General features: G+C 39.2%; 1 protein-coding gene across 4 annotated transcripts; it reads right to left on the minus strand.

The window, feature by feature from the left end:
- Nucleotides 1-295: 295 nt before the first annotated feature.
- Nucleotides 296-120465, minus strand: ANKRD28 (ankyrin repeat domain 28). Of its 4 annotated transcripts, XR_004981758.2 has the most exons (29): nucleotides 74213-75670; nucleotides 73029-73112; nucleotides 52262-52340; nucleotides 41970-42040; nucleotides 38933-39133; nucleotides 38182-38269; nucleotides 34965-35107; nucleotides 33694-33906; nucleotides 27779-27857; nucleotides 27245-27359; nucleotides 26744-26826; nucleotides 24297-24360; nucleotides 22917-22985; nucleotides 21260-21400; nucleotides 17905-18016; nucleotides 17186-17212; nucleotides 16271-16345; nucleotides 15060-15261; nucleotides 13583-13670; nucleotides 13066-13183; nucleotides 12249-12468; nucleotides 11136-11223; nucleotides 10956-11039; nucleotides 10293-10438; nucleotides 10039-10121; nucleotides 9818-9900; nucleotides 7467-7558; nucleotides 4001-4105; nucleotides 2186-2295 (listed from the first exon to the last, which is right to left on the minus strand). XR_004981758.2 is itself a non-coding variant. In XM_036400088.1 (28 exons), the coding sequence occupies exons 1-28, from the start codon at nucleotides 120423-120425 to the stop codon at nucleotides 2009-2011; spliced, it is 3162 nt and encodes a 1053-aa protein (XP_036255981.1). In that variant the 5' UTR covers nucleotides 120426-120465; the 3' UTR covers nucleotides 296-2008. The 4 variants fall into 4 exon arrangements, 3 of the variants coding, with proteins under 3 accessions (XP_036255981.1, XP_036255972.1, XP_036255962.1); XM_036400088.1 differs by lacking the exons at nucleotides 4001-4105; nucleotides 74213-75670 and adding an exon at nucleotides 120399-120465 and having other exon boundaries at nucleotides 296-2295; XM_036400079.2 differs by lacking the exons at nucleotides 4001-4105; nucleotides 74213-75670 and adding an exon at nucleotides 96341-96432 and having other exon boundaries at nucleotides 296-2295.
- Between the last annotated feature and the right edge of the window lie 119475 nt (nucleotides 120466-239940).

Genomic DNA, 239940 nt, shown 5'->3' on the forward strand with positions numbered 1-239940 from the left:
GAGCCACACACCTGGGAGATTCAGAGGGAAGAGAGCACAGAAATCACCACTTCCCTGAAGTCCTCTAACTCTGCTCACAGATAAACAATGAACACAGGCACAAATGTTAAGAAAGCAGTAATTATAAGGAAGCCTAAAGGAATAATGAAGTAATATTCAAAATTATTTTAAGTAGCTCACCTTTGCTTTAGAATTAAAATGCTGGCAAATCTTCGTGAAGATTTTATAAACTTCAACAGCTTGACAAGAGAATTTGTTTTTAATTCTTAGTACATACAAATAAATTATTCATTAGTAGAACTCACATTTGGGTTTTATTATACTCTGTAAAATATACAGGAATCTTGAAGTACTGAAAGAGTGCAGGTAAATACAGTATTCAAGCAGTCACTATTTCTATGTACATGGTCATTAATTCTTCAAAAACCCCACAAAATTATCAAATAGATCAAAATATTGTCCCATGTTTCCACACTATGTTCAGAAAAGCAGCTGTTAATTTACAATATCAAAGATTTCCAGTTTCACAATACAAAAAAAGGATAAAAATGAAATTGGAATCAGTTTGTAGTAATTTATTTGTACTTTGCCAGGACACGCAAGGATTCCTTGCATGTACATAAACAAATTCACTTGAAAAGTAACAGTTATAGTTAAAGCAGAGCCAAATAAAGTAAATTCATATTTAACAGACAAAACTTCAGCTTACTTATGTCAGTTTTTCATTCTTCAGGCAATTAAAAAAACCACAGTAGTCTGTTATAAATAAAAAAAAAAAAATGGGCAGGTCTGAACTACATTACAGGGACCTGTTTCTGCTGTTTATTTTCTAAATGTAGCACAACAAAGATACACAGCTCTTCCCACAGACCAGACACTGTACTTTTTTCTCTAATAGGGAAATATACTTTTAAATTCACCTCCCCTCCTCCCTCCCCCCCCCCCGCCCCGTTAATCTGGGATTAAAAAAAAAGTGACAGGGATATACAATTTTAATCTTACATACAATTTTATGATGTAAGGAAGTAGATAAATTACTGAAAAGAACTCTTAGTCACAACAGGGTTATCAAGACATTTCAATTCAATTTTTTATGCAGTTTCATAGTTTGCAAGTTATTAATGTATTTTTAAATTAAGAAAAATTCCATCCAAAACCCAAAAGTTAAAAAAAAATCTGTAACTGTGCAACAATTACTTCTTCCCTCCCACATCTCCCACCCCTTCCTTCCCTTATTACACTGTACATTTTTCACCCTGACTTCACCTTGTTAGCTGGTTTAATTTTAGTATTATAAAAGTATGTCAGATCATTTTCATTTCACCTAAAAGAAAAAAAAAATAAAACTTAAAAGCACATCTGCTTTCTTTTATGGTACATTTAATAGTGTCGGAAGGCTTTCAGATGATTAAAAAAAAATAAAATTCAACATTTAAACCCAAATCTACGCTTCTTTTCCAGAAGTAATTAAGGTTTGGTTGAAATAACTTCTCAAATAACCTATTCCAGTTTTCACAAAAACGCATTTAATTAAAAAAATCTTTAAGTTATTTGGTCCTTTGGCAATTTGCAGCACAAACAATGCCTACTGTACCAAACTCATTTATTGCCTTCAAAATGGTTTTAGGTTTATTGAGAGCATCTGAATCTAGCATCTAAATCCTTTGTCTTGTTCATTTACACCAAGTTGGGTGCCCAGTCTGCAGGAATTACTCCCGGCACCAGAAACAGAATGGTAGAATACAGTTAAATAAAACAGTTTTGACATTCTTTATTTTTTTTTTTTGCCATGAATTCAAAGTACTTATTCAAGAATTTATGCTTCTTCTGCAAAATATGCTCTTAAAAATCTTCCTAGAATCTCACAGATTTTTTTATATGTAACCACAATAAAAAACATCTTCTCAAAGGTGTGTCCTCCTTCTATATTCAAACAGCAACAGCTTTCTCATAGCACGAGTCTGACCTTCCAGCATGAGGGTTCACTCAGACCTACAAAAAGCATCTTCTAATAGGTCTCAGAATCTGAGTCATTGAGCTCGTCTTCTTCTGTGTAGGGGTAGCCACCTTCCCTGCCAATGTTGTTGAAAGTACAGTAGGAGCTGTGGTCACTCCTCATGATTGGCAAGGAGTCGAAGGTGACAGTTTTTGAGGTGTTGGTGTAATGATTAATGGCATTGAAGGTGAGGGCGGGCAATGTGCTGCTCGATGAAACAGGCATCATGGTGGCCAGGATGAGAGCCAGGCAATCGGCCACGTCCTTGTTGGGCGCGCAGGCCAAAGCCGGCGTGTAACCTACGAAGCGAGAGAAAACAAAACCTTCATTTAAAATAAACACAAAGTACAAATTTCTCCAAGTTCATACAATCTTTCAGCTGTAAAGGTATTTTACATTGCTTAGCTCCGCACTGTTTAAAAAACCAAAAAAATGAAATAAATGCATTATCAATTAGTATTTTTAAACTTCGCATTACAAAAACAATCTTGAAATTATTGGGCTTTGCAAAAAAGATGTAATTGCTTTGTTAAGCAGAGCCAAACACTCTAGGCCAGTGAGAAAAGCCCAGATCTGAAAATGGTGAGGAAGTCACCTGGCTGAGGACAGACAACTAAAAGCAGCTAGTAAGGATAGAGAGCATTCACTAAAGAGCTACTGCACAAACTACAGCTCAAACATTTCTTCATCCAGAATCTCCACCATAGCTGTTCATCACAGACAGGCACTTCAATAACACTACTGTTATCTCAGTAACAAGCTGGCTAAAGGATCAAGGCCAGTCAATTGAAAAGGCAGAGTGTAATTACTTCATCACAATAGTGTAATATACTTCATTACAATATACAATAATATAAATTATAAAGCCAATGCCTGATTTCTATTTGCATGGTATCAATTAAGAAATCCAGAGAAGTTTGAGTAAATGCCAGCTGGGTTAGCAGGCTAGAACTTGCAGGGAGACCACTTGGTTGCCCAACTGGTCCAACCAAACTTCTGCCAGGCATTGCTGCTGTGACAACCCCCAAATGCAGGAGGTCTCGGGCTGTGGAATGATTTGCAGTCAAGTCACGTAGCTGTGACATCTCTTCTGGGTTTCTGTGGCTCTAATAATCCTCCACCATTGTTCCTTCTGCAGCTTCCCCTTCTCTGTGTACTTGCCTCTATTCATTCAATGTCAAGAAAAATGCTTCAAATTCTCCTCAGCAGAGATCCGTGCACTGCTCCTGTCTCAGGCTTAGCCATCGGATGGCACCTGAGGATGAGTTCTGGCACAGGTCTCGGTGCATCTACAGCACCAAGGACTGTCCTTGCTGGTGCCACTGGCAGCTCTAAAAGCAGGGCAGTCTCCTAAGTACCACCACAGATCACAGCTAATTCTGATGCCAAGAGCAGGACAAGTTCCCCTCCCTGGCTCCACCCTGCAGCATCTCTCACTCTGTGGGACAGAAATGTCCACAATGAGCTCAACAGGAAGATTCATATTCAGGTACATTTGGGAGTCTGAAGTCCTGCACTACCTCATAGTCCACAAGTTCAAGGTGTACAACATCCAAGTAAAAAGCACCCAAGTAATTGTAAATAATGGATGGCTTTAACACAAAGTGCATGATAGACGTCTATCCAGACTTTAGGAAGGCAGGGAAAACAAGGCAATCTTCATTCTACCAGCAAGTGTTTCAACTACTTCAAAGGAATCATATTTATTTTAGAAGTAGGTCCAGATCAAGTTTTAGGATAGAGCTCAGGAGCAGTTATTGTATTGTACAACTGCACATACGTATTAAACCAGCAATCACATTGTGGAAAATAACTATAGCTAGAAATTAAGAAAACAGCAAGCAGGGGACAGTCTATTGAGCTATTTTTCACTCAAGACAGTTGAACTATTTTTCACTCAGGACAGACCTTGTGCTTGATGCTTTGAACAGAGCAAGACAAGAGTCCCTGCCCAAAGGAGCACACAATCCAAGGAAACACAGAGAAGTCAAGCACAGAACGCACCAGCTGACCATGCGATAGGGCCGTACAGAAGTGCAGCGCAGCGGATGGTTTCATTGTTAGTAAGGTACCACAGCACTTAAACAGCTCAGAGTTAACAGTGACAGTCTGCAGAAGAGATACATTTTGAGAGGATTCAGAAGCAAGGGCCAGGGCTCGCCACACCTGGATCATGACTGCATTTCAGGCATGTAAGGCAGAACAGAAGGCTCAGAACTGATACTCAGATGCACACCATTTATATCTATGGTTGCTGGAGGTTGTATGAAGGTAAGATGACACACAAAGTTTATTAAAGCTGGTCATATTCAATACCATTCCTTTCACTAATGTGACTTGATAAAAGTTCAAAGAAGAAAAACAAGCAGTCATCTGCTATTTTAAGGGTTTTATTTGTTTGTTTGTTTGACCCCTTCCCCCCTCCCCCCTTTTAAAGACTTCTAGGGTCTTGAATACTCATGTTCCTTCTGGAGCAGTGCATCCCAGTTCATCATAAAAAGGTCAATGTAAGGATTAAACAAAATACTTGCTTCTGTTAAAAGTTCTCTGTTCTCTAAAAACTGTGTTTATAATTAATACACAATTGTAGGTCTCGAGCTCCTGGCTTTCATAAGCAGGAATGAATTACCCCAGTTTTATTCCTGCCTAAGACATAGCAAGATGAAGTAACTGCTTACACCACAGAAGACTGACATCTGTGTCCTCCACCACATTAACTTATATTAACTCCACTATATGAAATTCAAATTTATAAGAACAAATTGTAATTTTATGTCACTTAACTGCAGAGTGATAATTCATAAGCCAGGGAAACAGCAGATATAAATACTTTATATTTCACTTGAAGATGATGTTGGTAAATGAACTGACTCCACTGAAATACTCTTAACTCAGCTCTCCTGTAATGGTCCTCATAATCTGAACTTGTACCTGTGTAAGGCTTCACAGAACAACGACAACAAAATATTTACTATCTTCATTTGTAGATGGGGCAATAGAAGTAGAGTGAATTGGGGCAGCATCCTTGCACAACAAAAAACAAGGGTCTGCATGATGGACACTGACTTAAGGCTGAGGCTCCCCTTGCCCAAATGCAGAGCTGCTCCCTCCCCTGGAGCTTGAAAGTTGCCAGGAAGGCGTCTAGAGGAAAATCAGAGGCTTGGTGATGTGGTCAGTGCAATGAGAGTTCTCAAGATCAACTGAATGAGGTATTAGCACTGGGAAAGAGATGAGAGTCTGAGGCAGAAGTCATCTTATAACAACTTGCAGAAAAATTCCTTCCAGAAAACTGGACATCTTCAATATAAACGAAAATACAAGTTAAATACTCAGGGAAAAAAAAAAACCCACTACAAAACAAAACACACAAAAAACCCCTCCTGAAACGTTGATTGAGTGACAAAACTTCATATAGTATCAAATGAAAGAAAAAGCCAATAATTTCATTTAAGATGGGCAAATTTGCATTAATAATGTCCAATTCAACAGAATTTTGTAGATGAAGGTGATGGCAGTTTCATCATGACTGGTGCAGAAAAATGGGGGAAAAAAAGAAATTTGAATAAGAACTGATACAGAGCTGAGAATGAACCCTCAACACAACCACTTTGGGGAAGTGTACTGGAAAGTTAATTTTCTGTTTCAGCTGCATTTAATCTATTAAGAACCAAGAGGATTAAATTTTTTCTACTGACATTAGTTCTTAAACAAAAATGATCTCACCATTTTAAGAGATGCTCTATGACAAAAGCAGTGTGACTTCAAATTCAGAGTTTTAAAAATCTTATTAACTATTTATAAACTGAAATGCAGGTAACTGGAGTGATGCTGTTTTTTTTCAAAGCTCATGTTTTTCAATAATGCTCAGATATAGCAGCAGAGGACTCAATTTATACAGCTATAGATACAAATAGAGACTGCTTGCAAAAAGTCAATGTAGCTTTTACAGAAAGGACAAATTCAAAAACAAAAAGTGGATCAACGCTCCATAACAGCTGAGGCTCTGCTGGTTACATGTTCCATATAAGGAACCAAGACAGATTCCATGTAAAACACTACAACTTTCTAAAACTAAAATTAAACTCTCTTATCATCTAACTCTGTATGAAATGCCAATCTTGTTTGGCAGATCACTGAACTTATCTGGACTACGCTGAAGTAAGGGAATGTCAGTGTTGTGATCCAAAATATTCCACTGCCTATTTCTTCAGTCAGAAAAAGAATCCATCAAGGCTGCTTGATATAGTCTCAAGGCTGCTTAAAATTTTATAAACAAAGCAACTGCTATTAGAAAGAACCACAGTGAGGAAAAATATTAGATAGTGCTCAGACTTACTTTAAAATTTAAAATGTGAGCAGAATAAAAAAGAAGAATTTTAGATCCCCAGGCTGCCAGGGTACTTTGATACAAATGTTTTCCTCTGTTATGTCGAAGATCCATCCTAACAAGGGACTGGCTGCCTGTATATGAGAAGCCCACAAAAATGCAAATGTCTCCAGTCAGCATACATGTGATGAGAAGCAAAAATAAAAAAAAAAGATATATCTTTCAATCTTTTCATTTGAGGGAGTTTCTTTTAGCACTTATTCTTGTGCCCTATTTTAGGCAAGGAATGATCTTTAAGTCACCCATGTTACTTTAAGGGTGTAATTTGAGAAACACACAGAGAAAATTCACAGTGAACATTAAAAGAGGAAAAAATTTCCAATCTGGAAATATAATTAGAACTATTAATTAGGCACATCACTTTTGGAATAAAAAATAACAAACAAACCCAAACAAAGTAAAAAAAGCAAACAATCCATTGCTTCACCCCTCCCCAAATCCCGGCTACTGCTTTTATGGCATAAGTGACAGAGCCTTACACTTTCAAAAGCCCAGCTTTAGAGGACCACAAATATCTTACATGAAAATATGTAAGTCAGTAAGTCTAATTTTCTTTTGTTTTACAAGATGCAGGATTTATTATCGTGATAAAGCAGTTACTTCTTACTTCTAAGTGCCAAAAACTCTGAAGAGCCAGAAGCTTGAGAGCAGTAACTGTGAGCTGTAAATCATACTAGCTTTTAAAAGCTAACACCAATATACCTACTGTGACAAAACAAATAGCAATTCAATCCAGCTTAACAGCTGAAAGTTATATTTTACTTTGAGCATTATGTTTTTCTGACCATTTTTGGTATGCCAAAGCTAGTGCATTTATAGGTGCATCATAAAACTACTTTTATAGAGCATCATAGAACTACAAATGCAAGCCAAACTTTTCTGTGCTGTGACCTGCATCATTCTGAAAGTTTTCACTCTCCCTACTTCTGCTGCTTTGCTAAAATGATCCACCAGCAACACATTTTTTTGTGTGAGGGCAACCTACTGCAAGGCTTATCTGTAGTTTCCAGAGTTACTGTTTTTCAAGGAGTTGAGTTTAGAACCACAGTTCCTTACAGGAAAACAAAGTTAGATTTTTCTTACCATTTTCATCTACAGCAAGTACACTTGCTCCCTTCCCTAAAAGCTCTTGAACTACAACCGTTAGTCCATTTCGAGCAGCAACATGCAGAGGTCTGTGAAGACAAGCAAACTCTTATATAAACCTTAGAACAAGTAATGAAGTAGATAGGTAGCTTGCATCTAGTTAAATGTAATATTATACTTCTATGTTATTTACACATTATACAAATATTGTAGATGTAATAACTAAGAAGGGAAACTCAGCAAATCTCTTTTCTTATTGCAAAGAAACTCTAAAATACCAGTTGTGAACTTTCTTCTTTCCATGGCAGCACACAGGGAGGAAGCAGCTGCTAGTAAAGATGTGCCTGCTTATGGACTTTATCATGCTAAAAAGTCAGAAACACTTGGCACCCTACTGCTGATAAATCCCCCACTCAACTGCTGTAACAGATACTGTCACATGTGAGAGTAACTGCATATCACTGCCATCACTCACTGGAGCTCTACAGCAGAATGGCAGCCCTTTGCTGCTACATGTAAATATCCCTAAGAGATGCAGAAGCACTTCATCAATCTGCCTTCTAGAAACCACTATATTCCATTATGATTAGAGATGAAAAAATATTTCACAGTATAATGCATGCAGCAAGAAAAGCAGATTACTTTTCAAAACCTCAAACTACTAACCATAAATCAATTTTGTGTTGATTTGCTCTATAAAGGAAAGTGTAGCTTTATCTCAAATATTCTAATTAGATCTTTTTCAAATGCAACAGTTTTTCAAAATTGGTTCCCATTGGCTTCAATAAAACCTTACTATCACGCAGCAGGAAACAGAATTATCGGCTTACTTCCCTTCTGCTTTATATTGCTCTTCATTCATTCTAAGATTGCTGAAGTTGTTTGAATTAACTATAAGCTGGAAACAAATGCCTTACTTATATATCAGAAATGCAAAAGATACAAACAGGAGCAGCTGTATCTATGGTACTTACATTAAAGTATTAAAAAATGCAAGAATTACCACAGATATACTGAAAAATGTACTGTAATTAAAATAATTTTAATGTAGATACCAACAATTTTAATGCTTATCTTGCCACAAAGAAGGACTTTGTTTAAGCTGTTCAGAAATTCAATTTAGTTATTAAATGTTTGCTAAAGCAGTATTATTTAAACAATGGTTAAAACCTTGCAATTTATATAAACACTTTATAGAGGTACAAATGTGTACCTATTTTATCCCATGATATCTCTTGATCAAACTATTTGAGCCAAGGCATGTGGGTGGAATTACATGAGCCTGTGGTAGCATACTTTCCCACATCTGTTCCCATCTCCTTTTTGCTTTTCCTTCTCCCAAGACATCCTTGTTTAAAGCCAGAAATGAGGCAATCAATCCTTTCCTGCTTTCTGGTTATTTCATGCTGCCTGAGGTGCACCATGGTGAGCAGCAAAAGCAAAAGAAGAATTCTTACTATTCTAACTCCTTAATTCAAGCAGGTCTCAGGGAATACTTGGAAGCACTGTATGAGCTTGAATATGGCAAGATTTCAGAAGGGATGTAAGGCCAGAATAATATGTGAGTTGCTTACAAGTTCCAGTGTAAGGTGTTTTTTGGTGTTTTTTTGGCTTTTTTTTTCCTAAATGGTCTGTGATATCGTTACTGAAGCAGTCTAATAATTCATATGCATAACTCAGCTACACATTGTGTGCCAAGTATCCCCTGAACACAAACCCATTCTCCAAAAGGAAAAAAATGCAGAAGAGTTTAGTAGCCCATCTTGATTGGTATGACATACCACACATTTCTACGGTTTCCTTGTGATTTAGGCTAACCAAATAGGTTTAATTCTATTTGAGAGACCTTCTTCAGGAAGGTTGAAGAAGAGTGTATTCTCCATGACATTTAATAGACAATAACGCTTCACCCTTGAAACATGAAACAGAAAGCATGCTGAAGAATAAAAGCACACTTCAGGCAGTTATTTTTTTTTTAAGTAGCTATCTTTGAAGACCAAGTCTTAGTTTGCCTCAAGTTGTTAAATGAAGTGATTTTTAATTGAAAAACTGGAAAATTTTTAAAATAGAAAAACCTCAGTTTACAGGTAATCTCAGTGGATTGCAGTAACTCCACACATGAATCACAAGTTTTATTTATCATCCTATTCACCCACAAGAAAAAAAAACCATCCAGAGCTGTAAGTATGAGCAAAACACCCTTTCAATTCCAAATTGGTTCAACTCTTGGTACCTATTAACAGTTTAAATTCAATGAGTTTGAAAAAAAATCTGAAAAATATTCCTCTTTATGAGCAAGATGCACACCAAGAATTCATCTCTCAGACACGCTCCCTGCTGATACGTACGTTTGCAAGGCTGCGTTGGTGGCGTTGATGAGGTTTCTATCTGTAATCTTCTCCAGGATTAACAAGGCACTAGTTTCATGACCCTTAACACAGAACAGACATCTGTCACATAACAAATATTCTTCACAAATTGCTTTGAGTGTTTTCTCAAAGTAACAATACTTTCAAAGAGTGTTTGATAACACAAAGCTCAGCACTGATAAGTCAGACTGTGCACACACCTTGCTGCAAGCCAAATGGAGTGCTGTGTTCTTAGAATTGTCTTGCAAAGTCAGATCAGCCTTAGCACTGCTAACCAGCACCTCTGGGAAATAAAGACTTTTATTAACTAAAAGCATATTCCTTAAAATCAAACAGCAAAATGAAAACAGAATTTTGGCAAAATACATTCACAAGAACATGAACTGTAAGGCTACTTCACCCAAAGTAAGATTAACAGAGCTAAGAGCAGAAATACATAAAGCTTTCTCTTTACCAACTGTATTCGTCTGTCCATTTTCTGCAGCCATCATTAAAGGTGTTTTCCCAGAAGAATCTACAGCATTTACTTGAGCACTGTGACCAAGCAGAAGCTGTAGACACTCAACGTGATCTGTAAAAGCTGCTGCATGCAGAGGTGTTCTACAACAGATCAAAAGACAATATGGCCATGTTCAGCCATGCTTTCTACTGTATTCAAAGGGGCATCCCTGCCTGTGATCCTACAAATAAAAAAGACTCTGCAGTCTCTCCCACTGATCCTTTGCAATCAGTATTGCTGGAGTTGTGACTGCTGCCTTTATAAAGTTCCTTTATAGGTTCAACTAATGCCACCCACACAGTTTATAATAGAGATACAATTTGATTCAGAAAAAATAAAAGATGCATAAAGCTCTATCCACAAAATTAAAAAATTGAAAACGTGCTATAAGTCGCCTGTAAAATAAAAAGTAGATTCATGTTTACTGAATCAGAACAGAATTTTAAAAATCTAATATTTATTTCTAGCACAGAATAAAACAAAAACCTTTAAAGAATAAAACAGGGGGGAATGAGGAATTAATGTTAAGTAGCAAATACAAACCCCCCAAATGACTGAAGAATTTAGCACAGCCACTGTATGACATTACAGACATTCCCTTTGCATTTGCACTCTTACCTTCCTTTTGAATCTGTTGAATTTACAATACCACCACCTAGTGTATCAATTAACATTTCTGCAGCACCTTCATTGTCATTTATCCTAAAATGAATTAAACAGACTGTTATTTACAGAATGATAAATCTTTTGTTAAATACAGCAATGAAATTTATGAAGAATAATCTTGTTCTTCCTTACACAGCACAATGCAAGGGACTGAAAGAATTTCCTTCCATTTTCTGAAAAACTTCCTGTTCCAGGAGCAGCTCTACACAACTGTCGTGACCTAAAACAAATGTAAGAGTTAGGTATTGAAAAGAAGGGAAAAGGTCGAACTATGGCTTACAATGAAAAATATGTACCTAAATTAGATTAAGCAGTATTGTATTTGAAAATTTCAAAGAAAGACTGGTTATATTCAACAGGGCTGAATATTCAACATTTAGGAACCAATACATTCTTAGAATCCTGAAAATCAAACTGACATGTAATACTGTAAACTTTATGTAATTTACAAGGTACCTCACGCTGTCTGAAGAACAGCCAGAACACCTAATTGAATTCTTTACACCTCTGCATTGCAAACTCTTCTGTACATTCATCACTTTGTCTCCATGAAAACAGCTCCACCATTTGAGGTTTATTTTTGTTCTACATTTAGCTGAAATTATCACCTAGCTGCATCAGCTCAGTAGTTATTCACTTAACAATAATTGGTGAAATGAAGGTTTAATCTCTTCTTGATTTTTCTCTATCATGTCATTCAGAGATGAAATAAAAAACACCTTCTACAATGTTCTAAATGAACACACAGAACAAAATCTTTAGCAAAGGAGCTGAATGATTTTCCTACATTTTAAGGTCTCCCGCACTCCCAAATCCATGAAAAGTCTCAGTGAAGAAAAAAAAATTCTTATTGAATCACTTTTATATGATTCTTATACCTACCATATTTGATATGAAGCAAGTTTAATATAGATTTAATCTGAAACCATTCCTCGTTATAAAAGTTATTTTTTGGGATGTGTGCGACACATTGCTATTCAAAGGTATTATGCTGAATTTCTTTAAAGACTTCTTGAGACATAAAACTAAACTAAGATAGTATATGACAAAAATGTAGGACAAAAGTAAACATCTCTTATGTATTAGTTGTTAATACAGTCCTCTAAAAGATATCATGTCTGTCATTTTCTCTCATTCAGTGAAAGGAACTGAAAGAGGATGTTGCTTTTGTACGAATATTAAGTTACTAATACTTCTACCCCAATACCAAAACCTAAATGTAGAGCTGCATTTCGAAGCATTTACCATTGTAGCAGGCCCAGTGCAGCGATGTGTAGCCGTGGTTGTCTGCCATGGCAGGGGCTGCATCCCCACTGGCAGCGGCCTGCAGCAGAGCCCCCAGCACGCCGATGTGGCCGCACGCCGCTGACAGGTGGATGGGCGTGCGGCCCCGACAGTCCCGCAGCAAGGACTTAGCACCGTGTTGGAGCAATGCTTCCACACATTCCTCATGCCCAGTAACTGCCTGGGAGAGAGACACAGCAAAGGGCAGTTTGAAAATACTCCTGTGTGTAAGCCGAGGTGCAGAACCCAAGCAGGCAAACCTCAGGCAAATTCTGGCATTTTTAAGGCGTAACAAAATAAGCAAAATAAGTCGCTATTTTTATTCCTTAAACCAGACATTCTGTTAGGAAAATAGCAATATTTTATAATACTCATGTCAGAATATTTTCTTGGAAGAACACTGAATGAACTACTAATCTCTTGGGCTCATTCAATTGTCTTATCTGGCAGACACTATAAACAAAATATTTGGCATGAGGCGCATATCATGCTTTTCTTCCTCCTATTAACACTACCTTCCCCCCAGCAAAAAACTCTACTCTAGGACCTCTCCAGTCAACACTTTACAGCAAGATTAGGAGGTTGTAGAAGTCAAAAGGAATTCTGAAGGTAGGTAGCAAACAGGCAGAATGCATCTTTTGAATGCAACTAAAAATACAATTAAAAATTAAAATCGCAAGATGAGAATAATGAGACATTAATTAACACTACATATTCAGTCTTTATCTGAAATTAGCATGTAGAAAACTGGAAATGAAAAAAGGGAATATTCTCTTACCCCTCTGTGTAATGCTGTCCTTCCCCACTTATCTTTGGCATCTACATTTGCTCCTTTGTTAAGGAGTGAATAAACACAGTCGGTGTGCCCATTGAGAACTGACAACATCAGAGGAGTCCTAAGCAGAGACAGAAATAAAGTGGAAATTTACACTTGGAAATTTAACAGACTAGCACTCAGCTCAAGCACAACAACTGCTATCCTTCCACTCAGCACTGTTAAGATTTACATCATCAATGACCTTCCACTCATTTGCTTTTTAGATTTGAGAAAATAAAGTAACATGCCCCAGTTCAGAAGTCCTGATTAAGTAACTAGAATCCATTTTCTCAGAATCTGGGCAGTAAGACACATTTTAGTTTCCTCCCAGCTGAACATTTTTCACTCTCAACTTCATGTTTATTGCAATAATTTCCTTTTAAAATAAGTTAAAAATAATTACTGTAAAGTATTTGTTTTTTTCTTTTACAAAATGCAATAACTTGTGTAGAACAGAATGTCCATAATTTAAACTCACTGTCCATTTCCATCTTGAATGTCCACTGCATTCTGTGGCTCTGCATTTCCTATCAATAGCCGCAAACATTCTGAATGACCATTTGTAGCTGTAAAACATTATAAAAATATGGGGTTTACATTGATTGCCTTTGAGTATAGAGCTCAAACAGAATGGCAACCTATCTGCTCAGACTAAAGCTCATTAGCTTGAAAACCCACTGTACAATTTTACCATTGTTATAACTTAATTTAAGTATGAATACTAGAAAATTGTTAGAAACAACTGATTCCAACTATCAACTGCCAACAGATTTTATGTATATATTAATGAGGTTGCATATATTAAAAGTAATTGGAATATATGCTTATACAACACACATAAGAAGGAACATTAAAGTATCGAATTAGCATAATTTTTGCTTGTTTTAAGGCACTGGGAAACACATACCTAGCAAATCATAGTCAGATTTTGTTAGCAAGTGTAGTGTGCACATAGTTAAAAAATAATGGAAATCACATTTAGAAAGGGGAAGGAAATGTAATGCATAGATGTAATAAACCAAGCAGTTGAAAAAAAAGGAAAATGAACAAACAGAAAATTGAGAAATCTCATTTAAATGCAACTCATGAAAGATAAAATGATTGCTTCTTGGAAGGGAAATTATTTCTGACCTACAGCTGCAGTATTCAGCTCACAAAAGAACAGCAACAATTCATGTTTCTGTAGCTGACAGACATGCTAACACAAGTTAGGAAAGCTCAATCAAATAGAAGAATGCAGCTTGTGCTCATGGACAACAAATCAAGTGGTTAGAATGATGATGTTTTGTACATAATGCTCTTTTTAACTGCAACACTTCTGTAATGCCATTACTATAACTGTCAAATTTAATAAGCCTATTTTTAATGCAAGGGGAAAAAAAAGACTCTTGTGGATTCTAGACTCAGAGAAAAGCAGGCCTAGAGATGTTTTCTAGGAAAGTCAGCAAGAAAACACTGCATAGGATTGCTGTTATTTTGAAAATGCTCAGGAGTCATTTAAATCCTTGGAAAAAAATCAAAGTAAGTTTTCATGTCTCTTCTCAAACTGCCAAAATTCTCCAAGACTCCCGTCATTTTTAGAAGCATTTTACTGCCAAGACAGGCAACGCAATTTGCCTTTCTAAATTTGGGCCTGCAGTTTGGGCTGTGTGAAAGATGAGGAGAGAAGCAGGGACATGGCACTGCACCTGTCAACACAGCCACTTGAATGGACAAGGACAATGCACCCTTCCAGAGGGAAGTGTGGAACGGCACTCTTGGACTCCACTGGTTTATTGGATTAATCCCGGTTCCTGCCTGCAATTCTCTTGCTACATGTTTCTCAGCACAGCATTTACCTTGAAAGTCATCCTCTGTTCCTAAATTCTATTTCTTAGAACATTAATGACAGAGACTTCTAAACAGATTATACACTTCAAATTCCAAAATTTTAGAGGTTAGTAGCTAGCACATACCTGCAGCATGAATTGGGGTCCTCTTTACAACATAATCTTTCACCAAGATTGATGCTCCCTGATTAATGAGCACATCTACACATTCCACGTGTCCCTTAAAGGCAGCAAGATCCAGTGGTGTCCTCCCATTGTTATTCCTCACATCAAGGTCCAGCAGTGACTGTACCAGCACTTCCAGAGCTTGATGGTGGCCATGATAGGCCTACAAGAATAAGAAAATTCTTCAATTTTCCCATCCTTAACATTTTTCCCTTTCTTGCCAGAACTACATAAATGAAACTGTAAAGAGACTATCCTTACTTTAGCATGCAGAAGAGCAACTGATGCAGCACATAAGTAGTTACAACAGTTACAACTAATTTTAAAGCCCCACAATTTCAGCAAGAAGATTGGTGTTTTGTTCCTGTTTTATCCCTTCAGTCAGCAACTGCAACTACTCCCAGAAAATCATCTGTCTTCAATCTGCATAAAACCCAGAATTTTGACTACTGCACAATGTTTCATCGCTTTATGTTGTAGTTACATCATCCTCAGATTATGTCAAGTGAGGAACATAAGCAAACTTAAGTATTTCTTTTAGCTTTTTACACAAAATATTTTTTAAAAAGCACCTCTAATAAGAATGCAGTAGAAATAGCTTTCATTTACCACTATCGAAGATTATTTTTTACTTTGTAGATATATATATATATTTACGTACTGCATGAGACTCTATTTTCAGAAAGTATTGAGTGTTTTTTCAATTGCTTTAAATTCAGTGAAAAGATCAAAGCTACACATTGAGCTGGTTACTCTGTATTTGGAATATTTTTCTATATTTTTTTATATATATTTTTTAACTTCATCACTGTCCTACACTACTCCTTGTGTAAATCTTTCCTAAAGTATTGAGGACAAACATTTCTCATACTAAACAATTAAGAGAGTAAAACAATGTAATTATTAAAAAAGTCATAATTACTTATAGAACAAGTCTTATAAAAGTTTCATTAGCACAGCTTTTAATTAGAAGATTCCACATGAAAGCTGTTCCATGAAGCAAATTTCAAGTGAAATGCAAAAATCATCCTGTATACCTCATTCAGGAATATTAGTAAATATGTTTGCATTTTGTTTATTAACTTATTTTGAAAAAATCCAGAATGAATAAACCTGTGCAGCAACTGTCTGCTACCAGATGAGCTGTCATCACTAAAGAACTGAGAACTTACAGCTAAATGCAGTGGACTTATAGGTGCTCTGTTGTCTGAGTCATTCAGCATGTCAGTACCTGATGTTTCCATCAGCTTAGAGAGAAAAAGTCAGAGTGAATGCAAAACCCCCTCACTTTTGAAAACACTCAGCAATAATTGCTACAGTTTCCCATATACACAGATTGAAAAATAAAGGAGAAAAAGTAGGAAGAATAGTATAGAATTACAGATGTCCTGATCTTCAACATTTTAGAGTCTGAATCAACTACAACATCTCCCCCATATTCATGTTCCAACCCCAGTAGTTTAATTTTGCATAATAATGCAATAATTCAATAAGAAACGAAATTGAAATTAGTATTTTTTCTGAAGTAGCAATATGAACAATGAATACAAAGGGAAGACAAGGAGAGGTGACAACAGCAGCAGGAAAAAAACCCCAAACATCAGCCAAGTAAGCATTCTCATTAGGTGAAAGTCAGCAGAATACAATATGAAAGGCCAGACAGCAGGATGGATTTCTCAGAACAGGAAAACAATTCTCAGAGAGAAAAAATGGACTCAAAAAAAGCAAAAGCATTATAGCATTAAAATATCTATGTATATACATTTCTATTTGTGACTTTGAGATGTGTTCTGAAGTTTTACTTCTGGGTCTTCTTCAAGAGTATATTTAATTAGGTACATTAGTAGAATTAAAGCATTCAAAGTATTTTGGCTTAAAAACAATTTCCCATTTTAAAATTGTAAAATCCAATTTAATCTAAACTATAGTTGAAATGAAATCTAAACTATAGTTGAATGTATTTCTTCAATACATTCATGCATTGAAGAAACGGCTGAATAAGTCTAAAAAATAAGCAGTATTATTAAAACTACATGTTCCCTTTTGCTCTATAGTAGTACTTAAAAAGTGAGAAATAATAGACTTACAACATCTAGAGGCGTTTCACTTGCAATCTGTAATTAAAAACATCCAAAATTCATGTTTGAATACATTTCAATATAAAAGAGCAATTTTAATAAAAATACTAAAGTTGTAAAAGACAGCATATCAAATAACACACATATTTTTGCAAAGGGAGCAATAAAAAACTAACTATGGCTTTATTATCTGAAATTCTATTCTGTGGCCACTAGTTACTGTAACTGCATGAACTATTTTATAAGGCATCCTTTCTTTACAGGTTTTCCCCACCTTTTAATTTGCTCCTTTCAAATGACATTCATGAAATTTCTTAAAAGTTCTCAGTGGGATAACTTGTGGTTGTTTTATTTCAGCCACCAGCAAAAAAAAAAAAAAAAAAAGTAGTGTATTTTAAATTAAGACACAAAAAACACCTAATATCCCACATCTTCAACTAGCTGTCTTGTCATCTGAGAATTTTTCATCTTTTTAAGCCAGTATCTAGCATCCTAGCTCCTCACCTTGCTTCTATTTTAGGAATACCAAATGCTTAAATTTATCTGCACTGAGGCTGAAAATTATAATTTTATTTCATAATTATTTTTTATAATTATAAAATTATAAAAAAATACTGAAAATCCAGTATTGACCCAGCTGACAGCCAAGGTGGAGGAATCCCCTGGCCTCTGCAGCACACCCTGTGAGAGCAGCAGTGACACCTTTCACCCAGGATATGTTCTCTTACCAATTCAAGACACAAGCGATGACCATAGGCAGCTGAGTAATGAACTGCATTGTATCCTTGCTTGTCTCGGATCCCAGGGTTGGCATCATTTCTTAGCAAGTATTCCAGGCACCTATTCAAATTGACATATGCAACCATGTATCTAAATGCTGAATTTCAACTTAATGCTAAGTGATAAATTGTTCCAATTCAACTGGAAAATAGAATACAGCACACAGGGACACTGATTTAATGTACAATATTGGCTAGGACTAGAGAAAGCTACCTCATTACATCAAGCATAAAGGTCAATAACAAAACTTCAAAATTTGAAATAATCCTTCTCTGCAGACATCCTGCATCTTCTGAGTTATCTGACTTGGTTAAAACTAGTATTTCATGGCTATTTTCCTCCAGCTAACACAACTGCAGTTACCTTTGCTAATATCAATGATTGCTATTTTGTATGCTTTTCTGCATTAATCCCTTCTTCTCTGTATGTTATATCCAAAGAAGAGAAGCAGATCCCCATGGTAGCATACAAGAATAACACACACACACACATATGCACTACCAGACACAACTTTTAAAATTTGTTTATACAGTAAATACTCAGTTGTTGTCATATATATATTTCTCACCATTCCTTACTTTCACTAGACAAATTTATAGGGCAGAATATGATCAGCCCAGTTTCATCCACACTCAGTTGGGAGGATGGGAAATGGGGGATTCAAGTCAGCTCACCCTCTCCCTAGTTTTCTGTTTTTAAGAGACTCCATGTGTGCACACTAATGATTGCAAGCAATAACCCTGATGTTTCATACTTTTATGATGACTGTAATTTTAGCAACATTTTCCAAAGTCATTATTATGACCTTGAACTTGCTGGTGAAGCTATTCGTTATTCTGAAGTGTACATCAGGTCATCATCCCTTCTTTTCTCTGGGATCACTAAATATTTCCTTATCAGAGGTGCATTCTCACTTGCATAATTTTTTGCCCAGCATAAACAAGGACTTGGTATGTAGTGAGAAAAGTAAAATTTCTTGAGTTTTAAAGAATAACACATGTAACATAAGATGCAACTTTAAAACTAGTTCAGTATAGCTAATAAAAAGCTACTTGTAAAGCATATCTATGTTTTGAACCAATCAAATCAGGTTTTATTTGTCCAGTAAATAATAAATGCCTAGACTTCATTAATGACAACTGTGCTTGCATGTTTTTGTTTGAATTAAAATGAGATGAGATTTATGAAAACCCAAAGAGAAATCAGTTTTTCTCATTAAGTAAGAATTACAGTTCTTACATTTCATTTGTCCAATCATCTAACTTTGTTTTTAATTTGCATCAGTAATTTTGCGTTACCATTCATGGGTGATTAATAAATGTTACATGTTACTGGCTTTGGCTACCTAAATTTCTACAATACACTAAATACACTGCATGGAGCCAAGTCTGCTACAAATCCTCAAGTACCCAATCTTTCCAGTGCAAACCAGATAATTATTTTCGATGCTTTTTTTGCATCCAAGAGAGAGATTACTCCTGCATCTTTCATACAACTAACTGTCCTCAACAGGTCTCTTAAAGAGGATATTAATCAAACTTTCTGAAAGCCCAGGTAAATGAAATTTCTTTCTCATATATTTATTCTTTATTTATTTTATTTATTTTCCATTAGAAAAGCATAAATAGAAGCAACATTCTTTTTCTCCTCTAAAGAGAAAATTATGAAATCATGCTTTTCTCTCTAGTCTTGGTAAAATGGGGCTTAATGGTGTTTATTCCAGATGAAAGCATTTGTTAAAGATACAAAGAAGTACTTTCAAACAGGAATAAACCGGAAAATAATTTTCAACAAAAACATCCGTGTCTCTACAATCTGTCTTTAAAGATGTCTGAACAAAGACCATAAAACTGCATAAATATTTTTGGAATTTTATGTAGATGGTTTCCTGACATGTTTTTCCCAGGCTTTATATTCTGACTCCAGTAATCATTTTTAACTTCATTCCTGTTCTGAATGAGCTGAGCAGTATTGGTTTTCCAGCTGTTATTACTCATCTTGGGGCATCAATATAAAAAGCTTCCCCTCAGGCCATTCTGCTTTGCAGCCTGTCTTCCAGAGACCCAAATGTTAATGAGAAGGGCAGCAGCCCATGGGCTCCAGAGATGATGCTTTGAGTTACCTCCCAAAACTCTGCAGCATTGTCATCATCACTCCTGCTCGTGCCTTTTGTAAGACAGATGGCAAAACGATGTCATCTGAAGAACCATTATAGTCTGGAGGTTTTCAGAGCAACTGTGAAGCTAAAATTAATCCTAGCTCAACTTGTAAGAGGGCAATTAAAGTAAAATTATCTCAGCAAGCTCCAGCAAGAATTGATATTATTTCTAAAGAGCAGCAGACAATTTAATTTTGAAATCTGGCTTTACATAAAAAAGGCACGTTGTTCAAATATAAGTTAAATGGCCATAAAAGTACTCTTTATTTAGCCTTCAAAACCCAATCTAAGTTATACACCACCTCATTCTTATTGCTATCTCACCCTTTAAAAGGTGCTGTATTAAAAAAAAGGTGATTTGGCACGAAGCAGCACTTCTCCAGGGAAGGTGTCACTGTGTGCATGTGGAATGTGCTGCTGCACACCATGACCTGCATATGTGAGTGTGTGCACAAGAAGTGATGCTCTTCTTGTCTCCTCAATATATCCAATGTCTGCAGCTTAAGTCATCATCACTTTGGTGCTACCTATATACACTTTGTATATAAGCATTTAAGTCATTAATATATATATCAAATATAACCATTGGAAAATAAACACATGCAAGAGATCGTGGATTTATGAAAGATTCTGGATGCATTTCATTAATACAAGTGTAACTATATAATAAAAAATTACACTATCGACAGATAGTCATGTTTGGCATTACAGCTGTGATTTACTCAAACATCAAATAGACAAAGCATCTTATATTGAAATATCAAGTTAATATCCATCCTTCATCAGAATTTGATTTTAAGGGAAAATTACTGCTCACAACCAACTTAATAACCCCCACAAAGGATATTTATTCAACCACTACACAGCAGATAGGATTAAGAACTCTATTCCCAATTAATTCCTGATTTAGGACATCTGCATTATAGGACATAAAATTCTTACAATTCATTTTCCTGCTGTTCATTTTTTTCCTCTGAAATATCTGTTACATCAAGTCTTTTATATACAATGCACAGACCTCTGTCAAGTTTGATCTTTAAAAATACAAGAAATGCATTTGGCAAATCTGAAGGCAGAACACACATGAAATTCACAGCTCAGATGTTCCTAATGAGAAAGGCTTTAGTACAAAGCATGCCACTTACTTCCCATCTGTGTCTGATGCAGCTGCATAGTGCAGAGGTGTACAACCCCTCTCATCAAGGTCATTCACACTAGCTCCAGATCCCACAAGGGCAAACAGGCACTGATAATTACAATTGGCAGCAGCATAATGGAGTGGAGTTCTTTAGTACACATTTAAATAAAAAGTACAATGGTAAATAACAGCAAAATAATATTATAGAGACAGAAAAAGCAAAATAAAGTGAAACTTAAATCCTCCTTACATATGTAAGTAAGTATTTGTGGTGAAGAATACATCATCATAGTACTAAAGAATAGGGCCACTTTCTAGGGACCACTTAACAATGCTGAACTATATATAGTGGATTTATTTGCCAGCCAAAATATGCACAAACTTCATATTAAATGAAGCTTTATTTGAATTTTCTTGTGTAAACTTAGAGAGGGAAATCCAGTTTACATTAGAAATACCATTTTCTGTTAAGTAATTTTAAGCCACATGGAAAAATATGGACAAATCAAAAACTGCACAACAACTAAATATAGCACAAATAAAATACAACAATTGCACAAACAGACATTTTTAATAAAAAAGCACAATTTTGCCTAAGAGAGGAAAATGTTACTATTTATTTTTATCTATACTGACGTAGCAGAGGCACTGTTAAATATATCTTGTCTTCTTGTATCAAAACCATGAAATATTAGTACTGATGTATAATCTCAGAGAAACCTTATCCCAACTTCAAATACATAAACAATTCTCTAAATATGCCAGTTTAACTAAAATTTTAAAAAGACCAATATGACTCAGAATTTTATTTTCTATTTTTAAAGAGACTGCAGCTATAAATATCTTGATTTGGAGGAGACAGCCTCTTTCCTCTCCCTTAAAATGTCTTTTTCCCATTTCTTCCCATTTTAAACTAATATTTTCCATCTCCTGAAAAAATTCCTCTATATAAGATGAATGTTAAACCAAAATCCAACCCAAAAGGAAACCCAACTTTCGATGACAAAAGTTGTGACAGATCCTTTCTCAGGAAATAATGGAAGTGGAATTTAAAGCAAAATACAAGTTTGGCTCCATAACATTTTCTTTAAGTCCTACTCCTGCTCTTCACATCCCAGAAAATCATAATTTCCATGATGTGACATGAGATTTTACATGAGTACAGATCCTGTCATCTTAACTTAAATAATCATATACTAAAAATAGAAATTAATGTCATTCCAAAGAGTTCAGAGCTCAAACGGGGAAGCAGAAAGGGATCGATATTGTGAAATGAAAAAGGTGAAGCAGTTATAATAAAATACTGGGTATATTAATAAAAGAGCTTAGAAATAGCCACAGATGTATAGATATGACTAATACAGTATTTGGAAAACATTAGTAATGTCCTTGGATGAGAGCAATTTAAACATATTAGATCCATGTAATAAGGAAAGAAGGTTCACAAAAATTACAGTTGAATGTGAAATTCAGTCTTTAAAAACAAGACTAAACACCTACCTAACAAAGAGGACTACAAAATATGTTTGTGACTTTTGAGAACATATGCTGAAACATAGTTTTATTAGAGACATCATATCACAAAAAAACACATTTAAACTGGAACCCAGACTTTGCAATACTTTTAACAGCCCTTTCCATTGTACAAATCTGGAATGTCTTACCTTCCAAATCTGTCCTTTTTGTTGAAGTCTGCACCAGTATTTAGGAGAAGATTTAGGCACTCCAAATTCCTATTAAATTAATACACTATTACTTGTGATTGCAAATTTTATTTCATTAATATTGGCCTCTACAAATATCAGAACTACTACACATGAACATCTCATATGTTAGGTTAATGGAACTGAACTATAATGTGGAATTTTTGATATATACATTTCTGTATGTAAAATAGATTCCATAATTTATGGATCAAACCAATAAGGAATATAAATTATTTCAAACCCACATATATAAATTTAATTGATACCAATTGGCATGCATAAAGCACATAAACATGAACCTAATTCAATAAATAATTCAATTCTTATAAACAAATAAATAATAACACCTGTATGTCACATGCTTTTCCCACAAGGATTCCAGCACAGAGGCAAGATTTACTGCCTATTTTTTAAGGCCAAATGTAAGTTGAAACATACATATTTTGCTTTTTAGTGTAATCAATTTTCAATAAAAATATGATCATTATAAGAGATATACTATATTGTTTATTGTTTAAACACTATTTTTGGTAACTTTCCTAAACTGAAGATGAGTGAGGGAATGTGTCACAAATTATTTGGTTTTTATATGAAGAGAGCATTTTAACTTCTATCACTTGCAACAAGGATGTATCTAGGAAATACTTTTGACTTAGAATGATTACTTAACAGTATTACTTAAACAACATTCAAACCGAAAAATGAAAATCGCAATATCATGGAGTTCTTGTGTCCCACAAAGTGTATCACGAAATTTATTACCCAATTCTTCCAGGCAATTTTGAGTAGCTGCTATAGAAAACCTACAATACAATAACAATAATCAATATGGATCACAACTCAAGTGATGAGCAAGTAGCTCTGACTACTTCATCCACCTAAACTCTGGAATTTAATTATTGCTTTTATTTTATTTAGACTGACCTTTTATTTATGGTTTTGGTAAAAACAAATTTCCCAAAGTTGCTGTTCTCTATCTCATGTCCCACAGTGATCTGAGGTGGGCATGCCATCTTAGAGTGCTGTAAATTCTAAAAATTTTATTATCATCCATGGGAATTAAAAAAAAAAAGAATCAGTTCATCCCCAAATATAAATCTAATGTAAGGCTGATGACACTTGGACACTGTACTCCAGCAATGACTTATTGAGCTGAACAGTTAATTAATTTTTTGTTTGCAGATAGAATCCATCTTGAAATTAATTTCATGTTTACATAAGTTCCAAGGGGAGAGGGCAGGAAAAACAGAGAGGAGATAATAGAAAAAAAGAACAAGAATGATCAGCAATTGAAAAAAGAAATACTGAATATGAAAGCATGAATGCTTTTTTACACACCCTCCAGCTGCAGCTGCATGAAGACAAGTCCTGCCAAAGTCATCTGGTGTGTCAATGTCAAAACCTACAAAGCAAATATTTTGTAAAATCATTATGTAACATCACCTTCCACAAAACTGCTGTCATCTGCTGTTAAGAGAAATGCTTGCTAAGCAAACTTAACAGCTATTTGCAAAAGAGCATTCAAGCATTAAAATTTTCTTCATTTGAAACATGTCCTTGCTATTTCCAATGTTTTGAAAAACAGGCATTTAAATAAAACTGAAAGGGGTAAGCTAAAAGACAAGTAGCTGCACTGAGGCTGTGCTCTTTCTCATTCTATTTACCTGCAAATATTTCAGTGCCAGTCACTATTGAACATAAGATATATGCAGGTCATATGAAAATTCACGAATACACTAGAATTTATCACTGTTGTGCAGAGATTATTAATTTTTGGGGATGTCAGTATTACTAAATATAGGAGCTACTTAAATTTTATCCTTGAGTTTAATGCTTTAGTCCCAAAGAAAGAATTTTATTGAGTTGGAGTGATGGCTGCAAATAGCAGTTAATTACAGAGGAGCTCTTTGCAGAACACTGGAGTTTTCTCTTTCCTTGAAGGCTCAGCTATGGAACTTCAAATCCAAGATCACAAACACTAGCTGTGTAATTCCATACCCACCCATATATTTTGACAGAAAGATTACTATTTAAATCAGGTTTCAAAGCTACATTTTTGGTTTGAGAAAACTAGTACACTCTGACAAGAGTTTTGCTCTTGTGTAGTGTAACTTATTTACTAAATCTCTATTTGTGGTACCTGGGAATGCTGTTTTTTTGGTTTTTGGGTTTTTTTTAAGAACTGTTCAACAACAGTAGATAACGAACAACATAAGACATGTTATTCAAAAATACTATTATTTCAAGACTGTTTTCCTGCTCCATATCCCCTAAAACAGGTTTTGTATGCACCACTATGCTTTTATCCCATTTCAACAGGGAATGGTCTATAGCATATATTTAGGAGAGTTTACTAGCTTGGTTTGAAGAATAGCCTTTGATGCCTTTCCACATCCCTAAGTTGCTTGTCTACCATCACTAACTACTTGAATGTCATTCAGTACTGGGACAAGGCAGATTGGTGACATTTTGTTAAGGTTTGCATATGAATAGAAATGAATTTAAAAATCAGAGATCTTTATTTTACATAAAAGAGACATCTCCCAACCCCAAAAAGGACACATACTCTGCATATACCAATCCCCACACCACGAGCACATCCTAAAAGTCTTTGGCAGTATGTAGTCTTTCTAGCCTGAAGGCTGAACATTCTCTTCAATTCCTTATCTGCTCCAGGCTAGATTTGCATCCAAGTTTTCTCAATTCATGTAAAAGCCACAGAAATCACTTGCAAGTCCTCCACATGATTTCCTTTGTCATACTGAACCTCCAGTAAGGGCACAGCCAGCACCACAGCACGTGCAGGAAGGAGAAAGAGCCAGTATCCCTCATTTTGACCACATCCAATTGAAATATTGTCAACTCTTGGACAGTTCTTTCCTGAAGTGAATCCTTGCAAGTATGCCCATGATAGGACAGTAAATAAAAAACCTTTCCAGTAGGTAGCTTCAGTTATACTCCTCTAGTTCTTCTCCCAGGTTTCCCTATCTAACAGTACAAAGCTGGGGAAGCAGCTTCTTATGCTTCCTTTTCCCCAGTTCTCTCCTTTCCACTTATCTTTTTTCAAAAAAACATTAAGTGTCTTCAGATTAATACAGAACCATTTAGTTTATTCTTATTCTTCTTCTGTTCCAGAAGCTTCATTTGGATAAATCTACCTTCTCAGAACTGCACTGGTTCAAAGAGCTCAGAATTCACCTAAGATTCTGGCCAACAAGAGAGGTAATGACCTTCCAACATGCACATCTTCAGGGAGGAGTCAAACATCAAAAGAAAAGTGCAGTCTGCATTGCATTTGGTTAACAACATAATACCAATGAACAGTTTCTTAAGAGAGCAGTCTACAGAGTCTTCAGAACTATTAGGTGCCCACTACCGGAATAGATGGGAATAGACTGATCTGTATTAAGCTAAAGACATCATGGAATGGAAATTGGATGGTCCATAAACTAATAAAAAACACTATCAATCTTTCTCCTTGAAGTTTCATTATGGTCTAAACCAGTCATCCCACCCCTATGGCCAACTCAAAATGCACAAACACAATATTAAAGAAATTATAAATATATTATTTAATTTTGGATTTTTTTTTAAACTTATGTCTGCAAAAGTTTGCATTCACTTTAACTACGGACTGTCCATTAAAAAACAAGCATTGGCCCCAGGGTACTAGTAAACTATAAGGATTTCTATGCATCACTAAATTAAGACTTAATTAAAAGCTATTCTATGAAATACACAATGAAGTGCAAAGTACCTTGTAAGACTTTAAAAGAGTGTCCTACCTGATGAGAGGAGCTTTCTGCAGCAGTCTGAAAATCCACTTAATGCTGCCAAATGGAGAGGAAACATCCCATGTATACCCCGCCTAAGATACACCATAATCAGGTATCACAGTTTCATTACAATTAAAATAAAACAAACATGATTGTGTGCCAAAGTGCACATGCATGGTGGGTTCAGCAAACCACCTAATTAGAATACTGAGCTAACTTCACATCTTAAACACTTCCTTCCAAGCTATCAGCATGCATTATCAGTGCAACAGCCTATTAAAACTTTCAGGGCTTTTACTTCAAATACATTACAGAAAACCCTATTTCTCTTTGTTTTGGTACAAATTGTGATATACTGACTAGCTACTTACAAGTACAACACAGCATAATAAACAAAGCATTTCCTGTTGCAAGTTGAAGATGATATTAAAAATTGCACTAGTTCTGTTAACCTAATAAATACACTTGTAAATTATGTCAGCTTGCATTCATGTCAGTAAAGTTACCTACTTTGCAGTGTCAGCACCACTCGTGATCAGAGTGTTGATTAATAGCTCATGGCCATATCTAGCTGCTATGTGCAAAGGGGTATTTCCATTCTTATCTTCACAGTCTATTTCAGCTCCTATAATAAAGAGTAATTACTAAGTAAGGGCATATGCAGGCATTCAGATACTTTGTTAGAAAGATAGGACTGTTGATCATTTAAGTAACATTATTAATTGCCAGTGACTGAGTAGTTTGGATTTAAAACTTATACAGATTTCAATGGTAGAGAAAAGCATTTTATTATGTAACCTTATGGGACAAACTGGATTATGGAAAATAACCTGGGTTATGGAAAACAAATCTATATACATATTCCTGCGTTCTTAAAAAGAAATAGTTCATCAGTGTAACTTATCAAACTTTATAAACAGATATGCCAGACTCCACCACTATAACTGGACATGAAAAAAATTCAGCATGTTGTTACCAATACAAGAGGATGAAAACATCCAAAATGGAAAGCTTATGACAAAAATACTCCCTCCCCCTTTTTACCATTTTGAATGATGGTTTGGGATCTTGAAAATCTACCATGGATCGCTGTCATGTGCAAAGGTGTTTTCCCATCTTTACTCTGGAAGAAAAAAAAAAAATACTGTTACTTATCACCAGTAACAGCAATTAATCAGATCTGATAAAAGAAAAACCAACAAAAAGGACATTTCTTACTTCTTTTCTCTCTACACTCCATCATTTAAATTGTTTCTATGCACAGACAGATGCTGGCAATGAGAAGTTCAGCATGACATGGCAAGCTTTTCACAAGAGCTGCTCTTAGTCACTCTTCCAGATGCCAGTGACAACTCATGGATGCCCACTCACTCACACTCACAGTTATCCCTAAGATAACTCTTGAGAGGATGATGACAGCACACAATTTCAGCAACAAGTCTATGTCCAACCCCTCCCCTCCCCAAGGCTAAAATAAAACAATGTTTTAAGATTGTTTATTGAAAGAAAGTAGCTGTATTTACTAGAGGGGTTTAAACATTATATTAGAAGACAACACATTACAAAGCTCATGTGTTTCCTAGAAATTTCTGTAAAGTGATGTTTGTAAGCAATTTATCATAAACTAAAAGTAATCCTAGGGTAGAACTATTCAACCCTACTAGGTACTACACATTTGAAATGCACATCTTGGATGTGCACTTAATCATTCAGCCAGTAAAGACACTCTTGAAGCAGGCTAACAGTAACACATAAGGAAACTTCACTTTTTAACAACTCAGTATCAAAGCACTATTTTTACTGTTGCTAATATTTTGGAATGATCTTCCTCTCATACTTGTCACAGGTAATGGGAAAGCTTTACAGCAGAAAAAAGTTCCTACACATGCATTCAAAAAATTGTAAACACAACACAGAAAATCAAAGTACCCTTGAATGCACATACATACTGCATCTAAGTTTTCAAAGATGCCTTTGAAGAGTATGAAATGTTCACAAAACACAAAGTTAAATCAGACAAATATGGCAGGGGAGCATATGATATGAACACGTGTATTGAAACATCACAAATTGTTGTCATATGCAAAAGTGTCTTCCCATCTTTACTCTCCCTTTGGCACCAAATGGACATGGTTCTATGGATGTGACACTGAAAGTCTGCTAAGACCCTCTTAAGGATGGATATGGAATTTTTCATTGTGTCACTGCCCGGAGCAGCATAACAGCACAATTATGTGAAACACTGTCTTCTCAGACCTAGGTTGAAAGAAATAAAACACTTGATAAGGAATTAAGTTATCTCTAGCTCTTCCAGCTAGCAGATTTCTTTGACCATAAATAATCCAAAAGACAACATCCACATATCCATAGCAGATGCAAATAAACACAGAACATGGGGTTGAAATCCTCTTGAGGATTTAGACAATCAATTTTAATTCTGTCATTGGATGCCTTAAGAAAAAGCCAAATAAACACACCATAAGTGACAACTTCTTCAAGCAACCTCTGTGCTCCACTTTTCTCTCATGTTTCTCCCTACAGTTCAGTTCTCATCCCTTTTTCCAAACACTAAAATTCTCTGTGCCCAATTACTTTAAAACAACTCTTAGACATTGGTGACTTTTCTCCTCACTTTTATCCTTCTTTAAGCTAAAGAATCTATAAAATCTATTAATTTCTATCAATTAAAGAAAAAATATCATATAAAATAAGCTTAGTGAAGTAACAGACAGAATTTCAGGACTCAGATAAAGTAGCCTGCAGTCTCACTGGCTTAGATGGAACAAATCTGTATCTCATAGGAAGGCTAATGAAGAAAAAGAAGATGGAGCTGAAAAAAACACAGATCTCATAATGTACCTTACAAAGACATAGGAATAACTTAAGGTGACAGTATTAGAAACTGAAGAGCACTGTGGTTAAGTTTTCTCACAAGAAAACTTCAGTAAGATCTTGAAAAGAACAACAAAATATGCTACAGAATAATTTTCCACTTATAAATGAAAAAACACAGTACAAACAAGAAGAGATTTTTATATTTACTCTGTTCAAATTTACTTAAAAATGCACTTAACATAGATTTCTAAGACTGGATTTTATGAAAGTGCCTCTCTCATGTCTAATAGTCTCAAGTTCCTTTCCAGCCCAGGAATAACAAAACATGCAATTGTCTATAAGCACATAAACATAGAACAAGTATAAAATTTAATGAAGACAATTCCCATGTAGAAGCAGGTATAGGATAGTATTCAGAATTGCCTTCTAAGACACTAGAAAAGGATATATAGGACCAGAACCAGTAGCCAAACACTTCTTTAAGCAATGAAATATCAATGCTCTATTAAGCAAATCACTATTTCCTGAGATGCCAGGAGATTGGACTGTAGAAGCAGGGAGGTATTTTCTAAACTTTGCTTCCATTTCCTTTTCTTTATGTATTCAGGTTCTTCTCTCTAAATATCAAGCTAACTACAGCTGTGTGATTTAATGAGATCAGACAGGATCACAGCACATGACAGGACAGCTATGGGCTAACGATAACTTTTGTTGTCTTCACTGAAACTCAGCTAAATGTGGTAAAATCACCCAAATCTCTCCTATCACTAGAGAAAATGTATCCACAAAATACTTAGATCATTGCAAATTTGCTAAGAACAGTAATCGCTATTAGACAGAAATAATACACAGCACAAGGTGTCTCATTCAGTGATTACTCATATATTAACTGTACTCAGACTACTGAGCTTCACTGAGGGAGAGGAAATATGGGTCTATCATGTCACAGCATTCCTCCAAATGAAATCTCCCCCTAGCAACAATTCTTATGTTCTAGTACCACCAATGAAAGTAAAAAACTTTTTCTATTTAGGTCACTGAATTTTCAAGCAGCAATGAGGTCCATAAAACAATTAATACTGTCCCATTACATCCTCATTTCAATGTGTTCTTCCATGCATGGAAATCCTGAATAGTGAGGAGGGAGTGCTCCAGTAATGAGCAATACTTAATAAGATTCACTGTTCTACAGTGGACACTGACAAGGCTATGAAAACAAGTAGGAAATTATGTCCAGAGGTGATAAAAAGCATATAACATATTTCTACTGTTCTATTCTCTTCTGCTATATAATCCCTTCTTGAGATGAGGCCAGCACTCACAGATATGCACAAGAACTTCCTCTCTATCTGCCATCCAGAGTAAAGAGTGTTTCCCTTTTGCTCTCCCTACTCAGTCATCCACAGCAGGAAGCACTGTAATAGTACTGTCCAGTCTGCACCTACATTGCCATCCATATCCACTCTCTTACCTCTAAAATCACAGCAAAAGCTGCACATGGGAGGAAATGATTGAATCAGCCTACAAAAGCAATATTATTATGATGAAAAATAGATCTTAGAGCCATTTTAAGAACTACTTTGAACTCCAGCCTCAATATTTGGAAACTGAACTAGCTTGGTTTCAATAAATATTTAGTAAGAACACCCTAATTCCATCTCATTTTAAATCCACAATTCTTTCTTAGTTACACAACATATTCTATTTTTTTAGGGATTGCTCTTCTGATTAAGTCCAAGATTTATCTTTATAGGCCTTTCCAGGGAAGTAGAAGTTGACTTAAAAATTATTTTCTTTTGCCTCAGTTCTTGCACTTTTTCACAGTGCAAGTGACAAGTTTTCATATGCAAAGTAAGGCTGTTCACGCCTTCAGGTGCAAATTTACAGGCCAAATTCAGTCATACTGGTATAAATCCACAGAAATGCTACTAACAGAATTACAACAGAAACACCTTGGTGAGGAAAGTGGGGATAAATGCTATTTTCGAGCTATAATTGCTTAAAATCCCTACATAGCCCTACTCGCTTAATTTTGCACTTAAGAATTTTGATATGTACAAAATCAGCACATTTTAATTACAACCAACCCCATAGCTAAAGCTAATGCTGGTTCTCAAATGGAGCCCTGTCCATTTCTTTCTTCTACATCAGAAATATGCCCAAAATCATGAACCCTCGCAGCCCTGCATTTAGAAAAACAGTAATTCTTGGCTTGGTAATATTTGTCAGAGCATCACAGAAGAGTTTGGGTTCAAAGGGACCTCATCTGGTTCCAACCCCGCTAGCATGGGCAGGGTTCCACTTGACTAAGTAGCTCAAAACCCCATCCAGCCTGGCATTGAACCCTTCCCAGGGATGGGGCATCCACAACTTCCCTTCCCCTTGGAACAACCTGTTCCAAGGCCTCACCACCCTCACAGCAAAGATTTTATTCCTAATATCTAATCTAACCCTACTCTCAAAGTCTGAAGCCATTTCCCCTTGTCCTATAACTCCATGCCCCTGCACAAAGTCCCTCTCCAGCTCTCTTGTAGGCCCCCTTCAGCTACTAGAAGGTGCTCTAAGCTCTTCTTTGCTCTTATTTGTGTGAGTAACACACAAATATAATCAGAAGTATATTTAACATTGTGGGATTATTTTCATGGCAGACCACACTTTACTGAAAAATGATGTTTCAAGAATGTAGGACAAAAGTCAGCCAGCCTGCAACACTGAACACTCAGTCATATGCAGCCTGGGACATTAGGCAGAGCAGAAAGCTGGCAACAAAAATAAATGGACTGTGACCTGGATATTTTAGGACAAGTTGGCAATAAACCCTATAACACAGCTCCTTACTTCTGCAGGGCACTTTGGTAATGAATTTTTCCACAACTGAGTTATGCACATTTTTATTGAATGAGCTGCATGTCTAAATATATGTAACAGTGAGCAGGAACATTCATTTAGGATTTTTCCACATCAAAGAGCTTATTTTTAAAATACTCTCAAATTTTCAGTTGGCTATGAGTTTTGTATTAACAATAGATATAAAACTGTATTTTGGAATTAGTTAGCTGAAAAACAGCTTGAATCACTGTAAAAATCAGTGCTTATGTGAAGTGACACAAACCCCAAGATTTTTAACAGAAATGTCAGCTACTCTAATATTCTTCTGCACAGACTGTGCTGAAATTCAAGCATAAACCTATTAAGCAGGTTTCTTTTCCTTTTTCTTTTAAAAAAATTAAATAACATAGAATTCCTGTCATACTGCATGTGGGTGACAGTTCAGGCAACCAGACATTATGACATAAGGAACACTTGGACTCTTCATTCCATACACCCATTTCCTACCTCCCTCAGCCTAAAACCTGCCAAGACACCAGATACTGTCACTAAATATTTTTGAACACACTTAAGTTTTCATTACTAGAGTAAAGATCAACATAATACAACCAGAAGGTCTTACATCTCTCTACCTACAACAAGGCTGGATTCTAAGGATTATTCTGCAGTCAAAGACTTGTGACCAAACAGAGATGTAAAATGTATACTGACTCTGCTCACACAATTTTGCTGGAGTAATTAAAACACCAGCTGTTTGAGACTTTCCATTGGCCTGATCTACTTACATTTGTATTTTTAATACACTCTTCCCCAATCTCCCTGATAGATTAGATTCTAAGATCTTACATTATCATCTCTTCAACTGCTCCAGCAATTACACAGGTGATACACATTTCCCTGAAATACCCTGATTTTGTTCATATTACTTATTTATAAGAAAAACACATACTTTTGCATTTTTTTCAAATTATTTGCTCTTACTTACATGGCTAGACTAGGGAAAACAAAGCATACAGAATTCTGACATTTAAATACAATTGAGATTGGCCAGACATTATTGGCACTTTTCTTCATCCTTTTGGACACTATAATATATCCCATTGAGGTTTCCAGATTCAGATCAATTCTTGAAGCAACATACTGGCTCATTTTTACTGCAGTACTTTTCAAACAAATACTCAATCTATCAGTGGGAACTTCTCCGTGTTATCAAAACAAGTATGTTTGAAAAAACTACCTCTGATAAAGATGTATAGCATTTTTAAGTGTGAAAGGATGGCTTTGGATACACCTACCTTTATATTTACATCTGCTCCATTGCAGACCAAGAGCTCTAAACACAATGCTCCATGTGTCGATGCAGCAGCAAAGTGCAAAGGTGTGAACCCCTTCTCATTCACTTGATTTACATTAGCACCACAGTCTATGAGTTCATTCACTACAACATCTTGCCCATTGTAACAAGCTACATGGAGAGGAGTATTTCCATAGGCATTTGGCTCATTCATCTATAAGAGAAAAAAACCCCAAGATTAGTTAGTATGCAAAAAGCTGTACTTAATGCAGCATTTAATTCTAGCAAAGGAAAAATCTCAAGTCACAAGATTATGTTTTGGAACTCTTCAAAAGCAGATATTAAAAGCAAGTTCTGGATCTAGCATGTTGATTGAGATCTGTGTCCTGGGGAAGATATGATTGCTTTACAAGTGAGCCAACCTCCTCCAATTGTCTCCACACCAGTTTCCTGTACGCAACTCTAAGAGAAGCCACACAGCCAAAAATATCAACTGTGGCAATTTGCATAGATGCTACACAGAAAGCATAGCACAGACCTCTATAAAACAGCATTGCAAGTTTTCATTAACAACAGAGGTCAAAGAGCCTTTTTGTGTGTGTATGTGCACATATAAAAACAGAATTTCTTGTTGTACACAACATGACACTGAATTCTGATCTACTTCTCAATATTGAGCTTGAGTTGCAATCTCCAGCCTTGCAAGACTAAGATTATGATTCACAAAGTAGATTTCTTACATTGTTTCACAGTTTACTGTTAACACTCCTTCTACAGCCAGGTACTAAAGAACCTTTTAATTTGTTTTGCATTTCAATATTAATATGGTCTCATTTACTGCAGTACTGAAGTTTCTCACAATTTTTAGTATCATCTAAAATTTATGTCACGTAGGAAAGTCAGTTCCATGTATGTTTTACCAAATGAGGCAAAAGCATTTAATTTCCTGCATTTCAACAATTATTGTGTGGCAAAGCTAGGCTCAGAATTCCTATTTCCTGACTTCGAGTCCAGTGAATTAAGAGCAAGAAATATCAAATAAACAAAAAGCCCCACTGAATACAAATTTGTTTTCCAAGTATTGTGTAAAATCTGCAAGGCTCTGAAGGAGGTTTTCTTTTAATAGAGAAATGAGGGTTTATAAAAGAAAATGTAGTACTTGGAGAGATCTTCCTTCACGTACTTTCACTATATCCTAACCTGTGTGCTACAAGTACTAACAAGAGTATTTTGAACAAAAAAAAAATCCCATTTAATTTTACTTTTTCTTACATCAACTCCAAGATCCAGAAGATATTTGACTACACTGATCATCCCACTAGATGCTGCAGCATGTAAGGGTGTATATGATTTCTTGTCTTTGCATGTCACTTCAGCTGTATGGGTCACGAGTAATTTCACAACTTCAATATGACCTAAAATAATAAGGACAAATAAAATGAAGCATCATATTTTATTAACCAGCACAGGTTTGCAAACTTCATAATTCCACAATTGTTATAACATGATCAAGAAACTATTCCTTTGGACCTAATGTAAAAAAAGAAAGAATTGTTCTTGTTTTCTAATCCTATCATGAACTATAAAAGCAACATAAAATAATCATCTCCATACACCCCACCCAACAACCACTGCAAAAATAAATTTGTATACTCAAAACACAATCCTGGAGAACTAGAGAGGCAAAGTAACTTTGTAATTATTAAGTATTTGCCACAAATTTACATTAACAACTTGCGAGACAATGTGACTGTCAATCTTCCACTACTACCCCAACTCCAAACACGCCCATTAGGATTTTTAAATCTTACAGGAAGTTTGAAAAATTGATGCAAACACGAAAAGAAGAAAATATTCTACTTTTACATCAAAATATACCCCCCAATCCAACTTCTTTTACCCACAAAGCATTTAAAATGTTAAGCCACATCATACATGGTTTAGTAAAGCTCTGTTTTCAAGACTGACTCAGAGATGATCTTTGAGGAACTGCAGCCTTTTAAAAGCATCAACTGCTCTCCTAAGACAATGGAAGTAGAGTACAAGGAAGAGTAAGAGTTGGGATAATGAAGAAGGCATGGGAGAGGTTCCAGGTGGAAAAGAGAAGAGAGGGCAGGGAGCCCACCCTGAAGTGGTGGGCAGTAACTCTCACTGCCAGCTTTGGGCCAGGGACGCCAGCACCATGACCCACCCCAGCTGCAAAGGGCAATGAGCTTTTCCCTTCCATGCCCACATGCTCCTCCTCCGCTTGCAGGCACTTGTGACACTGCCTGCTAAGAAGCCATGAAAATGGGGTAGCCAAGTATCTGTCATTCTTGCTCTATTGTTAATTTAACTGCCAAACAACTAATTACTGAAAGCACATGGATAGTCATGACAAAGACTGCTGAATAAAGAAATACATGACTTTAACAGAGCACAATACACTTGGCGCTTTACTTTTGTAACTGACCCATGTGGGACTCTTTATTTTACTTTTCAGGTGACATCCTTTCCTTAGTTAAAGAAGTGGTGAGGGACACACTGAATACTTATGTTTATACTTATCCAGTCAGATATCTAAGTAGAAAGTATCAAATCCACCTTTCAGTTTAGGTGCTTCACAAAGAGTGTGGGTCTTTGCTTCATAAACAGTTAAGAGAATTTGCAAAAGTTTGAATAGGAAGTGCCTACCCAAAGGAATACAGACAAAGCTATTTTTATAAACACTCAGACACTGTGATACTTATTTTATGCTGCATACCTAACAGCACACAAAATACCATTTCACCTTAGCTACCAACCAAAGCTATAAGACTTTACCAGCGCAATGTGAAGTGCTGCAATAATATTTCGCTTCTTAATTATCTCAGTATAGTAGGAAAGAGGGGAAAGAGAAATGCAAACACAATACTCATCTTTTTACCCAAATACAATGGGGAAAAGAATGAAAACAAGCCCTAAAGGAGAAACAGAAGTACAGAAGATATCTAAAGCAGTGAAAGGAATAGAGACAGTGAACAGAACAGTGACAGAAAAAATTTCAAAGAGAGGGTAAAAAGCCAAAAAAACCCCTGACCTGCATTGAAAAGGCAAGCAGCAATCAGTGGAAGACTCTCAAAGGGAAGAGCAAGGTACTTGACTTGAGAAGTGCTGCAGAGACATCCCGGTGCAGCAGTGAGGGCAACACCAGCACACAGCACTGCGAGTCCATTGCAGTCCCAGCCTTGCAGCTGGACAGCAATGGAGCCGGGTGGAAAGCAGGAAGGAAGCAAAACAATGGACATCACCCTAGAAAGTTATTTATAGTAGAGTGACGAAAAGCATAACTTGTTTAATTTATGGTTAGTTTTACATGGTGGAAAACTTTTTAAGGTTTTCTCCAAACAATGTACATTGGAGCAATGTACAATGGCTCCAAATTGTGAGGGAGAATGTCATAATTATTTTTACTTTGACTGAAGGCTTTCAAAATCTTTTTCTTCTCTATTGTCTACAGGGAAATTTAGGCAGATCAACATCAATTAAACTACATTTTTCCTGCCCAAACACTCTTCATTAAGAGACTTCCCTGTAAATAGCCTACAATACAGCACTGATTAAAATTGGAATAAATGTAGCTTATCTGCAAAACAGAAGACTTTTCATCTAGGCAAGCACAAGGCAGAAGGTGCCTCTGGCCTCTCATTGACACTTGTCAGTTCTCTGAAACTTCACATACAAGTTTCATTCAACAAAATTTTGCAAATAACCACATTCAATAAGGTGGCTGGACAGACTGCCACAGACATTGTTTTGCAGATATAAGTACATTAAAAACACTAATATTGAAATAACATTAGATCAATAATGAAGATTGTTCTTTAACTTCTGGGGTTTTAAGTACTGGTATAAATACCTGAAGTGCAATCTCATCCAGCTTCAAATAATAACTTAAGAGCATTAGTGCTGTGATGATCACTTCCTAATTGAATGGCACATTCAATTTTTTTCAAGTCTGATAAAAGGGAAGGAAGAACATTACTCTGACAGTATTGAAAGGGTATTGATCAAGACCACGAGAACAATAATTATCCACTCTGGAATAAGAATGGCGAGGCAAGAATTTGTAGTTTCAGAGATGAAATATTCTTTGAAAATACAATCCCCAAGGATGCTGCAATGATCCTCTGTTTCAGGTGTCCCTTGTATTAACTGCTTACTTTTTATTTAGCATTTCTCCGAAGTTTTTCACCTGTAACTAGACTTGTTAACTGATGAACATAGCTCCTCCTTTTTAAAGAACAAAACTACTTACCTTACTTTTCTTTTTCCAACAAATTAATTTTCCTCACCACAAAATACACATTTACAAGGCAATTTGAACTATACTATTAACAGTTTTTTGGCAGACACAGATCAATTCAATGCTCACAATGCAAATATTTTTCCTAGAAATATGTCAAACCACTAAACATGAGATGATTTTTTTTTATTACTACAGTATTAATCAACTGAAATATGTACATACCCATATATGCTGCCCAATGTATAGCTCGTCTGTCTTTCTTGTCAAATGCATTAATATTGGCCCCTCTAGACAACAGTAAGCTGACCATCTGAGATAGAGAAAAAGAACACAAATCTTCTATTCATAATGGAAAAAACTTTGCCTCAACAGAGAAAACCATGGAAGAAAACAAAAATGTATGCATTTTCAGAGGATTTAAATGAGTTGGGTCTTGAATATTCCATAAGTTTGAAAAATTGGCTGTCACAATGAAGTGACTGTAAGGAGCACAAAACTTGATGTCAACAAAACCACTTCTTAACCACTTTCTTAGTTAAATATTGCAAAGCCATGAAATCTTTTATATCTTCAGGTTACTAAGGGACTAATGAGTCAGAACTTATTACATATATTTCCTCTGAATTTCAGTGACAACAAACTCCCTATGTTCACTATTAACTGAACAGAAAAATATCCTGGCTTTTCCATTTTAAATTTACCTGTTACTAATTTAACTGCACTTAACAAATTTCATTCTGTCACAAGAAAAGTGAACACTGTAATAAACTTTCAATAAAATGATGTAACACTTATTTTCCACAACTTTTCTGCACAGAGATGCATACGGAAAACAAACTCAAACCAAAAAGCACAAAATAGAGGTTGAGGATTTTTGAGGGAATGGGGGAGAAATGATTTTAAACTCAAAAATGAAATATCAGAAATATGAGGGACAGAATGACAAGTGGAAGACAAGAAAATTAACTTTTACCTCAACGTGTCCACTGAAGGCTGCATGATGCAGTGCAGTTCTGCCTGCTCGATCAGACACATTTACATTGCTTAGGAGAGGCACCAAAGCTTCAGCACACTTCACAGCTTTGTTTGCAGCTGCTATGTGTAGGGGTGTCTGCCAGTTTTTATCACGAGCATTGACATCTGCTGAATGCTTTAACAACACCTGAACAGCATCCTGAAAGCATTTACAAAAAAACCAAGCCACTTAGTAAAGATCAGAAATGACAGCCCTGGATCTAAGGACAGTACAGTTGAAAACAACTCTTTACCATTTGTTCATTTGCAAACATAATCATTGGGACACTTTGGGATTTGTACTTCATCATAAATCCAAACTTGAGGATGTCTCAAGGATGTGAATAATTTAAACAAATCAACCATTTCCAGGTCTTTTATTCCTTAAGCCACATGGAAAATTATTTTGTAATCACACTGATTTCCAAAGTTTAATAAACCATCCTAGGATTTCTTCCATCAGTGGAATTCTTAGCCAAGGATTAGTGAAGTACTATGAACTTATAATGAATTTCCATCAATATGCCAAGTACAATTTTTCAACTGTCCAAGTCTACAAATGGCAAACCTGAGATTGTTAAATGTACATTTAGAGAACCACAAATAAAACTGTGCATAGTCACAAAAAGTTTCAACATACACTGTTGCAAAATTCCTGAAAACCGTTTTAAAATATTGCACTGAATTCCATCTCTCAAAATGATTATTCATTTCCTTTTGTTAGAAGTACAAGCTGTGAAAATTTGACAAATAAGACTGTAATTCTTACAGCAAGATAAACAAATCCCACTAAAATATGTGCACACAATTGGAATGCATAAAAAAATAACTGTGCTGGCAGTATCAACATGATGATGAATATTGCATTTTGCATCAGCTGTGTGACCTTCCCACGATTCACTAATTGCTTTTGGTGACTGCCAACTCAGTCACTGAGAACACAAATAATTGATTACCACTTTGAACTTAAAACATGTTACCAGAAGTTGTTACTAGAGATTCTGAATTACACTGTGGCACAACAGCAAGGTCCATGGGCAGAATGCTAAGCCACTATTGGTCCTATTTATGTTAGAATAAATAATATTTAAAATGTTGAAATTTCTTTTGCTGTTAATAAAAAAGAAGAGAGGAACAAACACAAAAGTGAAAATACTGCATCACAGGCTAGTAATTTAATGAGAATATTGAATAGGTCTTCTCTGAGAAACTGAAGCAGGTTTAATTCTTTAAAAACTAATAAAATTTTAGTCTTGTCTTTTTTAACCCAAATATTAAGAAATATCATATCAGAACAAGGAAATTTCAGAACAGCTATTACCCCTTTTGCAGAAGGAAGCATCACAATATTAGTATAAAAATAATGAATCTAATTTTTATGTGCATTTATGAATATCATGACTGAATCTACTTGGGTTTGTTTTTTTTTTTAATTTGCAACATACAGCAAGCACACACAAATAAAAATGTGACTGTCTTGTCATGAAGCTGCCTGAACTTGTGCAGCTGACAGCTAAATCCATAACTGCAGCTATTTTTTAAGTTTCAATGTCCTTGTTTAATTGCAGCTGTCCTCACTTCAAGAGTCCAGATGTTCTACTGAAATCATGATGCAGTTTTTTTATTACAGCTTTTCATCCAGTACCCCAAACCCATATAGGTCTGTCAGCTAGGAAACAGTGCCTACATGTATCAACCCTGTACATGGGCTCCCATGACTCAGTGTGTTTATAAATAGAGAATTCTGACAAGCATCTATCAAGCTCTGACTGGTTTACTTGTCTTGTTTGCCTCTGAATAATGTTTTGTTTGAAATCTTCCATATTTAAAAAAAAACTATGACCATGATTGCATTTCTTGAAGTTATCATTTAATCCCAATTTGTTTGCAGCACTCCTCTGCCTCTGCAAGCATTACTGATGTGGAGAGCTTTTATTGTTCCTCAGCTCTGAAGAATGCAGCATTTGGTGCTTTGGTCAGCTCCCAAAGGAACAGCCTAAAAATATCTCAAGAACAAATAGCATTTGGGAATAAGAAGCCCTTGAAGATTCATTTTCAAACACTGTTTTTTTGAGTAACATGATCTCTACATAACTTTGCTATTAATGCTAGTGACAAAATACTGCAGTTTATCCAGGGAATTCAAAAGCAAAAACTGAAACAAGGCTTGTTTAGATAGCTCATGGATCAAACACTTGAAGTTCAATGCTTGTCAAAACTAAAATATTCAATCCTATCTTCCCAAACAAAAATTACTAATAAAAAACCTTTATTTGAAACGTACTAAAATGAACATCAATTTGATTCAGGATCTCAAAGGAGATAGTTTTGCATAAACTCTTCCACATAACAAGATCAGCATTTCTCTGTTTGTTTTGATCTTCTACAGGCATTTAAATTTTTTATTAGGACAACCACCACAGGGAAACAATAACCAAATAATTTCTTGCATTATGATATTCTCACAACTGAATAACTGGTAGACTTCAAGAAACAGTCTACATTCCATTTAAGAATTTTAAAGTGATATTCAATACTATTAATTAATCACTTTTAAAAAAAAGACACTGTCAGGCCTTTAGTAGAATAATTTATTTCTTCAATGACTGAACACACAAGCATGTAAAAAAATATGAAGTAATGCAAAGACCATGCTGTAAAAGTTATTCTAAATCGTAATTCTTCTTGCCTCATGCTGAACCATTCTGGTTACCTTAGCAGAAGTAAACAGGACTTAAGAACACTGCATGCAGAATCCTCTGCTAGGGAAGTCAAAGAGAGCAAAGCTGAGAACTCAAAGTTTATAGCTTTCCTCCTTTCTTACTGCTTAAGCAATAGATACACATATATATATTGCCTTAAAAGGCTAAAAAACCATTGTGAAAATGTTCTGCAATTCCAAACATTTGGAGTAGTTTCACTTTTTAAAAATGAACGACAGAAGTTAATTTGAGATGCTTTATTTTGACACAAAGTAGTCAAAAAGAGCAACATACCTCACTACAAGATGCTACAGCTCTGTGTAAAGGAGTCAACCATTTGCTGTCTTTGGCATTAACTCTAGCTCCTGTAACAAAAAATAAAAACAACAGAAATTTAAAAGGTATTTACAGAATGACTAAAATATTTTCAAGAAGATATTTTCAAGAAGATATTTTCAGAAAGAGAACGATTTACTTATTCTAATAAAATGAATTTATTTATTCTAGGCATTTCTTTGCATTTTTCATGCAAAAAAAAAGAAAAGGAATCTTTCCTCCAGTTGAAATCAACCCTTTGAGAAAATTCTTTAACACTCCCAATAATACTCTTCCACATCAAAATATATTCATATTTTTGTACTAGGTCATCCTCTATAATCTTTTGCCCTTCCAAAGCCACATAAAAGGCTGCTGTGTAAGAAAGATTAACTCCTTGCCTTCACACAGCAACAAAAATCTCATAGTTTCCCATTATAGCTGAAATTCTCTATGAAAATATAGAAAGAGGCTGCATTTACTCCCCACACCTACAGTTTCCTTGTGGTTGCCATGTCTGATGGACAGGTACATAGAATGAGGATGATTCTTCTGTTGGGACTGACTTTGGGAACAAATCTTCACTATTCCAGCAGGTCACCTAGCCCACCCTGGTACCTCCTGGTCCTCTCTTCATGAGACTATCAGCCACACCTCTCCACTTCTGAAAGCACACTCAAGGAACAGCCCTCCCTGTCCCCAGGAAACAAAGCTGCACAAACAGCTCTAAGGGACACAAGCTTGGGTTTGGATTTTAATTTTTTTCTTAATAATAAAAGGAAAGAAGGGTTTGGGAACTTCTTTCCCCTGAAGGAAGCAGCTGAACTACATCTTAACTTCCAGTGAACTCCAACAAACAAGAAAACCTAATGATTAAGATTAATAATTTAATTTATACAGAACCTTGTAGGATATTTATACCCTTACTGGAAACTTACCATCTTTATTTTGAAACTTCTGATATTTTACAGGGATAGCTTAGATAAAATCTTACATTTTTGAGAAAAAGAGTTACAAAATATTGTTGGAAAGAATCACACAGTAACATTAATGCTATGTGACCAGTGCTGATTAACATCTCAAGCTAAACATAATACTGGTATGTCAGAACCAATTGCTGTTTTTTCTATGCAAGGAACAGAAAAAGGTGGAAGGCCAGTAAGACACAAGATGCCAAAAAGGTTGCTGGTCAAATCAGGATATTCAACTGAGACACAGGGTATTTTGATCAAAGATCTGCACCAGCAAAGAAGTCTCTCCCAGGCTACTTGATCAAGAAACTCAGGAGTGTGTACAAAATCATGGCTGTATATACTAAGCAACACAAATACCTAAGGTCAATTCTCTTGAGTTTCTAATCAATCCATCCCTTTCAGTCATAAGACTAGAACATGGAAGCTGATGCAGGATCCAAATTTCCAGTTTGATCCTAGGTCTTCCACCCACTGAGACTGAGTTTTAACTGCTGGCTACAACTTCAGGGATTTCCATATTTTCTTATCTAAATTTCAGAATAGGATGTTTTCCTATTTTCCAAAGTGCAAAAGTTTTTGAAAAATAAGACTAGTAAATAGGGAAGAAAGTCCATTTGAAGAAAACCACCACAGTCTATCAAAAGTTTAGGAGACACCACGAGTATCTATTTTTGTCACACATCCTCAGGAACCAGTGGTGCACTGCAACACATCATGTGCCACAGCAAACTGTACTATATCAAGTCTTGCATAGAACTCAAGTAAAGAAAGAATCTGAGTATTCTAAAAGTCACTAGAAATGCCTGAAGATTTTTGGCAATCCTTCCCAGAAGACAGCAAGTGATGAATGACATCCCAAATATAATGAGGTAATGATTGGTAAGTGAAATTGTAATCAATATATGTCAAAATTATCTGTAATTCTTGATTATATTTCAGGTAATTGATGACCACATTTGGTTTGTAGCAGATGAGATAAAAAGTAAGAGCCAAAATTGTACTCCAAGTTCTACCTGCCTTCACATGCAGCCAACAACCAAAAAATAAAGACTTTGATTTTTCTGAGGAAAATGCATTTGCAAGACTTGGGGTCAGCTCAGATTCATCCAGGTAATGAAGCCCAAGATAGGAAAAGGAAAGTGCCCATCAGAAGAGAAGAAATGCACATTTCCACTCTAAAAAGCAGCAGTTAGCTAAGCTCTAGCTCTCAGTGAAAATGTGCTTAGAGTCCAAGCAGTGTGGAAGTGTTCAGTTTTTACTGATATTTCTGGTACATCTAACACACAGCCTAAAAACTCCACCAGAAGAGAGAAGAAATAAATACAAAAAGATACTGTACAAAAGGTTTTCACGATGATAAGTTAATCACATTTGCTAAGATTAAAAGAAAAGAATATGTAAAGTAAGAAAGTAAAATCATTAAGAAAGCATTAGCCAGAGAAATGTCTAAGGAAATCTGAAGTGATATCTAAAAGCAACGTGGTCCTCTTAATAGAACAAAAATCAACATAGCAAATACCTGCCCCTCATCCATAAGTGGTCTTCCACCCAAAGAAACAGGGATGCCTAGGTCTAGCACATTGAAACAGTGTAAAATACAGGTGCTAATATAAGTTAACTTTTCAAATACACAAAAGATTGTAGATTCTCTGACATAAGAAAAAGTTGGCTAAAGTTGACTTTTGATAACAAATCTGAATCCCTGATGGACTTACTTAAGAAAGAACCACCAAGCTTGTTTTTTCCTTCCACAACAAAAACTCTCAAAGAAGCTGCAAAATTGTTGTATTGAAAGAAAGTTTTTAAGCAATAATCAGAAAAAAGTGTACCAAAAACCACATATACACTATTAATTTGGGGACTGGGAGATTGCCAGCTTTAGACACATTTAACAAACTAACATTCTAAAATTAATAGAGAGATACTTTGCCTTAATCATCTCCAAGAAGCCATGCTACTGAGAATCATTTAAATTTCATAAAGGAGCTTTTCCAAACAGCCTTGGATCTGAGGACATAATCCTCCTGTAGGCTGTTCTTTACTGCCTAGCACATGATTTGGGGAAAATGTCACTGCTCCTCCCTGACCCTTCACGGCTCTCTCAAACCTCTCACAGTCCTACCATGCAGCAGTGAGGGAATTTACAGCCTTGATCATCTGAGGAAAAGCTCTACTCCAGACCATTGAAAAGAAATGTTACAAAAATGTACACCAAATGTTATACCTCCACTGAATAACTTTTGCTTTAAGATATTGCTTCACATTTGGCTTAAAGAGAGTCTGAACACATGTATGTGTATAACCTACTGCACAGCACTGCAAATGCAATATTATCCCTGTGAAGCTCAACCTGCTGACATGTTAACCAGGGCATTTCTCACATTTCAAATGCCAGCTATGAGCAGTCTGCTCTTTCAAAGCACAGTACAGTGTATCTTAATTCCTGTGTGGAAAAAAAAAATAAAAACAAAAAACAACCCTAATAAACTGCTGTTCTCTCCCTCTCTGCCTCTGTCTCTTGGATCTTCCAGACTTCAAGGGCCTGGTCTTAGTATGTTTATTAGAACTTCTCATTTGCTTACTACAAAATTTCTTATATTTCAACTATTTTAATGCCACAGAGTTTGCAAAAAAGGATAAGGGTGCTTGTCAGAGCAATCTCAATACTGGAACACAAATATTCAGCTTGAACTTAAGAACCAATCATGCGAACAACCCTCCCCTAAAACAGCACCTTCCACATGAAGTGAATTATTACTTCATATTGGTGCACTAAGCTAAAACATTAAAGATCACCTACTTCATCACTAATTTTGTTAGTACAGCCCAGTAAGGTTACACATCTAGGCAAATATTAAAGCACTTTTGCTCTACAAAAGGCGGGGTGGGAATGAGAGAGAGGTATTACATAATTTTCTTCCTAGTCCCTGAATGTTACATCTCATCTTGCCAAGTTGTATTTGCAAGACTGACAATTAGAAAGACATATTTTACTTAATAAATAAAGTACAGAGGCTACTGAAAAGCTCTGTGATGCTTACTTCTAGCAAATTTATGTTTCAAGAGACAAATTTTCTAATTGAATACGTGCGCTGATTTACAGAATGATCCTGGAGGATTTAATTCCTCCCGCCCACATGTGGCAATTATACATTTAACTGTGCAATTAGCCACCAATTCCTGGCCATATGTTTCTGCATACTTCTTGGTGTCCATATCCTTACATTCCAGTAAGATCTAGCATCTCAACCATCTCTTACAAAGACAGACAAGGAACGACTGGGCAGGAAATGCTGCAAGGAACAACCACGCATCTCTTCCTTCACCCATAAACTGCCACACAACTCTTACACTGTCCTGTCTCACACCACCCCTGTGTTCCTCTCACAAAAACTCTTGCTGTGACACTCCTCCACAGCTCCTCTGCACCAGAACTCTTCCTATTTGGAAATGTCCTCAGAAGACTAATGAATGCAGTGGCTGAATTATGCGTCACTAGTTGGAAATAGATTAAGAAATACAACAGAACTGACAAGACATTTTCATCTTTGTTCACAGTACTGACTTAAGTACTCAATTGCCTTCCACTGTTCTGTTTGCAGTCTGTATTTTTAGCCTCTCAAGGATGGTATTTTCCTTTGTTATTGTACAAGATGTGCTAGTGACTGAGTAATATCATAACATAAGCAAAGAAAGCAAAAGTATTTTCATTCAGTTATGCAATACAGACACCCGATGTTTGGTGTTTGAAGCTCTGAAATGTCTATTTAGGTGTAAAAGATGTACATAAGATCTTTATAGAGTGCATTTAAGAAAGTAACAAACCTTGTCTTAGAAACTAGCATACTGAAAAAATTTTAGATATAATCTTGGAGAAATTAGGAAGACCTCAGGTATAAATCACTGAAAGTAACAACTAGTCCAACTGTAATAAGATTCTACTTGATTATTTTCCTAATAGCTAGTAATAGGTTCAGAAGTTCTTCCTTTTGAATGATCCACTGTTTTATCTAGAGACAATGACCTTGAAAGCACTTAAACTGGCAAGCAGAAATTCTCAGACCATACTGAGGAATAAACAGATAGAGATGAAAACTTTTCCTTACATAGAAAAATATGTGAACAGTCAGGAGGAGATAAGGAAGTTTTTAAAATATAGGATTTGAGATATGAATTGGAATAATCAATAATAGATAATGGACTGTAATTTCCTATTGAAAACTTGGATACTTGGAAAATCATTCCTGCAAAAATAATGACCTTATGGAGAGAAAGCTTCTTGCTATTTAAAAGCTAAGTGCATAGCAGAAGATCTATAGAATAGTGAAAAAAATCCAAGAGGAACAGGTCTGGAATCTTTTGTCCAGACAGAATAAGACTTCAAGAACAGTTTTTATTTTTGTTCCTTAAGAAACCAACAAACAAAACATTTCCAAACCCCAAAACAACCCCACAAAACAAATACACATGGAGACACACTGGCCAGAAAAGGAAGGAAAACAACAATCAAGTTGAAGCCATCCTTCCAGGACTTCACTAATTTGTCAATATAAGCCAATTTCCTTTCAGAATTTCAGTTTCTGATGCATCTCAGCCACCGCCCCCTTGAGCTTCAGTGAGCAACATGAGGTTCTCTGACTCAAGCTACTGAACAGTTCTGTCTTTTCCTGAGTCAGCTTAACTTTTTCTGTCAAAGAACATCAGAGCTACTTTCTTCACAGCAACTGACTTTTACTGCTGCCAGGGGGAAGTTAGGCCAGCTTGGAAAAGAAAAACATCGGCCAACAATGCTGTCAAAAGAAGAGGAAGCGGCTGAAAGATACAGTCAGTGTCAAAGGGGCCCCTGTGAAACACCCCCAGCCTGTGGGTACATCTGCAATCCCAACAAAGGGAGCTTCACTCTGCTGGGACTGAGGCAGCAAGAGCCTTCCAGCAGCTGAGCCATGTGACTGCCATGGCATGGATTTCTCATACTCGCAGAGATTCGTAATTAGATGAAAGAAACAGAGGTAGTAGACTGGTGTGACACTGAAGGGTCTTTACTATCTTCCAAAATCTGTTCTGACTACAGTGGCAGTTTTCCAGCATCAGCACAGTTCTTACATTTTCCACCTGACCCAGAGGAAACAAAAACTCGTGGGCAGCCAAACCTTAATGAGATGGAGTTTGACCACGCTCACGTAACACTGAGCTTCATGCAGAGAAAATGTTGGGTTAAGCAAACAGCAATGTGTTGTGTTAGTATTTAAGTATCAGTGCAATATAGTAACTAAATCTATTCAGAAGAAAATAACAGACAATTCAAATGTTGATTTTTGTGAATTACACTGATTTCAGTGAAAGCAATAATCATCTCCGTGGTATTTTTAGAAAATAAATGGAAAAAATTAGTAATCAAAAGAATACATTGGGTGATCACAATAATTTCTTCTGCTTTTCACATGATGCTTCCTGGCACAGTAGACTCTGATGATTAAAAATCATAGGACAGCTAGAAAGAATGATTTTTTTATAAAGCAAGAAGCTTCTCCAGAACAGTTCACATGCCAGACTTAAAGAAGTGTTTGATTTTTTAAATCAGGACTTCTTGGAAAGAACAAAAAGCTGGACATTCAGTTAATTAAGACTTAACTACTATACTTTTCTACTTTTTAGTAGTTTGCCATCATTTACAGTCTTAAAGTCAGTGCAATTATGCCAAGTAGACAGATGTATTTGTGCACCAGGATGCAGAGCTGTACAAAGGTCATAAAAATACAACTGTGAGGAGTGCTGCTACTCTTCCCAGAGTAATACAAAAAGGAAAATGCTTCTAAAATTATGATTCTCAAGTGACTAAAATATAAACTTCTGTTCTATCCTTCTGGATGCTACAAATAATCTTCATGCCTCCTCTTGGTCACCTCCCTACACCACAAATCTAGGAATGCTAATTGCTTATCAAGCTACAATCCAAAAGTGAGAGATTATTTGAAAATTTAAACTTCCACAAACTACAGTGCTATGAAAAATTGTTGGTAAGACATTCATATCCTCAGGGGACAAGTTTATTAGTGTTCAGTGTCTCAAAATATAAAACCAAAAGGCAATTTAATGTCCAGACCCAAAATGGAGTCAGTAAAGCAATTTTCTTTGATGTTTGGAGCCTGTATGCAAACCATCACCTTCAGACTCCTTATCCAGCTGAAAGACAATAGGAAAAGGTCACAGAGCAACCTTAAGATTTAGTAGAAAAATATCAAGAATTCAACAACTAAGTAAGAATGCTCTTGAGACTGAAAATTTACTCCCAAAAAAGTCTGCAAAAGGATGGATCAGTTATATTTTCAGGATGTGCAATATGGGTTACTTAGGTCTGTAGCAAAGTAATATAAAAGCATTGTGACTGCAATATGTGATCCACAATACATATTCAAAAGCAATGTGGATCTCCTGGAGCAGGATGAAAAAGACATTCCAATCAAATTAAAAAACCTATGTGTAAGTAGTCTATAATAACACTTTAAGAATAGAGAATAATAAGAAAGAATCAAGTATAAGCCACCAAATAGTGGGAAGATTAATACTGACTTCAGTAATTTTGAGGTCTAGTTTGAAAAAAGAATAAAAACATCAAAGCAAACAGTGTTTGTAGAATAGTTTGCACAGCAGGAAAACTGTAAAGTGGTTCCTAGTAACATTCCAGCAAAGCTATGTTAGAGGACATTAAAAGTTGCAAAGACAAGCTTTCACAAGGTGAAAAACATTAGGATGAAAGTAGTCCACACTTAATTCACTCCCTTGCACAGGTATGTTACAATAGGTCAGGTAAAGTCACATAACCCAATTTTTCCATGCAAATTTACTACACAGAGGAGATGGCTGCACAGAAATACTATTTATTCAACAAACCACTCTCCTCAATTTTAAAAAGAGGTCTTGCAACACAACAAACAGTTTTCAAGCCTTGCTGCAGTAACAGATGTTCTTTATTTGCTCCTAATGCTCATCTATTACTACAAAATGTAACATTATACATCTGCCTCAAAGGAGAGATTTGATTTCCAGCTGAAACACAACAGATGAACTTTCCTTATCTTTATGAAATGGAGAGGATAAATACACTTAACCTCTGTTCCCCACCTTTCAATTAAGAGAGCTAAAAGACAAATCATAGCTTGTGCATTTTGATACATTTAGACCTGATTTCTCTGAGAAGCAGCTGCCTCAGCACTTCTGATACAGCTGAGTGCTCATACTTCACCAGCCACAAAGATTTCAAATCCAGCGTTCAGAAATGAGGAAGACTAAATTGGTGAATACTTTTTAAATATTTAAGAGGCTTGCCTAAAACTACTGCTTGCAGGGAGGTAATACACAGATTTGTGCCTGAGTATAGCACAGCCTTGCAAACTGAAGAGCCTGAGCACTCAGACATCACTTCCACCCTGCAATTGATGCCTCTCCTCACTCACAACAGCTCACACCTACCTGGGCACCCCTCACTGCACCACCCTGCTTCACTCCCAGTGCAGCCTCTCCCTGGGACTTTCAGGAGGCTGTGCCCTTCCAGCAAGGCACAACATGGAACTGCACTCCACAGCACAGCACATGAGCACACCAAGGGTGGATGGACATCGCCACAGAGATTTGATTTTCAGAGCTTTTGATTTTCAACTATCTAATGCATTGTTTTGTTGTAAGCCAATCTTGATTTTCATTAAATAAATGTTATCTGGGACATATCAATGCCTCACATCCTCGCTGAACAATCTGCAGACACTGCAGCACCTACAACCTCTCCTTCATGCAGCTGCTCAGCTTTGCACTACTTGTACAGTTCTAATTCTCACCTCCCTTCTTTGTTCTCCATTTTTCCTTATGCTTAACTCCAGGCTACATGCCCAAATAGCAGGACTAATATTTCTTCTCCTATTGCTTCCCCCCAGCCAGGATCTTGTTCCATTCCCACCTGAACTAGAATTCCCCTCCTTCCATAAGCCCTTTGCCCAAGAAAGGGGTATTTTGTTCTATCACTCATCTGGTAAATGGTCTGAGTTCAGTTAAACCAGACAGAAGATTCCCTCTCAGAAGTCGCTGACTACAACTTTGCAAGGTTTATAACATTGTTAGTTGATGAAGACGGGTCAGTATATATTTTCAAGAGCCACCAGAAATTGCCTTTCTTCTTGATAGGGACAAATGGCACCTTTTTAGATCTTCAAACATTGCACCTTTCCAAAAGGGAACTTTTCTGGACAAAATGTCACTACAGAGTATGTCCATACAGTAGATGTATTAATTAATATCACATCATGTATATTTATGAGATGTAAATATGCTTATATAGAGAGAGTACAAGTAATATATATAACAAAAATATTACATCATACTAAAATTATAACAAATTAAATTATGCCCAGCAAATTCAGTTGAAGGTCTAGAAGTGACTCCTATAATTCTAAAAGTGGTATTTCCTTCAAGCAGAATTTGTAAGAAGGGCTTGATGGGGGGTGGTGGCAGTAGAAATAGCCAGCTTTGCACAGGTAAGGCCTGCAATTAAGCAGACTGAAGATTAAAGTAGTTCTGTGGGACTGCTACAAGTTTTCATCTTTCTATGTAAGCTTGAAGCTCTGTATTATGAATTCAGCCTCAAGCTACTTAATGGGTAGGTCTCTCCAAGATCAAAGACAGTCAATTCAGTCCTTCTGTCATGATGTTCTTCAGATTTTTGGTTTAGTTTCGTGGTTCTCTACCCTTAAAAAACAACAAAACCAAACCCACAACCCAAAGTATACTGTTTTGCAGAACTTGGAATTTTTATTAGTACAAATAAATAGGGAAAAAAAAGATATTTTAACATTTTCAGCTGGTTCTAATTATATTCTGTTCATTCAAACCAACAGGCAAAGATACTTAAAATAATACAACCAACTCTGAATGGCATCTTTATGTTCAAATGTAATTGCCTTCCTGAAGGGCATTTCAGAATGAAAGAAAAGCTGCTAACACCTACCTGTACTGTATACACTATTACTTCCTTAAATTAGTGTTGAACTATTGAAAGCTGATCAAGCTACAAATAAAAATAGTTATAACTGAGAAAGCTTTCTACAAAGAAATAATTTAGAGCAGAATTATAGAAACACACAGTATTTTAACACTAATAAATCTGAAAACTAAAATTTCAGTACAAGCATCTTTAATTTCTAGTACATTAAATATCTCAATAAAAACTACACAGACTAAGATGTACATAAATACTTCCTTGGATGTGCATAGACTTATTTGTTTTCCATTAACAGGAACAGAACATACCAGATAAAATAAGTAGTTCAATAATTTCTGCATCTCCCAGATAGGCAGCAGCATGTAAAGGGGTCCTTTTCTCATTATCCTGTGGTAAGAGGGGGGAAAAAAGGTTTTATTTAAAATAAAAAAAAGTTTGGTTTAGCATTTTGTATGTTATGAAAAAACACTGCATAGAAGTTCATCTTTCAAATATTGTACATTATATATATATAAAAAATCTATAATTACTCTAAAATCAGTCAAACTTACTAAGACAAACATGCTTCTCCCTAAGGAGCTCTTAACACCCACATAGCCAACCACCATTTTCCTGACACACACAGGATGCCCATCACATCTTCAGATTAACCCACCAGTTCTAAATCACCAGTCACTCATCTCCAGAGACAAGAACTCGAGTCTGTCCCACACAGTTAAAACCACTGTGTTATTGTCATATGCAACGATTAGTGAGAAACGTTTTCTTTGTGAAGTTTAAAGCAATTTCAGAAGTTATTATTTTAATAGAAAATAGAAAAGAACCTACAGATTTTAAGGGAAAAAATAGTGGAATCCAATTTCAACTGTTTCAATTGCTGTTAATAAGTAAAGAGAAGACAAAGGTGAAATTTCTTTTGCAAAAAACCCACTCTGCAAGGAACACCCAGTACTTTTAATTAGTTCAAGCTGATCTAAGGTCCTTCTGAAGGTACCCGTAAGAGATCTTATTTATTCATGCACAATATATAACAATGAAGTTGCTCTTTTGAAAGATAAACACAAAATATCTCGTAACTCTTTCAGGATCAGTGCTAATTTCTCTGCACCAGTTTATAGCTTAATCAGAAAAATAAGATCACATCATAGTGAGTGATAAAAATGAACAAGAACCAACTAGTTTGCTCTCTGAGGGAAAGCTGGTGAGAAATCAGAAAAGAGACAGATAATCAGTCAGCATCCTGGTTCTGGCCTAAGCTCTGCTTAGATCCTTTTAGTAGACTTTCAAACACACTGGGGGTGAGGGATCAAGATAATATGCAGCAAGAAATTTTAAGTGGCAAGACATTTCTATTAATTCTGCTGTTGTGTCACGACTATGATAAAATTAACACACATTTTCTATTGACATTTTATTGTGAAAAGCAATCTTCTCCCTTGCTAGAATAACCTTATCTAGTGAACCCTGACTTGACAGCTAGCATCAGGTAAGAATAAAATTAGAGTTCATGGCAGGAAAGATGTTAGAGCAAAACTGGAGCTGAGACCCAAGAAGTTCTTCTGAAACATAAAAGGCAACTTCAGAATTCAGAGCATTCAAACCACCCCCTCTACAAAAACATCACCACACACACAACTCCTTGCCCCAAACAACCCACTCCCTGCCTAGTCCCTGCTCAGAAAAAGTTAAAGCTACACAGTTCATCATATTAGCAATGTTTCCTAACAAAATATCTGAATTACATGCAAGAAATTCCAAATTGAGCAGTGCAAACCTGACACTGATGCACCCTAAGGAATCAATGCTACACTTATCACTAACACCACATAGTACCTCACCAATTTCTTGCCAGGGTGTTTCAAATGCAGCTTACACATCGAGGATAAAAAAAAATAGGCCCCTGGCACTAAGGACTTGCTATCTTGAAAAAAAAAACTTTAAAAAAAGGAGAAAAACCAAACACCACCCCCAAAAAAACCCAATCAAACAAAAAAGATAAAAAACCCCAAAATGCAAACAAACAAACAAATAAAACCAAAAGAAAAACTCTCCACAAAACAAAAAACAAACAAGAAAAAAGGAAAGGAAAAATACCAGAAGCACAAAGGAAAAAGAAAAGCAATACAAATATTAAACTTGCTTCCCCAGCTGAAAGAAAGTAAAGACCAGCCAGTAATGAAAATCTGGTTTTATTCCTCCAGTATGGAAAACAGAGCTCCTATAGGTAGCTGGCATTGGAGTCTTTTTGATAATGCTAAAAAGCCTATAAACTAGAGATTAGGGAACTCATGAGAATGAGTATGATAGTATACTGCCTGCAATTTCATCAGAGAGTTAGAGAAAGTAAGATGGGCCATGAGCACATCCTTCTGTAGAGACAGCATTTACATAGGAACATGAGAAAAACTGCATTCCCCACTCAGTGGGCAAAACTCATTATTATAAAAATGTTCATCACACTTGTGTTGTTGACGACTTTGTCTTCTTTTGTGGTTTTTTAAGATCTCAGTGACAGAAGTCATACCAGTAACCAGTGTGACAGAATGAATCAGAAATCTTCCAATAAAACAGTGGACAGAATGGAAGGGTTTATCTAGAACTACACTCATCACCAAGCCACAAATACATTTTCCTGAAACATCCATGGTCCAAACTTCTGATGAATTTCAGACATACTTCCCAAAAAAACCCAACCTCTATTAGTGAATACTCATCCTGAAATTGTCAAGTTACAAACATAAAAGCAGCTTAAACACAAGCAACATTTCCACTCCACCACTCCAAGCTGTGAGTTTCCAGCCACACAAATATTTCAGTTTTGCTGCTCTTAAGCTGACAGACTGAAAGCACTCAAAGCCCAGCTCCCAGTTCTGCAGCAGGGAGCACAAACTGGGAGCATACCTAGGCAGGAGGTTGGACATGTCCCTGCTCCCTGCAGCACCAGGGCAGCACTGCTGGGACACTCAGGGCTCGTCACATTCTGGGTCAGCTCCAGAGATCGGAATTTCAACAATCCCAAGCCCCAGGGTATCTACCGACCACAAATATTCCACATGCTGAGGCTGCTTTGACAGAAACCCTGGCCTTTCCTTCCCCTCTAGTTTCACAGCTGGCATTTTTTTGATGCTTCCAAACACTTTTTAAAAAATGTAATATCTCTGTGCAAAAGGTTTTTTTGTTTAGTATTTAAAACCCTGGTTTTCAGAACCTGTCAAAAAAAGCAGAAATGCTGCATTCAGCAACCTCTCATGATGTTGTTTTTACTTCCACTAAAGGAAAATTCTCATTTTGCTCCATCTGAAGACTTACATTTAATGAATGAATTTTAATAAATGAAATCTGAATAAAATTAAAGCAAATTCTGTATTTTAAATGCTACTAAAGTATTTCTGAACAAATCCACTACATTTTATTCAAACAAGTAATTATTTGATGAACAAATTTCATCTGCAAATACAAATTGCTGCATATAAAGGACTACTTTAAATAACACTAAGAAAGCTTTCAGCCTTAACAAGGAATTGTGGAAGCCAACATGTTGCACCACTGGTGTTGTCACACTAATATAAATACTGGACCTAATATTCTTCCTTTAATTTCATAAATTTAAATGACACTAAAAGAAAAATTTCACTAGAGAAGGGATTTTGTTCATAATAGTCACTGTTACACAGAATGTAAAATCTAATACTGATGGTACTATTTAATTCCAAGTATTGCAGTGTTGCAGCAGTATTTACAACACAGAAAAGCAAGTGTTGTGGCACTTTCATTTTCCAGTTCAAATATCTGCATGGCAAACTGGACTATTACAACTCTAACTCAGCTAATGTAATGGTAGTAAGGACACAGATCACACTGATTGTATTAAGCAGGTTTTACATAGTTGAAAGAGAACTTTAACCTTTTTAAAACTTGTTTCCTGTGTAAACAACAAAGGAGTTTATATTCCCAATGAGAAACTCTCAAGTTAAATTCCAGATATTGGTCAGTACTGTCATTAAACTAAAAAGCAATAAAAGGGTTCAGATCTTAAGGAATCAGTTTTCAGAATGGTACTTCTGCATCACAAAAGCCCCAGCATCACATCTATATGTGCCTTTGCATTATGTGAAAAATATATAATCCTGCCATTCCCAGTAATTCCATTTATTGAGTTTCCCAATAATTTCATCAACACAGAAGTTTGTATAAAATGGCAATATGAGAAATGCATAGGAGAAGGCCCTTTGACCCTGCCAAAACCAAATTTGGAATAAAGTGACATTGACACTGTGAGCTTCTTCATAAACTTCAACCTAGAACAATGGTAATGCCACTTTTGTTTCTTTTAACCTAAACTAGAAGCTTTAATTGCTTCATTGCTTATTTTATGGATCAAAACTTCTACAAAGGACAAATCTATGCTAATTTAAAGATGCAGGTTTCAAACCTACCTCTTTTTAAAGTATTCTTTGAGTAAGTGTCCTTTGAGATAAAACAATTTATTCCTGGTTTGGGCTCTATCTCAGTAATTGATTTAGAGTAACCTCATACAACTACAGTGAGTTTTAAGGAGCTAGATGCCTTTAAGGCAAATCTCTTATCCCATGCATATCCAACAAGACTGCCATAACCAATCTATGAGTCTCCCAAGAGTACATTAGAATATAACTTCAATTTGCCCTTCAAGCAGTTCAACATCTACTGATCTGGAATCTTTGAATTAAAACATTTTCTGAAATAGCCTGAATGCAACCTCCCCCTTCATAAAAACTCCTCTTTAGCTATCTGCTCTTCGAAACCAAATTCTGCAAAAACACTTTAATATACTCTCATTATTTTATGATCACAGTTACAAAATATCTTTTAATAGGTGTTTTGTGCTGTATCACTTGTCATCTGTCTGCTTCTAGTGCCATCTGTTCCTGGCAGAAATCAACCCTAAATACACAATCACAAATCTTGAACAAGTTTCAATTCCAACATAGTGTGCAGTAGCTTTAACAAACATTCCTTTTAAATGAAACTGGGTTTAAATATAACTCTTAAGTGTATTATTCAGTTAGTTTAGAGAGACAGGACTTTTCAACCAGGGTGATGTATAACTCCTGACTTCATGGAAAATGTCAAAGAAATTATTACAAAGTATTTCCAATTTTTTGATAGTGTCCAGTATCACAGTGTGAAGTCCCAGTGCTACTCTTGGGAATCATTAAAACAACAAATTTTAGTTACAAATTTTGCTACAGTTTTTAGAATAATCATTTTCTCAGGTGGAATAACCATCTACTCTAACTAAATTTTTTGTTCCTGTATTAAAAAAAAAAAAAGACACATAAATATTTGGCCTTTACATTCCAACTTTAAACTTCTTAGAAGTTTACTTTAGGTACTTGATTCCAGAAATGAGGACTAATTCTTCAGAAGTATGTTCAATCCCAACTGTGTCCTAGAAACACATAGCTAGCATTAGAAAATTACTGAATTGAAACTAGAAGACAAAGATCAAGTACTAGACTTTCAAAACTTGTAAATACATGAGAAATTAATACTGTATCCCTACCTGACATTAACTGTAACTCATCTGCTATTTCTTTGGATTTTTTTTAATATTTTTAAGTCAATTCTCAGAACTTTGCATTGCCAAAAATCAACCAATTTCCAACTAATTATGTTTGAAATAATTTTTCGAAGCAGACCTCCATTTTCTCCCCCATATTTCAAAATTAAGATGCATATCCAATATAGAGAGAGAGCTAATGTAACAAACACTAATGGTCTCCTGCATGCTTAAAAAATGAAGAAAGCATGACAGTAACCACAAAACCGATACATGTTACATGGCTAAACACAAAGTATCCTTTGAAGCCACACAATAGATACATTTTAGTTGAAATTATTAGATTTGGCATGCTGACTGCATTAATTTCTTGAACTAATTTTCATGCTCCTATTTGTATGAACATTTGTACTGCGTTTGCAAGAAACATTTTAGCAAGCCCAGTATTAAACTTTCACTAGTAAGACCTTATCACTACTCATTAAATTTCAGGACATGTCCTCTTCATCCCAGCTGTTAGGAGGGCAGAACAAATCTAGAACTCCAAAAAATCACAAAAAAAAATAGGAGGAATTTTTGCCCTTTTGCTCATTAAGACAGAGTGATCATTGATGAGAGAGACTTCATCTTATAGGAGAAAAGAAGTGGTTTTAGCAACAAGGATCACATCAGCCATAATCTGCCAAACCCCACTGTTGCTGCTAGGTAAGGTCTTCAGTACCAGTTTAACAGTGCATGCTCTTTACTTGTTTCTGGCTGATACTAATGAAAATGATAATAGTAACAACAACAATAATAAAACTGGCGCATCACAGAATAAACCACAAAAGCTTTTACTCATGACTACCATTTGTGGCACTGTGAGTTTGTGGAGGCCTTAAAAAATGGATAGCAGCTGCAGGTAACATTAAAAAATAAAAGATACATCAGAAAAAGTAGCCTGGAAAAATGTCATCACAGCACCATTTTATGACAAACCAAGAGTTTACCTGAACATAAGTCATTCTAAACACCTGTGTTCCTCAAAAGCACAGACTCATAGTTTTCTAAATTGTCACAAGGAACAATAATAAAATATAAAATCCCCTTGTAAGGTATTTTTTAGTAAATCTACACTGACCCACAAAACAACCATGAAACACCATACTTGTAGCATGATAGAAGAAATTACTACTAGCTATATAATTGCAAGGGAGATACTAACTTTCCACTCCAAAATCTGATTTTCCAAACATCAAAATCCCTCAGCAACTGCAAATGGTCAGATTTTGCATATGGGCATATTTCAGAAACAAGACAAAAGCTTAACTTGAGTCTGGGTGAAGAGGACAAGCAAAATGGGGGAAACCCATGCAGAGTGGCTTTAAAAACTACAGCAATGAAAAAGTCTGATCTACTCTGATTTCAATACTTATGACATTTATAATTGGCTAAGGAATTTGGCTATAAAAACTATCAAGATATATTCACATTTCCGCCATGAAAAATTAATGAATTTAACAACACAGTGAACCTTGGTCTAGAAACCTCCTTCTCCTGGACAATAAGTTATGTGTCATGGTAAAAACCTAAGAGAGGGAAAAAAAGTATAATTTATGCCAAATTGGAGTTTTAGAGTCTACAAAAACAATGACCAACAGACCAACTTTAATGCATTTCATAACCAAACAACTGTCTTTTCCTTTTTTGACTATTGAAACATCCCAGGCAATCAAATTTCTTTCCTAACATGAAACCTGGGGAATATTTAAAGTTTTACAGGAAAAAGTCAAACATTTGAGTTTTTCCTTTAGCTAGAGAAGAGCAGAATGACATTATCTCTTTGCACACCATTCCACATTGCATGCACACAAATGAGAATCCCCACCAAGAAGGAGGCAGGAAAGAATTCACATTGCATGGCTTTGCTGTACAGACATACTTGGCAGCTCCTTGTTTAGCATGATGCCTCTTGGCATTTAAAAATTTTTTGTGACTGAATTTAGGCTCAAGTTCACAGAACAGCACTAAAATCCCTGGAAGATAATTTACTTCCCATTCAGCTAATGATTCTAGACAAATAATAAACCAAAAACTGATAAAAATCTCTACCTTACTGAACCACTGCAAACAATTCATGCACAATATAAAAACATATAAACAAAAAGCACATTGAAGGTTTGGTTCATTTCTAAAATGCTTGAACACTAAAAGCAATCTTAATCTTAAAATTATGTTTGCACAGAAAAAACATAATTTCATATCTATAAGACAGCCCATTTGTATCTCTTTAGTATTTTTAAATCACATTGGAAAATACCTTTTATAAAAATTGTACAAAAAATATCGAGAGTCATGTGAGCAAATATCAGATGCCAAAACTACTCTTCACTAAAAGACAATCTAGTCTTTGACTTTGGCACAGAGCACAACAACTTGACAGGAAGAGGACAGGAGAAAATTTGCTGGCTTAACTTTTATTGAATTTCAAACTTTAATGTCTATAGAAACTCAGTGAAGTGAGATTTTAAACGTAAGTTGATACTACACTACCAAAAAAGATTGGTAAAAAAGGAACCTAAAGTTCAGAACAATTCATGTTGTTAAATACCACCATTCCAGGCATCTTTCATTAAATGAGTTAACTTCAAATGCTGTCTTACATGACAAAAATCAGGTACAAAACACCATTCAAGTGTAATTGTTTGAAGCCCTGTTCCTCTTATAGGAGTGGCCCCAAAAGAAAGTGAGTCACACTTAGAGCACGGAACAGCAATTAAGCTTCAAACTTCATCTAAGATTATGATTGCTGGATCTTACAGCCAGCTAATGTCTCATTCAGAACATGAGAGTAAAAAAATCTCATTTAAATATATACAGTTAAAAACCCAAACAAGTTATTTTGATGTGGTGAAGATTTTTGAAGAGTGAGATTCAGTACTTGAGCACTCCTTGTTCACACATGAGAACAGGAGTGCTTGAGGCGTTCTGGTACACATTGCATCTTTATTTGTCTCAACTAAAGAGGTCCACAGCAAGAAGACTTTTTGACTTGCTGTCAAGTATTTCAAGTATGTCAAGAAGCAGATTTTGAAACAACTAAACATCTCTGTATTTTTCCACTTCCAAGTAATTCAGCTGAAAACCATTTATCTTCAATTATTCTTTCTTGAAAGTACTGAGTCAGAGTGTTTTTTGGAAATACTCATCTTCTCATACTCTTTAACCTTGATGTTCCATGCAGATTTTGTAATATTGCTATCATAATTCTGCTGGTGAGGTTTTAGAACTTGTGTAGGGAACAAGTACAGCTTGTAAGGAAAGCTAAACCCAGGTTGTTACATGCTTCTACATTTTTACATGCTTTGTAGATATAACAATATTTTTACACAACACATAAATGTTTCTGCCGGAATTAGAAAGGCCAGGATTTCTTGTGAGCAAACTCAGGCATTCATTTGGATATTGGAAAGGACCTGAATAACTAAGCAGGTTTTGCAAGCTGCTGCTCCCTTTCACAGAAAAGTTCCAACATCAAGGACTGGTCCTATTTATCACTAATAAAGGTTACTGAATTCTTGCCCAATACATAGAACGAATAAAGAGCTACTCTGTACCCTTTGGTAAGAGCAACTTGATCTCACTGTGCAGCTGAGGCATTTTGGATGTACTTCCCTTCCTTTAATTCAGGAATATAAATAAAAGCATCTTTTAGGGCCAAGACAATTTGTTAGCATGCTAGATCCCTGTGGGGGAGAGAGCAAAAAAAATTCACTAAAATTAAAAAAAAATACTCATCCATTAACCCATACAGAATTCAGAACTCTGTTATACTAAAAAAAAAAAAACCACACGAATCCCCAACCACCAAAAAAAACCAACAACCCCAAAAAAAAACCCAACCACCACAAAATCCCCCACACCAATAACATATCATTGAAAATACCTGCCCTTGCCTTTATGCTTCACAAATGCCAGTTATATGATTTGCAAACATTTACCTGGTAGTTATGGCAGAAGAAAACCCCAGCTTTTAAACAGAATGGAGTTGCTGGTAAGAAAAATGATAAATAATTCTGAAACTATTTCGGGAAAAAAAAAAAAGCAGCAATATGAGAAAACAATGGATTTTCCATAATGAGAGTACAGTGCTGTGGAGCACATTATGTAACCCAGCCTGTGCTCACAGAGTGGGCTGGAACAGGGGCACTGCCTCGTCTTACAGTGTCATCATCTGTAATGTTTGAGGACACAAATAAGAAAATATGCCAAGAGTGAAATCAGTACAACACAGGCTCTGTTTATGCTCCAGTGAAAGATCACACACCACACTAGGTAAGGTATGCACATCTCCACCACAGTTTAAATCCAGCACATTACGTTCGGGCCACTGACACTTTTGTTCAGAAAAGCTGGGGTTTCTGCCCTTTTCACTGCAAAGGCAAGTGCTCAAATGACAAGCACCGATGGAAAACAGATATTTGTCCCACTAACTGCATTGTCTTGCTGACAGGAAAATATGTGCTTTTCAGACTGTATGTTTAACGTTAGCACCTCTTCTTGGAGCAAGCCAAAACATTTTCCTAGTGTGTGTTAAGCTTCATGAAGTAAGGTCATGTAGTTGGAATATGTAAAGCCCTCCTTTTAAGAGACCTTTGCACCATTCTGAACTCCAAACAGCATACAACACAATCTATGCTAATTCAAAGGCTTGTTAGGCAAGAAAAATCCTGCAGAACACATCTATTCTGAAAAACACAAGTAAAATGAGAGCAAAAAAACTTCCACTCAACAATGGAAAATGAGAATTGCCTACACTGATCACAGAATAAACCCAACACAAAGCCTCTGACAGTGAGGATAAGAACTCATCTAAACCTGCTGGTTATCTTAGGATCAAAGTATCTTATGTGCACTATTTCATAGGCTAAGTGGACACAGGAAAAGCTTAGAAGATAACTGTCATTATAGGAAAAGCTTGCAACAACTAAGGCAAGATATGAGCACTCCTTTGAGACAGCAAGTCAGCATCATGTAATTTATTTATAAGTTACCATAATTACATATATACATATGTATATAACTAGTATTTAACACAAATTCAAACAGAAATTAAATTAATGATCAGGAAGGATGATAATAATAATAATGTAGGACTTCAAAAGATTGGAAAGAGAAAGAATTCCACTTGTTTTGGAAACAGAGAGGTACAGGCTGATACCATAGGCCTGAGGAAATACCCCCTCCAACTTCATAATCAAGACATTGTATCTGAAATTTTGGAGCATGCTCTTCAGCAAGAAGTCATAGTAAAGGACCTTCAGTTCCTTTGTCCTGATACCTGACACCAGTATGAGCTTTTTCAGGTCCTACTGACAATAGGCAAGAGTCCTCCTCCTTGGGTATTTATGGGTCAGCTCTCCCTATATCATGTAGCAAACAAATGAGAAACACTTTCTTTTCACTGTTTTGGATGTGTATCCATCCTTTATTAAAGAAAATTTAAGGATCTTAAAAGATGCATCTACCTCATGTAGAGCTTGTGTACAAGGGCCAATCTGGACAAAGGAAATTATGTTTACTGATTGGATATCCCACAGTAAGATAGCTTCAACAACTTGCATAGTGGAGAAAATTGTCTTGCTCAAAGGGATGCTACATATGCATAAAGGGTTTTCATCCAGAAAATGACTACAAATAATCAGTAAATTCAAGTCCTATCTTGCTTTTCCCAGCAATGCCCTCTTTAAGGGCTGTGTCTATGTGGGAAGCTAATGCACATTAAGACTATTGGACTTTTTTCTTCTCTCTGCTCTTTCAGTGGTGATGTTCTGTTCTAAAATACCAATTCTTTTTGCATGTCAGGCACAGCAACTGCCAGGAATAACTCCAGTAAGCTCTAACTATTCAAGACCTTGCCTCCAGCTTGTTTTGTAAAAGCAGCAAAAAATGCATAACTTCAACTCTGCTTTGAAGGTTAGAATCTTAAGCAATAATCACTAAAAGTATAAAGGCAAATTAGACATGATCTACCAAATCATCATCACTAAGAATCATGTAGGAGACTCAAACACAAAACCCTTGAAACTTTAAAAACTCTTCAAACTTTTAAATTTGAAGTAGTTATTCAAGGCTCTCTACACCAATGAGAATTTTTCAATGTTAAAGAAATCACAGTGACTGAAACAAAAGCTGTCTGTCAAATTCCCAATTACTGCAGAAGAAATTCAGTGTTTGGCCAATACTGTAAAGCACTGCCATGCAGACATCCAGGCTTGTTTGCCCAGTTTAGCAAGCAGTAAATCCACATTAGCATAGTACTGGGCAAGCTTACTAGGCCTGATGAGAAGGAGGAGATGTTTGCCTGAGTAGCACACTAATATTAACTCATACTGAAGTCTCTAAAGAATAATTCTCATTTCCTGTTAAGGCAGCAGCATGCCATGTAAGCACAGTGTACTTCTCAGTTCTACCCTTTGCAATGTAACTTCTCAAGAGCCACTGTCCATATGACATATGGGCACAGCACCAGCTGTACTGAGTACCAATTCACTGATATTGGTCAGATTATCCTGTAACTCTGCTCAAGGTTTGTTTGTACCACTCTAATATGAGTAATAACTTGATCCAGCTGAAAATCTCATTTGCAGAGGCTAAAGACAGTGCTATCAACACAAAGTATAAAACTTACTCTTCTCTGGACTAGCAAATTTCTCTCATTAAACTTTTCAATTCTGAAGGAAAATGCCTAATTATACAGATTTGTATTTAAAATATCTTGAGTCTATTTCTATGCCAGAAGAGGAACTCAACACCATTTGGACGGACTTTATATTGAGGCTGAAAAACATGATTCACTCTAAAACACTACAGAGGAACTAAGATATCTGATTAATCATTACAGATGACATGCTTGAAAAGCATCCTACACTAATAAACAGGAAATGCTCAACTTTAAAGCTAAGTTACAGTAAATAGCTTCTTTGTGAAGCATTTAAATAATTTTTGAGTAGCTGATGGATACTCTTTACACATATACAACTGGCAGCAAGTTTCCACTACGCTTGGAAGAATTAGTCTTCAAAGTTCTCCATTTCTGGACTCAGTCAGGCTCAGATCAATGGATCAAACAGCCTAATACTGAATCCTTTAGAAGTAGAAACAGCTTTTACATAGAAAGAGCTTCCCTACATTTCCTGCATCGAAGTTTCTTCTTATCACTTCAGGCATAAGACATGAATATTCACGTATTTAACAAGGTACTTAATTCTTTACCAAAGTAACTCCTGGATACTCCTGCATGGTAGTGCTGCACCCCATTTCCTCCTTTACAAACACCTCACTAAAAATTGATCAGGCTTAGTGACAAAGTGTTTCACAAGCTTTGTCTCTTGTTAATACAACACCACACACTTTGGCCTGTGCTATTCACAAAATGTTCTTCTAAAACCAAATTCCTGGACTTTCTTACATACAAGATACTTCAGCTCCACATTAAAAGCTGATGCATAGATGCAAGTTCTGAGCAGGCTGCTCCTGTTTGTTCAAGATCACAAATGCTCCCCTCAAAACCAGAATTCTTCACAGAATCTTCATTCAGATGTGAAGAAATTTCAATTAACTGAACACATTATAAAGGAAGAGTCTCATATGACTCATCATTTCATCAGGCTGGTCACACAGGAAATGGGGGGTCCTGATTGTGGTAAAAACACTTAGAAAGTTTAGTACAGAGAATATCTAGAAGCAGAAAGCAATACAGTAGTCTGAGAGTACTGTACATTGCACAAAAACCCAAACACAGGTTTAAGCAGAAAGAAACATCTTGCTCCCATTAGGAAGCTGTATTTTGTTAGAAGCATGTGGGCAAACAAATAGAAAAGATAAGAACCAGCATCAGTCTCTGGGGTTATACATTATAGTTTTCTCACCCATACATTAAAAAAATATATTTACATATACTTTGCCCAAAATGAAAACATACCAAATTAAAGCCATTAACCATTATAATGTCTCTATCTAATTACAAAAGCTCTCAGTTCTTACTAGAGATCAGTTCTTAGTAAGAGCTAGGTATCATTATTGTTATTTAAATGGGTAATAAAAATTCCTCTATTAGAAGTTAGCAGTAGAAGGGTCTGAAGGCACACACAGCTTGTTTTGTGTTTTACATGCCCCCTGAGTTCACCTGTGCTTTGTGAAGTCTCACAGCCCCTCACTTGCCCAATATGAGATTTCTTGGTCCCTGCTGCAGCACCTGAAACTGGGTTCCAGGCAGAGGCTGCCAGGCAGCAGCTGCTGCCCTGAGTTTCTCAGCAGTGCATTTTACTGCAGGAATTCTCTTTATTAGTGTTTGTTTATACAGGAATGTTTTATTTCCTCTCCAGCCTCCTGCAGCTATTTCAGAGGCCTGTTCTCATTGTCATTTCATTATATGCCTTCTGTTGTTAACATTAGGCAAGTGACCATTTTAAAAAAATAAGCTCATATTTTATCTATAACTTGAATGCATTTACATTCAGGCATACACATGTATATGTTCCTTCAATATACAGTTCTTATTTGCAGGAAAACTGAGGAGGAATTACTGCTGCTCTAAGTTACAACATCTCCTATCTTCTCATCATATTAAGAAGTCTTTCAAACTCACAAATACCTTTAATTTTATCCCCCAAATCTGCTACACTCTAAATTGAAGCAAAAAGCATGTTACAAAGAATGTTCAACCAAGCAGAAACCTTTCTAGTGGAGAAAGAAATGGCTTCAATGTTGAACAGATTTTTAAATAGATAAGTGATATGGGAAATTAGCAATCAATTTTAAAATAATTTTTCCTCTAGATTTGATGACTATAATGTGAAGATATAAATATTAGGATACACAGCAGCTATTAAAAAACACATTACAAAAATAGGAAACTAAATTTGTTCTTATTCTAATGATCTCTGAGGAAAAAAGTGTTCTCGATATAGCAGAAAACATGCAAATATTTTTATGCACTTTATTACTACCTCAAAAGTTACTATTTTCACTAAATACTTCTTTGCTATGATTAGAGACTCGAGATATTATAACATTTTGGAGAGAAGGCATTAAATTCAAGTTTTATTTTAATAGGTCTAAACTGCATCCCTCCAAAATACTACAGCAGCTACACTTTCACAAAGTCAGTCTAGATGGTTCAAGTTACAATAATTACAGTGTCCAAGTTACAATAACTACAGTGTCTCTTTATTAAAAGCTTGCCTGCCTTTGGAAATTAGCAAAAGATCCAGTAAAAAAAACAGTGACTGACACTTTTAGAGAACAAAAATGCATAACTGATTGAAACCCCTAAGCAATGTCAACAACTAAGAAACCAAAAGTGTAAAAACTGACCGATTAAAATAGGAACTAAAAGTAAATAAATTGTGCTCTTCAGAATATTTTACAATTTTCTGGGAATCTTTTTAATTCCTCCCTAGCATTCAAATGAGCAAACCAGACATTATGTCTGTCCTGCCAAGGAATACAGTAAGATGCTGTCCACAGTAACAAATACTTTAGTGCAAGTTTTTGTTGCCAACTCCAGTTGCCAGTGAAAAAGTCCTTCCTGTAAATCATCTGATTTGCCTGCAGGAACCTGACAAAATAGTTACCAACACTGGGTGTGAGGCATGTCTGGAACAAATAGACTGGCTAGCAAACCCATCATCTCACCTCTTCAGAAACACAACTTGAAGAGTTAAAAAACTCTTCACAGTTCCTGCTTAGCTATTGCTACAATACACTCATTTTTAACCACCATTTACTCTCACCAGTTTAGGTCCAAAAACCAGAGGCAGGTTTGCTGTGACTGCCAGAAGCTTTTTGCAGAACCAAGAGGTGCTGCAGCTGAACTGGTCTGGAAAATTATTTCCCTGCAAACATACTCTGAGTGCCCCAAATCACAAACCACTATGAACTCCTTTTCCTGATCAATAGTGTCAGCATTCCTGAAGTGGAAAGGAGGACTGCTAGGACATGCCTCTCTTGCCATTGCTTTTATCTGGCCCATACAAATCTCTGCAAAACTGTCAAGGTCTTCTCCCCTGTTCTCAAAACAATTTCCACTCCCTGTTAAAAATAGCATCTCTGAGTCGTGCTCTCACCAAAAGCACAGAAACATGGTGCTGTACATCAACCACCACTGTTTAAAGAGCATCACATATTAACCTGCTTTAAGAACTTCTTCCAGTTGTCCCAACCAGCAAATTCTTAAACTAACAGGGACTTTAAGTTCAAAGGCACTGATAACAAAAGGCAGAGCTCAACCACTTTATGCATATCAATTAATGCAGAAAAGTTTCTAGAAGCACAGATAAGTCAAACTAAAGTGAATTTACATTTGTAGTCTGCATGTATACTTTTTATAAAAAACAAACAAATGAGAAAATCCACATTAGTAATTGGTAAAATAATTGGCTACAGAAAGATTGGGAACACAAAGATAAGAAAATACCTAATGATTAATTTTACCTCATTACCAATTACGACTTCTCATTCCTTTGTTTTCAAGCAAGTCCATAATATTTACTCATGTAGGGTTCTTTACACTGAGAAATACTTCAATGTAATTGCTGAATTAGAGAGCAACTACAATTTCGCACAGAACAACATATATTAGAATTCTTTTACTGTATGAAATAGGCACAGGATTCATTTGCATGATCAGAACATCAAACTTCATTAGATCTTGTAGAATGTTCCATACTACAGCCATGTAATTCAGGCTTTTCTGTTCTACACTGCACTCTCAAGTGTACAGAAAAACACCTGTTATTCCAGTAGTCCAAACAACAAGTATAAAGATGAAGCCAGGTGACCATACATCCATTTCCTATTTTTTCTATTTAACCTCTTTTAGGGCTTTGCTGACTATAACCATAATCTCAAAGAATCTTTCTTGCTATTTAAAGTGTACTGAAACTTTCATTATTCATTATTAAATTACTCAAATGATATATTTGAGACCCCCAATAATCTAATTCTCCCAGTACCCAGACCTGATGCTGTATAACAAATCCTAGACTTGTCACTAGACTGAAAAGCCAACTTTCTTCTTCTTTCACTATATACAGTGACCTGCAGAGTAGGATAACCTAATGCTGTGTCTTGTCCTAGCATTCTCCTACTATACAAAAAACACAAAGAAGAAGTTATGCAAACCCACATTTGGCAGGACTGGGAATGAAGCCCACATCTCGACTGGAACAGCTATCCATGGAGGCACCCTACCACCAGTCAGACAGAATTTTAGCCATCCTGTTTGTACCCAGCCCTTTGGTGCTATAGGATCATAGCCCTTGTCAGTCCCACCAACAAAACTTGGGATTTACGGGTAACCTTTCATTGCTATCTAATATAGGTGTGGGTTAGGGAGCGCAGACAAAAGATCATTTGGTTCCATGGTTTTGTTTTGTTTTGTTTTGTTTTTCCCATCTTCCCAAAATAGCAGCACAGGTGAATTTTTACTTTGTGGTTACTTACTATACAAAAAAGACATTAAATTAGGAGTCATGCTGGATCAATAATTCAGAATAGAAACCATACAGAGAACCCCGATTGCTACAGGGTGACAATGGCTGTAATGGTACAGTATGAGGAATTTCACTTCCCATTATTTCATTTTATATTGGGAAAAAACCACCAACTCACACATAAAGCAGTTTTAGAACATTTCATAGTTTAAAATCTATTTTAATCTCACAAAGCACAATACAAAGTAAGATCCAGGTACTTAATTTTTAAGTAACTTATCACATATGTCAACATTACTATTTTATATAGCAACAGTGAGCACTTTTGAGCTCATTGTCAGAGATCTCTGTGATTTTGGGAATTCTCTAAAAAAAAAAAGCTTGTTTGGCTTTAGTATGAGAAGAGCAAGGGACACACTGACACCAGTTCCAGAGAGGATCAGATGTTTGTCCCCTCAGCTATGATCAAGTGCAATGGGGTTATAAAAAATGCATCTTGGGTTACCTGAAGTATCAATTTTCATGGCAAGAATTACTACCCTAATAGGTCTAGGAGGAGGAAAAATTGTTCTGATTTTGAACAATCGCTTCAGTAGTCAGATTTGCAACCTTTAAATAATTTTTGACACTGAGCTGGTATTCCCTTGAGAGAATTACATACTTAACTAATAGCTGAGATGAAATATTCAATTTCATGATCTTTTAAACTAACCGTGCATCATACGAGTTTTGATTTCAAACAGAAATGGCCGAGTTTACAACAGTAACAGATCTCCAAAGCTTAAAAAAAAAGTTCTGAACCAATACTAATTTATAAATGCAATGCTGGAATCATTCAGTTAGCTAAAACGAATTGCTGAAAAGTAGAATTCAAACCAGCCACACTAATCTAATCAGCAAGGGCAGGAAACGTTGAGGATCTCCATTAACTAATAGATATTAAATGTGTCCATTATCATGCAAGATTTTCCTTTCTGTCAAGTCTCAAAAGCTCAAGATGGTACCAAGAAATAATAATAACTTTTTAAACAAACACACACTGCATAGCAGAAGCCATGCTTGTAACAGAATCTCTGTGCTGTTAGACATATGTGATGGATGTGATTTAAGCCTGATTTATGAAACAGGCAGCTACAGTTACTCAAGCTTTCTTGGGGAAAGATGAGTGAGAAGCAACCCCATCCCATCTGGTTTGGTTTTTTTTTTTCCATTAACTGGAGCCTCAGGAAAGTACACTTTCCAAACAATTTATTTGAACAAAGTTCCTATAAATCAGTTTTGTCTATAAAGAGCTGCATTTCCAGCTTGCAGGGAGGGTAAGCCTTGTTGAACCCCAGTTAAGTAGCTAGGGATACACTCAATTTGTCCTTTCTTCACAAAAGATTACAAGAGCAGATGGAATACAATACATTCTTCCTAAATCTAAACTGAGCCTGTGATTCAGGACGCTGGTGTGGCATGAACAGAAAGCAATCTTCTTCCTGAAAAAGCCCATTTGCTATTTGTACATCATCTTACAGTCACAGCAACAATTCCCAATCTGTAAGACTTCGTAAAACCAAGAAGGTAAATTAAGCTGGATGAAACAGAAGGAAAAAATACCCACATTTCATCATAAAAAACCTTCCTAGATGAATGTCACTGTCACAACAAAGATGTACAACAGCCCTATCTTCAGTTCACTTTTGGGCAAAATTAACTCATAGAACACTGCTGGGTCTCCAGTTACAGAGTCAGGCCCATGCACAGGGGAAGGGAGGATGGAAGGAATCTCAACTATTAGAATACAAACTGCAAAATAATTAGTTACTCTTGAGAGGGGGAAATGACTCTGCAGAGGCATTGAAGGGAGTGACTCTGGAATTCAAATAACTGTACTGAAATATTTGGATAGCAAAGTGGAAAAAAAATCCAGTATATACACTGGTCTAATACAATCCACAGTGGTCAAAACAGTTTATCTCGATCCTTCTCTTTTTTAGGAACAAAAACAACTACCTCATTTTCTTCTCTTTTTCCCTCCTTCTGTCCACACCAATTTGTAACACATAACTCAGGGAGCAACTCTGGATCTAGGCTACGTAGAGATATATTACCTCCAGCCAAGGATGTTTTCAACAAAAAAACCCAAGGAAAGGAACAAAATGCACACAGACACACAGAAAAATGTATTAAGCAGTCTACTTCATTGTCTACCAGACAATGGGAGAATTTACGTGCTCCATTAGTCCCAACAAACAGCATTTAAGGGATAAATGTAAATTTAATATTAAATACTGTAGCAGGACTAGGAGTGCCATGATAATAAACAGTGGTCATGTGTGATAAGCATCTCCCTGTGCTGAAGAAGGTGGTTGTGAAAAAATGGCATATTTGTCCTGCGTGGACTCTAACCACACCTTGGGTGTTACTAGGCTAACACCTAGTGCACACATGTCTATTAAAGAGAGATACATCCACAGAAAGGAATTAAAATTGAAAAAATTAGGACATAAAACATAGGAACCTCCAGATTTTGACTATTCTTCCTACAATAGAAGTACCTTGCAATCTGAAGTAATTCTCTTCAGCAAAAGACAGCAAAAAATATGAGCTTTCCTATTTATCAGTTGACTTCCTATCTTCCAATCTATTTGCAAGTGTTTGACAGAACTTGAGGAAGAACAAAAACCAATACCAAACCACTCCCACATACATACTGAAATACTGCAGAGGCTTTGGTAATATATAGTTAAAAAAAGCAGAAAGATAGTAAACCTAACTTTGTTTACAAGCTCTATAGCTATGAATGCTAAACGTGACTTTAGCACATGAATGAATACAAAGTAACAACACTAATTATCTTCCAGAAATAAAAATGGCAACAGGACCAGAGCATATAGATGCAGACATGGGAAGGATACAAAACTAATGCTCTCATAACTAAAAAGAATATTAAGTCTTTTGGTATAATCCATCATACAATCTTGCTTAAGGACATACAAAACTCCAGAAAGAGGATAAAAAGTCCAACCTTATCAAACAAAGTTTCAGATTTGACAAAAATTTTCTTTATATAGGGTCCTACTCAAGCTCTTCAAGACAACAGGAGGGCTCCCTTACACTGGGACTTTTCACACAGCATTTCTCAGCTGTAAATTATGCAGAATGCTTTTAAATGTCAAAAGAGACATACCAAACTAATATTTACTTTTGGTTTACATCTCCCTCGAAGAAAGTGTAAACAATCATTATGGTCTTAAATGGGCCCCTAGGTAGCAGCTACATCTTAGCCTTTGCCCTTTAGCATCACTCTTGCTCTGAGGCATTTGGAGGAGAAACAGCCATACACATTCCTATGGCATAAGCCCTAAACAGTCTTTGTCAGTTTGCTGTAATAATCAAAGCAATTTCTAATCCATGTAAAGAGTTTATGCTATATTATCTTTCACAGTGTCAAACACGCATATTAGAATTTTAATAGAAATACAGTAACTGCATGCTGTTCGAATCTTGAATATCACCCAGTGGAACAAACTTAGTACCATTTCAGTATAATTTTTATGTCTGCAATGCCTGAGTCTGCAGCACTGCAAAAATAAAAATCCTGTTTCTCATTCTTACTAATACAATCATTAGGCTTCCTAATCCACTATTAAATGTACCTACTGAAACCCCAGACTATGTTCTTATAATTGTCTCATGTATACTATATGCTATATTAAATTTAAAAACAATTCAAGTCTGCATAGCATCACACTCAACCAGTCTAGCTTTCTGTAAATTAGTCTGATGCAACTGTATAAACAAACTTTGCAGTTACCCAAGCACTGCAGAACTAACATTTACAAGGAATATAAAATTAGGTCTTTACTATTCACACAAATTTGCAAAGCTATACATCTGATTCCCGGTATTAAGTGTATGTATAGGCATTACTTAGACTAGAATATAAAATGTACAGCTCAAGAATTAGCAAAGTTTTCAAGAGATTAGTACAGCAGAAAGATGTAACAAACAAAATTAAAATACATTCAAAATTATAATATATTCAAAGATAGCTATATTTGATTTTACCTGAAAATTAACATCTTCTTTCTTAAATATTAGTGCTCGAACTTCATCAGGATCTCCATTAAATATAGCTTGAACCAATGGTGGCTAAAATGAAGAAAAAACACATCTTAAAATAAAACCCCATATTAGGTTTTAGTGATACACATACAGCTTTTTTTGAAACATAACAGAAACCCAAGGTAATGACAAAATACCCCATTCCAAGCAGTAAAACAAAGAAACCAGCACCAGTATTTAGAATCAAAGAAATTGCAAGTTTTAAAAACCGCAAACACACAGACATCCTCTAAGTCATTTAAATATATATGTGAAAGAAAAAAAAGGAGCTGAGAAGACTAGCTTATAACAGCTGAAAAGAGAACGCCTTAGAACAAAATTAGGGTTGTCATTACATGCTGCAAATTCTATACAGTATAAGCAAACAATCCCCTTTTACATTAGCAAGTGACTCAAGTTACTGGAAGTCTTTCACCTGTTTAGACAGAGTGGGAAAGTAAAGTGCATCAGATAAGTATGGTAACAAATTCACACTCACACACATCTATTCCTAAATATAGCACGATTTCTTAGTAAGTAAGAAAAGCTGCTGAGGTATGCTAGCAAGATTTAAGTCAGTCACTAGACAGAATAAAATAATTTAAAGAAATAAAAGCACAGTCCCCTATGCTGATCATTTTCATAAAGTGCTAACTTGAATCTAGCAGTTATACCAAGATTGTGACTTATGGTAATTTTTATTTTAGCTTAGAATTGCTCTTGTTTGATATAACTATATACTCTATCAGTTCTCAAAATAAACACAGCATACGATTATAATACAATGATCACATCAGCTTCTAAAGTGGTACTGCATAAATGTACTATTGAAGAGTGAGAAGTGGAGCAGGGAAAGCCCATTTACTTCAAATACACTTCCCCAAGCCTTCTAAAACCCCATTGCTATTACACAAGAATCAAGACCTGTTCTTGCTGCACCATAAATAAGGTTACATGAAATAGAAAGAACCCTTGCAAGCATAAATTCTACCACTAAGTTTCAGCTTTTTCCATCTTTATTACATGCAGATTTTATCACCTTGTCTTGTTTCAACATTGCACATATTCATCCTTATCTTAGGAATCTAGCTATCGGTATCTAGACAGCATTATAAGCAGGAAATATGCCAACAAACAACATGCCTTACCAGCATGTTTCCAGAGGGCGATGGATGTACAGATACATTTTCCTGAGGTAAATTGGAAATAAATGTGGGAGAATCATCTTCTTCCTCCTCCTCCAAAACAACAATACAGACTCGACTCATTCGATCCGTTTGAGGAAGCAAAAGCAAACAAGAAAATGCCAGCAATGGTATTTTTGGAAGCACACTGCAGGTATCACAATAGTGACCATAGAGGAAACACTTTCACCTGTTTCACAGGCCCTCACCAACTTGCGAGTGCTACTGCTGGTGTCTTAGCATCTAGAAAGGGACATTCCAATCCCCCCCCACGCTTCATTTTCCAGACTTAAACACCATGAGATGTTCAAGACACTGCTGAAAAAAAAGTTGTTCTTTATAAAATAAAAAGTCCCTAAGCATTGAATCCACAATAACAAAACCGTGGAACAGCTGATAAAAATATCCCAAGATCCAATACAGCACTCACTGTCGCACACAGCTGTCCTTTCAGAAGCAAATTTCTCTTTGTTAATGTCACAACTTCCACAGCGTCCTTCTACCCCCACAGTGAAGTCATTGTTGCAGAAGACACGACTCCGTCCTGCAGAGGACGGAACAAGGAACAATTGCCCCGAGAGAGACGGCCGCAGCTATTCCCACTCCTGCAAGGTCAGTTTAAATCAACCCTCACAGGCTTTCTGGTGACTGAAAATAAACGTGCCTCCCGATCATCCTGCCATTCTACAGCTTCCTTTCTCAATGTCAAAAACAGTCCGGACAGAAAAACACATCTCGGTTCAGCAGTTATTCAGGACCTGCTCGGAGGAAAAGAATTCTTTCCCATGCAAGAAAATAGCTGCAACGTGCAGCACGGCTGCAGCACATTTACATGCAATGAGTCAGACCACAGGGACAATGAACTCCTTGAATAGTATTGACGGCTGAATCCAGCAAAAGCAGCGCAGCCGGTGCTACTCCGTCAGGGACACGAGCAATGCGGAGCGTTCATTTCTCCTTCAGCAGGCAGTAGCTGTGGCTTCTCCATCAGGGAATGCGTAAGGCAGAAATACTGTCGAGGAGGAATGCTTCAGCAAAACAAGCTAGCTACTGCACACAAAAGCTCAAATTACTGCCTTAGAAGACTTCTGAAAAAGCAGTTCATCACTCAAGTGTTTCTTTTGATCACCATGTGAATGCAGTTCCCATGATAGTCTTCATTCAGATTGAGGGGGAGGAAAAAAAGGAAAAAAAAAATCAGACTCTGTACATCTTCTCTGAGCCAACTTCTTTATCCGAACATCTGTCACTGCGCCAACCTGATTCTCCTCTTCAGTTAGAGCTTCTGCTTATCAGTTTTTTTCCTTGACAAATTAAATTATACAATCAGCAGATAGCCTTGTACAGCTCCCAGCCCAGCTCGGCTGTCCGGGTCGGCAGGAGCGGCGCAGCGAGCAGCGCCACGGCAGCGCTGCCCTGAGCAGCAGCCCGGCGAGCAGCGCTGCAGCCTGTCCGGGTGCAATGCCTGGTAATGCTCACATGTCACTTACCGGAGCGCCCGGCCACCGCTCCCAGGGCAACTTCCTCTGGCACCAGAAAAAACCCGCCTTTTGCTTTTTTTGGGGCAGTCTTTGCAGCCTGCGCCAGTTCGGTGACTAACGCAGCTGAAAACGTAAAAATTCTATAACTGAAGAAAGAGCGACTGTTTAATATTTTCCACTAAAAGCCGCAAAGCAATGTGGTGTACTGGCTCTGCTGACTAACTACACTTTAGGCAGTAAACAATTCCAGCACTTTAACTGCTTTCATATGGCACTGGTCAAGCAGCAAAACAGCCCTCATTTAACTCACTAAAGACAACAAATGCCCCAGACAAATCCTCTGAAAATTAAATGAAAAGTAAAATCTTAAAGCAATAGGCTGATTATTAAAAAGCCAGTTACTAGCAACCAAAGCTGTGGGTTTTTGCAATTAGTACAAACAAACACAACCTCAGCTTGAAAAAAAATTACATTAAGTATAATTTAAATATAATATTATTAAAATATACCATAATAATTAAGTATAATATGAAGCCCTACAACTTGCTGAATAAATACTTCAGCTTGAATCTGCCTAAATGGTGCTGGCTCGTGGGTGTATTATGTAAATGGCTTCTGTCAAAAGTTGCTGGATAAGCTTCAGTGCCACAGGAACAGAGGGAGGGTTTTTGCTCCTGCTGTGCAGCATGAAGGCAATTCTGATGTCCTTCAGTGGCTGCTAAGAGCAGAATTTGTCAAAGGTGAGCAAGTTTATAGCTCTTCAATAAAGTATTTGCACTCAGGTTTCACACAGGAATCCAGACAGAGAGAAAGACAGGTTTAAATGGTGTGTAAGTGGTTTGGATATAAATAGACATACTGAATTCCCACCTTTGGGGGCCATGGAGAGGAAAAGCTTACATGAACTCTTTTGCAAAAATGCCTACAGTAGCTTGATTGTAACATAATGAATTGCTTAAACACCTCCCTTTCCCCCTGACACTTTATGCAGGTGAAACTTATTCTAAGTGCAAAAGAGTATCTTGGTCAAGGGCTCCCTGACCTCTAGAGTCCGTGCCTGGCAGAATATAGATCCAGATTCTGATTCATCTTGAAACTTCAGATTAAAATTTCTCAAAACTAACAAATAACTTTATAAATAAATTCTGTTCATTACATAGAGTCTAGTTGTTTTGAAATCTCATACTTTTAGTCTTAATTACAAAAAAAGCAATGATTTGTACGCCACACTGCTTTGTCCAGGCATTTCACCCATTTATTAAAAAGCAACAACACAGATTCACCTGAGTACATGTGACAGCTCATGTTCTTCTTGGCCACAGCAGAACTAGTTCTAATAAACTATGGACATCCTCAAAGCTCAGCTATTGCAACACCCTACTGTCTGCTATGGAACAAAACAACCACAACATAGAAAATAGCTTGCTTTCTATTTGTGAAAAATGCCCCAAGGAACAGACACTTTAGCTTTTTGCATAACTAAAAGTGCATTTTTAAAAAATTAAAACTCAGATTTTATGTGTAAAAGCAAAATACTGGCAAAATGCATACTCAAGCTTCATATGATACACACTTGTTAGATAATGGTTTTCCAGCTAAGCCCATATGTTCAGTGTAAGTGAACACTTTTCAGGAGTCAGTACATTTATGCAGAAAGCAAATGCCAAAGGTTCCATATGTTTTCTTTAGAATTACCAACTGGACACATTGCTAGGTAGAGATAATGCCTAACTTAGTTCAAATTATCTGAATGTGGTCCATTTTTTACCTTTGTAATTAATACTTCAAAGTCAGCTAGAAATTCAATAGTTACCTTAGAAAGTATGCTTTACACTCAGTTAATTGTGAAAATTCAGAACTTTTCAATTTACTCTGATAATTATTCTAGTGATCTTAGATAAAATACAATTAATATAAACTATTTCCAAAAGAAAGTTAACATATATCTCACCTAACACTGTATGTTTTTGAATTCTAACATTACAACAGAGAGTTAAATGCCAGTACATGACAGTTTGCATTAGAAAGAGAACCAACACAACTGAGTCAATATTGTATTGATTTCTATAGCAATCTAAACCATGTAAGTAAGCAAAAACACCATGCTCATGATAGGACTGCGTGTGTGCAATTGCTTCCATAACCAAAGCAAAACCCAGTTCTGGATATTTAATTTTTGCTCACAATTAACTGGCATTTCCCCCTTACATCCCCTTCAACCAAAAGCTGTGCCTTCACCTCAATGCAAACAGCATCTCTAACGACCTCTTCTTTCAACTTCAAAAAACCATCCAAAGTATCTTCTGGTGTGCAAAATGCAGTTTCTGATGTTACCTAAGAGCTCTTCTAAAAACCAAAAACTGTTTAAATTCTACTGTGAGAAACCAAACTAAGGCTTCAATTTTTCAGCAGCTTATCTAGACTAACAACTTTCTGTGTAGAAGAGCTAATAGCAACAGAGAATGAAAGCAGAGTAAATTCAAGATGATTAATTTAAGCTTCTGTTCCTCAAACTAATTTAGGAATCATAACAGAACTTTGCGAAGGTATAAAGAACATTGCATCTCAAACAGTTTGTATTAATAAAACTTGAAATAACTGAAGACAGCAGGTCATCATCATCCATCTTCTCCAAATGTCATCTATTTCCATACAAAAGCTTATGAAATCAGAAGTAGGAAAGAACGCTCAAAAATGGCCTAACTTAAAAAAAGAATGCCATGTCTACAGGGGTTTGAGTGGTGATCTGATGACCTCCACAAGATCTGTTAGCAAAGTAAGATCTCCACACTTAACTCAAATTTTAAGAAGTGCAATGATGATATCCATTTTTGTGAAAATAAAGGCTTTTGTGTGGACATGGTAGCTGTAAGGAAAAAAAAAAAGTGTAGTAATTTTCAAACTACACTTGGCTTTAAGTAAATCAAGTTTTAGGAGTCTTTAATGTGTGCATATGAAGATAATATATTAGAAGAATGCAACCTGCAGGTTGAAACACAGATGTCAGCCATCTATGCTAGACAGAAAAAACATGAACTCTGAATCAGCTAAAAATAGCAAACTTTTCTATGGATCTGTCCTCTTCTCTAGGAACAAATAAGCAAAATACTGTAGCAGCCCTGCTGATGACACAAAAAACCAAAGGACAACCAGTATCAAAGAATCTAGTTAGATAAAGATTTCTCTCTTGCCAATCAGCATTTACCAAGTTTTTTCTGGGCTGAGGTTAATCCAACTGGTTTCAGGTAATATTTTGTATGATTAAAAGGATCTAGGAAAGGAAGAAAATTGTTCTGTCAGGTTCCAGTAAAAATGAAAAAAACTTAGAACCAAGTTATATATCAACTTTGCAAGGCAAATACCTAATCTGTGTATTTCTTCATAATACAAAAATTGCTTTTAACAGCTACAGCTCTAAGTAAACAGGCATGCCCCAGTATAAGCTGATTTTATCACAAACAGACAGAGATGAGTGTTCAGCATCACCATGAATATAAGTTACAATACTTCTAGAACACTTCTCATGAGTCACTCATCTGAACTCCTCTGCTGTTTCCTCCCCACTCCTGAGGGAATGAGGTGGAGTCAGGAAAGAGAACAGTCTAAAGCAAGAAATTAGTACCTTTCTTCCCAGTTTTGTTCTGTTTATTCCAGAGCATCTGCATCTGCAGAATAGTTTTAACCCCTGGACTCCCCAGTTCTGCTTCTAAGGACATGCAAAATAGCTCTGCTTGCACTTCATTATACCATAGGCAATTCCTACTTTTTCTCGTGCAATTATACAGGCTCTGTTAATCTAAAGAACTATTTCACATAGTCACATACTATCTTGGAACACTTGGCAATTAATAAAATCCAGTATCTAAAAAGCCATTTCAGCTGAAACTGAAATACAAAGAAGAAAAATAATCCAGCAGTCATTATAACTTTCCTCCATTGGAGCAAGAGAAGAAAACTAATTAATAAAAAATGTCTGTGATTCAGATATAAACTTCAGTTGTATACTTAAACACCCAGTAACATGTTAAAAATATAATCTGATCAAAGAGCAATAAAGCACTTAGAAAGTGTTTAAAATCCACTAAGCAATTTTCTGTTTAAGACTTCTATTCTGTATGTCTGCACAATACACCTGCAGACAAACTCTTGGCTGAAGGACCATACAGCCATCACAGTACAAGATAAGTAAATACCTGAAAAAAATTAACTCTGCAGTCCAAACTATGGAGTCTAGCAATCAAACTGTGCACAGACCAAAACCCAGAAGAGTAAATGCAACTCCCATTTCTCTTAAAACAAAGTGAAAATATGAGGGTCCTGCATCTTCCAACATGTTTTCTAGCTAGGATATCACCCAGCACACTTTCCTTTTAGGCCAGATTTAAATTTACTGGCAGGAGGAGGCACCTTGTGCGCTTTCAGTGTACAATCCTGTAAACAAAAATCAACAATTTATTCTTACATTAACACACAGCACATAAAAGAAGTCCTCCAGTCTGTCTGAATTCACGCTCTCAAGGTACTCTGCAGAAAATGTGCATGCTCAGATTTATCAACTGCACCCAAGAGCAGCCACCTCTCTGTCTTTTGGGAAACAGAAGGCAGCTCTTACATCCAACAGCTTTTCTAAATGACAACCACACGAGTCTGACTGTGGTATTGTCAGTCTTGTAAAATTGACGAGAAGTCAAAACAACTCCTGTTTCAGGGAAGAGAGACCACAAAAAGGTGCACCTATCCACATATATTGTTATGAACAGTTAAGGTACACTTGCATCCATGAAGACAAAGACCTTGACAAACCGCTTTAGCTACTGTGGTGTGGATTTTGGATAGAAGACAGGTTGTTTTTTAAGCAATTTTTCTTTCTAGGAGAGGGTAAGTGAGAGAAGATGACTTCTGTTGGAAAATGGAGACCGTATTATCTTAAAATATCAGTTTAGTTGAAAAGAGAAGCAGGCAAAACATTTCAGCATTTGTTAAACCCACATAAACACAAAATTATTAGCTGTACACTTAAGGTTTTTGCAAGCATGACAGCTTTTAAAAATGTTTCCATAATACAAAAAGCAAGGCCCACAGGTTTGTTGAAAGTATTTCCACCTGTTGGCAGAGCAAAGGCAGAAAATACACTGATAGGAGCAATTCTTCTGGCCTCCTTATCTCCTTCCAGCTCATATCATGTCCCCGGCCAATTCTGGGTTTTGGCACAGAAAATGGCATCAATTACAATAATAACCACAGTGTCCTTCCAGGAATAATTACTGAGGGCAGCAATTTCAGCTGTGCACACCAGCTCTAGAAGCAGAGTTGATGAAAACAAAACAAAAATCAAAGACTCAGTCTCAGCAGTTCCCGTTTGCTCTTTCACATTCAAGCACCCTCTCCCAGCACATCCAGCCCGTTGCTGGGAGGTGAGGCTGGACAGGAATGCCAGCAAGAGCAGAGCAAAAATAACAATCCAGACACATTGGAAGAACAACCCACTGTCACAGCTGGCACTGACAGCCTGATGCTGCAGGGAATGATGCTACTACATTTTCCCAAGAAGGAGAAACAGGTAGCTTGGCTGGAGGAAATAACAACTGCAGAATTCCTAATCATAGTTTTATATCATCTATCACCTTGCTTTGAAAGTGTTTATACCACTACTGTACACACTCCTGTAAATTAACTAAAATATGATCCTACTAAATTATATTAGTGCAGCTGGTGAAACAACTAAGAGAATTCCCTTTGGGCCCATGGGCACACATTTACACTGAGAATTAGTACATCTCCTTTGATCTACTTTTCTACTGATCTATAGTCATGCTCAAGATGAACAGAGGAAGTGCTGATTTTACATATTTCCTCTTTGAAAATTTCTTCCTGCAATACTGTTCCCGCAGAGGAAAAAAAAAAATCAAACTCATTATTCATTACAGAAAAACTAGTCCACATCACAGAAGGTCAACATAACATTGCCTTATTTTTCACCATGTAATAGGTTTGCTCTTGCCTCTTCAGTAGGAATTAAGGGGTTTGTGGATAGCATATGGCATTCAAGGACAGACACTATAACACACAAGAACACCACAAGCCTCTCAGAGACTGCATCCTTGAATACCAGAAATTCCTTGGGATTTTCTAATGTATGGCACGATACACTTCTTCTGTCTCTGATGCACTGAAACCAATTCTCTATGTTTGTATCCCAAGGAAAAGAAGCAATTCTCACCTGGCAGCTGCTTACTCAAAAAAACCCTGAGTGTGATCTTTCATTGCTGCATGGGAAAAGAAGTCCCAGTTTCCCTGGATTTGTATGCTTTTCTGGTTTGTTTTTGAACAAACTGCTGTTTCTCCAGCAGATGATTAGGAACACATTGCATTTGGTCTGTAGGGCTCAGCTTCCCCACAGAGGCTCATTTAGCTGGATGGGCTATAAACCAATAACCTTTATCCTTTGCTCTTTTTCTAACCTTGGTTCTTTAGCTGGAAGACTGGAAACCCCCTTAAAGGAAAGGCAGCACAATGCAAAACACCCAGATTCAGCACTGGACAGTGCTGGTGTTGAGACTGAAAATGAGGAGGTTCTCACTGGAGCCAAGAAATCTGGCATAAAGTTTATAATTTCCTCATTAAAACTCTGCTGGGCTGCCAGCTGCTGAGCTTCTGAAGAAGAAAATGGTAGTCAGAGAGATTTCTAGAAATGAGAATTGCTCTGCTGAGTAACCACTCTGATTCAATCCCAATCTCCACTATACTGATGACATATAAAACCTTTCATTGCAGCATGTGTGATGAGCTTGGGATGACAGACAAATCAGTTGGTCCTTTCCAGGTTACATCAAGATTATCCTCCTAATACCATTCTTTAAAACACATGTGCCCATTCCTTTCCTTTCTCCCTTCTCTTTCTCCTGTAAAATTCACTAGCTAATTTTTTCAGCACCATTTCAGTTAACACTGGAGTATGCATCGTTTTTGATGCTCCAAGTTATGCAGAAAGAACAAAGAAAGCTGAAATTAGCTAAGAGCATATGAAACTACAGAGATGTGGGTTCATAAAAAACACCTCAATTTTGGAACAGTAGCAGGCAGCCATATAAAAATGCAACACTAATTCTAGCATTCTACAAGACATTCCACGCACTTGAAAAGCAATTCTCATGACTGAATTTTTATCCTATACCTTTTAACACATTTTAGGCAGAAAAGTCATGTTAGTTATGCCAGTCAGAAGAGGACTTTCAAAGTTTTATGCCACCAACCACATCAATCCTTGTGGGTAAGTTGCCATGGTTACAAACTGTTTGCTTTTATACATTTGTCAGAAGTTCCTATGGAATTCCCACATGATCAAAATCAGCAGTGGCTGGGAGTGCTCCACCAACATTTAGGAACTTGAGTCAGAAACACATACCACTTCCACTCAGACTATTATCTGGGAAACACTAAAAAAAATGATTCATACATTTTGAGCCGCGGAAGGGAGGAAACAAACATCATATTCAACTATTTAAATCCTTCACTGATGACTCACATCAGTTTAGAACATTTCCAGAACCAGTTGCTTTTCTCAAGTAACAAACAGCAGTTGCCTATTCCAAAAAATAAACAACACTGACAGACCCGCTTTCAACAGAACCATTCAACTATCAGAGAATTAGTAAAAAGGAAAGAGTTGGGTTGGGGATTTTTTTGCCCCTCCATCTCCTCCCAAAGCACAAACCCCAAGAAGGTCAGTGGATCTATCTCTGCTAGCCAAGATCAGAAAGCACACTGACTTCCAACTGCTAACTATGCTGATTTAAGTTTGATTTTAGCATATTTGCAAGAATCAGCTTGGATATGCTGCTATAACAAACAGTGCATTACCTGTCTCATTTCAGCAATATTAGCAGGGATTTATCTTAGTCCATGTAGTGCTTGGACTCACAGTTGTGTTATCTCAGCAGTAAATACTAACAAAATGTTAATCCAGTCACAGAAGCAAGAAGATATAACCAATTAAGAGTGAGAAGTAATGAAAACCCTGTGAAAACCTAAGAACCAGAGTAGAGCAATGCACCTAAAGAAGTGTTAAACAGCTCTCACTGGCTTCCAGTGATTAAATGACCAAAAGGGGAAATAACACAGGTTGGACTGAGGAACAAAGATAAAACCTAAGAAGGAGCAACTATACAGTACAGGCTGCTTTACCTCTACTAGAAGGGCATCAGGAAGAGAACACTTCCAAATCTGACCATCTTAGGGAAGGAAAGTTTACTCAGCTTCAAATGTATGTCTGCTATTCACTTAGTCTGATAAGTAAAAGAACTAAAATGCATTATCTAGAGGAAACTATTTAGAATAACAGAGTGATAACAACATATATTTTCTAAGAGTACAACACAATTCTGCTATTCAAAACAAAGCTCTGATTTTGTCAAGAAGAAAAGGACTACAAAATCTGCTCCTGCAAAATACCTATTCAATACTTTTGTCATTACTGAAACTCTCCTAGTAGAAAGTTGAGGGAGTCCATAATACTGAGGGAAGGAAAAGGCTGAATTATTTCATAGCTCTAAAACAAAAGAGAAAAACTGTGGCCTTTAAAAGTTTCTGTCAGATTTTCCTACTCATTAGTCATGTGATGGTACAATCTGCCTACAACGCAGTCTCCCCTTCCCTGTTCCACCCAGGAATGAGTGTTGTTGCAGGGACAGAGGAGGCAAAAAGGGGGGCACATTTTAATGATGAGGACTTTTTTCCCAGGATTGAATTTAGGAGGGAAAGGTGAATACATTCATTTTTTTAGAAGATTTAAAAGTTTTCTCTTAAAGAAAACTTTTTTTAAAATCAGTTCTCTCTTACAGAAGTTATAAGCATTGGAACAAATTTTTAAATAAATATTTAACTATTATATTACTAAAAATGCATATAACATTCCTACAAGTGCAATACTTTAAATTCAGTTTTGGGTAGATAGGAATAGACTGTGACCACAGAAGCCACAGTTCAGCTGGCTTGTTCACATGTGAAATTTTGGTTTCCATACATACCAGGACTCAAAACACTGTATGTGAGTGAGCAAAATGAATCCCAGTTGCTATGGATACCACTTTTTTCTCTTTTCAGTATATAAACAGTGTCACTGTACACAAATTATTATGATTATCTTTAAAATAGTGTGTGTCAATAGCTGCCTCAAGCATCAGGATTTGCTGCTTGGGGAAAGCTAAACTTCCTAGAAGTTTAAATGATCCCCCTACACCTCCGTCATGTCCAAGGAAAAGCTCCTTCCTGGCAACTGAAAACAGTCTATAAAACACAGCTGGATGAAATCCACACATTCACACACACACATACAGGCACTACTGAAGAATGAGAGACCTCATCTAAAACTTCTGCCGCTGCCAAAATAGATGTGGCTTTTCCCAAAGAAGAAGCAAAGAGAAACACAGCTGCAGACAAAAGTCATCCCTGCCTGCCTCAAACCTTCCAAGGAATCCTCCCCACAATGCCCACAAGGGAAGCAGCTCTTCAGGAGGAGGGCTCTCACACATCACTACAGGATAAGAGTATGAGCACAACCTGCCCTCCTTAGTTACTTTTCCTATGCATTTTTCAATTCTGTATTTAGAAGATAAAAAAGCACTTTGCTTAAAAAGTCTAATACCAAATTAACAACAGAGTATTACTTTAGAATGCTAATTAAATTCTTACCACCCTAAAAATCTGTTTGTTTGGCTTTTGGTTTTTTTTCCCTAAGTGACATTTGAAAAAGTGTATTAGTCTGATTTTAACTGCTGGTCACCACACAGACTCTTCACTCCTCCCTTCCCCGCATGATCCTTGCACATTCACATCCCTTTCCTGAGCCAGCACAGACAACTTGTATGACCCAACTGTCCCTATTTACTTTTCCTTTTTTTGCTGGCCAATTGTGTGAGCCAGCTCACCATGGGCCTGCAGCTGCCACAGAGTAGTGGGAGGGTTCAAACTGCTCATTGCAACAGACAGTGATGAGACAGCTTTGCAAACCCTCACCCATCAACCCAACTCCCTCCATCAACCATGTATCACAACTATTCCATTCTTGTATTTTCCTTAAAATATCTCAAAACAGTTTTCATCACACTGAACTCTTCCAAACTTGGACACGATTACAACCAAGTATATCACTCCTTAAATTATTTCTAATTAATAGTCATGCAAAGAATTATTAAGTTCTCCTCCCATGATTCAATATGTAAATTGCTCCTAATAAATTTCCTTTAAAAAAAAAGCGTTTTGCAACATAGAAATTTCACAGATTGTGTTAATCAAACTATCCCTACAGTACTAACAGTATTTATAAAGCATATGGCTCTATAAAGAAAGTACTAGAGAATTTTCAAAAAAAGCAGATAAAATCAATTATGTATCCAGAATCCACACACAAGCAATTTATGTATTAAATACAAGCACAACAAGGTAGCTACAACTTTTACACAATTATCCAACATGATCTAAAACTTGTGAGTTTGGGGGGTTTAGTATTTTTTTTTTTCAATCAGGATTATTTTGGGCTTCATGTCTTCCAAAATCTTCCTAACACTGGCTTCAATCAGTGATTTATTCAATTAAGACGACACCTAGAGGAGAACTTGCAAAGTAAATTTTGACATTTTTAAGAGCCAACAAATTGCATTATAAAGGAATATTATCATACAAAATCAGAAAGATGGTATCAAAACACTACATAATACACAATACACATGAGCTGCATATTACTTATTCAAAATATTAAGAAAATTAACTTCTATACACCTTTGCCTCTAACATTCTTTAGGATTAGGTATCTTAGAACCTACAAATAACCAAACCCCACTCAGCAAATAAGTGGGTATAAAAAGGGAGAGTATTTGGTCAAGTTTTGTGGCAAAATCGAGGCCACAGGGCATCCTGTATGCAATTGTTTTCTGCCTCTTCCTGGCAAGACAATTTTTGTTTTATAAAAGCATTGGGAAAAAAAATATACCAGATTTCTATAAAATATAAATATATTAGGAAGACTTCAATATTTAGTAACAAGAAGTCAGTAATATGGTTAGGAATAGTCCTATTTGTTTATATCTTACATAGCAAGTTGAGGAGTGTCTTCCCTAGAAAACACCTCATGCAACCAGCATGCTCATAATGCAGGGCAATGAAGAGAGAACACTGAACTCATGAACTCGTTTGCAAACTAAACTAGAGTCTAGAAATGCATCAATAAACTTACACATCTTGGTTAAAAAACACCAAATAACTATGAAAATGTAACCTTCAACTCATGCAGATATACATTTTTATAGTCTTGACTCAGCTGCTGTAACCTTGTCCCTAGAGATTTATTTCAGGCCCTAGGAAATAAAGACAACCATTTTTTCAGAAGCATCGATCACCCGAGTTTCTTTTTGGATGTACACTGACACCTCATGGCCATTTAAAAAATACTTAAGGTCTAATGCTCTCTTTGTTCTGTTTTTCTCTCCTTTTTAAAAAGTCCAATTAATTTCTTTTTCTTTTAATGAAATGTTGGCCTCTTTAGAAATGTCAATCTTAAGATGACATTATTTGGTCTATTGCTCCTTTCCTCTCAGCAAGAAACTACTTAGCATTAATTTTTGATGAGCAGTGAGGAACTCTGCCCCCCACAAACACTGTATCATGGAAGACAGAAGGACAAGGTAACTTTTCTCTCCAGCTTCAGACCCTGCGAACTGCAGGGAAGCAACCGCAGCTGCTGTAAATCCTCACAGAACAGAGAGACCAGGAAGATAAATAGGATTACTGCCATATGAAGAATGAGACCAGAAATGTTCTTCCCCAAATGACAGAAATAGCTTCTGGATAAATTTCTGGCATTACACAAAAACATTTTACTCTTTGAAGTATATGAAAACCTTCAAAGTTACACACATGATTACCTAAGAATATTAGTAAAATTCACTACTTCCTCCAGATTCTCATACTGGAAGTAGAAGTGTGTTACTTTTCACTCTTTCCAACAGGCTGACATGTATGAGAAAAACACCAAACCTCTGCTATTTCTTCCTTCTTGATTGAGAACTCTGTGGCATATCTATATAGTCAAGGCACACACTACATATCTCAAGATTGATAATCTAACAAACTACTCCTAACTAAAATTATAAAGTCTTCAACTGTGAAAAATAAAGAGTAATATATATGTAATAGGCTTGTAATGTTATTTGCTAGGGGTATTAGCAACTCTTTTTAAATACTGTAGAGGTAACTGAATTAATATTATCCAAGAAATTTAATATCCATGGAAAAAAAGACTCATTCTTTTGAAATACTTATCTTTACCTAAATATGCAAGACAAAGCCATTTAGAGGATATTGTCAGTTCTTAGAAATCAAATGCAGCTACATTATGTAATTTCTTTAGAGATGCTACTTCAAATTTCTTGACCTTCTAAGAAAGAACACTTGAATTCTATTCTCTGAAGTACTTATAACATTAATTAATACAATATTAATATTTTGGCAAAATGTGTAAAACTTCCCATGTTTAAAAAAAATTATTAAAAGCAAATGTAAAAATAAGCTTTTATTCCATCTCTTTACCAAGTCTAAGGGAAAAGATTCTCAAGCATTTACTCTTTACGTAATACAAGCTTTGTTTTACATATATCGAAGTGGAATTCCTGTAGCATTAAAACATGATCAAGAAGGACAAAAAGATTCACTTCCCATATCAGAGAAACATCCAACTTCTTGCCCCACAGAACTCCTGGCTTTAACAGAGATGGAACAAGCAAACTGCCAGTCAGCATATTTTTACAACATTCCCTCCCACCCCTGCCAAAAAGCAGCAGCCAATAAATTCCATTCATCATGGAAGGAGCTTATTTTTCAGTCATTACTATCACCATCTGGTCAGCAGCTATGGAAATATCACACATAATATAAAAGATTAAAATGAGGTCATCTTGAAGTGCACACTGGAGAAAGAATCCAAGGTAACACACTTAAAAATAAAACTTATACTGCTCCCCATTATTTGCATTAAAGAGCTACCACAACATCTGCACAAATGCTAGACCACACATACTAAGTGCCACAGGCATCCAGCTTTTAAACTCAGTCAAAATTCAGACTCAAGTTTTCTCTATCAGGTGTCAGAATCAGATAAAAAATAAAGGGAAAAGAAAAAAATTTAAAAACCCAAACCAACAATGAACCTCCACCCACCCAGTATTACTAAGATTAGGGGAAAAATAAATTTTATTTTTATCTGTTTAATCCACACAGTAGTTTAAGTTATAGCACCCTAAGTGTTATATAGCAGTACAGTATTTTATAGCTGGTACTGAAATTTTGAAAGGTCAAAGAAAGAAACATGCACCATTCTGCTACCCATTACACACAAATAATGGATATGTTCAAGTCTCTTATCTGTATATGACCAATGTGTTCAGATAGCTTGTAGCTGTCTGGTGATCCAGTTTCCTCAATAATTTACCCCAAAAGAACAATTTCCAGGCACAAACAATTGCCATAACATGTATAAAGTGCATGCCCCACCCAAAAAACCAATCACCCTTCTTTCAGCAAGTGCATTTTGGAAATACTGTAGCTAGCAATGTGCTTCCAGTATTTCTAAATAAGGACATGCATCATTTTTGTATTGACAGAAGAGCAAACCATGGTTTTCAGTTTCTAAACTAAACCACTATAAGCCATCATCTTCACAGCCACTTCAACAACAGGAAAGATGGAAGGAGGAGAGGGGGAAACCAACTCTTCTTCCAGGACATTTGTCAGTGCACTTTCCTCTAATAGTATGATTTGCATTAAAGTTGCTCTAGTTTGATTCCATGACAGGTCAGTCAAGAAAAACAACCACCAGACATATAAAACTGTAAAAGATCAGATCTTTACAGATGAGGGGACAGACCTGGAAACTGATCTTCACACAGGCCCCAAATTATAGGAGGACATCTACACCACAAAGCAGCTTGGCCTCCAGATTTCTAGCATGTGATATTGAGGAACTAAGAGAAGATGGAGGTCTTCAAAACTGAAAAAATACAACCGGTAACAGCAGTTCAAAACAGAACCCACTTTTTAATTATTATTGTTAACAAAAGACATTTAAAAGGATGGTATAAAGTCTACTTGATCTTCAGTTCAAGATCCTTAGGGCAGCCAGGAGGGCACACAGCAAGCTCACTATCTTGGACATGAGGAAGGCAGACTTTGGTCTCTTCAAGGATGCCCTCAGTAGAGTGCCATGGGATAGAGCCCTAGGGGGAAGAGGGGCCCAGGAGAGCTGGATAATATTCAAAGATGGCTTCAGGCTCAAGAGCAGTGTATCCCAACAAAGTTCAGGAAATAGTGCAGAACACCAGAAAGCCTGCAGAGATGAACAAGGAGCTCCTGGACAAACACAAATAGCTTACAGAGGGTGGAAGCAAGGACAGATAGCCTGGGAGGAATAGAGACAAATTGTCTGAACAGACAGGGATCTGGTTAGAAAAGTACTGGGAGAGGTAAATCTATTCAAGGGCATTAAGGGTAAAAAAATAAATCTCCTTTAGGTACATTATTAATAAAAGAAAGACTTGGAAGAATGTAGGTCCTCTCAGGAAAGATATGGGAGACCTGGTTACCCAGGACATGTAGAAGGCTGAGGGACTCAGTGACTATTTTGCCTCGGTTTTTACCAGCAAATGCTCCAGCCACACTGCCCAATTTGCAGAAGGTGGAAGCAGGAACTGGGGAAAAAAAAGAACCTCCTCCTCCTCCTCTGTAGGAGAAGATCGAGCTCGAGATCATGTAAGGAACCTGAAGGTACCCAAGTCCATGGAAGCTGGTAAGATACATCCATGGGTCCTGAGGCAACTGCTCGAGGAAGTGGCTAAGCTAATCCATCATATTTGAGAAGTTATGGCAGTATAGTGAAGTTCTCACTGACTGGAAAATGGGGAATATAATTCCCATATAGAAAAAAGAAATATGGAAGCCCCAGGCAACTACAGGCTGGTCAGTCTCACCTTAGTGCCTGGCAAGATCATGGAACAGATCCTTCTTTAAACTACACTTGGGCATATGGAAAATAAGGTGGTGATTGGTGACAGTCAGCACTGGCTTCACTCAAGGCAAATCATGCCTTAGAAATTTGCTGGCTTTCTATGATGGGCTTGTGCAGCAGTGGTGACCAGAGAAGGGCAACAGACATCACCTACCTGGACTTATGAAAAGCATTTGACACTGTCCTGCAAAATATTCTTGGCTCTAAACAGGACAGATGTAGATTTGATTATCAGTGGATAAAATATTGTCTGGATGGCCTCACTCAAAGAGCTGCAGTCAGTGGCTCAATGTCCAAGTGGGGAACAGTGATGAGTGGTGTCCCTCAGGGGCCAGTATTGGGACTGATCCTTGTAAACATTTTTGTCAGTGACATGGACAGTGGAGTCAAGTGCACCCTCAGCAAGCTTGCCAGCAATACCAAGATGGGTGGTGTGGTAACACACTGGAGTAAGGGGGTGCCATCCAGAGGGAGCTTCATGGGCTGAGAGGTGTGCCTGTGTGAACCTCATGTGGTTCAACAAGGCCAAGTGCAAAGTCCTGCATCTGGGTAGAGGCAATCCCAAACACAAGTACAGACTGGGCTGAGAATGGATTGAGAATAGGCCTGGGAAGAAGGACCTGGGTGTGTGGGTGGACAAGATGCTCATTGTACCCCAGCAATGTGTGCTTACAGCACAGAGAGCCAAACGTGCCCTGGGCTGCATCAAAAGCTGCATGGCCAGCAGGCCAAGGGAGGTGATTCTCCCCCTCTGCTCTGCTCTAGTGAGACCCCACCTGGAGTGCTGTGTCCTGTTCTGGGGCCCCCAGCACAACAAAGACATTGACTTGTTACAAGGAGTCCTGGGGAGAGCCATTAAGTTGATCATGTGGGACAGTAGCACCTCTCCTACAAACACAGGCTGAGAGAGCTGGGGCTGCTCAGCCTGGAGAAGAGAAGACTCCAGGGAGACCTTAGGGCAACCTTCCAGGACCTAAGGGGGGCCTAGAAGAAAGCTGGAAATAACCTTTTCACAAGGGTAAGGAGTGATAGGACAAGGAGGAATGGCTTTAAATTAAAGGGGGGCAGGTTCAGATTAGATATTAGGAAAAAATTCTTTTCTAGAAGGGTGGTGATGTACAGGTTTCCCAGAGAGGCTGTGGACTCACCATCCCTGGAGGTGTTCAAGACCTGGCTGGAGCTTTGAGCAGCCTGGTTGTGTGGGAGGTGTCCCTGCCCATGGAAGGGGTATTGGAACTGGGTGACCTTTAAGGTCCCTTTGAACTCAAACCACTCTATACAGGGAAAGAGACCAATGCATTCCTCTCTCCTTGGGGAAAATACAAAATGTTCTTTGGAGCATTTCAACAACACTATGACCAATATTACTCTTGGAAACCAGTGAAAATGTAGCCACTTTTCTCCTGTGAGGACTGACTTAAAGCATATCCCTCAGAAAGGAACAATGTCACGGGCCCCTATTGGGCTTCACCACACGGTACAAATCATGGTGCAGAGATTCACTGCATAGGCTGATGGGAGCAGGCAGAGGTTCTGCAAACCTCAGCATGTTCCCTACTAAGGGAAGCCCACTTTTAACCTAATTACAGCCCTGTAACAGTAAACTAAAGACCTCTGGCTTTCAGGGTTTTTGCCAGTTCTACTTTTTTATGTGTATTTTTTTTGGATTTTTTAAGGTTTCTACCAGTTGCATGGTTTTCTAAGTATCAACAAAATTGTTCCGATTCAAGAAGAAAAATTCCCAAATTACTCACATTAGCCAGAAGTTCGGAACTTCTCCTATATTCAAGTGAGTATCAGTTACAGCAGTTGCACAGCTTCTCAGTGAGAATTCAAGTTTATTAGGGCAGGGGAAGCAGACAAGAACAAAAAACCAATACAATGACCAATACCCAGCACCTCTGCAAATCTTGATGCTTCGTAATTAGGCTACTTGACCCAACTTTATATGCAAAGTTTACAAATTTCAGGGGCAAGTAGATGCAAAAAGATGCATCTTCTTCCTCATTGATAGCAGAGAAAATGATAACAAAGAATTCCTTATAGAGGAGGCTTTTGAAAATATCAGTCACAGCCCAAAATAGATAGCTACATAAATTGAACAGTCTGGGGAGGTTGTTGTAACGAAGATCTGAAGGAGTTCTGTGTGCCATTTCTCTCCTGATGCTGAGGATGAGTTTGGCCATCTATTCAGATGAAATAGATGGCCACCTCTGTGCAAATCATAGCAACTACAGAAACCTGCAGACAAAACAAAAGGAGTATAGTGAAACCATCTGAAGTCCCTACTAGTCTCAACAGGAATGTGTCTTGCAAAAGAGGGCTTTAATCAAACAGTACCAGTTTTAACAATTTGCTGCAAATGCTACAAAGCATAGTCAGGAGTACCCACAAGCAACATTTATCAACCAAAGACACTGTCAAGCTCTGCAAGTTAAGGGTCTTGCTGAACATCACTCACAAGGGAGATGGCTTCCACTGCACACCAGCTGGGGAGCCCCCAGCAGCCAAGCCCAGGACCTGTATGGGCTCAGCCAGAAGTATCCCATTTGCTGGGGCCAAGGACTGCCAGGCTCCAAGGTCCCAACAGAGACCACTCTAAGGTCCCAACAGAGACCAGCTCACAGAGACCAGGGTGAGATCAGCTCTGGGAGGGCTGAGAAAAGTAAATGACTACTTCTTGCTTCAGTTTTATAAACAGACTTGCCCATATGGAGCTCCAAGACAAATCACAGCTTTTGGGTTTGATTTTGAAAGTCACATGTTTTAGCAGTAGAAATGTATGGAGAAAGAAGGATTACTGTATAAGCATGAAAGGTCTTAATGAACTAAGCGAGGTTCATGTCCCACACATTGAAGCAAAAATTTCCAGCAACTGAAACTACCATTTCATGACAATCTTCCTCATCCAGCACAAGAAAGTTGTTGAGACTGAAGAGAGAAATATTGAAACTATTTCCTCTTACATCCAGCAATTCCTCTGCTTAGAAATCTATCACACTATCATGAACTTATAGAATGCAAAGTTCCACCAAAATTGTCCTAATATCATTGCTCCCAGAATCTGGGGTTTTCCAACAAAAATAATGTGAACAATGCACCTCTTCATTATTGGCAAGAAGTATTACTGCTGTTTGTTTCTATGGAAGTGGTCTATATGGAAGTCTACATGCAAGTGGTATGTGGAACAGGGTAAGAACATGCTAAGTGACAATAGACTCCTATTTTCTAACCTGGTGGTAGCAACACAGAAAAAAACCATGTAGGTGCTACTTCTTTCAAAGTAGAAGTCTTCTTCAATACAGAACCAGCATAGCAGAAAAAAACATATTAATTAGAACTGGCAAACATGCAGCCTGTTGGTCAAAACTGGCCTTCTCAGCTTTTATTCAGCAGTAATAATCTGAAATTATGTACACTAGCTTCTCAGGTAAATTTACTTTTGAAGTCAAGCATTAAAAACTGCAATGCTTTTCCAAAAATCCAGAATAGTCTACAAATAACCAGTTCTTCCTCAACAGACAAGAAAAAGATGGGATTTACCTCTTCTCTAAGCCCTTATGATTTTTTCACTATGCCAGGTTAAAATATCTTTCCCTCCATAAGTGTTGCAGAGGAACACTTATGCAAGAGGAATGAACAAAAAAGAGCATAACAGCTTAAAAGTGTTTTGGCCCCCATAAAGAGCAAAGCAACTACTTCTTTGAGACCTATAAAAATAAAATTTACAGAAAACCTGTGCAAGTTGGGAAGAACAGTGGTTTTATACCAGTAAAGCAGTTATGCAAGCAAGCTCTAATTTAGACTTTTTTAGTCAACAGGGACTACTTTGTTCAGAGAATCCATAGATACTACACTGACAATAGTAGCATAGGATAATCTCCTCTAGGGAGATTCTAGCCCTAGGAGACAGCTTGACACTAACGCTCTTTTTACAGTTTCAGAACTACTTTTAAGGGTAAAGAACTTGATCTATTTTCCCATGCTAGAAGGAAGAAAGGAAGTAGCTGAACTAGTCTAAACCAGAAGGCAATAGACAAGTTGTCATGGCTAAACAGGAAAACATCCTTCAGTTTAAAAAAAAATATATCTGTAATTTCAAATGCAACAATGATGTTTAGTCTGGAAACTGGGACATCTCCCATATTTGCCATAAACCAGGACAAACATATAAAATGGAGTTCAGAATCTGAAGCAAAATCCCCAATGTATAAGAAATTACAGCAAATGCAACTTCAGGTGCAAAGCTAAAACACACCCATGGCTCTAAAGCAGTAATGGAAGTCTACTTGTGTTCTCCTAAAGGCTTCCATCACCAGTGACCTGCTCAATCAACCTAAACCAATTCTTCTCACGGCCTTCTACAATCCAGGTACTATCAAAATAAATACAGTTAACAAACAAAGTGCTGCCACAAACCAGATGACCTCATACAGTTTAGTTGTCGAATTACAGGCATCACATCCTGACAAGTTTCACTCTTTTTTTGCTTATCCATTTTATTTATATGCCAAAATAGGTAGTTACAGTAGTTGCCTTTATCCAAACACATGAAGGACAGACACACTGCATACAAAACACTAGCTCAAGGTACTCAGTGTACAGGTATTGGGACAGAAGTTAATTTTCTTCACAGTAGCTGTAATGGGGCTGTGTTTTAGATTTGTGATGAGAACCATATTAATAACACAGGGTTGCTTTACTTATTGCTGAGCTATGCTTGCACAGCACCAAGGCCTTTTCTCCTTCTCACAATGCCCCACCATCTAGCAGGCTGCTGATCCGAAAGCTGTAAAGGACAGAGCTGAGACAGCTGACCCCAACTGACCCAAGAGATATCCCACGCCATATGAGATCACACTCAGCATATTAAGATGAGGGAAGGAGGATGAAGAGAGGAGTGTTTGGAGTGATGGCATTTGTCTTCCCAAGTAATCATTATGTGTGATAGGGCCCTGCTTTCCTTGACGTGGCTCAACACCTGCATGTCCACGGGAAGTGGTGAATGAATTCCTTGTTTTGCTTTGCTTGCATGCACAGTTTTTGCTTTCACTATTGAACTGCCTTCATTTCAACCCATGATTTTTCTCATGTTTATGTTTCTGATTCTCTCCCCCATTGCACTGGTGGAGAATGAGCAAGTGCCTGCATGGGGCTGAGCTGCCCACCAGGATCAAACCAAGCCAGAAAATGGCAGAATTAAGGTAACATACAACCTTGATATATTTTCCTTAAATAGAATAAAGACAGTGCTTAATTACACATCCCCACTACTTTGGAAGTTAGGAGGATAAGTGTTTTTTTTGTTTAAGAAGTCTATCCACAATACCAGTTCTAAACACTTTGGATATTCCTTTATAGGTTAGTTCTGTAAGGGGAACCAATGAAACTTACATCATCAAATACACAGTGGATTTAATGAAACTTACTTTGGATTTAATTAAATTTACTTATTTGGTATTTTAATAAATAACACAAGCACTTGAAGAACATTAGGAGAACAAGGAAATACACAACAGGAAACAGAGCATTTAATAAAATTATACAGAAGCGTCTTACCCTGTGAAATGCCATGTGACTGTGGTAGCCTTTACGCACCATGAGACAGGAACACTTACACTGGAGTTGAAATGGCCACAGGCAAAATTAATTCCTAATTTACAGGAAAAAAAATTCAGAACTTAAATCCTCTTTCACTAAGTTTAAATATAACCCAATATATCACATGCTGGCTATATTTTACAGGAACAACTACTGTCACCTCAGAAGTAAACGCTTTATTATGCTAAAACTGTTGCAATAGTTTACTGAGGCAAACAAAACTGTACCTTGGGTAATTAATTTTTTTCTTTTGCAAAATAAGAAGCACAGCTGGCATATTGATAGGTCAATACTTGGGGATAGAACTGGCAGCATAGTCAGGAACACGTGACATTTCCTGTGCCAGAGAGGAGATCTCTGGAAGCTTCAATGTATTTATATAAACTGTTTTGGTCTTCATTGCTATTAGGTTTTACTGACGGATTTCCTCTCTGTGGACCAAAACAAGTGAATCACTATTTTCCTCTCCTCCTTCATACATGATATTTACAAAGAAAGCCTAACTTTCACTGATGCCTCCCTTCCATCTGAGGGGGGGCAAAAGGGGAGAGCAGGGAGCAAACCTCAGAAGATTCAGCATTCATAGTTAAGAGTGGGTATAGAAGGTAAATAGCAAGGTAGCAGCTGTGGCAAGCAGGTACAGAACAATCCAAAATAACTGCATGATTACAACATTGTTTAGATGAGTCTTAATGACAAATTAATTACTCAGGTCAAAACACAATCCTCGGTCACCTTTCCAAAGTGGGTGGAGTAGCACGTGACATATTCAGCCCCAGCAGAGCCAAGAACAAAGAGGAACTACTGCTGTAGTTACATGTCCCCAGTGTTTTCTTTGTGCTGTCACTGCATTTACCTTACTGTCCCATAAGCTGACCTACAGAGAACAAGTGGCAGAAAGCTAAAACTTTTTTGCTAATTCAGCCCCCAAACTTGCCTGCTGTAAGATCTGCTGAACAACAGTGCAAGAGAACAGCCAGGAAACTCCCAAGGGAGAGATATAAAGGGAGACTACCTTTTCTAGCAAGAGCTTGAAGTCTTTTTAAACAGCACTTAGGATGGATTTGCTAATCTGTGCAGATGTACCTTGGCTACTGTCTCATGTACAAATCAGACCTCTAATCATATTCCCTAATCATATTCCCAAATAATGCTGTAACTAAAGTCTTAAACGTCTTCACTTTCTTAGAAAAAAAGTATAATTTCACTGCTCAGCAATTTTTATAGCACTCAAGTCTGTAAGAATGAGAAGATAAAGAGTATCAGTGGCAGTATCAGTAATCAGTGGAAATGTAAAATCTTGTCTCTAATTTCTGCACCCCACCATCATTCCTGTCCACACCCAGTGCCCAGCAGGTCAAATAGACAGCACACCTCAGATGTGTGAACAGCACGGATGTCAGGTCACCCCCAGCACCTCATGAATACCCCACTCCATCTGCAACAATCTCCCCTTAAATGCACCAACACCCTTTATCCTACCAAGCAAAGCAAGTTTTGTATAGATTAGCAAATAGGGAGGTATTTTGAGTGTTGCTTAGAATATTGGTTTAATATACTGGTTATTTTTGTAAAATTGTTCATCAAAAGATACTCTGAAATGTTTAAATGTAGGATTCAAACATTATTTCTATAATACATTTTGATCTGCCAGATATTGTTTTTTGATCTCAGCATTTTTATACTTGATGTTTATGCTCAGATGTGTGCTTACATTGTATTGTTTCAGTTTGAAGATTATTTCCAATCATGGAATCACAGCATGGGTGAGGTTGGAAAGGACCACAGCGGGTGATCTGGTCCAACCTCCCTGCTCAATCCTGGAGTACATGGCACAGGATTGCAAACAGATGATTTTTTAATATCTCCAGTGACAGAGACTCCCCAATAATTTACAGAATCCAGAATATTTAAACTGAACAGCAGAATGATGGGGAGAAAAAAAGCTTAGCTTTGACAGTTCTTTTGTCCTACAAATTTTCAGTCAGACTTTCCAAGCAGTCATGTTATTCTGAATAATAATTTGGAATATTGTATTTGAATGTACGAGGAGCATAAAGAAATATTCTAATTTTTCCAGTCTGAAAGAAAAGAGAGTGATTAGTGGAAATCACTGTTAAAACAAAACAAAACAAAACCAGAAAACAAGAGCAGAAATATCAAACCTTGTCACTTGGTGGCAGCACACCAAAGAAAACCAAAACACTTGAGCAAGACCACAAAATTGCTTCCCAGGACATATTACTTTAATATCTCTCCTACAAATGCCAGAATTCCTGGAAGGCTCTAGTCACTTCACATATCCAAGGCAGGCATCTAAAATTTTAAGACTACTGACTTCACATTCAAGGAGATACTAAAGGCTCAAAATTAAAAGGGCTTTATTTCAGTCTTTTTGACATGTTTAGAGGTTCACCTACCTCCACCAAAATTGCCAGTAACATGCTAACTAGTATTCCCAAACAGGTGCAAGGCTGAGCAAGCAAACAGAAGCAATACTTGAAAGCCAACAGTTCTACAAACTGAACAAAATAGGGGACCCTGAGTCAGATGCACCATGGATTTGGATTTCATGCCACCAGAAAAGGGCTGACAGCACACCAGAAAAACTCATTACAGTCCTACATCTCTTCCACCAGCTGAAACTCTTGCCAGCATCACACATGAAAGGCAACACCACACACAGTAAGTACCCAACAGTGCTATTGTAGTCAGTGACAATGAATGAGAACTGATAGTCTTCACCCATTTAAATAATTGATGTTAAGCAAAGGTTAGATTTAATTAAATTAGTAATATTTAATAATAATTAAATAATTTAGCAAACGCTTTCAAGAAACATTTGAAACTACTACTACTGAAGCAGGAAAGGGATGCAATGAGAACACAAAGATCTGCTGACTTCCTTCTCTGAGTAATGTTGTAGCAAAGTGTCATTTATCAAAGGGCCAACAGGATGGTTATCTTTTCTCTCAAACTGGTCTTCTACACACAGATGTACAAAGACATACAAACTATACAACGTCTTATTTCTGTAACCATATGATAAACAGCTTGGTTTCACAAGAATTCTAAAATCTAAAATTTTGTTTTAGATTACTATTTGTAATCTACGTGCCAAATTTACTAATAGGATTACCATATGCTATCACATCATTAACTCACAAGTTGCAATGACAGTCCTATTTTCTCTATATTAGATCTTTATTATTATAACTACAAGATTTAAAACAGACAGTCATTTCTTAATAACAATTCCATACAAAAGCAACTAATGAAGTCTTTATAGTACTGAGGAGTTTTTGTACCAAACATAAGATGATATTACCCAAACAATTGATTTCTGGAACAAAGAATTTCAGCTTAAAAGAGCAGAGTACTCGTATGCAAGCTTCAGGGAGGTGCAGGCATCAGTTTAAGCCAAGCATTAGGAGGTAAGTATGACTTGTACCACAGAAGAGTGACCACAATAGTTAAAAATATTAAATAAATTCAAGAGGAGAAGATAAGCTCTGCCTCCTTTCCCCCTACCTAACCAAACAGCTTACTGTTGTCTAGCATACATGCAGTCTGGTAGGGCCCTTCAATTTTATCAGCTTCATTAAAACTCCACTTTCAGCAGGACACACATGAAACAACAGCCTAATCCAGCATTGCAGCAAGGAGATAAAATGGAGACCAAGGGAGAGAGATGAAAGTGAACACAGAAAGCAAGAGAAACTGCAGCAGTTTGCCATCAGAGGGAGTACGAGCTTTAAACAAGAGTGTTCAGCTTCTAGGTGGGAACAGACACACAGTTCTGTGATTATGAACACCTACACAGGTTTAAGGGAGGGCTGGTCCTCCAAATTCTTATTGAGACACAGCACATATGTGAAAAAGCTGCAAGAAAACAAAGCTTGTGTTGAAAAGCAGAGCTGCTATACTATTTTTACAAGTAGAAAATAGGATACAATGGGATAATGAAAAACAACTTCAAAGTTCTGCCCATTTAAATTACTAATATTTTTAAAAGTTAGGAAAATGTGCTCCTGATCCTTTTTTTCAGTAAATGTACTGCCTTTAAAAGAAAAAAAAACAACATCCTATATCACAACATGGAACTTGGTTTTGGGCCTGACTTAAATGAAAAGGGAAACGTTAAACAAGTAAGGCACAGGACTACTTATCAATTTTATCCCAAACTCTCAGCTCCACTTCAGTGCTGTTCAGTGCCAAATGTGCCTTCAACACACTGCATGCTCCTCAACCTTACCTGTAAGAGCAGATGCTCAGCTGAGGCATGGAGAAAAAGAGGTGAATGATTCTGTGTAAAAAGAAATAATAATCCACTACTTCCACCACCACACACAGGTTTCTAAGATTTCTTTTTTATCCCTGTTCCTAAAGAGGAAAGATAAACCATTCAGCATATTTAAGACTGCCATACAAGGTCTAGACAACAATGAAGCACTATCAGACCCACTCTGTTTCAAAAAGGAAAAATGTTTGTCCATTTATCTGTGTCCCAAGTTGCAGAATACACTAACCTCCCCATACACTAGGAAAAAACAGTTGTCTATATTCCAGAGGTACTGAAAAAGTCGCAGAGTAGGTCTACAGTACCTCACTGTATTTTCTACATCCAAACAGTGGAGCCATTCATTTGCTCATCTTCATTTTTCCCCATTTAAAAGTGGTCTCAGCAAAATTAGCAGAGGTCTGGCACCTTTTAAAAATAGTGTCAATTGCATTTTAGGTAGGGGAAATAAAAAAAGAGACTGCTTCCCTAATTTTAAAAGGAAGGTGATCTAAAATCTGATTGAATCATAGCAAAATAACTCTCGTTGGGGTGCTGAGAGGGAAACACGCTTTTTCACAGGAATCAAAAGCTAGAGGCACATACTTGGTGTTAAGTACGTTGCCTGCTTAGGACAAGTGTAAATGAGTCATACCATCTGTACTCACATTCAAATGATAGTCTGGCAAGATAGCAGGGATAACACAAAGCAATATGATGCTCTGCTCTTAATGCTATGGATGCAGTTAAGCTGGGAAATAGAGGGAGACTTAGCAGTTAAACTAAGAACTACCTACAGTGACAGACACTGAACACCTTATTCTCTGAATTTATAATTAGTTGTAGAATGCTACACAGAAATCAATAGTACAGAAGTACCTACAAACTCATATATAACAATACTGCAGAGGCTGATTAATGCTGTATTTCAGATGAATATTCCTATCTCACAGAATAATGCAGATAGGCTCAAAGTATAAATAGATTGGAGCAAAAAGTCATTGTGGAACATCAATAATTCAGAGGGAAGCTATTTAAGATAACCATTTGTTATAGAGACAAGACCAAATGCATTGACTAAGGAAAAAAAAACAGCCTGAAAACAACAGAATCAACACTGGCAAGCAGCCTTCTGAAGCAAGTTGTGCTGAGCAGAGTAAAAGCAATAAACACATTAGAAGAAACGAGGAGCTCACAAAGGTGCAGTGTGAGACTAATCTCAGCAAAGGTGGGGGAAGTCTCATCCAAAAAGATGCCTCATGGCAGCATCTGAGCCAGGGCAGACAAAGCCACCACCAGTGTCTGGAGCAACGTGCCACAGAAAATTGCCATTCCCAAAACAGCTGGGTGGGTGGGGGACCCAAACTCATGGAAGTCATAACCAAGACTTATCATGAAACAAATTATTAATACTGGAAAAATGTGCCAAGTTCACGTGTCTTCAGTAACTCTTTTAAAAAGTCCTGGAAAGTCAAACTGTGGGAGCCTGAGCTTACCAACAATTGTTTTAGTTGTAATAAAAGCAATATATTTTAAAGTGCAAAACTAAGCTTTCCTTTGGATCTCAGGATATGTAATTTAACATATGTAGCACTGAACCCTCCATCTTTTACATCTGATGAGTATCAGTGGTACCAAATTATGCTAAAGACTGTTTCAATGTAGCACAGAGTTTATTTATCATGGTTACATATAAACTAGAGTACGTACAGGAAGGACAACAAGTTCTTCCCAAGATATTCCTCAATACCTTGGGGGCTGGAAGGAGGAGAATTGACATCCATCTGCTGTTCCAAAATCCTTGTGATGATTTGTTTATATTTATACCAAGCTTTGAGCAGCATAAATGTACAAATAATTTAAAATGGTATCTCACTTTCTCCTTGTTTTCATGCCTTCATCTTTTAATTATACGAGAAAACTGTTTACAATCTAAAAAAAAGATCACCGATGTACTTATGATGGTTTACTTACTTGATCCTCTAATTTTTTGTTGGTTAAAATCAGGCATATTATTTCAGAGCTTTCTAGAGGTTATATTAACAGCATTTACAACTCCCAGCAGGTTTAGCAGCAGCAGCAGATATTCACAGGGATGTCTGTCCCCAGTAATCACAGTTCACAAGTAGGTACACTAACATAAAATCAATACCATTAACATACACATGCAGCTGTGAGCCAAGCTGATTTGAGGGGAAGGAGGAGGATTTGAGGGGGTAGGAGGATGCTATCCCTTACTGTTTCCTCAGTGACTACTATTTACCAAGGACAACCACGTGGAGGAGCTTCACAGGCAAACAAAGCAGTAATTCAAGCTGTTTCGTTATGAATCAGCAGAACTGTCAGAGATCATATTTTATTTTTAAATAAAAGTAAATTAAAAGCCAGATTTAATAGTTCTCCTGATGTTGAATCTGACTCTGTGATTTGCTATTCAGATAAAAGCTTTGAGCTTGAACAGTTCCCTGGCATAAAACAAGAGGTGAAATAACGACCTGACAAGCCTGAGGATTTGTGAACCTACAAAGCATCCCAAATGACGTAAGTGAAAACACGTGTTGATCCTCTGATGTTCACACCACTGTTAAAAATGAAAAATGATCAAAGCAGAAGAGGAATAAGATCCTCTAACAAATCCAGAAACCTTTACCTACATGTTATTTCAGCATGTGCACATGTATAATTTCGAACAATAACTACTTATACAAAAAGCCATATCAACACTGAAAATTCTTATGACATACACCTTAAAAAAACCCACAAACAAAGTAGTGCAGCTACTGCACTCAGATGCAGCTATGGCCTTCATTTTCACTTTTACTATTCTTTAAGCACTTCAGAGATAATTTCCATTAAAAATTTGGGAAGAAGGCAAAGCAAGCAGAAGATGAATTCTGATCAAACTTAAACATCAAAAGGACAGATAGACAATAGCATTTCTCCTCAAGCTGAGAAGAAATCTTTACATTTCACACATCTTTTAGCAAGGTAATTATCTGGATAAAAACGAGGTGGTGTGCTATGAGTCACAGCAGTTCATACATAAATCAACCCATTAAGAAACTTCACAGCCAGGACAGACTTCTTTAGAACCTACAGCTACTCTTCAAAAACACTGTACATAAGACAAGAAAAGAGTAATGCTTTCTATTCTGAACAGATGCCTGTCACATTCAAAGAGAAATCAAGAAGTGATGTTCATAGACATTAATATCAGAAGAAAGCACAGGTGTGCAGCCATTTGAGTCTATGTTTGTCCATAGCAGGTTACCTGTCAAAGTCTACAGTCACAGAAACCTCAGTGCTTAAAACACACAGGAGGACTGAAGAGTTAAAACCCTCAGATTATGACTGTGGAACAGAGACTTTCTAGTATACAGCAATGACATATTTCAGAACATCCATGGCAAGACAGCAGTTAAAAATGGATATTGGGTAGAGGGAGGAAAGAATTGCATACTTTAGGTATCTGCCAAGGCACAGAGATTAAACTTGATCAATAGTATTTATAGGATGGCAGGGTGGAAGTTTGTGAGGTCATCTTTTACCAGCACACCACCTTTAGGAAATTGTTTCTTGATTTATGGGTTTTAATCATTACTATTTAATTTTCATGTATCTGAATTTTAACATTTCCACTCTACCAAATACAAAGATAGGAGAAACAGGAAGAACGGTTAGGAGTATTTTTGATAATACACATCCATCAGACAGAATGATAAAACCTAAATGCTATTTCAAACAAAAAAGTATGCATTTGCAAAATTAAGTTACAGGCATAAAAAAAGAATGCCTACTGGAAATATTCAGCTCATGCATTAACAGAAACAAGCCACCATAAGTAAAAGCTTCCTTGGAGTTGTTTCTCCCTCCCTGAAAGAAAACAGTGCCTTTAAAAGACTATTTTTAGATTAATTTTTGAAAGCAAAAATAGAAGTACATCCAAATGGCCTCACTGGATCTTTAATGAGGAAGTGCCATAATACACTGGGAATAACAGGGCATGCAGTCATTTCTCTATTCCCAGGGCCAGCAATGCAAACAGCAATTGTCTTCTTAATCCTATTGACTAGGCCTTTAAAAAAAAATTGGAAAACATAACAAAATATATGGAATAAGCAGCTCTTTGAATAGATTTAAGAATCTGCAATTTCATATAAACACTAGCACACATGGGGTGGTGTGGTCTTTATCAGCCTTGAGGCTATTGTAACAGGACAAAAACATGTTTTTAAAATAGGAGAGTCAGAATTCACTTGGAATAGAGGCATTCCACATAGGTGTGTCAGAACAAAGCTTTGAGATTTTAACACTGCTAAATGATACACAGCTTTCATTCCCCAAAATGCACAACAGTAAAAGATAACTGGCCAGTAGACTCAGACACATTTTCACATATGGATGTAGCAGCACTTCACCTTAGAAGAGGAGTAAATCAGTCAACTGCAAGTCAAATATTTGAGTGAAAAACAAGATCCACATTTTCCAGTTCACTGTAATTCCATAGGAAACACAGAGGGTACTACCACACACTTTAGGACTTTCTTATTCAAGGGAAAAATCCAGTTGTTTGGACAGGACACATGGCCAAACATGTGCACTCTGTCAATTGCTTTATGCGCACTCCTTTATGTGCACTCTGTCAATTGCTTAAAGCTTAAATCGTGACTGCCACTTCCACATAATTGAATGAGGCAAACTGGCATTCTTACCTGCCAGGCACAAGTGCCACAGCAGATTCACTACATCAATACAGCCTGCAAAGGGAAGAAAATCAGATGCCTCTGACTGCCAGAAGTCAGTCACCTTTTCTATCTGACCTGAGGACTGCTGTACATAAGAGCACAGTTTTGGAGTTCAGCAAGATCTGACCATTACAAGAAAAAAAAAGGGTAAGTTTTTTTTAAAAATACCATTACATTTCAGTTCGTGGAACACTTCAAGGGATGAGAAAAAAGACAGGTTAACTCTTACAGCTTGGTGGACACAGACATTTTCAGGAAAATGAATCCCAACCAAGTCATGCCATCAATCTAAAGAAGAGCACACAAACAAACTAAGACCTTGCTCAGTAAAGTGCCATTACACTGACTAAATAGAATTCACTTCCAAGTACGTTTGCCTACATACAATTATCTAGGTGCAATGCTCTTAAACACAAATAAAACAAGTCAGATTTTTTCTTGACAGACAAGAACCCGAGAATTGTGCCACATGAAAATTTCAAGTTTTTCACTTATTCAGGGTGAAGATAGGGGCCAGATGGGAAAAGATTGTGAGAACACATCTGTTTTTTGAGGAAAGACTGTGGGAGCTGGACCTCTTAGGTTAGAGAAGACAGAGAGGGGATCTCATCAATGCTTATAAATATCTTAAAGGTGGATGCCAAGAGGATGGTGTCAGATTCTTTTCAGTGGTGCCCAGTGACAGGACAAGGAGCAGTGTCCATAAACCAAACCACAAGAAGTTTCACTTCAACACAAGGAGCAGCTTATTTTCATTGAGGTGACAGAGCACTGGAACAGGCTGCTCAAAGAGGTCGTGGAGCCTCCCTCTCCAGAGATGTTTAAAACCCACCTGAGTGTGTTTCTGTCACCTGCTCTGTGTGACCCTGCCTTGGGAGGGGTTGGACTGATATCTCCAGAGGTCATTTCCAACCCTAGTGATGAACACACCTTCCAACCTTCCAAACACAGAACAGCAAAATAATGTGCACTAAACAGGGTGTAATCCAGCACACCAAAACCAGCCACAAAAGAAACCCCCTGTAAAATGATTATCCTAGCATCTCTCCACAAGATCACCAGGTGTGACACTCTTCAGAACAGACAGCTGATTGCTTTACTAAGACTTTTTTAAATTAATCTCTACCTGTGTTGAGAAGAAGGGCAGATCTGGGCAAATCAAAGTGAGTTATCCTGAGTGCTATTTTTGCTTTTTGGACGCACTTAAATACCACATGACAACCTTTACACTGCATTAATTACTTTAATGCACTAATTACTTTACTTTTATTAATTTTGCTATACTTTCTAATTTGTGATTTTATCAGAGCAGCTAACAAAGACAGAAATTTAAAAAAATATTTTAAGTTGTTTTAATTACATGTGCCACTAATTAAAATCTTCCAAAAATATCCTGAGTTAAGTAGTCCACAGTATTTCCTTCATAGAACGACAGTTAATGAGCTGAATCAATGACTTGGGGGTGGCCACAAAGTCTGTCAAAATTTTAGGGTTAGCACAGTTCTGTCAGACTTCACTTCATAGCAGAAGCTTTTATTTTTCCCAGCTTCTTCTGATTTTCAACACTGAACAGACCAATTAAGAGGGGTAATTGTAAAGAAAATACCATTTGTTCCAGAAGAGGCTACTGTCTAATGCTGCTTTCAAACAGTGAGCTTTCACAAACTCGTTCCAAGTGCTTAGCTCATGACTTCCGTTCGTGAAGCAGTCTGAATTCAATCCTCTGGCAAGAAATATATACTACTTAAGTGCTATTTTTTATAATTCTTTGAAAGCAAGTAGATGCTATACTTAAATCTTAGCAAGTTATATTCATATCCTTTCCTAATGTAATTTTTAAATCAAAAATTTCCTTCCTGTTCTCTATGTACTCAAGCTCAAACATTCCCTTGAAATTCCCACAATCCATGCCAATAAACCACACTGAAAATAGATTAACCTTTTGTCTAGTCTTATCACTGAGAACCTTTGTACAACATAATACAAAAAGCACAACAAAAACTACTCTGTATCTTCTATGAACATGGAACATAAAGTACAGAATAACAAGAAATTTGCCATAAAGGTAACTTAATTTGCAGCACTGACTCTGATTTTTAAACACTAATAGCTACATAAAACAGGTATTCTCAAAACTTTGCATACTTTTAGTAACTTGGTTTATTTCAGCATAGCAAAGAAGATTCTGCTATCTTCTCATATTCTGTCCTCTTACCAAGAAAATCTATAATCTGATACTTAGGTAAGCTGTTTTAAATATCAAACTATGTTTCCTATTAACACTGTACAAAATAGTTCTTTATTTAATGTTTGTCATTCTCATTCCCTCTCCCACCCTTCCCGTGTTCATTTGTTTATGTTTTACATTTTTATGTCACCCATCTGGGTTTTGACACCTACTAGAAGCAGCCCACAGCAGAGACAGCTGACCTACTGAGAAAGCAGCTCTTGAACAGCTGCCTATGACTTTTAGGCTAAAATTAAAAAAAAAAAATTAAATGGTGCTGATGACCAGCTTTAAGAACCACCCTGAAGTAGGGGCTGTAACCTAAGTCTTCAAAAGCATACAGGTAATATGTAGGCAACTGTTTGTTTGGAAACTGTTAAGAACATTTTTATTATACCCTAATATACTGATAATTATTCTCAGTGCTTTCTCACAGTCAAAAGACATGCCAAATTTGTTTGTTTTTTTTTTTTTAAATGAAGCTTTGTAGTTTTACCATTGCCTATTCCAGAAAATAAAACCAGTCAGATGAATGGCCTCATCCCTGATCTGCTGAATTAAATGTTATTACAGCACAATCAAACCCAGAAACAGAATAAAGTAAGGAACAGTCCACCTTGATAGATAAGGTTTTCATTAATGACAATTCAAAATGTTATCTTCTCTAGTTGCTGATAAAAATATTTGCACAACCGGTGTGCTTATGTTGTGTATTCATACAGCTATACGAGGTGATGTGTGGAATAATAAACACTAACTACTATTTTCTGTTTCCATTTCCTATTGAGCTGAGATGAAAATTTTTCTTCTATTCCAGAAGGCTGCAGTTTACCCTTAGAGTGACATGCTTTGTTAATTACTATTTGTAGAGTTTATTTCAACTTAGGCATCTATCTATAAGCGTGCTTTCATACTAGATATTTTCCTACCCCAAACACATATCTCTGTGCAGGGAGATAGAGGGATCACTAGTCACAACAGGCATGACTCCAGGCCATCACTGGATGGTGTCCAAGAATTAAAGCTGCACACATAAGAGGCACAAATGTTGAAGGGCCCTCTATCCATACATGTTTCTATGAGAAAAAAAGAAGTCTGCAGCAAGTTCAGACTATTTTGGCATATGGTTTTCAGATACATGGACTTCCCAAACATGGTATTATGCTTTCACTGTAACCTCTTGAGAAGAGATGGAAGGCAAGAGAAAGTCATTTTGGTGTCATTTTCAGAGCTCCAGCTGTAAAACTGACTGGTAGAGCATGTGATCACCCTAAGAGGGGGAAAAAGCAACTTTAAAATGCTGCAGGAAAACTGACACACTGTTGTCAGATCAGAGATGGGAAAAAGCTGAGTATCCTGACAGGCAATGCATGTGGTAAACAAGGATGTTACAGTGGAACTTTTCTTCTTTTGGAGTTTTCAGTCAATATAAGTCAACATAGTGTGTTATAAATAGAAGCAGACTTCTGCAGACCCTAGGTTCTTTCACAGTTAAAGAAGAATTCACAACCACACTCAAAGCCCAGAACAATCAAGAACCAGACACAAAAATCAAGCCTGTTGTTGAGTTTTCAAACACATTCTAAGAAGTTTAAGACCAACAGCATCAAAGTTACTCAGAGAGAAAAGTCCAAGGCAGACCACAGTCAAGTTTCTCCACTCACCTCCAGCCCCCAAACCCAAGGACACTTACACAAGGCACATCATCTGTGATTACAGGACATCTGACACAAAGACAGACATTAGAGTAAGTTTATATGATACAAAACACTCATTTGTACTTCCTACTTTGGAAAACTTCCAAGAACAACTTCACAGTCCTATGCTAAGCTAAATAATTTGCCTCTCCCCTCCCTTTTCACCCATTTGCAGAAGAATGAAAGACTGCTTAAGCTCAGCTACCACCTAATATCAAACTGTGGCCTTAGGCAATAGATTAGAAGCCAGTGAGTTTCAACCATTATTGTTAGAAACCTTGCAAATGAAAACAAAAAAACTAAAAAAACAACTCAAGGAGAAGCACATCATTAAACTCCATCCTAAAATTACAGAACTCTAATCTTTCATAAAAATTGACCTACTCTGCTGGCTTAAAAGAACAGGGTTGATTCAGGCATGTACTCCATTTCTCACACAAGCAGTCCTAACCTACACCAGAAATACATTTGCATTCAGTAGTTCATCTATCTGTATTTCCTTCTACTATCTGTCAGCTGAAAATGTTGGCACTCACTGTGGTAGATAATTTCCAAGTCATATAATTAGCATAGTTTTGGCTGTTAATTAACCTCTTAAAAGAAAAACAGAATTACGAGAAAAACATACCCTAATGTTTCTGTCAGTATTTTAACCTTGCTTGTTACAGGTCATTTTCATTGCTTCTTATCTAGTGAAAAAATCAAGACAGTGCAAATATACACCAAGGAATTGCACCTTACTTCTGCAGCCATGCTACACAGTGAAAAGTACCAACTTGGCATTCTGAACAGGCATCCTCTGACAACACAGCACTTCCCAGGTAGGCAACATGTCACTGCACTCCACACAAGAGCAGGTCACGAAACCTTGAGGTCAAATGATGTAATTCCAACAATTCCCCCTCTTTTCTTCAATTATCCATCCTACTTTTACAGGTTACTTTTCCCAAAAAACAAGGCATGTGTCAGGCATCATAAAAGGAGCTCTAGTGGGTAGGACAGTCATATATGTATGACTATATATACATATAAAACAAACATACATATGAAAACAAACACCAGGGCTTTTTTGGACACATCTAAAACACCTGTATGTCAGTAAAGATAATAAGGGTTGCCACAACATGGAAGGCTGAGCTCCAGCAGACACTTCTGAGATCTTTTCTGCAGATACATTAATCCTGTATTTAGGTTCAGTTCACTCTGGCCAACTGCTGCCACCAGATCAAGCTTCAGGCCTGCAGGTTTTATTTGTGCTTGTGGCCATTGCAGAGCCAAAGAGCTAATTTTCTAAAGAACTTACTCCAGGATAACAGGTCCCAAACAACTCTGCAACACCTGCAATCAACAAGGAGGAGAGCCCTGCTAATACTGGTGTGGCAAACTTCCAGGGACGGGGAGCTGAACATCTCTGACGGTCTCCAAAGCACCGCTGGCATTGCTGTTCCTCCTGCCGTTCAAACTGATACTGTTTCTCTGCCTTATGTAAGCTCCAGCAGAGAGCTTTGCAGAAACATATCTCACTGCTCCCCCATGCAAGGGGTGGGATGTCCAGACAGGAAACCAGTGTGATACCCTAAATGTGTGGGATATTTTGTACAGCCATTGCAGCAGCAAAAGAGAGCCTTCCAGATGACAATAAGGCTAAAATGAAAATATATAATCAACAATTTTTCAACAGTCATGGCAATTTTTCTGCAAAATTCTTCTAATACTTGTGGACACAGCCTCATGAACCATGGCACTTCTAGTAATTACTCTTGAGTTATATATGCAGTAAGTTTAATACTTAAATGATTACAAAAGCAGTTTTAACACATGCAAAGTATTACATTAATTTTATCAACCTTCAGGTGTGAAAACCGCATAAATAATCTGTTCAAGTGCATGCTATAAAAAATATCATTTTTTAATTATGGCTTGCTAGATGTTAAGAGTTTAAAAAAAAAAGGGAAGCAAATTCATGATATGCAGTCAAAGTCCTTTCAGAGATAAAAGATATGGCTGCGTGCAGCTATATTTGCCCTTCCAAAATAACAAATTTGGTATACTTGATCAAAAACCATTTTTTACATCTCTGGGTGTAGAAAAACAGTAGGAGGCATCCTCTTCTGTGTATTATTCACAGTGTTAGTTTGAGATTACAGGTGCTGTGAAAGTTCCCTTCCTGTGCTGCAAGAAGTTGCAGTAGGTAGAAAAAGGAATCAATATCTTCAAGTCATTGCAAACACAGCTCCACAGGGCAGCTGGATACATGTTGGTTTTTGGATGATCCTCGACTATGAAACCTGAAGTTCATCAGAATAGCATTGCTGTTCACTGATGCTGACAAGCTGGGATATCCTAACCTTTTCTGTCCTCCTGGTTCTCTCTGGTGTTCTATAAATCCTCTCTTCACCTTTCCTTTTTGCTCTCATTATGAAAGCATTCAAAGAACTCCTCTCTTGAGCTCTGTTTCTTGCGGAGTAGATTAGCTTGACTATTTACATCCCTGATTGCAGTGATTATAATTTGCTAAACTTATGGTAAAAAAAGAAATGTCTCTGGACAAGTCATAAAATATTCTTTACTTGAAAGGTTTTATTTTAATAGATTTACCATTCTGTAATCTAAGTAGTGTTAGATAATAAACTTTAAATGTTCCTGTGCTTGTGGATGGAAAGGAATTGCAAACAATATCAGTGGGTAGGACTGGAAGAAATAAATGAGTTGATTACTACAGGATCAGTACTGCTGCAGGTCAGTAATGGCCTTTGCAACCTTAGAGGTGACAGAAAAAAGAAGAGAAAGTGTTCTTCTACAAGTACTCCTCAATATTGAAAATTATTCCCCTGAATGAAACAGCACTGTTAAAAAAAAAAAAAAAGGTAACAGACACAGCAGAGCTATAAAACAAAATACAGCTCCTGGAACTGAGACAAGGAGCAAAGGAAATAAAAGCTATCAGGCAGTACTATTACAGGGTTCTGATTTGGCAAAGACTGCACAGCAACACAGAATTAAGCATAGACCTCTTTCTATCGATCCTCATGTTTTAGCCAACACAGCAAGAACAGAACAAAACTCTACAGTTAGCAAGGGACAGAGGAGAGGAGTGAGGAATGCCATTAACATGCTGTTTCTGAAGCATCCTTCTACCATGGCTTGGGACATTGCACTAATTTGAAACAATGAGTAATAATGTAACCAGAAAAACAACGCTAGCATTTTGTTTTTCTTCCTCTTCTGATTTATGTCTTTCCTTTTAACCTACCAACAATACTTTGTGGGGACACACTGGTGAATGAATGAAATGTTAGCAGACGCTACACAGAGATCCGAGACAGGAAAGACACATCAAGTGCTCGGGATGGAAAAAAAAGACTTGCATAGATTATCTGCCCACTCTCATGAGCAACTGACAGAAGAAGCAGATGACCTGAAGATAGGACAGGGAAGGAGAGAATAACAATTACCCTAAATATGGTAGAAAACTTAGTCTGCAGCAATGGATTTAAATTACTTAATGATTTATTAGTTATAGATTATGTTAGAATATAAATAACTACAGAACTTCCTGAAAATGCTTTTCACTGCCCCCAGGTAAGCTGACTATGACACAAGAGGCTCCTTCATCTACATGCTGGGTAGATCCCTGGTCTATTATGCTGCCTGCTGTTTGATGATCAGGTTCCTGATGGAAGGTTCAACTTCCTCCTTTCTCAAGGGGACCAGCATAGATGGAGCTATCAAAATAAAAACAAAAAGGAGGACAAATAGGAAAATCTTGAAACAAAACACAGATTCATCATGATTGCTAGAAGTTCTGTAAGCTCTAAAAAAGGCTTGTTTTGGTCTCAATGCTTCAACTAACTGTAATTTCATTTTCATTTTGTCATGCTGACTGTTTTTGCTTGTGCTCCCTTCTCTTCCTTCATTAAGGCAGTGCTGTATCTTCACTTTGCCAAAGTAAAACTCAAAAAAAATCCATGCTTTCTTCTCTGCACCAGCTGGACGCAGGTACAGGACTTCAGCACAAAGTGAGAGTGGACCTTAAGTATAATTGCATGACTGCAAAATTACCAAGAATGACTTATAGGCAAGTGCTCATCATCTTGAATTAGACAGGCCATTAAGTGAAGTTCATTGTCTGAGTATATGGAAACATTAAACATTTAGGATGACTTCAAAACAGTTCAAGACACAGTCAGAATTAGACTTAAGCCATGTAAACAGGCAGTTACCTACAAAACCTGAACATTCAGGAAGTTCTAACATGAGTCAGTTTACAATTGTACACACTTTCACCCCCATCCAGGTAACTTTAGTTCTGAAGTTTAACAACATAAGCTTGAGTTGGTTTTTTCTTTTTTTTTTTCTTTTGCCAGATGCCAAGCATTTGAATAGGCAGACTTCTGCTTCATCCTTCTCAAATTTATATACCATTTCAGTAACTTACTGAGAAAAATATTTGTTCTCAGGCTGCCCTAAATAGGTAGACTTTATTCACGAAGAAAACAATCTACTTACACAGTACTGTTCACTCAATTCACATATATACATTACAGTAGAGATAAACAATGAAAATCTCAGGTTATATTCGGTTCACAATAAAGAGTATCTCATTATTTAAGGACAGAAGTCATCAGCTAAGTTATTAGCTTCAGCTGACAAGCAGTTTCCTAATCCACAAGAACGCTACAAACCAACTACTTTGTCCCTCTTTTATTTGCATATCACTGCTGGTGCTTCCTCTTCATCTCTCTGCACCCACACAGCTGGCTACAAGTCTCATCTTCCCTTCTCTCCCAGCTACTCAGTCCCACCACTCTTACATTAGCTCTGGTTTCTGAGCTGAAATGGGTCAGTGCTGTATAATTCATCAACACCAGAATCACAACTGAATTAACAGAGTTAAACCTGTATATTGCCACCCCCTGGGAAGAGTGCTAATGTCTTTACTAAGGAAAGAATAACATTCCCTGATATTTTGGAGCTTAAACATTAAGATTCTTTTCTCTTTGTACAAAGGATAACAACAAGACACCTTATTTCAGATGCATTGAAATGCCAGATGAGAACTTGTCTTCCACCCCAAACAACGAAAGGAAAACAAACCTCCCAAAAATCAGCACTGTAAGCATGCTCCCAGTGATGTACTGCTTTGTTTACTTTTTTATTGATGTGAAATGTTCTATGATTCTATTGTGATATAGGTTATTTAAAAACAAATATTATAAATAACTTTGAAACAGTTAGTCACTGTAACTAAGGCAACGAGTCTCCCACTCAATTTCCAGAAATAGGAGTAAGGAATAGAGGTAAGAACAAAGTAAAAAGTTGGCAGGAGCAAGAAAACAAATCATCAGATACTAGTTTGACCTCAGGATGGCCCAGCTGATTAGAGAATAATATCAGGTATGGCAAATGAGAAATAAACTTGCTGACAAAAGATGAGGTGGAGAATATGAAGTATATAATACCAAATATATTTAATTTCAACAATGGTATTCCACAACCCATTTCAGTGAATGGAACAACCCTAGGAATCTGGGAAAATAACAATCCATGCCAGAGAGCAGACTGCTAGTTCAGAGCCTCAACAGCTACTAGTTTCCTACAGGAATCATCTTTTCTTGTGGATGCTAAAGAAGTCACTTTTTCATAGAGATGTGCCCATTTGCCTCATTTTTCCCCTGATATTTGCCTCCAAATAATGGTCAGAAACCTTCGATGCTATCTACATGAATAGACCTTTATATCCTCACAGAAGGCTGCTGAGTCAACAGGATCGGCCTTGAGGATCTGACTGCAGAATCAAGGCTTGCTTTGTTTCTCCCCCACCTTTTTTTTTAAAAGGTTTATTTTCTTGACTGAGGAGAACTGCTTGTTCACAAGTCAAAAGTTCCAAAGTTATCTTGGGGCAATCTGATCCCCCCCCAAAGGAACACGTGGTAGAACCAGGCTCTCTCAACACATTCTAATGGAAGGGCTGGTAATTACTGCATATAACAAGATAAACAGAGTTCAAGTTACTCAGAGTTGTCCATCAGCTAAAGAAACTTATCTTCTCAGCACATGTAAGTTCTTAGCCTGGGAACAAGAGAACTAACAGTAAGACTTTGGGTGTCCTGGTAAGAATTACAATTTCTTAATTTAATTATCTTGTATGCACTTTGAAAAGATTAGATGCAAATTTTAGGAAGAACATACAAGGCACAACAGAGTACGAAGAGATGGTTCTTAGCTATTACAAGATTCATGAAAGAAATTATTGGTTTTTTTTAAAGAGTAACTTTAAAGTAACTTCTACCAAAAAAGTCAAAAATAAAACACACATCTCATTAGCCTACATCTGAACAGAATTTGTAGAGCAATACCACATAATTCCATTCCCACCATATCCCTCCCTCATTGAACACCAGCAGCTCCTTTTCATCACCACAGGAGACCATTCCTCCTCTTAGTGTAACAAGGAACTAGTTGGGACATTTATTCTTGGCATAAATTCTAAAAGAATGAAGTCTAACGCTGGCAGTAATGAAAATAGCAACCATAGAGGCATTCAGAGCCTTCACTATGACACTGCAAACATTTGTTTAACTGCCAATTGAACAAGATCCATCTCAGCTACGAGAAAGATATAAATGGGCAATAAAGAAGTCAGTGCTCTCACTGTTCAAGGACTTTAAAGATAAGTGGTCATCCTAATATCCTCATGCAGTTGTTCCTACTCAGATCTCTATCACTCATATCTGACTTATGGAAATAAATGCACTGCCTCAAGCACAGTCTAGCAGTCACACAGGAAAATCCCATACAAAATCCTTCCACATGCCCATCATTATTAGCCCTAAGACATCTTCCTATTACACATTTAAGATTCAGAGAAAATGGGAAATGCATAATATTAAAATGCTTAATATTAAAACTATGATGCACTGAAAGTAAAAAAAAATAAAGCTTTACCAAATAGAATGACACTGCATCCAATGAGTTTTGCCAGAAATAGTTATAGAGCTGCAACACTAGAGAAAAAAAAAAACAAAAAAAACAAGCCAGTTTTGATTCATTTCATACCTTTCAACAAAACTCTGCTGAGATGTAGGCTTATGTGAGCCTAAAAGATGACCTATAGGCACATATACAGGTAAGGCAAGTAACAGAAAAGGAACAAATCCCTGGGCTGTTGGGCAATCCAAATTTCACCTACCCGCTAAGAAAAACTAAGCTGTCAATTACCTCTTAGGTGTAAGAGAGACTAATTCACAACGCCTTAAAGTAAGAATGTATCTGTTCTGGGAAACAGTGTTCCTACAACCTACGATTGCATAACAAAAAAACCCAGAGGATAGTTAGCCTTTCACACCTAGCTATGCAGAGGTGAGAGGGCTTTCACACAGGAGACCAAGGCAACCACTATGGATACCCACAAGCAAAATACTCCTTTTTTAGCCCCACCCCATACCTTCCCTTTCACACACTCCCCCTAAATGGGGAAACAACCAAAATATTGTGATAAAACATTAGAGACCCTTGACCTAGCTGGACTGTCATTGTAGTTTCTAACAGCAGTGTAACACAGCATTTTAGGAAGAAACAAACTTTTCAAGGCTTTGTCTCACTTAGCATTTGTGTACTTAATGCAGCATCTCATTTAGAAGAACCTGGTATACAAGCATCAATATATGAAGACAATACGAAAGCAAATAAACTTAAGAGCAAATACCTCAATTATAATGTATATTTACCATATTTTTCATCTCTACCTTGAATAGTTTAACATTCAGAATTTGCAGATTTGCTTCCTTTGTTATCAAACAAAACCTGCACAACACTGCACAAAAACCCAAGAGCAATGAGAACAATCTACAACTTCTAATTTGACACTTGAATGATTGCTTTTCTATACCTGAGTTACAATTTGCTATTGAGCATTACAGGTATCAGCTTTGCCCAATACAGTTCAATTTAGCTTTAAATGCAATTTTTGCAAACATGGCTTATGAGGTTTTTTGATACCTGATATACTTTGTAAGCAAACATAAGTCACTTCTGAAAGTGCAGTGTACACCCTCAATTATGTCCAAACTTTGAAATATATTCCTACCTGGGAGGATGGCAAAGCAATAAAGCTCAAGTAGCAACACAAATGTATAGACAATGTACTGGCTGGCTGCTTGTTGGACCCAAGGAAAGGCCTACTTTTCACAGTTAGTGGAAAACCTGCTTTCTGAAGGTTAAACGTGTCAAATCAGCCTCCACAGACAAACAAATATTTGAGCTTCACAAACACATTAAGCATCTGCAGGATCAAAGTTTTGTTTATCAGGTACTAAGTAAATTAAATCAAGCAAGCGGAACTGGGATTTCACCCTCTGAGCTCAACTAAGAGCCTCAAAGCAGAATTTCTCACCTCGTTGTAACTTCCCAAGCACTGCTTTGACACCAGCTGGCAGTAACTTGAAAAACTAAGCAAGTGCAAGAAAACACTAAGCTTCTTATATGGCATAAGTCTGCCTGTCCCCAGCATAATTCTGACATTTAACACAGAGCCCTTCTACATTTTCAAGGAATAAAATCAACAGGTTGAATTTGGAAAAATAATCTTGATAATTCCACTTAAATAATACTTTAGTTAATAAAATTTTTTTCAGAAAGTTATTAATCTGACAGCTGAAGAAAGAAACTAGCAAATCACTTCCCTTCTTCATACCAGCTGAACAGTACAAACAACAGAGCAGCCTTTGCACTTCCCTGTGAAGCACAGCCACCACTGAAGACAGAGTCACTCTAAGGACTACAAATGCACAAGACAACTTACTTTATTCTGACCAAACACACCACTATGGAGCAAAGCAATATCAAAACAAGAAGCATGTTTCATGAACGACTGAAGAGGAACACCTCTGCTCCCACACAGTCCCACAGGCTGGTTTTCATAAAGAGCAGGTGCTGCCTCACTCTCGGTACAGCATCCTCAAGTCAAGACATCCTGCAGCACACTGCAACAGTGACCTGCAGGAATGCTCTGTACGCCAAAGCTGAGGGATTTCATGTTAACATCATTCCTCATGACTTTCTGGCATTCTCACACTGTTATAACAGAATTCAGTTTGAAATAACTGATTTGTCAAGCAACTGGCACTTTAGCAGCAGAAATGCAGCTGCTGCTAAAAATCACTCCCCCTACAGAAGGACTGTCCAAAACCAGCATTCCCTTCCTTCCCTCCATCCCTTCCCTGCCCTAGCACCCCCTCCTTTATGTGAAAGAATACTTCAATTCCCAGTGTATCAATTCCCCTTTACAGATCTGTGAAGCCTCTTAAAAAATCCACCTTGTGCTTCTTCTGGATTAAAACTTACATTATGACAGAAGTTGAAAGCCCCACATGCATTACTCTGTCAAACCAATGGTCCCACACAGTTCAATATTTCACTTCAACATCTGTCAATAGCAGGATCCTTCCCAGAAGAAAAGTTCTGAAATACAGTACTGTCATGTTAACAGATTGATAATGGGGTTTTTGCTAATTATTTTGCAATGAGTACTTGCAGAGGGGTTGTAGTTCTTGGTTTTAACAGAAGGGCTTATTTAATAGAAGGGATGAACAACTGCTTATTTCTGTGGGAAGTCTCCCATAGAAGAACAGCAACAAATCCTGAAAGAAAATCTAACTCAAAGGACACTGTCTTTCAGATCCACAATTGTTGCTGATTCATAGATGAGGTTCTAAAACAACATGAGACTTCACACAAAGTTTACACACAACACAGCAGGACATAAGAGATCTCAGCCCCATATCACCAAATCCTCCTTAGAACAAGTCCCGAGGGATCATGCAACCTAAGTGTGAAAACACAGATGTGTATGTAACTAATGAAAGGACTCGCAGGTAAGGATGGGCTGATACTGATCAGCATAACAAACAGACACAGAATACCAGCTGCCTTACCACCCCCAAGTTTCTACAGGCTTTTTTACTGTGGGGCTTTTTTTTTTTTTAATTTCTTTTTTTTTTTTTTTTTGGAAGGGGGTGGGGTCTTCAAGTGTTACAGTTGGTTATCTTTAAGGAAGAGTAACAAGGAGACCCACAGCAGGATGTATGAGTTTTTTACACGGAATTTGGCCTCGCACACATGAAAACACGAGAAGATACCATTCCTAAGAAACATCTTTTCATAGGCGGCAAACTGGCAGCGCAGACCCTCCCACCTTTGTATCCTGATACCGCACAGGAGACAATAGGTAGGACAGGGGAGACACCAGGAAAGGACAGAGCAGCGAAGACAAGTATTTTACACCAGCTGGGATGGAAACCGAAGAGCCTGGCAGACAAAGAAGGGTGTGATGTGACGAGAGCAACAACCCACTGAAGGCACCAAGAACCTCCTTCGCCTTCAGCAGGGGAGCGCGGGCTCGGGGAAGCTCTGGCATGACCGCGGCAGGCGAAAGACACGGCGGCCGAACAAAAGATTGTAAAGGCCTGGAAGGGAAAGGTGGAGGGACGAGCAGGCGGCTCCCGGGCACGTGAAACTGCGCAGGGCAAGGGCCGGCTCCGGGTCCGGGGGAGCGGCGCCAGCTCCAGCCCCATCTCCCGGGCACGCCGCCTCCCGCGGCAGCCTCCAGGTCGATCCCCTCACACCGGCCAGCTCCTCAGGCCCGGCTACCCCGTCCAGAGACCCTTCCCTCCCCCAGACAGGCGCGGGGCAGGGCTGGCCCGGGGGGAGCCCTCAGACCCACCCCCAATCACCTCTCCCGGGCTTCCCCTCCGCGCCGGGGCGGGGGCTCGGCAGGGACCCGCAGGCGATGCGGGGCGAGGGGCGGGCGGGCTGCCGCGGCCACCTGTTCGGCCCGGTACCTGCGAGGGACGGCGGCTCCCGCCCGCCCCGCGGGGGCACCGGCGCCCACACCGGGCGCACATGGCGCCTCCCACCCAGCCCGGACCCCAGCGGCGGCAGCAGCCATGCTGCCTCCCGCTGCCCGCCGCCTGTCACCCGCGCACGCACGGCAGCCCGCGGCGGCGGAGGGCGCGCCCGGCGGCCCCGGGAGGGGCGGAGAAGGGACGGGAAGCTCGGGAATGCCCACCTGCTCGCGGAGTTTCAGGAACACCATGGCGAGCGAGCGCGCGCCGCCGCCTCCGCCCGCCGCCAACGACTCCCGGCTCCGCGCGCCGCGCGGCCACGCCCCCCCGCGGCCACCGCCCGCGCGCCGGCCGCGCCCCCAGCCACGCCCCCCGCGCCCGCCGCCACCACCCTGCGCCGCTGGGGGCGGGGCCTCCTCGCGCCCCGCCCTCCAGGCCCCGCCCCGCCGCTCGCGCCCCCGAGCAGCTTCCTGAATGAACCCGCCCGCCCGCACCACCAAGGGCCGCGCTGATTGGCCCTCGGGAGGCGGGACAGAGTAAGGGCGCCGCTGATTGGCGGACCGGGCGCGGCGGGCCCGGCACGGGCCGATAACGCGGGACGGGCACATGGGAGCGGAGCGGAGCGGGCACGGCCCGGGAGCAGCGCGGCCCTCGGCAGGCCCCGGGCGCAGGCTCGGCCACTCGGAGCGAGGAGCCCCGGGATGGGGGTTACCGGCACAGGCGGCTTGGCCCGGCACCAAAGGCAGCTGTGAGCTCCTGACCCCAGGGGAAGGATGGAGAACTGGAGGGGCACCGTGCTGGGCAGTGTCAGCAGGCCGGATAAACACACCGAGAACCGCTCTGACAGAACGCCAGACGGAACAGACATGTACACATAGAGTACAGAAAACACTTTACTCGAAATAGAGAAAGATGGCTTTGCAATGTATTTATTCAGTGTTCACCTCTTTTGGCAGAGGACCAGCAGAGATGTCATCTGCAACGCTCATATTCTGTATTTTGACAGATAATTTACAGGCTTATTGTGCGCTGTACATCAAGCACCATATTAGGATAGGTGGGACTTGTAAAACCTCTTGTGAAATGGACGAGAAGCAGCACACAGGACACTGAAATCAGACAGTGCTGCTGTTCCATAAGATAATGCTGCAGCCAGCCAGCCCAGCATGGTAACTATGACTGAGAAGAGTTATTTTCTCCTGAATTTTCATTTCCCCTCAAAAAATAAAAAATAGCAGACTCGGGAGACTGAGGCTTTTTGGTATTGCATACTGCTACAGACAATGGTGATATGAATGTTTCAAGTTTCTTGATTTTCTTGTAGCTTCAAAATAGACTGTGACTTCTTAATGCTCCACACACACTTAAATCTACTTAGACTTTATTATTAACCTAAGAAAAATGAAAGTTTAATAAAGCAACGAGTGTGTTCTGTGTGAGCACTCATTTGTGTGGTTTTGCTCTCATGTCTTGTTATTGATTCTAGCAGGAGCCTGGCACGTGGATATGTTCTTTTGGAGACTGGCAGCATGAGAACAAAAGGGTTTTCTATGGGTGCTAGCTGAGGCTAACTATTTTAGTTAGCTTTGAATACCAGTGATCTGATGGAATGTGTTTGGGTTATTTTATTTTAACCAGTTAAGAATTGTAGTCCAATTTTACCAGGCAAAGGAAAAAAATCAACATTCCCACACTTCCTAAATGAATGTTTTTGACATCTGGATATGTCCAGAAATGCTGATTGTGATAAGTAAATGTTTTAATTTATTTCAAGTAGCCCTCTAATTTATTATTTGTGTATTTGTGTACCTTATGGGGGATTGTTGTTGTTTGTGAATAGAAGTGTTTTGTAAATTGCAAATATGAAACAGGTAGATTTTGACACTGTGCAAAACAGTTAAGGACTGTGATAATAATGTGGTGAAGAGACCAATGGTTGTGGAAATTAGAGATAATTTTATCAATGCAGTCAGTGAAGGAGAAAATGACCTCAGGAAGCATTGCCTTTGTCTGTCCCCAAATTAGACTGCTCCTTTTCAAAGTGCAAAGAATGTCTGGGAGCTGATAAAGTTCTTCTCCCTGTGAAGCTTATCAGTTTATAGAGCTATTCAGAAAAAACATCTACTTTCAGCTCACCTGCTATTTCCAGCAATTTATTAGACAGTTTATCCTACATGAAAATGTCTCACCTGTCTCAGGAGCACCTGGTGGAGCTTGGAGCCAGGTCCTGATTCAGTGGGGGATGGCAAAACAAATACATCATTGGTTTTCCAGCTCCTTGCTCCAGTATTCAGGATACTGCCAGGGACAGGCCTGTTAGCTGTACCATCTGCAAGTTCAAATGGTAAAGTGCAGAAGTAAAAATATGGATGGTGGAGATACCTGTCTGTTTCAGTTTAAGCACGAGAGGTTGTTGAGGTGGCTTGCATACATGAAGTGGATAACACAGAAGTGAGGGATTTTCTGAGTGTTGTTTCACTGATACCAATCAGTTGCATGTGGGGGTTTTTACTCAGGTCACAATATAAATTGGTGCCTTATTCTGTGAAAAGCAGCCCAAATGGTTATTAGAACTGAAAAAAAAAAAAAAAAAAGAGAATATCACCAGTATAAGTATTGTCTGATCTGCTAGTGTCCCACAAAATACAGTATTTGACTGCAGAGTGACAGAAATAGAACAGCAATGACACCTCAGAAGTTAGATGTAACAGTGCTGCAAGGAAACAAGTGCTTTTAAATGTTTTGTTAAAGGGTAAGTAACTGCCCCAGCCTCCCTCACGAACATTCACAGAATATTTCACACAAGTCTCAGTATTGACATGCAAACATACTCAAAGCCACAGCATTTCTGATAGAGTTCAGAAGATATGTCTGCAGAAGTTAGAAATTTCCACAACACTTTTTAATTGGACAATGTGTAAATTATTAGCAGGCTGGCTCTCCTGAGGGCACGCTTTCAGCAGAGAGCCATAGGCTTTAACTGCACAGCTCCCATTAATGTTAATATTAAATCATGCTGTAACCTATCCCACAGCACGTAACTCTAGCCAGTGTTTTAAAGATAGGACATGTGCTGCACTGAAATACATAACAGGATCAAATTGAAGAGACCACAGAAACCTCATACTGGAGATATTTTCTGAGCTCATTGGAAACATCCTCATGATTTATTTACTTTGCCAGGAATGCCTGTATACTTGGCTCTTTCTGACTGAGGGCTTCAACCCCAGTGAAGTAGATATTCATTCTTTTTTCATTGTTAAACGTGGGTAAACAGGCACAGAGGTCAACAGGCTTACACAAGGTCATGGCATGAGTCACTGCTGTGGCTAGGAATAGAATCCAGGAGTCCTCATTGCCACTGATCTCCTCCAAATACTGCCCTGTACTCCTAAATTAAAGCAGGGCTAATTTTATTTTTGCACAGAATACAAGGTGTCTGAAATCAATAGAAATGTTATAGTTTTCTACAGAGGGATGCATTTCTCTTTATGGCCCTGAATCAGCACTTCTGGGGAGCTAGATGGAAACCACATTCATTTTATAATGGTATGCTGGGAGGATCATCATAAAGATTTTACACATTCTGTGACACATTTTATCCATCAAAATCTAAACCAGTCAAGGTTTTGTAGTTCTGTCCCAGAGATTACATTTTGAATTGTTGGCTGTTCATGGCTCCTGATTGTAGTGGAAACATATTAAGTATCATAATGTCTTCATCAATCAAATATCATCGACTGGCACTTCCAAAGCACCATTATGCTTATGGTGGCTCATTTGACCAATTTAATACCTGTCTGCTGCAGACAGGAGATGAGGGAACTCCTTTGCCCTCCTTATTCAAGGAACAAATTTAATATCCAGAGGAGGGTAGGGCAAATATGAGTCTCCTTTGAACAATCAGCAAGGGACAGGGGCCAGCAAAACAGCTCTAAGTTCCTATCAGTCCTGTATCTAAGGAAAAGTCAAGTAGAAGTGAGAGAAAACAGAAAATTAAGAATATATGGAATGAGGCAGCAATGGCAAGAAACTACATCACTTGCATTTTGATTGGAAAAATGTTGCAGGAAGTTTGCAAGATGTTTGGTGTGTCCCTATGCTGCCTATTTTACAGTAAAAATTTTTACTGGTAAAAATACACAGTAATACTGGTGAAAAAGGGATACAAATGAGGCTTTTACAAAGGTAGCAATTTTATCTGGAGTTGCATATTAGAAATCTTGTTCACATTTCTTCTAGTTTGAATAACATACAACTTTTTTCCCCCATAAATTAAGTTTATCTCTTCATCAGGATAGGGTCTCAAAGAGGCACAGGAAAGGTACAAGGGACCCTGGCCTCTAGATGACACAGAGGAGAATTTTAACTGAAATCTTCTTATGATTTCTTTTTTTTACTGTCTCTCAACTGTCCAAGTGTAGTAAAATGAAGTTGTATGCTTTTGGGAATGAGATCTTAAAAAACCATTAGTTCTGAGTAGCTGTGAAGCCAAAATGAATATAATAAACATTAAAAAATAAATTTTATCTTTAAAATTACCTGAGACATGGAAAAAGAAAGAAAAACATCATTAACATATTTTCTGCTATTAGCCCACCCCAAGATCACTTATTCTTAAAACACAGTGAATATCAGCACCCTTATACATTCTCACATCAACCTACCTTGAATTATTTTTTTATAGATTAGAATATTTTCTTATGTATCTCTTTATATAAACAAAATATAATATTTTACTTACATTTTATTTATTCAACAAAATACTCTGCTTTGTTTATATAAATAACCAAATGCCTCAAAATGTTTTGGGATTTTTTTCAGGCTCATTGCATATCAGAGTGGACAGTATTGACTAACAGGAAACTCTAGTGGGATGTGATTTTGCAAATTATTTTTTCTGGCTCGGCCAGTTCTTCAGAGACTGACACCCATCATGAAGCACCTAAGCCCAGTGAGAGGGGATGAGTTTTGGTCAGTCACCTTGGCTAGCTGAAGGCTTTATGCACCACAAGAGTCTTGTTGGGAGATTTCACTTGCTACACAGGGATATTTTGTTGAAATGCATTTCACCAGTTTTGCAGCAAAGTATTAAGTGGAAGTAGTGAAAGTATTAAAATGGAAAAGCCAATTTTCATGTGTGAAGCAAAACAGAGGATCTGACTTCTGAATGAGAAATTTCTGGGCACCCAAACCCTTTATTTTCTGATGGTGGATGATATAATTCTAATATTGCAACTAGCTGCCTGTTTAGAGAAGAGGATTTCTGCATACATAAATTTCCTCTCCTGATGAGATGAAGATCCCTTATTGACTATATCCTCTGGCTTTTGCTTTCAGACTGCTTTGGTTTCAATTGTGGGAAAGTGGTGCCAGTGAATAGTTCACGTATTTGGCTATAAAGCCCTGAAGTAGTCACCAGGGTGGGGGTAGGGAACCAAGGGAAAAGACATTTTTTCCACCAGCCAAATTGCACTGGAAATGAGAGCTCTGAAAATTGGCTACAAGTAACACAATATGAGTTCAGAAAGGAGGACAAGTTGAGGTTCTGCTTTCACAAGTTCCACTTTCACACCCAACACTCCAGGAGTAGGTGCCATTAAAAAGGGTATAGTGTCTATAAGGAAAAGTGAAGGTGAAGAAAAGCTTATTTTTCCAATACCACAGTTGCTGCAGTAATGGTCGACTTTCTCAGCTCTCATTCCCCTCAGGACAGCTGTATAAACCAAAATGCAGTAGCTATGCACGCATATTCTTACCTAGTAATAATGTGTTGCCTGATGCCATCTCATGTAAATGGCTATTACACATCCAGATGAAGTAATGCAGCTGCATTGCCACACGTTAAGAACCTCCAAAAAAACTTTTAAGTTCATAAAATACACTTGCCTGCTCCTCAATTGCTACAGCAGAGAGCATTTCACTGTCCAAACATGGTGGAAAGACGATCACTGTGCAGCCATTGTGGAAATAAGATTCTGTCATAAAGAATATCCATCCTTAAAGCTGATTTTTTTCTTGGAAGTACGATTTTTTTTGACTACTTTGATGATGTGCGTGAGCCTACAGCCACACAGGTATGTATGTAAACTCTTCTCAGAAAAATACTTTTATCATCTAAAGGAATAAAATGCTTGAGGCAGAAGACAGGAATCTCTGGGAAGTACACTACTGTGATGAATACATTTGTCAACCGAGCGCCACAGTGATGAATTTCAGGAAAGATGAAAAGGTTTTTCATGACAGCAAGAAATTTGTAACTCAAAGAAAAGAAAATGAAGCAAACAGTTTGCATTTATCTTTGTGTCTTAATAGACAACTTTATTCCTGTTTTCAGGATGTTGTCTTCATTCTCATGCTAAAGAATTTCTATTTGTATAAAATATTAAAACAAAATGGAGTCGTACAGGTACGGGTTAGTACTGTGTCAGTTGCAGCAGTCAGAGAACCTAATATATGGATATTTTAGCCTGAGATTTTTCATTAGTATGGATTTTGGAGCTGCTTTGGACCTGACACTTGACATGCACAGAGAAAATGCATTAAAATACCTCCAACTTTATTATTAATTAGGATTTGATAACTTGGTGCTCCTGCCCTCCCCTAGAACATATGCCACAACAAATGAAATCAGAAAGGTGTTTCAGCTCTTTCATAGCTGGGTCTGCCACTACAGTGCTGGAATAAGTGGTTTTTAGTTTTTTTTTTCTTTAGTAGGTGCAAAGATTGAGCCCTGAGCTCCAGCAAGCTGCATATATTGTGTTTTCTGCTCAGAATCTGTACTGGTGATCTGCTCTCCCTCCTTACCTAATACAGCCTGAGTTTCTTAACTTGTAGGGCATGCTGATTAACCTGTATTTTCATTTTCTAAATAGGAAAGTATGATACTTTTATTGGAAAAGTAGAGAGAATAACCTCCACATCAGCCAGCACTGGGATGAAGGTAACTAAAGCTCTTTTACTGAAGACATTAACACCAAATATTCCCTAAAGTACTGACTGTACATTGCCATGAGGTGAATTTGCTAAGTTTAAATTTACATACACTGAAATAGCATAATTTAACAGAAATACTGGAAAACTTCCATGTAACATATTTGGCAAAGGTTCTGTACAGGCAACTGGTCTGTGCAACACAGTGTTGATTTAGGGAAGGACTTTGCATTTGCCCACATGCCCATTGGTGTGAACATGTATTGAAAGTGCTGCGCATACTGTGTAGTTATGTTTCTCAACTGCAGGTTTTCCAATTCTATAAAATAATATGAAATTTATTTATTTATTATGTTTCTGAGAATTATGTCCTGCAGTCATACTGTGGAACTGTGTTACCATCACAGTTGGTTTCAAGTTGTTTCCCTCCAAAATAAGAACTGAGGATCAGAATCACTGTTAGACCTGCCATGGATCCAAGGATAAGTGGCATCCTCCCTGCACTATAGCTCAGAAATACCCACCCACACATAACTGTGTTATACCCATATAAATATCTCTATTTCCTTAGTGCTGTCATTTAGAGCAGACATTTGGTTGAATGTGGAAGTTTTCTTTTTATTGCTGTTATTACTATTTGCAGTACTGTTCCAGCTCAGATTTCCTGCCGTTCATTTCTATCACAAGTTTCTGTAAGCATCAAAACAACACCCTTTCAGCTGCAAAGACACCGCTTTGGTAGCAAAGATGCAGTTTCTGTGGCAGAGCTCCTGCCCTGCCAGGCTGAGGCAGGTGGCGGTGGCGGGATGCGGGACGAGGCGGAGCGGTGGCGGTGTCACCTCCCGGGAACCGGAGCCGTGCCTGGCACCCGCGGGAGCGGTGATGGCCGGTGCTGGTTTGCAGTGGAATCCCTGCCATGGGCAGTGTCAGGACCCAGGACATCCCTCTGGCTGTCCTGAGCAGCCAAGACCCCTGCCAGGGGGCTCAGAGACCCTGGCACAGAGCCCAAAATGCCCGTGGTTTTGATTATGACCCGTGGACCAAGTTACCAACCTTAGATGAAGATCAGCAAGCCACAACAGTTTAGGTAGAATAATAATGAAGTTGTCACAGGGTGGAAAAGTGCATTTTGGGGTTTTTTGGTATGGGGGTTCAGGAGACAAGATGGAGGGAACTGGGCGTGTCCAGCCTTTCACCTTCTTCTTGGCCTCCATCTTCTGCTGTGATGTTGACACTTACAGATTGGTTTAGAGTAGAAGCTCGCTGTCTAACATAGGTGATAGGTATTGGAAGGTAATTGTAAACATTGTATACGTAATTTTTAGTATGAAGACATAACACCGCCCCAGGGGCAGGCAGAATGCCTCTGACTGTCTTGCTGAGCTGACCTCGGCAGGACAGGAGAAAGAATTTTCTAGATAAGATACAATAAGCAACCTTGAGAGCGAGAAATGAAGAGCTCTGACTCCTTCTTCGAGCCCGGGCTGGGAAAGGAGACTTTCGAACTCTTCTCGGAGTCACTCTGACAAGCTTACGATCCCGACACGGCAAAGCGGCAGCAGCGTCCCGTGGGGGCAGAGGAGCCCTCTGAGGGTCGCTCCTGCTGGGGGTTTGTATGGAAGGGGCTGTTGCTGTGGCAGTGCCCAGCCAAAGGTCAGAGCTGCTGGGCACCAGGGGGATTTCAGGGGTCTGAGACAGTTTTGTTGGGGGCAAACTGGTGAAGTCAAGGTGAATGAATCTGGCTATACTTCTAACACTTCCAGAAAATAGTATGTCCATCACAGCATCACAGGACAGAAAGAGTCCTGAATCCACAGATCTCTGGCAGCTTTTTGGAGAGAAAAGGAAGCCAGGTTGCTGCAGCCTGCATTGCACCTTCCCCAGCCACACAGAACCGCCAGTGCCAGCCTTGCTCTGCATCTGGTGAGAGCAATGGATCGGCTCCACTGCATGATCAGTGTTAGACATTATTAATAGTTTCACTTGTGGAGACTGGCCAGGATTGTGCTTCTCTTTGTGCCAAACAAATACAAATAGAATGTAGCTCAAAAGTCCTTTTAGTGTCTGATACCTTTGCTTCTCTCCTATGGAAAAACCAGCACAAACTCCTTCAGCTCACATCTGGCACAGGCATTTACATCTTTGGGGTTGAGGTGACTGCCCCAGTGCCCTCCCAGCATGGGAACCCAGCAATTCCCTCTGCACTGATGTGGCCAGATCCTGCATGAAACAGGCTGTGACTGCTTAGCCCATTGTTCACAGGTACATGTAATGACTCACAATGCAAAACAGAAGTACTGTGCAAGGCAAAGTGGTTTTGGCTGGGAATCATGTATTCATCCACCTGAAATTAGTGTTTGTTTTCTTTTAGCAGGCTTCTGGACAGGCCTGCACGGGGCGAAGCAGTGTGAGGACACACTGGAGGGGAGGGGAAGAAGAAAGTTGACGCTTAAATTATGGTAGTAAAAACTGCATATCTCAATGTAAGATATAGATCTGTGTGTATGTATTGGCAGGTCTGCAGGTGCTGAACTGCAGATTTTCACCCACTGTAATAATTCTTGAGATTTCTCTCAGACCATCCATGCTGAGCTGGAACAGTCTCCTGATAGCCCATTTTTCGACTCTGTCAAAATACCTCAACTGCATAATAAATAATGCATATGGGCATTCTCTGATCACCCATAAACCCAAGAGGAGATATACATTATCTGAAACTCCTACTGGTTCATGGGAGGATCTGATCTTCAGACGATTTGCCAAATCAAATCAGCAGAGTGCAAGGGAAAAGTATGTCCTGATGACAACTTACTTGGCAGGCTCTGGAGCAGGAGGTGACCCAAAATGGGGTGTGTGGCACACCAGCAGGTCAGTGGCCCAGGAGCTCATCCACCAGCTCTGGGTGCCTGCAGGTGCCTGCACTGCTCACCTGGAGCTGGCAGCAAGGAATCATGGCCAGCCCCAGGAGCACATGCCCACCACAGCAGCCTGGTAATTTTTCATTAAGTTATCAGGGTCAGATTCAGTTTTCTGATACATAAGTGTCAGATATGCTGGGTAGATAAAGAGCCACCAAGAAAAGGCTGGTTATATTTTCTGAGCAATATGTAAGTCTTGGTTTGTGGTTGTATCAATCTAGTGCCTCTGAAAAGTCTAAGAAGATGTGTATCCAGTATCTCATGTGCCCTAAAGGTTAAGACTGCAGCAAGAATTAAAAGAAATAGTACCTTTCTTATTTTTAAAGCCTTTATGACTTCTGCCAGCACAGCTCAGGATTTCTGAATGCTTGGGGCTGGCACTACCATCATTTCCATCACACAATCCCTCTTCCAGCTCCCCTGAACCAGCTTGGTGCTCATCCATATCAGGAAAAACCAGGGTGGATAAAGTGAGCTAATAGCCCCTCACTCTTTCCTATTCCTCAGAAGAGGAGTTTTGCAGTGAGGCTGTGGTTTCACAGGAGCTGCTGCAAGCAGCTGGGGATGTGAGCATCCCTGGATGCACTGCCAAGAACCTGCTTCTGCCACCTGGGCAGGCAGGCTGAAAAATAACTTTTTTCTTTCTATTTTTTTTTCCCTGAATGATCTTTAGCTAAGACCTGTCCACTGAGCCAGCTCATTGCACAGTCACAGAAATAATCCTTCTAAGCATGGTCAAGGACAGCACCGGGCTGGGAGAGAGGGGTGGGAGTCATGGGACTGCTTCCACTGGCTGCTGCCAAGTGCATGTGTGAAAGCACATCCTGCTAGCAAGGCTGGGATGGCACTGGGCATTCACAGCTTGACCTAGGGCCCTTTGTTCCTTGTTAAATGTGATTTCTAATGACTATCGTAGATAGAAACTGTAATTTTTTTCTTGCTGAACCATGTAAAGAAGCTGTGGGATAGGTGGTGACTCTTCTCATCAAAACAGACATTTCTGTGCAGGACACAACAGATTTTCTTAGATATGTACAAGAAAGTGATATTAATTACCTCATCAATTCCATATGTATCTGGTTCCTCATTTGTGATCCACAGCTATCCTGTTTCTGTTCAACTCATTGATTCAAAATATCAGGGTTAAGAAAACTCTGGAGAGCAAACAGGAAATCCTCATTGTCCCTTTTGTAATGTAAACCTAGATTTTCTTTCCTTTCTTCTAAAAGGAAGAAAAATTAAAAAGAAATGTAAACACTAATATCAGTTTAATTTAAAAATAACAGAACTAATCTATTTGTATTCCCAGTGACATATTTAGTGCTGTTTTTAAATACCCTTATTAAAGCTAATCATCCTTCCTAAAATATATTTGCATTTAACAGTGTTTTACAGCACCCCACCGCTTACTCTCTGTGATATATCAAAAGAAATATGTAATGCTTTCTTTGCTGTCTCCCACAGCAGTCTAAGGAAGAAAATGGAGAAAACAATTTTCTTCTCTGTGTCCCAAAGACAGTTTAAGGGCACCTGTGGTCTTTTCTGTGATTATATTTAACATGTACACTCAGTGTTCTAATCCCCTTTGGGTTAAGAAAAAACCACAAACCCATTAATTTGAAAACATTTAAATAATTTCATTGCATGGTCAAGGTACGGGAAGGGGTAAATTAAGTTGGAATGGTAAGAGACACAGGACTATCTAACAGACTACTGGCTCTCCATCACTAACAAATCTCTCTTCATTTGTAGCACATGACAAATCTCGATGGGATCCTGCAGCCACTAAGCCCTGAGACTTAAGGACAGATCCCTGAACTTCTTGGGTAGTTGAATGGCAGGGACTCGGTGTTGGAGACCCTTCCCCAAAAAGATGTCACAGCTTGAGACATTCCTCCAGAATGAGAACCTGGGTTCCTACCTGTGAAAGCAAAGGTCAGCACTGGATTAGCTTCTGTCCTTGTAAACTCTTCAGTAGGTTGTCAGTGTCCCTACCTGGGCAGGGGAGCTGGCAGCCATCAGGTCTCACAGGTTGTGCACAGCTGCAGGTACACATGCTGTAACATGAGCAGAAACATAATTTTTCATAATTTCACTACTCCTTACTTCATAATACACGTATCTTTATGATGGTAAATCTGCATAGCCCATATATAAGGATATATAATGTATATATTAAACATATATATAGGTTAAAATGTGTTATATTTATCTAACAACTGAAATGGCTTCCAAAAAAATAGTACAAATTTGGTTTGTCAACCTTATTAAGCATCCTTGCACTAGCCTTCCAGAGCAAAATCATGCTGGAGGAGTATACCTACTTTCTGGCACATCCAGGCCAAAAAAAGAAAAAGAAAGAAGTGTGGAATCCTGATAACTTTATGTTGCAGTGCAAGACTGGATGGAGTAAGAGCTGTAAGGTAGCTGGGACATCCTTGAAACTTGAGCAAGATCCAAGTACAGGTTGGAGCTCTCAGCAGGTGTTGCCATAGTCAGAAATTTTTTAGCTGTTCTAGTCTGTATCCTCAGACTTAGGGACAAGCAAGTGCATGATGTTGTACCCTCCTTACTGATTTTGTCCTGCTGGCTGTGCAGTTGCATTTGGGCATTTGCTTCAAAAAGGAAAAGAAAAAACTCTGAGCACAACCTGCTGCCAGCAGAAACACATAGTTTAATGGTGTTGGAGTGATGCTACCCTTATTTTCTAGATCACAAAGTCAGTGACTACATTTTGCATGCAAGGAACAAAAAACACTGAAGTTCAGTTTCTAGGGAAAGAGCAAACCTATTAGATGATCAAGGGAAGCTATAACAGAGAACTGATCAAGATAAATCTAAAAGAACAATGTAAATCCATTAAGCTGGTAATTGCCTGTGTGTGACAAATTTCTTTTATTACCACACTTTTCTTGTAGTAATACTGACACAACACTATAAAATTTAGGGCTCTTTTTCATGTCTGCTCCATCCCAGTGGGATCTCTGGCTGAAATTCTGCTCCAAGGAATACAGCACATAATCAGTCCCTTTGAAACTGCTTCAGTAATGCTGAATCCATATAAGTGTGGATGCCAATTATGCTAATGAAACTGCAATGGGCCCATGGTTCTCGCCATCCTCTAACAGTGCTGTAAAACTATTGTCACACTCAGCAACTAAATTTTTATAGCATATGACCACATAGAATACTGAAATTTGCTGCATGGTAGAGCTTATGCCACATGTTCCCCAAACCTAATACTGCTAAGAACACAAAGAAAGCAACAGGTAACTGTAGAAAGTCTGGGAATTTTTTTGTTTTGTTTTCTTCTGTTTTGTTTTGTTATCTTTTATTCTTGTCCTGTATTCACATCTCCAGAAGGTGCAAGGCTAATGCAAATAATATTTCTTTTGCCCTCCTTTCTTGCTCCCTGTTTCCCTCCACGGCAAGGCTCCATCCTGAGAAGCAGACACTGGGAAACATAGTGGGCTAGCAAAATTTCAGGGTGCTCCTGAGGAAGCCCAAGATAGATCCTTAACATCTTTTTTCCCTTTGCTCTTTTGGGCTGTTAGGATCTCTGACAGAAATACTCACTGATGCCTTGGCAGGGCATTTCTTTGGGCTCAGGCAGGACCTGTCACATGTGGTTTCTCTTTTCCTGTCTCGTGTTCTCTCACACAGCCCTCCTGTGGCAAGGATAACTCTTCTTCTCAGGCAACAAATGAGGGTTCAAAGTCTACATGTTAAAATGTCTACATCCCCTCCCCTTTGTCTTTACAGCCTGGCAATGTTATAATCATCTCTGCAATACAGCACAGGCCAAGGTACCAATCAGCCTGTGTGAACAACAGCATTAAGGCCACTATAAAACCCCACTGAGGACACTCTTAGGGTGTGGTGGGAGTAGTTAGTACAGATCATGAGAAGACACAGAGAGGCATATGGATTCATGAGGAGTAATAGCTTTCACACATGATTAGTCAGGATAAAAGAAATGGCAATACAAGGCTGACCAGTCTACATTATTGGGCTATTACTTCTTGCACCAGTGGAAAGTCCTGCCTTACTATTTTTTTTCCCACATTAAATCCTATCCCCACCATTATGGCTCCAGCACTGCTGTGTTTCAGTAGTGCTTCATCCCTTCTTCATGCACACTTATTACAAATATTACAGTCTCAGGTAAACAGTTTTGAAATCACTTGCTGCAAGTGCATCTGCCTTCAATTCTGTCATCACTTTGTGGACCATGACAATTGCAGTCCACAGCATTTTTGTAAAAGCAGTGAAAACCTACAAATGTTAACCTTTTGCTTAGTTTATTGTTTATAAAACAGTAATATGCAGTCATGTTCTCCCATCCTCTTGCCTTTGAAGGGACCTCTCACTAATGACACCAATTCCATGATAGGTGAGGGATGCTTGGAATTACTGTTGCATTAGTGCTGGCAGCTTTTCTGGGGATAGACTTCATTCTTTGGTGTGCCTGCAGATCCATGCTAACGTTCCTCCCTAACTTGGAGGGCACTGGTTGAAGAGCAAAGGCAGCCTATGGTGGGGAGGTCCTTCAGCTCACAGGAGTCACCTACTCTGCCCCTGCTCCACAGGCTGCAGAGGAGCTCGTGAAGCAGTTCCCAAAATGAGGCAGAAATACTAATCTTCTCATGTTTCCTGACACTTCCTGTGCCTTTTCTTGAGTCAAAGCCCAGAGATGTGCTATGAAACTTGAGCTTTAGGCTGCTCAGATGTAACACAAAGTAGCAAAGTAATTTCCAAAATTAAATCTCCTGACACTGACATAGTGCTGACAACGTTCAGATAACTAATATTTCTTTTTCTCCAAGGAAAATTATGAAAATATTAAACATAGTTGTTATTTGGTTAGCTGGTTCAATATTATTATTTATTTCTTACATACAGCTCTATTTTAACTTGACTAGGTTTGCCTTCTTCTCAGTACTCTAGAAGAAGAGGAGCAAGGACATGACACCCCCTCATAACACCCTTCTCTCTGCATTTCACTGTTGGCTTCAGCATCCCATCCTCAGCCCTGAGCTGCCATTAGATATTGTAAGAGCAGTTGCTGCAACCTAGGCTTGGGGAGCAGGCTGTGCAGCAGCAGCAGCCCAGAGGTGTTAACATTGCTCCTGTGTTTGTGAGGATCATCTGGTTGCTGTCTGTGGTCTGAACTGCTCGTTAGAAGCACTCAGATACACACACACACACGGGGGGGGATAAAATGCCCTCAGGAAAAACTCCTACTCACACCTGGACTTGCAAAGATACACATAACGAATGCAGAAATATACACATGGGCACGTGGAAAACTCAACAGTTCTGTGGAATTTGCCCATATCTTGTGCTCCTTGCAGCTTGAGTATCGATTTCATCATTCCTTCCTTGCTACTCACTGCTGCCACCACGTGTTAACCCCAATTTTGGGGTTTTTTTTCCGGAAATAATAAAGCCCCTTGAAATAGAAACATGTTCTGCCGTGGGTGAGAAGGACCTGGAATTTGGCAGTACTCCAGAGAAAAAAAGTGAAATGGGCAGGCCATTCCTTGGCAGACTGGATATTGCTGGAAACAGTATAAAAAGCTTCAGATGAGCCCCCTGTAACCAAAACTTCAAATTCTGAATTGAGGATTTATGCTATTTATTATCAGTACAGTTTATGGTGTGTGTTAGGAAGTGCCAGGCTAGTGCTAGTAAGTTCAGGTTTGTACACTGACAGTTTCTCTCTCTCTCCCCCATGCCTTCCTCTTGCACTTGGATTCCTTGTCATGCTTTTTGAGAATGAAAAATGCATTAATAATGAACAAAAGTGGAATGCAGTCAGGAAAACACTTTCTTCCTAATTCCCATGATTTGGTATTGTGCCTGTTCCCTTGGGAATGAAAGGCAGCCTTCCAGTTTGGGCTTAATAAGAGTAATTGCGGATATTTTTACTGTTGGTATAAATGACTAATTAAATCATTATTAAATTTGCTGTGTCTCCATCATACAAAATATGGGTAAGTTTTACCCATGTCATTACACACTACTAAAAATGAGTGTGGCTCAGAGCTAACAGGACAGCAAATTTCTACAAGCTGAACTTCCCCCAGTGTGGCTTGGTTCTGGGCTAAATTTATTTCATCTTAAATAACTCCTGAAGGATGACATTTAAGTGACAATCTGTTGATGGCTAATCACAAGCCTACAGGGTATCATTTCAATGGAATGTCTCGATGTGCAAGTTAAGGTTAGTGTAACAATTTGCTGGTTTATGGTTTTGTTGAGGGAAACTGAGCATATGCAAGGCTTAGCTGTTCTCTCTTCCCTCTGTCTGGCAAGGTCTGAAAGCACATGCCTAGGTATAGATGCAGTGCTACCAGTTCTCACATTGGTTAATGTGTTACCAGCACATAGTCCCGGGCCAAGGAATGATTTCAGAGTATCAGTTTGCATTTAAAACATAAATTCAAGCTTGCTTTCCAGCTTTTGTGACTGAGAGATAATGATGGTTAATCCTAGCTCCAAGCCAAGAACGATACTGAAGATGAGTATGAAGATGTGACATTGTAGCATTTCATGTTTCTGAAAGACTCTTTTTCCATATGAAAGTCGTTTTAAGTCAGTGGTCCTCTACACAGGTGTCCTTGCAGCTGTTTGTCACACCCTCCTGGATCAGCATGTTGGGGAAGGATAGGGAGGTAATGAGCTAATGCTCAGTCAGGATTGAGAAGGAGAGGAAATTGGAGAAGACACTGATACAAAGGTCTGATGTTACTGTGGACAAATTGTATTTAGGCTTTACTTCTGCTTTTGCACATCCTTTAATTCCAGTGCCTATAAGGAGGTTTTTGAGGAAACGGAACCAGGATTTTCATGGTGGTGCATGGCAAGGGCATGTGAGAAAACAGGTGTAGCTTGAAAGAGGAGATGCTCTGACTGGAAACAAAGAAACTTCATAAGGCAAATTGAGCATGGGAAGGCATTGCCCAGAGAGGGTGTATAGTTTGTGTCCTTGGAGGTTTTAAAGAACCCGACTGTTTAGAGCCTTGAGGACAGGAGCCCTCCAGAGGCACCTTTCCAATTGGATTACCTCATAAGCCAGTAGATGTAATCTTTTTGGATTTCAGCAAAACTTTTGAAACTGTCTCTCACAGTATCCTTCTGGACAAAATGTCCAGCACACAGCTAGATAGCAGTGTTATGCAATGGGCGAGCAACTGGCTCATGGGTTGGGCACAGAGAGTTATAGGGAATGGGGTGACATTAGACTGGTGTCCTCTCCCTAGGGGGGTTCCCCAGGGCCCCATCCTTGTCCTGGGGTGACTTTATGATGTTTGTATCCCCAGTTGGTTCTGTTTATGCTGGATATTAAGCTCTACACCTTTAAGACCTTTTCGCTCTTCTACGCTCTTCGTTCTGAGAGCGAAGAGGGGGAAGAAAACCCAGAAACTGTTTTCAGAAACTGCACTTGCTCCCCTGCATTCTCTCTCATGGACTGTTTTGTTTGCAGCATGGACAGTGGGAGAGAGCTCTCCTTTGCTTTTACTTAGGTTTTTTTTAGCTAGCTGAGGCAGAGAAGTTCCCCGGACTGTGGTTTTTATTTTTCTTGAAACTGATCAGCCTGCTCTAGACTGAAAACCCAGAAAAACACCAGGAGCTCACACCTGTGGCCCACTGGGGCCTGGGATGCAGCATTTTCCAGCACCAGAGGGACTGACAAGAGACTGAGCGAGCCGAGCTACACCCCACAAAAAGGAATTCCTGAATTTGCCATCGCTTCAAAACAGCAAGAGGTTTTATTGTTTAATATTATTCATTTTTTATGCTTGTGAATACTTTGCTTGTTAAATAAACAAGGTTTTTTTACACTTTTCTCCAAGGAAATACTTTCCCAAACCAGCTGGGGGAGGGGCTGCTTGAATCTCCTTTCTAGAGGGACCCCTTTGGAAGTTTTCTCCCAAATTTGCCCTAAACCAGGACCATCCTCCACCCACTTCTCTTCAACATCTTCATTAATGTCTTGGACACGGGACCCAAAGTTTGCCAATGACACTAAACTGGGAGAAGCTGTAGACTCCCTTGAAGGCAGAGAGGCCCTGCAGAGAGACCTTGACAAGTTAGAGAGGTGGGAAATCACCAATCAAATGAAGTTCAGCAAGGGAAAGTGTGGGATTTGGCACCTGGGACAGGACAAGCCTGGTTGTGTGTATAGACCAGGAACAAGAGCCCAGAGAGGAGCACTGTGGAAAAAAGGACCTGAGGGTCCTGGTTGATGGCATACTGAATCTGAGTCAGCAGTGCCCTGGCAGCCAGGAGAGCCACCCATGTCCTGGGCTGCAGAGGCACATCATCACCAGCCAGGCAAGGGAGAGGATTGTCCTGCTCTGCTCTGCTCTGCTCTGCACTGAGTTGGCCTCACTTTGAGTACTGGTGGCAGTTTTGGGTGCCACAACATAAAAAAGACATTAACCTATTAGAAGGCATCCAAAGGAGGGCCACAAGGATGGTGAATCATACAATCATGCAATATGCAGATTTGGAAGGGACCTGTCAGGATCAGTGAGTGGGGAGGCCCTATGAGGTCACTTGGTCTGTTTGGCCTGGAAAAGACTGAGGGGAGACCTCATTGTGGTCTTCAGCATCCTCACAGTGGGAAGAGGAGGGGCTGGCACTGATCTCTTCACTCTCGTGACCAGTGACAGGACTTGAGGAAATGGCATGAAGCAGAGTCAGGGGAGGTTCAGGTTGGATACCAGGTAAAGGTTCTTCACCCAGAGGGTGGCTGGGCACTGGAACAGCTCCACAGAGAAGTGGTTACAGCACTAAGCCTGACACAGTTCAAGAAACATTTGGACAGCACTCTCAGGCACATGGTGTGAGTGCAGGGCCAGGAGCTGGACTCTGATCCTGATGGGTCTCTTCCAACACAGCATATTCTGTGATTCTATGGTGCTGTGATGGTACAGACTTAAATGACAGCAAGGGCAGACACCAGCAGTGTTGAAAAGTAACCATCATGCACTAAACATTAAACACTGTATTTTAATCATCAAGATAGATTGAAGTAGTTAATCTGTGTTTTCAATGATCAGTTTTCAAAGAAACATTAAAAAATGTGGGACTCCAATTTATTCTCTGGGGCAGGAACACCTTTAGCGATGGGAGAAGAGAACAGAAGGAAACTCTGAATTGATTTAGTATCTGTGTAATGCTGCTGTACACATCGCCTCTGTGATCACCCTCTGTCCCACTGAGATGTTTTTGAAAATACAGAAAGTACAGGGTCACTTTTGTAATAGGACCTAGGTCCCTCAGATGGAGTGAAATTCATTATCTTGAGCCCCAGTGCTTTCCACTGCCAACCCTCCTCAACATGGCCAATGTGCCCCAGTTTTGGGACTGACTGAAGAACCTAACAGTCTGTCTCAGACTTTCCTTGAAATTATGAAATTAATATTCCATTTTCTTCTATTCTTGCTTCTGCTTTCACCTCACCATTAAGTGCTTTGTTACAAAATACTTTCCTTTTGTTTACTGCCCAACTACTGGCCTATAATAAAGCAAGAAGAGAAAGGTGTGTAAATACCAGGAGCGTCCTGTCATTAAAAAAAATGAGACTGTATTGGATTTCACTTTCTAGACCGGAGACAGTAAACCACTACGTCTAAGTGATGGAGCCCTGACATTTTCTACTTGAGGGGCAAGACAGAGAAGACTTAGGCCCTCAGTTTTTGCTGCTGTCTCTGACTCCTGGTTAAGGTCATGTCATTACAATGATGCTATGATGACATATATTCTTTTCTGTTTGGCAGAGGATTATGGCTTCAAAAATTTACTTCAAAGGTGATGTGGATGTCCTGAGTGCTCTATAATCTTGAAACAAACACTGTTGCTTTGTTTGAGCTGTCACTACAGTATTTGACATGAAACAGAAAAGAAAAGGAAAAGTGTGTATTTTGGAGGATGTGAAGGGATTTGAATCAGTTTAGAAGGATAATGTTTCTTTAACTGGGTAATCCATATGAGACTTTCCTACCAAGTACTAAAGGATCCACATCAGTCACTTCTAGGCCAAGTCTAAAAAATATTGCAAATGATTTAGGCAGTCATTAAATATGACCTTTGTTCTTGGCAGCAGCACAAGAAAAGCAAGAAACAATTAAGCAACTGATTGTTGAAAGCACTACTGACCGATTTCAACACTGAGTTTGTTTTTTGTTGTGAGATTTGTTTTTGCCTCTTGTAGTTTCATTTTCCCATATTGGAAGAAAGACAAAGATGTCATTTTAGTGTCTACAAATCTAGTTACATTGATTAGCAGTATACATTTAGAATAGGCATCAGTTATTTTCATGCATAGTGCAGCATCCAGCATTACTGTTTACATTTTTGTTTCTAGGTTATGAATTTTTTAGTAATTCTCTGGAATCTGCACAGTAAGCTATAGTGTATTGCTGAGTTCTGGAAAAATAAAAAGCAGTACTGGGCCAAATGCTCCTTCAAGGCATAAGAAATTATTAAGAAAAGTCTTTCGGTCCTTTGCACTTTCATCTCACTGAGCTGAACCAAAACAGTCAAATTGCTCAAAGAATGGTATTGGACATCTGCCCTGACCACTGACAGGTGCTAAAGAGACTTTCCAACATGCCTACCTATTTAGCTACCAAGCTCCTCTTGATGCTCATGAAATTAGGCAGCTCAGCACTTGGAAATATCCCACTAGGTTAACATTTCTAAGAAGTTGCAAGAAGATTCAGAATTTTTTAACATAAGAACCCAAATGCATTTTATTTTTAGACATTTACTGAAAAAATTGTCTGCTTTTCTCTTACACTAAATGCTTGCAGTAGGATGCAATACAGAAAAACCAACCTAGGGGATTCTATGATTGATTCTAAGGGAATACACATGGGAAACTTCTTTTAAGCAATAACAGGTTAGTTTACCTTAAATATCTTATTTCTTATCTCAGTTTTTGTGAATGAGATAAATTTTTTTGACATTAGAAGAATTATAAATTTCAATAGATTTTGAGTCTTCAGATCTGTTTCAGCAGATCTTCACTGGGATATTACCCTTGGAGGATGATAGTACTATCTGTCCTGATGAAAGGAGAGAAAACAAAAATTTACACTCATCAGAAGCTCCAGGAATTCAAGTACTGAAGTAACAACATATTCTTTCTGTCCAAATGGTAAAAACTGGACAGCAAGGGGTAGGTTCCACTACAAAGTCAACCAAAAATAGAGGTGTTTTGCATATAATCACTTCTAGTTCATCCTTTACATTGTTTACACATTACAAGAATTGCCATCAACTAATTAACATGCACCATTTCTAGTTAAAGTATCTCATGAATTTAACAGAAAAATCAAACTTACTCTTGCATGGTGGGAGAACAGGTTGAGGAGAGGATGGATTTGGTGGATGAAAGCAACATATAACCCTCTGTTATCAGACACTGTGCTTTATAAGCACAGGTTAAAAGAATTGGAATTATCTTGTCAGGCAAGGAGAAGAATTAGAGTGGGAATGTGATGCGTCTTGAAATGTGTAAGTGGTTGGAAAAGTGGAATGAAGTACTATTTATCAGAATATTCCCTATGGAAAGCATGAGACTTAAAGAGCTTCAAATGCAGCAAGGAAGACTTAGGTTACATGTTAGGAGAAAAAGGGTTTAACTGTAAAGGCTGGGTGGAGACAGGACTAGGAGGCCAGAAAGTGGCCTTGATAACATCTGCTGGATATGGAAAAGGTCTGGCTAGCTCTGCCACAAGGCAAAAGGATGAACTAGATGAGCTCTTGGACTCCTTTCCAGACCTCATTGCTGTGATTCTGAGATTCATCATATTAGAAAGCTTTTCTATAGTTATATTGTCCAGCAGCAGTAATTCTCCTATCAAAACCACATTATTCCTGGGACACATGAGCACATGAGAATAGAAGTTTTCTGAGGACTGAAACACTGCATCCATCATTTTATATAATTTGCTTTTTAGTTATAAAACAGTGGTGTGGTCTAGCTCAAGAAATTTGGGACTTATCAAGAACCCTATTATTAGGAACCATGTGTTTTATTTCAATGTTTCAAAGGTTAGAGGGTTAGAGGCTAGATGCCCAGCAGTAGTTTCATTTCTGTAGCCTAAACTGTCACTGAGAGGCTTGTTTATGCCAAAAAAAAAATTATTACATCAAGAGAGCTATTTTTTGCAATCTTTAGATAATGTATGAACTTCCTTCTATTATTTCATAATATGTACCCTTAAATAACATGCTGTTATGCTAGTCACATCATGAAATTCAACTGATTGGAAACAAATTAAGTAGCAGATATAGTTTAATTGTCCATGTAAGTAAATTACAAATGGTAAGCAAATAACTTTAATAGTAATAAAGAGGTCTAATACTGACATTGCATCATAATGAAGTTAATTTTTAGCACAGATGATGATTTGTTTAAAGAAGAAGCAGTTTAACTTTGACAGCAAATACAGCTTTCAAGCCATGCAGAGGAGATAGGAGTATGAAGTCATATTCCCAGATACCAATGTTATTGTAGAAAATATAGTTCCTTATGTGCAAGGGAATGTTTCCCCTGCATTAAACCAGGAATATAGACCTGTGGCATGCTAAAGGGAATGCCTGCATATGGACATACTGATCTGGTGCTTTCTTTGGTCTCTCAGGTACAGGAAAACAAGAACCTCAGATGAAATCTGGGCCTAGGAAGAGCTGCTCTAAATGTTGCTGATCCCTGAACTCCAAGAACAAGCTACTTTATTTGAATTCTCATGTTCTTGTATTTTCCTTGAAGAGAAGTAGTCTGCCACTCTTGATGGGAGTTCAATTTCTGATGCCTCCACCTCCATGAATGTATGTCAGTTTAAATATCAAAACTGCTGTGTGCATTTCCATATAATTGAAAATAAAGGTCTCTCATCTTCCTTCCTACAGAGCACTTTAAATGCCACACCCCAGCCTGTAATTTATTGACAGAAAGAAAGGCTACTGCCATAGTTGATCACCTTCCCCCTGTTCCCAGGGCAGGCTGAGGATGCAATGCAGCCACCTGAGCAGCCCCTTGCTGTCACTGCATGCAATCCCTGCAGAGAACAGGCTCTCAGGTGGTGCTCAGACATCAGGGCACAAAGAGCCCTTCTCAGTGATCCCAAAAACTTGCCCCCATACTCTCCTGCCTGCAGATACCTTCTGGGCTGTCCTTTTCAAGAGGTCTGGCCCTCTGCTTCCATTCTGTCTCTTGTAATGAGCTGTATTTGGATAATGGCTGCCCCTCCCTCCTTTTGCCTACCCAGGCAGCTGGAGTCATTATATCCTGTCTTCCTGCATTTTTTTGTTTCTACACCTCATCAACACTCCTTTTTTGTAAGTGGTTGGTCTTTGCAGATTGGACTTCCCTCAGCATGTTGAAAGAGCTTGCCAGCCTTGTGGAAGAGACCAGCTTGGAACATAGAAACATCTGATAAAATGCATTATGAAGCCCATTAAACTCCCATCATGGGTTGTCCCTTATCATTAACAAAAATGTTATAGCATCTCTTGTTTATGATCACACCCTCCTCTTGAAAGTCCTGTCTGAAAGCATTTAATGTCTTTACATCTCATCTCTCAAATTTTTTTATCTTATTCACCAGATCCTTGTTTCTGTTATGCATTGCAGCACAAGAAAAAAGGTCCCCATCACAATTTCCCAAAGAAAGAGTGTAAGAATCAAAGTTAGATGTCAAAGGGCATTTGCTAATAGCTGTTTAAGGCAGTAAGCAGGGTTTATTCATCCACCAACCAGCATTTTTAGATCCTTGGGTTAATGACAGTCCATCAGGTTCTGTTGCTCAGCAAAAGATGTAATCAGAAACAAAATCTAGCTGAGACCATTTCTATTAGTCTACAGTGTGTGAGTTTAATGGCCTGTACATTGAAACAACTCTAATTTCATTTCTATAGAACTTTCATAGTGTAAAACATTATATTCACTGGGTAAATCAGTAATTATGTTCTTGTAGTTTGAAGAATCATCCACTTCTCAGAAAAAAACCCATCAAATCAAAGCTTTAATAATGAATAAGGAAGGGTAATTCAAGCTATGCTTTTTGCTTCTTACTGCTCTGGCATCCTTCCTTCTATGCTTTTCTGTTCAGCTTAAGTGATTTGACTTCCTGAGCCAATTCTTTGGACAAACTAGTGCTCTAATTTTAGGTTTATCAGATGGCTCACAAGACATTTTCTCTGTGTGTTTCTGCAGTGTCCGTTTCCATACAGTCATTACTGTGTTGGGGGTCAGAAGAAGAAAGAACACTTAGACTCTATTTCTAATTCATCCTGTGTATATTTGCAGGGAATTCACTTCCAAGAAAGCTCTAAATAACAAAATGCATGGCCTCACAACATGCTGCAAAGTGCTCATTATCTGAATACACTCTGACTGCTTTTGCAAACAGATGCTCCAAATACTGTTCTTAATTAAATATCAGGGGTTGGATTCAAATGTTGGTCCATGCCAGCAGAAGATAGCACAAATCCTGGCACTGGGCCCTAATCCAACAAAGGATGGTTGTGAATGCCTGAAACATTGCAGGCTTCCCTCTCCTGTGGGATGACTTGCCAGACACTGAGATATGATGCAAAGAGTCTGGATTTTGGGGTGTTTCTCAGGTGTCAGGGTGGGAATGCAGCCCAGATGGCTGCTTGACAGCAGACTTGTGTGAGGATTGGGCATGATGCTCTCCAGTCAGGCTGGACAGAGCTGCTCCCTCATATCATCAACAACCATCACTACAAATTCCTTGAATCTCTGAGGAAGATACAGGAGTCAAAGTCAAGTCAGGAGCTGAACGAAGAACTATGAGCTGAGCTTTCATTTAAACAATTCCTCCTTTTTTCTTACCACCTGATGGGATTTTTTCTACTTAGTAATGGCTGTGCAATAGTTTTTAGATAGTGATGGAGATGGTAAAAGGTTTATTTTTGGAGTGTGGAGTGACTCTTAATACTTGGGGTTTTGGTGTTTTGTTTTGACAAGGAGAAGAGATAAAACACTTGGAAGAGAGGCAAAGAAAAGGAAAATGCAAGTAGCAAAGGGATTTTTTCTTTGAGCTGATGGCTTTTGAGCCAGACCAACATTGCATAGTGTAACCTGTCTAAAGAAGACTCACTAACCTTAGAGAGCACCATGGCTGTACAGCCTTCCTGATCTGGTACCAGAGATTTCAAATATTTCCAAAGACAGTATTTCAGATTTTCAAAGATCTGCAGCATTTATCTACAGAGAAAGGCTGAAGAAAAGCAAAGACAGCACAGTCAGATCTACCACTGCATAATATATACTAATCCCACTGAAGCAAAGTTTTGGTGTTTTTTGGGGTTTTTTTTAAGATAATTTCTTCCCATTTGTTCACAGCTCCTTTGGAAAAATATTTAATCTTGGACAGCAAGGCTAAACATTTTCTTTAAGAGGCACACAAAAAATGAGGAGAACAGAAAAGGAGTGGGAAAAGAGGCAGAAACATGATGGGCTCCTAGCTGGGTTGCTTTTTGGTCCCCTTCTCTAATAACTGGTCAAGTTATTTCTTTGGCTTAACAGGGTACCCTGGGCTCAAAGTCGTGGGTCTGCTGAGGCAAAGGAGCTCACAGAGCTCGAAAGCTTTCCCAGCTGCTTGTTCTCCCAGCCTTTGTGCCAGGCTATCAACCTCCTCAAAGGCCTATTACCTACTTTCCAACACAGAAATTTTAGTAAATTGATTAATATTCAATGGTTTGTGGTTTTTTAACTTAAAAGCCATAGTGTTACCAGCATGCTTGATGCATGAAGTAGGGTTTTATTTGTTTTTAACTCTGCTGTCTTTTTTACACAAGTTTGCAGAGCAAACTGATTCAAACTTTTCTGTGCTTTATAGGTCAATATACCCTCACCCACAACTGAGGCATCGCGGTCTACCATTTGTCTTTCCTCAGTACAACACAGACAGAATTTTTAGGGCAAGAAGACCTGGGTGGTGATCCTCTTTCTTCACCACTTCTGCAAACTTTCTTCAGGAAAACTGCCAGAAGAAGTCAGCCTGAGACCCCAGCTGATGAGCAAAACCAAAGTTTGTGGATTCTTGAAAAACGTTTTACTTTTGTATCTTTCTTTCTACTGTGTGCTGCCTCTGTAACAATTGCTTTACCTCTTTATCACTCATTCATTGATTTGCTCTTTTCCTTTTTTTCACCTTTCCTATTTTGTCATCCTCATTTCACAATTTGCTTTCTGTTTATCTGATTTCCTTCTGATTCAACCCTTCAGAAATGATGAGAAGAACACCTGTGAAGCAAACATCTGAATTTTTCCCATCGTTCCAGTGAACCTCATTGCTTATGCTTTATGCCTCTTTCCTTACCCCATTTATATCTGCTCTACCTCTATTTCAGGCTGTGTAGTACAGACACTGCCTACAACTTTTTGTTTGTACAAGGATGCCTCATTCATATTTTGTTCCTACTCAGCATTGAAATAACTTGCTAATGTTTAACATTGATGCGTAGAGACAAAATAAGCAGGGCCAGCACTGTAGGACTTTATGACATTCTGAAGAAAAAGCACTTGTTTTCTAATCCCAGTTTTACTTTGTTATATCCTTAGTTTCAGGCACTGGGGAAAATCTTCAGGGACTGCATCTTATCAATCTGTTTCCTTCTATGCTTAAGTGAGGTTTAAGGCTTATGACCCTGTTGAAAAAAATGCCTCTTTTTGGGTGAGAATTGGATGCTTAGCACAGCAGCAGCAATAAAACTCAGCAAGCTGGAATGCACACTCAGGTACTCCTGTAAAACTTGCATCTCTCTTGTCTCCTTGAATGGGAATGGTCACAGAAACCTTGCAGGCAGTTCTCTGCCTTTTCCTCAAAAGATCTGTTGTGTAGGAATCCCTGAAGACAGTGAAAGGCACAGTGCTTTCCCCTGCATCTCCACTGGCATTTTTAAGTATTGTCCCAGGCTTTTTACCAAGCCCATCTGTTCTACTTTATGCCAATCTAAGAGAACCAGAGGGCTTCTTTGGGGAGGAAAAGCAGGGTACAGTTATCCTCTTACTGTATCCTTTCAATATCTTCCTTTGTGTGCAGTTGACTACTTAGCAACCCAGTGGGGTTTCACCCTGGGGTATCCAGCAGCCTTCAGGGCTCACACACTGTCCACTATTAACTCCTCATCAGCCAACCCTAACTGTGAGTCAGGAATGGAAGTGACCCATGCTTGGAAGGGTTTTGGCAGCAAAGATGTACACATGTAGACCTGGCAGATGCTGTGGAGGTGAGAGCTCCAGGAGAGGCTGGGGGCTGTGCTGTCAGTGCATGGTGCTGCAGGTGGGCTTGGACCCCCAGACTGAGGTCTGAGATAGTCCAGCAGTCAGTGTCTTGTATATCCTCATCAGGGTGCAAATGCTGAGGAAAGCAGTATAAGAGGGGGGGAAAGGCATGAAGACTCCAGCATGTGATCATGCAAAACGCAAGGTGTGGCTGGATGTATGTGCTTTCTCATTAAGATGACTTTCACATGATTACAAGAAGCCAACAAGAGATAAATCTGTTGTCATGCAATCAATTTGTCATGTTTTCCTGTTTTGGTTTTGTGTGTGCAGGAAAATTAGGTCAGGAAAAGGGAGCATATAAAACATTACCTATAAAAACTGACTGGATGCCCTCTAACAAAATTCCCTTTAACACTAAAAAAAAAAGAGGAGAATTTAGTGTTTGCATGCAGCTTATTTCCACCACAGCCAGGTAAGAAATCACATTTCTGCCAAGCATTACAAGACTATTCCAGTCACAAAACTCTTTTACATGTCCAGCTTCATGGTGTCTTCTCAGGAATAAATTGCATTCCCAGCAGGTCAATAAAGAGTTCAGCATGCCAGAATCATGAGTCCACTCAGTGAACAAGAGAAACAAAGATATTCAGTGCAAGCTACTTTGAAGGGACAACAATATAATGGTGAGTTTTAAAACTGTGAGGGGTAGTTGTACTCACTGCTACAAAGATAAAGTTGTTGCTTTGTATGTCAATTACTTTTGACCGTACTTTTCTCTTTCCCCACAATTGGTGTGCATGTCTGGCAGAGTGCAACTAATTGCCTTTTTGAGTATGAAGAAGGAAATTAACATTTTTTTTCTTTCTATGCAGAAATGAAGGAAAATATTTATTTTATCACTTTGAAGTTATGAGAACAAACAACATTACTGGAAGAAAGTTTTTAAAGAATTGTGATTTTTTTGTGCATCAAAGAGGTAAAGCAATCACAGAATCTGAGCATAGAGGAAGCTATCTAGGAACTTTGGAAAGACTGAACCCTTTTGATTCAACCTTGCAGTGCCTGTCCAGAAATGCTGAAACTCTGCTAAACAGACTCCTGTTTATCTACAAAAATACATTATGCAAGTGAGGGAGACAGTACCAAGACAGTATTGCAATGTTAAGCAGTATTTTCTGCAGGTCTTTTTGTATCAGAAAAGTAAGATGTGATTCATTTAGTGTGCCTCTTTCCCCAGATATATATGGTGCCATTCCATTGATTTTTTACCGTATAACATATTGGAGACCATATCCCAGTGAGGTAGTTTCAGGAATTTATTACTTGTGGCAACATCCATGGTATATTGTAGCAATTAGCAGTGTGCAAGAATAGAATCTCTCTCCTCCAGAGCACCATGGTCATGACAATGCATCAACTATATGAGGACGTTACACACTTTTATAGGCACAATTAAAAGGATTGAGTGAGTTTGCTGAATATATTCTCCATGTGGGGCAATGCTTAATAGTAATCATTGTATAATGAATGTACTATGCAAGTTATCTTGTATGACCTGATTAGTCAGAAATAATGTTTCCACTCTTTGGAATGAGATTGTTATCAGTTCCAATAAAACCAAGCAAGACTACACTTGATGTGAACTTTGTGCTTCTAGCACAGTCGAATCTGTACATAAAACATATGAGAGACAAACTGTGAGGAACTGAAATGGAGGTAAAGCAGACAGCTTCACAACTTGATGGCAACAGCAGTGAAGGTAGGAGATAACTCATTTTAGGAGACCCACTGGCAAAATTGCTTCTCCAATTTCTTCTCCAAGAAGCAAGAAGTCCTGATTTTATCTATACCCTAAAGGAGACCAGTTTCAGCCTGATTTATTTGTCCCCTGTCTAAACAGATCTCTGTAAGGTATACCATCAGGAACTTGTTAGACTCAAATATGCTTGACCTTCTGACAATTCACCACACATAGGTGCTGCCCTGCCAACCTGTGATCTCAGCTTATGCTTTACTTGGAGTCATCCCTACAGGGCACTTGCCAGAAGCTGGAACCAACCTGCTGAGGTTGTGGTGGGCTCCCTCCCCCATGTCCCTCCCTGCACCTGGAGGCCCCACACTTCTCCTTCTACCTGGACTGTGTTTCCTCCCATTTCCCTATTCTCTAATTCCAGAGAAATGTTTATTTCTGGGAAAAGGCATGTACTTCAAGGGCTGCTCCTTCCTCCTGTGAGGAGAGCTGGGTGATAGCAACCACAGCAAAGTACTTACTGTGACTCCTCACATCTGCCTCTCTGCTTTTTGTTTGAGGACTTCTGCTGAGCTTCTAGGGAAACACTTCATAATGAACTTGGTTCCTTCTAGGACTAAATCTCTTTCCCAACATTGGTACATGTTGTTTTGATGCTGTGTCTCTGATTCTCGAGTACGAATGCAGAGGTCACTGGGTCCAGGATCTGGCTGCCTTATCCCCTTCCTTCTTTCTCAGTCACTCCTGATCCATGGTGTTCAAATACCTTCTTGTCTCAAAGGCTTTATCTAACATTAGTTTTTTCTCAGTTTTAACTCACTTTTAACATAATTTTTTTCTCAGTTTCTCAGTTAACTCATTAGTTTTTTCACAGCTTTCATCCAGTACTGGTGGTTTTTCATCCAGTCTGTTCTTCTGTCACCTCCACACATTTCTGGGACTGTCTCCCCAACCACAGTAGTTCAAACACAGATATCCAGGATACTGGGTGTTGCTTACATCACTGAAACCAAGGCCCTCCTTGTTCCTTGATGTAAGGCATTCTTTTAAACACACCAATGAGTGCTTCCAAGCCACTTTACTTTGCTGCCATTTTATTCCTTGGTGTCTCCACTCTTAGAAATCCCTGCCATGACCTCTGATGCTCTGTCTGCAGGCTAGACTGTCAACATCACAGCTTCTCTGCTGTATTTCCTCCTGCTGTTTCTGTAACACCACTTATGTCTCCATATATGTTTTTTTGGGAAGGCCAGCTGCAATACCACTATCTAGAGCTCTTCCTTGCAAGCAGCAATGTATTATTTGAGTGCAATGGCCTCTGATATGACAATGTTTTGGTAAATCAACAGTTCAACAGTTTCAAGAAAGCAAATCGAGCTCCACCATCACAAGTTCATTTTATGCAGGATCCCTTTTCTGCAGATTGCCACATCTCTCATGCTATCAGGATAGTGAGTCCCAAGATGTCACATTGTGCTCATCATTTTTCCACCCTTGTCAGTCTTTATCTTTTATTTCCCAAGGTCTCCTTCCTGACTGGCTTTTAACTATTGCCTTACAATTTTTGGCATCTGGCTGCTGGCAGGTGTTCATACACCACTGCTTTCCTGAGCCCAAGTCCCACTTTCATGTACTTTTTACTTTCACCCAATTCCTGATCATTTGCTGCTTGAAGGTGACACCAGAGTCAGATGGGCACCTTTCAAGGATTCAGGTCTCTAGTTTAGTCCCTTCTGGTCCTCCTGTTAATGTTAATAAACTGCTAAAGGAAGAGTCCCCATTAAAGATATAACTGAATTAAAAGCATACTTTCACAGGCATGTGCCACAAACAAGACTAAATTTTCTATCACACGACAACAGGGCACTAACATTTGTTCACTAAATACACAGGCAATTGAATAAATGCAGAAAACAGCCATCAAGAGCTAGTCTTTGAGAAGGACTGTCCGTCAGTCAGGAAATCCTTCTGCAGCACATTGCTGTGCCAATGCAAGTATTTCAGGGAAGCATTTCTGTATGGTTTGCATTACTGCCAAAAGTTAGAAATGGGATGCTGAGCCAGCTGGATCTCCTCTGCCTGATCACCTTATAGTATTTTAATTTTCTGTGTTCTAAGGCTGTATTTACAAGCGTTAAATACTTCCAGGAAGTTCTTGGATGTGCTAAGACAGCAAAGATGAAATTTCAAAGGTGTCTTTAATTTAAAAGCTGAAACGACAGAGCTGTTGATTACACATCAATAGCAACAAAATGGGAAGGACCAGAGAAGATTTTAAAAGAAAAATCTGTTAATTTTCGGTCATTGTAAGGTGGAAGGTCATGTGGGATCATTCACTAGAAGAAATTTCTCTAGTTTCCACATTCTGTTCTCTGATCTTGAGATCTGAAAATTTTGAGAGTTACTGCTAGTTAAAAGCCTGAGCTGATACCAAAATAAACCCGGGAATTACACTGGGAATTTACAGATTTAGCCACTGCCCCTTGCTTGTTTATATGACTGAGACTAATTCAGGAACCTGCTTACCGAACAAGCAAAGCTGTGGAGCTGAGCACCTCCTGAGTGCAAAGGAGCATTTTGTTCATCGTTAACTGACTGAGGCCCGACAGTGCTGAGACATCCCTTTGTAGGGAGGATCTGAAGAGACAATCTGTAAGTGCCTGACATCCCAGCTTGCACAGCTTTGCCAGCTTAATTAACACGTTTCTTCCTCTGGGGAGGAGGGAGCTTCTGAACTGATGGAAAGAGCCCTGCACTGTTTGTAAAGTCACCCAAGTGCCACCAGCTCAGAGACTTTACCAGAGGGCTAGCTAGAAGCACAGGCTGCAGCTTCCCTTTTTTCTCCAGTGAGTACCTTGGAGTGGAAAGCAAATCTGTTTCCTGACAAAGAATGACTCACACAGGCTGCTTGGCTTCCCTTGCTAGGTCAGTGATAGGGCATTTGGCTGTGTCTTCCAGGGTACCTTTTGTATACAAAATACCTGATATACATCTGTGATGTGGCTTTGTTCTTGCACCAATACGAGTGAGAGCAAACATAGCAGGCTCAGGTGACTCATGGGTGTTGCTAGAGCCAACTAAAAGAAGCAAGCTGGACAAATATATTCAGGTCTCAAGTTCATGTGTAAGTGTGACTGAGGCACAGCAGCTAAGGAGGGAAACTGGAACTTGAAATTCCCAAACCTTGACCAGAGCAGTGGCATGTGCCTGAGCCAGTGCCTGAGCTCCTAGCAGGGCACAGAGCAGCAGAGCTGCTGGCCAGAGAGCCTGGTTAGACCCTCTGCCCCCCTGGTGCATGTGAGCTCTCCTGCCAAGAGCCTCACAGTGCTGGGAAGGGAGCAAGCAAGAGGTCTGGGGCTGCCCCACAAATTGGAGAAAGGACTGCTGATGCTGCTTTCCTCAGTGCTGGTGCATGGCTCTGCTGTCAACTGTGGTTCTTGAATGAAAGTAATTGTAAAGAATTTGGGTCAGTTTGTTTTTCTGCACAGAGGATGCAAGTGTTCAGTGCTTTACCTAGGGGTAATACAAACAATCCCTGTATCCCTCTGTGACACAACTTGTTCTGAACAAACTTGCTTTATTGCTTTGGTGTGCTCGAGGCTGTTGTTTTGTTTTTAATTGTTCTTATTTCATCAGCACCTCAAAGGCCCTACCAAAAGCAGGGCATCATCTTCCTAGCAATACAGAATGTAAAACAGTGCCCTCCCCAAACAGGTGGTGATCTCAGTATGTCATGGAGGCTAAAGGGAGGATGCAATGGAGCAAAGGTGTGATGAAGCAAGGCTCTTCCTCACAGGCATCCATCAGTTTAATGGCCAAGTGGAGACTGGAGGTCGGGTTTCCTGGCACTGTGGCATGCACCCACTTTTACAGTCACCCCAATCACCACATCTGCACGTTTGGATTAATGTGGAGTTTGTCCTCTTGCCCATGGCAAACTGTGTCTAGGCAGGCTGCCTGAGAAATTCTTTTCTAAATACCCCACATCAGCCCTTCTCACTGGCAGAATATCACCTCACAAACATTCATATAAGAGCTAGTCCAGCACAACCATCAAAGAGGAGGAGCAACTTAAAGCCAGGTCTGACTCCATAACTCTCCCCAGATAAACAAGCCCTGATTTATGACCCTTACAAATCCCAGGCTTGAGTAAATAAAACTAAAAAGATGATGGGTATATGTTCAGAAGAATTTGTGATAACTCTGCAGTGAAAATTTCCTTCTACAAAAAATGGTGGGAGAAAAGAGGAAATATGTTGTACAGACAGCAACTATCTCTAGCAACCTCTCTGCCAACCTCTTAGGCAAAGTTTCAAACTCAAAGGGAAGAAGTGACAGACACTCAGAAAATACTCCTTATATTGTGATTTTTAAAGGAACTGCTCAAAACACAGGGATGAGGTATAGCATGACAGGATACCCAAGGTTACATTAGGAAATTAAATACTTTAACATGAGGAACCACTGTGTGAACTAGCAATTGCATCTCTATTAGGATGATGTTATTTATCCATCACCAGAAGCATACATGGTTGTTAGCAGACAAAAGAAAAAATAAAAAACCCTCCAGCATGAGTTTGCTAATCATAATTAGGCATAATCAGATTGAAAGATACTCTGTCAATTATTTTCATTTTGTTGTGTTATATTTTTTGGAAAGGACCAATTTACTAAAAGGGAAAGATTTTGCAGAGAGAGATTTACATAAATAAATTTCCTATGCAACTTTGCTGAAAGAAAACTTTCATACAAGGAAATGCTTCAGACATTTCAAAATGAAAACATTTGCATGTGAAATTAACCTAAGCTTTGTGATGATTTATCCTGTTGCAAGTTGTAAGGATCTTTGTTTTTCACTCTGCTTTGTTGCACAACACATTCTATACACTGATTATTGATAGAATTTTTTTGACTTGTGCAATGAAGTAGAAACTATACCAAGAATGGGGGTCAGGATAGTGCTGGGCTTCAGAGGCCCACTGAAAGTATCACACAGGCTTAGAAACACAGACAGGTCACAGACTGCATGGGCTGAGAGCATTCCAAGCAGAGCAGTAGCAGTAGAAATGTCCTAGAATTTCTCCTGGAAAGGGACCAAAGGAGCCTCAAGGGCAGGTAAATTGACAGGGCTTAGGGGGAGAGGGGCAGCAGGGGAGCACAGCATGATACAGAGCTATTGCTTAAGGAAATGGCTGATCCAGGAAAGGATGTGCTATAAGGAAATGTCAGCACGAATATTTCATATGTTGACCCTTTTTGTAGTTTTAACATCTTAAAAGACAGTGACTGTAATTGACGTTAGACTCTGGGAAGAGAATGCAATTCCTGTCCCAGGAGATTGACGTATATTACCCCAAAATGCAGCTCCAGGCTATGTTCTGCAAGGTGACATGCACTGCTACATGTATTCACTGAAGGAGCATCATCATTATCTCCCTGAACCTTAATTTCCCGTGGAATATCACCCCTGTGCTTTTTTTTTTCTAGCTAATGTTGCAGTTTCATATATAAGGGCTCTTGTGGAACAGAAAGGTATAATAAGACTCAGTGGATGCAGGTTGAGACCAGACAAGTTCAGACTGCAAATTAGCTGAGGCATTTTTGCTTATCACTGAAGGTAAGTAAACATTAACAAGGGCTGTAGTGGATTTTCCACAATTGGAAAGCTTAACATTATAATTGGTTGTTTTTCTAGCACCAAACACTGCTAATGATTTTTGCAGAGGAATTGAGAGGGGCATTCTTTGGTCTGTATTATGCACAAGACCAGTCCCTTCTGGCCTAAGTTGTTGATTACTCAAAAGCAAACTCTCATGCCCTCAATAAGAATAAATTTTTGAACTGAAAGGTAACTACAGATGCCTCAGGTTCTAGCAAAACCCTTCTATTGTGAAGGCTATTTCCCCGGCTCCAGTGTGTATACAACACCATCGTGTGTATGGTATATGCATTGGAGCCCTTTAAATGATAAACCCTCTGGTAGCTCCTGCAGCATCTAATGGACACATCTAGTGTGGGAGTGAAAACAATACGTGATGTGAAGAGGTTTATGCACTGACCCTAGTATTGCCTAGCATGGCTTCTTTTCCATGTTTTGATATCACAGTCCCTGCTGTCCTTACCCATGAAATCTTTCAAGCAGAGCTCCCATCTGCCTGCTCCCCAGTCTCCATGGAGGTGCCAGGACCTTGCATTTTTGGAGTGCAGGACTGGAGCTCTTGCTGTCTCTGGGCTATCTGAGCTGTCTCGCTGTTGGAGAAGCCTTTCAGTGAGGAAGTGTTTCCAAGACTGTCCTTTTGCTCTGTAGCAGCAGCGTTTCCCTACCAGACATATTCCTTGTGCCACCCCTGTAGCACACAAGGAGTGCAGACAGGAACTAGCTGGCTGAGTGACCCCATGGACACACAGCCACCATGGGAGCCAAAAGCCTTTATCAATCACCCCATTTGTCCAAGCAATCCAAGTCATGTAATTCACAAGCCAAAGGTTTGGAAACTGAGCTCTGCATGCACTGAGAGCACAGACGTCTCTTTGAAGGCGCTGGGCAAAGAGCACCTTCCAGGTGACCTTGGAGAGGGGGATTTGCCAGGCAATCTGTGCCATGGAGATGTGCCTGTTCACCATGAGTGAGGTTATGTGCTCTTCTGACCCACACAGCCACCCTGGGAGCTGTGAGTGCAGAACAGAAACAGAGCACTAAAGCACTTGCAGCCTACTCCTGGTGCTGAAAATTAGGTACCTACTGAAGTGCTTTGCTGATCAAAGCCTTTGCACAAGAGACTTCTTCACCAAACAGTACAATGGCATTGTCTTGTGGCACTTCATACCAACCCCTACAGTCAGCTTCTCTCTGGGAGATGTAATAAGAGAGTCAATCAAGTAGAAGATGGAAGAATAAACCCCAAAACTGGCCTTTACCTTGCTTTAGTTTCATCAAAACATCTTTGTTGTCATCAAAGGGAACTTGTTTGTTCCAAGTCAATTTAAATATTAATATAGCTAAAACACAGGATAAACCAAAACAAGCAAAACAGTTTACAAATCTATAAACCAGACAGAACAAGCTTCCAGCTGGGAATAATGCTAAATGGTCCCTTTAAACTACTCTGTGGAATGTGAGTAGCTTGATCAATTTAGTCCAAGCCACATTAGTATCATAAAAGCTGAAAGCAGTGTTTTCTCCCAAGGGTTTCCTTTGAGGGATATTCCTCTCAGAGCACAGTATCACAGAGACAATTAAGGATGATAACATTTTTTGCATACACCATGCAACTGATGAATCAACACTGATCAAGACATTCATAATTATTTTTTTAACTGCACTTCCAAGTTCACCGTATAGTCACCAAGCTGACAGAAGCAGTAAAGACTAGTGAAAATTATTGTAGCATGACCCTTTGAACTATTTTTTAAAAGCAAATACTTTCCAGGAAGCTGATTGGAGAAAAAAAATAAAAAGGTGTTCTCATTAACAGTCTGTGTACTTAGTCAGGTGGAAGACAAGGTGGGTATGTTGTGAGTCTTTGTAGCATTGTTGGCACATTCTTACTCTTCTCTCTCAGATTAATGGGCATTAAGGTTCCCAGGTCTCAGTGATGGTTGCAAGCTCATTACAGGTGCTGCTTTGCTTGTATATTATTGTGTCCCACAAGCCTATAATTTATTGCTTAGAAAGGATTTCTGGATATTTTCCCAGATGTAAAATCACAGAGGGTTGTATTTAGTGCTCCAGCTGCTGACAACCCTACCTGCACATATTCTCTCTCTCTCTCTCACACACACATACTTGGCTTTGAACTCTGACATTTATTTTATGTCATAAATTCCTTCAATTAAGCAACACAGTGCATTAGTATAATTGTTAGTCCCAGCCTGCATTGTCTTTTGGAATAGCTAAGTAGAATTCTAGTGATGTTGTTGAAGTTCATATCATACATACAGTCTGCTAATAGGCATTTATGGAGGTATTGGTGAAAGTCTTGCTATGGTAATGCTCTTACTTCAAGGTTATTTATATTAAAAGGTGTCTAGTCTTTGTAAGGAAAAACTCAGCATACCTCTGTGCTTCCTGTACAATAATATTATGCAATACCTTTCCCTCTGAAGTTATTATCTTGGCTTCTCTATATACATTTTCAGCCATTATGAAAATTCAGGCAGGCCTTAAAACAAATTGAAAAGATTAATTCAAAGGTGCCCTTGAAAATTCAGGGCCATAAAATAGGAACAGAAAAAAACAGCATGATAAAAAGCAGTCCAGTTCTGCACTCATTTGTTTAAGTCAGACTTCTCTGTCCTTTCAAACAGCAAGATGATCCAATGTTAACTAGAGCTCAGGAAAACCCATGGCATCACTCAGAAACATGCAGTTCAGAGAAGAGTGAAACTCTCATCCTTTTTCTAACTATGCAGTCTGACTTTGCAGAGAGAATTTTTTCCCTTGTGAAATATGAAGGGCCACAGAAGAATCTGGGACTGCCAACAAGCACCACTGGATCATCACAAGGTTGTGCTTCCATCAATAACATTGCCTGTCAGTCAGTCCAAAATGGTTTCCTTAAAGTAATACACCAAGTCCCAGGGCCAGAGCATCCTCACAACTCGTGGATGATGGTAGGGACAAAGTGTCTACCAATCTTTTTGCTTTTTCAACAGGGAATCAAGAAATTGTTTTTCACAGAGTAAATGTTTTTACAGCAGCAGAGTCCATGTCTCCTGACCCAACACATTGCTGGGAGAGCCTTGGAGCTCTGCAGGACTGCCTGTCTTCACTGTGTTGATCCCTGCGGCAGCAAGCACAACAGGGAAACACTTTTAAATAAATAATCACCCACTCTCAAGTCCATCAGTTATTGCTGAATCACAGCTTTCTGACCACTAGAGTCATGTTTCGTCAAGTGTTTTCAGCAGTCTTTCCTACATAATCCAGCATTGTTTTGCATGGAAAGGGCAGTGGACTTGCTTGTTTAGAGTGACTTAATACAGACACGGAATATTCACACCCAGAGCAATAATTAACATACTTCCAAGATGGCATGGAAAGAGGAGGTGGGGGTGCTGTGAGGCTTTCCCCTGGGATAAAAGCTTTTGTCACACTTTACAGTAGCATGCCATTTCCACAAGTTTACCCATGGCGAATCATTTGTTTCTGGGGTGATTCATAGGCACGGCTGTTCCCCATCTTCCTGGGGGCTTTCTGCAGCATGAGGCTTCTCACAGCCTCAGCAAGACCCACGCTTGAAGAGGGCTGTCACCAGCCTGGCCTTCTTTTCTGGCGAGAGCAGGTGATAAGGACAGCAGGCTGAACAATGGATGCTCCTCCACAAGCAGATTAGCCTGGCCCTGCAGAACATCATGTATCTTTTAAGGGATGCTGTCAGGAAGAGAACAGCAGGTCAAATCCTTGGTGGGAGCAAATTAGCCCAGCTGCGTCAGCTGCACTGCGGTTGGTGGAGCAGCGCCAGCTGATAGGAGCTGAGGATGTGACCCTGTCTATCTAGGAAAAGCAGTGTGTATCTGGGGCTTGAACAATGCTGGGGAAGGAATTACTGGACTCCAAAGCAGCGTTTGATTTTTGCTCCCTTTTCACCACTTGTGCTGTTTCCCACACTGTCTGCTGGGTGCCGACAGGGCTAGGCAGCTCTGGCCTCTGCGAGTGCATTTCTGGCTTTCGTGGGGTTGCAAAATAACTGCTGCAAGGAGGCTTTCTCACTAAGATTAGAAAATGCTGCAAAAGGTGCTCAAGCATACTGAATTTCTATTACATGGAAGGCTGCATCCCACCCCTTCTCTCTGCAAGTGAAGGGGACCTGATACTGAGGAATAGCAGCAGCATCATTTGCCCTTTGTGCCACCTCAGCCCACTGGCACTCATTCACATCTCAAAGGATGTGAATCTGCTGCAGCTCTGCTGCAGGGGCAGCAGAGAGAGAAGGGGACAGACCCTCCCATCTCCCATCCCCCTGCAAGGCACAAACATGATGTTCTCTGTGGGAACATCAAGTGCATTTTGAGGACTGACAGAAATGTCATAGCGCATCACAAGTGCTTTCATCCCCTCACCAGAAATAAAACACATGTCAGGTCACAGAAGGCTGTTTTCACTCTTACCAACAGTGCCGGCTGTTGTCTGGCTGTGAAGGACCTCCCAGCCTCTCCAAAGGCATTTTTATGCCAAGGAAACAAGCATCAACCTAAATGATTCTATGATTTTATGAAAGTGTTTGCCTCTCTTTCCTTCTCAGTGGTTTGGTTATTTTTTTGGTCACTCAAGCCTGAAATAAAAAGTCCAGCTCACTGGAGCCTGTTGGTCCAGATACAGCTTAATTTGCTGAGGTTTTGATATCACTCAAACTAGGATTTATCTAGCTTTCATGGATTGTGGCTAAACTTTTTGAACAGTTTGTCCTTCAGGATTTCCCAGATGTCTCAGCTGACACTTTCTGGCATGTATTTCAGGGGAAGAAAGATGTAAAGAAACCCTGTCAATCATCTAACTGGAATTTTTTTCTTTTTTGCTACAGTGCTATAATAGTGTTGATAAATACTGAGAAAAATTGGCTTCAGTTCCACTTTTCTTTCTGTCTGCCAGAACATGTCCAGCTTCAGTTTGCTGAGTGATCTGCAAACTTTGTTGGCAGGTGGCCTGTACAGTATTGTCCACAGTTTTGGCCTGCTCTTTTCACACTCATTTTCCATCCAGGATTTAGAGGGTTTCCCAGAAGTTATCTCTACTCTCTGGCGCTGTGCAGGCGGCACACTCACAATCACGTTTAATGGCAGGTTTTCAATTCATGCTTCTTATTCAGTGATCCAGTTGCCAAAGGCTCTTTGTTTTATTAATTCTGGGTAAGATCTGCCCTGATCATTTGCCTGAATCTATTCAGTACCTAAACCATGAAATCAATTTTAATAGGCCTTAAGGGATGTGCAAATAACCCATCATATAACCCTGAGTGTGTCTGATTCCCAAATGAGGTAAATCACGCCCATTAGTTTGTGGATAATATTTTGCTTGATAAAGTAGGTATTGTGCATTTATGATTCAGAAAAGCAAAGTGTCTTAAGTTTCTATGGATTCAGTTAACACACAAGCTGCTGAGGGCTGAAACAGATCCATGCTTTTGGCAGATCAGCTGGAGGCATCTGTATCACACTGATGCTGGTTTCTATCAGCCTTCTGATTCCAGATGTGTTGAACCAAGGGGTATTTGAAACTTTCCATCTTTCCAGGACAAGCAAAGTGGCATCTCTGGGTTGCCCCATACATAAGCATTCAGGAGACAGCCCAAGAAACTGAGTACCTGACACCTCTAAACTCACTGAAGACCCTACAGGATTGCTTACAGATGGAGAGGCTTGTTCCATTGCATTTGCCAAACATTTTTCTCTAAAGTGTGCAAATGCTTGGGCCTTAATTTCTGGGATTAGTGACCAATCTGCTCCACCTGCAACACTGCCCAGCACAACCAAGTGTAGAAAGTTTACACACTGGTACTTGGACACTTCCCTAGATGCAATGGCCTTCCCAGAGAAAGAGCTACATTTCCTTTCTGCCTGGCTGAGAACTGCTGGAACTGCCCTTTAAGATACTTCAGGTCAGTAGTTGGTGGTGACAAATTAAGACTGCACATATTAGGCATCACAGCTGAGAGAGCTTAGTCAGAGGAAGGCACAACCTGTAATGTTAATTATTTTCCTGTAATAGTAACTATTTTCCTTCTACACCTCTAGTCTCTGTGTCTGCAGGCTCTCCTGGGCTCCACACAGATCCTGCAGTTCCCACGTTTGCTCCTCACACGTGGTCAGCAGTAACACATCTCTTTGTGAAGCCAGGACTCTGGTCACTGCAAGAAGGCAGGATAACGAATGTGGGGTTTTTTTTATCAGTAGCTTTTGCAGCAATCAGTCACAGTTTTCTAAAAACTGCCTCAAGTGAGAAGCAGTCCTGCTATTAGTAATTTGATTTCAAGGTGAGCTCATGGTCATGGCAAGTTCCCAGCACAATAATTACTTGGGGTGCTTAAGAGCAATGAAAACTCCTGGAGAATTTGATAGAGTACTAATTATATCAGAAAGGTTTTTAATGATTACTTTCTGTATAAAGATGGAGGAACAAAATAAGGCATATATTCTGCATATATCCTGAGTGTTGGCAAATAAATTTTCCTTGCATGGGGCCTCATGGCTGCTCTAACAAGAAATATCTCAGCACTCCCAGGAGCTCTGGCTTACTCAGAGTCAAAAAACAACTGCACCTCTGTTTGGCACTACCCAAATTCCATACCTCTCTACACCACGTGCTTTTACCTAAAAATATCCTCTGGAATCTGTTAAGTTCAACATATTTTTGTATTATAAACACACATTATTTATAAATTATTTCACTTACGAGTTTGACACTTTATATAGTATAATTTCTGGAAAGATGAACACTTTTGAGAGAATCTTCTTTGAGGAGAAGTGTAAATAGTCATATGTTGATATTACAATACTGAGCCTTTCATTAAAATAGAATTAGCTGGAATCCAAACACACTGGGCCTGAATTTGGCTCTGTTCTTCAAAAGGATAAGGAATATATCCCTTGCACAGGAAATAATACAATGTCCAGTTCCTAACCTCTCTTTATAGTTAATTGACTTTTTCCCTGGCCTGAGGACGTTTGGTCATGAATGATAATCTAAGTACTACAGATCTTCATTCCTAAAAAAACCCCTCCTAACTTTGATGTACTTACTGGGTTTGGGTTTTTATCATGGTATTTGGTAAACACTTAGACTGGAGAGGTCCACACTTGGTCTTTGGTAACTGGGCACCTCAGCCAGTATAAGGTGCCTCATCTGCCCAAAAGCTGAGCTCTCTCCTGCTGCCAAAGAAAACTGCAGCAGCTCCATTTACTTCAAAAGGAGTTGGAAATATGGAGCACCTACTGGAAGACCAGGATGTTCATATCCAATGCATATATGTTGGCTGGAAATTTGGCCAGAGTGTCTGACTTTGTTTTTCTTTGTCATCTGCACCTGATCTCATGCAACTGGTGAGACTGTGCCGTAAGGGAGAGGTGTCATTTCACAAACTGACACACCACGAGAGGAAAAACCTGCATTCCACCACTCCCAGTGAACCATCTTAATACCATCTATGGGATTTTTTGAACTACAGATGATCTGTGACTTTTAGGAGTTCCTTCTTCCCAGGACTTTGTTTGAAGCACTGCCAAAGCAGCACTTGCTTGTGCACTGCTGTAGTGCAATACACTGACATGTCCCTTGGTTTCCACAGCAATTTCATGTGTATGGACAAATCTGTCCCACAGTCTTTTTAGCAAACTTATTGATGGCAGTTCTAGCACCCTGCAAAGTGAAGGGATTGACATGAGCTGCATGTCACAACCACATGAAACCTGTTCACTACAAAGCAGAGAGGTCTGGCAAGTAGCACAGAGCAAGGAACAAGGAACACTTTCAGGCATTGGGAATGAAGGCCAGTAGATTTGAGATTATCCAGATAGTTTACTGAGGTAAAATATATTGCTCTTCCTTAGTTTAAGACACTGTGATGTTATTCAGTGCTTAAGCACTACATCTGTTGTCTCTACTTTCCTCACCTTTAATTATCCTCCCTAAAAACTACAGCATTGAAGGCTACTCTTTCTTGCCAATAAGTAAATCTAACATCCATTTAAATAAGGCAGATGCATTCTTACCTAAGAAACTAAGAAAGAAAAATCTCCAGCATCATCCTAGATAAAACCAACATGTTTAGCATGCTAGTCTGCATTATTAGCTTCAGCAGTTTTCAGAAGTGATAACACCAAATTCCCACAAAAATAAAATACTGGCTGTCATTTCTTAGTGACTGGTTTTTCTGATTTAGGAACTAGATTATGTAGAACAGATGGGGCCAAATTTTGCTCTCATTTGCATCAGCATAAGTCAATTTATTTAAATGACAGCAGTTCCTAGCACAGTCGTAAGAGACAGTCTCTTTTTGGAGCTCCTGGAACATCACAGCTCAACAGCAAAAAAAGCAAAGGAATACTTTCAAAAATCTTTGGTTAAACAACAAGTAAAATGAGATTATTTAGGAAGTATGTAGTGCTGTCACTTAAAACATGTTATCACCAGCACTCTATGAAGATGGAATAATATAAAAATCCAGGGAAATACAGTAAAAAAATGCAGAGGGTAATGGTAGTGCACAGAAGAGCACCAGGAAAAAAGAATGAAGCCACCAAACAGAAGCAGAAATATCACCAAGTGCAGACAAGGAAGACTTCTTGCTCAACTTGAATATATGTTCCAGTTTACTGGAATATAGAGAACAGCTTCTTTTACCTCTTTTATATGAACACAGAGTTTCTACCAATGTTATGTATGTGTATGTAGGTGTATAAATGTATATGGGAAATTAGTACCACGGCTTCAAAATGGAACAGGTGTTTTAATCTAAATATTGCTTGGTGACTATGTCATGAAACAAATCTCTTTATTCTATCAATGTTTATGTGGCTGATCTCCTGAACACAATCTGCACACAGCTGAACAGCTGCATTTTCTTCATGTTCATGTTTGCTGTTGGCTGTTTCAGGCTTGTCTGTTTCTAGACAGGGTATCTGAGGAAATCAAAAGCATGGGGTCAGAGGAGGAACACAACGGATTTGAGAGGCTTGGCACAGGAAAGCTGGGGAAATCTGCTTGATTGAGGATACCTACTGCTCTGAACTGCAAAAGCACACGTTTCATGCCCACATGTCCATCACATGCTGCAGTGCAGCCGAGCTCTGCCGGACAGGACTCCCAGAGTGTGTAACACTGATCCACACCCTTCATAAGGGATTTATCTAGGCACGTATGGTAAGGAGTTTCCTGGGGTGCAAACCAGGATCACTGAAAAAAAGCAGCCAGTGAAAATACAGGAAATACCCCATGATATCCCTGGAGCAGACCTGAGCCTTCCAATGTGGAAAGCTTTCACACATTGCAGGATGGCCAACACCATGGCCTGGCTGGTGGCTCATGGGAGCAGCAGCATGGGGCTCACAGGACCACATCAAGGCAGTGCTGGTGGGAACTGCAGCAAGGTGGGAAGGACTAACCATCCTGAACAGAAGAATCCTTTTCCATTTTCAGCAGAATGAAGCTATTTGGAGAAACTGTTTCTGGGAAGAATACACTTCTGTCCAGGCAATATTGTGTGTGTGCTGGATTTCACACACAATTTACCAGACTCAGGTAGGTATCTTAGTTCAGTCCTGGCAGTGCTGTCAACATCTGCCTCACCTCCAGCCAAAACCCCTTATTCCCTGCACTCACCTGTCCTGTTAAAAAGGTGGTTCCCCTTGGGGACCTGCCTCACCAGCACAGCCCTGTCACTGGCATGTCCCTCTCCACCTGGCCCAAGCTGACAATCAGATGACCTGGTTCAGAGGGTGTGGGATAGGATTCATAGGAAACAAGCTTCCTCTATTACTCTTGGTTCCCCTTTGCCAGCCACAGAGGTTTTGAGTTATTCCTGTCTATTGCACCAAAGCACGGATTATTAGCGGATGTGTCAGCCTGTAATTTGTTTCACAATGTGAGCACACATGCCTGGGTGGTTCTGTTCCCCTTTCTTTCAGCAAAGCCAGTCCATCCTTTAATTCAATTACAGCCCTTTATAGCTGGCTTCCTCTCAGATCCCCAGCAAACCAGCCTCTTTGCTTTGCAGATGATAAGAGTACTAGCACCCTGGATTCTTGAACTCAGTTTTTATGCAAGCTACAAAGATAAGAGGACTGTGTGTTTTTTCAATCAACACACCCTGATCCTCTGAGATGGAGAGCTCTTCTCCTGCTCCAGAAAGCCCCATTTGCTTTAGAGGAAAGAAATGCTCCTCAGTGTGTGCTCAGCACTTGCGAGACCCCACAATTAAGTCATTTCCTGAAGACCACTAAGTGAATCAGAAATAGTGCCAAGAACTTAATACAGCTTCCTGAATCCATCTCCTGCTAACCAAGAGAACAAAACCATGCTCTGTTTACACAGAAATTAAATGTCACTGAAGTTTTACTATTGCACGATTGCATTCCATTTGTAATTAATTTTTCTCTCAGCTCTCTTTTCCACACTTTTCATCTGGAGCATTAATTTCCCTGTTGAAGCTGCGTGTTTTCTAGAGGTCTCAATGTGAGAATTGCAGTTCCTGGCCAGATTTGGGCCCTGAGGGGCTTTGTGTGCCAGCATCCCCCTCTCCTCCAAAGGAGACATCACCTTCTCCAGTCTCTTCTGTCTTTCTCCCTGCCCCTGCACTGGATTTGTCTGGGGTCTACTTCAGGAGGGAGTAGGCTGAAAAGGAAAGAGGACACCCTTCTCCTCACCTCTCTTTGAAATAAAGGTCTCCTAGAGACAGGGTCCACAGCCAAGACTAGGGGCTGCTCTTAGGCAAAGTCTTCTCTCCTCTGTCAAAACAAGGGAAGAGAGACATTCTACAACCCAGTGTCGTCCCTTTGCAGAACCTACTTCCTGGAGAAGGGCTAAGATTCAGGGTTGGGGAAGATTCAACATCTTGCAGTCCAGAAATTGAAGTGAAGTGACCTCAGCTATAGTGGTCTAAACCCAAGCAACATAAGGGAATACTGCTGAGCTACTGTTTATGTCATTTCCACCCCCATCTCTCCAGCATATGGCCTTTTCCTCTCCTATTTGCTATCAGAACTGATACTGGCTATATCAGACTCTCAGAGGGGCTTTTCCTGCCTCTCTACTATTTATCTTTTCCCACCCATGGTTGCTCATCCAGTGCTGTAAGATCCTTGCTTCTGGAACCACACAAGTCTGCATGCTCCCATCCAACTGAAAATGAATCCACATCCCATCTGCTGGCATTTGTTCCACACACTGCTGTGCTGAGACTCCTTTGTCACCCATGGCACTTCTATAACCCCCTTGGGCTTATTGTCTCTTCCAAGGGACAACAAGCCACAGCAGTACTGGTCCCCAAATGCACGGTGCTGGCTGGGGGTGGGAGTTTGCTCAGTCTCAGCCTGTGCAGCCCGTGTTTTTTATCTAGTCTGTCAGAGATTCACATCGCTTTCTGCCTTGGGTCTGCTGCCAGGTCTCAGAGAACTGCCCACTTCTGTAAGCTTCACCACAGCTGGGGACTTTCCTCTCAGGCTATGTTTTGATAATCTTGTCAAAAGTTTAGCCTTTACAGAGTGTTTTGCTGTATAAACCCCTCCTAGTCTCCTACCAAGAGTTCTACATTTTCCCAAAATGACTATGTTGGCTCAGTGGGCCAATCACTTACTTGTCTGTGCTCTCACCATCCTTTTGGTTTGCCACTCACAAATATATTGTTCACGTTTCATGGGCTGTCAGTACCACTCAATTGCCCATAATGCAGTTTCATATCTGGCTGCATTCTCTTAAATTAAGTGGAAACTTTCACAATCATCAAATGCTTTAGAGAAAACAATTATCAGAAATTAGACTAGTTTTACTTAACTATCTTTATTTTGGAGCTTGTTGCTTGCAGTTAGAGAATTGAGTCACAAGTCTCTCCAGTAGATTTTTATATCCAGAGAATTTAAGCCCTGGGAGGCAAAAAGCTTTCGCACTTCTTTCCAGGGAATATTCTCACTTTCTTTTAATCCTGGTTCCCTGTATTCCTCAGCAATTACTTCAAACCCTGAATTCTGTGCTCCTGGGCTGTTTCCCTCCCAGTTCCTAGTTATAATCAGATGCAGCCTTGAGCCTGGCCCAGGGGAAATCTCTTCACTGTTTGGGGATCAGCTCTGACTGACTCTTGCACAGACCTCTCAGGAGTGCTGACCCCTCACAAAGGCAAGCCCACAAAAAATTCCTTGAAAAGCAGAGATTAACACTGTTATCAGTCTCAAGGAAGGAACATGGGACCTTTCACACAGATTAAATACAGAACAGTGAGTAGAAATTAGTAGATTCTGTACAAACAGTGATTTTCTGCTCTCACAAGATGGGAGGGGGGAGTAATTTCCATGGCAGTTGTGTCAGTATTCACAATATCATCTCTATTTCAAAGAGATCTTCCTAGGTGTCAAGAAATGCATTGATAAGATAAAATTCAAAGCCAAACGACAGCCCCAAATCCATAGATTCTCCCCTCCTCCCCCAAGAAAATAAAAAAAATAGTACACACTGTACACCAATCTGTTTCTTGGAAAACTGGCATATTGCAACACCCAGGGTTGGCTCAGATGCTTCCATAGCAGCCAGACTCTTGCAAACTCGAGCAGTGATTGCTGAGGATAGCACCAGGCTTTTCTCCATGGCAATGCAGACCACTTCTGCTCAGCCATCTGTCTTATCCATCACCTTTTAAATTTCACTGCTGTCCTTGTCCATGGAATTCTGACATTTCATATGCAAGTGTGCTGCATACAAATCCCCAGTGCAGGATTTCTCTGTAAAACTCCAGGTGCTGTTCAGAGATTTTATTTAAATGAAGTAATACATGTATTATCATCACAGTGAAGATTATAAGAACTTGCTTTTTTTTCGTTTTTTTCCACACTGACTAAGCCAGTTCAATTTTATTTAAGGTTACTTAAGAGATAAAAAATGACAGGCTTGCTTACTGAAATGTATTCTGTTTTTCTTATAGACACCACTCAGGCTGTTAATTCTGCTCCTGGATGCCAAGGAGTTACATAATAATGATAATTACCTTGCATTTCTATGGTATTTTCATGTCATGAATGTGTTCTGTAAGCTGAACATGGAAATAAATGGAAATGTCACCATTCCTAGGGATTTTACAGCCACTGTGACTGCTAGATAGATAATAAGGAATGATAACCTATCCAAATGAAATCCTTTGGGCAGGCTTGTTTGGAATGCAGGCAGCTACACAACTGCTATTTTCACAAGAAAATTTTGGGATTTACTCAAAGCTTCTGCTTTTGAAATCGTGGGATTACAAAGATTTTACTGGTAATATCTCTCTTTTGATCTGCCATTCAGAAAAGCTTGAATATAGGAAACTCAGAAACTCAAAAACAAATGGAAGCAACCCCTGCTATATTCAGTGTGAGGCAGTGTTATGATCTGAGAAGGAAGGGGAAGCTGCACCCCTGTTTTCAGTACATGCAGTCAGCAGGCACAGTTTTTGACATGCTGACTGCAACTTGTCACAAAGACAAGAAGCAGCCTCTGTTAATTAATAGAGGTCTGGCAATCTCTCTTCACAGGGCTTCCAGTGATCTGTATTTTCAAACAACAGATCTGACTCTGATCTTTGCTCTGAGTAACAAATCGTAGAACACCTGAAACCTGGGAGTGTAAAATCATGGCTCCATTTCTTACAGCCTGTGGCCATTTTGTTAAGAATTCTTTGCTCTTACAGACTGTTCACACTAAACTTCTCTTCTACTAAATGTATTGGAGAGTCCTTCTGGGCCCTCAGAAGCAAAATGTTCCCTAGATCTGCCTTAGCAGGGGTTTTTTGATGTCAGACTATATGAGAAAATTCATCAAAATCTATCAAAGATGTGAAATTGTGGAGGATTCATTTATAGAATCATAGAATTGTTTAGGTTGAAAAAGACCTTTAAGATCATGGTCACGTCCAGTTGTCAACCCAGCACTGCCAAGTCCACCACAAACCCACTTCTCTATGTGCCACATCTACACATAAATGTGGTTAAAGTTTAACCACAATAAACTCCCATAGGGATGCTCCTACCTAAACTAGTTCCATTTGACCAAGTTCACTTTTTTTCTGAAAGATTTGCATGGAGTCACAGTTGCAGCCACTTTAGCTTAGAATGGGATTAGAGCAGGCTCAAATCAGCTTCTTCCTCTCTCTCTGAAGCATGGCTCTCAGTGTAATGATTCACAACAGATATCCATGTTATGTGATATCCATCCACAGCTCTTCCTGCCATTTCAGTACATTTTTTCCCTCTCCATTCTGGAAAAGATGGTGAATGGAGCAGGCAGCCATAAAAGGTGCAGCACAGAGCACTGACATCTCGCCTGCCTGCGGTTCGCTCTCTGACTCGGCAGAGGAGGAGGAGGAGACCTTTCAGTTCCCAGCATTTATTTGTTCACTGCTGGAACATCCTGCATTCCATAGGGGAATGTCAGACTGCCCAGGCCTTTTGCAACCTTTACAGGTGGGCAGAGTCCAAATGCCATCACATCTTTTACAGCTCTCCCCAAGGGGTTTAACCCAGAGAATGTCTCAACCTTTTACATCTGAGCCCCCTCGAGTTTATTGGCGCCACCCCTGACAAAAAAGGACAAAGTGAAAGGAGGCCAGGAATTGCAGAAATGCTGACCTATTGTGCAGAACTTGCAAATACTAATCAGGCTTTAGAAAAATGCAGTAAGTTATGGCTGATCCAGTAAAAAGAGAGAGAAAAAAATGAAGCTATCAAGAAATGTCTGTCTTCTCTCCAAGCTGTATGTTTTGTTTACACATATGAGGGCCACTGAGAAAAACAGGTGGAGATTTTGCTTGTTTCTTTCTTTTTTACACTTAGAGGATGACTTGGCAGCTGGGTTTGATTTGAAGAAAGAAATCCAAGTCAATACAATCTAGATGATTAATTCTATTATAAGCAATGATTACTTAAACTGGCAGGCTTAAAAATTCTGAGGGTGTCACTCTATCATTTATAATTATCTAATGTTGCAGTGCCTTTTCTTTTACGCTGCTTGCCACTTGAACCAAACTGGAATCCAAAATTTCAAAGCTAAAGCATTTGAAAGGAATTCTAGGGGGAAAGAAAAGAAGAGATGCATCTGATGCATCTGTTTTGGGTTTTTTTGCTTGTTTGTTTGTTTGTTTGGGTTTTTTTTTGCAGTCCAATCAAACCCATAAAGGCCCTACTCTGAGATTCCCATTTAAAAGGAACTGACATCCTGAGAAAGCAAGATGTGTTAATGTTAATATTTTAAATCTGAACTTGAAACACAGCCTTCATTTGACCTTGACTCAAAACATTTAAAGCTCCTTTGCCTCAGCCCATTGCCATGCACTGCACATTTAGCCAGTATCTCTCCTGGCACAAGTTCTGGTTCTGTGTCCCATTTATTTTGCTTTTCCAGCAAATTATCTTTCTTCTTCCCTATCTATAAAAAAGGTCAGAAATGAGAATTCCAGTGCGTAGGAAATCAGCATTACTTCCTTTTGCATTTGCAGCCAGCTGCCAAGCACAATAAACACATCCAGTGTCAGCTCGGCTCCCTTCCCCTCCACACCTCTCCCACACCTGGCCAAAGAAAGAAGAAAAACAGCTAAAGGGAAAATATTCTGGATTCTGGGGGAGGATGCCCGGCTGGGAGCGTGTTGTTTCCGCGCTGAACAGCAGAGGGGAGCAGCAGAACGGCGTCTGTCCGGCTGCACAGGGGCTGCCAGGACCGGCTCCGGGGACGGCCCCGGTACCACTGGCTCCCCACCACTGGGGAGACCCTAAATCCTGTCGTGCATTAAGATGTAGCATTAAATATATCTCCTAAATGGCTGTGAGGTGAGTGAACCTCTTTGGCAACAGAGCACATGTATTCAAAAGGGGCTCCAGGTTTTTCCCACTCTAAACTCAGTTTTACACCCTAAAAGGTCCAGACCCACAGAGATGGCTAGAACCTAACTCTCACTATTTTGGAGTGGTGCCCACAGCCCTTTGAGAGTGTATCAGCTGGTATTTCCCTAGGATAAATATGTATGAGCAAATGACACAGCCAACTACCTTCAATCAAATCCAAGCTGGCATATAAGAGACCCCGGAAATAAATTCAGATTGAGAAAAATATTGTTGTAGTTTTGTATAGGAAATGTGGGAGCTGACCTACAAAAGAGAGCAGAAGCCACTGGAACTGGCTCATATTGGGGTTGGGACCCAGGCATGCAAGGTATTAGGAAGCGCTCAGCCTGGGAAAAACTCATGACAAGGGCTTAAATTCATGAAACAAAGGATAGGGAGGCCTTTTAAGAAAGCTGAAGATTGCAAATATCAGCCTCCTTCTGGATTATATGCAAATCCTAGAAGAGAAGTTGCCTTGAAAGTCACCTGGTCTTCATATGGACCAGCACACAGATCTTTTAGCTACCTGCTGAATAGCCTTGGCATGGTACCAAGCTGTGTATGATTTGTAAGGAGATAGTCTGGAAAATGTAATAAGAGCCTTGCAGGTTACCTCAGGAGTGGGGCTCACTATAGCAAATGCAGGGTTTGCCATAGGATCCCATCACTGCACATTGTGGTACAGCCAGATTTGTAATACAGCACATGCCTGGAAGTTTGGGGCATCATGAACACGGAGAACACGGTGCCAGCACTGTCCTGGAGTGGCACATCAAAGAAGTGGGCTACTTCAGACACAAGCATTGAGCAAGGATACAGGTAGTGTGTGCCTAAATAAAGCCATCCCTGCTCTGAAATTTGTCTGGGAAAGAAGTCAAAGACCTTGCAGATGTAATAGCAGACGTACTATCATAGAAACCCCTAAACTGAAAGCCTAATTTTAGGCAGAACTGAAAGCAAAGGAACTCTGGTGAATGGCTTTTCCTGGAACAAGAAAGAAACCCAGGATCTCAGGGTTGTCCTTCTGAAGTTAAACCATGTTTCTTAAGGCATGGAAAATTTGGAGGCCTAGGGAGCTTGTTGGATGCTGGAAAGGCTGAAAAGGCTGTTTTGAGTTTCACAGCAAGGCACAATCCATTAGCTGAACTGTTGCTAGGGATACACAAGGAGATGTGAGGGCCAAGTCACAGGCATTGAATCATATATTCCAAACTACTGTTGCACACTTGAAGGTGTGTGTGCATCTGCACACATGTGTATGTTGTGTATCTAGCCTCAATCGGGAGCTGAGATGATGACCAGCCTCACAGTTTGAGAAGCCTTTGGGGTAAGAAACTGTAGAAGTTCTTATCTCTGTGGTGAGTCTGTGAATTCAAATGCAGAAGTTACTTGGAGGGTCATCTTACCCAAAATAACCCTATAGTGCTTTAACTCCTTCAAATATGCCATTCTGGCAGCAATGGCACAACATTTTACTAAAAAAATTAGGCAGATTAAAAAACTCCAAACAAACAAGCAACAGACCAATTGCACTGGTCTTCATTTTCTTACCAAACTGTGAGATAATTTGTATATCTGAGGTCCCTACACCAAAATTCGAGCTTGATTTCATTCATTCAAGGCTTTCCATATTTCCCCTGCAGTCTTGCTGGCCTGGCTTCCCACACAATGACAATATTAATGTTGACTAAAAACTTTCCATGCACAATTTCAAAACACACTTGTGGACTTTGGAAGAAACAAATGTGTCTTGCAAGAGTGAAGTGTCATGTCAGCAAACACTAAAAGAACCAGACCTGCTGGTAACAGCAGCTATGAAATAAGGGCAGTGCAAGTCACCTGAGCACTAAGACTATTGCTTTTGTTGTGGATAAGCAGAGCCAAAGCAGATTGAATCAACTAGACAAATTAATTAGTGAAATTAATAGTTCACTGCCTATTTTTCCCCATAGCAATTATCAGAATTAATTCATGTCATAAGGATAAATGTACAGGAGCTGCCAAGTGACGTGGTCAGATCTAGGAAGAGCAAAGGAAGAAGAGGAAACACTCATGGCCAAGTATTGTAAATCAAAGGCGACTCCAACAAAGGGGAGAGAGAATGATGCATCTGAGTCCATCATCAGAAGGCTAAAGAATTACTTTATTATACTATACTATGTACATTGTATCTAAACTGAATCTGCCATGCACTCACTCTTGCTCACAACTGCTCACACTGCACTCCTCTCTCATTCTCTCGTGACTGTCCCATGACAGTCCAACACACACACACTTCTTGGCCCTGATAGGCCAAGGGAACAAAACATCCTCATTTTGGGTGAACAATCTCCATATTGCATTCTACTTTAGCACAACACAGGCACAGCAAGCAAGATAATAATTGTGTTTTCCTTCTTCTCTGCTTGTCTCACAGCTTCTCTCTGTTCAGAGGGCATGTGAATACCACAGCCAAGCCAATGGGCATGCATACCAGGCAGAAAGATGTTGTTTCAAAAGCACTTACAACACAGGGGGGCATTCAGTCATGGAAATGGTTAAAACATGTGTCCTAAAATGGTCCTAAAACAATGGGGTCCCAAACCATGCCTCTGCTGCAAGAGAAATAAGACAATACAGAATCCCTGTGCCCCGTGCAAGGATCCTGATGGGTGTCCCTTAGCCCAGGGAATGTCAGGCACAGACCAAGACACCTACAAGAGGTGTCTCAGCCTCTTGGTCCTGCAGAGGGAGAGGGAAGAAGTCTGCAGCACTCAACACCTGCATGGAGTTCATGCAGGGGTGTGAGGAGAGGTCACTCAGATCCTGAGGAGGAAATCAGTTTGTCACAGCTGGATAAACTGAGCTTATTGTCACAGGGAGTTCACAGACTTGTGGGGCAGGGCACAGGTAGTGAGGTGCCAGTCAACATGAATGGATAAAAAGAGGATCAGGGAGCAGACACACTGCAGGTAGTAAAGGCAGTGAATGGTCCCAAAGCCCCTTTATGAAGCTGGGCTGATGAAGAAATGCAAATGGGAGGAAAAGTCCCTCACTCCATCCATGCCTGTTGCTAGCCACTACATCTTCCTATCACACAAGGACATTTGCTGGAGGGTTGCTAATGCAGACAAGGGTGGCATAGAACTGTTTTTTAAACAGAAATATTGGATGCACTGTGTGTTTTTCACCTGCCACTGCAACGATGGCATTTCTAAAGTCAAAAGCAGCTTGTAACACCGTCATATTAACTGTATGGAATGATTTAAAATGAGATCCTGGAAAATAATTATTGACATTTGATCATGGGGACATTTGGTTCATGACAAAAGACTTTTAAGGACCCTAAATAGATACAAACTCTGTTTTATAGCTTAGCTAAAAAATCCTTATGAAACCAAAGAGCTTATAATTGACATTATAACAACACCTAGAAATACAAGCATGTTGCTCAACTTGCTCCCTAATCACTCCCAGCTGAGCCCCAACTCTTTCAGTGAACCAAGCAAAATCACTTGCCTTCTTCCCAGACAGAAAATAAAATTAGCCTGAAAGAGATAAAAATCTAAAAGGAAAATGGAAAATTGTGAGGTTTAAGGAGAGAGGACAGACAGAAGGGGAGAGAAAAATGACTGCTGAGGTATATTTGTCTCTCTTTCTACTATTTCTGTGTGTTAATGGCCCTATTTTGGGCTGCACTGTTACACAAGTTTCCCAGCCTTTTCCTACCTACTGTAACACTGATGGAACCTGATGGATTTTGTTAAAAAGAGGCTTCCTGTTTTGACTTTTGCATTCAGCAGGGTACACAGTTGTTTTTTCCCTTAGCAGATCATCAGAATGGGTGCATCTTGGCATCAGTCATTCCAGCAAAGAGAATGTCCAATATCCATAACCACACAATAACATCAGGGTGAAGCTTAGCCAGCCACAGATTTGGGAACTGATTTCAAACACAGAAATAGGTTTTCTCTCACATGTAGCTTTTCTTTTTTTTTTACACTTCCAATTCTCAGAAACTGCTTGGCAGAAAGTCATACAAATAAAACAGTAAGCCTACATGGAGCTCAGAACGTACAGCAAAGGGGCCGAGATTTGTTAGAATTTGTAATGTAAGTAAAACATTTTTGCTACCCATTTGTGGGAAGCGGCTGCTCCTCTCAGCTGGGATGGGTGGGGGAGCTTAGGAGGGCTCTGACTTGGGTGATACAGATGGAGAATTCCCAGCAGTTTCCCTGCTGTGAGCATGAGTTTCTGAGAAGGAAGCAGCATGTAGGACTCCAGCACAAGATGAAGAATACGACTCAGTTGATATCCCTGTGGGCTCTCTTCATGCAAAGGCACAGCACACAACAGCCATGGCTGCTTGCAGTGAAACCACTCAGCTAGCAGTGGGCATTTTGAAAGAAGAGCAGCTGTTATGGCTCATGGCTTTTCCTCTGCACACTCCCTATAAAATGCTGCCTATGCAGGTGGCACTGGAGCACAAAACAATAACTTCTGTTTTTCCACAGCACAGTCAAGCCTGACTACCTCAAAAAATTTTGTTAGGACACACAGTCTCCCACATAACCACTCTTGCAGGTTCCTCCTTTGGTAGCTGTTAGTGACATGACTAAGCAATCTCATGCCAGCCCTGTGTAAGCAGGGTGCCATGGCATCAGGAATTTACCAGCACCCTCCTGGCTGCCTCAATGGATTAAACCCCTGGAAATGGGCTACAGTCACTAGAAATGTCAGGCCAAGCTCAGATATCCTATATGCAGGCAGAAATAGAGGTTTAGAGACCTCATGTAGGGTGGTGTTCACTCTACATGAAGGCCAGTTTTGCTCTAGGGCCTGAAAACTAAGTGAAACATTAAATGAAACAATGCAGATGGCAGACTGAACAGATTCTATGCATGTGTCAGGGCCTAAGGGAAGAGACTGATTTTTAGGGGTGTCTAGTCTTTCCTTGGTAGCTGAACCATGTGAAGTTGAAAATTCAAACTAGCCAAAAAAATCAGATCCTGTGATAGAGATTTTGAATGTCATTTCAGTCAATATTGTTCTCCACAAATTAAGTCTTGCTAGTAGGATGGATGCCACCAGATCACTGTCAAAAAGATAAGAAATGCTGCCTTTCCTGGTCCCTTCCTACACGGCTGTGATACCACAGGGATACTGCAGTCACAGTGTGCCATGAGAGCATGAAATGCTCTACATTTTGCTTTTGGGAAACAACAAGCTTGACTGCCATGGAGAAGACAGGAGAGCTTGGGCAACTGCACTTCAGGTAAGCACTGCAACCAAGAACCCTCCTTGTGCTGGAAAAATACTTGGTAGAAGAACCTTTTTTGTTGAATCTGTCTCCTGTACTTCAGTACTGTTTGGGGGTTTTAGTACCAAGAAACACAATAGAGAGCTCTAGCAGACTTAAGGAGAAACACACCCATCTAGTACTCTTAGAAAGTCCTTTGAATAGGCAATGGGCCTTAGCATGGGTACAAAACCCACTCAGAGTGGCTGCGTCTTGTGAATGCATGGGCACCCAGAGATAAATTTAGCACAGAACCATGATGAGACATATGAAGACAGTTGTACTTGTCTTTTGAGGCCTGTGAATTTTTCAAGACTGATTCCAGCAAGTCCTTTTTAAAAACCAAGTCAGAATTTGAAAGGATTTATCTTCTTTTCATTGTCTTCCAAGCAAAAACCTTCATGTCTTCCCTATACTTCAAGTACTTATGAAATCCACTCCACATCTGGACAATTAAACTGCCTGGAAATGCTCCAGCACTGAGCTTTGAAGAAAACACTTTAAATGTTGAAAGAAAACATTGATAAGCCAAAAATAGTCAGATGGGTGGATTCTATCAACTTTCATAAATCCAAGATCATGTACATATGTGTTTAATTGCAGAGACATTTTCTGTTCTGCTTTGAATTGCATTAATCTGAAACATTTCTATTGCTCTTCACATTTACACTTTGAGATTCTGCCCTGATGTGCCTTTCTTTTTTTTTAATTAATAGGATTTCAAATTGCTGCAATAACTTTCAAGCAAGATAATTGTTGGCCTGTCCCACTGCATACCATATTCTATCAGCATATCTCTGAAAGGCCTTAATAAGTAGCATGACATTTCATTCCCTGTGGGAAATGACTATGCCCCATATTCCCTTCCTATCCCCTTTTAAAATTGCTCTTTTGGCTTCTGGGATTTGCTGGAGGGTTTGGAGCCCAGTTGTGAGTGCTTGCTGTGGTGAGAATTGAGAATGTTTTTCTACTCTGCTTAGTGTGAAATTCCAGGTACAGTATTATGTCACATCAGTTCTCTGTGAAAAAATGTATCTTGGCTCCAAAAGGAAAGATTAATGGAAAGATCATTCTCAACCTGCCAGGAAAATATTTTTTCCCTTTCAGCATGAAAACAAAATGTAGAGCTAGCTGAGAGATCTAAGGATTAAAGGGAAAGTAATGTTCCAAGCTTTTCTTAACCCCCATCACCAAATTATATAAAAGCTCTTGCAGAAAGAGAAATAAAATAAAGAAAACTAACTTTGCTTATTCTTGTATAACAAAGTCCCTTACTAGAGGTGTTCTATGTAAACATTAAGGGTTTTTTTCTTTCTTTTACCAGCAGTGCTATTTTCAGCAATCATTCATAGCAACAAAGGTTAAAAAATAACTGAATAATACAGAAAAGCATCTTTGGCTCTGAGCAGCTCCATTCTTTATCCGTCTAGCAGCCACAGGAAGTTTCTAGTGCTAAGTAACAGCAATGAATTGTAACATATGCAAGGCTGAATCTTTACTGTCATATGTTATTGAATTCACTACAGTACATTAAACTTCAGAAAAGACAAATAAATGTGGAGGAGAAAGAGGTAAAAGGAAGGACTGACACAGCAAATTTCAAATTCTTGCACACTTGGCTAGAAGGGTGTATTCAAGCTCAGGGACACAAAGAACAATTTGAGTAATGCCTGCTCTTCCTGTCAAGCTCCTGATGGCCCCAAGGAGGGGCATGTTGTGTCCCAAGGTGAGCCCTGCCATGCAAGGGGATGAGCAGCGTCTGGGTTTGCCCCAGTTTGGCAGAGAAGAGATACTGTGCCCTCATCCCATAGCCAAGCTCTGATCAGTTTGGTGGAGAGCAGCTATCCCAGGTGGGAGACAAAATTTCATTCGTTTTCCCTAGTATCTTACTCACTGGGATCCTCAGGTAGCTCACTGCTCTTCTGGCCTGTCATGCCAATTTATTAGCAAGCAATAAATTTCCTGGTGACTCCAGCAATTTCTCCCCAAAGAGCTCAGTGGCTCCTGTGCGCTCCAGTTTCTTCTCTGCTCCACATGCAGAAAGGCAGGGGAGCAAATGCCCCTTGTCACTGAGCAGTGGTTCAGGTATATTTTTGAGACCCAAAGGGGCCCAAGGAGAAGCAGGGAGAACAGGGCACTGAGAGAGGGGCAGGCATCTTCCAAAATTCTTCAGAGACAGAAAAGTGCAAGGCCCCAGACTGAGCTGCCACCACAAAACAAACAGGGCAACACAGCACAAAAAATCTCTCCAGTGCTTACTGAAATCAACAGGAACCTTAACACTGCTTTGAAGGGGAATTTGATAAATGCCCCATGGAAGCTGACCAAGAAGAAATGAAGTGTGGCAGCCAGCATTTTTTCAGTGAAAATGCATTCACAAAGTGTGGTGTAGAAGCAGCAGACAGTAAGGACACAGAAGACAAAATACATCAGTGGATTTAGGAAACAATCCTGCACCCAGCTCTTCTCTTTTAAAATGTCCTGATACTGAGTGGCAGCAATCTGAGGGACAAGTAGTAGTCAGAAACAAGAAACATGATCCCAAACCTAGCAAAGATTCCCATCTTAGCATGGCTTATACTCTCGACCAATCGAGCAGAGAAGGATTGGTCGAGTACAAGGCACATACACACACCCACATAAAAATCTTGGCAAAAGGCCTAGCATTTCATTTGGATAAATTACTTCCACATTTAATCAGCCAACACTGAGCTGTATTTGTTAGAGAGTGCAAAACTTCTGGCAATTTGAGGCAGCTGCCTATGTCATTGTCTTCTCCAATGCTATGAAAACACTGCTACATTATCACTATGGAGCCTGGCAAAACATTTGTTGCATGGAACAAGATTCAAAAGACATGAATTTTAACTAAATTTAGACGTAAGGAGGACATTTTTGAGAATGGAATGTTTTCTCCAATTGGTCAGGCCAGTTCAATAGGCCAGCCCTTACCATGGTCTATTCTCAGAGGCCAGACTCCCAGAAAAGAGTTGCACAAATAACTGAGACATGGGGCTTGATATGTGAACCTTCAAGTCAGAGTTGCTGTTCCAGGTCAACCTGAAACGGAATACATCAAGTTTTGACATAGAAATTAATAGCCAAAGGTGTTGTTGTCAGCCAGACAGACTGTTTTGGTCAGTGTGACATGATATGTTTCATTTTGGGAGTACAGAAGGCAGTAGGCTCTTCAAAACATTCTTCAGGTATAAAAGCTAAATTTTGTTTCAATAGAATAAATGGATTTCAGGAGAAAATACTGATACTAAACATTTGGATTCTTTTTCTGCCAGCTTAAAAACCTTCAATAAATTGACAAGTTCAAAGATAATTTTCTTTGCCTTGAATCTACATTTTTCACCAAAAGATACAAAAACGTCACCAAGATCCACCCTTGAACAAGCTCCCCAAATCCAATTTAAGTCAAAGGAATCCATCCTCACTGTGGGAGAAAAAACCCAGACTTCTTTCTCAATTCAGTCATTTGCTTCCATTTTATTTGAACTTTTAACAGAGTACTTTAACAAATTTTCAAGCTAAATTAAACCTCAGTAATTCAGAAGTTCTACTGTGTAGCAAAGCAATGCTGTAATTGACAGATCAGTCTCCATTTAAATTAGCTCCTGGGAGGATTAACTATGTGGGGATTAAATGCTTTCATATCTGACCCAAATCCCCCCCAAATTAATATCAGCTCCCAAAGTCAGCTGGTTTAAAATGTACTTTGATCACCTGGGAAACTTTTCTCTCCTTCTCACTGATAGGATTTCTGTGTTGAAAACAAACTCATTGCTCTTCTCTTTGACCCCATCCTGAAAACAAGACATGAGCCTTGTAACTCCACACAAACACAGAGATCTATTCTGCAAACCCACATATCCCTTATCATCTGCAAATGAATTCTTATAATCTTTCATTTTTCCTTAACTTATATGGAAGCCAAAATACAGGGGGTTAGTTTTTAAAAAAAGAAAGCAGAAATTCTAGGGTGGTCCTAATCTTCCATATTTTTATATGTCAGGGATGGAACATGTGGGCAGAGTGGAATGTCAGACAGGCGGAGTATTGGGAACAGCCAGAGCAGCATAAAGCAAGCAACGTTCACGGAACTAATTTACTATGTGTTAAACTGGATCAAATTCCTACAAATGTGATGTTAAACACTTACGTATGGCAGTATATTTTTATGGAACAGGATTAAGAAATGATGTAAATTTCCAAGCATAAAATTTTGGCTAATCAAAATCTTTTGGCAAGTTAGCTGCTTTCATTTTGAATGAGCCCTCCACATTACCACTTTGCCTCCAGAAGAGACTGGATCTGTATCTTCATATAGATTCCTTGAAAATGGAATGGATAATTTATTTTCCTGGCTCAAAGAATTTCCCTGCATCATCATCATCCCTATTTATTTCCATATATTTTATTATGTACAAATCAAGTATTTTTTTAGTAGGAACAGACTATGTGAAATACAAGCATTTAACCAAGTTTCTTTAACTATTAGCAGTGAAAATCTGTCAAAAAATCTGACAGTAGAGGAACATTTCTGTTTAAAGAGGGCACTGAGAAGATGTGCAGATCTGGGAGCAGGTTATAGCAGTGTATGGCAGATTATAGCAGTTTCTGAAGTTATACGTGGAGACTACATCATCATCCAGGTCTCAAATAATGTATTTCAAGATAGTGAAGAAAAAAAAGCTCTGACTCTGCTGCTCCCTCCTGTCTTCACATGACTCAATCCTCAGCTGCAACAGCATGACTGGATTTATCCCTTTTGATCTGACCAGATGAAATTCAGGATGTTGTCTATTCAAACCAGAAAAAGAACTGGAGGTGGACTGAGGCTTCATCAGAGCCAGCACCTCTAAATGTAAAAACATTTTTGGGGCCTTATTTCTTACCCACAGGAAACCCTGAACCACTCCACTCACAGATCTGAACATCCACTCTGCTTTTGGACCATAGGCCTCCAGATCCAAGTAGCCAAGTCAGGAGTGAGACCTCTGGCCAGACTGAGGCTTGTAACTCATCATTTGGGGAGATTTTTCTCTTACCTAGCTGTAAGAGCAGCATCTTTGCAGAAGTGCAAGGACAGTGCTGCCATCCTGCCCTGCTCCCATCTGTGCCAAAGGCTGCACTGTGCCACATCCATGTGAGGCTGAGCCCAAGCACATCTCTGCCCCCTCAGGGTTTTCTCAGGGAAAGAGAAATTCTGTCTTTTAGCAAGAGGTGTTCATACACTGTTTTTCCACCTGCCCCTCCTTTTCTTACACTTACATGCACAGTCCTGTTCCTATTTTTTCATTCTGGCCCAGCTTTCTCATTGACTGGAGGAACGGATTCACCCAGGGGCTTTAGGTAACTGAAACTATTCATTTTTAAATAAATCTCATTTTGAGACAAACAACAGCTGGGGAGCCTACTCTGGACCCCTAGGCCCACCTGAGATAACTAAGAAACTTATTTCTCTCCTAGGATCTTCAGCAGTACTTCATCCCCAACAGAAGCAAATTAAAGTAACTCTTGGTGTAGTTGGCAGAAGAAATCTTGATCATGCCCCTGTGAGGCACAGCTGAGATGGTAGGGTGGGCAAAGGAGGTGACTCAGAATTGGTACCAACGCACTTGTAGCAAGATGCAAATGAAGCCACTGTCTCCTTGTGGTGCCCTGATCTGCTGTCCCACCTTTTGGGGGACTTGTAAAGCCCACTGGCAGCAGCAAGTACAAGAACAGCTCAAGCTGCTCTTTGTACTGGAAAAAAATTCTGTTATAAAGGTGCCACCAAGCTATTCCATCTCTCAAGTCTGAAACACAGAAATACAGGGGCAGTGCTGCTTTCTGGAAACAGGCAGTACTCCTGGAAATTGTGCTGGGGGGAAAATGAGCAAAGTTTCGTTGTTTTAGAGGAAGAGGAGGAGAAGGAGTAGGATAGTAGAAAATAGGTAGCTCTAAGAAGAACCATATGAGCAAGAAGGAAAGGATCATTTAGTTTTCTTTGCCATCTAATTTTAAAAAGCATGTTACAGAACACTTAGGCTATTGAAAGGTCTGTGTCTCTAGAACTCTGTTTTGACTTCTGGGATGCACTTGAGCATGAAGGATGTACTCAGGCAAAAGACACAGTGACTCAGAGTCACTGTGACCCACTCACCATGTGACCTTCACCAAAATTCTGAGTCCACAGGACACACAGATACTTTGTCAATAAAGCCATATTGATGGACAGAGATCACCTGAGAGGGAGCTGCTGCACTGACAGCTCTTTCAAATGAGTCCAGCAATTGGGAAAATGGAGATGGGTGGATGTGCAGGGAAAAGCTTCTGATGTGCAGCAGATGTTTTCAGCCTGCTTGGGTGGAGGCTTCTTGCAGCTTACAATCAGGGAGGCCAAGCTGAGGGGACACAGATCAGTTAGGGAGTTCATACTCTTGTTGACTAATTTTTCTATTGGGAAAATGTCAGGGTGTGTTTGCTTGCACTTTGGGATATCTTAATTCCCTCCTCTGATGATGACTCCTGTCCTGTAAATGTTTTTACTGTTGCTGGTTAATGAATTCAGTTCAGCCTGGCAACTTATCTGCTAAGGCAGTCTGAGCAGCAGATAGCTGATATTTACCAGGCCGGAGTTAAAAATAATTCACACATAACATTTGAATGTTGAATCTGAGGTAACCAGTCAACACAAGAGCATAGTCCATAAGTAAGAACAGATGCAAAATTATTCAGATACTTTTTTTTCTGTTTCTTTCCCCATGACTATTCTATTTTTCTGCTAAACTCTGACTGTTCCCATCTTTTTCCTGTTGAAGGGAATAAAACCTGCATGCCAAGCTCCCAAACAAAACTGCCTTCGACTGTCTTTCTGCTGATAAACACAGCAAAGCGTCCATCCGTTCCTGCAGTCCCGGGAGTCGCTGTAATGGCAATGTTATGTGCAACCAAAGCAGTGCCAGGAGGTGCAGACCAGAGTGGGATGGAACAGAACGTCCCTGAGCAGCAGCTGGTGGCCAGGAAGCTGGAGCACATACCCCAGAAATGCTTCTCAGCATCTTTGCTTTGCCTACAATGGAAAGACTTTTGTCCAACCTACCATGGCGGTTCCTATGCCTTGTTTGACGTGTTTCTGTTTTCTTAACCATCTATTCACACAGCAATACTGTCAATGGGGAAAGTCCAGAAATTTATATTAGCTGGGCTGGATTAAAAATTCCTGCTAGCACAATGCTGCCTAAAGGCTCATGGCTGTGCTGCATTGGGAAAGTAGCACAGCAAAGCAACTAAAAATAATCCCAGAGACTCACATCCTCACAAGTTCCCCAGACTGGGAGCCTCAGTCATCTGGTGTGATTTTCACAAGTGGCTCCAAGGACTGAGTGAGGGGTCCTTATGGGCAGCAGGGGTGAATAGGGTTGATCCTGCCCTCAAGAGGTCTCTGTTCCAAAAAGGCCACCAGGCTTGAGATCTCTGATTTCTGCTGACTACTGATACTGGAGAGGTTGGACTCTACAACTCAGAGTCCAACACCTGTTGATGCTGTTCCTATAACCATTGCTTTTCTTGCCACACTGTCTCTGTTAGGAAGGATTTAAAAGGTTTTAGAGGCAGGCTATGAATAGACTTTATTTCTTGCCCTGTAGGAATATTGTAAAGGCAAGTGAGAGACGTGCATTGTGGCAAGTTGACTGTCCTATTAGCATGCTGGGAGCAAGCCTGCCATTTTGACACCAGAAGACCAGGATTTCACAGGAGGACATAAATCAGCATTAGTTACCTCAGAGACTCTAAATGAACTGTAAATTACACAATGTGCTTTACTACCAAAGACAACTAACAGGCCACTGTCCATACAACATCAATTTTGGGCAGTTGAAAATTGGTGAATCATTATTAGTGGCTGTGGAGACAGAGAGCTTTGTAGGCCACCCTTAACTCTGGCAGCAAGGAACTGAGCTAGAGCCTGGGGCAGCAAATGGCAGTACTGGTGGAGATTTAACATCCATGTGAATTGGTGTATTGGCCATCCTTGAGAAGGTAATCCAACACAGATTTCCTGGGAGGGGCCAGTGACCCCTTCAGCACATCCCTGCGGTGACACCCCTGGTCTTGCACACCTGTGTCGCCCCAGTACCTCTTCTCTGTGACCCACAGGGATGGGAGACAGTGGTTCCTGACACTGAACAATGGGGCAAGTGAGGAAAGCACACTCTTGCAGGCCAGCCTTTTTCTCTGGTTTTGCAAGCAAATATCAAGAGCAACACCCAGCACATCTCCAGAGTGCCATGGAGAGGATGTGTTCTGGAACACCCCAGAGCAGACCCTCCACCCTCATAGCTGTGTTGTGGTCACTGCCACGCTCCTTGTGGAATAGCTCCTTCCTCTCACTCCTGCTCCTGGGAGTAGTGGAATATTTACCACGCACTTGTTTTGAAGCTTAGTTCCTGCTCCATTGCACTGGCTGTTTAGTGACTATTGAATTTTTAAGAATTAACTTAAAAGTTGCATCAATACAAAAGAAGGATGTAAGTGACAGGATTTATATGTTGTAATCCAGACTTTTAGAGGTTTTCCCCCATAATTAGCAATATCACCTGTCATCTCATTTGATTTCACACCACTGTCTCACTGCTTTTCCTTCTGTTCTACCAGGAGCCAAGAGCAGAGCAGCCCTAAGAACCATGTCTCTGAAAAAGACACCATGGAGCAGGAGTCTAAGTCTCCGTGAGGACTTGTACAGGCTGCACCTGAGGTTGTCTGTCCTGGCATCAGGCACAACTTCTGACAACAATCCTTCAAACTTGGCCAGAACTGTGAGGTCTGAGCCAAGCTCTTCCTGCCATGTGCACCACTGTTGCACAGGTCCTCAGGGAAACTTACAGTCAAACTCCAGGATAATTCACTTCACTCAGTAATATGCAAAAGAGGACTCATTTCTTCTTTTTTGGGAGCATCATCTAGTTAAAACACCTTCCTAGCTCAAACTGACAAAAATATAGGGCAGCTACAGGAAGATTTCTTGGGCCTGTTGCTGTAGGCTTATCACTTATCATGGGGGTGCCAACACTGCCATATCCTCATCCCTCACCAAAATGCAGGCTAAGAGAAAAGAGGGAGCCAGCAGGGATGCAGAGATGATATAAAAGAATGCAGCTGGGAAGGTGGTGAGAGCTGCCAGCATCAGAGCTGCCTTGACCCTGGATGATAGTTGTGTCTGTCACAGCAAGGACGGGGTAACTTTTTCTTTTGGGGGAACCTTGTCCCTGCCTTGCTGTACTGCCACTGCATCTGAAAGTGATGAAACTGAAGTGGCCTTCAGAAACAGAGTTCATTTTGGTCCAAAGATGTCCTTCCATCCTCCAGTCTTGAACTCAACTCTCTGTCCTCAGCTAGGTTTCTGCAGTCAAGAAGAGTGGCTTGACCTGCTCTTTGTTTGTGTCCTGCAACCCAGAGAGCCAAGAGAGGCATCAAGAGTCTCATCTGGCTGTCTTAAAGGTGCCTGCTGTCATTTGGGAGAGGATAAGAGGAGGTGGCTCCATAATGTCCACAGAGAGTTCCAGCAAGAGCTTGAAGGAATGTTTGCCTCATTTTCTAGGACATGAATCTGAAAAACACTCACTGGATATTAAAAACAATAAACATTTGTTAGATAATAAATCCCAGACTATGCTTTCTTGATAAACTGGATGATTTTTTAAGGACTCCCCCATGACTGAAGGCAGATTCTTTCACAATGTCATAATTTGTTTTGAGCTTTGCTCTTCATTACCTGGTTTTGCCTACACCCTGTACTATGAATGAGGAAAACACCTCCAATTGCCCTTTGTGCAATCTTAAGGGAGAAATTCAATAACTGGTAAAGTAATAAATCCTTACTACAGATCATCATTCATTTTTCTTATAGATTTATTTAGGACTTTTACCACTGGTTGGAGGAGAAGAAAGCAAAAGGTAGAGCAATTTCTCTCCTTTGTTACTACAACAGACTGCAAAAAAAATTAAAAAAAAAATCCCTCCCTCTATCCAGCTATTGCACTAGTCCAAGTCTATTCAGTGGGACCATGAGTCATGTCACCAACAGCTCTGCAAGTACAGAGTTGTTTCTACATCCTAACAAAAGCAATTCTGTAGCTCAGGATGACAAATTCATGAAACATCTGTGAAAGGTCAAGAAACAACGTGACACTTTGGGACAAACAGTCTTTCTTCTGAGGTCCCACATTTCAGAGAAAATCTCTGCTTCTCAGCACATGCTGCCAAAAGTTATATTAAAAATACTATGCTATAAAAAATGTTAATATAACACAGTGCTGGTTTATTTATGTTTTTTAGCAAACTCAGAAGGCCAGTTACAATATTTTAAGAAAACAGCAAGCTAGCAGCCAGGTACAAGCATTCTTCACTCTGTGCAGAACCTTCCCTTCCAGACAAATCTGATTTTTTACCCTTCTCTGCTGTTCCTTTCTCTCTCTGTATAACCTGTGCAGCCAGAGGCCAAAGGCTGCATAGTTTCCATCTCTCCCTTTTCCATTCCGGAGGCTGCTCCCAACAAACCAAGACAGCTCAAAGGGTGCTTCCAAATCAAATAGGCTAACTGGGAGTAGGGGTAAGGTGAGGAGTAAGAAAGATCATTAGGGCAGGACCTGAAATAAGATAGTTCAGGCATCTGTGTGCCTATTTAGAATAGAAAATCTGCCCCCTTTGGAGAGCAGAAAAAGAGATTCTGCCTCAGGGATGAGTCTGGGACAGGCCTGCAGATCGGCATGTAGCAGTTTCCAAAAATCTCCTTCTGTGGGTTTTAACATGGAAGGGAACAATCTAGCCCAGGTTTTTAAAAAAAATCCTCTTAAATCCCATGGAATGTAGTTTTCCTTTCTGTTTCGTCACTTACAATTATAATTATAGGTGTTGCTACTGCTCCATCCATTGTTACCCCATGCTAATATTTTCCATCATATCCACTCTTTCCAGTTGCTGGCAACTTTGTCAGACCTTCAGCTTTCAAGATCTAAAATCTTCCATGCTCTTTCTCTGACTGAAGTCAATCAGGAAATATCCATGTTCAGATGCTTTCTTTAACAAAAATTAGTGACAAAGGCAGGTTTCCCCACAAACTACTGAGATGATTGTGAAGGTTCAGTACAGGAAGTTGAAATTTGGCCAAAAGACAGCAGTGAGGTTAGAAGGATGTATGAAACCACCTTGCAGATGTTTTTGAATACATAGATGTGGACTTGATGAGCAAGGTAGCAATGCCTGTCCCTCCTGCATGCACAGGGTTTGCTCAGTTCTCTTACACTGTGGCTAAAGCAGAGTGTGGCTGGTGGGAGATCAAGCTCCTGCTGAACATGCCACACTGGCAAGCCTGGTACTGCTCACAAGGGACTGTGTGGGCTTCTTATGTCCTACAGAAGAGAGAGAATGTTGCATACACTGCCCCAAAATCTCACCTAGACTGATGTCATGATCAGTGCTGCAGTAGCAGAGCAGCCCTGCAGTTCCAAGTCATCAGGCAGACTTGTGCCTGAGCCATCCAGCCTGTGTCACTGCCACAACCCTGGCTGTAGAACTGGGGAGGAGGCACACCTCAGTGATCTTCTCAGCTGTGGTGGGCACAACATGCTGGTATTTTAAACTGCATCCATGGCAGCCCAGCCCTGGTCTGCCCTGCTGCACTGCAGGGCCACAGGCCTCTCACACAGTGGGAATATTTGTGACTGGCTCCTCCAGAGGACTGGCCTTTAGCACAGCCTTCCAGGCTGGGCTCCCTTCCCACAAAAAGCATATTGCCTCTGTCTAGGTGCACTTTGCAGAGCAAGTCATACAGTATGAAATATTCCTGAGCAGAGTTTCCATGTTCTTTTTCCCAAATTAACTTGGTTATTACTAGATGGTCTATTAAGAGACTCACTACACATATTTTCTACACCTTGTGTCTAATATTTCTCACAGAAGTCAAGTATGGGATATACCTTTCATACCTATTCACTGGAAGCTAATGGAAACTACAAGCAGGGCATAGTGTGGCTTGGAAATGAAATAGAAAGCTTCAGGCATCCCTCTTCCACAGGCTTGTTCTTTGAGGAGCCCTCAGCAAAGCCACAGGAGCAGAAACAAACCATCTCTGGCTCTCAGCCCCTCCACAACACTGAGTGAATCACTTTGACCTGATAAAGGACAAGTCTGCCAGCAGAGGTGTCACCAGCACACAAGTGCAGCATTTCCACCAGATTCCAGATCTGTGGCTGCTGGCACCTAATCTGCCTTCAGCCTAAGGGATGGACCCTAGAGATGAACCCTCCTGATCTCTGCTGTATTCAAGGTGCTTTGTGCCATCGATACCTGGAGGCAGCAGCAAGGCAGGAAAAAATGCTTGGATGAAAGACGTTCTTTGTGCTGCTTCATCAGGTATATTCATTTTTATACCTTATTCATTTTTAAATTGCATATAAACAAGCACAAATAAGAATTCCTATTGTATATGTTGAAGCTCCAAAGACCTGGGACTGCATGGCTCCACTAACTTTCAAGGAAACAAAGGCTCATGAGCGCCAACATTACTGCTGAAAACAAGATCTAAGTCACTTAGATCTTTGAAAGTCTTAGACACAGCTTTCAGTTACATGCTTGAATCACTAAAGCATGTACAACAATAACATCATAAATGTATATAAATAGCCACTTAATGAATGCACATGTTCACATGTATTTAATTTAATTGAATTTTATAGTAGTTTTTACACACTATCTGCTTTGTTTGTGTCTGGGACTGAGCTAAGACTTTGATTTAGAATTTCCTTTTCTCCACTTTTTTGTAACTTTCTTAGGATAAAATCTCTTGTTTGCTCGCACCTCAAAACTATACTCTTACTATATATATTTTTATATATATAAACCTGCTGTTTCAATTATATTCTAATATAATCCAAAGACTTCTAAAAATACTCTGATAAAATAAAATGTTATTCCAAAAAAAATGTTTTCAAAACTAGGATACTTTTTATAAGGAAGAGATCTGCTGAGAAGAGTTTGACACCCACATAAGCAGATCTGCACTTATGAGTTGCATTGATTTCAAAGATCTGTTTGGAGTGGCAGGCTTATACAGAAAGGCTGGAACATCCTGTCATATGTGATTTTCTTGCCTCCCAGCATTCACTACAGATGCACTTCTGTTGTTTATTCCACATTTTCACTATATTTTATTGCAAAACAACCCCAAATCAAACAGTGATTCATTATGCTACTTTTAAAGAGAATAGATTTTAAAGTTTTTGGACCAAGAAGGCTTTCTGACTAGTACCAAAAGCACGACAATCTAGCTCAAAAACTTGGCCTTTATCTTGCAGCTATGCTACAAACAAGGAATAGGATAAATCAAGATACACTTGAGATGCAGGTATTTGAACAAAAAAGAAAAATGTGATTTTTCCAAGGAAGATTCAAATCTTTACACATTTTAAGTCTCCGCTTGAATCAATATCTAATAGGCCACACCACTGACTTACTCTCCAAATATTACACTTGCTTGTGTATTAGACAATTATCATGCCAAGAGAATATTTTGCTTTTATTTTTACTCCTGGCTTTGTCCTTGTTTCTGCAGATTGCATTGATTCAAAAGCCAGTGACCTTGGCTAATTTGTGGAGGACAATTAAGACTCCAGCAAGAGTGTTTCAAAATCCAGCTACTGGTAATTTGCCAAAAGAAAGGACAAAGCCATAAAATGCACATTCCTATTGAAAAAAGAAAAGAAAAAAAAAGAGAGAAAGAAAATGGAGTAGTGAGGGGCAAGAGCTGCCTTCAAACCTGTGAAAGGAGAAAAGACCAAGATAAACTGAAGCAGGTATCAAATACACTGAATGCCTAAGCAGTGAATTGGTTTTTTGAGGGCTTGACAAATTTGCATGGGAATCTGGGAACCAAAGAATACAACAAACATAAAAGTGTTCTATTTGTGGTTGCTTAAAGAATAAAAAAGGCCATGTATGCAGCAGAAGCAACCTGGTGAAATATGAAAAATGTGTTAGCACTATGATCAATGTATTCAAAGTATTGGTGGCATAAATATTTTCTCCCTGTTTAAGCTGGGGGAAAACACAAAAAAAAAAAAGAAAAAAAGAGAACAAGAGATTCCCCAAATCCACCTCTATTTCTTCTAAGACTTTAATAAAAGGAAGGATTCTTCAACAGAACCACAGCCTAAGCCCACCTTCCCACCACTTTTGAAAACCTAGCTTTGAACTTTACTATCTTCATGTTTGCTAAAATTATTCTACACACTGGTTTTGCCTGAACTACTTTATTAGAAATTGCTAAAGAAATTGAACTGCTTTATAAAGTACTTAAACCACTTGCACATTCTCTCCTTTACATGGGTCTTACAGATCACCTCAGTGGTGAACAGGTCAAACTCAAGTTTCAGCAGGGGATGGGCTAGGGAGGAAAGGGATAACAGAAATTCTTTATGGCAAAGGACCATAATTTCAATAATGACCTGGAAGATATTAATTTCACGAGCAAATCACCCTGGATGACAAATCCTTCACTTAAGTACATTATAACTAGTCAAAAGCACACCCACTTTGAGAGTATAAAAATATTCTGAGACTGGTTAGGGCTACCCACATATTAACACCATATATTACAGTTGTTTCAAATGAAGATTTTTCAAATTACACCAACAGGATCAAAAAACAGGATCTTTTTTATGGGTAGTTGTATTGTGCTGGAGATAGACCTCAGAGAGCAGACACTTCAGTGGAGAAGGCTGCTGTGAAGGATCATCTCCCTCTACCTTTCTTTATTCTTTTCATTTTTTCCTTAGTCAGCAGAACTCTTCAAGCAACATTACACAATTATGCAAGCCAAAGAAGAAAATCTTTTTTTTCCAGGATGCTCATACAGAAACCAAAGTCTGGGGTTTTCAATGCACCCCCAAATGAAAATGGAGCCCAGCAGTCCCACTTCATAAGCAATAAGAGGTCAAGGCAGAGAGCAGAGTGACTTTCCCAAAACTGTGCAACGGTTTGTTGACAGATGGAAGCAGAATCCATGTCTCTTTGCAGTACTCTAATGCCTTTTACTTTGTCTGAACAAGTGGGCAAACTGAAATGACATGGAGAGCAGCTTGCAGTGATCACTACCCCTCATTATCCTGTTCCCTCATAATCACCCATTTAATCTGGAACCCAGAAATAGCAGCAATGGGAAGCGTAAGAACTGCCCTGCAGTTTTGGGACTTCATGTTGATAGCAAGTAGAAAAAGATGTGAAGACTGATCTCAAGCCTCCTTGTGTTGAGTTGCAACATAATCTGGGACTTTGGCAAAAACCTCGGTCTCCCATGAATTGTCACAGACTACAGCTTTGTAACCCTGAAAAGTCACCAAAAGCTTTTTGACAGACCTCAAAACCACTGTCTGACCATGACTTACATAACACTGTTGAGTACCAAACCTGGTCTGCAGTGTTTAAATCACACAGGTCAGAACAGTAAGAATGGAGGAACAAGAGGACAAAACATTTTTAGGGAAAAAAAAGTGAGAGAATATGAGAAAATTTACATGTTTTTTCTCACATTGAACACTTGCCTCCTCACTTTGCCCTCTTTGGCAGTCCAGTTGAAAGGCTTGAAGTTGTTCTTTTGGCCCAGTTGAACTACTACTTTATTTTCTTCACAGTAAACCTAGCAGTATCTGAACTTTACAAGAGAAAAATAAACCAACAAACTGCGATTCTGTATAATCCCAGCATGGAAAAAATATTGGAAGTCTTAACACTTTTTTCATTTAAACACCTGTGAAAAGCAGTTCCAAATTTTTAATTCGGCCTTATGCTAACAATTGCAGAAAGAGTGACTGAAATTGAAATTATTCTTATTCTGAATGCTTTCTTATTGTTCAAAACTAACTTTGTCTTACCAAGCAGATGTAAGAACATATATCTTTTATAAAACTAGACACAAAGCAGTTGCCTTCTCTTCCAGTGGGTTGGGATATTCAATCATCAGTTTAATAACAAATATGGGCCTAAATTTTATTTTGAAGCATTAAGCTTTATCCATGGCTTTCTCTGGAAAAATTCTCCATTTCAGTCTCCCATTTTGTGTTCCAAAGAACTGAACAAGTTGCTAAAGTTTTTGCTTAAACTAATAAACCAGTTGGCTGGCACAATTTTAGAACAAAGTCCTGCATTTCTATGCAGCATCTTTAAAACTCCAACTTGCTCACAAGGACAAGAGCAGTCACGACGCAGTAACTTAGCCCAAAATAGGTATGCAAATGTTGGCTGCACTGGATCACTAAGCCACCTGCTAGAGGGTCATTTGCATCTACTTAAACAGAACAGGCTGTACTGGGATGCAGACTGATTTGTTAAATATCTATTAGGATCTAGGCAGGACAATTTTCATTTCTTAAAGAAAAAGGCCAAATTCCACAAACCACACACTAATGAGAATTTTGAAGAGCTAAGAACAGAGCAGCACCAAGAACACCTGTATTCACAGAATCAAATGAGTCTCCAAAATAACTGCCATGATCACTTTAAAGGCAGATGAGCTATCTAATGTGCTTGTACGTGGGAATGCAGCTCTCCCTGCACTGGCAGGTTTAACACCCGAGTGTGCAGCAGCAAATCCAGGTGAATGAGCTTTCTGCAAAATTGGAATCAGAAAGCTTTATCAAAGCAAAGGTTTTTCTTCCTGCAAAGACAATAGACACCACCCTGAAGTGCCAAGCACGGCAGTTTCTGTAATACAGTACATCTGCCTGCCTGTGATCACCACTCCAGGATCTGAACTGTTTGTGCTGCCAACAAACAGTCCCACCGCAGAAAAAGTTTGATTGAAGCATTTTCACTATGCAGGGTTGTGTCTGGGCCTGAATCTTCTCCAAGCTCTAGTTCATGCCAGTATTGCAATGAATCCATTAAAAATAGTGGAGTTGCAGCAACATAAGCCTATAGTCTCCCTGCCTTTGGTGGAGTCATCTGTTAAAACAGAGGTCACCACCCTTTGCTGGTCACTACTGAGACCAGCAGAAATCCGTATGTGCCACAGAAATGGCCAGTGCCATTACTGCTGAATTTTCAGTCAGAAAATTACAGGTATGGCTAAGAGACAGCTACAGCAGAGACAGACCAGGCACCAACAGTTTTGTGCCCCTTTAATATAAAAGTTTTCCAAAGAACTATCTTTCTTAAATTTCTCTGTGGGTCTGGTGATGGGCCATTCTGTGTAAATACTTCAAAAGGTCCTTTTTTTAGGATTGTGATGTCTGATGAGGTGGAAGGGGTATGGTGGAAGGGGGAGATCCTGGATACAACCAAAGCAACCTGAGACTTTGCTTTTCATTGATGATTGGCCATGAGAATACTGACCATGAGAATACTGACCATGAGAATACTGCTACAGGTTTTAGCATCAGCGTAGTAAAACTGTAAATAAATAACCAAAGTGCTAAGAAAGTGTAAAGTAAATGCCAGTACATCAGTCTTAAAAAGAGACTCTTTAAAGAATTAGATAATTAAAGTATTGACATAGCTTTTTTTCATATCAGTATGGTTTTGCTTCCCTAACAGTATTTTTCTTTGCAGCAAATATGTATCTGTATGAAATACAGTCAGCATGCAAAACCTAAAGGTGGAACATATGTGTCTGATAAATAGCCTGTTACAAACTTATTGCATTTCAGGTTTGTTCCACTTCAGTTTACAATTTGTTTTATGTTCTTTTGAAACTGTTTTGGTAAAACTGGGATTAATTTAATACACATTTTATTAAAATTGTTTGCAGTAGGGTAAGACGAAATCATGAAGTACAGCAGACATCGAAGCACTGAGCTGCATATAGTGTTTAGGACAACTAAAAACAAAGCATGTCAAACTGCAAATTCCACAAATTTCCTGATTTCCTGGCACCAGTCACTCTGCCTCAGATGCATGCTAGAGTGAAAGGTCTTTTATACAATTCAGTCTTCCCTTAGATAATATGATAGGTATATCATTGAATTATTTCCATGCAGCCACTGTGTTCAAACAATAAAATTCTCAGTCCAACTCATTTTGTAAATATGCTAGAGCTGTTCAAGGGTTCTCTGAGCTCATATGATGGGAGTGATGGCCCTCAATGGTCAAAAGAAAGGAAAATTCTCTGCTGGGATTTTTCCATCTGGTTTACATTGCAGTCCAAACTTTATGGATCAAAGAAAAAGCATTTTCTCTTTCACCATGTTATCTAACATGAGCCAAAGTATTTTTGGGTCTGTTCAGTGGAAAAGAAAGAGAGCAGCACTTTATGGAAACTATCCCTATTTTTATTAGTTTCAAGTCACTTTTTAAAGTCACAATGTGTATTAATAGACATGGGCATGAGCCATGTGAATACTGGTACAGAGAGCTGAACAATGAATCTTTGCTCCATTTTTATTTGGTTCTTAGAAAAGCTGTGACTGCCGTTCCTAGAAAGATAATCACATGGCTGCAAGCTTAGAGCAAATTTCTGTCTTTTTTCATCCACAAATCAATAGCAGAGCTACCAAATTATTTTAGCTGTAAGCCTATCTAGTCTTTAAGGCTTGGGCTGAAATACAGGAGTCTAGAAGGAGTTTAGTCATACAGAGATTTGACTTGGAGCCTTCAAAGCCAGACATACTCTTCTTTCTTTCCATTCCAGAAACTTTAGTCTATTGATTCTTAGTTATATCAACAACCCCTCAAGGCATAAGTTCTGGTACTCACTTCTGGTTAGCTGGCACCTAACCTTGCTGCCAAGTTAGCAGGGTTGGGGTAGGGATAGAAAAAACACTTCTAAAAGAGAGAGATTAAAAAAAAAATCCAGTATGCAAGAAACATGGACTACTCTGAACTTTCCAGGAATATAATGAATGAAATTACAGAATCATTTAGGTTGGAAAAGACCAAGCAATAGTACTAGAGGAAAGGGGAAGAGGCTGATGCACAGGAAGTTCCACCTGAATATGAGGAAGAACATCTGTACTATGTGAGTGACCAGGCACTGGAACAGGTTGGCCAGAGAGGTTGTGGAGTCTTCCTCACTGGAGACATTCCAGAACCATCTGGATGTAATTCTGTGCCATGTGCTCTGGGATGACCCTGCTTGAGCAGGGAGGTTGGACCAGATGACCCACTGTGGTCCCTTCCAACCTCACTCAGTGATTCTGTGATTCCGTGATCACAAAATTCAACCATAAACCTAAAAATTGCCAAGTCCACAACTAAACTGTCCTTAAGTGCCAAACCTATAAACCTTTTAAATACCACCAGGGATGGTGACTCTACCCTTCCCTGGACAGTCTGTTCCAGCACTTAACAACTCTTCCAGTGAAGAAAATTTTCCCAAGATTCAATCTAAACATTCCCTGGTACAACCTGAGGCTTATTTCTCTTGTCCTGTTGCTTGTTACCTGGGAGAAGAGACCAACCCCCATCTCGCTATGACCTCCTTCCAGGTAGTTGTAGAGGCTGGAAAAGCCTCCTCATGGCCTCCTTTTCTCCAGGCTGAATAATCCCAGCTCTTTCAGCCACTTACCATATGAGTCTTCATCAACTTTGTTGTCCTCCTCTGAATGCACTCCAGCACCTCAATGTCTTTTGTGTAGTTACATAGTCTTTTTGTGACAAGGTACAGCGTCCCAAAAAAACCCCCACTGCCAAACAAAACACCTCAAAACCACACAAACAAGCATAAAGCAGTCAAAGTTTTTGTAATTTTTTTCCCCGTCTCTTAAGCATTAGAGAGACTTTTAGTAGCTATAACTTTCCAGAGAATCAAAGATGTCAGCTGTGCAGTCAAACACTTTCTTCTGGACTGCTTACAGTCTTTTAGTCACATCAGTGTTTTAATGGGGATCAGATACCCAAACTTTTAAAAACTTGCTGGATTTAAACTTGGAAGAAACACAGATTAATTAGATGTACAGATTGTACCTATCAGATCTTGGTGGGAAGACTCTCAGCACAGGCAACTGAGTGTGCTTATTCTACAAAGTCTGAAGCAGCCCAACCTTGCAGGAGGTAAGGAGCACACGTGGGAGCAATGCAGTGTCCAACTGTTGGGAAAAACTTGTCTGTCTGCAGGAAAACCAGACATTTTTACAGCAGACTGTGAAAAGGAAAAAAAACCCCTATATCCTAAACTATTCCAAAGCGTATATATTCCAAATAAAGGAAAATCTAGCTAAGGAAAGGAAAAAATATCAGAATTCAAGAGCTAGATACTTCCACTGATTGGAATATTATGTTTGATTTAGATGAGATGATTATTACAAACAGGACATGACTACATTGATTAATGTGACATCTGAATCTAAAATAAAGATTTTGCAGAGAAAGTTGACTCATGTGGAATACAGATGGGTGAAACTTCAGGCAGCCTCCCTATAAGAGGAAATAAAGTCCTGAGAAATAGAAAAGTTCACAATTGCCTATGGAAATGGAATATCTCTTCTTGTGTTGAAAACATATCAAAGTGTATATTTCACTTAAAGACATTATAGTGCAGAGGATGAGAAAACCTCTTGAAAACAGGAACCGTTTCTGTAGGAGGAAGAAAATAGAGCACAGCTGTGCATTATAGCTGATGTGCTGTAAAATTGGTCTGCCACCAAGAGGAGAAGGCCATCCTTCCCCATCTTCCTTTGGGGCTACAGCATCTGCTGTCATCCCATGCATCAGTCCAGCTCCATCAGTTCAGCTTGCTCACCTCCAACAGAGCTATCTGCTGTTGTGGGGGATTAGTGTGGTGTTGAATTACTCCCTGAACCACTCCTGCTTTGACCAGATATTTAGCAGCTGTTTACTGTAACCAGATTGTGCACAACAGGGAATGGGAGGGAGAAGAACCACATCTTCTGGTGGCAACCAACAGTTATACCGAGTTCTGGACAACGTAAAACTTGGTGTAGGCAAGAGGACCCTAAGGGAAGAGAAATTGACAGCAAGTAAAGAAGTATCATAGATTACTGTCTGCTTTTAGTGTTTTTAAAATCCCATTGTTGAAAACTTGATTTAAAACAGAAGAGGCATAGCGAAAACAGTCTGAAATTACACATACTGGTATGTGCAAACAAATGTTAAATCCATGGTACAAGCCAGGCATGGGACTTCTTGGTGATACTGACCCCTGGGTAGTGGTTCTGCATTACTCTTGTAACTATCTAGATCTCCTAAAGAATATGTGATACATAAATTCTATATATAATACCTATGACAAACCAGCTGAGCATAATGTCACACATTGGATCCCAATTTGATTGTTATGTTTTGTGACAGCTGTGATTTGAATGATATTACTTCATAAGCAGGGACTTATAATTAAGCTGTCTGAGGAAAAACAGCGTCAATATTGTTCAAATCACATTTCAAAAACCTGATAAGCTAAGTTTGCATAGGTATGGAGTATTAACCTGCAGGACAACACACCTGGGACTATCACCTGTTGAAACCCTGTGCAATAAAAGTCTTAGAAATAGGCAGCTATTGCTGAAAATAAGAGCATTGTAAGTTCTTGCAAATACAATGAGAAAAAGCGAGACAAAGGAAAGCAATACAGGCACAGGCCTATGCCTTTGATACATATATAGTATCAAAACCACAGCCCTCATCCTAGAAGCCTCTGTATCTTACAAAACTGCTTCTGTGAGTTGACTGTTCTGGTCCTGGATACAGCACAGGCCTCTGTATTTTAACTTCTGCATGGCACTGGATTTTAGCTTCCAAAAGTAGTGTGGGAATTGGAGCAGCTTTTCTGAGCAAATGAAACAATGACTTGAGACAGAGAGGTGTTGCAGAAAAAAACCCCACACCTAAACCAGATGAGATTGAGGTGAAACTCAGTGTGGTATTGAAGGCTGCATAAGAGTTAAAAACATATAGCCAGCAGTTAAATTCTGTGCACCTGTGACAGAAGCAGAGGAACACATAATGAGAGGCTTCAGGTTTTTGTGAGTCCCTGGGCATGCACATATTATTACGTGCTGAAAAAAAAATAGCAAACCATGAATCTAGAAAGAGGATTTCTCTGGCAATTGCAGCATGGGCTAATTTCTAAAGGAACTCTATAATCCTCAGTGGAGACGCAGAGTGAGCCAAAGGAGGAGAAAAATTATATCTGAGAATGGCAGTAAATGTACGTGGAACTAGGAAAATCTAGCACACTCTTTTAGTATTGCTTCCCAACAGAGCACAAACATGATCATCTTGGGGTGTGATGTTTTGTTCAGGTCTCAAAAGAGCAAAATACTGGAAATAAATGAAAATGGAGATCTTCACTAACCCCAGGATTAGAAGATGTAGAATAACCCATAGTGTATTGAATGTTAGCTCCTCTGCTGCTTATGGAGCTGCAGAGGAGAGTTTAATGTATTCACTTGTTTAACGAAACTGCAGATTAAAGTTTAATATATTCTTCTGTCATGCATACAATTAAATCAAAAATTTGCAGCTGATTGTGAATTGTTTACTAATGAGACTAATAATTACCTGCCATATCCATTTGAGACAGGCCAGCAACTACATAGTCTGTCTTCTGGCTAAATATGTGAGAATGATTTACAATCGGAAAGGATGTCTTAGGAAGCATGATTCTCTTGGAGAAAGTTGGCAGTGGATAGAGAGGCAGAAGTTTAAAAAAGCATTAGATATTTCAGACATGTAAACTTTCCTTGTGAGGGCAGTTTACATTGCCTGATATGTCCTTTTGTAAAATATTAGCTTTATTGGCTAGGGCCCAATTCTCTGGTCACATTCAGAGACAGCTCTCATGTGAGAACAGATTGAGACACAGAGGATGAGAATCAGTTCTTGATGTGTGTATCTTGGATGACACAAGAGCAATAATAAAAAAATCCAATCTCATTCTATGAAATAAATGTCACTGCCAGCTTATTGCAGATACTTGTGGACAAGATGCTCAGCAGATGTGCAAGTGTATGCTGTTACTGACTTCAGTGGCACAAACACAATTTACCCTGTCCAGAGCAAAGGCTTGAAACTTCATAGTTAGCAAGTTTAACTTCTGTGGAGGTTTGAATGAATAATGTTCACATTGCTGAGCTTTTTCCAGAGAGCAAAACATGGGGCTAAACTAAATATTTTTAAATTAAATGAATGATTGCCCTCCAAAATAGGTGCTTTTCACAGAGTAGAAGTTTACCTCCTGTTTCAGCTAAAAGAAACCATCACAAGTCCAAAACTTCTCTCCAATAACCCCACATGAGGCTGACAAAGGACATATTCCTGTATATCTGGATATGTAGCTGGCCTGCTGTCATAACTTCTGTTTTCTATTGCTGAGGAATTTTATTTGGCATGTGAAGTGGTTGCTAGCAACCACATGTGGCATCCCTGCCTCATGGGAAGGGCTTTGTGCAGAGCTGCACTGCCCCATGCTCAGCTGGCCCTGAGCCTGCAGTGAGGCGGGCACAGTGCCCTGGCAGTGCCTACCACGTTTCCATGCAGGTGGGCTCTGGGCAGCCACGGGGACTTGCCACAGGTGAGCAAACCAAGGAGCAGCTCAGCCTGTGAGACTGTCTCAGGGAACCCCAGGGAGTGCTGAGGGTCCCTCCCTCTACAGCCATTGCACCTGGCAGTGCAACCTGGCACCAACTGCCAGGAAATTTATGCCTTGGAAGAGTTAAAGTGCACTGACACAATTTCAACCATGCAGGGCAAGACACAAAGCCATTTTTGTGAATTGTTAAAAGCCTCACAGGAGTTGAAGTCTGCAGTTTGTGATGGTACCTGGCTGCCCAGCACAGGGAGGTAAAACAGCTCCTCACCAGGTCATGCATGATCCCACAAACTGTGGAGCATTCCCGGCAGCAGAGCTGCTTCATGTCTACCTAGGCAGGCCAGATGTTTGTTCTTTACAGCCTAAAACAGCAAAGACATGAGGCCAGCTGACTGCAGGCAGCAACACCTCAGCATCCCAGACCAGATTTGGGTTTTGTCTTCAGTAGACATTCAAGGTGCTTGTGGCAGTTTTCTGTTGGCTCTTGAAGACAAAAGCTTTTCCCAAAGGACTGGATGATCAAGCTGAATCACCTGCTTTGGGCTTCACCCTTAAGATGACCTTCATAGCTTGCTGAAGCAAAAGGGATATTTTTTCCTTTGGAAAATTTAAAAGAGGCAGTTAACCTCAGCCATTGTATCTACATTACAAATATATTTTTACTGCATTATTGAAGCCTGCTGCATAAATTACACTTTGCAATCCTTTGCCAGAAGCTCGGGGTAGACGAATTTTAACAAATCATCATCATCATCACCATCATCCCATCTCTTCCTTATGACTGCACAAATTTTTAGGGGATAAATTCACCACAGCAGTCAGGGTTCTATTTTCTAGCTTTAAAAAGACCCAAACAAACAAGCAAAGAAACAAACAAAAACCCAAAAACAAACAAAAACTCAAAACCAAACAAAAAATCAAAAACAAACCAAAAAAACCCCAAACCAACAAAAAGAAAAAGAAAAAAAAAACCAACACAGAATTATATAATTACATAACACAGAAACTTTTGACTCATTACTATACAGAAAAAGCAAATAAAAAGCTCAAGTTTAATGTGCTCAGAGTTCTTGCTTTGGAAAATTGCTTAGTACAGAAAACAGCAATGCAAGAAAAGCCCCTTTGGGCCTTAAGGCATGACTCAGAAGCCATGAGATATTGCTCCCTCTGCAAAATGACATGGGCTGCACCTTCCCTTTATGGTGGTGCAGGTGAGACTGGCAGCAGGTTAAGGATCACTCCAGAGAACAGAGCTAACCATGGAAACCACAGCAAAGAAAGACTCCATCAAAAACCCTGGGGTTAATGAACCATGCAGCAGCACCTTGAGACTCTCATTTCATTCCAATGAATGCTTGTAACTGGGAATTAAAACCACCAGCAAAGCTAAAACCATGAAAGCAGGAAAAGATTTACACTCACCTGCATGGGGAGTTTTGAATCCCTCATTCCTTCAAGACAGACTCTTAACTCACCCAGCAGGAACTGTGGTTTGCCAGGATGCTTTAGCCATACAGATTTTCCACATGAACGCCCACTGCACATAATTTGTATTCCATGAGTTGTATGTGCTACCACAGGTGGGATCTGCAGACAGAAAAAAAAGCAAAGATGAATGCATATTTAAGTAGTTTTTATTCACTTCTGCTTTTAACATGACCTTGGAGAGCATACTTATTCTTTTTCCATACTCATGCACACCTATGGGTTGGAATTTGTTTTATTCTGAAGTTTGTATTGTTATTTTTGTTATAAGGTCTATAAAAATATTTCAGGAACTTGCTACTTTTTGAAGTTCTTCCTAAGATCACAAAAAAATCCCAAAAAAACAAAACAAAAAAAACCCAAAAAACCCAGTTTCCTCTTTCTTTTTCACTTTTATCTTTGAGAAAATAATAAAAAAAAATCAACAGGTTTTAAAACACACATCTCTGAGTTTTTGTGTTAAACTGTTTGCTCTTTCTGACTTTGGAGGCTTGGGGAGCTGCAGTTTGAAGCAGTATCTCCCATTTTATTCCAATGCATTTTATCACAAACTGTGGTCAGATCAAGGCTGCTTTTTATGGGAATTCTGATTATAGGTTAGCACAAGAAATGCAGGTCATCTGGGGAGCAATGCTGTCCAGAACCAAAGCATGAGACTGTCAAACTGTAAACATCATGAGGCTTTGCCAGAGGAGGGGGGACAGGTTCGTTCTGCCCTGAGCTAGAAGGAAGTATTCCTACTCTGTACTACAAACTATTAAAAAAATTTTGATATTACCATAAAATAATATAAAAACCATAAAACTAGTCTGATTGAATGCTTTTCTTCACTTGCCATTCTGTGGAATACACCTTCAGGCTTTTCACCCAGAGGTGGCAGGATGATGGACTCAGCATTCCAGCCAGGAATGCTGGAGACCCCAGTGCATGTAATTTGAAAAGGCAAATAACAAGCTTTCTTAGTACATGTCTTAGAGAAAAACATACCTCTAATCCCCATGGTCACATCACACAGGGAACACTACCAACATGTCTTTTAAAAGCATATTTTAAAGGAACAGATGAAAAAAAAAGCATATCCAAGAGGTATAGAAATCTGTAACTGTAAACCAGCTACATCAGTAAAAGGCTGAATTCCCACAACTGGGAGATGGGGAGCTTTCTACCAAGGCTAAAATCAAGTTCCTTGTGGCAGCATCTGGGAAAAACAAGACACCACAAGGAATCATGGTTCCCACATCCTCAACATGGCTGAGCAGCCACCCAAGAGATGGGGCATCACACACCTAATTCCATGAGGAAAAAGCCCACAGAGTAGAGGTGTACAGTAACCACCAAAGGGCAGGGTGGGCAAGAGCTCTGTTAATGCACTGGCAGGACAAAATTGGCAGTTGTTACACCCCCAATAATTTAGGCCTTTATGAGCCAGGAGACCGAGTTTGACCTCAGATCGCCCATGGCAGCAGCCTAGGAACCAGAGTGCTAGCAGGGCTGACCACCTTAATGTGACTGGCCTGCAGAAGGAATTTCCCTGTGACAAGTTTCAAATCAGTGGAATGTCCAGAACTGTTCAGGTCAGGAAGAGGTTTCTTGCCCTCTTTTACTTCAATTTCAATAAAAAGTAAGTGCAGAAGCTTCCATCCTGGAGACACTTTGAGTGTATAAAATGTACAGGTCTGTCTGGGACAACAGAATAATTGAACACAGGGAGAAGAAAACAGAGATGGGAAACCTGAGCAACAACAGATGTCAGAATGGGGAGAAGGGTTACTGACCTATTTTTGAGTTGTGAGAGTGCGAGCAGGCACAACCAACAAAGATGTCTGGTCTGCTTTCTGAAGACATTAATAAAACTCCATGAACAAGTGTGACACAGCATTTCCTTATTTACTGAGAAATTGAGGCAGAGGTGGATATTCACATGATCTAATTGCTGATGCCTACAATAAATCTTTCAGGTTCTCTGCAGGTAATAGAGAGAGTCAGATGCATCTCCTAAGGGCCAGCCAGTTTATCCAAATTACAGTCCTGCTATAAATCCCTTTCTCAATAAAGGAAACATCTCTGCCTCCATTAATAATGCTTGACTTAGAAGTGTAATTAGTGCCAGAAGTTTGATGTTGTTAGTACTACCAGGTTGTCTTTTCTCTTTGTAGTGTCAGAGCTGTAGAGCAGGCTGATCTTTCTCTGATCTTTTCTAATGGTTTCTGTCTACTTTCAAACAAAAGAAAAGCACAGGTTGCATCTAGTTTGTGATTAGATATCAACACACTGGTACCAGATATGCAAACTGCAAACAGCAGTTTTACAAATAAAGACAAGATAAATATTAATAAGCATGATGAAGTCTTCTTCATGGGAGCCTACTTGCAGAAGGGGTGTGCAAGCACAGAGCATCAATGGTAGAAACCAGCAACACAGTAAGTTATTTTCCAGCCTAAAATAAAGATAAAAGCCAAGTGGAAGCATACCCCATAAAACTTCTCCTTTAAGCTGCCTTCCTCCTAAGGAAAACTGGAGGTATTATCCTAACAAATGTTACCGTGAAAAGGTCTGTAGTATTTTTATTCCTAAGGTTTCCTGTGTTACAAAAACAGTTAATTTTTTTTTCTCCTAGTTTAGTTTACCTACCACAAAAATATTTAAATATAGGAGAAGAAAAAGGGAAAAGAAATGAATAAGAAAGGACTTTAGGCTCTAGAAACATTTTTTTCTGCAGTGAACTCAGCGTGACCGAAGTTTGTAACATAAGTTGAGCATGCAATATTTTCCACTGCTTACAGTTCCCGTCTGAACTTCCATTTTGTGGGAATACTCTTGGATCACTGCTGACCTGTCTTTGGAAAAGGCTCACTGTGTATTTTGGCTTGGCTTCCTTCCATTTCTGCTCCTCTAAGTCTGTTCCCCATTTCAACATCTCTTATTGCCACATTGCCAAACACGTTACACAACCCCAGAGAAGCAATTTATAGGAATATTAGTAATTCAGCTGTGACAAAACAAGCACTTTTCCCTTTTAACGGATCATTCTCTCCTGGGAATCATAGTTATGTAGCTGTTTGCTCCCTTGTTTACAGCATTGCACTGGATGTGGTATTTAAACAGGCAAACAACCCAAAGCAGTATAAACCTCTGAAAGCCAGTGCTCAGCAGCAGCTTTCAAAGCAAAACCTGGCTGGAAATATCTGTGAAGACTTTTTCAACAGAGCCTGGAGAAGTCTCACAGATGAGTGTGTGACCTTCCTATAGCACATCAAATCAAACCAAATGTAACCAAAAGGAGAAAGATCCTGATTCGTTGTCTGTAGCCTGAGGCAGCACCATCCTGATGAGTCCCCTCGGCACTCTGGGAATGTCACCCATCACCAAGGACAGGGCACTCTTAAAATGCCAGCAAGTACAAGGGTATGAAGCTGCATAACTGAGCTTAGAACTAGAATTGCCCATAAATTGTAAAACACTTTAAAAGCTTTGATAAAAGTACTGACAATCACAAGTGTTGCCTGAACTTGTAAGCTCTGTTTACTAGAACATTGGCTCCCACGAGACACTCCAGCAGGTCATCAGCTTGCTAGGTCAAAGACCTTAGTTTTCACTATCTTATTGGAAAATTACATCAAGTTAAATGTCAGCTTCTCTGGAAAAAGATGGCCCCCTTTATGTGAGCTAAAAACCTGAGCCACATCAAGACCTTTTCATCCATCTCTCTCACAAAACAAAAAGCTTCTGATTTGTAACATGAAACATGTTTTGCTGACCCTCAGTTGTTCTTTTTACCCTGTTTCAATTATTGCTACCCCCGCAGAAGAGTTTGTCAAATGGAGTATCTACCTGCCAGAGTTTGCAGTCTGACACGTTAACGTGAAATAAAATCACTGACTTTGAATTTATGCATTGTATACAAGTTGCAGCTCACGATCACATTTATTTCTGCTTGACCCTGACAAAGACCTCTGTAAAAAAATTGGTGGTGTGAATTAAGGGCAGTAATTGCTCAAGCCATCTCCATCAATTCAACCTTCAAGTTGAGGAGAAAGCCCTGTATCTACACTCTGCTCTACCATAATAATATTCATCCTCCATTGTGCAGTTTATATAACCTAACACTAAACTTCAGAGGACAACTGCAGTCAAGAGATACTCAAACACTCCCAGGAATGAGAAAGAAATCTAGCAAGACTCTCTGAGCCAAGAAGCACAGCCAGGGGCAGAGCAGTGAGCTGCTGATGCTGATGGATTTCTGACACCTGGGCAAAGCAGGTCTACTAAAAGCAGCATGGCCACCCTCAACTGTGACCGCATAAGGAGACGGTCTCACAGACACAAAATGACATTTTTCTATGTAAGGCTGCCCAAGCAATTCAACACAGTTTTCACTTGGTTCAGTATCAGATTTTATGTTTTCCTGAGCCAAATCAGTGAGCTCTACAATCTCCCAAGCATTGACACCACATGTCACCACAGAGAGAACTTCATCAGAAAGACTTACTCAGATGCAAGCAGAAATAAATCTCTCTGTCACTGGTGCCGTAGAGTTACCAACAACATCCTCAGCCTGGGAACATGCATACAGAATAACACCCACACACCTATGCCTGGAGTGACAGATAGCATTCTCACCACGTGTCTGTCATTTCCTTTTGAAATCCTTGAGATGCCACTGATGTCTTTTCTGGATTCATCTAGTGCCTACACCTCTAGGAAAACATCACTGCGTGGGCAGTGGGGCAGTTAGCTCCTGGGTGGCAGGCAGTCAGCATGCAGTGACTGTCCAGCCAGCTTAGCTGGACATTTCACCCATCACCTCCCCATCTGAGAGTGTGTTGTCCCTGGTTATGTGCAGTTACTGCATGCATTTTGATCAGGGATCAGCAGGAATGTGTGTGTAGGGACGGTGTTTGGCACGATGGGCCCTAAGAGCTCGAGGGATCTAGTCCAGCCTGGAGCAGAGAAAGCAGTTTGTTACTGCACCACTGGATCCTTGCACTGGGAGATACAAGCTTCTCTTTACTTGCCATCTCTGTCAGAAGTGAAGCATCTAAAAAAATTATTTTGAACAATCTTATCAGTAAAACCAAGGAGAAATGATGAAGCACAGGGCAGGGATGAGAGTGAGGGGCAGAGGGAAGCAGAAATGTCATAAACTGCTCCCCACAAGGCAGCCAAATTGTGTAATACACCTCCAGCTTCTAAATGTCAGCACTAATGAGTAGGTTTTCTCCTGCCTCTGCGAGTTTTCCATCTTTCCAGGGCAGAACTGAAGGCTATGTAGGCAGTAGCAAGGGAATGAGTAGGCAAACCAAGTGACAGATATTTGTCAAAAAAAAAAAAAAACAAACCATGGACAGAAAATTCCCACATCCTCTTCAAAGATTTTAGTTGCTATAGAATCACAAAAATACTAATAGGCTATAAAAGCACTGTAAACCACTAATATTCACTGTCCAACCTGGAGCAGGGTAAACAGGAGAAAAACACAAGACAGGCCAGATCCACAAGCTGTTGGGAGCTTTTGGGACAGAACAAAATAGGTTTGAGCCCTCCTGTGTGAACTTTCTGGGAAATAATAAAGTTAATGAAAAACTGTCAAGTCCAAACTCAGTACTGAGATTTACTGATGGCTGTGCCAGCACAGTATGATCTGTCAATTTGTTGGCTATCCCCAGCAACAAATACTTGGACTTTCTCTAGCAAGGACATTTTAACCACATTCAGGATGAAATACATCCTAACATAACAGGACCTTATTAGATGTGTCATTGAGAAACAGGAATGATTTTTGGTTTCACCTTTGGTAAGGGGTGATGGTATAGCAAGGCTGTTTGCAGCATTTAGTTCTGCTCCAAGACACTTCCTGCATAATTAGTGCTCTTGCACTGTGAAACTATTCAATTTATACCTTCCCTAGTGAGCAGTGCCATGTAACCACAGCATTCAAATAGCAAATAATAGTTTGATTGTCCATGCTTATATTTTCCATATTCAGCAGAGCAGATACTTTATTTCCATTAAATTTTCCAACGACTCTTAGTTCATCCATGACAGACGTAAAAGAGGACAGTTAACTCATACATTTCCTGAGGCCATTTAATTGCAAAGCTCATTATCTAGATTCTAAAGAAACTTTCTCTGTTACTCTGAAAAGTAAGGGAGAAAAGTATCAAATGAAAAATTCACCATATTGCACCATCTATGAATTTGTGATAACAATAATGCAATTCTGTCCCCAAATCATTCGTTGTTCTTCCTGAGATGACTGACTTGAGAGCAAATACTCCTACTCAATGGTTTCTTTTCTTCCAAATAAATTCATAGCTTTTAGGGATGTTTGTCTTTCTCCAAGATCTCAATATCCTTAAGCAGTGACTAGACACAAAATTGCTGTTTTTCAAAGAAGGCAATCCAGTAAGAGTTCACCTCTCTACTTCTTTAAGTGCATTAATAGAAATGGAAGAAAGACAGAAGGTTCCCCCAAAATATATGGATAATACAAACCCACAGCAGCAGGTGCTGGCCCTCGTGGTCCCAGGGACTGAATGTATCTGTTCACTTCTGCAGAGCTCTGATCTCAGGTAAGTGAGGATCACTAACTTCACTCTGCCATTAAATCTCTGCCCTACCATGTTTCCTCCAGCACTGTCCAACAAAAATATTGAAGAATTGTGATAAAAAAATAAGTATTTTAACTTGGTTTTGCACTTATTTGTGGCCAATGTGACAATCTACTTTAATATGGATTTTAACTTCCTTTGAGAAAACATTTCTAACTCATTAAAATTCCCACACTCAAAAAACCCCAAAACAACCCAGACCCAAAAAACTATCCAAAGATTCCAACCCCAAAACAGAAAAACAAACCAAGGAGGACAAGGTGGGCTTGCTATCATTCATGCCTATAAATATTTGGTGGACATAGGGCCACTTGCTAACTGATTGCATTACACATTGTCTGCTTACAGCAGAGAAAGGGAATCAGAGAGCACCAGAGAGCATTTGGTTAACAATTTTTCCCAATAACTTCTCCTGCTGGCTAGTCCAAGCAACACCTATATGAAAAAAAAACCAACATGAGTTTCTTGATAGTATCTTACTGACAACTTAGCAGTTGTATCTTCCTTTGGCATTTGGACTCTATGATACACTTGCTGCTTGAAAGAAATGATGGTAACTATACAAACCCATGCAAGATGGACTTTTAATAGGAAGTGGATCAATAATTTCCATCTTTGTTTTGTAGCAAGTCAGAAATTGGAGAGTTTTGTGCCAACCCACAAAGGCATCATAAACTGAAGAATTGGAGCATCAGGAATCAGAAACTGAGAAAAATTTGTTTCAAAACATACTGTCTGAAGGTAAGAGCTGATAGCAAGATTAACACTGTGAGGATTATGAAGCTCACACTGCAGAAATGCAAAAAAAAGGGGTGGTGTTTCCATCCACCCCCCCCCTCCCCCAACTTTTGTAAAATCTATATAATCAGGGAGTATTTCTCTCAACTGGGTTAACAGAGCTCCAAATAAGATCTAAAATATATTGTTAAATTTCCTTCACTTCTGGATGAAGAGCTCACTTTCACACCAAGATAAAACACAAGTAGCTCAAGAGATCACTACAGCACCAAAGCTTTTTTGAGAAATGCAGCATTCAAAAAAGGTGAAAGGTATTAGTAGATAAGAAATAGCATTAATATCTTGTACTGCTGGTATTGCTTGCAGTCTCACAGGTTTGCAGAATGGAAAACTGGGACACTGCTGATTGAAGCTTAACTCACTTCCAGATGTAAGTTATTGTTTTTATCACCTGTATCTCAGGGGAGCTGTTGAATCAAATAGGCACTTCTCTCACAGGGAAAAAGAGACATGCTAGAGAAGTAAGAACAGCTATACTGGGCCAGACTACTGCATCCTCTAGCTCATTATCCTTTCTTGCCCAGAGACCAGTAAGGGATGCTGAAGTCAGACTATCAAAACAGGCTAAGCACACAGTGGTGCTTTGCCAGAACACACTCCCAGCAATCAAAAGCTTCAGGACTTCCCAAAGGAGAAGCATATGCTCATGTGCCCCTAAGTGCTAATGGACTTTGATTCTATGAGATCCTCTGGTTGCTTTTGACCCTGGGTCAAGTTTCGGTCCCCACAATGCCCTCTGGCAAAGGCTGCCAGAGTTTAGCTAGGGATCATGGAAGAAAATTCCCCTGCCTATTCTGAACTTTTCAACCTGTTTCTTCACTTGGCAGCACGTAACAACAGTGGAGAAAAAGGTGAATTACTTTTCCCTGTCTACCTTCTCTGCTACTCTTTATTTGATAGCTCTGTGTCATATTCTTTCCTTCTAGTAATTTCTTTTTCATGATGAAGACCTGTAACTTATTAAGTCATGTTTTGGAAAGAAGCCGCTCTGTACCTCTGATCACTGTTGCCTTCCTTTTTTGTATCCTTTCTCTTTACTCATCCCTTTTAGGAATGGAGGATTCATGAAGTGGGCACACTATTGACTCTTACAGCAGCACCACTATTCCTCCCATTTTTCTGCTCTATTCCATCCTTAACACTACCTAATACACTTTTTTTTCCTCTTTGATCCTCAGTGAGCACTCAACAGACATTTTGACAGAATGTCCAAAATTACTCCAAGGTCTTCTGTGATTGCCAATATCTACTTCACAGCCTATAACTGTATATGTGAAATTGGGGCTGTTCTCCAAAGTGCACTACTTTGCTTTTATCAACAGTGAGTGTCAGATGGCACTTTATCACCTAGTTATGAAATGTGATCTTGTTACACCATTTTGTGGCAATCTCTCTCCCTGAAACTTCCTTTCATCATTGTCTATCCCCCTTTATCAGGTCACTCATGGACAACCCAGGCAGCGCTGGCTCTAACACTGATGTCCAGGAGACTGCAATTCTCTACTTCCCTGCAAAAACCCATTGTCTGTACCTACAGCTCAAGTGAGATCCACTGTATAAAGAAAAACATTGTATGTAATTTTGTGTATTGCATAGTTTGTACAATACCAACCAGCACATTTCCCTTAAATCCCAGGTCTTGTCTGAGAGCTTCATGCAGGTGTCTTCGATATCATGGAGCATCCCAGGTGACACAAAATGCTTATTTTTAGACCACAGCATCCAGCTCTTTGTTTCCTGTTTCTTAATGAATTGCAGACTCATAAGAACAACCACATTGCTCAGTAGTTTTGCTCCTTTTCAGGTGTTTGGCAAAAGCTGTTTTGGACATTCAGACCTACTATTCAGCTTTTCACACATGCAAGTAACTACCCTAATAAATCTAATAATAATAATAATAGGTCTCTAATAAATATCAACAGGATGAGATCCCTCTGGAAAAGCAATGATAATTCTGTATCATACCTTATTTGTGCATGTGCCTCCTTGTGTGTCTACTTTTAACCAAATTTCTTAGTTTTTCTGATACAGGTTTATTGGTTGCTAAGTTCCAAATCCTCCTGAAAATGTTATATATCAATTCAATATATTGAATTTCAATATCAATATGTCAATTCACATTGAATATATAATTTCAATATATTGAAGGCACACTTGCCCCTTTTTAATCATGTGGTACCAAGGTAGTTTTATGTGCTGTATATAAACTGAAGTAATTCTACTTCTCCAGTAATGTTAGTGCAAAAATGCTGAACTAATCTATCTTAACAAAAAATAAATAATGAATTAATCTGTCACCCACCCACATGCCATGATCAGACCTGGACAAAAATGAGAGAAGACATGCTTCTAATTGTTGCTCTATGGCCCTTTTGCATTTAAAAGCCACAGCTATACCAGCTATTCCTCCTAAGGTAAGCACAATCAGGAGCTGGCCAAAAATAAAGTTCTTTTGCTCCCATGGCTTGTATCTAGTCCTTAAGCAGAACATGCTGTGGCAGCAAAGGGATTTTTTTGGGATGACCTTTGCATTGGGGCTATACTGCTATTGCCACATAAGGAAAAGGCTCTCACTCCTCACTGACATTTCTGACAGCAAAACTTCTATAGCAGTATAGGCTGGACCTATGTTTTAATACTTTGCCATGGCTGTCCCAAGGGCCACAGCAACATCTCAGCTCTCTGCAGCTCTGTGGCCCTGCCCCCAGTTTCAGTCCTCTTCCCTTTGAAGAATCTTTCCCTTTACCTGTTCTTTCAAAGGAAACCAGCCCCAGCTGCTCAAATATCTGCCACTGTGCCCATGCCGGATACATACCACCTGTAAACAGGGGAAAGGCAGTGTGGTAGGGATCATATACCTGGATTTTCACGGGTGAGACAGAGGTGAAAGCTTCTCAGGGATGTTTAATTCATGAGTCATCACCATCATTAAGAATTCAAACCTTCCTGTAAATTCAAAATGTGAATAACTGTTGGAATTAATTAAACAACGTCTCCTTTTGTGTAATGAGCAGTAAAAAAAAAAAAAAAACCTATGCAAGAAATGAAATTTTACTATTGTGTAAAGCTGTTTCAGAGGAATCATTGCTTTTGTCCATGAGGGAATCTATTTCCAGATATATTTTACTCCTTTATAAAGATCTTATTTCTCTTTAACATCAGAAGCAAAATGTCTTTCTTCTGTACTTCTGAAAAGATTTCTTCATGGCCATTCTGCTGGTAAGATACTTCAATCTTGTGGTAATATTTAGACAAGGTTAGTTTCTGGCTAAACCTAATGTGTTGCTGTAGATTATTCCTGTTCTTAGCCAATATCATATCATATAAATGTATTAGGACATTTTCCTGGACTACAACATCTTTATAAATACTGGAACAACTACAAAATAAACAAATAGAAAGGCATTGCCTGTGGCTGACCTGTGATTTGGAGCTCTCTCTCAGTTCTTTGACCTTCATTTTCAGTGTATAAAAACAAACCCAAGCATCAAAACCATACGGCTGTCACTTCCTCTAACATTCTACCTCTAACATAATAGGAATGGAACAGAGCATGTAATGTGCCTTCACAAGTGCCCCTGCATCAATGCATTCACATCTGTGTTTCATAGCTGTGTTGCACAGATCTCCATCAGGTCTAATGCTTTTTTCAGCTTCCAGCCTTTGTTCCTTGCCTTCTTCTTCACCTTCTCTGACAGAAGCAAAATCTAAGATGAAAGACAAGCCATGCTGACTGTTCAATAGGTTTCTGTGGCTCACCTCTGCCTGGAAGATCCCTGTGCACAGGGATTGGTTTGGATTCTGCACAGCAGATGGCAGAACTGTGAGAGACAGTGGCACCAAAACACCCCGTCATTTAATGCCATGACCTACTTTCCTCCTTCAACATTTCTCACTGGGACTGGGGTTACTTCTGTGCTATGAGAAGCGGCAAGCAGCAGGGAGGGTGGGAAGAGACCAGACTCAATTTTTTAAGACTACAACATACAAAAGACTTCAGAGTCAGATTGATGAAGATCTGCAAGTTTACCAGAGAGCATTTGTGTCTTCCTCTGCTCCTGCAGCACATTTTCAGGCACACATACAATCTTCCAAGGTGCACCCAGAGAGCAATGCCAAGTTGAGTGGACAGCAGCTCCAGAGAAGGCTGCACAGCTGCTTCCCCAGTGTGAGATGTGCTTGGGGCTGCTGCGCTGAATCCAGGTGTCCAACAGCAAGCCAGCCCACTTGACAAACACTGTAATCTGAACAGGAGCATTTGGTGCTTCAGGTGGTACAACTCTCATTTCCCCCTCAGAGTTTCAAAAGTCTGTAAGATAATTTTCACCTTGGGAACACCATAGAAATATCGGGCTTTAGTGGCTGAAATGAAGCATTAGTTCAAGAGCATGAACTCAGAGATATTTTTGAAAGAGAATATGGTTGACAGTATGCTATGGGAGGTTAAAAACCCCAAACAGCCATGATATGTGAATATCTCTGTGGGAGGGGTTGAGGATGAGGTAGGAGATTCCAGATAGGTGGATGCCTAAGCCTAAACATTACAAGGAAACCTGCAGATGTTTCAAGGTCTATTTCAATATGCAGAGCTCAAGCTATGAGTCTATATAACAGATGGCAGTTTCTGAGTCACTAAACATTATTATTTGGCAACAAAGTTATGCTGTCTCAACCATTTCTCATGGGATTCTTGCCACAAACTGCTGTGAAAGCGATGTGTGTTCTGTAACATTCAATTGCAGAGTTTCTAAATTGTTGAGCAGAGTTCCATATAACTGTAGACACAGACACATACATAAATAAAAGATCTAAAGTAAACTTGGCATTTATCAGTCTGAGTCAGAGAAATCAACACTGGAGTCCAGAGGCCCACCATTTTCTGTGTATTTCTGAATTATTTATGCTTGCACTTCATTACCTCCTAACACATTAAATAAATATTTTTTAAGGAAGGTTTTGCAGAGATATTTAGTAAATATGACAGGGAAATTATATTTTAACAACAAAGTCTGGCATTGAAAGTAGCTTTCTCTTTAAGATATTTGCATAAATAACAACCACACCCTATTCATAGATTGATTCCAACAGTGCTACTATGAGTATTATATGTCCTATTCAAAAAGCAGATAAAAGATCAGAAGGCCAGATACACAAAAGTTTTTAGGTACCTAAATACTTCCTGATTTCATTTAGTCTGAGTTTGGTGTGATTGGTGGGATTTAGGTACAGGATCTGGCCCTTTGTGTCTTTGCAAGGCTATTAGAGGCATTACTCTCATGGTTACAGGACTAAGAAGCCCCAGCTTCAGTCTCATCTTCAGTTTATTAGGCTACAGCCTTTTCTCAATCACATCAAAAGAGTTAATAGAAATAGCACGTGACCTTTCTGTGATAAGGCTTTTTATCACAGCAGCCTCCCAGAGAGTTAGTCTCTACTTTGCAGAGCTATTAATAGACAACATTCCTATAGGAACATAATTCCCAGAGCTGCATGCACAAGACATGCACCAAAACCTCATAAAGCAGCAAATGGATTATGCTCTGAATCAAAATAAACGAGCTGCACACACTGCACAGTGAAATGTTCAATACAAGCTCTTATAAAACAGCTACACACCTGAAACCCTAAAGGAGAGAGAAATGGTAGAGGGCAGGCAATAGCCTAATGATTTGGTATCACATCTTGGGCAATGTGATTGTTATTTTCAACCCCTGGTAACTCCCTTCTGCCTGTTTCACATTTTATTTCTATCCTGTAAGGACTGTTGACTAGGAATTGAAGGAAAACTATAAACAATTAGAGCAGAGACTATTTAGAAGAGATCAGTGTTGTCTTCTTAAATCAGGAAAGTGGAAATACAGAAAAGGGGAAAGGATGGCTTCTCTTAAAGGAAAACAAGCCTTCAAAGCACCTCCCTTTCAGAAAGAACAACTCTTTCCTCCTTCACCCATACAATGCCATGCAGGTTATTGAGTTAAAAGTCTGCTGAATGAAATGCTTCTTCTCAGCAATATGCCAGTGATATCTTGAGCTGCTCATAATAGAAAGCAAAGCCTGCCAATATTTTTTGTAAACAAAGCCATTGCTAGTAGGCACTTACAAATCTAGAAAGTAATAAATCCTTTCAGTGCTGCCCTTTAAATTGTCATTTTTGGCAGAAACCTGCATCTTTGAAAATCAGAAGCAGGGCATAGAAAAAAGACATTATGGTTCAAGCTGGAAAAAACAATCTCCCTTTCCTCCAGGTTTTATCTGTCAAAATAGGGCAACAGAGCTTTGCAACCTTGGCATTGTACACTGAGGTAAAGGTGACTGCTATCATATCCTGTTCACTGTGCTAGGTATGGTAAGAGACCTGCTCCATCAATACAGATAGTAGTCGTAGTGAAAGAAATGAAACAGTTAAAGAACACTTAGCTAAATTACAGCCATAAATAAAGAAATGACGACACTTGTGGACAATTAACATATAGAAAACATCTGGATTTTGTTTTTAAAGTTCATGGTTTTCTTCACTATTTGCTTTATGCATACACCATTTTAAAATCAATCTGGTGGTAATTCATAGACAAAAAAAAAGTTCTGGCTGATTCAAGGAACAAAAAAGCTATTATATGGACAGCATCACAGCTTAATCTCCATTGCAAAAGTATATAGAGTGAAATCCTATTCCTTCTGAAAGTCTATCATGGAGTTCAATAGAGACAGGGTTTCAGCCATCAACTGAAAGTGTTTCTAAACTCAAATAAGATGAGGCAGCCAGCACAAAATCTTATTAGCTAACATCAAACAGTGCTTAGACAAAAGAATTTTCATATTCATATAGTTTTGCTGTTGGAAGGGCTTGCAGTGAAGGCACATTAAACGCATTTCCAAAGTCAAGCTTTATGAGCTCTGCTTCTGTAACTGTGTAGATATGCAGAATTAGATGCTATTAGAGCTGGACTTTTGTGATCTTTTCTTCTCCTGTAATGTCTAGAACATGTCCCTGATTTGCAAAGTGTCCAGCAACCCTAGAGTTGTCAAACATTTTTCAATTTTGTAGAGAAGCAGACAGTAACAGACATGAGATGCTCCCTAAGGATTTTATCTGCCCAAGCTTTCTCCTCCTCCATATTTTGTGCTAAAGTAGTGGTGTTCATGCATCTCTGCTGGTATCCCACCTTGCCCCTGAGCTTTGGCTAGAAGGAATATCAGCAATAGTTGTGCTTGTAGAGACCACACTTCTTTTCTTTTTTTTTAAACTGCTTTTTTCCCAGCAATTATGAAGCAGGACAAAATATCAATGCACAGGCTTCAAGAAATGCCTGGAGTCTAAAGAAATCACTGAAAGGGATGGGTGTTTTCCTCCCATAAGGCAGACTACATAACCTGGAGCAAATTCTTTAGCCAAGTAACGTGCTCCGTAACTCTTTAAGAGAGAAGTTGTGTAAAACCACCTCACCTTGTTTTATCACTACATGTTTTTACAGTTGTTCTGTTGCTGCTTCAGATGTTGTAAAATGCACCAGTTCAGTCAAGTGCTGCTTCAGCCTGCATGAAAACAGGCATAGGAAATTCAATACCCTTCTAGGGTTTTTTCCTTCCAAGCTCCCGTCAGCCATCTTTCCATCTCCTCACAAACAGCATCCAGATGTTAACAAACATACCAAACTTACTGGTTTTCAGTGGCACAACCTTTTTCTATTTAGCTGTTTCTATCTTTTTATCTGCAGCCTTTGGTGATTGTATTTCCAGCTTACCACAAAATATGTTGCATGAACATCAACAAAAGAATTCTTTTAATATGAACCAAAACAATATTATTTGCTTCCAATCCAGGGAAATAGAACTTTCATTTAAATTTATGTTCATTGGAGCTTTCACTAAAATTTTTCTGGATGGGAAGCCAATGTGGAGCATCACTGAATGTTCCAGTTGGATTCCAATAGTGAACTTCTATTTTCAGAGTTCCAAACAACTCAGTTCCAAAGAGACTGAGGATCTTTTAAATATTTTTTGAAATGTGCTTCGTTTGGTAGAAAATAAGCCCTCATGCCACAAACTATACATTTTAAGGTCAATACAGGTCTGATAAGGTTGAGAAGTGACAGAAGTAGAATATACTATGCTTTGCATAGGCTTTGCAGCATCACTGAACACATTAATGCTTCTACACTTTAAAAAACTTTCTGAGTTAAACTTATGGGCATGCTGATCTGAACAAGGTTATTTTAGGTCTTTTCAAATGACAGTGAGAAAAATTTTAAGGAAATGCAATTATTTAGATAATGAAAATTATCATTACAGTCAGGCTTTAGAGACCCCTGTAAATTCTGAGACCTGTGGGCTAGATTTTGCATCAACACTGTCCTTGGGTCAAAGGAGCTCCATTCCAGGTAAATGAGAGAGAAAAGGAAGAAAGAAAAACAGGACTAAGAAAGTTAAAGCAAAGCAGTGACAGTGCTGTCACTGAGCACTGCTCCAGAGCAGCAAGCTAGAGGAAGAAAAAGCCACAGCAAATGTCTTGGTTACACGTCCCTGCTCATGCCATAGTTTCAGGGTTCCTACCTGGTTTCCTTTGAGAGCATCTCACTTTCCCCAGAAAATTATTTTTCCCCCCTGCAATCTAGAAAAAAACTTATCAGCAACATGAAATGAGATTGCAATTCAAATGTAATAGATGCTTTGTTATGACAGGCTAGATAGATAAAGTCAGTTGTGACACATGTGTGATTATGGGAAAGGCCTCCATAATTTTGGTATGTTTTTATACAACCAGTGCTGCGCAGTTGAAAATTTAGTTAAGAAGTAATGCATGCAAAGTGATTGCTGACTGAATGCAGCAAAGGACCAGATGCTATTAGGTTACACTTCCCTGGACAGGCAGCACTGAAAGTTTGAACAGTATTGCCTTAATAAAAATGCAAGAAGTTAAAAACAACTCCAGACTGTAACAGTGCACTTGCTGCTTATATTCCTACCCTCATTTATGTAACAGTGTTTACTACTTTGTCTCCCCAGGAGTAAGATTTCAAATAATTACTCTTAACTTGCAGTCTCAAAACTCTGTTCTTTTCTTTTATAGAAAGACTCCATTAAGTTTGATTCTGTTCACTTCCTTTCCAATTACAAGATCTTCTGCAAACTTGGTCATTTATATCCAAGAAACAGCTTCAAAGGAACCCCTATGAGAAAAAGTGTTTAGGGATGATTAGCAAAGCCCATAAAGATATTCAGGGGAAAGATCCAGGTTTAACATTAGTTGCAAGGAAACATTGAGCTTTTATTGTCAAATTAGAATCAGAAACACAGAGAACCCACAGAGAAAACCAGCAATGTCCAGAAATTACTCTCTCTATCCTCATAGAATCATGGCTCTAAACAGGAAAATCTCAGGACTTCTCAGCAAGATCAGCAAATCAGATTTTACCTCCTGGAATAAGGAATTTGAACTGAAGTTGAACTGTTCCTACCAAAGGAAGAAAAAGTGAGCACAAGTGGGATGCAGAGCCAAAAAGCTGGGAACCTTTGAAATTGGCCTGTTGCTAATTGTCCTAAGGAGAGAAGGGGAGAGTTTCTGTTCCATAACTGTGAGTCGTACCTCAGATGCCCTATTGTTCTTCCTTCAGCACAAGCACCCTGGCCTTTGACAGCTCCCAAGGAAACAAACCAGGATTACAGCAGTTTTCTTTGTTTACTTTGGTTTGAGCTCCCCAGAGCAACTCTGACATTCAAAGGAAAGGTTCTGGCTACCTATTGCATTGAGTTTGTGTGCAGAAAGGTTTTGGTAACAGGAAGGTCTACAGAGGTGGCTTCTGTGAGAAGCTGTCAGAAGCTTTCCCTGTGTCTGATGGATTCCAGGGCAGCTGACCGCAAGGTGGACCCACCACTGGTCAAGGCCAAGCCCATCAGCAATCATGGTAGTACCTATGGGATTACAGATTTAAGAAGGGGGAACGTGCCCTTTAACTGCAGACAGAGAGAAGAGTGAGAACTTTGGACAAAAAGATCTTTAGAGGTGACACTTATTGGAGCCCCTTTGGCTTTGTTGCCCTTTTGGTGTTTGCTGAGCACTGGTTGAATCTTATTTATGGTAGAAGTAGTAGTCTACCCCAGCACAGAAAGTCACTTTTCAATAAATCTATAGTTATCCTGCTGTGTTCTGTATGTGAAATTGCTAAGCCAGTTCCTTCCCCATTCTGTGTTATCTATTTCATATAAATGATTCATGAGGGTTGATTTGTTGGTTTGCCTTTTTTAAGAGTATGCAGCTATTCTACAAAGGATTAGATAAAATATTCATGAGATTCAGAAATAATACACCTGCAGCATGGTTGCATTACCTACCAAGTCTTACCTCAGTTAGTTGGATTTATTTATTTTGGCTGTTTTCATGTTTCACTCTTTCAAGCCACATAACTTCTTCACCAAAGAAGTTAAGAAACTAAAGTCAATGAAATCTGTTCAAAGCTTTTGCTTTTACTGATTTTACCCCTCCAGATATTCACAGATCACAAATCCTGATCTGATCAGAACCAGATGGCAAGAGTATGCCTAATCCATTATACTAAAGGTTTTGGAGGGGATTACTGAGACAGTAAAGAGCACACATCAAAGAAGAAAAGACAAATTTTCTTCTTGTTTGCACTGAAACAAGAAACAAACCAGCACTTAAAATGCACACAAAATTAAATAATTTAATGTAACAAATGCTTCTCTTTGTAGGAATGCCAGTGTTTAATGAATAAACAAAGTAATGTATGTATAGGAGACCGTGAGATGATGATACAAATGAATGAGTTTTGCCAGACCCAAGTTTCATCTCTGCCTATCACTGCTCCCAAAGGGAACCAATTGTGCAGTTTTCATTCCATTATGCTGATGTATTGCTTTTGCTCCTTCTAGAAAGGGGAAAAACTAGAAGCTTCACCCATCGAAAAGAGTTTTGTTCTTAAAAAGTAATCATTTGGTTTGTGTACTTCATATTAGAATGAAGAATGTCCACCAGCCAAGGGCTTAAGCAGTACTTTTTGATGAACTGAATTTCATAATGATGCTAAATAATACTAAATAAAGACTTCTACCAATGGTTTTGAAATAAACCCTGAAAAGGTTGTTATAGCGTGACCTGCAATTATGAGGAGCTGAGGGAGCAGACTCACAATAGTTCTTTGTCTTAGAGACAGAAAGATAAGGAAAACAAAAGACAGCTTTGAACAATCAATGCATCACTACCAATGGCTGTACAGAACCACAAATACAGCAACTTCCCAGCAGTGGGAAGAAGATGGAAATGCTGCTGAGCACATTGTAGCCCACCAATGCCCAATCCTCCCCAGCCTGGCAGGATCTGTGGCTTATTCTGGTGCCAGGCAAGGCTGTATGGTGCAATCAGTCCTCAAATACCCTGCACAGCCATTAACCCCATACATACCAGTGAACCTAATGCAACTGGAAAGAGAGAATTGATTCATTCTGTTTACAGGCCAGAAATCTTCATGCACCGTTCATAGACTGATTGATCTTAGTGGCCATTCTTTCAATGGCCTACACATGAGTAGGATGAAAGAACAAAACCCTCTGGGCACTCACTGCCTGCTCTTGAGTTACAAATTTATGAACAGACTTCAGCTTATAAACACTCTCTACATACTAATTCTGGGAAAGATTTTTGGAATACTGATCCGCAGTTGTGGTGGGAAAAGTCCAGCTTTTTATCAGTTACATAAACTTTTATTTCTAATAAACTGTTTTCTGAATATGAATTTCTTTCTTTTTTCTTTTTCCCCACTTGCTGATGTTGATTTGGCATTGTTTTTATCTACACCAGAGCAACAGTGGTTCCTGTTTTCATGGAAGTTTTGCTTTCACATTTTTGGTAATAACAACAACAAAAAACCCTATACTGTTTTCCTGGCACTAATCAGCCCAATTTATCCTGACTCCAGAGCTGACAAGTTGTGGCTTTGTTATGGGTACAGTTAAGCACATGCTTTTCAGTTAAGCATAATATTCATCCTGTCTCTCAGCTGGATTTCACTTTCAATATACACCACCTAAATCTAGAACAGCTTCTTGTAACCACAATCTGAATCCAGCACAGCCAGTCAATTCAGGAAAGGAACACAAAAATACCACAATACTGTTCAAGGTGACAGCATTGTTACAACACATTACATGCTAAAATGTTGTGGGAAAGAACCTGCAAGTTAAGACTTTCCACCTTGTGCTGCTTTAGTGGGGCTTGACATATACAAGCAGAGAGATCTGTCACACCAAGTGGGTGGTTGGAAGGTCAGCTCCCATATGTGGCTGGGTACATTCAGTAAGACCAAATTCCCTCCTGGAATGTACATGCAGGCACAGGGATTGGCACCACAGTTCTAAAAACCTCCTCCACAATTGCAGGCAGCAATTCTCACAGCAGCCCACACAGCTGAGGCGGGACAAAGGCCACAGCCTGACCTGTTCCAACCCTCCACTCACACTTCTCAAGTGTCAACACACAGACCAGGGTGATGTTCAGCCAACAAAAGCTTCAGGCTATTTCTTACACCTCTTTTACAAATACTGCTACTCAAAAATCCCGTGGTCAAGTGTGAAAAATGACAGCAATAAAGATAATGAAGAACGGTGTCCTCATGGTAAACAGCCCAGCCTACACCCACACTGTGAAGGATCTGTCATTTTCCATGGGGCAATGAGAACTGGAGCCATTTCAACTGATTTTTGCATCCTTGATGGTCCACATTACCCAAGAGCTCTGTTCTACTGTCTTTACTGGAACCTAGCTTTATGTGATGCACCAGCACTTGCATTTCCAGCACTTAAACCTGCAGGTATCATCTGTTCCTCACTCTGCATTGAAAACAGGCTGCTGGTGTGCACGTCGAGTTTGAGGTCACTTTTGAAATTCTTGTCCTTTACCTCAGCCAGAAGGCCAACTCATCTCACATCTTGTATCAGAAATGGGGACCAAATACCACTGCCTGACACTCTAGAACTACTTCTATAATTTTCCAGTTCTGAGCCCTTACGACTCCACTAAGCTGGAAATCACATGTACTACTTATACTACTTTGTAGGTTTTCCAAAATAGCTGAAAATAAGAATTAAATGAATCCTAGATGCAAGATAGTGAGTTCAGACTCATGAACTGTAAAATTTGGTAACAATTCTAGAAGGAATCACCGCACTTTGAAGCAAAACAAAGCTTATTTGTCCTCTCCATGCTTCATCAGCTGGGGCCACTTTGATTACTGTTGGGAAACTAGTAGGGAAGGAAAACCAGAGACATCTCAGTATTATCATAGGGCTGACCAGAAAGGGAACCAAATTCCTTTATTCCTCAACTTGAAGCAATTACAACCTATTCCCCCCTTTTATTCTCTCTAACTGGTAATCAGCCATGTCTTGCCACCCAAGAATGAAACTGCCCTACAAATATGTTACACACTAATAAAGGAATTTATATTTTTTTCCATCATCTCTATCCTCCTATTTTAGGAAGTTTGGTTTGGCTTTATTCCCCTGCCCTCCTTGCCAGCAAAATTTGTTCTTTTTCCCTGCCCAATCAATTCCTTGAGTACATTTCAATTTCTTGCCCTGCTTCTCCCCCTTGCCTATTGCACACCTACCATTTTACACTTGTTCATCTAATTATGGTTTCTATACTTTTCCCTGAAACAGGCTGCAATGAACTAAGTAACAAACACTATTGCCTTAAATGCAAAACCAGTGTTTAATGAAGTAAGTGAACAAGGAGACAAACTCCAAGGAGACAAACTTGCAGCTACACAGCCCACAGTGAGGAATGTCTCTAAATACTCATGAATAAACAAGATGTAAGGGAAGTAAGGGCATTCAGTCAAGGAAGATGGATGAAGTAACAGTTTCTTCGTCTCAACTGCTTGGCATTTAATATATCAATGAGATGGCAGCAAGCCTTGGCTTTAGTACAGCCTGAGCCTGCAAGGATAACAATTTGTACCTCTGCCTTTCAGGTGCCACAGTTATTCCTGCTCGGACAGTAGTATGGGAATGTTTGCAGGGTTTTGCCTTCAGAATCAAGGAAACAAATTATGGCATGCAATTGTCAGACACATTCCAAGGTTACACAAGTAAAGCCAAAAAATTATATTATTTATTGTTCTTTTTTCTCTAAATGGACACCAAGTAGCCTTGCACTTTGCTGACCAAACCTTCATCTTCTGCTCTAAAGGGGATCTTTGAACCTTTTGTTCAATAATACAGCTCCTCAGCATATTGTAATGTGCCTCACATGAATCACAGCAGCTGAATAAGAGGTAAGGACCCAACACTGACATCTTATCTTCTCTTAGAGTTCGGCAGTTGTTAATATGGACAAAGCAAAGTTACAAAATTAGGCAATGAACTTGTCACCCTGCCAACAGGCATCCAACAGGAAGAAGCTTTCTTCTTGGAATACAATTTAAATAGATGTATGGATTCAATTAGCACCCGCCCAATATGAATGGTGCATAATTTACATTTACGTCAAGCTGCCCTGTAAATCTGATAGCTTTACAGTCATCTGCTTGCGAGTACCTTACCCGCCATTCTGACTGACTGCCAACATGTTTTGGCTATTTATACAGTGAGAAACAAAAGGAGCTCTTTTTTTGGTTCCTATGTCCTTTAATTTTAGTTTTGGAAAGAAAGCTCGTGAATTTTCTCATCCTTCTTCCTCTGAAGTCTCTTTTAGAGGGAAGAAGAGGAAGGGGAGAAAGAATATGAGAAGAATAGCAGAAGGAGGAAAAAAATGTGAATGTCTCAAGCATGTCCTCATGTCTTTAAAATGCTAGGAAAGAAGGATCACTATTTCCATTTCACTCCCCTCCTCCAGTTTCAAGCACTCTATGGGAGAGGAGATGATGACATTAAGAAGTATATCAGGAACAGCTGAAGCAGGAATATTGACTATGTCTGAAACATCAGACAGGTTTTTCTTTCTCAGTGAGTTAGGAGTTGTGATGTAAAGCCCAACAATTTCCTTCTCCCACTCCACTGCTTACAGAGAGTGTTATTTATTCCTAATGCACTGTAGAACAAGCTTTGGGGGAAGTGTTTCTCTCTGTTGATTCTCCAGAGATGTCTACTTACAGCTATATTTAAGTACCACTCATGTAATTTATGCACCTCTAGCATTAGTTGCTCTCTTCTTTTGTTCCCCAACTGATCCAAGGAAAGCAAATGAGATAAAGGCACATTGGAAACAACAGTTATTCACTGAATGGCAAGAACTGGCAAACTCAAGTTGAACACGAGACTGGCAGTGCAAAATTTCATATGAAGATTCACTGCTGGGTCAATCACAAGAAGACATGAAAATGGATTTCAAAACATGTAAAAGATTTTACAGTAAGTAACCACCAAATAAACAACAACTGAGAACTGTTCCTATTAGTGAGTAATGCAGCAGAATAAATCCTCAAAGGAGTCAGGAAAAATATGCTCCATGGCATTCTTGGCATGGTAATGCTGGTAGTTGAAAAGGTAGTTGTAGGGAAGGGTGGGGGCTTTTATCCCTTTTTGTTCCATAGTCCTACAAAAAGAAAAAAAATATTCTTTTTTTTAGTTGCCTTCTATGGTTCATTTCAAAGTGGTTCATATATTCTGGGGAAAAAACCTTGAGTGGACAAGTCACAGCTGTAAGTCAGTAAATCTTCTCATTACAAATCATCACTTCTGATATGAGTTAGAGCTCAGATCTTGCAAAAAGTCTGTCCTATGATGAGAAGAAGCCATTAGTCCTCCTGCTCCAGAAAAATACTCTGGGGTAAGGTTTTATTTCCAAGCAGCGCTTTGTCCAGATATCCAGAGGACACAAGTACACCCAAAGCAAAGCACCTGGCAGGAGTTCTGCCACCCCCACACCAAGTAGGATGGCGTGTTCTGTAGCATACCTGGGACAGCAGCAGGACCTCCCAGGGTCACTGCTTCCACTTCTGTTCTCTTGCACAGACAGTTTGCCACTCTACCCACAGCATCTGCTGCTTGGCCCTTGTCAGATCCCCTTCTCAACTCTGAACTCAGAAGACAGAGGCTGTCAGACAAAGCATAAATCACCCTCTCACCTGAAGCTGCGAGTCTCGACCCTTTCACAAGGCAAGCACCCGAGCAGTGCCTTCAGCTGAGAGGCCACTACAACAGCAATCAAATAATGTCAGCTCATTCAGCCCAGAATTCGGCAAAACCACATCTCTTGTCCCTTGCATGCCACAGGGTATCTTCTGATGTTCAAGGCTGCTTGCAAGGAGGCTTGATTCCACAATCTGGCAAAGCTGGCTGTCAAAATGATTGTCTAGGCATTTAGCCTACATTTTCCATTTGTATTTTTCATGTTTATACTAATTTATGCATATAAATCAGCTATATGTATCCATTAGCTTTTCTACATTTTAACAGCCAAGTACTTCTGAGTGAATATTAAAGAGATGTTAATAACATGGCAGGGCTAATTAAACATTGAGCATGTTGCTCTGTAGCTAGCATTTTAAGAACTACAGCTGCTGTGATGGGATTTCATTTATGTGCAAGAAAACACCCTCTTAAAATAATCAGGAATACATTATTCAGAAAAATACAATATCAAACTCTTTCAGCTGTCATAATAACAAAAAATCTGATGGGAGAAAAATCAAGCCATTTAACAATTGTATAAGAAAGTTTCAATTTATACAAGGAGGTAAAGCTTTTTCCTCTTATGCCTAGATGATTGTGGTTGCGATAATGCTGTCTAGTTATGATGGATCTGGATTAAGTAATCCAGTCTTAAACGGTACAAAAAAGAGATAAACACATGTTAATAAAAGCACAGATAAAGTGCATCAGCAGATATGCCAAGGATCTCTCAGCTGTCAAATACAGAGACAGCAAGTATCTTTAGAGTTCAGTGTATAGCTATTCTGAATGTTAACAGCAAGCACAGGCAGGCAATTTAAACAAAGACTAAAGCAGCAGGCAAGCCATACTGCACTGCCTCAGCTGCCTCTCCTGCTAAGGATCCTGTAATATCATGTGAAAGTCTTATTTTCCTATTCTTGCTTTATAGGGTAGATCAAATCCTGAAATACAATTTTCCATATGAAATATGATTGCCAACTCTACTTTAACTCTGTTAATGTAGCACTGCAAAGTTCTATTTCTTTTTGTCATATCCATGTCAACCATTAACTCTAAGCCTCTCCTTTTTTAGATTATATTGTCTATAAACACTTTGAAATCTGAAAATAAACCTTATTTATGATAGCTTGTAGTTCTGCTCAAGTATCACAAATGTTATACTGCAGCTGTACTGACCCTGGCATCTCATATTGTGCCTACCAATAGCTGTGCAAACTTCAGTGGGTTTACACAACTTTAACACCTGCAATTTATGCAGCTCAGTAGACAAGATCAATATACAGTTTGAATGCCTCCAAGCATCACTTAATCTAGGAAGAAATTATTAGTAAAATTAAGTATGAAAACCAGATATGGCTGTATCCACAGAGGAGCGAGATCTGAAAAATGGCATACTGGCTACATTAAAATGGAGAAAAGTCATAATTTAAAGCCATACTGGTTTTGAAAGAGAAACCAAAACTTGCCTCTGTTACAGCAAAGGCATATAGAAGGATAGAAATAGATCCCATGATCTCAGTGTTATTGAGACATTCTGAATTTTTGGATGATTAAAAGAAACAAGAAATATATTCAATTAGGCTAACACACAGCAGTCCCAACTTCTGCAAAACTGCCCTTGAAATAAGATGTTGGCACACTACATTTGAGCAAAAGCAGACTTTCAGAGTGGGATAAAGCACTGTGCCATTTAGAACGGAAGCAACGAAGATTAGATGCAGCTAACTGTGATGTCTTATATAAATAGAGTCAAGCAGGTTATATCCCAGCCTTTCAACAGCCTTCCCTCTTCCAGACAGTCTGTCACCCCTATGACATAATAGGGAAACCTCCAGATGGGAGAAACATTTTCCTATGATGATTTTTACTACAGTCTAAAGATCCATTGCAGGGTTATTTCCACTGATTGCCTCCCACAGGTCAAAACCATCCAGTTAAGATGTGCATCTAAAATAAGCATTGCTGTCATATTCCCCAAGGCAGAAAAACATAAGGAAGATTTTGCTAAGATTAAAAACTAGCAAAAAACCCCATCTAAGACTAAATGTCAATATACAAAACCTGTTAAATGGTAGTCCTGCATAAAAGGACTGACATGTACCTTGCATCTCAAGATTTATGCTTCTAAATTTGGGTCTTTGATTCGTGAGTGAAAGATTTTCATAAATAGTGGTAGAGATGATGGTTTGTTTAAGCACAGCACCTTTTTCTAGAGAAAGCCACCCTCTACAGCCATATGAGAAGAGACTGCAGCTGCTGAGATGACACCTTGAGTGGATTGCAAGGATGGCATCTTCCACAGAAAAACAAAAGACAACAAATGAGGTCCCCACGGTTGTGACCTGCAGCCTCATGAGATGATAGATGATGGGTGCTCAAATGATACATTTGTACAGAATATTTGTCTTGAACATACAGAGAACAGAACATAAAGACTTTAACCTGAACTATAGTCATCTTTATAATCCTCTGTCATTACATACTTGGCAGTGGATCTTCTGGCCCTCTGGCTTGAAACTAAGCTAGAAAGCTCCCTAGCATGACATGCAGGAGTGCAGAGGAGACAGATCTGATTTTTATCAGCTCCCCTCCTGAAGCAAGGCAAAGAAATCCATGTCCAAAGAGCAAGCATATCTCTTAAATGAGGTTGGAAATTAGGCAGATTGCTTCATCTAAAAAGTAGAAATAGCATGGATGTCCCTCAGCTTAGGTGAGGGACTAGCAAAATAAGTGTAAAAAATGGTACTGTTAGAACCAGTTGGTGTACTGTACCCACTCTCTCATTACAGAGTTAGTCAGCCAGAGCCCAGACCATGAGAACAGACTAATTTTGGACTTAAAGAGACACAGAGGCAATCTAGCAAGACTTCTTCCAAAAACACAGAGAGCTGTTCAGTTGAGCAAGCTCATTTTTGATTCCAAGGCAACGTGAGCAAAGATTTTTTTGTACTAGGAGAGAAAAAAAAAATGTACTTGTCTTGTGCTTTTTGGCAAAACATTAATAAAATGACCACACTGTAGCAGTGAGCCTAAATATCATTTTCATTAGAAATGTCACAACTATGTCTAACAGCAGGCTACAGCTTAGCACGTGTGGGTCTAAACCATTTGCAATAAATGTAGATATGTAACAAACAATTCCCCTTAGCCTCAACTAAGGACTTGGACAAAAGTAGTGTTAAAATAAAACACCTACTGTGAAAGCTATAGAATGAGACTGTGATCCATATTTAACAGTCTTAACTTAAAAGACACCAGAGGAGGATGGATGGTTGCCTGATGCAACTGTTTGCTAGAAGGCTGAAAGCAAGAGTATCTGCACTGTTACAAATTTATGTTTGAGTTGGTGAGGATTTAGAGAGCTGTAAACAGGCAAGATGAAACCCTGCATCTGACTAGGAACCCCAAGAGCTCTCAGTGTCCTGGGAATGATTTTGTGCATACAACTCCCAAGACTAAAATACCTGTTTTTTCACAAGATGCAGATAGCATTAAAATCCCACTGCAATTGAACTTGATGCATGGAAAAAATTCATGTTCCAGAAAAAGTGTGAGATAATCAGGTACAAGGCCATTCATTCTACAAGATGGGCAATAAGGCACCAGGCCATGTCAGCTATCCATTCTGGCATGGCAGGGCACAAATGGACTTACTTGATCCAGCAGCACGATAGCAAATGTTCCTAGGGGGACCAGAAGACCATACAACAAATAGCAGAGCATACCCCAGAGGCTGAGTGTAACAGGCCCTTAGGTTGTTCTTACATGTCTGGAATTCAGCATCACATCACTATGGATATTATATTACTATCATTTACATGTTGTTTCAAGAAGCACCATGTAGGTACATTTTCAGTCTTATGAAGACCTGGTGGGAACTGATCTCCTGTTGAGCAGCGTTTATTATCTGGGACTGTCATTATCTACACCTGTGTAGGGTGTAGCCCCAGCACATGAGGAATTTTCAAGCTGTACAAGAGCCCTTGCTCTTCCTCAAGGGAGAGCCCCACTGAGCTGTAAGTGATGGGAGACAATTATCCCTGTCCATTTCCACATGGCAAAGCACACAGGGACATTCTGCAGTATTAATTTCTGACAAACTGTTTACAACAGCAAATAGAGCAGAATAGAAATCATTTGCTTTGTTGTTAGGATAAATGCATTCACAGAGCAGTCAAAAAGCAACTTGGAGATGTGTCAGTGGTCTCCTGCCTTAGGGAAAGCATCAGGGCAATAGAGATTTATATTTAAGAAAAAACAAACAAACACAAAACCAAACAAAAACTCAACAAAACAAAAAGAAATGGAAAAGCCAAAACAAAACAAAAACCAAAAAAACATGCCCCAGTGTAACACTGAGGTGAGCTTGGCAGAAGAAATGAAGGTATATTTTGCCTGACATAAGAACAGACCAGCCCAAGGTGATGTACAAAACACGATTTATCTTGGAGTTTCCAGTTGGAAACCCAATTTCAAATCCACTGAAAACAATGGAAAGACTTCTAGACACAAAGCTAGGTGAGATGCAGACTGAATCCTTAACCAACACAAATGGGGAACAAGTTGGTAGATAGTATTTGTTTGCAACAATATTTCCAGGAAAAGTTCCTTAAATGAAGGAATTCCTGTTGCAAGAAACTATTTTTCTTCACAATTATCATTTTATTTTGACCTTATTTGCCATTAGACTAACTTTAAAAGCACTACATCTCTGTGCAAACAGAATACATACCATGAAACACACATTCCTGTAGCTAGTTGCTCATTTCTAGATGAAAACTTCAAAACTATTTTCCTTACCACCCGTTTTATATTTTTAGAATTAGTGACTTCACACAGTTACACTGCTTGTAGTAAGCACCATTTCAAAGAGTATTTGCCTGAATAAATCTGAACTTCTCATTAGTTTTGTAGACTGGGTACAGTTTAGTTGTGTTTTTCTGAGTCTTTGCTGTTTTCTCCAGAGAAGTAGCAAACCCAGGAGCTGCCACTTTGACAAGTCTTTGCCAAGCAGGAAAACTTCAGAACACATTTGACTAAACTGACCTCATGAAATTAATACATTAACAACTTGGAAGAGAATAACTCTTACTCATACACAATTAGATATTGCTGCAACATGATCTGTTTGGGCAGAAATATATGAAAGGTTGTTAAACCTACATTGAAAGAAGCTCTTGGCCCAGGACTCTCCATCAGCACTACTGTACTAAACAGCTGTCTGGAGACATGTGGACACACATCAAGTGTCCAAAATGTGTGCACTATACCCACAGCAGAACCCTTTGGCACCAGAAGTGAAGCACCCTCCAAACTGCCATCTCACCACCTCTGACCTGCACATTAGCATTCATCCTCATCTGACAGTAACACAGCTCCATCCAGGTTTCAGAGAAGTCACCCTTTGTAGACCACCCTCCTTCCACACTGCTACAAGCACTCATGCTTTGAACACAACAAGCCTGGTGACTGCTGGGTCAGAGGAAAAAAATACCAAACTAAACACTGTTGCTGCCTGGCGCACCAAGCCACACCTTCAACAGCACTAGGAGAGGCCGTCCCAGCAGTTTCAACACCCCTTTCCATATTTAGGAAGCCAGGAAGAAGAGGGAAAAGCGGCTCTGTGCGAGACTGGGGATGTTCAGCTGTGCAGGCAACACTTGATTCTTTGCTTTCAAGATTTCAACTACAACCAGCCATGCCCCATCATGGGACAGACAGGAATCATCTCTTCAGCTGTCTAACTGAAAAGCCAGCACCACTGACACATACCTGCTGGTGTTTCACACCAGCTGCTGCCTAGGTTGCCACACTGCTACGCAGCACCTGCACGGATAGAGCAGCTATGGATACTAAGAATAATGTGTGACTGAGCATTGGGAGCGACAGTCCTCAATAGGATTCAACCTGTTTGCCCCTCACTTTACATATTGCCCAATTCCAAACATAATCACAAATCTCCCTCTGTGAGCCTAAAGGGTTGTCACCACAAAAACAAACACTATTTTCTGTTTACCACAGCTGTAGGCCTCAGACACGTGGTCTGGCACCCTGTCACTAAACACAGCCCTCACATCAACCGAGGCAACAGGTTCGAGTAAGTTTACTGCTGCTTTTTCCTTTGTTTATAACTCATTCTTCAGCCTCAGTCCTTCCTTGGCACAACGCAGAGATTTAGCAATAGCACACGCATCTCATATTTCCACTGCCACAGGTTCAACAAAGAGCACAAATCCTGGAGACAGATGTATCATGGGTGCAAACCTCTGCCAGCCTGGGCTGCAATTCCTCAGTCTATGAATAGCTGCCTCTCTGACTTACAGACAGCCCTTGCATTTAAGAAATACAAAGTATCCAGCGTTATTTATTAACACTCATCGATGCCCTTCAGGTTTGAGGGCTGCCCTCTTAGCCATGGCAGGCGTTTTTTCCACACAAAACATTGAGTATTGGGAGGCAATGGCAACATCTTCACGTACCACAGGTTACTCACCACTCTACACCATGCCACAGGAGTGGAGCAGCTGAGGTAGACTGGGAATCTGTGGATTTGCTATAAGCTCAGTGGAATCAGAAGACAGCATGGGACAGTCCATTTTAGCACACTTATATAAAAGTATGTCAGTAAACAGGAGATTACACAGTCTTGTGGTAGTGATTACCATCTGCATGGGAGAGGAATAAACTGCACAGTCCTCCGATCATTTGCAGGAATTATGCTTGTAATATTATAGAGCTAGGATTTTTTATTAACATCTCTGTATAAATTATGTTATTTCACCATATATTATCTAGTACTGTACTGCTAGAAGGAAACATTAAAGCAACAGCAGACTGTACTGTTTTAAGAGGCAAACAAGTTTATCAGCAAGTTTAAAGGATATAAACTCCTTGTGAACATCACTTTTATCCATGCAAAAGCTTAAAAAATTACAGTGAACAGCAAGGAAATTATTACATATTGCAGGAGAACAAGTAAGATTTTGTTGACGTTAACAGCCACACTGAGCTGTAACAGCATATCACAAGCTCTTTCTACAGCACTCTGAAAGTCCTGGAGAATGACCCCACATTTGGAAGAACCAATGGAGGATAGTAAACAAATCCCTACTATGTTGAGACATCCTAGCCATTTTGAGCTCTTTATAGAAAACATCTCTGCAAACCCATTCAATGAGTAAATTTTCCTCATGGGGAAGGAAATTCCCAGCTAAAGGAAGTTTACATCAGTCAGTTCCATCTACATCTGGCTGTTAGGTCACTTTCTCGTACAGCTTTGCAAAAGAGCCTCATTCTGGCTATTACTATGTCTGATGCTACACAACTCTAACTGGGGACTCAAGGTATGATATCCTGATCCAAGCTGGAAGCAGCTACCCCAGAATGTGTCACCTCAATTTGCTGTCCACAGTAACTCCAGCCCTTACAAAACTACTGTTAAGGTAAGATTGGCATTGCAGAGTTGCTGTGTGAACCTTTGACATAACACAGGTCCTGTCTGGAGAAGGCAGAAATCTAAACAGAAATGTAGGAAATGCACAAGTAAGTGATCCACCAGTAAAGACTAAATGGGAGGAGTAGGGAAGAGTCCACATCTCCTTATATCCCGCTCTTGTGCAGTTTCCAGGGCACTGTCACCATTCACTAGATCTTTCTGAAGCAACTTTCAGGGAGTTTGCTAATTCTCTCTATCTTCCTCCATGTATAGAGCATAGAACAAGGCATATGCTCTAGTGCTGTTTACAGAGTAAGAAGTAACAGAGCAGTCTGTGCAACTTCCAGAGGAATTCCTGGTCGCTTACTCTGCAGCTACATTAATACCAATGTGTTTCCTGGTTACCACTCCTTGCAATGTTTATACACCAAGAACAGACGATCATTTCACAGAAACCAAAGAGCCTAAATGAGTGCAGAGACAAAATACCACAAAACAAAAAACTTGGTGCATTACATTACCAGAAGAGAACAAAGCATTTCAAGTATTTAAGAAATATACAGAAGGTGTTACTTATAATGAAGGTATATAATTTTTTTTCATGTTAGACAATGCCCACCCATTCATTTTTTAAATTACCTCTAAGAAGATAATCTGAAAGATAAGTCTGGAATCTGCCCTTCCTGCATTATTCTATAATTAAGATTAAACTTTGTGAAGTATTTGCAAGAAGTCTCACAGTAACCAGCTACTTTTACATGGACAATAGCTCTTCCACCAAGAATTCATACAAGTCAAATTAAATGAGACCTTGCTTAAAGAATCTCATCCAGGATCTATTAAAATACTGGTAGCAGTGAGACAGTTTCATACCCACCTTGTTAGGTTTTGGGTTGTGTATTGTAAACCACTACCTAATTTAAAGTTTATTCTTTCCTTTGCTAGTATTTCTGAGGGTTTTTTTGCCCTTCCCCCCTTAATAAAACATCAGAGGTGAAACATAGATTAGTCATATCTGAGACATTCCAGCATATTAGTTTGCCAGCCATTAGTAATCTGAATTCTGTGTAAAGTTCCCACTATAAAAGCAAAATGCAGGCAGATTTTGCCAAAAGTTGCTCAGATAAAGAGGGGGATCCTTGAACTTCTTTGCAGGAGCCAAGCAAAATGCATTAGCTTGCACTCTCAGTATGTAGAGCCAAGGGGAAAACAGAGACCTAGCCTCATATGTTGGCCCTGTGCCTTTTCCACACCATAAAATGACTAAGGCAACATGGAAGAAATGTTCTCTATGCCCTGCTGAAATGTCATATTGTTTGTATTCTCATTTCCAAAGGCCTTTCCTTTACTAACAGGCATAAGTGCATTGCTTCATTTTGGATTCCTGTATTATGTCCAGTGTTTCACTTCCTTAATTTGAACTTTCACAGCTCCCATACTGTCAAGGAATGCACTGAAAATGATGCTGTGCAAGAGGGTGAGAAAGAGAAGGAGGTGCAATTTTATGTGTAATATGATCTACAGAATTTCATACTGCATGCAGTAGGAATAAAAGTAGTCATTAGTGAGATGAGGTATAAATTTTACACTCTTGTAGTCAGTTACTCAGCTGATCTTTCCAGAATCTTGGAAAAGTGTACTGCAGCTATGCATATATATTATACCTAATGATGGCCATTAAGTCTGCAGTCACAAGATTCAGCCTGCCTTTTGCAGCTAAATTCATACTGCAGCCTCCCAGATTTTGTAATAGTTACTGACATGGTACAAAATAATATTCCTGTGGAATCATGACCCTGATTAGTAAAGGGATAACTGCACTCCCTTCTTCATCTTCATTGGTCCCCATGGGTTTATACTAACAATAAATTTGTTTCATTCTTTGAAGATGAAAGGTGCTATAAAATGCACTTTATTAAAACCACTATAAAGACTTGTTATTTTTGTTTAGATACCTGCTGAGTGATGGTTTCCAGAACAGCACCCCCTGAACACACACACTCACTTTACCTTCTGGTTTGGAGAATTCCTCTTAAAATGTAAGCCACTTTTCCAGCTTTTGGTGTACAGCTTCTTTGCTTCAGGACTATAGATCAGCCTTTCTATAACCCAGAAAGCTGGGTGGGGATACAGATTTCCTGTAAGGCAGAAGTGATAGAGAGTCTTAATAGATCAAAGTGATCCAGCAGACCAGGTTCAGAGGCAGATGCTTGTCTTGACTCTTGTCTAGGCCAGGAAATGGTGGCTTTGGGTTGAGATATGGCAGTGCCAAATTCTCACCATCTTTGACCCCAATTAAAAGTCTCCCATGATGTTTCTAGTGATGATCCCTTGCCCTGCATGTTGCCTTTCCTTACAGAGGAAAAGTCCTGAGAAACCTGCAGGACCATTTTTTAACATCTACTGAAAATTTTCTTCCCGCTCTTTTCCCTTTGGTGCAGAATCTCTGAATCACTGTTTCCCAAAACTCACATGGGCTTATTCTTTTGAGACTGATGACAAAAATGTTGGTGCTAGCAAAAGAACAGTCCAGGTTCCTAGTTCACCAACCATAACATAAATCTGCAGTCACAAGAGTTTTCAGAAAAGGATGTCATCCCTAGGTATACCTTTAAAAGTAGGACTCTTCCTACCAAAATTCACCTGCTTCACATTTTCAGTCTCTCACTGTATAGATGAGGAGGAGTGTGATTTCTGAGAAGCACTCAGTACCCTTAGACAAAGACTTTGTTCAAATTACTTATTGTAAGCCTACTTAATTTTCTCCTCATTTAACAGCTCTATTATTTGTTTCAATTTCTGTGAGCCTTTACCTCCCAGATGGCTTCTCAGACTGCATCTGCTAACCACCTTCACAAACCAAGTATTCCACATATGCCAAGAGAGCCTTTTCCCTAAACAGAAAAAAAATAACAGTAATAATAATAATTTTTTTAAAAGCCAAAACAAAATGAAACCACAGATCAAGACCCAACATGAAGAAGAAAGTATTCAGGGAAAAAATCTCAGCAATCTAGCACTGTATGCAGTAATTAAGTAAGAGAATAAAAATAAAATTTTACTTCAGCCACAAACATATAACAATAAACTGGAATAATCAGTTACATAGCTCAGTTTGTGTTCTTGTGCAGTGCAAAGCATGTCCAGAGTCTGGTAAATGACAGCACTTGACAGTCATAAATTTCTGTCTCTATTACCTTAGCAACCTGGTTGATATTTTTGCAGATATATCTTTCAAAATATTAACTGATGACTATTAACAACCTGACTGCTTGTGATCAGAGTAATAAAACTGTTTATGATTGCTCCTATTGCCTCTTATTTGACAGTCAGAAGTGACCACAGCCTCTATCGTCCATCACCTCTGCCCCTTTCTAGGCTGCTAAGAAGTAGAAATTTTAGAGATTAAACCTGTTGGTATGACAATCCTAATTCTTATAACTTGGCTTCCAAAATCCCTGTTCTTGCCTAAGTTTCTGTCAAGAAGAAAGCTCAGAAAATCACACAGAAAACTCTTACAGGCTAAAGGCAGGCAGAGACTTTTCTTGTAGTGAGTGTCTCTTGTAGCTCTGTGCCTCACCTCCTACCAAGGCTATGTTTGGAAAGGACACTCCTTTCCTTTCCTTTCTACCAGAGCCATTCCTTTGGAAACACAGACTTGCACAGGGAATGCAGTAAATTACCCGATATCTCAGTTGTCTTGCCTCTTCCTTCCACCCTCTTATTCTTTTTAATGGCTTGCCAATGTGAAGATATTTTCATGAGACAGCAAACAAATGGGTCTCATGTCCCTTAGCAGATTTCCTTAATTGAGGTAGTTTGGTATCCCATTCTAAGCCCGAGAAAATAGGTGATCCGAAACAAACCCAGATCCACAGGGATGGTCACAAAATGGAAACAAGATTCTCTAAGTTCCAGGCATTACTGAGCACCTTCCCAGAGTGTCACTGTTAACCAGAAACGTACATAGGTGGCAAGTTTTAAAAGTATATTAACATATTAAAGTCATATACTTCATTCAGCTGTACAGAGTTTAGTCTGTGCTGCTAAAGGAATGAAAATAGGAGGTTTTATCTATTGCAGAAAAAGAAAAAAAAAGGTAAGAAAGGAAGTATCTTCAACAGTTAGCTTACTCCTATCTTTAGCAACCCTGCCACAAACCAATCAGAGTGCATAGGACAGGATTGTAGGATAAAACACACAGAAATGTATGAGAATAGATGAGGTTAATTTTATTTTATATATTTATATTGTTATATGTACACACACACGCATAGTATATATACAGACTGAAATTCTATACACATACACACACACACACAGGTACTTCCTTTCTATCTTCTGCCCTAAATTCAATCCTGCTTTTAAATGCATAGCCCACACACAGCTCCCACAGACACCAGTGACAGTGCTCATCTCTGAGCTAAAACTAGTTTATTTAGAACATCTTAGGCATGAAGCCCAGCTTCATTTTTGATATTACTTTAAATGTAATGTTTATTGTATGTGAATATTGATGATCCTAAACAAATTTAAAGAAAACCACAGGGTTTGTTTTGGATTCCTGAACAAACATTTTTCAAGATGTACATCAGTATATATGGTTCCATATTTTACAGAATGTCCATCCCACCATTAACTGCACCTCAACAGGGCAGAGAGCAGGGTAGAAGGAATCTAGGTCTTTCTTCTGGAAAGTAAACTTTGACATACACACAGTTGAACTGCATCATAACTTCTCTGTTAACTCTTGTAATGTGTTTTTAAAATTGGTACTTTAGAAACAAAAAGAACTATTAAAGGAAACAGGCTTGCAAAAATGAGTATTTTCCACTTTCCTCTCCCAAGCTATTAAAGAATGTAGATCTTGTTTGGGAAATACATAGAGAAGTCATAGGTCCCACTCACACACCTGTTATATTAACATAGCTTACTTTCATTTGCTCTGTGTTTTCCTCGTATTAAAAATGAAAGCACAAAAAATAATATCCACTGTAGCCTTACCTCACACATCCATCCACTTACTTCAGCTCCTCCATGGTAATAACATTCCCAAACATGCGCTCTGTGCTCTCAGTTCATGCACACTTGCTACTCAATTGCAGGTCATTAAGCTGCACACCTGCAGTGACTTAACTCGTGCTTTACTCAGCTCTGAACCACCCCCCAGCAAGAGTGACATCATTCACTCCTCACACTCTCATTAAATGTTGTCTTCTCTTCATGATACTCTGTGCCAGCTTCCCTGATGAATCCAACGTGCAATACTCAGCAGCTAACTGAAGAACAACTATTTATTATACCAGCTACACATAAATATGTAACTATTTAGGAAGAAGAAAAAAACGTAATTTCCAGCTTCGATGATGTGGGTGACCACTGCCTTGAAACAGGAGCAATCTGTAGACAACCACATGTCACTGAGCACTTAAATGTGTCAAGAAATGCCAGAACCATTTAAAGCTTTTTCTCTTCACTAAACACCACTTTAACTAAAAATACTTACTATGGGGACAGAATTTCCATATGAATATTGTGACTTTTAAATGCTGTCTGTATTTAGAGTCTCTAAGAGACACATGCTGTTTATATACCACCTGTATGTGCAGAAAGAAATTGAGTAAAAACTTCATTTAACATATTGTTAAAGCTGCCCACCAGCTAAAGAGCCCTTGGTGCAGAAAAATGGTTTTGCTGTGGATACCTTTAGCATCACTTGGGTTTTTTGAGATTTCTGTTTGCAAATGGTTTCATGACCTGCTCTATGGAAGAAAATTCCAGCCATAAATGAAACTACAGGCATAGATCCCCAGTCAGTACCTATCATGGAGGACTCCTTCTTATGACCTTCCATCCATAGGGCTGGATATATCTGTGATGTAACACCACTGGTGTTAATACTACACGAAGGATCAATTTCCCTTACATAATTTGTTTCATTTTTTAAAGCCAAGGAGGCCAGGTCAGCTACTCTGAAAGGGTAAACCACCTTATTTCCATTTCCACCTGCAATTTAGAGCCAACTATTTAGTCCCACTATCCCTAATGGTGGGTTAGATGCTGTTAGATGCATTTTATGGTCAATGCAGGATGATATTCTAGTGAAGGATGTTGGCACTAAAATAGTCAGAACCAGTTCAAAACTGGATTCAGATTCCCTTAGGGTGGGGTACTGGGAATTAAAGGTATCCAGAACCCTCTCCAGCCTGAGGATATTAATAGTGGTTGATTAAGAGGCAGGAGGTGGTGATGGCCTGTGTATTGCCCACATCCCTTCAGATGTACCTTTTCTAGGGGGGTTAATGATAATCAACAGTTCTCATCCCTCACAGATAGCTGGTAGCTGTGTAGGGCTGTGTTAGAGGCCAGGTTTTAGGCATGGTACTGCCCTTAATGTCCTGAGAGCTACCATTTCTGAGTTAGCCAGAGGCTGGGGTGCAGTAAATCCAGAAGCTGTCCCTCCTGTGATATATATTCTCTTTACTTTCCATCCTGTGTGCCTGACCTTCATGCCCACAGAACTGCTTTTGAAAAGCAGTGCAAGGGTCCATGGCTTCCATGCTCCATTTTACATGGGGCATGATTTATGAGTAGAAATCTTTTAAAATGACATTTCAGATGTATTTCCTTCTCTGACAGATTGGCAAACATCTTATAAATCACAATTCAAGTGCCAAATACCCTGCCAGTGATCAGCAGATTTTATCAAGCTTTTATAGCCTTAAAAAGCAAGTTCCACAGAACTTGTTCTAACTTATTATTAACTTGCTATTAGAAAATATCATTGAATGAGCAATATTTGCTACAATGCCATGCACACAAACCATCTACAATACCTTCAAATGAATGATATCTTCTTCTGATCTAAAAACACATACTCCTTATTATATTCTTGGAAGAGTGGGGAAAGTTACTTAGTTACAAAAACACCACAAATCCTGTGCACCGTGTAAATGGTCTCATTTTATGCACTGACTTTCTTCACATCTGTGCAAATAAAGCCATTGTTACAAGCACAAAGAGCTGTGGCATACAATACATGCAGCTATGAAACCATGAGTGCTGCTATGTGTTGAGTCTTTAAATGGAAGTGGCACATCTGCTTTTGGCATAGGAGTGTAAATCAATCCAAGATGTTTATTAAAGAGTCAGTAACAACCTGTCCACACGCTCTTTCTTCCATCCAGCCTTGGGTTTGTTCTTGCTTTGTTATTTTCCTGGCAGTTAAACATGGGCTCTGTACACTGAAGTATGTGGTGTTTCTTCACGTACGGATAACATAACATGTCACGTAATATTGAACAAGTATGTGATGCAGAATGGTTTGGACAAAAATGCGAGCCAAAATGAGGTGGGGAGGAAAGGGTAAGTACAAACAGCTACAGAACAGTGACTGAAAGGTTTGTTGCTCTGCAATAAGGCAACTGTGTTTCCTAATGCCTTTAGAATTAACGAGACCTAGATTTGATTTCATGTTCCAGCTCTTGGCAATTAATGAGCAATATTTGCAATAGTGAAGGATGGTGAATATTTTCTTAGGGAAGTCAATAACTGACTTTGCATTTGCTGAAGGTATTTATACCACTGGGATTTCTACCACTAGGTCTACTTGAGCTGGCCTGGTAGGAGTACAAGCCTTTCAGCTCTTGCATACATCGACCAGCAGGAAAGTCAACATAATATTGGCACTGGCCAATACTGACACTGCAAACTGGCCCTTTTTGTGAGCAATTGCTGGTGTATTTGGCACAAGCTGTAACATGGTCCTTTCCCAGGGACTGAGGAGCTCTAGGGTTTGCTGTAGAACAGCACTCCAAGGACAGCAATACCTTTTGCAGGCAGCCGGCTTGTGGGCTATCTGCACATAGCAGCACCTAAAAGATTGGACCTCAGGGTGAAGGCAATGGCTCTGGGTCTGACAGTAGAACCTGAGCCATGCAGTGCTCCTTCCCCTTCCATCAAAGGATGCACAGGAAAGCATCCTAGGAAAGGAAATCATCAACGACTAGGCAGGAGGAGCAACCCATTCTGTGTCCCAGTGAAGGGCCTACTTTGTAACATGTCTGAGTA

The sequence above is a fragment of the Molothrus ater genome, chromosome 1 (genome assembly GCF_012460135.2).
Source record: "Molothrus ater isolate BHLD 08-10-18 breed brown headed cowbird chromosome 1, BPBGC_Mater_1.1, whole genome shotgun sequence".
In the NCBI taxonomy this organism is placed as follows: domain Eukaryota; kingdom Metazoa; phylum Chordata; class Aves; order Passeriformes; family Icteridae; genus Molothrus; species Molothrus ater.

What these genes read in the sequence shown, in the direction of transcription:
- ANKRD28 (XM_036400069.2), bottom strand. Translation starts at nt 74,332, where the DNA reads ATGAGTCGAGTCTGTATTGTTGTTTTGGAGGAGGAGGAAGAAGATGAT. An exon ending in TGAACTACTTATTTTATCTG is followed by an intron (nt 42,041 to 52,261) that starts GTATGTTCTGTT and finishes TTTTTGTTACAG; the next exon opens with GAGCTAGAGTTAATGCCAAA. An exon ending in GACCCCAATTCATGCTGCAG is followed by an intron (nt 13,671 to 15,059) that starts GTATGTGCTAGC and finishes AATGTTTTACAG; the next exon opens with CTACAAATGGTCATTCAGAA.